This window comes from Pagrus major, chromosome 9 (assembly GCF_040436345.1).
Source record: "Pagrus major chromosome 9, Pma_NU_1.0".
NCBI lineage: Eukaryota > Metazoa > Chordata > Actinopteri > Spariformes > Sparidae > Pagrus > Pagrus major.
Window position 1 is genome coordinate 31,340,298 of NC_133223.1, and position 281,414 is coordinate 31,621,711.

At 40.7% G+C, this 281,414-nt stretch overlaps 8 protein-coding genes, 1 long non-coding RNA gene and 3 other non-coding genes across 13 annotated transcripts; 7 read left to right on the forward strand and 5 right to left on the reverse strand.

Moving 5' to 3' along the window:
- Positions 1-45,184: 45,184 nt before the first annotated feature.
- On the reverse strand, positions 45,185-47,351 carry LOC141001946 (uncharacterized). The gene is made up of 3 exons (XR_012179617.1): positions 47,236-47,351; positions 45,496-45,642; positions 45,185-45,357 (listed from the first exon to the last, which is right to left on the reverse strand). It is a non-coding gene; the product is annotated as an uncharacterized lncRNA (long non-coding RNA).
- A 4,284-nt stretch (positions 47,352-51,635) lies between these two features.
- Positions 51,636-70,743, reverse strand: LOC141002330 (actin-related protein 3-like). Its single transcript, XM_073473626.1, has 12 exons — positions 70,585-70,743; positions 65,183-65,238; positions 64,121-64,245; positions 63,069-63,179; positions 62,785-62,880; positions 62,550-62,657; positions 61,425-61,568; positions 57,973-58,146; positions 56,691-56,783; positions 55,808-55,933; positions 54,243-54,326; positions 51,636-52,793 (listed from the first exon to the last, which is right to left on the reverse strand). Exons 1-12 carry the CDS (start codon positions 70,626-70,628, stop codon positions 52,698-52,700), a joined length of 1,257 nt encoding a protein of 418 aa, XP_073329727.1. The 5' UTR covers positions 70,629-70,743; the 3' UTR covers positions 51,636-52,697.
- Positions 70,744-76,336: 5,593 nt separating this feature from the next.
- On the forward strand, positions 76,337-82,106 carry ddx18 (DEAD (Asp-Glu-Ala-Asp) box polypeptide 18). Its single transcript, XM_073473427.1, has 14 exons — positions 76,337-76,529; positions 77,187-77,372; positions 77,460-77,720; positions 78,785-78,920; positions 79,065-79,165; positions 79,306-79,505; positions 79,676-79,790; positions 79,913-80,052; positions 80,136-80,297; positions 80,397-80,549; positions 80,656-80,769; positions 80,972-81,028; positions 81,410-81,587; positions 81,711-82,106. Exons 1-14 carry the CDS (start codon positions 76,427-76,429, stop codon positions 81,857-81,859), a joined length of 2,055 nt encoding a protein of 684 aa, XP_073329528.1. The 5' UTR covers positions 76,337-76,426; the 3' UTR covers positions 81,860-82,106.
- Positions 82,107-82,175: 69 nt separating this feature from the next.
- On the reverse strand, positions 82,176-99,237 carry LOC141002204 (glycerol kinase-like). 2 transcript variants are annotated; one of them, XM_073473428.1, is made up of 20 exons: positions 99,101-99,237; positions 96,135-96,208; positions 94,974-95,080; positions 94,741-94,818; positions 93,377-93,456; positions 93,022-93,159; positions 92,624-92,733; positions 92,274-92,340; positions 90,237-90,272; positions 89,673-89,740; positions 88,947-88,989; positions 88,772-88,852; positions 88,578-88,656; positions 88,352-88,448; positions 88,102-88,186; positions 87,496-87,616; positions 86,660-86,803; positions 86,446-86,532; positions 85,411-85,485; positions 82,176-84,155 (listed from the first exon to the last, which is right to left on the reverse strand). In XM_073473428.1, the coding sequence occupies exons 1-19, from the start codon at positions 99,152-99,154 to the stop codon at positions 85,412-85,414; spliced, it is 1,623 nt and encodes a 540-aa protein (XP_073329529.1). In that variant the 5' UTR covers positions 99,155-99,237; the 3' UTR covers positions 82,176-84,155; position 85,411. The 2 variants fall into 2 exon arrangements, with proteins under 2 accessions (XP_073329529.1, XP_073329530.1); XM_073473429.1 differs by lacking the exon at positions 85,411-85,485 and having other exon boundaries at positions 84,053-84,155.
- Positions 99,238-102,621: 3,384 nt separating this feature from the next.
- Positions 102,622-109,322, reverse strand: LOC141002035 (high affinity cGMP-specific 3',5'-cyclic phosphodiesterase 9A). Its single transcript, XM_073473198.1, has 14 exons — positions 109,235-109,322; positions 108,275-108,424; positions 108,123-108,174; positions 107,807-107,909; positions 106,989-107,131; positions 106,847-106,906; positions 105,953-106,130; positions 105,114-105,236; positions 104,934-105,026; positions 104,756-104,823; positions 103,993-104,095; positions 103,790-103,894; positions 102,916-103,062; positions 102,622-102,816 (listed from the first exon to the last, which is right to left on the reverse strand). Exons 1-14 carry the CDS (start codon positions 109,320-109,322, stop codon positions 102,622-102,624), a joined length of 1,608 nt encoding a protein of 535 aa, XP_073329299.1.
- A 14,222-nt stretch (positions 109,323-123,544) lies between these two features.
- Positions 123,545-127,200, forward strand: nifk (nucleolar protein interacting with the FHA domain of MKI67). The gene is made up of 6 exons (XM_073474363.1): positions 123,545-123,788; positions 124,763-124,891; positions 125,370-125,478; positions 125,598-125,809; positions 126,265-126,324; positions 126,572-127,200. The coding sequence occupies exons 1-6, from the start codon at positions 123,666-123,668 to the stop codon at positions 126,773-126,775; spliced, it is 837 nt and encodes a 278-aa protein (XP_073330464.1). The 5' UTR covers positions 123,545-123,665; the 3' UTR covers positions 126,776-127,200.
- Positions 125,102-125,233, forward strand: LOC141002955 (small nucleolar RNA ACA64). Its single transcript, XR_012179673.1, has one exon. It is a non-coding gene; the product is annotated as a small nucleolar RNA ACA64 (small nucleolar RNA).
- LOC141002954 (small nucleolar RNA ACA64) lies at positions 126,360-126,487 on the forward strand. Its single transcript, XR_012179672.1, has one exon. It is a non-coding gene; the product is annotated as a small nucleolar RNA ACA64 (small nucleolar RNA).
- Positions 127,201-128,665: 1,465 nt separating the features above from the next.
- clasp1a (cytoplasmic linker associated protein 1a) lies at positions 128,666-218,066 on the forward strand. The gene is made up of 42 exons (XM_073473114.1): positions 128,666-128,791; positions 133,198-133,938; positions 164,124-164,202; positions 165,675-165,778; positions 166,342-166,433; positions 166,901-166,976; positions 167,874-167,971; positions 170,163-170,233; positions 187,106-187,246; positions 187,447-187,520; positions 187,740-187,832; positions 187,933-188,078; positions 188,738-188,873; positions 188,976-189,046; positions 189,502-189,561; positions 190,116-190,193; positions 190,275-190,442; positions 191,513-191,559; positions 191,958-192,128; positions 194,123-194,230; positions 194,653-194,679; positions 195,831-195,995; positions 197,319-197,423; positions 198,486-198,548; positions 199,292-199,395; positions 200,013-200,036; positions 200,652-200,896; positions 201,580-201,643; positions 201,798-201,800; positions 201,910-202,073; positions 202,717-202,795; positions 202,904-203,047; positions 206,448-206,600; positions 207,292-207,398; positions 208,799-208,946; positions 209,298-209,544; positions 210,426-210,488; positions 211,809-211,999; positions 212,170-212,298; positions 213,203-213,409; positions 213,877-213,993; positions 215,414-218,066. The coding sequence occupies exons 2-42, from the start codon at positions 133,741-133,743 to the stop codon at positions 215,498-215,500; spliced, it is 4,647 nt and encodes a 1,548-aa protein (XP_073329215.1). The 5' UTR covers positions 128,666-128,791; positions 133,198-133,740; the 3' UTR covers positions 215,501-218,066.
- Positions 163,610-163,736, reverse strand: LOC141002953 (U4atac minor spliceosomal RNA). Its single transcript, XR_012179671.1, has one exon. It is a non-coding gene; the product is annotated as a U4atac minor spliceosomal RNA (small nuclear RNA).
- A 2,164-nt stretch (positions 218,067-220,230) lies between the features above and the next one.
- On the forward strand, positions 220,231-231,900 carry tfcp2l1 (transcription factor CP2-like 1). Its single transcript, XM_073473993.1, has 15 exons — positions 220,231-220,396; positions 220,857-221,005; positions 222,633-222,706; positions 224,756-224,861; positions 225,611-225,717; positions 225,809-225,961; positions 226,055-226,165; positions 227,561-227,664; positions 228,063-228,114; positions 228,248-228,341; positions 228,485-228,575; positions 229,314-229,396; positions 230,047-230,189; positions 231,046-231,097; positions 231,221-231,900. Exons 1-15 carry the CDS (start codon positions 220,338-220,340, stop codon positions 231,256-231,258), a joined length of 1,416 nt encoding a protein of 471 aa, XP_073330094.1. The 5' UTR covers positions 220,231-220,337; the 3' UTR covers positions 231,259-231,900.
- A 22,105-nt stretch (positions 231,901-254,005) lies between these two features.
- On the forward strand, positions 254,006-264,319 carry LOC141001858 (sterile alpha motif domain-containing protein 9-like). Its single transcript, XM_073472995.1, has 4 exons — positions 254,006-254,098; positions 257,398-257,459; positions 257,556-257,622; positions 257,913-264,319. The coding sequence occupies exons 2-4, from the start codon at positions 257,437-257,439 to the stop codon at positions 262,440-262,442; spliced, it is 4,620 nt and encodes a 1,539-aa protein (XP_073329096.1). The 5' UTR covers positions 254,006-254,098; positions 257,398-257,436; the 3' UTR covers positions 262,443-264,319.
- Positions 264,320-281,414: the final 17,095 nt, after the last annotated feature.

Here is a 281,414-nt window from a genome sequence, read left to right on the forward strand (position 1 = left end):
AAATGTGAATATTTTCTGGTTTCCTTCATCCTCTAATGACAGTAAACTGAATATGAATACATTTGAGGACGTCATGTTGGGCTTTGAGAAACTCTCATTTTTCACAATTTGGTTATAAACCAACCAAACTATTCAAATCGAGTAATTGACAGTGAAAACAATCGGTCTCAGAACTAATGGTAACATATCGTTTCATGGTTAGTTTCATTACACAGAGACGCTGTCACATAAATCATGACAATCGTCCTTTAAGCAGTATTGATTTCTTATTTAAATCCTCGGTGTTGCCCTGGAGCATCCAGAAAGAGGCAAAAAAATACAAATATCATCTCAAAAGGATCTAATATCACTTAATAGCTTCATCAAACTGCAGCTCAAACACATTTTCTGTGTTTAAATTTTGAAGCAACACAACTGCTGCACATACACACAAATCTTGGAGCACTGGAGTGTTTATTTCTTCAGGGATTCCTTCTGAGCCAGATGTAATCTATGCAAGAGGATGGATTAGGTTATAGATTATTAATCTAAAGATGGATAGGGATGATGAGCTGGTCGAGCCTCCGGGTGTCGGCTCTGCCACAGTGAACGCTGGGAAATTGATCTGCAGGTCGATGCCGGCTTCACCCTGGTCTATCATGGAAGGGACATCCCACTGTGCCTCCGGGGAGCGTTTATTCATGTCCCGGCGAGCGAGGGAATAACCGCCGTGCATGTAACCTGAGCACCATTCATCTGCCGACTGGCCCGCGCTTCGCCTGCATGAAGCGGGAGGAGCAGCTCCAGCCTGCGGAGCGTTAAACTTGTAATTGTCACAAAATGAACGATGAGGCATCAGGCGCTGAGCTTACTTTCATCTTGTTAGTCAGCATCCCACAGTAAGCAAGCTTTATTGCCTTTTTTCAACTCGCGACGCACGTCGTGTCACGAACCCGCTCGAAATGGGGTTTTTTTTCATGAGCAATCATCGCCTTCATTCTGAGCACTTCTCTCGTTGAGGCGGCGTTATCGTCTGGAGTGAGGAAGCAGTTTGATTTTGCAGACGACCCCGGGGTTGTTTGAAGGAAGAGTTGACTACAATGAGCTGGGACTTCACACGTGGGCGGACGCATATGTTTGCTTGAGGCTAAGGGCGTTATTTTCAGTTGAGAAATTAAGTTTTTGTTGTAGGTGGATGAACAAGTCGTCCTCATCTTGAGAGGGCAGTTCACACAAGACACGTACGGATTTTAATTTCTTTTCAATGAGAAGAAGCAAATTGTATCAGAGCTACGAGCGTCTGCTGCATAAATACATCCTGACCTCAGAATTAAAAGGTTCTCTTTGATTTCATTGTTGAAAATAAATCATTTACATTCTTTGACAAATATATTAACTTTTTGTGTCGGTTAATTTTCAGGTTCAAACATCAGTGGCTCTGTCGTTTGGAAAGAGGGAGAGGTTTTAGAAGGTTCCAGTTAAAACCAATTAATGTTTGAATGTAGATTAACAGTGATGGAAAGTAACTAGATACGTTTACTCAAGTACAGTTTTGTCGTACTTGTACTTCACTTGAGTATTTCCTTTTTATGCTACTTTATCTAACTTTCCAAGCTACTCATATATAAATCAGCTCCACCTTGACAGGATGCTACAGTACTCTGTATGATTATTAATTAACATTATTCTGCTTCAGGGTACTTTACATTTGTAAGGACCCAAACACAAAACACCAAGGCAGGCAGGTAGAAAAACAAAAAGCCAGCTCTAATGATCAGAGGGTGTAATCAATAAATCCAAAATGCAAGAAACAAAAAAGGGGAAATCCAAGAGCGAAGACATTAAACTAAGGACAAACCAGGATAACACGAGGACACAGGCAGCAAACACAGGTAGGCTGAAGGTTAAAGAGTGAAGGAACAACAAACTTAAATACACAGGAAGCACGCAGCTGAAGATCAAATCGCTGCTAGCCAGACAGAGAAAGTGTGCATGGCGGTTTAAGGAGATATATCCTGCCCGTCAGTGTGGTAGAGGGTGAAGGATTTGGATTTAGTCCGGTAACGTAACCTTGAGCCTGAGAGCTACTGTATCTAAACACACAGAAATCACCGAGAAGAAGGACGAGCTAAAAGTCAAGCAGGCCCGGGCAGACAGGCTAACGTTAGCTCTCACAAACAAGTTAACTTCTGCAACGGTGGCACAATTAACTAAAACTGACGTCCCTCCAGCCAACACAGTGTGCTTTTGCATTAAGTTTAGCTCCCGTGACATACAGTACATAATTAAAGTTAATTTTCTGTTGTCATAACTAAGTGATCTCTCTTCTGATTTCATTTTAAATTGCTTAGACATCACTTTCTCTCTGCTGGGTGACGGTGCTGCTGGTGGGGGTCGTCTGGCCTCCACCACGAGATCTTTTATGAGATCAGCTCAGTGTCTCAGCTCTGTCTCAGCTCAGTTTGCTGTATTTTTAGTTCAGCTCTGTTTTGTTGACCTCCTTTAGGGCCCAATTTACTTAATGTTGCTGTGCCTTTTATGCACCGATTATGAACCCATAATCCTGCATCCTGTGTTTTGCTGCTCTCGGTCCCTCACAGGCTCACATCAGTTTCTCACCGACTGTGGAAGCAGCCACCTAATGATGTGAACCACTAATCTGTGTTTCTTTCTCTCTGTGCATCCAAACAATCAAAACCAAATGATCAGCACAGGGGTTTTAAAATCTGACTGAAAAGTGAGTTTCCATACATGCATGTATACATACATATATACATACATTCATGCTCTGCAAATGTAGAAAAAAAGTGATAAATGTCGGCATAATTTCTGTTTGGCGATTAAATCTCGTAAGATTCTCCACCACACTGACAGTTCACACTGAAAGTGGTTTAATAAGAAACTCTGCTAAGCGTCTCTGCTGCGTTTTGGTGTCGTTCATCTCCATAGATTTATCTCTACTTCTCTGCTGTCTGTCTGTGCCGGACTTTGACTAACTCAGAGAGACTTCATGGTGCAAAAGATGTTCGGCAGACCAAGGAAGTTAAATAAAATCTGGACACAGCGTTGAAGGCAGAGCCCCATTCATTCCTACGAAAGCTGCTCAGTGACGCCAGAAAAGCTCCAGTCTTTCACAATGTTAGCTTACGGGAAAAAGTCTTTTTGGGCCCCGGTGCATCACGTGAAGATGTAATTACACTACGGAAAACTGGCTTCAAAGCCTGGCGCTCTTCTTGGGGGCTCGGCACGGACAAGGACGTCAAAGTATGTTCGAGTGCACCCCATAAATAATGTAAATGACAGTTGTCAGACAATAAAAGTCAACATTTAACAACAGAACAGCCGTCAGTGCTGAAAACATATTTAAAATCAAAACCTGAATACGCATCATCATAAAATAATACAATAAATGGTCTAGTTCTAGTTGTGTTTGGACATTTTAACCTTGAAATCTTACATATCATATCTTTAAGTTAATATTAGGTTGGGTTCATGAGGTTGGCCAAAAAAAGGTTGATTTGTACACAACCAGAGAGAGCGCACTAAAAACCCAGTCGTAACACAGCTGGTTAGAAAAAGACTCTCAGCTCTTTAATGCAGAAATTAATGGCTTCATAAATATGTAAATTATGTATCAAGTCTGTCAAGTCGTCCATCTTTGGAGAAGGTTTTAGTGTTTTTCCGTACTTTTCAGGTGTCTCATCCATAAAGCGTCAGCTGGGTGAGTTTTCTGCCTGGCTTCAGAAATACTAGAAATGTTTGTCTGACTGTAGAGAAGAAGAAGTCTTGATGTGGTTTTACACCAACAGGCAGTGAACTTGTTTTCTTCACACGTTCCTTCCTTGAGGAATGGAGGATTTTTTTTTCTTCTGCACCTGCTCAGCTCTGTGTGATCACTTGTGGCATTCGCACCTGTAGCACTGTGTTGACGTCTCCCCCACCGTTGCAGGTTTTAATGTGTTTTTCTGTAAAAGTGGCTCCTTCCCATCTCGGAGATCGCTCCATTATTAATCCAGGTACAGTCGCTCCAAACCACCCAGGAAAGCTCCAGCAGGGATACAAAATGGCTGCATGCAGATAATTCAGGTCTTCAGTCTATTCCAATCAGACTCATTGTGTTTGTTCTTTGAGACGGATTGTTTTATTATATCTGAAATGGAGATCAGACTGAATTCACTCTCATCTCATGAAATATGGTGAAATAACTTTATCATCTTAGCGTGTAACGTTCACTGTGCACATGAACCGAAACAGCTGCTGTCCTCATAAGTGTTTAATCAAGCTGTCTGAAATGTTAATGCTAGTTATGCTAATAATATTTAAAGGAGTCGGGGGTTAGAGGAGCAGCTCTGCTATTGGTCAGCGTGTCCACGGGAGCTGCCTGGAAAAGGGGACTTTTCCTTTACCATGTTTTTACTTATTAATGGTCTATTACTGATTCTTAAAGCATTAATAAATAATCTATTAACCACTGATGGTAGCCATTCATTGCAACGCCATCATCCGGGCGCTTCCATCTGCCAACTGGAGCTGCAGCCGATATATACCCGCGACTGCTTCCCAAATCTTGGCTAAGAATACATTTGTATAACTACTACACACAGGGGATAAAATCTACAAGAAAATACTAATTGTTTAGAGGCACATACAGCCTGGCACATTTTCTAACATGTAGGGCAGCATAGTGGGACCTTGATTATGCCTGATCGGCCCGATACATGTTGGCAACGTGGGTTTCTGCAGACCAAAGATATGTTGAAGGTTTATACTTCTTATGTTGCAACTCTGAAATTTCATGTGGTGACAACGCTTTGCCTGGAGGTCTTCGTTGGTTTAGGGACAAAAACCACGGGGCTAGAGTTCAGAGAAGAATATGTTTTGGCTGCAAAGTGTCCTGACGTCTTGTTCAAAACATCCAGTGGTTTCACGCTTACAGATGTTGGACCGTTGTCTTGAACACCAGCCTCAGGTTTGGCAGCTCTCACATCCTCCAACTATTCCTTCCACCTCCCGAAATGATAGACAGCTCCTGTGGTTTGCAGAAATGTTAAATGGAAACATTTTTGGGCTGTCTGGAGGGCATGAACAACATATTTTGTCATTTCATTCGGAGGACTTATGTGTTTTATGGATTATTGGTGTAAATCTGGTGAGAATCTCAAGAAGACAAGATTTACAGGCGTCTCTTCTTCAGATAACTCTTAAATGTAAAAGCTGGCTGTTGTTCAGAATACAAAGTTTCAGATTAGATGTTTTATTGAGCTGGTGGTGACAATTGTCCAGATGTGTTGTGCACACTGCTGCATAATGGAAGTAAGAAAAACATGCTAACGTTTTGCAATTAGGTAAACACGGAGAATTTCTTCTTCCTTTCTTTCTACGAGACAAACATCTGCTTTTACAGCCACTCAGACATTTCTCCAGATGTATTTAATGTTACATCTGACATCAGTAAATGTTTCTGTGAAGAGGAACTGGGCTTCCACCTTTTTTCTCAAAAGCGTCACGTCCCACGCGGTATCCTCGGGGATAATATCCGTCTTGTTTTTGGACGTTTTGTTTCGGTACTCCAGCTTGTCGTTTGCTCAGCTTTGATGTGTTATTCCTTCTGAACTTGAATGGAGAGGAGTGAAAACTTTTCACAGGTGTCTTTTCATCTGATTCTTTTTGACAGATCCAAATCCCTGGAAACTCCTCAGAGTGATGGAGCTCCGACCTGCGGATTGAAAACTACTCCCCCCCAAAAAAATGGGCTTTACTTTCAGCTTTAGGGAGCTATTATAACTACACTTCTGAGGGGTGTAATATTTGAGATCTCATTCGTGAGGATTATTAGGGATGGATTTTGTTATCAGCGGTGTCAGACGGCGAGGCACATCAACTAATTTAGGTCTTAAATTCGCACCACTCTCTCGGAAATTGGAAAGAAAACTGAAAGCTACTCCGTGGATTTTTTTTTCTCGCGTCAGCTCCGTGGTCGTGCTGTGGCTGTCGTTTTCTTGAGGGGGAGAAAAGCCTTATCAGCCCAATAAAAAACAATTCATCATTCAGCCGACACTCCCCTGCAGTCCAGTGACAGAGAATCCTATTTCAGTTGTGGTCAATGGAGGGGACGCTCCCACAGATCTTCCATTATTTATTCAAGGTAGCCCATGGTGAGCAGTGGAGGCCCTGGCGGTGCTATCTCTCACCGAGGCAGGCTGATAAATAGACCTTATCCTGTGCTCCATCAGACACCAGGTGAGCTCCCACCCAGTCCATCCCTCTCTACTCTTCCACTGGAGACCCCCTCAGTGTGCACCATTTATCTTCGCCGTCTCTGCCCAGTCCACAACTTTAACTTCTGCATGTTTCCCAGAGCCCATTGTAATGACGTTTATTCATTAATTCAAGTATGTTTATCTTCTGGGGTAAAAAGCTAAGCAGGTCTTAAAGTGTCTCTATATGTATTGTATGAATTAAATAATGTTGCACGGTGCAAAAGCTTCTGCGTGCTTATGAAATGTGTAATGTGATGCAAATGAAGGGTTTGTGTTACAGAAATGTACTGCAAAGACAAACACAACCAAAGAAATATGATGAAAATGAAGGTTAAACTTAAAACATCTTTCAATACCAAGACAAAAAGAAAGAAAGTGCTTGGCATAGAAAAGAGATATGTTTTTCTTCACTGAACACATACCAATACACACATAATATAGTTTTGTTAAAAATATCGAGCGGTTTCAAACTTAAGAATGTTGGCACGCAGTCTTGAACAGTGGTCACTGGCTTGGAAGCTGTCTCACCTCCATCCTCTCCACCTCCCAACAGGAATGTCAGTCATATACACATAATATGAACATGATATGACACAACAGAGAAATGTACATACAAAAACATACAATTTGAGTGTCTCTTAACCGCCGGGGTATTTTTCAGGGACTGGGCCGAAGTATCGAAACTTTTAATAACTTGCTGCAATTACAGAAATTGTTTTTCTAAATGCTTTGCATGTGTTTTTCTCTATTTGTTGAGTTTTGTCTATTTGCATTAGTTTTATTGAGCTGCAGAGTGAAGTTTCAGGGTAAGAATTGGTATTTCAGGAGCTCTGCCACGATCATAGCTTCAATTTGAAGTCACCGTTCCCTGAACGACTGTCCTGCTATCCTGTTCTCTCCGAGTGGCTTTGACACTTGGTCACACTGCTGTGCTGAGAGTGTCACAGAGACAGACTGGTGCAAGCTGAGAGTCCTTCAGTGTTCCTCCATTTTGATTTTGTCCTGAATGGGCAGCATGGAATTGAATTTTGGATGAGAACAGCTTACAGTAAGATTGAACCGTGTCTTATTTCTTCACTTTCTTTCTCAGCGTTTTTTATTTATTTTTCCATTATAGCATCATAATATGAAATCAGCGTGACATGGTGAGGTTTAACATAAGCAAAGACCAGATATCAATAAAGAATTAAGCCATTACAGCTTAATTAAAGTCGTAAACAAAGTCACACATCGATTGTTATGAGCTCGACTTTATGACAGATTTGTCACAGGGCTGATTTGACGAGTCCCAGCGAAGATAAATGAGCGTTCATCAGTGGATACTAAAATACTGCACACTATGTCCACGTCTCGAGCAGTGAGTCACCCGGCAGCTGAGACAACCTGCTGGCATTTTCCTCAAGGCCACATCTCGTGTCAGCGCCGTGCTCCATGACAGCGTCTGTGGTGGTGAGCTACAGTTTGCAGCACTTATTACAAGGCAGTTATTTCTCCCCTGCTCGATCAGTAGTGCAGTATATACAGGCACGGTCATAATTTAAGGTCTACACAGTCACTGCGGTTAATGGACAAACTCCGGCTCAGATCAGTTCCTTATCATAAAAAACACAGCTGGGAAGCGAGGAAATATATAGGACACTCCTGCAGCACACATGACTGATGGAGGAGACAAAGATTATATGCATGGTGTTAAGATATCGACTGCTCAGACTTCAGCCACCACCATACACCACGTCGCTCAGGTTCTTGAGTATAGAGGGAACCATGACCTGAATGCTTGATCAGTCTTTCGTTGAGACAATTTTCTATTTTTCCGTGGTTTGTTGGTTTTACTACACAGAAATGCCACTGGCCTTTCTCACTGAGAGTGTCAGTGATATTATAAGGGTGAAACAGATCCTGAATATCTGCCAGAGCAGGAAGTTGGAGAACGAGACTAAACATAACGTCAGGGCAACTTTAAAACACGACCTAGTCCATGAACACTTCGTCACATCAGACAGTTTTTCATCTGAAATTGTGTTTTTTATAATATTGTCTAACAGAGCGGCTAGATCACTTTACTGTACATTAACATAAGCTCGCAAGCAACAACACACACCGAGGTTGTGTGTGTCTGAGTGTTTAACTTCAGGCCGACCTCTCACTAAACTCAGCAGAGACTCCAGTTCTCCCTCTTCTTTCCCCCGTCTCTTCTCTTTAACGTTTAAAAAACAGACAGACATTGGAGGTCACCTGCAGTCAGGTTGATAAACAGGAGTGAAGATACACGACTCAAAATGTGTTCGGGATATTTTACTGTTTCATTTGATTGTTTCTTCTGTAATCTCAATATCCCTAACTCATTTTGAGTAGTGTAAATCTACTTTTTAATCCCAAAAGTTAAAAAGTCATCTCTGAGCTCTCCTCCCGTCTGTAAACGGCTCCAGGATCAGAGCAGAATCAGATGCAACTCCGGACTCTCTCCTCCAGAGCTGGATGTTAACTGCATTCAGTTTTTAACCTTTTAAACTCAGTTTTATCATCTGGCAAAGGTCAGAACTATGGTATGTAAGGCATTTATGTGTGACTTTACCCATCCATGACATCAGTGGTATTGTGACAGACGTGACATATAGAGCTCAGTGAAGGTCAGTGAAGTTACATCCTGGCTGTTGACACTGGGTTGAGTGAGGATGACACGGGATTGATGCTTTTTGCGTTGCCTGAGAGATCGATAATGGTGATTCACTGCGAAGTGTTGAGGATTACGGTAAAGCCAAGCAATGGATTTATGTAAGCAACAAGCAACTAACCATACGCTCAACAGCTCGTAACCAAGTCAGCACTTGGTATTCAGATATTTCACATACAGTATCCATGGACATGTGTGTCTTTGCCCGGGGCAAGGTTTCTTCCACAGCATATCATTTAAGAATCACAGCACAGGTGCACATACTCTACAAGGACACCCTAAAGGCCACATAACAGTCCAGTGAGGCAGCGTTGGAGGAAATGGTTCCCATGGTGAAAAATTATCAATGTCAGACTCATTTCTATTGCCAATTATAACACTGTAGATATGCAGGAATTAGTTTTTGTTGGCTTGGATACACAGACATATTGGCAGTTTAGCATTTTCCTCAACAAAGAAAATTAGAAAATTATGGCAGGGTCACGGCAGCAGAGCCAGGCGGCTCCCGCAGTTGAATGGTAGTGATTATGTGATAACAATGACTTTATCACCTTCCACTATTGTGTTGTAGTTACTGTCTCTGGAAACTTGTATTGAACAAAATCACCGCGACGGTCATCATCCCGGCCCGCGAGTGAAAGCCGGATAGCGTCCGCTGTAATTTAGAGCAAAATGCTTAACTTTGTCCTTTTCAATGATGCATGGTGGGTCAGGATCTCAATCACAATACATTATAACTGCATCCATATCATTATAAACAGGTGGAAATGGAGGAAAAACAAACGGATGTCAACGTCATGATGTGTGCCGTCTCACCTCTTTTGCTTCAGCGTGAACAAAAGAAAAAGGCAGCGTAAAGGCGAACCTTCGTTGCGGTGATAATGCAGAGTCTGTGTGTGAAAAGGGCTATAAAAGCAGCGTTGGATGATGATCAGGCTGTTACAATCCTCATTTTGGTGTCATATCTGCATGAATTTTCAACACTAATGTAGGAAATCCTTTTTCAGCGAGGCTTGTGTCCACAATAAATATCTTCCAAGTGGATACAAGCAGTCGCTTGGAATAAAAGTGTGCATCCGCCGTTAATGAATTCATATGCAGATCTGTTACAGATTCCTCTCAGCCCATTAGGAGCTCCTCATGAGCTCTCCGTTCGGGGCAGCTCAACACGTCCAAGCGATTGGTGTCACTGTTGGAGGATGCATGTATATGTAACTTGTGTGTGTGGGTGAGCCCCAGGAAGAAAATCGTGTTAAAGGAAATGTTGGAGGCCAAGTCTTCTCCCCTTCCACCCTGAGGCGAGAGCTACCTTGGTGAAGAGAAGGTCTGAATACTGTATGCTCCATCTCCTCATGCATGGTTGCCTCACACACACACACACACACACACACACACACACACACACACACACACTCCTGTTTAGCTCTCCTTTCTATCTCCCTCTCTTTCACACACACACATGCATACACAGAAACATGTTATTATTAGGAGCGGGGTAGTTGCGCTGTAGAAGGAGCACTCCGGGGACGATCTCTGAGATTCTGCACCAGCCTACTCATTTAGTGGTAAAATAGAACAGCACTGATGAATGCAGAAGAAATCACTGACTTTGTCGGAGTGTGTGGGTGTGTGTGTGACTGAGGTGTGATTTATTTGTATGCTGGTTTGGCATTTGTAGCAGCCATCCGAGCAGCAACTGCCGCTGCTGGAAGCTGAAGTCAGTGAGGAAGTACCCGAGAGTGCAACGTCTCCGAAAAAAGCCGCTGGATGCCGGCTCCAAAATGTCTCTGAAAAAGAGCTAACTTCTTTTAGAAATACAGGAAATTTTCAGTCATTATCGTCTCAATCTCTAAATTTAGGCAGTTTAATAAGTGTGCTTGTGGCCATTTTCAAAAAATGGATGTTAAGGCTTACAGAAAGCTTCGATGTCTGCCATTTGTCGCCGATTGCCTGTTGCTGTCGACAGCCTCTGGACTCGCTCTGAAGCAGACTTTTTGGAAACTCTGTTTAAATTAAAACATATTTTTCCCCCCCAGACAGAGCAATACCACTGGTCCATCGTTGAAAGATAAAAAGGTAGCACAAGCACAGATCTTCAGGACAAAGTTGACTGATCTAAATTTCACCAATGAGGACGAACATGAGGACGAACATGCTGAAGTTTCTGCCAACTGATCTTCACCTGAGGCCTAAACATGGTGGAAGGTTTATTCGTCATTATGCAACACAGGGTTGATTAACTGAAGTCTGTAAACACATTCATGCGACAGATCCAAGTGATCTCAAGCTCGATTTTGGGGCTGTTCTGTAAAAATAACGACTTCTGGTTTAAGCCTTGGCGTTGTTTGAACAGTTGACAGATTCAGAAAATGATTCACTGGAATCCACACTATTGATATGATGGTTGTCGAGTCTGTAGGTATGACAACACCTGGCCTATAGCTCACTACCTGACATCAACTCCACTGGTTGAACTATCAGGTTGTTGAGTCTGTCAGCAAAAGTCCGTCTCACACACTCAGCAAACACAGAAAAACATCAGCCTCCCATTGGAGTCATTTCTCGGTCCACCTGATTAATGCAAGTCTTTGTTTTTATTTATTTATAGGGGAGAGCGCATATTAATCAACATTAATTAAAATGTATCTGTGGCACGACCGGCTCATTTTTCATTTGCAGTCTCTTCCCAGAATGTTAAAATGGCCCCAACCGCTAAGACGAGGGGTTTAATTACAGTGAGGCGCATCAGATTCAAATGAGACGTTATAAACACTCAAAAATAAAAAACAACCTGGCTGAAAAAAGCTGCTCACCAGTGTTATTTAACACCGTCGTCAACAAAGTGAAATGTCCTCGTTCATAGTGCGACAATTCATGAACGAGGCTTTCTGAAGGTGAGTGCACAGAAACTCACTGGTTCACTTTTATTGCAAACATGGATCAAATTAAATAGATGATTTCCCAGCATGAGGCTGCGATTGTTAAACAGCAATCTCTCTCAGATGCCAGTTGTGTGTCGGAAGAAAGAAATCAAACCAAGTTTAATTGGACATAATCATTGGCAGGATGTGAGCTTTCTATTTAAAGCGTGATTTCTTTTTTTTAATCATTTCCAAGAATCACATTTTTCTACGAGAACCGAAGTGATGCTGTAAAGTGGTTTCAGGTGCGAGTTAAGTCTGTTTCATAATCAACCTTTCAAGGTGACGATGTGGGCGAGTCTCAGCGTTGCAGCTTCGGAAAGAAAGTAATGGACTTGCAGCGGAAGCGAGAGCTCATTATAAAATGTATTATTACTATAATAGATTCATGGATGTGGAAAGTATGAGGCCTCATTCATACTCAAAAGACCATGAAAATTTCTGCGAATTTCACACCACAAAACCTCTGAACCAGGGTAAAGTACTCAAAGCTGCAGGAGGGCAGAAATAAGCACACTGACCTTTCTTTTCCTGAATAATGCGAGGCTCTCTGTTACAAAAGAAGCACAATTTTCTGCTGAGTCCTGAGCATCGAATGACTGGTCAAAACCAGCTGGTGCCATTTTATTAGAGTTCATTGCCTCGCCACCTGGGGTGAATTAAAATATGACATTGAATGACAAGGCAATCGAGGTGAGCGGACATCAGAGTTCACCACCACTGAGAAAAATAATACATGGGGTAGAATTCAAAAGCACACAGGAAGCAGCTTGGTGACAAAATCAGGAGAAACCTACTGTACCTCGGGCATTACGCAGCCCCAGCTGTGGCATTTACCGAAAGTTGACCCTCTTACCACAAGAGAAAATTCTGATTAATTCCTAACATTGCCATTATTATAGCCTGAATAAGTCATTCTGAGTGTGCACCGGGAAGCTATCATTGTTGATCCAGCTGAATTACTGTCGCACATTATTACAATGAGTCACCACAAAACGGCTTCACAACACTAGTGTTCAATTTATCTCTAAAAATCATGCAGCCACTTCGTACAAAAGCTGAAACAGGAGAAATCTTTTCGACTGCAAATGTTTGCTTTTGCTGTATTTTTTCTTTTTTCAGATAATTCATTGACTTTAGCAGCACAGCATTTACAAACTCCGACACAGTGGGCGGCTGTTTGCACCTTGAGAGTTGGCTTGTGGTCGTCTGATAAACACAAAGAAGACGAAGTTCAGACTGTTTGCTCAAGTTGTCAGACCCAGTTATTATCTGGATGCAGCATTGGAGATGGCACCCTGTTGGTTCCCATGAAAGCTGCTCAGCTGCACTTGAATCCAAAAAAAGCTCGACTTCCTGGGTATAAAAATTGCCGGATCTTCAGCGTTGTGGGATCCACAGAGCGTGCACACTACAGACCTCCACATCCATTTTTGCTTTCTCACCTTCAGATGTGCATAAAGCTACAGGTTAGGAAATGCAAAAAGGGTGAGGGTTTTTTTAAGTTATGTAAGAATGTGTATTAAGTGGCCTTAAGTGGTTTCTCCTCGATTATGTGTCTGGCTCTTTTCCTACATCAGCTCCCTCCTCGGTCTCTTCACCTCTGTCACGATGTCCTTGGATGCTGCTGAGCTCAATTATGTTGCCCATTTGCCCGGGCTCCCGTTCTGGTGTCCAGTCCAGCTCCAGACCTGATAAACCTCCTCCTTCAAAGCTGCTGATAGCGGCGTAAAACAACAACACTGGCCAGCGGTGCTCCGATCAGAGTCTCCGTAAATCACAGAGAGCTGAGACGGAGCAGCCGGAGGACAAACATTTCCTCCATAAAATACGGTACAGTTTCACCAAAATCAGTGTGAAAGCGTTACACACCGTTCTACTAGCCGCTCACTGAAGGTACAAAGCGCAGAAACAAGTAATACGTTGGCGTAGATCCTGAGACAGACTCCATTCAGCCTCTTACAAGTAACTGAAGCATCAAAATAATTTTGAAGCTGTTGTTTAAAAGGACAATAGTTACATAGAGTTGCTTTAAATGAACTTCACATTATTCCACTTTTCATGAAGAAATTAAAAACCCACTTCACGCTGTTGCAGAATTGTAACAAGAGTCAAAACAACTTACATTAATCATGATTGAATTTCTTTTACTTGACATTTATGTATTCAGATTTCAAGGCCCAGCAAGTGATTACCGGCATTATTATTTTCCTAAACCAATTTTCCTGCTGATTTATTGAACTAGAGAGCCTTCAATGAATTGGCAGGTACATTATGAATAGAAGGGCAGCCTTGCTGAGCGTGAAGCCGGATGATGAATTGCCAATCAGCCGAATGCATCCAAATGTCAAACAAGCATGTCTTTGATCCTCCGCAGACCGTTTACGGAAGCTAATAAAATGTTTATTAAGTGTGTCCCCGGGTGACGAGACATTTATCAGGGTGTCAATGCTCCTCCGGTAACAAACTGTCGATGCAAAGCAGTGCAGAGATTTCTCCTGGGAGCTGATTGTAAAGCCACTGTGCTGCTGTCCCCACCGATCAATAACGGGCTGTAAGTTCATCTACCTCTGCCTCAGCTGCTCACACTGCTTCTACTGCCAACAATACTGCAACTGGTGCTACTTCTTCTTTGCTGTCACTGGAGCAAAAGTCCAAACTCATCCACGTCCGTCAGAGCAGCCACTCCAAGAGCTTCGGTTGAACATTTCTTTAATTGATGTTTCCACAGTATATTATTCATATTCAAAGGTAGATACGCATTTAAAATCTTAATGACTTTTAAGATGTAATATATATCACTTCTGTATTACGTTGTCTACAACTGACTAGCATTATCCCAAATGTTTCCAACAGGGTGAAAAGTTCACATTCGAGCTGTAGTAACCCGTTCGAAATGTACAGTACAAGTGCATTAGGCACATTAGCTTGAACTGCAACACTGTGTCGCAAAAGCTTATCGGCGTTGACATTCACACTGACGTCATGACGTTGATGTCGCTGATGTCCGGACATTCTCGAACAGCAGTGGAGGATAACAATCACACTCAGAGCTGTACGGTAACACATCTACACGCACCGAGACAGGACGAAAAACAGGCTGGCTTGGAGGAAAGTGAGCGAGGAAGTCGGACTAGCTGGTGAGTCATGAAAATATGTCAGCACAGCGTAGCCCGGATTGATAAGAACTGCATTCAGCATTTTCAAAGTTGGATGCTTGTAGTCTGGCCGACAGACCTGACGAAGCACGAACTCAGGCCTTTTACAAGGTGGCATTAGGATTCAAGATAGCCGTGCGTTTCATTCGGTCGCCTGTCGCTACATCTTCCAGGAGAAATTAATGAAGGAAGTCGGCTAACACGACTAAACGAATGTGAGCGAAACTTTTGAAAAATTACCTTGTCCGTGATTTTCATCGGCAGTGCTGGTTGTTTAACGATGAAAACAACTGACATGTTCCCACGCTAGAGACCCCCCAGCAGTAGAAATGACATGCTGTGTGTTTAGCAAAGTTTAGCAAAGATTAATTCGTTAGTATAAAGGAACTCCAGAGCCCACGATGTTCAACCCTCTCCTCTAATGTTTTCACATCTTCTTAGCAGTAATTTTTCTGCAATAAAAACATAATTTGCTCCTGTTCGCTCTGCTCAGTCAAGTTTTGTGAGCCCTCCGCCCACGGTGCTGTAAAGCTAATGAGAAATGCTTTCCACAACAAAATCAAATTTGACCTCAAATGAGGTATTCATGTTTCTTTAACGGACCCCAGTGGCTTCTGTTTTTTTTTTACTTCTGCTCTTTTGAAAGTCATTACCGCTGCTGTTCATTATACTAATACTGCCATTAAAGGAAAACTGATTCATTTGATCGTTTTTATCTGGCAATCTTTTCTGTTGGTTATCATAATATTGTGCTCAGGAAAGATTTCCAAATGCTCACTAAAAGTAGGTCTACTTAGGCTGCAACATTTCCCATCCCTCCCTCTGACCTGCATCACTATCCTACGCCAGTTCCTACAGCCCCACCATCACCACAGCATCCACCTGCAGACTCCAGCTGGGTGGGTTTAAGATATTTGCTCATCACTCCCCAGTCCCTCTACGTAAACACACCCGCGGGGAGTGATGAGGTCGGAGCCTGGGTGCTCTTATTGCTACAGGTAGTACTGCCGTCACTGCTGTTTGCAATAGTAGCGTAAAGTCATGAAAACAGCACCCTTATTTTTATTATATTATAGTATTGTTGCTCTAGTTGTTATCTACAGGAGATGATTCACATTTTTCCTTCATAAACGAACTTCAGAATTTATCAGATGAAGTAATGAAACGCTGGAGGCCAGTGAAGAGGGCGTCAGTGTGGAGTTTAAAGAATTATAATTTATGTTGTTCTTTGTTATTTTTGACTAATGTATTAAGTGTAAATGTGGTTCTTGACCTTTCTCTACTTCCTTCATTCTCATTCACCAACACGGTAACATTATATGTATGTGTGTGTGTGTGTGTGTGTGTGTGTGTGTGCATAGTGTGCGTTTCTGTGTGTGAGATCTCATGAAGCCGGGGGGATGTGACACAGTGTGCTGCACAGTTTTTGTTTGGGGAGTGACCTTGGGAGAGGAAATCTGAATCAAACCCTCCAGCTCTCCTCCAGGGATGCTTAATATTACACTCGCCCAAACAAAAGACTGGAACAGCAAGTATATAAAAGGTTTGGGGAAATCAGTTATAAAATGTATTGTGAGTCTTAGCTAGCGGCGAGCGGCATGGCTATGGTTCACAACCAACACCTAAACTTAGTACAGGCATTAATTGGTTGCCAGGAAGTTGTACACTCCTGATTTTGGAGGTTGTGTTTTTCTTAGCGGCACCATGTAAAAGTTGTGGTTTCATCACATCAAATTTTCATTTGTTCAATTATTGTGCAACTGAATGTTAGATTTTATGTCTAACAACACTGTGCTTATGGTCTGGTTAGGTCACCACGTGGTTGTGATTAGCAAAAACTCCAAAACTACTCCAAAACTACATAGTGCACCCAACTATGTAGTTTTGGAGAAGAAATTCAAACTCAGAATTGTAATATTTACAATATTAATGAGGTAATAATACAAACTCAGTGAATAAGGGAATAAACAAGCTGTTCTCAGGGGAAAATAAGGTCCCAGAACACTGTTTGAAGCTAGAAAGGTGGCAGGGTCCGCCACATATAAACAAATGAAAAAATTAAAAGTGAACCAGTATAAATTGTGTTGTCCTTTAAGGTCAGTTTGTTTATTCAGTCATGAAAACAAAAAGAGTTTGTCTATTTAGTTTACACAACTACAGAGTGCACCTTTAAATATTTCTGCATCGTTGTGCATATATATATATATATATATATATATATATACACATATATATATATATATATATATATATATATATACATACACACACACACACACACACACATGTACACACAGTTGAGTTGTGTACCTACATTATCAAACCCAGAAAAATATGTACTGTTGTTCAAGGTAACAGTGTTTCATTTTGCCTCGCTATAACTTCCAGGAGGGTCAGAGAGTGAAGGAAGGACGTCGCCGAACATGAGTAAACATAACGTGAATATAATGTTAAAACATCTAAAAACGCCTCCTCCACATTTCTACCAGATGTTTTTCATCAGCAGGTGGTTGTATAACAGTAACCACGACAACTGGTGGAAATGGCACTAAATGTGTTTCCACCTATATGTTAACAAAATGTGACGACAGAAAAACTGTTTGTCTTTAACGAGGGTGAATGTTTCCACTTCCTGGCGACTGTTTGTTCAGCTCTACAGCATCTCTACTTTACATATTCGTGTAAACATCTGCAACAATCTGAGGTCGACATGGAAATAAGGACCAACATGTTGATTTTGGAGGAAAAACTCAGAATGACTTAAGATGACTTTGAGTCTGGGAGCTGAAATCTCAATTATTCATCAATAGGAACAGTTGTGGTTTGTCCAGATTTATCATGCAAAAAGCACATTTTGTATTTAATGAATGCAAGTGGGAGAGAAACACCTATGGAGCGAAAGGAGGCAGAATTGGGGAGGAGAAAAAAAAACTACAGCTACTGCCGTGCAACCCTGAACAAGATAGAGAAACAGAAAATGGATGGATGGTTTGATTACGACAGCGTAAGCTCCTTTATTTTTGTAACCGTCTCATTATCTTTTTCTGAAAATAGATACAGATTCTCAAAAATCCTTGTGGAGTAGTTGCCAACCTACGAGCACAGCATGAACTCACTGAGGAATCCTAAGGCTTTCCATCTGAATTTCATCTTCTATCCATCAGTTTTCTATAACCACTCATCCTTCGGAGGGTCCGTCACAGACACAGAGGGAAAACACAGAGGGGTCTCGCTGCAGCCTTGCAGACCCTATAAACCAAGCGTCCTACGATCTACGCCCACGGCCATCAATTTGTAGCAGGCGAAGAAGGTTAAGCAGCAACAGAGCATGCCTCCTGCAAAACACACTTGAAAACGATGGTGGCTGAGGAAGACAACAGATGACCAGATCAAAAATAAATAGAAAATGTCATTATAGGTAGAAATTTAAGCAAGTATGACCTAGAGGTATTGACCTTTGTTTTAGAGCCACAACAATATTTGACTTTTACAACAAATAATGCAAAAAGGAAAACAAAATAATAATTAAAAAAAACAATATATATATGTATTTTAGAGACTATTAAAAGAGCATTTTCGGTGCTTTATGTTGTGGTCAGACAGCCTTTCCTTTGGCGCTACATTCAGCTTTTGCATGGGAATACGGACATTGTACGGTTGAGGGACTGCAGGAAATCGACTGCAGCTAACACACGAGGGATAAGTACCTCATACACCCCCACATCAAAAGACCCCAACTATCACTTTAACCAAACCGCCCCCGTTTGATAATGTCGTATTATGTGAACTGTTTTGCTAACTTGAACGCAGAGCCCTTTACGTGCAAAAAGAGGGGGAGGTAGAGCGTCATGGTTTGAAGGTAACTGATCAAGCTGCTGTATGTTGGAAGTTGGAAGTGAGAATGTGTTGATGCTGGTGTGTCTGGGGCTTTTATTATGAAAGGTAGAAAAGTGGTGGGAGTCTTTATGCGCTTGCAGACGACATGTGAGCGGAATAAAAGTTTTTGCTATCTTGGTTCAGACCACAGAGCCTCGTTATTATTTTATCATCTTCATAAGCAGCATATAGACCTCAGCTACAAGACTTATGAACATCGATATATTTGATCTTTTATTTCATCTTCAGCATGAAAAATTTTAAAAGCATTCGTCATCAGAGGAATCATTAATTGTGGTTTGAATGTCTTTAATGCAAAAATGCTGGGTCATCACCGAATCCACTGCACTCAACATTCACGTCTCACATTTTGTGTCAACATACCGAGCTTTTTGTTTTTCCTTTTAATCGCACCGCCACAATTCATGAATAATACAACAAAATTCGACAAAATATGAAATACTCCGCAGGGATTCTACTTTCACCCAATAATCCACAAATAGCCGACGTCGTCTGTGGTGTTTGGAGAAGTTTGTGCAGCACTTGGGGAATCAGGAAACATCAGTGAAGTATCACAGCGTGATGGCTCATGCTGAGAGATCATCTTGTGTAAATGAGCAGATGTGAAACATCCATCAGAAAGTTGTAGCAAAATGAACCAATCCAAATGAGTTTGACTAACAAACTGGGTTTACAGTAGAGCAGACCGATGATAAGCACACGTGAGGATCCATAGGGTAGAACATCTGCATTTTTTAAAACGCGCCACGTTCCCTGGAGGTTATTTCCCCCGAGTGCCGAGCCATAGGTCTCATCATCACCCTCCCTGCATCTGCACAGCCGGCTCTCAACCGCACTCCAGATATTGAATTTCTAATGTAGGCCATATCGCTGCTGCAAATGGGAGCAGTATCTCAACCCCCCGCCTCTCCTCCGCACCCATCCTATATTGAAATCTATGCAAATTCATAATAAATCTCAAAACGCGCCATCAGTCCCGCTGACACTCTCCATGTCGGCGGGTCCCCTGGGGAATCCCATGCTCGGTGACTGTGAAGCGGTTAAGGAACTCCCACAGGGCCGCTGGGAAACTCTGGCTCACACATAATTATCACAGTGACCAGAAGTAAGAAAGGAGGTTGTCGTGATCTGAAAGTGCTGCTTAAGTGAGCTCGTTTTTTAGCCCCGGTGAGGACAAGGAACACTGGCCTCACTGTTGTTCTTCACAATGGTATCTTGTAGTCAGATAATGTGCGGATTAATGAATGATGCATGTAGATAAGCAAGGCCACAAACTTATATAAGCCCAGACCCAGAGAGCTGCACATACATAAACCAGAAGATCTGAAGGGTTTTCAAAATTCATTGCAATTTTCGACAAAATTCATAAATCACTGAGAAATAAAAAAAAAAAAACTAATTTCCGTAACTGGAGAAATCTGAATGAACACTAATGAGTTTTTTGTCGTCTTTTAGTCGAACACGTTTTGTTTCAAAATTGAACAAGCTTTCCAATTTTTTTCAGCGTTTTCATCATCATCTGTGCACCAAAATATTTCAGGGTTTTAGTTGAGCTATTTCATGACTAATTAAATCTCCTGTTGTTAAATCATCCTCGTACGCAAAACACAAATGAAAATCTGGCTTTTCTTTCTCTTCCCCCAAATTACACAGCTCACACAAGATTTGTTTCTCCTGAATGTTTCTAAGTCTGCAGACGTGCAGAGGAACAATGTCAGCTCTCAGCCGCGCAGGTAACGCTTTATATTTAGCTCCTCGTAATATGCGTTAGTTAAATGATGACATCAGGCTGTTTAAAGTCCTTATAAGATGCTAATCAACCTTAATAAGACAATAAGCATGACTAATAGCATAATAAACACATCTATTGTAAGACTATAAAATATTCATGAGCACTTAGAAGAAACAGTTTCTTGGCTGGGTTTCATTCAAGCCTGCAGTCATTGCTCCATATCTTGTCATTATTTCTTAAGAAAAACCTGTGAAGAAGTGCATAATAATAATAATAATAATAATAATAATAACAATAATAATAATAATAATAATAAAGGGTTTATTAACCTTAATATGGCGTAACTCTCACTGTAGAGCTGGGAGCTGCAAAAAAGCTACTGGTAACTGTCTGATTGATGGGGACTTTAAATGATCACCAGGATAATTGAAGTTGACTCAGCCAAAAGTATGAATACAGTTTGTCTTCAAAAGACGTCAGCAGAATCTCCTCACTCTTCATCTTCGAAGAATATTGTAAAACCAAATCCGACTAACAGGTCATCGGTATCCATTGTCCTAGCTGACCAAACTGAATGTGTGAGCAGTGCCTGTGCGCGACGTAGCATCTTGCTTTTCATTGCAGTGTCCATGTTAACAGGTTAGAGTCGCGTGTCGAGCGAGGCTGCTGCGGAGTCTCACCTATTTCTACTGCGACACGCTCAGCAAAAATAGATGAAAACAACCTGTAGACAGTCGTATCGACGTCATACCAGCGTTTCACTACAGTTTGAATGTCTGTATGTGTGGAATATGTCACAGACATGAAGAGAAAGAGTCACGCCGCCTGTGTGAACACAGCAACGCAGCCGCCACGCACTGAACAAGCAGCCAGTGTTAACAGCATAGGTGAGACACATGCGTCATAAAATTGGTTGTATGTAGAACATGACTAAGCCTTAAACGGGCCTGTATTAACAGAACAGAAGCAGACGGGGTGACTGGTTTAAGGTGCCCAGAAACAGTGAAATACAATCCAGGAAGTGCTTGTGACGATCCAGCGTTCACGCTACATATCCACCAGTAAAGTACGTTCGCCTCTATGATTCACCAACACATCGTCTTTGTGTTCACCAGCAGTCTCGTTGTCATTCCCTCTGACGCGGCTCACATTACAGTTTGATTTTAGCCAGAATTACAAAAATGTTTCTCTGAAAATTAAAGGCTGCGTTCTGAAGACGTTTGCCTTCAAATGTAATTTGCACTTATGTCTTTCCTCAGCGTCCCTCTAATGCTGAGACTCTGATCGCGCCTGCATCGCTTTGTGCTTTTCCCACAGACGCAGATGGGCACTGTAGGGGGAGGTTTTCCAGCAGAGAGGGAGCGAGCTCCACAGACCAGGTGTGACAGGAACACTACAACCTCTTTGCCTTTGGGCTGTGTCCCTGATTGAAACTCTCTCTTGTTGTGGGGAGTGCCGTGGAGCGGTGAGACTCAGACACCGCTTAGTCTGAAAAATTAGTGCCATCAGCGTCTCAGCATCCGGATTAATGAGAACCCGCGGTGCTGAGCCAGGCAAAGGCTGCTCATTTGTTTGGGTACCCATCTCCATTAAACAGCAATAAGGGGAATTCATGGAGCTCCATCCGAGCGCGGGGGTGCGCCGGAGAAGCCCGCGTGGAGGGATTCGCAACACGCCTAAGCTCATCACGCTCAGTAATCTCAGATGAAATTAAAAAGCCGTGGACAGCTGCAGAAAAAAAAAAAAAAACTCTCACACACTCTCGCTTTCTTTTTTAATCTTTTTTTTTTCTTCCTCCTTCTTTTCCCACTTTACTTGTTCCTTTCATCTTGCAAGCATTGTTTCTAGGCACAGTTTCTTGGCGCTGCTCCCGTCTTGTGTCCATGCCAACAAGGCAAGAAATAAAAGATAATGTCACACACTATGCACGGATATGGAAAAAGCAGAAAGTGCGCCATATGGAGCCGGGATGTGCTGTAGTGGAAATTATCATCACAAACTGTGTAACAAAGCAAACAACTGTTACTGTGTTTCATGTTCACATTCATTCATTTTCTTCCACTTGATGTGGCGCGGTGGCTGAGGAAGAAACAAATAGTCGTGCCTTCTGTTCTCTTTGGCATGTGCGTTGTATTTTTGCGTGGATGGGTTTTTGGACTGTGAACTGAGCACATCGCAGCACCAATATACTTTTCTTTTCTTCTTGCTATATCATGCAGAGGCTGGAGAAAGAAAGCCCACAGCGCCTCGAGTAAAAAACCCTGCAATTGTATTTAGATGTATCGATTCGTATGTCCGACCAGCCTCTGTGTGAATTTTTTGGGGGCTGTTCATGGTCCAGTGGACATAATAGAATTGAAGGGAGAGAAGGTGCACCGGCACAAAAAACCCATTTAAAAACAATTAGCATGTATCATTAGGCAGGATGAGAGGGAAAACACCTGAAAGAGGAACAGGAGGAGGAGGAGAGGCATGAGGAAAAATGGAGAGGCAATGAGGATGATTTTCAGTCCAAGGACGTTCGTGTCAAGGAGTCCAGGTCTCCTGCTGGGCTGATGATCTCTGTAGTGCACTGATGTGAATCAAATGGCTGCTCTTTAAAGTATTAAATGATTTCATGATCCACTGTCATTACTGTAATATACTAATTGCTACTCTGTACAGTCCTTGTGGTAATAAAAATAACATTTGAAAAGGCAGAACACACCGAGCCTGAAACCATCAGCAGAATTAAAGCCGGGGTCGGTACGCCGTCAAATCTGACAATGTGATCCTTCTTTGAAGAAAAATAAATTGACAATTTACAGTGTTAGATTTTAGAAACCAGCAAGAGCAAGCTAAATTTTCAAGTATCCAACAGAACCGCACCACGGAGCCGCTCTTCCAAAAACACAGGAACACGGACTGCCTGACTACACAGTCCGACCCACAGCTCTACGGTACACAGCTGCCATAATTCACGTAGGAAACAAACTGCTGAGGCGGCTGCAGGGTGACACCAAAAGACTGTTTCACAACGATCAGTATTTAATGTTTTATTAGGCTATAACTAATTAAAACTCTAATTCACGGGACATTTAGGACTGTCAAGAATTGGGAAAAACTGCTTGTAGTTCGGGACATCTGGTCATCCAAACATTAGCAGCTGATGGAGTCTGTTTTCAGTCTCCAACTACAGCATCTCAGTCACATGACAGAAAACACCTGATGTTAAGGTAAGTAAAACAGTAAGTAAACTGTTGGGATAATCAAAGTACACAACTCAACAAAATATAAAACAAAGGCTCCAGCCATTTGTAGACATTTTAATGCAGAATTCTTACATATTATATCTTTAAAAAAATTGCAGCTCTTCACCTTTAAAGACACTGTGAGCCCCAAACGCATCTTGAATCTGCTCAGAGCTGCAAATGAGTAACTCTCCGTGGATGCTATAGATATGGCAGCACGCGCAAACTGATTCGCAGAGTTCAATACCAAGAAATATTTAACATGACACCAGTAAATTGCATTTTTCATACTCATGCATACAAACCGACCCGGGCCGAGGCAGGACCATTTTCAGGCGTATATGAGCTGGGTCGCAAAAATCAATGATCGCTCACGCTGATGCTAAGAAGAGTCGACTGAGACGGGATGCTGCAGAGGAATCATGCATAAATAACCAGGTTTATATGTTTCCATACAAACATCATCACGCACCAAGAGGAGAATCAAAAACAGGATACAGTCATTAATAAATGATTACACCTTGAAATTAGTGTGAAAGTAAGGATGTCCAGATCCGACTTACACCAATAAACTCATTCAGATTCATAGATATCCATTAGAAATCCAAATGTTTGCTCGTTTAATGACGGCTGTCACACGCAGCCCTCTGTTACACACTGATAACACACCATTGTGAGCAAATGTGCCGCTGAGTCACGCAACATATTGAAACAGCGGTCAGCAGTTTCACAGAGCAGCTGTCCTGCAACTATTCCAGTCATGTTTGCAGCTCTACAGTGCTGCTGGTTAGATAATACTGAGGAGAGACATCCTCCCTGTGTGGAAACAGAGCCCAAAAGAAATGCTCACTGGGACACTGCGACACTATGACTTAGTGTCTCATGATTACGATAAAGTTGAGTACCGTGACTACTCAACACCACTGGATCACTTTTATAATAGACTCAAGTATCTACTGCTCACCGTTTATTTCATCAGACTGCAAAATGCCTCAGGAAAATTCATTTATTCAGTCACTCATGTTACGTCAGCTGCACCATTAACCAGCCAATCGCCCCGTACAGCAGCAGGCATGTTTGTTGTCACCGATATAGAAAACATGTCTGCAGCTCAGATCTAATGATACCTCCAGCACAGTTAAAGAGGTGTAGCATATATTATATATATGCAGATTACACTGTTCTATACTCAGGGTCGACCAGTATGGCTTTATCACAGCTGATACAGATTATTAGAAATCAAGGAGACTGAAAACCGATATTTGCAGTAAAAATTAAATAATGTGTCAAAATTTCAAACAACCAGTGATGAAATAAACCTAAAATAAGTACAATTTACCCAAGTACTGTTCTGAGGTACAACTTTGAGATACTTTACTTGAGTATTTTCATTTTCTGCTACTTTATACTTCCTTCCCACTACATTTTAACTAGTTACTTTGCAGATTCTGATTATTCGGTGTTTATAGGCTGATAATCGCTACCTATTCTGTACTACTTGGTATAAACTGATATTATAAGGTATCCCTCAGATGACTGAATCCATGCTCTGGGAGCTCTCTCAAAAAACTTAGATACACTGGAAACTCTTGACAGTAAGCAACCGGGTCACCAACCGGTCAGTAGACTTGTTAAATAGGACCGTGGATCTTTGCCTCCAGTAGGAAGTGCACAAAATTGGTAGCAGCCGTGGGCGGAATAATAAGAGCAAAGACATTTGTAAACAGAAGAGTCTTTACCACCATTTACACCATATAAAGTGCCCGTCTCCTCCCAGACTGCAGATTACCTTGACCCAGCCCAACAGTACTGCAGTGTAGCATAAATAAGTGTTAAATTATAGTGTTTGGTTAGTAACCCATGTCTCTGCTCCCCCTGCTCAGACATTAAAAAATAAAAGAAATTTTCTAATACATCAGGACAGAAAGCTCCATGAAGGCGGACCTGCTTGTGAACACGCAGAGAGCAGGATCCACCTGTTATCGGTGGTGGAACAGGGAAAGCTACGAATTTCAAGCGATCCCGTTGACGGATTTTACTACCAAACAGGTCAAGCGATTAAAAACGCTTGAAAAAAAAAAGGAAAGGAGGCAAAAAGAGCTGCCTGGAAATAAAGAGAGGAGTTGTGCAAGTGCGGTGACGTAGAGAGGAGGGAGGGGATCGACCGACCGACTTCCGATCTAAAAGCGTTCCAGCGCGTCTCCTCGGAAAAACATGACAGAGCTGTTTAGGTCGGATCCAACACCAGCTTCTAACGGTTGCACAAGATCAGCAGCAAAGGTTTCTTTTCTTTTTGTTATCAATTGTTTTTATCTCCAAAAAACCTGAAGCACTACACCAGATATCACCCAATGAGATTTAAAAAAAAAGGTCAAGAAAGTTTCTAATATTCATTTTGTTGCAGACTCCATCACCTGGTGAAACACCTGACACAACAGTGAATGTTAGTGCTGATTTGAGCTCCTGGAGGAAGTGAGCACAACAACATGACTGCAGACATCATCCAGCAGCTGTGGAGCAACTCTGACCTCCTGCTGCGTACGTTCATGTTCACTTCCACCCTTCAGCTTCAGCTCCTCAGGCTGCTGCTGACTGACAGTGTTCATTGTGTTCGTGTCTGAAACAAATGAACCGGACTGAATTCATTAAACCGTCTCTCCTCTGTTATGATGAGACTCCCCTGTTACACCTAGGGGACACCTTTGTTTAGCTAACTGCTCATACAGTGGCACTGAATAAAAGATTACTTATTTGGGAAAATATTATAGCAGGGACACACACACACACACACGGGGACACACACTATGATTAATTATGATTCTTTGATGAGAAGTTCACCAGGACACACACCACTGGAGTGTCAAATTAAACTTATAATGAACAGCTATTTCTTGTGGATTTATGAAATCCTGAACCTTGATAAGGTCAATCCTGATACACTACAGTAAATTGCCATTTTCACCTGTCAAGTCATTACACCCGCGCTCATTTCTCCCAGGCATGACAGTGACACAAACCCACAACCCCATTAGACTACAAGCTTATCGAAAAAAGGCAGAAAATAATCTCGCTTTTATAATTAAACGCAAAATGTATACTGTTATTCTGCAGGTCGAGCCGCGGTCAGGAAATAATGTGAAATAAATGCATACAAACACGTCGTGTCGAAGGTATGCAGAGCACGGTCGCCCACGCAAACACACAAACACACACTCGAATGAAACACACAGGGAGCTACACACCTTTCCATTAACAGGAAATCACCCTGGGAGTTAGAGGTAATAGTATTTGAGGCAATAACAGTTTTAGCTAATGTAATCAGCTTTCTTTATGGTGCTTTGAGCTCGTGTGGGGTCCTGAGAACAAAATCATTTTCTCTTGGTGAGATGGTCTCTGGGTTTAATTCTGTAAAATGTGCTTTTTCTTTTGTTTCACACAAACGTGCTGCAGTAAATATGCTGTCCGGGTGTTACAGAGGTGTCCCGAGGGACAAAAAAACCTCAAAAAAAACATAATGAGAGCCTATAAATTATTTTTTTGCACATCAAAGCTGCACTCCAGCCTTCACCGACACACCGAGCTTCAACTCAAATGACCTCGTAACATTTTGGTGCTGGCGGCGATATTGCTTTACAAATAATCAGTGTTGTGTTAAATGAAATACGTAGTTCCGGACCGATAGCCTTTTATATGGTAAATTAAATCTGCTACATACTGATATCCAAAATTACTTCACTGCATCAGCTTCTGGAGAGCCACATGAGAGAGGTGATCTTTGTGAGGAGAACAACCACCAGTACAACACAAAACTGTACACTCAGAGTACTGTTCACTTTCATTATTCATCCTATAGGCTTGTTTTTCTGATTCTTCTAACAATAAAAAGACGTTGTAACGGTCATGCTGCTTTGGGAATGGTGACAATCGACCTATTCAGTAGTTTAGGTATGACGCTGTGTTATCTTCTCAACATACTTCCTGGGCCTGGCTGCAAAAGCCACACCACAGATCTCAGCCTCGACTGCTTCTCCTCTCTGATCCACTGGTGTAAGCTTCAGGTACATCACAGCTCTGCCGGTTGTGTCACTTCCGTCTGAGATTGTGATTACCTATAGCTTCCTTCTCCAATCAGCAGGTTCGAGGCTCCTGTGGGAATTTAATCCGTCCAAGCTGCACAAACTCCTTAAAACAGCTGAGTGGGTCAAAAAAGTCCAGCTACTTTGGTCCCTGATGCCAACAGCTTTGTTGTCTTCATTCCTCGTTTGGTTTGGAAGCATCAAGGTCCAACTGATCTCCACTACTATTTCTGTTCTCAGGAGTTCTGCAGCAGGTCCTCTCCTCCCACTCTGCCCTGACCCGACTTCAACTTTGTGAAATATACTATTGCACCTCTTTCCTTGTGCGACAGAATTAATTGCCTTCGGTGAAATGTCTTTGCCAAGTGACCCCGGATTGCAGAGAGTCTTCAAAGAGCCTCAACATCACATTATTTCTTTTTCCATCAGCGGCTGAATCTCAAAAGTGGCCTTTAAAAACCGGGGCCTCGTCTCAGGCGGCACAGAGATCATTCTAACAATCGCTTCATTTTCCGTCTTCACTGGTGTGTGTGCTTTAAGTTTTCACAGTTCAACTTCAAAAAGGATCTCTGAAGGCCTCATAAAAATTCGGCTTGATTTCAGGATAACGCATCGCTAAGAGTGAATTAAGTTTTGTTAAGTGTCCAGACGAGAAGCTTTTTCTCCTGACACAGTGCTCCACATCCAGACACGTCTTATTATTACCTAATAAACCATAAATAACCATTTATCGTGTTTCTGTATTTCATTTACCGCATGCATGACGTGTTGTCAAAGCTTTGAAGGTCGTTTCTTCCTTTGGCTGTATCTTAGCCAAGACTTGCAGAATCAGTGTTGCCAGATATACGATAATTGTACAATCAATAAAAGCCACAATGCACAATAATTTGCCATTTTTTGACACGTCTTTCCTATCATGATGAACGTGATTCGCGAGCACAGCCATCGCTTCACCTGGAGGTGGAGTTTGATGCTGATGATCCAGTCGTACCATCTTGTAATTTAATTTTGTAATACAGGCCTTACAACGTTGTTAGACTGATGGATTTATGGACACCCCCTTCCATGCATCATGAGCTGTATTTTAATTGTCTGATCCATGGGAACATCAGCGTGCCTTAAAAAACAATGTGGGTGGATTTTTAGGTGTGTCAAAGTTAGTTTAAATACATGTTAGTGCGTTAGTCCTGACAGTTTAATCAGTGGTGAGGTCATCACATGTGACGCATGTTAAGTATCTGGGGAAAAAAGCAAGTTAACAGGCTCATGAAACGTTTTTAACCTGAATAATTTATATAAAATATCAGGCATCAGTTTTCTTCATCTGCTGCAAAGCTTTTTGTAGATACGAGGATCTTCCTCCATCTGTCTTTACTGCGTGACAGCTCGGTCACAGGCAGGTGTGACGACACTCAAGCCTGTGTACTCACTCTGTCAACAAATCCTTAAAGTATTAGATAAAAAGCCACAAGATTATCGTCACTGCAACATTCAAAATAATATAATGTTCTCAACTTTGATAACTTCTTATTTTACTCAGATGTTTAAAATTATTCATAATCTTGCACCCTGTCCTGTGTAGCCCAACTCAGCTGTGGCAGAGCTGGTAGGTCTAGAGCATCCACTAGAGGTGATGCACATGCATTATCAGATCTTGCACTGATGGTTGAATTGTGTTATTTGTTAAGGAGTCTTATGGCCTCAGGAATAAAAGCTGTTCCCTCAGTCTGTTGGTATGTGCTCTCAGTGTATCAACTCCTTCAGGGCAGTAGGGAGAAACATCAGGTCCTTGATAACCCTTGGGGACTTGGTCATGGTGACTCCTCCTCTTTCACAGTTCCACCTCGCAGCACCAACATCATCATCCCAAAGTCATGTGTGGAAGAGGACTTTTTGCTCCCATTGGTCAATGTTTAAAACACTTTGAGGAAGGCAGAAAAATTCTGGCATACTCGTCCCGGTATACAAGCACCAGGGGAGACTCGATTTATTGACAGAAGTATGACCGACTCCACCACGGTAGGTGGCGATATGCACCGTGTCAGCTAGTTACAACTGGACCTTCGTCCGGTTGACCGGTATGTCACATACCAAACGAGTTAAGAAGTGGCAAACGGGCTGCACAGAGTGAAAACGTGGATGACTTTTCGGCGCTTTACATTTCGTACGTACTCTACGCTTTACTTTTAGTACAAATGAGATGCACGCCTCCTGTTATGGATTTACGACTTCCGGGTCAATGCCCGGCGCGGGGACTGTGGTGCATGGGCAGAACGCCGAGTTTCAGGTCCGACTGAGGCGTATACATGAAAGAGTAAGTCACCTTCCAACCGCATTATCTGGGTGTGTTAGTCCGACTTTGAGAAATTCAATTTAGTACGATTTAAGTTGAACTAACACAATAGTTGGACTTTTTCCAACATCATGTAAACATAGTGACTGATGAGTGAGGTGGGAACAGGTGTGCAGGAGGTCAGGTGAAAAGGTGTTACTGGAGAGTGAAATCAATATGGACACAACGTCTGAGGATGGTGGGTTTGGATAATCACCGTTGTTTATGATAATGGGAGCTTTTTCACTGACTTTGTTTACTTGAATTCAAATGAATCCACCATCAAAAGCACCTGCTGTTTACATCAAAGCCTATTTTGATGAAAGCTATACCGTACTGAATGAGAAAGGATAAACACAAGCTCTGCGTTAATGGACTGTGAATCGGTCCCAGGATTATTTGGAGTCAGGAGAGGTGATGTTTGAGGAGTTGAAAGGAGCAGCAGCAGCATCGTATGGAGGAGAAGCAGTGGGGAGGAATCATATCTTCTTTTAAATCTACAGAAACACAGTCAAATAATCACAAAGATCAAAATGAACCATTGGACGAGCTTCACGCAATCAGACTTTTAAAAACTTTCTAAAAACATCCTGTTCTCTGACACTCGCCCAAAAAATTAAATCTTCCAGGAGGCTCAATAATAGTTGTTCTAGTTTAAAGAGTTCATCATTCTGCTTTCCTGTCTCCTTAAATAAGAAGTAACATGCTCATGATGAGATGAAGAACCATATAATCACATCAAATGGACTCGGCTGTAGCTTTGTAGCTCATCCTTGAAGAATAGAGCTCGGCGCTGCTCGCCTCCATTTGTTCACGCTATTTTGGCCGTGATGCTTTAAATCATTATTCCAGTGCAGTATGAAAGAGGGAGTGCAGTGGATGACAAGCTCTGATCTAAGAGACTTTCCAGCAGAGTGGTATGGACACTGAATGCTTTATTAGTGTGAGGGGCTCCACGGAGGCTCGTGGGAGAGATGCAACTCTTTTTTGGGTTAATTGAACACAGTGGTTCCTGTTTTTCAATTTCATACTGGTCAGTGGGTATAGAGGGTTTATTTCTCGGCTTTTAAAAACACCCTTTTTGCCTTGATGTGGTCATACAGCGATCCTCCAACACCAAATTCATCAGAGCAGACTTTTATCTTTGCGTCTTGTTGTGAGGAAGCTGCAAAAAAACACACAGGTTATCCTCACCAGACAAAGGACCATATAGGTCGACTCTGAGAGAAGCTTATCACGACCCTTATTTACATTTTTTGTTCAGTCAGGACTTCTGTTGGCAGTAGTAGTCAGTATGGCAGTAACGGAGGAAGCCAGAAAAAGTAGGCTAGTATAAAGAGCTACAAAGTCCGCAAAGGGAAAGGTTGGGGAGGGATGGGTCGGGTCCAGAAAGCACTGGACTGTCTCCTCTGTTCGTGAAAGCTAAAGTCAACGGGGAGGTATTTTAACTTACTAACAAAGTGAAGATGCGCTCTTAACTGACGTAGCGTAGTTAATTGAAGCAAAACCCCAATGTTTGCCAAAACATTAGCCGAGGATGCGAACCAACGGTAGTAATCTAACAGTACTTCCCACACCAATTAGATAAGATGAGATAAAAAACAGGACAAAAACAAGATAAAAAAGAAAATACACAATAAAATGATAGAAATACAGAATGAAAAAACAAGCTAACTAAGCCTGCAATAATTTGTGGGTGGAAAGAAAGTTAGCTGCTCTGTCTTCCTGTTTCTTCCCCTCTGTTTTGGCCCCTCCCTCCTGAATACCCAGTCTGCTCTGATTGGTCAGCTCACACACGCCTGAGCCAGCAACGGCTTACAACAACAGAGCAGCTGCGTTAAATCAATTCTTACGTGCCAAACTAGCTGTAAATGTGTGACATGGTGACATAGTGTGATGTCACACTGTCACGGCGGGACTACTGACGAGGCGTTCAGGAGCAGTGTTTTCTGTGGGAGAGGGGAGCTTCTGTTGGTGCAGATGATCAGAAGTCTGTTTTTGTTCTCTTTTGTATCGTGACAAAGTTAAAGAAGGCAAAGTATGTGTACTTCCCCTCGGTCGTCTGTGATATATATTCACTGTGTGTATGAAAGAGTTTTTTTGTTTGAAATGAAACGTCTCCTCTCCTGCTGCCGTTGGGACGGACTTCATTCTGTGTATAATTGATTAAATAAAAGTCTGCCTTGCCTAAGAGTGCTGCTGTGTTAGTTGTGCCTTGTTGCAGACATTCAGAAACTACACTCTGGTCTAACAAACTGTTTTTTCCGCTGCATCACGATGCTCGTCAGATCCACAACGTGATTTTGGAAGACACGTACTCTCCATGCAATGAACAAACATGTAAAATGAGTCTCATTATGAAATATTTCCACTGAGCTCTTTGTGAGCTGAGTGCAAAATGAATAATATGCCAACATCTTCATATAGTCTCACATGTTGTGATCGTAGATTAAATATACTGTGTCATCACTTTTCTCCCCTGTTGGCCCTCCTGTAATAAATTACGGTTTTATTGCTGCCTTCATATTTCTATCGCTCCCGTTTGAATTTCCCACACGTTTCCAAACGCCAAGATAATAGTGAGAAATGAGGAAAAGCTTCATTTTCACAGCAATAACCATTTTACACAGGCAATAATGGTCCAACTGCACACTTACCATATTTGCATATGTACTTTTATTGACTCCTGCTGTCTTTATTCGCACCGCAACAGGAACATTAAAACAATTTTCTACTATTAAGTTGGTGTTTTTCTTCCCTCCTGTGTGTTCTGTGTACGTTTTACTGCAGAGACAATTTTCCTTTCCCATGAAAATGTGATTAAACAGACACATAGATGATTTTCTAAACCTGAATCTTATTCGAGAAAGTGAAAAAAGTTACGTGATGAGAAAGAGCTCAATTTTGTGAAACCCCATGTAAAAAAAAACGAATCCTAGATTTACCTCCATGTATTATTAAACAAAAATCCAATTTTACATAATTGGATTTGAAGTGTTTGCTGTTGTAATTGCAATCGTTGGTATCCCTCACAGGGTCTATGTACGAGCACGCAGGCATGTGAATTCCTGTGACATTAAATTAACTGTAAAGCAAACAAGAAGCTATGAGAAGAAGTAAACAGTGCAGCCTGTCACGACCCGCTGGGGTTTGCAGGGAGCGCTCGGGATGATCAGAGGCTGGTCCTACTGAACACGAACCAAAACCCCACCGGAGAGACCTGCAGGACATCTTGGTTTGTGTTTGTCTCAAAGAAATCTGTGCCAGACTCCTGGTGACATTCGTGGGCAATGTTTGGCAGCTAACAGGGTCTGAAAACCAGAAGTCTGAGAATCACTGGAGGGTGAACCCATACGCCGTACACTCATTACTGTTAGCTTCTGATAGTCCAGCATCAACTCGATGAAGGCTGGCAGCTCTTTAATGAACAGTATAACTGGACATCTGTGATGCAAATTGTTTGTTAGCCTGAATTAATGTTACACGGAAGTACAAACTCATTCTGATCGTCTGTAAGTCGACATGAGAGTCACACATGAGCTCCACTGAAAACATGTGTAAAATATTGACAGTAGACTGAATTTATATTATTCTGTATCTCCGTCATCATTGATAATGCATAAAATTAAGCTATTATTGATGTATGGTTGGTGCATGAGGGCGATTCATCACTATAATTCAATAATTCAGAATTCAGCTGCCGTGGTTCTCACCCGCACCATCACCTCCACCCTCATTCAACGTCATTAGCTCCCCATTAAATCTTGCATCAACTACAAAATCCTTCTTCTGACTTACAAACTCCTCCATGCCCTCGCCCCCCCGGTACCTTACCGACCTCCTCCAGCCCCGTGCACCATCGTGGCTTCCTCTCCAGTCCTCACACCGACCCGGCTGCGAACTTTAGGAGACAGAGCCGCGCCGGCGATGGACCTGCTCCAGAGTAGGGCCAAGCTGCGGCCGGCCCACCTCCAAGCGGGCCAACCCGTAACAAGCACCCGTCTCTCAGTACTTTTGTATCTTCTGACTGAATCGCTTTAGTTTCTCTCGTCCTGTTGGTTCTTTCAAACATCTGCTGTGTTTTACCGTTTCATCGTGTTCACTTTCAGCTGTTTCAGGAGTCGTGTTTAGTCACTGCTGCTGAAAACACAACATTTCCTGTAATGCTGCCTCATAATTAAAGCTTTTAAAGCTTTTATTGTGAAGAAGTTATAGTAAATGAAACGTGTTTGTAACTGAATAAGCGGAGCCACTTTGTTAGCGGTGATTCTTCAGTAACACTGCGGGGATCGAGACAAACGCGTTACTGTTTTAATTGTTTGCATTGATCGTTACGAGAGTGAGAATCACCATTTTTTACTCAAATTTAGTCACACAATCCCTCGGCTCTGTCTTCCCACACGCAAAAATCTAATTCTCCTCTCAGCCCTCAAATTTGTTTTGTGCCCTCTCGACTTTTTTGTCCTCAACACACTTCCATAATGCTCCAATGAGTCTGAGCTAAAGCTTGGAGCTCGGGTCATTTATGACAGATAAATGTGTGGCTCTGTGAGAACCACACAGGTTAAATCTCAGACAGGCTTGGATGATATTTGTGATAATTTAACAGTTTAAAATCAAGAAACGATCATCCATTACAATGAAGAACTTGTCTTGTATTAGTGTCTTTCAGATTAATAGATAAACGTGAAACTATTTGGAAATCTGCTTCTTGTTTAACTCGATGCCTGAGATCAGAAAATCACACTGCACTCAGGTCAAACCACTGGCTTAAAGGCTTTTCTCTGAGAAAAGACCCTGTGTATGGAAATGTGGGTAAAATCTGATTACCTCAGAGTGTTTTGTGTCTCCTCCGGCCTATCTCCAGACCTATCTTATTTCCCCTCTCCCTGGATAAACAGCCCATATCTCTGGCAAGAAGCCACAATTGATTGTTTCCTTCTTTCTCAAACCGCCGTGCCCCTTGTGACGGGATTCAGTCCACCCCCTCAGCCCAGAACAGTTCATTCACATTTAGCTGACAGATCGTGTGACCATGAGGAAACTGGGAATGAGATGAAGCCTCGTTGTCTATTTTTTTTGTGTGTGTGTGTGTGTGTGTGTTAAAACTACAAATGACCAGAAGCTTTAACAAGATTACTGAGGTCAGAGAGGATCAGTTACTGAGAAACTGTAGCTGTGAGGGAAACCATTCCTCCTCCTTAATGTTATTGGAGGACACACTCAGATTGTCCATTTTCATGCATTTATTAAACACATTTTGTGGTTTTAGTCTAAACGGTCTGGGTTTAATCCAAGAAAAGAGAGAGCATCTGTGAGCTGTGCGTCAAAGTATCTATTAAAGAAATGTGTAGTTTGTTCTCTGCTGTCTCCTGAGGAAATAAAAAGACTGATAATCATTACATAAAGTGAGATGCTGAGCTTTAACAGGCTCATAACATCCAAAACTGCAATATTGGACTATTGAGAAGAGGAACAGGTCTTCACACATAAATAATACAATACTAATGAATAATAAGTGTGTGTATGCCCTCTCTGGATTTGTCTTCTATAGATGTAAGGCTGCATTTCTTGTATATTTTAGAAGACTGAATGAATAATTTCCACAAGACTTCAGAGGAGGAAGTTCTGCGAAAGTGAAAGGTTTCAGTCACCATCGCAGTGTTAAAGGTTCGATCAGTGGGACGAAATGTGTTTGTTTTTTTAATCTAGTCGAAAGGAGACGGAGGTGTTATCATGAGTCTGTGATACCTGGCTGAAGGACGCACGAGAGCAATATCAGCTCAACTCTTACTCTCGTTTTACCAAACACTGGCTCTTGAGAAGGTCTTTGCGTTTTGAGCAGACATGTAGGAGAGGACACACGAGGGGTGTTCAGTTGGCTGCAACCTGCAACCACATCGCTGGATGCTACAAACAATTTGACTATAAAAAGGAAAGAAGTTCTGTTTTTTTACTTTACTGTAATTCAAAGGTGACATTTATCGAACTTTATCATGAAGTGAGTGTTTTATTTGTGGGAACTTTTTAAAATAAACCCAAATGAGTGGCATTTTATTATTAAAATGTATTAAATGTATTTTTGTTTTGTATCACAAATAGTATATAGCTCAACTTCTTTGAGTGTGAAGTAAAACTGTTTTCAAAGTAGCTTCCCCAACACTGTGTACAGTGGGATATTTACCGTTTGTTAAAAATAATTTAAAAAATGTACCTTTTTTTCCCATTTTAGCATGTTTACAGTGTTTAACTTCCTCTGTGAAGCCTGTGAAATAGTCTTAAAATTATATATGTAAATGGTTGCAGTAAGCACAAGATGTCCAGGTATATTAATGACACTAAACGCTGCACTGATAATGGGGACAGCTGCAGGAAGCACGCACACTAAAATGACAGATGTCCTTCGAACGTACCGCAGCATCTGTCGGTACCTTAAAAATTCTGGCATTGAAATTACATCACTTCAAGCTAAAAGTAATCCCTCAAACTGTGAGCAATCTCTTTTTATGTGAGCACTGCTCATTTTTGTTCAAACCTTGTTCAGTGTTCTCATCTACCGCACGCCGCACGAGGCGATACACATGGAGAAAAGTTGAGATTAGACCCGAATGGGGAAAAGGGCAGCGCAGCCTGACCCGCTCGGATGGAACAAGGCGACGAACTGTGTTCAATTTCCCATGACTTTCCAGATATGGGTTACAGCAGGTAACACGTTTAACACTCACATCAATCACACTCCTCATGTTCGATTAGTGCCGTGCTTGTATGTGCGGATGGTCGCCAGCAGCCAGAGTATGTATGAATGTGTGAAGCGTTCCTACAAGTTCCTCTACATTGGCTTTCTCTGATTAAACAGCGGAAAAGTCCCACTGTGTGTGCAAACACATTTGCTCTTTCCATCAGCGAGCTCACATGTGGTCCCCTCTCTCAGGCTGAGAATAGATTCAGAGTTTGGGTAACTTCAGTGTAGAAAGTCGCCTCGAACCGCTGACAATAGTTTTTGTGTTACACCTACTCGAGCAGAGTTTGCCGTTTCTGCACACGTTGCCGTCGTCTGCTTGTCTGACATCACATCAGCACGCTCAAATCTTCTGACGTCTACCTGAATCTCTCCACACTGGACTGGCAGATGCAACCTTTCCAACAAACCTTCTATGAACTTCCACAAATTGCATCAGCAGTCAGATAAAAATGCTTCCAGCTCTCGAAGTTAAAGTTATCCGATTGTGACAGAAGCACAGAGCTGATGCTGTTTCTCCAACACACTCAGCTGAGGCTTAAATGACTCTTTTTATACTGATAAGCAGAAAGCTTGACAGCATCATAGAAATCCATATATTGATGTGTTTTTTATTAAGGAGTGTGTAAAATTGTTTTCTTGGACTGATAACACAAGAAGCACAAAAGTGAAATACTACAATGTAAACACAACAACGACGAAACAAAGACGCAAGAAGACGTAAACAGACAGAGAGGGAGGCTGGAATGGGGAGAAAAGGCGTGTTAGTGTCTCGTATCTGCAGAGATCTTCTTATTTTCTCACTTTGTTGCTGCTCGGGACGCTTTACCGACCCAAAATGTGGCTGTTTGACGTCCTGGGAATGAGACTCAACAATCAACTGTTTTTGTGGTGCGTTCAAGAACAGCTGGGACAAATCCTATTGATTCTACCTTTAACTTTAATAGAATTATATTAATATGACGTGAGCTTCAGTTAGCTTTGACCACAAATGTCCTTCAGGAGGGAGGCTTTTTACTCTGATACTCTGAGTACATTTCAGAGCCTGTACTCTATTACTTTTACTGGAGTAAATCAGTTGAATCAGTGGTTGGGTTGAATAAATGCACTTTAAGGTCAATTTTCAGCAATTATCTAACTAACACTTGTCATTTTTCCTGGAAAGATCAGTGAAACAATGACTTTATTATTAAAGTTTCTGCTTGATGAACTAATGGTTAATGGGCCAGTTATTTCAGTATTAAACACGACTCACATCATCTCGATGTATCGCTGGGGTTCAGCCACACAGCTTGTTTCTCACCCTGTTATTTTCTTTTATAAGCACATATCAACCACTCACATCCCTCCAGAAGGCTCCTACTGAAGATTGCTCATCAGGCCTGCAGCCTCGCTGTCGTCTCTCCGGTCACAATACGAGCCTTTGAACCAGTGACGCTCGTATCACAACCCCCAGACCGCTCTGTGAGACACGGCGGATTTAAAATCCATCTCCCCATACCAAAGCTGACATTGCTCTTCCTGCTGCCCTGACAGCACCACTACAGCTCGCCTCACACCTTATTAACTGTAAGCAGCATCCTCAAAGGAATCCCCGGGGTCACAGACAGGGTTATTTACCACACCTGTCACCTGGCTCAAAGGCTTTTGTTGTCGCCGCAGCAACTTCTGAGCCGCCAGATGGAACAATGGAGCAGCAACATGCCTTTGGAGGGGACGGTTGTAGTTCATTAGGCTGCTCAGTAACCTTTTAACCGGGAAATACATGTGAGGGATAAAAAAGAGATGTTAAGACCGTGTGCAACAAGAAAAGTCGACACGGCAAACACTGCTTCACATCAGGCCCCAGTCCAGTTAGAAATCTCACCAGTCTGTCCACTAATGCTGCGTTTTTTTTCTGGGAACTTTACAATGTTAACGTTTTTTTCCTCCGTCTTTTCTTTTTGGCCGATGATCATGCAGATCGGACAGATGATTTGGACAAATTGGAGCTGCCTTAGCCATCTGATGTTACTTTAAAACGGTGCGCATCAAAGTGCTAATTGCCAGACCTCATCACTTCTGGAAATTGGTGCTAATTAACCTTCAACCTGCCGTGACCCACTTTTCAAACAGTGTTACTTCAGACCTTAAAGTGCTTTTCTATGAAGTTGGCACTCTTTGTTCCTCCTCTCTAGCGCTGGGCCCTTTCATTTCTATTTTCCCTCCGTCCGTCAGATGCCCTCGGCCTTTCCTTCCTTTCCACATCACCTCACCGCTCCTCCCGTCACCCGTCGCCACTTCTCTGCCTGCATCCAAAATCTCCACCCTCCAGACTTGCGCCTGAGCCCTCACGGACCTCAGGACGTGTTCACTGTCATCACGTCAAGTCTGCGAGTACATGAGACTGCAAGGTAAATATAATCCACTGATAGACAGGCCTAAAGAGACTACAAAAATACAATTAGCTTACTTCTAGAACCTTTTCTTTTACATTTCTGTATCCTGATTTGGTAAAATTTTGTTTCTAGCCTTGAAGATTCAAGTAACGTTTGAATTAAGTAATTATTTTACACATTCATAATAAGTTCGATGGCGTCACGTTCATATCACTGAAGTCCACTCCCCAAACAAACTCTCTGGAAGTGTGCAGAAAGTCAGCTTGAAGGATGAATTGTGGGTTTGGACAGCTCTCAAGACTCATGCGAGTCTGCAAGTGCGGTGAAGTTTGGACATTTGGATGCAGTCCAAGTGTTCCCAGTGCACAACGCCACATGGAAGCAAAAAAAAAAAACAAAAAAAAACATGGCTGACAGTGACAAATTTGTTTTCTTTGGAAAGTATGTACACACAATTAAACTCCCAGCAGCCACCTTGGATATATGAACAAAAACAGAGGAGGGAAAACGACACATGAGGGAACAGACGCCATTTTACATTTTATTTTGTGCGACTTCAAAAAAAAAACTCCACCCCCTCCTCAAGGGTGCTGCCATTGTTGAGTGTTGTTGTTTGAGTGACATCTCAATGTACTTCTTTTGAATAAGAGGTCAGAAATGTTCAGGATCCAGGAAAGAAAAAAGGAGCGTTCTGGTCTTTTAATGAGATTTACTGACAAGAAGAAAAACGCTGTGTAACACCAGCTCTATCCTCCATTACTGTCAGATAATGATTATCCCTGTAACAAGTAATCCTATTTGGCGTTATTACAGTTGATATGTGACGTCCCATCACAGCCTTTGTTTGGAGAGCACAGCTATAGCTTCTTGGAATGGCTCACTAAGGTCAGCTTGACCATCTGCTCGTCCGCGTCCTAAATGTGTACATTTGGCAGCAGAGCAGCGCTGACACTCTGCCTCCTGGAGATATTCAAAAACCGCCTCCGCCCTATCTACAACATCGCTCGCCAAACATATTAGCATTCTTATGCAAATACGATCCTCTCTGCCAAGGATATTACCTCTGCCGATTCTGCACAGGTTGTGGAGAATAATTAAACATTCTGTTAGAAATTATGGTGCAGCTTCAGGATCGTTAGATGAACCATTAGAGGGTTTGTATTTACAGTGTCCCTCTCTCTCTCTCTCTTCAGGCGATGCTTTGGGACGGTTACCAGCGGCCACATTAGGGGTCACATTAAGATTCACGCTAAGTTGATTCTGTGCTTATCTCGTTTCCAAAGCGCACGCATCAGCATCATCTCCGGCTTTCTAAAAAGGGAGATAATCTTGACGAAGATGAAAGAGGCGGTGATGAGGAGAATATGACAGATATGCTCTATTTTCTTCTACTTCTTCATGTCCTGATTGCTCTCTGCTGCAGGAGGAGAGGAACCATCCAAACCCTCCTTCAGCCTCCTATCACCCTCCATATCTCTGCCTGTCTCCTTGATACGTCCTCCCAGACTCTATCTTATCCACTTCTATACAGCCCTCAGACTTCAGCCTCTTTTATCTCCGCTCTCCTCCCCTGACTCGATCTTTCCTGACTCCTCCAAGTTCAGCCCCTAAAAATGATAAAAAACAAACCCAACAACCTTGATGTCCTGGCTCCACTCTTCAGCTTGACCATGCTCTTTGTAGTTTCACTGAAGGAAAATCGACATCGCAAAAGATCAGACAGAAGCAAAGCCTTTGTGGCGTGACAACTTTAATTTTGACAGATGCCGTTTCCTGCAAAGCCCCTTTTAAAATCTAAATAAGGAGGCTCTGCTGTTGGTAGCTAATGTGTAATTATGATTTCAGCATTCACAACTCATTTAGTAACAAAATGTTTCACGCCTTTGAGTCAAAGCCTCAGAGTGCAAACGATTTCTTTCAAGAAGTGTGCTCTAAATCAACTGTGAAACTCTTTTTATCCCGTTTATCACGACTCCAAAACCCTAACCCAAATGTTATCAAGATAAAACAGGTTATTATTTATGCAGTTATTTAAATGAAAGTGTGGCTGCTTTGAAGATATCGAGTCAAGGGCACTTGAGAGGGACGCCGCATCAACAACAACAACCTCTGAAGTTGGACTTTATGAGGAGGTAGTTAACTTTAACAGGGATGCCAGGCAGCCTGCACTGAGGTATAACACCGCAATATTAAAAGGATAACTCAGCTTTAGTACCAGTTGTGTCTCATTTTTGTGGGTTTGGCCCGGCTCGCTGTTTCCCCTGGTGTCACAGTGTTTGTGCTGTGCGAAGCTAACCGGCTGCTGTCAGACGCTTAAAGGCAGACTGTGCAGGATTTGTTGGTTGCTGTTATAACAAACTCCCCGCCGTTAGCGAGAACAAAGCACTGAATCAAAGAAATAAAAATGGTATTTTTCTGATTGTTTTATGGAGGTTGCCTTCTAAAGCACAACTATACGCGACCGCACCTCCAGACAACTGTCCAGAGTTTGTGTGAAAGCAGCCAAAGTGTGATCAGCAAGATGACGTGAAACAATCTGCGTCTCATCGGGAACTGCTTGACAGCGTGGCGTGGTTCAGATGTGACGGCCGGCGAGAGAAGCAGCTGTAAAACATTAGTTTCAAAACAACAATGGCAGCTTCCCAAGAGGTTACAGGGCTGCTACAGCATCAGTTAAATGAGAACTGGAGAAGTTATGTCATTAAGAGCAGAGCAAATAACGACACTGAAGGCTTTTCTTCATGGAAAAGATGTTTTTTTTTCCTCCTCTCCAGACTGGATTCATCAAGAGTTTGATTCGCCAGCTGCCCCTGCTGCTGGCAGCGCTCTTAAAGTTAAAGTTAGCCTGTGATAGACGCTAAAAGACAGATGGTTCATCCAGTGTCCCCAGTAAGAGGTTATTAAGATAGCATCTCTATACACATTTATGAATAAAATCTCCAGATGCCCAGGTGATTTAAACCATGATCATCACTGACCATGATTATTGACTTGGCCACGCTTATAATGACCCCGATTGCTGCGGTGGGGAACGTCACAGAACATCTAATCATAAAAATGGACCCGCTTCACTGATACATCTCACTCCAGACTAAATTGAACGCTTTCACTGGGTGGTAATTTCACATTATTTTGTCTTTAAAGCAGCAACTTATTTATTTTCTCTTCTCTTTATTTGAATATTTGGTGTTGAAGTAATCAAAAAAAAACAACAGTAATCAAGTTTCTTTCCTTTAATATTATGGCACTTGGATTAGTTTTTAGTAAGTACAACCTATGGAAAGTATCCCTCCCAACCTTGCTCTGTGTGTGTGCATGTGTGTGTGTAGCCCCGCCCTCGGTCAAACAGACACACAGCTCTTTATGACAGAGAGCAGAGGACAGAGATGTAACCAGGTTTCTACGTTTTCCGATCTTGCGCCGTTATTGGCTGTGAGCTACAAACATCCTGAATTCAACAACATGATAAGAAAATTACAGGCAGGGATTACACAAGTCTATAAATTGGTTTTATGAGTATCCTGCACAGTATACGTCTAACACGATACACAACCAGAGCATCACTGCCTTCTGTCTGTTCACTGTTCGGATTTCTTTAAAACCATTTTGAGCTCTTATGACTGAGAACAGCGAGAACCACATTCAGCAGCTTCCTGGAAACATGTCTGTTCTCCCCTCGGCAGGAAGACAATCTGTCTATTTTTTCACACTTTGGGACAGGTAGTTTAGAGGAGAGGTGAAATGTGTCAATGCACTAAAATCCATTAGGGTACATCATCTGAAATAGAGGCTGGTGTATGTGGTGAATGACAAGAAGTTGTGACTGATTTTCAACAAACAGAGTTGAAACTGTCAGATTAGACTTGGAAGGAATCGCATGATTACAGATAATAGGGCAAATTGTTAATCAGCAGATTACAGTGTTTTGTTGGGGCGACTAATGTGATTTTTGTGATAATCTTGCTCAAATATTTGGCATAATTTGAGAAGTCATGCTGCCTCGGGATTTAGCACAAAGAGAGATTGTTCAAACATGTAAACCAGTGGCAAAGACGTATTTTAATATAGGTTATACATGAATATGTGTTGTACATGTTTTTCTGCAGCATATCCTGCGTTTGTCTGGACTGTCGGTGTTTGCACGTCATAATTAAGCCCCAATTCCAAAAGATGTTCATGAACGGTCGGGGTGAAATATTAGGATGTGAAGGCCCTGAACCAACAGCAGCAGCAGTGGAAATTTGTGAAAAGAAACATCTTTGATCTGAAGCTGCTGGAAGTGATATATTTTGATATAATAACTATTAAATAGCTCTATAGAGTGTTTGGTTCATGCAGTCAAAGAGAAAAGAGGTAGAGACGGTCCTGTCTGCAGACAGCAGGATCATCCTGTTCTGGTATCAACACCGGCAATGGCAGAACTGGGTAAGCTACCAAACCTAGCGCTCCCTTTGATGGCTCAAACTACCAAAACAGGCCGAGTGATGAAGACAAGAAAGACACAAAGAGAGCTGCCTGAAAAAAAGACAGGAGTTTTGAAAGTGTGGTGACGTAGAGAGGAGGGAGCGGCTCGCTCACTGCAAAACAGACGCCTACAGTAGCTTTAATAAACAGCAACGCAGCAGTTTATTTTACAGGTGTGTCATTTTCTACAAATTTCCATGGAGGTTTCCTCAAAAATGACTATGTAATGAAGCAATAAGTGTGGGGGGGAAGAGACAGCATGTGCAGAACACTAATAATTAATCAGTTCGTAGATTAGCTAAACATTTATAAGAGTAAGCATCCAACATGTATAAAAATATGGGGAAAAAAAATAAGTTAATATGTCTAATAACAACTGGACCCTTGTTGTATATTTTGTTGAGCTGTGTTCTGACATTATCCCAAAACACTTCCAACGATTTTAAAACTCAGAAAAAGACCAATTTTATTCAAAGTAACACTTATTATTTCATCACCTGTCACCTGTTCAGGGAGAGTCAGAGAGCAAGAAACAAGTCGGCGAACGTGACTAAACATAACACGACTTTGAAAATAAGACTTTGAAACAGTTTGTCTGTAAACATCTGAGTCACGCCAGACAGATTTTCATCAGCGATGGTGTTTGTTGAACAATGAAACAGCTCCCGTGATCCCGTATTACTTGATTCACAGCGGAAATTACACTCGGTGATTAGGAAGACAACAGGTCTTTCAAGGATGTTCCTCTAATGTCGTCATTATGAGCCAGTGTAGCGATTTCCCTGACGAGGAGTCGATATTCTTTAACGCTTGTGTGATGTTCATGTCTTTGTTGGTCAGCCAGTGTTCAGGGGACTGATGGACCTGCTGCATTATTGAGTTTTTAAAATCAATACAGCCATAATAATATATGTCAGAATACATAACAGATGTATACTTCATCCCAGTTATAAGCAATATAGACAGCATATATGGTTAATAGTTGCCATTTAGTTCTTTAAGATCACATTTATGATTAAATTTAATAAAGAAAAAACAATTATAAATCAAGATATGGAATGAAAAAAGAAATAAAACCAGATGTTTCATCACTATTAATGTTTATTTCCTTGAACATAAAGTCCTGGCAGGTACGCAGGTGAGTATGTAAAGAATTTATGCATTGAGACAAAATCAGGAAGTCATGAGCTGACGTAGCAGCAACTATTTAAAAACATGAATAATTTGATATAGTATCGATTTTCAGAATTTGATTTTGAAAATGTGCAAATCTTGCAAACAAGGTGAAGAATGAATTTCCATTTTTATTGTGACTTTGTGGGCGTCATCATCATCATCATCATCATCATCATCATCAGATTAGCTGCTTATATTTAGGAATTGGCAGACGTGCAGGAAAGCGACGCCTCGCAGGCATCCTGTCTTTGCACCTATTCTTCTAATCGACTTGACCTTTCCGACGTGTCAGACGGTCGCTCCTCGGCTGCTTTTGTTTTACACCAACAGTGGCGATAAGCCTGTTTGCAAATTATGCAGCAGAGCCAATCAGTATAATGACACTTTTTTTTTTAGCTGTTGAGCAGACTGACCTTTAGGCTTTTGTCAAACATGTGAAAGCCTTTTTTTTTTTTTTTTTTAAATGCACTGTCACTCACATTAAACGACGTTCCCGTGTTCCTGCAGTCCGCTTTCAGCCGGTCGTCTTCAGATTGATGTGCGTTTCGATATTACAGCAGCGAAGTGTGTCAGCCTTCATCCTGTGATGGGGACTCACTCCACTGAGCTCACATCAGCTTTCTGGCCTGTTATTAAAGATAAAAAGATATTACTCTCCTCTGTGACCAGCAATCACTGCAGCATATGTGTCATTAGCCCTCAAATGAATCAGGACATTGGCTGTGTGTAGCGAAAAGCGATGGCGATTTGGGCTCCAAGAGGAAATGCTCTGTCAAATCGATCCGCCTGCTGTGACATATCAGTATTTAACCTTCCTGCAGTCTCTTCGGATGGTGCCTGCACATCATTTTGCACACGGTGCTGCTGCTCTGGACATTAAGTCCACCCACTCCTGAGACCTTTCACCTACACTGCTGCAAAAAAAAAAAAAAAAAAAAAGTGAAGCTTATGAAAAAGTATGGAAACACTCAGCAGATGCATCTCGCTGCTTATAGACTCGAGTGAATCGCTTTTTCTTTCAGGTTGCAGGTTCATGCAGAGGTACAAGAGTCAAAAGAGTTCAGAGGGGAAGGAAGATGCAGAGAGAGTGACATCTGTTGGACGGATGAAGAACGTCACGCATGATGTGTTCCTCAAAAGGGATTTTTAAAAAAGGTAGAAAACAAACAAGAGACAATTTTAAAGAAAATCTTAACCTGCATGATTCTGCAGAGAAATTTCTCCAGTCCCTGAACGCAGCACACAAGAAATAATTTCCAGCCACAACACCGTCAGGCTGTTGACAAAAAAATCCTGTCAAGTTAAATGTCGATGTCACCGGCTTGATTCGTCCTTGCCTGCTGGAAAACAATGTCACACACAAACACTGGCCCTGTGTGCCAGCTTTTTCCCCAAATTGACTTCCTGTCAGGAGGATAACATTATTTAAATGCAGATTTCCACCTGGTGTTGTTGCTGTATTGTTTGACTTTCAGTAAGACCTGATTACCTCCATGGGAGCGGCTCTCCTCCTCCATTTAGATGAGGCTATTCCAGCTAGTTTGTCATTCACGACGGAGACATCAAATTGTTGAAAACAGGACTTTAATAATGGATCTCCAAGGACCGGAAATAACAAGAAAACTGGCGAGCTGTATTCTGATGTAATGGGGATAACTTTATTATGAATATATGACATTTTTCTGACATCTGAAGAGGACAAATTTAAAGATATACCACATCTCCAACAATATGCAGAGGCGTCACCTGAAGTACTGATTCAACTTCTTTACTCCAGTAAAAGTAATAGAGTACAGGCTCTGAAATGTACTCAGAGTATCACAGTAAAAAGTCTCCCTCTGAACCTGAAACATCTACTTAAGTACAGTTAAGTATTTGTACTTTGTTACTTCCCACCTCTGATTATACGGACACCTGAACATGTGAGTGATGAATATTTCATCCATGGGCAGTAACTTCCCACAAGATTTTGGTACCTGCTTGATTTTCTCCCGTTCATCCAGAAAAACACATTTTCGTCTCTGTAGTTTCACAGCTTATCAATCTGACAGTTGCTCTTGAATATTTCAACACTTTGTGATATATTTCCCCAATTTTCTCCTCATATGTTTAAAACTCTACACGGAGTCTCACAAACAACAACTTTGCAGTAGTTTTGCAAAGATATTCTTAAAGGAAAAGTTCTCCCAAAGATAAAAATTCAGTCATTATCTCCTCACCTCCACGCTGATGGAAAGTCAGGTGAAGTTTCGTAGTCCACAAAACATTTCTGGAGCTTCACAGCAAAACAGCATCGCAGCATTCTCCTAAACAACTGAAGTAGCTGGAGACTTGTTTGAAATGAACCAGCGGAGAGTGAGAGGAACAAACTGAACTAACGGGGGGACGAGGTGCAGGTGGACTCACGCTGGGAACAGGGCGGAGCTAACGAGGCTGATGAGAGACAGGTGAGCAGGAAGTGATGAAAACTTCAGATATTCTTGATAGTTTTGTGGTATTTTTAAGCCCCAATAGCTCTTTTTTTCTTTCTTTCTTTCCAAAACAAGAAGAAACAGCAAAATCACCAGGATATGATGTTAGCAGTTAACATTTCTGCAAACCACAGATACGTCCAAGGTTGACATTTGTAGCAAACGTGGCATAAACCGTTCACATTATAGCTTTCACATCAGGAGGTGGAGGGGGTGGTGTTATAACAGCCAACAAGGCTGCAAGACAGCCACAACAGAGTCTGAGTCACAACAGTGGATATTTTTAAAGACACTTGGAGACAGAGAGAAACAAAAAAATCAACCTTTACAAACGTAAAGCTGCAACATGTGGAAACATTACGTTTTGAGTTATCTGTGGTTTTGCAGAAACGTACTTAACTAGCATTTATTCTGGCGATCGGTAAGAAAAATATCTACCTTTAGCCACTTTTTTGGGGCAGATGATAGCTAGCTTACCTTTCCTCTTGTTCATTGACATTTCACAACTTTTCAAGGAGGCATCAGTTATTTTCTATTAAAAATGGACAGCAACAATTAACTTTTGAGCATCTGACTCAAGGACAGAAACTTAGCGAGACAAAAGCATTTTTATTTCAAAGAATAAAGAAACCGGATAAAGAGAATCATAATATATTCACACCACCTTAAACCCCCTCTGGTTATTTTGTGGGACAGACTTGCGTCATCACCTCTCTTAAGAAGTCATTTTCCTGGAGGCTCGAATGTAAACGTGCTGAAACTGTAACTTCTGATAACTGGAAAATAATCTACAGGGTTACCAGAAAGTTGTCCTGTAATCGAACCAGCATCTATCTGTTCCTGCTTGGAGCCACTCTGGGCAGGTCACGACACCGACACACCTACGGGCCGTGTGGAAACTCCAATTCAGCAAAACCACACGTCTTTGAAGTGTTGGAGGAAGCCGGAGCACCTGGAGGAAACATGTTAACTTCACACAGACAGTCCTCAGCAGGGTGACACAATCTGCGAGGCGACAGCTCCTATCGCTGAGCCGCTGCCTGCAATCATCACCGCTGTGTCAAGTTTCCTAAACTGAAATATTGTGCTGCGTCTGCTTTTATCTCCCTCCTTCCTTCACACGCCGCTCTCTGCCGGCACCTCTAACCTCTCCAGATTGAACTCGCCTTTTCACGCCACGATTATTTTTTGGAGGCCGGCGGTTCAGAGGATTTCTTGATGTGATATTTTTTCTCTCTCTCTGAGTTGCAGCTCTTTATTCTCCACCGTGCTGACATTTGATAGTAATAAAATCCAGACTCCAGAGGTGTTTTTTTTGTTTTCTGCTGAGACACTGTGACAGTTTCCAGCTCTCAGTAGTTTTTTCCAACTCTGTGCTTTGCAGTAAGTTTGTTTTGTGAATAGTGTTACTTTATTTCAGGTTAGAGTTGTGTTTTCACCAACATATCTGTCTTTTATGCTAATTCCTTCAATCCAAGACAATTTTCCCTCCTTTTTTCAGGATTAATATGCATCTTGAGGAGATATTCTTCTTAGTTTTATATTAATGTTTAACTTTAAAGGTCCCATATTGCAGAAAGTGAGATTTTCATGTAGTTTTCATTATAAATCAGATCCGCGTCGTCACTTTAACATCATTTAAATGAGTGATTCATATCAAAATTCACTTCCAAACACCCAAAAACCTGTTGTTTGCACCAGGCTGTGAACACATTTACGTCTGCTGTAAACTTTAACGTGACGTCAGACGGTGACGGACCCTAGTGGTCGTCTGAGGACCTGGAGTTTTTGGTCCCTAGCTTCATTTTTTTATCCCCTAAGAGGCTCCACAGAGCGGGGAGTGACGATTGATTGATTACTCCGGCTTTGAAAATGTGTTTAGTGTCACTGTCGTGTATAAAACTGGAGCGTCGGTGAGAAAACAAGCCACTCTGCACCAACCAGCAGGTTGCATGAGCCTTAAGACCAATTTTAATTTCATACAGCACGCTTGAAATTAATGATAGTCACTTATTCCTTTACTGAAGCATTGTGGCCATATGGTGGCTGCTCTTCAGAAACACTCCCTCTCTCATCAGTCTCACCTCTTCAAGCTCCAGCTCTGGCAGAAAGGAGGCAGCTGGGGTCAAACCCCCCCGTCAGAGGACTCCGTCAGTAGGAGCTCTTCAACAAGTCTTTTCATCATCACCCTCACTATCTCATGTGCAGACAGCTGTGGTGGTGCTGGTGGTGGTGCTGGTGGCAGCTCGTTCTCTGGAAGCACTCTTCCACTCCTCTGCGATGAGAGAGAGCACTCATGCCCGGTGGAAAGGAGTTCAGGGATGCGGAGGGATAATTTTTTGGCCTTCACCGTGAGGTTACAGACCAGAACAACCAGAGGGAAAGTCTCTGGAAGACCTGAGTACGGCCAGGAAAATGATTTCTAGTTCATCCTTGCCCAAGGGTACATTTTTCAGAGTATTAAAATCTTGCAGTTACAAACATGAGCAGTCCGTAGACAGCACAGCAGTGAGTTTTAAAGATGCTGCTGCAAAAATACCATCAGGAACGACTTTCTTATTGAGCATTAATCAGGTCAAATCATTTGTTTATATAAAAAAAAACACAATTTACTGTTTACATGCTTGATTTGTTCCTCTGGCTGCCCTGTGTTTCCACATGAATGATCTCTACAAGGCAGCTGTGAACTATCATCAGTTGTAATAGTGATTCAAACAACACAACAAGTAATCAATAAATTGTCAACTGACCGATATTCCCATATGGTGACAGTGACACCCAGCGTTCACAACAGGAACTGCGTCTCAGTGCAGCCAGAAAGCCAAAATATTTAGATTTTACAGTAACTCATGGGCGGATTCATTTAACATGTGAAGGCCTGTGAGCCGTAGTTATGAAATGATGTCGAATCAAACATTTCTTGAGGTTTCACAGGAGGAACTCATGAACAATGTTGTTATATTTGTTCTCAGATCTTTACAGAAGCCTCCTGTCTGTCAGAGAACAGATCTCAATAGATTTGTTGGTTTATAAAGCGCTGAATGGTTTCATTTCTGATCTGCTGCTACGCTCTGAACCAGCCGGACCTCTGAGGTCATCAGGTGCAGGTCTGCATTCAGTCCCTACAGTCAAAACTAAACATGGAGGAGCAGCGTTCAGTTATTATGAACCACATATCTGGAACAAACTCCCAGAAAACTGCAGGTCCGCTCCAACTCTCACCTCTTTTACATAAAGGCTGAAGAGCTTTCTGTTTGCCGCTGCCTTCACTGAAGCAATTTCAAGGCTCTGAACTGCAACTGTGACTTTTATTTTCTAGTCTTGTCTCTTTTATTCTATTTTAGCTTCCTTTCCTATTTCTCAACTTGTTTTTAATGTCTTTGAATGTAATTTGTATGCCCCTGTGAAGCTCTTTGAGTTGCCTTGTGTCTGAACTGTGCTGTACAAATAAACTTGCCTTGCCTGAGTCTCATCAGACAGACTTCCATCAGACGTGGTGGTTGTTTAATGTTGTTTGTGCTTCAGCTGTGAATAAGATGCGCCCTGATGCTGGAGGATCGCTGCAGGTGACGCAATTAATATGTTCCTCGTTAAAGATTAATTGTTCCACACCCCCATCCCCTATTCATCCCAACAATGATGGCCCTGCCTGCATCGCATCACGTGGCGCAGCGCTCCTCATCATCTTGTCATCATCTTTACTGATTACTGTCAAAGACAAACTCCATGTAGACAGACAGGCCTGTCAGAAGCAGCGCTGGGTAGCTTGTATTCATGGTTCATATTTTATGATAAAACAACAGGTTATTTGAACAATTACTGCCTCTTGGGCCATCAATTTGGAAATATTTGTTTTTTAAATCAATTATTTAACAGCCCGACCACCACAGAGCTGCCATTTAAAATGCAATAATGTTTACAAACATCAAACATACGATAGAAAGTCCAAAATGAATACTATAAAATATATAATGAAAGTAATCGTCTCCTGGAGTTGTGTTTCTGGTGTGACAATTGTCTTAATTCAATCAGTTCAAGTCCTTCGATTCATCTTTACTGGATATATTATAAACTTTTTGTGACTTTTTTTTTTAAACGGCATCAACAAATGTGCAGAAAGTAAGAAGTTAAGACAAAGACTCCAGCACTTAGAAACAAATTTGAGCCTTTATTGGAATGTTGCAAGGCATTAAATACACAAATCCCATTCTTTTAATAATTTGGTATTTATTAATAAAAAAACTTCTAGTCTAACAATACTGGTCTGACAGTCGATCTTATTCAGTTTCATCTTTACAACCTCAGTAAGTCCTCTCTCTTTTTCTCTTTCACCGCATCACAGAGGTGGAATCCTGACACTGAAGTGAAGCAGAAGTGAATTAAATGTTTGAAGAATTAAAGGGCGGACAGCGATGACACATGTGGGGTATAACAGGAGAGCACCTACTCAAAACTCGAGAAAATACTGCGTATCAAAGCTGCATCGTCGTGGGTTAAAACAGTCTCTTGCTCGTACTGGTATCCGTGATTTTTTTTGTTTTTTTACCCCCTGATTTCCCAAGTTTTACATATAAAAAACTTTTTTTATGAAATATAAACAAGCTCTTACCGTGATACACAGACATGTGCATTTTGAAGTTGGAAAATAATGCAGAAAATAAAAAGGAGACAATAATATGTTCGGATCTGGATCTTATAAACATAAATAATATGTTCTGGTGTCAGGAAACTACTATCAATGCTTTTGTTATCATCCAAGACCTCCTCCAACACCATCTTTATAATCATCATCATCATCATAATCTTTATCATCATCATCGTCACTCACTGCATGTTGTTCAACACGATCCAGAAATGTTCTTAAAATTGTTTTGGCTTACAAAACATTTTCCCTCATTTTGAAAAAGAAAAAAGAAAGAAAGAAAAAAAAAAAAAGGAACATTCACGATACATTTTCCAGCCGCTGTGTGTGTTTGGTCTGGTCTCTTTTCTGCTTTGTTTTTTTATTTTTTGTATTTATTCTGGATCGCCTTCTCGTCCCACACATCCACAGCTGAACAAGTAATCAAAAAAGCACAGAAGCGCCACCGTCCTCCACCTCCTGAGCCTGTCCTTTTACACAACCTAACTTCACCGCCCCTCCCCCTCTACTGCAGCCCCCCCCCCCCCAACCCCCAACCCTCCGCTGTTAGACTTCGGGAGGTCCAAAGTTAAGACATGACTCCGAACACGGGGTTGTGGCGACAGATGCTCGGCCCGATCTCTTCGTAGTCCTTTTTGGTGTGGCAAACCTGGTAGAACTCAGGCTGCGGAGGCACAAGTGATGGAGATGAAGGTGAGTATAGGAACAGAAAATAAACAGAAGACATCAACATAAATTTGTTTTAAAAAAGTCACATATATTTGCATATCTGCTCTCTGCAGGTGGTGTTGTTTTGTTTGTTCAGACAGGAAGGTTATTTTATTTATTTTAAACAAACTGCCGCGGCTGCTGCAGGGAAAAGTGGAACTGTCTTTGCACCGAAGGACCTTCCTCAGTCCTGCCAGATGGTGGGTGTGTTTGGAAAGCAAATGTAAAAAGCTTTAAAAGTCTGGTTTCCAGTGTCTAAAAAATGGTTGCTGATGTTAACCTGGCAACTGTAACTGTTGAGCTCTGTAAATCACTGTGCAGTGTTTTGGTGCCTGATACTTCTTTAAACTTATCAGTCTTTTACTTAAACTGAACATGCTGGATGGTATTTTATCACTTCACTGCTAGCTGAAGCAACACAACCCCACAAACAGCACCGTGTTTCTTTTGTATCTCTTTCAATGCAGTGCTGTTTTCAGTCTGATTACAGCCAGACAACAGCCGCGACAAAACACAGAAAGAGCCTTAGAGTTGAGCTAAGCTAGCTAGCTAGTGTCCATCTTCGCTACAACCATGAATACAAGTCTTTTCAGGCACTTTCTAAAAGAGCCACCACACAAAATATCCACCAGGAAAAAGTGCACTGCTAAAATCAGTTTACAGGCCAGGCAGCCAATTAGCAGTGCAAATGTCAGCCTTGTTAGATTAAGATGCTAAATGTTGTCGTCTATTCTTCAGTAACTCGCTTACAAAACTTCTTTGTCTTGTGAGCTATAAAAAGACTTTTTGAAGATTTTTTGTCTTCCTTCACTTTGACCGCAGTGTGTCATTATGGTGATTTTAATTGGCCTTCAAAGAACGAACTGTATCAGCTGTGTTGTAACAAGAGGTAACACATAGCTGCGAATGATTGTGTGTTCAGTAGTTTGAAAATGTGATAAATGATTGCTGCAGACGTTTAACAATTCTGCCTGTTTTTCAAATTAAACCACTTTCTATACAGATAAAATGGGGCATTAACACGACTTCAAAAGAGAAGCATGAGACATAATAAAGAGCAGTGATTATCATCAGAGAACAATGCTCCATTTTGACATCAATTAGCCTTTTATAAATCAAGTGTCAGAGACCTTTGCTCTCAATCACATTTCCTGCTGGTAAAATTATCGACTCCGCTCACACAAATGACTCATCAAGGGTGGAAAAAAGAAAAGAGTAATGACATGTCACGACCGCCCACAGCATTCACTTCCACCCAGTGACACAGGACTAAAATAAATTACACAACAAATAAGGACTGAACCAAAGTGCTGCACGCCCTTCGATGTCACAGGATGAAAAGTGGACATTATCCTCTGTCAGAATATATAACGAGTACATGATGATTCAGTGCAGTAATACTTACAGTTGACGCTAACATTGATCCACCAAACCACACTGCATATCTCTGCATATGATGAGTGATAACCTGGACATCGATTGGTTTGGGCTGAGGAGGACAGGGAGGAAAAAATGGAGAACAGTTACACTTACGTGAGCTATAATAGAAATGGGATGTAGAGGTCCTCATGGGTCCGCCTGGGACCTGTGCGGGTTCAGATCCACTTTATATAACATCAGGTTGCATTATTACAGCAGGTCCCAGGTCTATTTAACATTATGTGTAGAATAATAGCGGTGATCAGACAGCGCTGATACCAAATGAGCTGCGTGAGCGAGTGCCCCTGTTCAGCAGGTCAGAGAGAGTCGCAGATGAGTAACGCAAATTAGCAATGCTAACGTTAGCAGCCATGGCAACAGACAAGAATTGTTATTAGAGTTCAAAAGGGCATCGAGCCAACGTTATTTTTATTACAATGTTAGATGCAATGAAAATGTAAAGCTGATTTTAAACGAGACGTGTTTGTCATCCGTTAGCGTGAGATTAGTATCAGGGGTGGGAATCACTGCGATTCTGTGATAATCAATACATTGCAAGACAATAATCCAACAGAACATCACAATGTCTGTCTAATTGTAGAATAAGGAAGGTAGAAGTGCAGGAATTATGTATCTATTCACTGCATTGTGGTGTCACTTTCACAGAACTTGACATAAACTGAGAAGAGACAATGTAGAAAAAAGTGCATAGAGTCTCAGCTTAGTGCCTCTTTAACACACGCAGTGACTGTGTGTCATCATTCAAATGTAAAATAGTCACAAACTGGCAAAAGGCTGAACTGCCAAATTAAGTTTACAACACAAGCAGTCATGAAGTGGTGACTCAGGTAAGTCAGCTTGTTAAGGGAAACTGTTTAGAGCGCCGCACGTTTTATTAAAAATATAGATATTTGGTGCCAGTGTATCGGTAATCATGTTGCAAGAGGAGGCGAGACAATATATTGACCTGTCAATATTTTGTCCCACCCTCCATTAGCACGTATTTCAATCAGTAAGACAGAAGTTTCCTTGCAAGAAGACAACAATCAGCTGTGTCGATCAGGTCTGTGACTCCCAGTTTTTGTTTTTTTAATAATAGATGGGTGCATTTTAAATCCATGAAATTCGTCTCCGTCCAGGAGACTGTAGGGAGACAAAGTCAGCTCACATTACTTGTGTAATTCAGCATGTTTTCTCTCTATGTTAGCTACATCCACCATCTCCTTCTTTCATGCCTGAGGTGGGTTTACAGACACCAGTCAGCTCAGCCTGAGGGAGGATGACATTTAACTTCTCATCACAGGTGCTGCCTTCACAGCTCGGAGGCAGGAGAGACTGACTTCTTCCCTCAAGGTGAAAAACATCTCAATTATAAATTTGGTATTGAAATCAACTAATCTGTATTCAATACGCAACCATACCAACAACAGTTGTAGTGGGAGAGGACATAAACTTTAAAGACATTTCTCTCAGTTTCACAGCTCAGACGGTGATTGTGTTTTGTCGAGCGCTATTGATCGCTGCTGCGTGTAAATTAACGTGCGCTCTCACCTTGAGCTTGCCTCCACTCAGCTCCTCACTCATCTTCAGTCGGGCATCAACTGTCCTCTTTAAGTCTCTCTGCAGACGACGCCCAAAGTCCCTGAACATGGTGGAGCCTCCTGACAGAACAATGTTCTGTGGGGGAAAAAGGTGACGGGGATTACAAAGCTGCAGAATGAGAAGCACTTAACACCTGTGACCTGAGAGTGGCCAGCCAGTCTGGGAAAACAGTCCACTTGCGTTGCAAGTGTGTCGGGCACAACTCGGTGATAGGAAATACCACTTTATGAACACAGTGACGCATCAATCTCACATTTCCTTTTCATCATTTCAGTCTCTACTCAGTCAAGATAAATGTACAGAAGCTGGGCACCCTCACAAAGCCCCGACACAAAGCCCCGACACAACTAATTTACCAAAAACAAAACAACTCATCACTTTAAACTCATTAATTTAAATTAGCTGTAACCATGCAAATTAAAGGTGTAACGATTGCTCAATTGACAGAAAGATAATAGCCAACGATTCTTGTAACCGTTAAAATTGTTGAGCAAACAAAACTGGGATGGACATTTTCCCTGTTTCTGGACACTTTATAAACCGAAAAATGTATCTAGATGATGAAAATAGTCGTTAGCTGGAGCCCTAATTCTAATCTTCTTAGAAATTAACAAAAACAAAACACCTCAGTTCTTCAAAAATAGTCGATTCACAGACACCAGACGTCTGAATCGATCCGCTGACAGGTCTGAATGTTATATAACAAACCCTGTGTTAACTCCAGCTGCAGTCAGAGCAGGTTTTGTTGAAGGAGCGAAGTATTTCAGGAAAAAAGAGAATCCTTGAACAGTTGTTCATCACAAACAATCATCCTGTCGTCGTGTCATCTTACCTTATAGAGAGGACGCCTGACGTCAATCGGGCAGTTCTGAATGACCTCGTCCACAACTTCAGAGATAGGCTGGGTGAAGTCAGGGTTGGCAAACTGGGATTAGAAACAAACATAGAAGACGTGTTACACTGTGCACGTCCTATATGACAAGGTTGGATGATTTAAATGCAGAATATAACCAAAATCCAGCTTATTATAAAAAAACAGAAGAAATGAACATGAACCAGTTCATTTTGAACTTTCTGGCTCTAGTAAAGTGTAAACTTGCACAACACTGGTGATTCAGCCTGATGGGTTTTTGTTAGCTACACACTTTAAGAAGAGCTCGATCAGGTTGAGGGAATTGAGGCGTTCATGATAAACACATGTTGGAAAATGAAGCTCAGGATTGGATTAAGTGCAGCGAAGCTTGATGCAGCCGCTGCCCACAACATCCTCTGATTCAGCCGGATCAAACGCCACCGCAAGCGGTGCGATCGCCCCTAGAAGAAAGGGAGGAGAGCCGGTCCCAGCAGCAGAGATGTGGAGTCAGCCCACCCTCACTGAATGCCTGCTCTGTTTACCTCGCCTGCATTTTGTTAAGTTGACAAATACCTACTTACGCTAATTTTATGCAATTAGTAAAGTGATGTAATTCTCTAAACGTACCCGACACTTCACGTTACTGATGATTATTTAACAAAATTCTCATTGTGTGACATTATTTTAAGGCCATATCGGCCCAGCACTGAGGTCGCTGCCTTTCATTCTTATTGAGATTATTTTAATCATGTTTGATGTTTATGTCTTGAACCAAAACTGTCACCATCACACAGATGGGAATAACAAAGAAAACATCAAGCAAACAGGAGCTCTGATCCCAAACTGTCATAGTACAAATTGTGTCTGATGCTCCATCATTAAAGTCCTAAATCAGAGCTAAGGAAACGTTGTAAGTGAATCATTTGTCCTTGCTGCTGTTATCTCTCGAGCCTCCATCTCATCCACATTTAGCAGTTTTTCTCCCCTGTTACCCCTTTTCAACAGAAACTGTTGCATAACCTCTCAAGGCAAACTGTTTTTGATAGATGTCAGTCTGTGTTTTGATTCTGTGTTCTCGTGGGATGCTTGGCGTCTGCCTATAGACACGTCTCTATTTATAGTACATCTGTCCTTCTCTATATTTACTCCGTTCAGACCTTAAAGACTGTGGTTGTTATGTCTGGGCTGTCTATTCTCTGGATGCTTCAATAATCTAAAGCTCTGTGTGTCCTCTGCTTTGAATCACACTGCGCCGACCAACCTCTGGGTGGAAGAAGATCTCCGGGCCCAGGAAGCGCTCGTAGCCCACGTCGATGGTGAACTCCTTCTTGCTGATGGAGTTGATGCCGGTGTACTGTTTGATCCACTTGGAGCCGTCCGTGTCGTACTTGCTGAACTCTTTGACTAGATCTGGGCACACGTAGCTGAACCGCTCCTGATGGGGAAAGCACAAATAAAAAGTTGTATAATCAGCTTCAGCACAGCACAAAAAACAACACCTCACATACACATTATAATACTGACTGTACAGTTTTCAAACCTAGGTAGACAGCACTCATAATTCCTTCATGGTCTTGCGTACGTTCACATGTAATTTGTGATCTTCACTCAGTATTTTCATGTCAGGGACATCATTTTATTGACGTTTTTCGGTCTGTTTCCAGAGATATTATTGAGTTTAAAGTGATTTTGCTGTTGTAAACATTAGTGTCACATTCAATACTATTCCTGTTCTGAGTTTATTCTTTCTTGTACAATATATTTTTTCAAAAAAGAAATAAGCAAAGGCGAAAAGGTTTCAGCCCTATAAGACGTAAGGGCATTAATCTCTTGGAAGGATGTCATCACGATTATATGCACTGATCCCGGGGCGGCAGGTGAGTGGAAGAGATGAGGAAAAAACACAGCTCATCCAGTAACAAACCTAGCTGAGGTGCTTGAGCTATAAAACATCAAACTAAAACAGAAAGAAGCATCTGCACACTCAATCTGTGAAGAGAACCGATAAAGAACCGAACCATTAAGAAGTAACAATAAGAGTATTAGGATCGATAAAATCCTAACGATAGCCATCCCTATACATGAAGTTGTTTTTGTCCCTTAAACTACAAGAATCAGAACAGTTACGGAGGGAAGCTCTCACCGTGTCGTGTTTTCTACCTTCCTGCTGCACACGCATCCATCAAACCAGTCAATTTAAATTAACCAGCAGAATTAACCTACAAAATGTCCTCTTCTGTTTGTGTGAGAGCACGAACTGTTTTCTGTTTACCTCGCCGGTCTATCTGAGGAGTTATGAAAACACATTTAATTTGAAAACTTACACGAGTTTAGAGTGTAATTGATTTTCAAGATTCGAGAAGACTTTATTGTCATTGTACTGCTGCACAAGGCAACAACACAAGTAAACGATTTCGCTTCTGTAACGGTGAATATGAATGAGTAGATCATTCAGAGGAGATGTCGTTAGTTTGATTTGGGTCCATACGGCAACACAGACAGACGTGGAATTAACATTTCCAGACATGATTGAGCAACATGCACGACGCACAACCCCTCAGTGCTAATGCTAATTATCTGAATTCACATTATTTGTTGTTGTTGTTGTCAGTCTCGGGGTAATGAACAATGGTCCTTGACATCGAGAGCAAAGTCTTAGATAACAAGCTATTTAATAAACATGAGGGAATCGTCGAGAATTGAGGTGAATCAATAAATTGTGGTCACTGACAGAAGGAGCAACGATGAATGAAGACAAATGAAGTCAACGTAAAGTCGTTTCTATTTGCGACCTGAAATTAAAAAACAAACTATTAAAAATAATTTTAAAAATTCAAATAATTTAAATGATGCCGGTTTGGAGACACAAAGATTAAACTGCAATGAAGGTACTCCTTATTGTTCATCTCCTGTCTGTGTCGTGTCCTGAATAAAGAATCATGTTTCGCTTAAGTTGATGAGCTTGAGTTGGTGTTAATTATCAGAAACTAAACAAACAGAGCAAAAGAAAAGCTTTTTGAAGGACACCAGCTGCAAGTACCAGGCAGACCGATAGTGCCACCTGCTGTCCTCATGAAGAAAAACAATGAAATCACAATTTTCCTTCACATTTTCCATCACTGCCACTATGATAAATGTATGAATATGAATTATCTGACCAAAAGTGCTCGAATGAAAACCTCCAGAAACACTTTAAATGAACTTCATGGCCTTTAGTTTCACTGCAGTTTGTACTGTAATGGTCTCATTTTGTGTTTATGGCAGATTTTTTCCCCCAAAACTTTTAACAGAAGAGAAAATCTGAGTGAAAATTGTATTTTCCGAAATATAATTTAAGCTGTTATTATGGATGGAATTTCTAACCTCAGTGTGATTTTCTTCAAAATATGATTTGTAAGAATTCTGCATTAAAATGTCCAAAAAGGACTCGACGTTTGTTATATATTTTGTTGAGATATGTCCTTACATTATACCTAAAGTTTCCAAAGTGAGTTAGGAAGTTGGCAAACGATACTAAACGTGAATAAAACTTTAAAACAGTATCTCGTCTTTGAACATTTGTGCCTGACCCTACTAAGATAGATTTTCATCTGCAAAAGGCGGCAAGCAAGTCCGACCACGGTATGTGTATATGTGTTTATTCGCCCTAAATAGCCAGATGACCTGACTGTACATTAGCCGTAAGCTAGTGAGCAGCAGCAGCACACACTGAGAGTGTGTGTGTGTGTGTGTGTGTGTGTTTGAATCCAGGTCAACCTCTCACTGAACTCAGCAGAGACTCTGGTTCTCTCTCTTCTTCTTCCCCTCTCCTCTCTGTAACGTTACGTTCATGTAGTAAAGAACATTTCCCCTCCAGCTCCAGTCAGCAGTCAACATTACAGAACATAAACACTCGACAACGGAGGTCACCTTTGTGGGTCAGTGCTGCAGTCAGGTTGATAAACAGGAGTGAAGATAAATCAGTATAATATTATAAGGACGTCAGGTTGTGCATCCTATAAAGAGGCTCTCCAGATTACAGGGAGGAGATTTATTTGCCAGGTGTGTTAGTGTAAACAGATTATTCAAAACATACCGACATCAGAGTCGCCGGAGCACAATGAGAAAACACAATGCCACTGCTGTGACACTAGAAGCCTATCAGTGTCCTATTTCATTAACGAAAAACTATGACGAAAAATGCTCATCGACAACCTTTTTTCCATGACTTAGATGAGATGCTGACCAGCTAAAATTGGTTATTTGATATATGTCGTGTTTTTGTTGATGAGACGAGGCAGGACTGACACGTTAGTGGAAGGCTATCTAGACATTCGAAAAATGCTTGATATTGTTCCCCCAACTGAGCATCTGGTCCGTCTTAAAAAAATACTTTCATGTTACTGATTGATGTGTCCAGATAACTAAAACCCCCGCAGGTGATGGGGTCCCAAACAGACAGTGAGTCATGGCGTTGTTGTGGCTTCAATGCAAAACGCACTTGAAAGTGCAGCACCCTGCTATTAATGCCCCGGGAAGTGAGCTGAGGCTTTTTATCATTAAGTTGACTAAAATATATGAGTTTTATTTGACTAAAACAAGCATTTTCATGCTATGACTAAGACTAAAATGGCTTCCAAAATTAACACTGAGGCCTTTGTGTGTATCCACTGATGAAACATGAAATAACCTGTCATCACCTTCCTAGCAGAGGAACCACAGCTGAGGACCTACCTTGACTGCCTTGGCCGTCTCCAGCGACTGCTCCGGCGGGATGCCCACCTCCCTCTCCCTAAGGAGCTGCTGGGTGAAGTAGGTGATGTCTCGTCCTGCGATGGGAATGTGCTTTATACAGCTGCCAATTACATAACCTTCAGCCTGAGAGAGACAGGGAAGCGGATACAGACACAGAAGTTATGTCATATAATGTGAAACTTAATAGGGAAGTACAAGTGTGTAGAAAACACAGAGACACAAATGTTTTTCCATCACTGCGAGGCCCTCTCCACGTCCCCACGGTGTTGTGTTTGGCCCCTTTTTTGTGCATGTTCAGCAGCGGCTACAGACATGCTGATTCAGTCATCCAGCCGCTAAATATATTCTGCTAGCACATTTCCTAAATCTGAGTAATTCCTTCCATCCTCTGAAAAACCGTGGCCTACTTTCAGACATCAACACCATCCTGTTACTGAGCAAGCAGACAGGTGGAAATATAATCTTTTAAAGGGGACGAAATTCTTAATTCTTGTCCACATGGTGTATAAAAACCTCAATGTAACGCTTCTTTACAAAATGCTGCACCTACTCAGGGTTTAGTATGAGTTGTCAGTGTTGTTTCAAGCCTCTATGAAAATAAATGTATAATCATAATGAAAAATAACACATTTCCTCTGAGTTTAAGACCCTAACTCTTTTAGCCCAGCTCCTGAATGGCCAGAAGGAGAGCACACATCCTTCAGTGTTTTCTTACAAACTACTTCAATCTGCTAACCTTGCCTTTACCTTCAGTTCTCTTTTCAGCCCACACACACCTACACCTCTGGTTTCTGAATGCACATATAGGCCTGCTTCTTTCAGTTTTTCTCTCCATGCTCTGTTGACCTTCTCCATCAGCAACACAACTCCTGATGTTTTCTCTTCGTGTGTGGAGGAGGCTTGTTGTTGACAAGCTTTTACATACAATGATATCAGTGGTAGTTAATTGATCATGGATTCTCTCAAATGGATGAAAAAATAACAATTAAAATGCCAAAATGGGTCCTAGGTGGCTGTTAATATATCTGAGCGGCACGCCAAGGAAAGCCTACGTGTGGGAAACACTGAGGGAGTGAGTGTTCGCCTGTCGATCTGGAAACTCACCACAGGGATGACGTGGGTGACACCATCTCCACTGTCGATGACGGTGCCCGTCAGCGTCCTCTCTCCTACCTGTCTGGACGTCCAGGAGGCTGCTAGAGCAAGCACAGCCTGAAACACAGATGATGGATTAAAAACTGACTTTGAGTCAGAATTATAAATCAGATGAGAGGAATATCTGCAGGTATCAGGTGTATTTCCTCGTCATATACAAACTAGATGACCCGGCATCTCTCACCTGCACAGCGATGTACAGCCCAGGTACGTTGAAGGACTCAAACATGATCTCGGCCGTGTACTCTCGGTTTTCTGGTGTGTTCAGAGGAGGCTCTGTCTGCAAACAGAGAAATAAACAGAACATCAACACAGTCATTTTTCTCTCACAATTCAGACTTAAAAGAAAAAGTGCGGTCTTTGTGCCAACATTTTGTATTTACTCGTCCTTGGCTGATGAGCCAAAATGTTAATTTCACTGTCCATCACGAGCAGTTCTGGCCTGACCACATTCTTTAAGTCTCTTACCAGGAGGAAGTAGTGGTCCTCAGGCTCAGCCCTCAGGTACTTGAAGATGATCTGCTCCATGAAGCGCTCCATTAGGTCCCAGTCCTCCACGATGCCATGACGGATTGGCCACTGTTGGAACAAGGGTTCAGCTAATTAAGAAACTTTTTGTGACATAAAAATGCAACATCATTTTAAAAAGTATACTCTCCTTTTGGATTGATCTTCCTGTCTAAACGGCTTCTCTAGCCATCTGTGTTTTTGTGAGATTGTTGCATAGACGACCCTTTAAATATCTGTACTTCAGTCAAACATACATGACAACAGGTGCATTGACATAACACAGTTTCTCTTCTGTGTCTGCAGATAAACGCTGCAACAACAATGTCTGAAATGCACAGCATGTAACTTGTCTCATGACATCATGCAGGTGCAGCTGATTGCCATCAGCCACAACACTTAGAGGTGAAAGTAGTTTCGTAACAGTTTGAACTTGTCAAACACTGAACACTGATAACAATCATTATAGCTGCTTTCCATTTCAGTGTCTCAGCTCCATACTACATAAAGACTGTATATAAAACATAGTGTGTATTACTTAACTTTTAGTATGCTTTTATGCAGTTATATAAGAAATAATCGTATAGTAATCGCTTTTATACCAACAGGAAATGACACAATATGTAAGTGATTGCACATCAATCAAAAGACTTTAGGATGAAGACATCAATTAAACTAATGGTGCATTCATGCGCTGTCAGAATAATCGTTATTATTGACGTTACATACGCATTTCACATGTGTTAAATGTAAAGTGCAAATGTTTCATGGTAAATGAGTTGATAGAGCTGTTTCCCACTCCGAGCTTGACCTTGGTAAAGTCTCTCTCCTCCATGTTTTGGTAAAAGAAAAACAGACGCCCACTACCTCAGCAAAATGGCAAGAAAGTCTCTCCTTTCTTGTTCATGAATCACTAAGTGACACACAGACGATGAATATATCCAACATATCAGACATGGTAATTGCTTTGCCGGCTGCTCCTGTGGGCGTGTTGAGCCGTCAGGGTCACGTACCTTAGTGGAATATGAGGGCTTGTCTACTGCTTCATCTCCGATGTAGAAGTCCAAGTCATCCACCCCCTTCATCATCCTCCGCTGGGCCTGGTCTCCGACCTTGGCTGACTCTTTGATGGCGATACCTGACAAGAAAACAGAGATCATAATCTCTCTTACAGAGTTGTGTGTACATTTTATTGTTTCATCATTAATCATGAATCGTTAAACATTTAAATTAACATTTTTTTGCATTATATATCCAAACTTCAGCTTTAAAATTGGATGTGATAGAGACCCATTAGGATTTGAACACGATAGGTGTTACAGTGACAATCTCAGGTAACAGTGGAATAACTGTAGAAACTCTACACTGCAAAAGAGAAAGAGCCAAACTGATGGAGGAGGCAAAGAAGGTGAAGAAGGAAAGTGATAGAAATCGAGATGAAACGAGAGCAAACAGACGGGGAATTCAATCGATGGAGAGTCTGTTCCCTCTTTCATATGCGTTTCCTCTTACAACGGGGACTTCAGGTGGTTCAAAACTGGCCTTCTCTCTACTAGATCAGTCAGTAACAAAACCTGCCTACTTATTAACACAACCAGGTGTTTCGCTCTGCCTTTTCATAGCACTGAGATCAGGGTTTCTAGGTCAATTTTTCTGAGGATTTTTACAGTTGTGTTTTTGCTTTGGAAAGTAGCCAGTTTACTTACTTCGTCTTTGCAACAGTGGAGCCAACAGTAATACAACAGGGAAACACTGGGAATGAGAAAGTTGTCTGTTTCTGCTTTAAACTGTACTTTCATCTGACGTTCTGCTTATTTGCATTGACTATTTGTACTGTATTGTTTAGGTTTCGAGCCAACAAAGTGTTGTGGGGTCAAAAAAACAATAAAATCTCTTAATTAAAATGCTGATGTGAGTTTATACTTCCATAGTGTTGTGAAAGGATTAATATTACAATCGCGAAACCCAGGATTTCTCTCAGACTTCCATTAAAATCTAAAATCCTTCACGTCACGGGCTTGTTTGGCTTGTTTGGCTGGTGTGAGGGGAATTCAATGCACAGTGAAAATACTCACATGATGGAACGATGAACTGTGGCTCTGTGTTCCCTGCATACCCAAGTTTGGTGTAACTGCAAGAAGAGAAGAATCACATTTCATTATATAGACGCTGCAGCTTCAGGACATTAAAAAAGAAACCACCTGCTACACTACATTTGTATTCATGAAAGTTTACTTCAGTAAAGATTATTTTTGGCTGCTATCGTTTTGATCAATGCCATCACTGTCCTTTGGCGCGTTGGTTGGGTGCCAAAAGCAGCGGCGGCTCTGGAGTTTGCTAATGCGAGGCCATTAAAAGAGCCATTCATGTCACATCGGGAAACTGAAGACTATTCATATTTGTCTCGGGTGAAAAAGAAAAAGATCACTTCTGCATAAACTGACCATCCTTAATATAAACTAGCTGTGACCTTAACACTGCTGCATTCTTTATTGGCTACTTCTCTACGCAAGAGGGAAGTGGCACGAATAAAAAGATGATGTAAGATGTGTCTAAAAATTCATTCTGACTACGACACACGAGCAAAATTTCCACCTCCATGCTCACAAACCGCTCAGTTAAGACACCTTCAGTCTTAGCATCAAAGCCTTTTACAGCCTCCCTCTCGGTACAGAGGGTGTTGTTTGGGGCAGATGCTAACCAGATGTAGTCCCGACTGGGGTAGGCCCAGACAGGACTCTCATACTCCCTGCTCACAGGGCCCGAGGGACTGATAGAGGACACTGCTGACGACTGCCAAAGCACTGTGGGCATAATAGGCCACATCCTGGTCATAACAGTGGCTCCTTTGAATTTCACTTTATAAAAAAAGAGGCAGGACGGGCCACATCAGCAGTCGGGAAATGACTGAATGTTATGAGGAAACTTTGGTCTCAAATATGCTCAAATGTGAGTTATAATGATTTGTTAAAAATAGTCTGTGGTTTGGTTTTGTGCACCTACAACTTTTTAGATTCAACCTGAAACAGGCTCACGAATGCTTTTACATTTCCTGTCCTGAGCACCATTCAAAGGTTTCTTTTTCCTGGATTACAGGAAATGATGCGTTACATTTCTATGAAGGTGACAACAGATATTTGTGTAGAATAAATACAGACAGGAAACAGCACACTACTCTACAGTGAGTGTCTTTAATACTGGTGGTGCAAGTTTGCAAGTTCTTTTCACCGTCTATTCTCCATCGTGCCATCGTTTATGAACGCACATCACTGGCAAATGTCAGTGTAATGTTTGAGAACCACATTTCTGGGGTTGCAAAAAATGTCAGCTAATGTGTAAATATCAGAAGTTCCTAATATTAATATCGGCATCAGCCCCAAAAATTGAGTATCAGTCGGGATATGCCTTCTATGGTTTCTCTAAGAGTTTAAGGTTTGTAATATCGTACCTGCCACCTTCTTAAATGAAAATTCATATCAGTTGAAGGCTGCATTGATAACCCCCCCTGCCCTGAGCACATCAATCTAGCTAAATTTTAAAAAACATAATGCAAAAAAGATGCAATTTTAATGTCTAACATTTGAATGACACAGTAGATGCCCTGATAACTAAGAGCACTTTCCTCCACAACACGTGTTCATCATGTGTTTAACTAAAATACGAAACATCTGCTTCCCAGCTGGACAAAGAGACACAACCTAGATTTATGTCTTTCTTTATTCTGTCACCCTCCTCTGTCATGAACTGAGACCACCATCATCATCGTCTGCCTCTTTCTGCTTCAGCTGAGTATCTTTTTGGTTTGTCAGGAGCTGAAAACGTAGTGTGGATGTGTGAATAAAGTTATATAATCTAATCTGGCAACTTCACCTATCTGTCAAGCGCACTGAGCTGCCTGCCAATGTTGATTTTTAAAAAGGTAGAGCCAGGAGAAAGAGCACAATGAGAACACACAATAGCTCGTGTTCAAATACAGTAAAAACCTGAGGGGAATAGTTGGCAGGACCACCGTGTTCAGTCGTAGCAAAAAAAAGAAAAATGGAAGCACACTTTTGTCAGAATTGTCAATATTTTTTTAGGTCCAAGTTTATACACTGCCTTGGAATATAAAGAAATTCTCCCACTAGTGACTTGCTATGTATCTCCCTCTGATGTGTCATGTCTCTGGGCTTGACAGAGGAATGTATGCAGAAGTTTCTTCACTGCTAATGACACTAAATAACACCACTTTGACATCCCTTAAGGGCAAAAGAAATGAACTTTTATTATCTTTTAAATAAATCAGTCAATGAGTCAATGTGCCTGAACAACAATAACTCGTGTTAAGAACAATATGGATTTTCTATCATCTACGACATCAACTGTTCATGTCTGCGCCAACACCAGCTGAACAGCGATCAGATAAGAGTGTCAGATAAAAGCCAGAACAAATAGTGACAATATGGAGGTGCATTTTTCAGGAGTTATGCAATCAACATACTGTATCTCAGTGAGCTTTGTTACTCACGCTCAAAACCTGAAAGCTGCATTATTTAAAATTTACATTGAATTAACTATGACTATTTGTGTACTGACGATCCCACAAAGAATTATCACCCGACAGCTTTAAGGTCAATGGAGCATTTTAGTGTCTTTCAGCTGACTACTTTACTATTTAACTGATTCAGTGTCATTACTGTCAGCTACAGTATGTTCTGTGAAAAGACGATCAATAATCTATACACAACCTGCTCGGCGCCAAACAGCAGGTGAGGTATTTATTAGCTATCAAGTTAGACGAAAGAAGAGTGAATATTGGACTTGAAGTCATCAGTTGCACAAAAACACAACTGAAAATGAAAAGCTAATATTCTTATAAAATAAGCCCCTGCTTGCTAACATCTCTGGCACAAAACGTGAGCACACAACTCAACAAAATATATAATGAAGAGCGCGTCGTTTTTACACATTTTATGGCAGAAAATGTTACATATATCTTTAAATTATATCTTGATATTACCAAATAGTGGATACATGATAACAAAATACTGTTCTGCATATTTTGCATTTACGACCTCATGTCCTTTAACTCTAAAAATAAAAATCAGGTATCAGCCAGTCAAAGCTGCAAAAAGATTTAATGTAGTTTAATTATTTAGAGGATTAGACAAACTTGTGCAACTTGTTTCAATATAAATGCTGCATCACTGTGTTATTACAGTCATTATTATCAGAGTTTGAACAGTGTGTCATGGTCTGACTGCTTTTAGTATCACATTTCTGGACATGTTTTTCTTACTGCCAACATGACATCGCCCCTTTGTCCCTAAAAAAAAATCCCAAAAGAGCTTAAACTGGCGTTCAGTGATAACAACAGCTGTCTTATGACAGTAACGACGAGGTGAGCAGACAGCAACTAAATGTAGCAGCAGCACTCTGAACACCTTCATACCACAGAGCCGTCCCAGCTTGTCTGCTTCAACCTGCCTCGACACGCAGCACCACATGTCTGACTGTGGACATCATCGCACAGGACAGCTGGAGCTGAGCGCAACAACCACACTAACAACTGGAGTTAACATCTTTGTCAAACTATCATATGTTGGTATATTTTAAATATCATCCAAAATGTGCAATATCTAGATACGGTACGGTAACTACGGTAGAGCTGCAGAGATGTCCTGGCCTTTATAACTTGCTCCTCGGCTGTAAGACAACATGTTTGTTTGGTACTGACACCAACAAACGTCACATCATCGTGATTTTAAAAGTTGTGAATCATCTCACAATCCTAATATCTCTCAAAATAATCACAATTTACCATGTTGTGGAGCCCTACAATCGTGTCATTTAAGTAATACCCCTGCTGACTGAAGCTCGTTAATGATTGCAGCCTTATGACATTTCAGCTGTTTGCACAGGACGGATAAAGACTGACTCCACCCAACATTTCGACTGCATCAGGCTGCAACACCTGAGACATTTTTTTGGCTTGGGACTTCCTTGATTTGACCGTGCAAAGCTAGTTCTGCACAAAAGATAACCTCACCATAACTACACCCAAATCTGGATGTGACTGTGGTGCTTTCGTCGCATGATCAAGTTCTCTAATAATAGCAATCAGGCTAGTTAGGAGGTTGGTGTGCTAAAGGAAGTGGGGTTGTCACTATTTGGACACCGTGTGCATGACTCAGATACAGCTGTTGAACTCCCTCGGCACATCTGCCTGAAGGCTGGTGCTCTCTGGCTGCAAGTTTCCACTTAAAACATCTCATCATGAGCTAAACTATGACTTCATGACCAAGCAGATTAAAAGGAAAAACTCTTGCAGTCATCGATATTGGAACATATGTGTTATGACTCCGAGGTTTGGCCACAAAGTCGAGGCCATCTGCCTCGATGAGCACAAACCAGCGCAGGAGCTAACCCACTTCTTTCTTTTGCTGTCTCAGAGGCAGCAGACTGGTGAGCTGCCTGAAGGGAGGAGGAGGGGGGACGAATGCAATGTGAGGAGTGATGAGTTCAAGCCTCTGCATGCAAAGCAATGCAAACCACTTTTATCCCCCAAAACTAATTGAGCATACCTTTCCTGCTTCTGCTGCTGAGTACTGTTATCTGACTAAAAGGCTAAGAGACATTTCTCCTCCTTAAAGTGAGAATTACAGAGACGAATGCACTGGTTGGGCTCATGTGGACACAGTGAAAACAGCTGAAAAGAAAGTATAATGATGGAAGAGAAGAATGACACTAAATAAATAAATAAACAAATAAATAAAATCTACCCACACTGATCAATACAAACCCTGCTGCAGGAGGAGCTAACAGAAAATCCAGCTCTGTGTTATTGTCTCTTGTTTGTTTTTTTTTTGTTTTTAAAATCCCACAAAAGCAGATTCTCATTGTGTCGACACAAGTGAGACGATTTGGGTTTGGGTAAATAATCGGTAGCCTGACGAAGGAGAGAAATAAGAGAAGTTAATTAAAAAAGCATGCTCGGATGCCGAGAAACGACCATATAAGGACTAAAAAGCGTGAATGAGGAAGTGTAGGCTGAGTAGGAAGTAGCACTGCGCATGCTCAAATCCTGACCGACTGAGCAGAGAGATTTATGAAAGGCAGAATATAACACATTAGCATACAGCTCGATCGAGATAATGACAGCCAGCTAAATGAAATGAATGAAACCAGCTGTGAGGTGGTGAAGAAAAAAACACTGGCTGGGTCTTCTTGCAGAGAAAATCATCCCCCCCCCCCTTTTCCTCGACAGGAAGAAAAACACTACCATGCTAATTATGAAGCTAGCTTACAGAGCTATGTGGAAAATAAATGGTTGCCCTTCACAGCAGCTCAAACGACCCGACTGGGGTTGTTTTATCCGGGGTATCACAGTTAGCTGCTCGTTAGCATGTTAGCTAGCTGCTGCTGCTGGTGCTGCTGCTGACACTGACAGTCCCTCCACCCGAACCCTCCCTTGTCCAACCCGGTTCGAGCAGCTTACCCGGTGCCGCAGTCGACAACACACGCCGGTAACCGTCCAGCCATCTCTCTCTCTCTCTCTCGGTTAAATTTGGATGGATAGCAGCAGGTCTGTGTCGGAACCACCGAGCCCCGCACAGTCAGTGCCGTGTCCACTTCCGCACTCGGCTCCTGGCAGCCAGGAGGGAGAGGCAAGATGGCGGAGGCCGTCAATCATCCGGGGAGGACGGGCATCGGTCGGCGTGTTGACTCGGCCCCCTTTATGATTTATTTATTTATTTATTTATTTATTTATTTATTTATTTAACTTCACACGTTCATAATATAACTGTGTAGTCAGGTGAGGGTGTCAATAAAGATTAACAGTTTTGAATAGTACTCCTATATAAAGAGCTGCTGGAGGTAAAGTGTGATAAAAGATTAAAAAAAAATATATATATTATGATAAATACATTTTATTAACTGTGAATGATTGGGTTTGCTAATTGTCAGTTGTAAAGTGCTTTGATAAAGTCTCATATATTATATAAAACAGTTTAGATTTTATTAAAAAAAGATGTTCCCGTCCTTTTCTCACATGGGGAATAGATTGTAATGTTTGTATGATATTGAAATTAAAATTCTGATCCATAAATAAATACATTTAAATGGATATTGAAAACCAAGTGTTGTTGCTATTACTATTGTCATTAATAATATTGATTTTATATCGACTAACTTATGTTATAAATTATCCTTTTATCATTATTATCATTATTATTATTATTATTATTAGTAGTAGTAGTAGTCGTAGTTTCAGTATTATTGTTTTTATTAGCAGTAGTAGTAGTCATAGTAGTAGTATTGTTGTTTTTATTATTATTATTATAATTATTGTTATTATTATTGGTAGTAGTTGTTGTTGTATTGTTGTTTTGATTATTATTACATTATTATTAGCAGTAGTAGTCGTAGTTTCAGTATTATTGTTTTTATTAGCAGTAGTAGTAGTCATAGTAGTAGTATTGTTGTTTTTATTATTATTATTATAATTATTGTTATTATTATTGGTAGTGGTTGTTGTTGTATTGTTGTTTTTATTATTATTATTATAATTATTGTTATTATTATTGGTAGTGGTTGTTGTTGTATTGTTGTTTTGATTATTATTATTATTATTATTATTACATTATTATTATTATTATTAGTAGTAGTAGTATTACTGTTTTGATAAGTAGTAGTAGTAGTAGTAGTTTTAGTATTATTGTTTTTATTAGCAGTAATAGTAGTAGTATTGTTGTTTTTATTATTATTAGTAGTAGTAGTAGTAGTAGTAGTAGCAGTATTACTGCTTTGATGAGTAGTAGTTGTAGTTTTAGTATTATTGTTTTTATTAGCAGTAATAGTAGTAGTACTGTTGTTTATTATTATTATTATTAGTAGTAGTAGTAGTAGTAGTAAGCATAATGAAACCAATATGATTGTGATACATAACAAAGTATTACTATATAATAACATTTTTACAATAAGCCCACATATATAATTAAAAACATACGCAACACCTGGCTGTGCTTTTATTAATACAGATAAATTAATAAATACATTCCGGGCGGAGTTCCTCCTGATTTCAGAGCACAAATTGAATAAATAATTGAATAAAAATCATTATTAAAATATATATCTATAGGTAAAAACCTGTAAACTGTCTGTCCTCCGGGTCAGTAGGTGGCAGCAGCGGTCGCTCCTCCAGCCGCACCACAGAAGAAGAGACACTTAATCCGCTGTGTTTACAGTGATGGAGCCGCCGGTGTGCAGCAGCAGCAGCCAGTAGGTTCTGGTCCGGTACCGGTGCTCTCTCTGGATACATGACACACTTCAGAGGTCAGATCCGGGGGCCACACTGGGGTCCGACCATGGACAACCTGCTCATCGACTTCTGGAGGAAACACGAGTGTCTTTATAATTCCTCGGCTTCTTCTTACTACGACCGGGACCTGAAGAACCGACTGTGGAGCGAGTTCGCCTCGTCCATCGGAAAGTCCGGTACTGTTGTTATTTATTTAACATGTGCAAAAAAACAACAACATGCAAGAAAGAAGTAGCTGGGAGGTACAAACCTGTTTAACTTTGTATTTGTAGAATATTATTTGTTAATTTGCACTGTAACTTTCAACAGAAGTAGACCGATTATACCGAATATCGGCCCGATAATCGTCCGGGCCGATATTCGGTATCTTTTTGATTAGTTGTATCAATTTTTTTAATTATTCATTTTTGGGGTCCAATGTCAATAACAGTAATAGGGAGTTAAAAATATTCCATTAGGTATATCTGTCGGCCGATATACGCACATTTTTTATAATGATGACTCACGTGTGGTTATAAGATGCGTTATAGAGGTTTTTACAGTTCAGCAATAAACTTTATCGCTCAAAATTCAAAATGACACCAGTGCTGAAACAGGAAACTTCACAGGGAAGTTAATAATTATAAATTACCCCGAGCATCTTTTTCTGACTTCTGCAAAAGGAGAATACAGACATAAATACAGAAATTAATAAGTAAATAACTATATAATTTAAAAATTGGTAAATAAATAAATAATTAATAAATGAGAAAGGGTTAGGGTTGTAAATAGTTGTAATTAGTAATCACTAATACATGTAATAATAGTTAGTAATACAAAGTTTAATAATTACAGAGGTAAATTAAAGCAAAATATCAATTTATGTCACATTTTATAAATTTAAATAATGACTACATTTATTCTCATTTTTATTTTTAGTGCATTTAATGGCATATTAATTTATTGATTGAGACATTTTTGTATTTAGTTATTTAGTTATATAGTGCAGAAGAAGTATAAAGTTGCAAAAAATGAAAATACTTAATTGAATTGTACCTCAAAATTGTACTTGTGTCAATTATAGTTAGTTACATTTCATCACTTGTTATTCTAGATTTTGACACTGAGATTTTTATTTTTACTGCAAATGAATATCGGTTCCAAATATTGGTTATTGATTACTAATAACCGGTAACTATAAAAACTATATCTGTCGATCATTACGTCTTCTTTACTATTAAGTTGCTGTTCTTCAGTCATAATTATGCATATCTTACTGAAGCTGTTTTTCTTGCAGTATCTGATGTTGAGAGAAGATCGAGATCCCTCCGGACTCAGTATGGGCGGGTCTTATATCACCCGGAGAGGGTCCACACGGCCCAGCAAGAGATGCTGAGGGAGAAACTGGATTTCCTGAGGCCGTACATAGTTCGCAGGCGCGGTGATCCACGTCTGGTATGTTTGAAACCGATGCATGAAAAGCCTTGAAGGCAGCTTTGCAGATCTTGATTGCAGATTTTTTTTCCTGCTTGTACTTTTTGCAGGGGGAAAAGTTTGATGATCGGGAGGAGGACAACGAGGAGCCAGAGACCGAAGGAAGTATTGATCAGGAGATGGGAAGCTCATTTGGCAGCCCGCTGGATGCTGATGTGACCGGACGAGATCTGGATGATGAGCCCCAGTCCGGCTCCTCCACCCTCCGCCGTCCAAACCCACAGCCTCAGGTTACAGACGTCATGTCTTTGAGCTGTCCGCACCATCACAACGACGAGGGCTCCCCCGACCAAACAGCGAACGCATCCAAACACGACCTGCTAAACCAGTTCGCAGAGGTGATGCTGGCAGATATGCGTCACATCAAAGACCCCATGGTGCTCATGAGACTCCGCCGAGACATCACCGACCTGGTGTTCAAAGCGGTGGAGGAGGACGCGCAGAGACGATGCGTTCGAGCACCGTCTGTGCCCGGGCCGCGGGAGAGCGCGCAGTCACGGAGCTGCTCCAGGCCCCAACAGGCGTGTTCACAGACAAACTACTCCTGGAGGCAGAGGTTTCTGAAGAGGAAGAGTAAAGGGTGTGAGGTTGGGAGGAGGAGGTGGGAGGAGATGGAGCACACGAGGAGGACGTCCAGGAGTCAGTCGTCGCAGCCCGTCCAGCAAAGCCAAGCGCTGGAGGGGATGAGCGAGAGCAGCTCTCAGGTCGTTATTCAGGCCTCTGAGATCAAACGAGAGATGGACGCTCACACAGTGAAGATTGAGGAGGAGATACTTCCACTGGCTTGAAAGTGTTGGAGACAAAGTCGACACTGTTACTTGTGTAGGTTAGGAGGCCTCTTAAAGGGCAACTCCACCCTTTTTACATATTAAAGTGTGTTTACAACTGCATATGTGAAAAGAGTAGTATAAAGCCTTTTGTGTCTCCAGAGGAAGCTGCATGTAATCTGATAAAGCGCCTCCAGCGATGTCACTCAGCGGGTCAGTTGCATTGTGGGTAATGTAGGAAAGAATGCATGTTCTGCTGTATCAGTTTGATCGTTTGTCTTCACACTGGAGTGAAAACAGGTTATAGGAGTGCATTTCTGCTTTTGAAAACCTGAAGCCTACATTACCCACGATGCAACTGCCTCTGGAGCCACAAAAGGCTTTAAACTACTTTTTTCACATGTGCAGTAGTACTAACACAACACTGTAAACACACGTTAATGTGCGAAACTGCCCTTAAACAGTAAGTGATAACAGTAGAAAGTAGATGAGACAATTCTTTGGTTAGATTGAGGCACAAAAACACTTCAGGTGTAGGAAAACCTGTTGCTTTGGCTCACCTGGTTCATCTATCCAAAAAGATATCATAGTTTCATGATATCACATTATATGGTACTATGCAAGTATTATCAGTTACAATGACCCTAACAATCTCCTGACAGACATGAAACTTGATATGAACTGGAAATATTGTTTTTTTTTAATAGCATTAATACGGGAGGATTCGATACTGTAGAAAAGCAAATGTACACAGTAAGATAATCGGCAGTTCAAACTATGGTCGACCTTGAAAGCGGTATCTTTGCTGCAACCCTACCTGGTTCTGTCGCGGCTGAAAAATGGCTTCCCGTCTCCTTAAAGCACGACACCATCATCCAACCCTTCTCCTGGCACTGTAGTCAGCTCATGTACAAGCAATGTGAAGGTGATATGACGCACATTGCGGGAATGTTTATATATAAAAACACACAGATTTAACGTTTCTGTGGTTTGCAAAAAACACAAATGCAAAAATATTTTATACTGGCAACTTTGCTGAGTAAATATAAGGGACTGTTCCCAGGATAAAGAGGGAGCCGACCGAAGGACACTGATGTAAAGTACCGAGGAGCAACTGTAATATCAGGAACCAAATCACTTCTCTGCCTTTTCAAACACAAACTGTTGAGTTTCTAATGAATCTGTGAGCTTCAGAAACTATTCAGACTAACTGCTGGTTCGTATGTAAGCGTGGTATTAAACATGGAAGTAACATATGGATGACCTGCTTCTATTAAAGAGAAAACACCTGATTTCCCTCTTGTTGTTGTTTTGTGTGTGTGAGTACTTGCTCTGTAGACGGTGTGTTTTTGTCTTTGAATGGTGTTTGGACACTGAGCTGAACTTTGCTTTAAATTTGAGCAGTAAAATGAAAAATATTGATAGTTGCAACCACTGACCAGCAGATGGTGGTGTCAATAAACATATGGATTACTGCTGATATGACATTTTTTAATAATTAAAAACCAAAATCAGAGACTGATATGCAATCGAACAAAATTAAAATATAAATGATAGCATCTTTTGCTAATGCGTAATGAGAAAACAAAGGTAAATAAATACAAATTAGTTTACCATAATTTAAAAAAATAAATAAATACGTCTTTTAGGTGTTTTTTTTGAGTGCCTGTCTGTGCGACGTTCGAGGTCCTTCGCATTTTCACTCAGGCAGGGCAGACGGTTACCCCGGAGGGTCCTGAACACCACACACACACACACGTGTGCTGCGCTCTGTAATCATGGCGGACCTGCAGATGAAGCTTCTCCGGAAGAAAATCCAGAAAAGAAGCGAAAAGAACAAAGAGCGAAAACTACTTAAACAGACAGACGAGCAGGAGACAGGTGAGGCCGGTGGAGCGAAATTATTCGGTTGTTGTTGTTGTTTGTTTATCGTGTTTCTGTGGCGGTGACGAACTTCACATGCTAAGCTAGCTGCGTTAGCTCCTCACGGCATGTTTCTGATCGGGAGGTCCTTAAATGTAGAAAATGTTGAATTTCACTGACACACATAATGTTAGATTAGATTAACGTATCACATTGGGATATTATTTTGCGTATGTCACAGTAATTTGTCACAGATGAGTGGGGTTTTCATGGTTTCCTCGCTTACGTTAAGCTAGCTAGCATTCAGGTTTCCAGTTTTCCTTCAAGATGAGACTCAGCAGAGCAAAATCTGAAGTATTAACTTGTGCTGATGTTTTTGTACAGTGATAATATGTTGTCATGTAACTGTTTTTACATTGTAATGTTTTATTTTCTAAAGAGATGTTGTCTCTGTCTCCTGCCGAGGGACTGCAGATGCAAATTAGCTTTAAGCTAACTGTGCTGCAGCTAAGGAGCTGTGCACTGTCAAATAATAAATACACTTAAGACTGACTGACAGAAGCGTAATGAAACATTTTAAATCTTTATTAAGTATAATCATGAAGCACGTCATGACTACTAACATTTCTTTCCACATTATTTGACTAATCTTCTCTTGAAATGTGTTTTTGACAGTAAACTCAAATGGAGTGGAGGAGGAGTGTGAGGAGACAGTATCTGCATGCAAGACAGACAAGAAGCCCAAGAAAATCCAGAAGAAGCCGACTGAAGCACCATCCGAGGGGACCACGACAGAGGAAACGTCTCTGAAGAAGAAGAAAAAGAAGAAGAGAAAACTTGCAGACACCTCTGAGTCACCAGGTAACAGAAAGAGGAGTTCGACAACATGAAACTGACGTGTTGGTGTTTTTGTGGTGACAAACTAACATGTTTTAATCTTTATACCAGCTGAGAAGAAGACCAAAACAGTGAAGGAAGATGACGAGGAGGAGGACGAGGAGGAGGAGGGAGCGGCATTAGCAGATGAGGATGGAGATCAGGCTGCTGCCAAACCAGAGGGAGCTTCAGATGAAGATGATGATGAGGAGGAAGATGATGATGATGATGAGGAGGAGGAAGATGATGAAGATGAGGAGGAAGAGGAGGACAAACCCAAAGAGGGAGATGATGAAGAGGAAGATCAGCCTGAATTACCCTCTGGCTTAACAGGTATTTAAGTTCAGCCGTACAACAAAGACTTTGTCATACTTAAAACTGCGGCTTCTCCATTATGGCAGAAATCATTATCGTGATTATGTTGATCATTATTTAGATCACGATTAGTTCTTGATGTCCTTTATCTTTTAATGTAATTCAACTGAAAAACAAATGAAAAAATATCTTAGTGTTTAAGATATAATAATAATATGTAATTTGAAAATATTGAGAGTGGAGCGATCGAGAGGGAGGTCAGACATCAGAAAAGGAGCAGCAGGAAAATGGTGTTTCACATCTCGGAGTTTATTTTGATCAAACCAGAGCTGATGATTGTTGAAACGGTGGAAAGACGAGCCAAGATGTTTTTTTTCTGTGTTTCTGAGTTTTTAGTTTGTTTGCGTTGATTTTTAATGAAGTGTGTTTTACGTGATATAATTTGTGGTTTTGTAAATGGAGTCTGGTGGCTTTAAGGAGATATAAGGGCTGTTTCTGGTTAAACATAAAGGATCTCACAAAACAGAAGGTTCATCTCTGTAGGACTCATTTCTGTAACGTTGTCAGACTCTCAGAATAACATGTTCAGCCTGTCAAAGGAAAATCGAGCTTTCCAAACTTTTCAAACTTTTTGGACCTAATAGTCATTTACACACCAAAATATGTAAACTTAGGGCCCAGATTTGAAAACGCCACAATTCCCCTTTTAATTATAATCTTATTCACCAGAAACCAGGTCTCTTTTTTTTTTAAGTGTTGTCAATGAGAGAAAGTATAAAGAGTATTCATTTACCGAAGTTCAGGACAAATGTTGCCTTCATGTGTTGCCCGTTCAGTGTTTCCATCATGAAACGGGTGTCAACTGAGGCATACAGAGACTCTTGTGGTTGTCTTTGGGAGGAGTCACCAGTGATTCTCCTGACAGGATTTAACTGCAAGGACACGACGGATTAGTCTGAATATCTCCAGGAAAATGACCTTTCTGTGTTTGCTTTCTGTTCTCACACTTTTTCTCAGCTTTTCTCTAAAACAAACCTGCCTTTGCGAAATCATTGCACTCACTAACTGACCTGATGTTTCAGGAGCATTTGAGGACACGTCCTTCACTTCTCTTTCTGAGCTGGTGAGTGAGCACACGCTGAAAGCGGTGAAGGAGATGGGCTTCGAGCACATGACTGAGATCCAGCACAAAAGTATTCGCCCCCTGCTGGAGGGGAGGTAAGTCGGTTTATCTCTGTAACTCATGTACCAGAATGTCAAACTGCAATACTTCAACACCATCACAGATCATCAGCTGGTCGGAAAAAGTAATATCACTGTGACTACGTTGATACTAACAGTGTTCTGTCTGCTTCTCTGCAGGGACGTTCTGGCTGCTGCAAAGACAGGAAGTGGTAAAACGTTGGCCTTCCTCATCCCGTCTATAGAGCTCATCTACAAACTCAGGTTCATGCCCAGAAATGGTAAGATGATTATCTATCCCTTGTTCTTCTGGGCTGCTGAGGGGATTATATAGCTTTCACCCAACGCATCAAACTGTATTATGTAAGTTGAGTTGAAGTCTGTAACTAACACCTTCTCCTCTTCCTCCTCGTCCTCCCAGGTACCGGTGTCGTGATCCTTTCACCCACGCGTGAGTTGGCGATGCAGACGTACGGTGTGATGAAGGAGCTGATGGTGCATCACGTGCACACCTATGGTCTGATCATGGGCGGCAGCAACCGCTCAGCTGAGGCCCAAAAACTGGCCAATGGTGTCAACATCCTCGTGGCCACACCTGGCCGTCTGCTGGACCACCTCCAGGTGAGCGTTACATTATTTCTTTAGAGGTCACTGTGATTTGTAGAGTTGGTGGTTTTGGCACATTAATCAAACATGTTACAAGCTGTTTTATCACTGCTTTGTGTTGTTTCAGCTCCTGATTGTCTTTAATACTTGAATACAAATATTTAAAAAGACATTTGTGCCTTCAGAATACGACTGGATTCATGTACAAGAACCTGCAGTGTCTGATTATCGACGAGGCCGACAGAATCTTAGAGGTTGGCTTCGAGGAGGAACTGAAGCAGATCATCAAGCTGCTGCCGAGTACGTATCTACTGCCGCCAACTCTCTGTCCTCTGTGGTCGGATAGTCTTTCTTTTTCAAACCCTCTGAGCCATCCTGCTCTCTACACCACTGATTAATGTTTGTTCCTGTGTTTTCTCCAGAGAAGAGACAGACCATGCTGTTTTCAGCCACTCAGACCCGTAAGGTGGAGGACTTGGCTCGTATCTCCCTGAAGAAAGAGCCGCTGTACGTCGGCGTGGACGACAACAAAGACAACGCCACCGTTGACGGCCTGGAGCAGGTACTGTCGCTGCATTTCTGTGGGATCTGTTAGGACGTATACGACATATAATCTGATGTGAAGTGACGTGTGTTGTGTTTCAGGGCTACGTGGTGTGTCCGTCAGAGAAGCGCTTCCTGCTGCTCTTCACCTTCCTGAAGAAGAACAGGAAGAAGAAGCTGATGGTCTTCTTCTCTTCCTGTATGTCTGTGAAGTTCCACTACGAGCTGCTCAACTACATCGACCTGCCCGTCATGGCCATCCACGTAAGACGAGTGACTGTGTGATCCAGAAGCTTCATCCACAAGCCAGCTGCTGTGACAACAAACAAAAACACAACCGTTTCTTCTTCTTCTGTTTCTCAGGGCAAGCAGAAGCAGACCAAACGTACCACCACCTTCTTCCAGTTCTGTAACGCCGACTCAGGCATCCTGCTGTGTACTGACGTGGCGGCTCGAGGGCTGGACATCCCCGAGGTGGACTGGATCGTCCAGTACGACCCCCCAGATGACCCCAAGGTATCAAAACTACTCCGACATAATGCCACAGAGTATTAATTCTCTTTTAGAGTCGCAGTGGAGTGACGGTTAAAGATGTGCGTCAAGCTTGTCTTCATGTTCACAGGAGTACATCCACAGGGTGGGCAGGACAGCCAGAGGCATCAACGGCAGAGGCCACGCGCTGCTGATCCTCCGACCAGAGGAGCTGGGCTTCCTCCGCTACCTGAAGGTGGCCAAGGTAACCATCTCCAACTCAAACCTGTCGTGCAGAATAACAATGTTTTAAAATATACATTTTCAAAGTGCCCACAAGTGTTAATAAAATAAATAAAACAAGGGCCTGCAGGTTTTTGGGCTCTGAAGGCAGCCTTTACTAACATTAATGTGCCGTGTCTTTAAGGGGGATTTGTCTTTATTAACACGTGTCTTCTGTTGTCCAGGTCCCTCTGAGCGAGTTTGATTTTTCTTGGAGTAAAATCTCTGATATCCAGTCCCAGGTAAGAATTCTACTTCTTCAGCTTCAACAAGCTTGTTGAATCTTAAAAAGTCTTCAAATATCTTGTATAAAATGTTTTCTGCAATTAAAACCTCAGAAATTCAAATTGAAGACTATTCCAAGACTTTTAAGGCCTTTTTAAAAAATGTTCTTCTAGATTAAAGTCCACATTTCTGACATTTATCTGCAAAGTTTTAATAAGAAAAAGATGATTTGTCAAATAGTCTGTTTAAATTTGGTTAGAAATGATTTTTGGAAAAGGATCTTAAAAAACATAATACCTGCATTCATCCTGTAAATGCTAGCTGTTCAGCTCTGTGAATGAAATTCAAAGACCACCTGACGGCTCCAGTCTCATTTCAAACTGCTTCCTGTCCTCCAGCTGGAGAAGCTGATCGAGAAGAACTACTATCTCCACAAGTCGGCTCAGGAGGCCTACAAGTCCTACGTGAGGGCTTACGACTCCCACTCGCTCAAACAGATCTACAGCGTCAACACCCTCAACCTCCCCATGGTGGCGCAGTCGTTCGGCTTCAAAGTGCCTCCATACGTCGACCTGAGTATCCTTTGCTGCGATTTGACACCAAACTGTTCTTGTTTTTTGACACGGACGTCGTTTTTTATTTTAGAAGTCATTATGTTTCGTTCCAGTGTTGCTTTTCTTTAACTCGCCTTCTCTCCAGACGTCAACAGCAGCAGAGGTGTGAAGATACAGAAGCGCGGCGGCGGAGGAGGGTTCGGATACCAGAAGTCCAAACAAGGGCACAAGTCCAAATTCTTTAAACACGTCAACAAAGGGGGGAAGGGAGACAGGCGGCAGTTCTCCCGCTGAACCCTTCCAGCAGACTAAATCCTGGACTGATTCCTCTTCTGTGTATCTGAAGAACTTTTTATTACATGAACTTCCTGTCTGGAACCAGGTGTTATGACACCTGTTTCTCTGACATCATAAGACCCCCGTTTCCTTCCTACGAGTTGTGTAAAAGTATTTTGTAAATGTTGAAGAATTCCTCGTGTTGACCAGAAATGCTCGACTTTCTTCATTTCACCTGCCCGGATTATTAAATCTATTGACTTTATATACATTCAGTTTGCTTTATTCATGTTCTGTAGACTTTTCTAATTACAATCACTTGATTCAAACCATGTGAGGTGCTGACGTCCTCATTTTTATTATATAACTTTCCATCATCATCACATTCATTGCAGCGTCGATACAGTCCTGCAGAGCGAAAGGACTCTTGCTTTACATCTCATCAAACAAAATAGACAAAAAACAGCTGGCAGGCATGCAGCAATTAATACAGTCACTAAATGTTCCCTTTAAATGATGGAAAATCTGAATAGAAATTTAACTTAAAGGTCCCATACTGTAGGAAGTGAGATTTCCATGTCTGTTTTCATTGTAAAGCAGGTCCAGGTGCTGTTAAATTACTGTGAAAGTTTCAAGGAGAGACGCACACAGCTCATACTCAGAAATGTTCCTTTAAACGAGCCTTAAAGTTTGTAGTTTCGGGGTTTTATTTCCTGGTTATACGCAAGGAATTTTAAAAAAGAAGAAAATGTCATTACGTCACTGAATCTCACTGTGGTGTCAGCTGTATTGTTGGTTCCTCCAGTTCGCTGTGTGATCAGTCTCATCAGTGATATTTGCTCAAAATCGTTAACCCTGGGTCTGAGCTGTGTTCATTTAATGTTCATCAGAAGTCATACGACGTAGATCCCATAGACTTCAATACAGCTGTCACCGCACCAAGAGTCCAAGATTCACTGACGTCATGACCCCTCGTTTTTATTTTCTATGAGCTGGCCCAGAAGTTAGCATCACCCTGGTTCCAACGGCAAAAAGTCTGAAGAAATTCTGTTGTGTTTTTAGGATTATTGAGGAAAATAATCACTGTGGCAAACAAGTTTTTGATTCTTACACATTTTGTTCAGCAGTATTATCTTCAGATGAACACCCCTTAGATCTTAAATGAAATCTCCGGAAGTAAAAGCCGCGACTTAGACGTCACCATCACTTAACTTCCTACTACGCTCTTCTACTCACACTGAAATATAAACTGATCAATGTACAAGTGGTAGAGATCGCTGTGATGATGTTTAATGTCCCCGACAACCTCTGTAGTCTCAGTTAGACACTTGTTAGCAACCCTTGTTTTTAACAAACGTAAATGCTCATAAAAAATTAAAAACGAACACAATATGGGACCTTTTAAGTTCGAAGTATCTTCATTCTGAATTTAAGTGAGCTCCTAGATTTTCATCAGTGAAGGTGTAAAACGGCTCGGATTTAAAAAATCTAATCTGAAAAATACAAATCTGTGTTCACAGGATCAACATGTTGCTTTGACTTGATGGATTAAATCTGACCAGTAATTATGAGCTTGAAAAAAAAAAAAGTCATAAAAATCACTTTCTAAAAACACTTTTCTTTCCCTTAAAACACTGCAACACTCCAACGATCATCCCTCCAGACACGACAAATAAAGTGCTGTTGAGAGCCTGCAGTGTCACTCCTCGATAATACAAAACCTTAAAAACATTTGTGTTTTTCCTGTCGATCCCAAAAAGTTTAAGCTCATGTAAAAATCCAGTACATTATTTCTTTTTGACTCAATATCTCATAAAACCTTTAAACTCGAAGGACAAAACACGTCTCCCTCCTCTAGTTCCTCAAAGAACAACCCAGAACAGACGCTGAGTTAGTCCCCGTCAACAACGCTATGTACAGAACAGACGGTTAAAAACAACAGTACAGTATCCGTTTTGTTACAGTGACGAGGTACGATAGTGCAACTCTTTACTTCAGACGAGGAACACCTGAACATCCCGTTGCACAAGTTGAAGCAGGCAAAATTCACAGTTTTTCAAGGATGGTTTCCCTTTTATGCGAAAAGGAAGACGACAGAAGTTCAATCAGAATTGGTTCCACTCCACAGGTCTTCTCTCTTCAGACCAGCTGGCACTTGAGGTTGATGATGAACTGTGTCACTACTGCTAACAAGGCTGCGCGTCTCACGTCACGCAGCCGCCAAGTCCCTCAGTCACCGTGAGCATGTTTCCTCTTCCAGTTTCGCTCCATAGTAGGCTTCCAATGTTCCCGTACCGAGATTACTGCTGGTGATCTGTGAGGCCAGACAAGATTATTTTATTATTGATAAACAGATTATTCTCAGACAGACAGACACAGTAAAGATAAATCCAAACACATTTTCTTTGAGAGTCGGTTAGTTCAACCCATGGGGATGGCTGCTCTGTCATGTAGCATCTAACCACTGTACTGGACTATTTACTGGTGTTCACAGGGCAGAATAAGAAAACTACTCAGTCAACAGGTCGCTTTGCAGGCACATCATTAAAGCATCTTATCGGCCTGCGTGCTGGAGGTTAGTTAGATGACAAATGGAGCCTGACCTGGTTTACCACAGATACATCGGCATCATGTTGCCTGATATGAACAGATATATGAACAGGACATCGTTCAGGAAAATATGTTTATAATTATTAAATTCCCCAATGAAGTTGACTTCTTCAGAACACTGTCATTTTGGACTTTTGATTAATTGTTAAATTGTAATATATCCAGCTCCATTAAAAAAAAAAATACATAAAATACCTGTCGCCTAAACCTAAAATAGGTCTAAGCAATAAAACTACTAGGTTAGATTTAGGGAATACAAATACTGAGTTAGGTTTTTGAAAAGATCGTGGTCTGGGTTAAATTAATAAATCAGCGTTCACGTAGCAATGAGCAGCAATGATCACCAAAAATAAAAATAATCTCTGTTTGACATTATAAGACAGACCAGACGCAAAACTCAGTCAGATGCAGGACGTCAGGCGTCACCCCAGTGCGAAATACCATGTTTTTAGGGAGTCCCATGAAGCTCCAGAAATGTTTGAAACTATGAAACTCATCCCAACTTCCCATCGACATAAGGGTGAGTAAGTAATGACTGTTCCTTTAACCTGCAGCTACACTAACGACAGAGCAACGGTCGGGAAAAGTGATGAATACAGCAACATGCAGACCCAACATAAACACGAGGGCAGGACCAGTACAGAGTTGATTCATTTCATAATAATCCGGGGGTGGATGGATGTTTGTCTCTTTCACATGTATTCAGCTGTTCAGTTGGTGTCTCGTGTAAACTGGTTCTTTGTTTATTCAGGAGGTAAAGTGGATCACTCCTCCTCAAAAAGCTGCTCAGTGAAAACATCTGTACTGTGAATGAAACCTCTGTGTTGGTCCAACCCTTCATCACACCGTGTTAGTGATGCCCAGAAATGAGACCGTGCCACAGTCAGCCCCGTCGCAACGTAAACATGTTAGTGCTGTAACTGTCACACGTGGCATGCAGCAGGAGTAAAACGTCGGACCTTAGGGGTCCGCTCTGATGGGGGGAGGGGTTGGAGGGACCCCCCAGGGGGAGCCGTTCATCTTCTTTCCTAAACCTGTCGTCAGCGGGGAAAGAAAGAGAGAATCCCAGATGGATCACAGTCAGACTCGTTTACAACTCCAGGTTCAGGAGACATTATGAAACACAGCAGAAACTAAATCCTGTGTGGTGTCACAGATTATATTTCCTAAAAACAACAGGTATCATTTGTTGGCTTAATGTGTGCATTTAATTAAATAAATACTAAACATTATCATTCTACTTTCAACCATCTTGTTCACTGTAAAAACAATCAATACAAGTTGTTTCTTGCTTGTAAAAAGATGAATATCTAAAACCAAGTGAAAACTGTTTTAAAACAATCTTTAAATCTCACTGAGATGTTACTTTCTAGGTGATTGTGTCTTAAATTCAGAGTAATGAGATATTTTGTCTTCAAAGTAGCAGATTATACTCGGTAAATCTGCGAGTTATTTTCTGATTTCAGTCACTGTTGATGTTTCAGCCAGACTTTATTCTGTAGTAACGTACAAGCGCCACAAGATGGCAGCAGCTACAGTTCAGTTTCTCTATGGGAATCTCAAGTACATCAGTTTTTCCCACAATGTGTTCCTGCAATTGTTTCACAATAAAAGCTTTGTCAAGAAATTAATGTCTACTGAAGTGCTAAGATGGCTTTTAATTTGAGACGTACAGGAAGTACTGACTTTGTATTAACAGCATAGTGGAGTAACTTTAACGGGGCAAACAGGAGCTGTTGTATTTTGTTTGAATGCCCTGTTGTGTTTTGTGCTTTTTATCATTTAGGTTTATATATTTGCATAAATATGTGAAAGTGTAATGATGAGAAATGTAAATGGTGTAAAAATGTAATGATTTTTTAAATTCTTACATTAAAAACTGTTGCAATTTCAAAATAAAGTAAATAAATGCTTCGGTGAATATTTGAGAAAATACGTTTGCTGGAATAACTAACCCTACATCTAAACATTTCCTAAACAAGACAAACATGTACCGTTTGAAGTGCAGCAGGGCTCTATGGTCTCCCAGTTCATGGCTCTCTGGACGGCTTTCTTCCAGCGAGCAAAGCGGAATTCACTCTCTGTGAAGAGGACAGACAGACAGACAGACAGACAGACAGACGGACAGACGGACAGACAGGTTAGTTGAGTAGCTAGAAAGTGGCTAAGAAGTGCATCACACTTTTCCTCTGGCTGTGTCTTCCTCACCGTCAGAGTTGATCTGAGGTTTAAATTTCTCTGATGTGACGTGCGGGAGGTGATCGGGGCTCAGGTCCCACACCTCCACCCCCTCTGCTGCCCCCGCGGCCATGGCTGCACCCAGAGCTGTGGTCTCAGGCATGGTGGGTCGCACTGGACCAACACGAGTCAGACGAAACACATAAAATAATAAAAATTAGAACAATCGCTCATATAAAAATGTCAAACCAGGCAAGTTAATCGTTCAAGTAGAAATGTTTCAGAGTGACAGATGATGGTTAAATTCTAGTTGATCCCTGAATTCATGTATTTTTATTTACATGTGTAAAATATTCATCCAGCAGCAGATGTATCTTGGTATCAACAAACATGGATGAAGCTGGACGTTGTGATGTCAGTTCAGGTTCGACTGATGATGCAACATTCATGGGTACATGGTTATGTACACACCAGTAAATCTGGGTTCTTGCCCGACTACTCTTGCACGTAAAAGTCAAGGTTCATGTTGTGTTTTCTTTATTTAAAATGGGACAAAAGTCAGACAGTCAAAAAGGTATAAAGTCCAGGTTCAGACTTGCGTCAATGCTTTACAGAGTTGTAAAGTTCAAAGTTGTTGTTTGAAGTGAAGTGACTCCATTCCTGCCGCCATAATGTTTCATTTAAAAGAGAACTCAATTGATTAGCATTACATTTCATTAATGTTGTCTGACTTATGCAGGTGTGTTATGAAGTTGTCAGTAAATTAAAATTTTAATAAATGTTTTCCCCTGCAACATTCTGAAAAGGTTTCGTCTGAACCGACTTATGAGCACATGCATATGCGTGTGCGTTATGAGTCTTCTTACCTACGGACATGCAGAGGATGTCGGCCTGCAGCTGCATCAGCAGCCTGTTGGACGTCATGCCTCCGTCCACCTGCAGCTGCGTCAGAGGAACGCCGCTGTCCAGGTTCATCGCCTCGAGGATCTGAATGAGACGAGCAATATGCCACTTAAACAACCCAGTGTCAGCCAATGGAAATTACATAAAACCCCAGCCTCCAGGGTCTTTTACACCAAACATGACTATAGTTGAAAAAGTTGCTGATATAAAGCTGGGCTTTGGTATTTTCAATCTCTTATTGAATTACAGGATTTTCACTAAGTTCCAACAATTGTAAAAATGAATTGTCAGTCAGACTCAGAGAGGAGTGTTTGAGATGATTCTTGTAAAAATCATGTTTATTTGGAAAGCTGCAGGCGGCTCACACAGCTAGCTTTATTTATTGTTTTGGACGCGTCCTCTTACCAAATAATGTCTACAGCTGATGTTCTGATCACAAAGCTAGCACATATAAAGCCACATTCAGGGTTTTTTTACGAGGTTGAAATGATCCAGAATCATCTTAGTACTTGTCATGACTTTTAGAAAAAAACTACATTAAGTTGGTTGAAGACGGAGACACTGCTCACCTCTCTGGTCTGGAAGCAGACGGCCTCGAGGGCAGCGAACGCCAAGTGGTTCCTGTTGGTGAACTGAGTGAGTCCACAGATAATGCTGCAAAATAAAGAAAATAGAGTCAAGACACGTCACAGTTACAATCAGGACTGCTGAAAACAACATGAAAACAAACATGTGTCATGTTATTACAGAGAACATTTCTCCTTTTGTCAAATAACATCTGATGGCTCAGACATTTGTTTTAACAGCTGACAGTCTCACCCTCTTGCACTGGGCTCCCAGTAGGGGGCATAAAGTCCGGAGAAAGCCGGCACAAAGTAACAGCCGTAAGACGAACCGGCTGCTGCTGCGAGTGTCTCTGAGAGAAGACGGAGAGAACAAAACAAGAAGAAGAGTTGTCAAACATAAATATCTTTTTTCCTACAGAACTAACACCGGCATTAATGAATCATGAATGTCAAATAAGATGTGGTAAGATGCTAAGTACCGATCTCTGAGGAGGACTGCACGATGCCCATGTTGTCCTTCAGCCACCGCACCACTGCCCCTGCGATGGCCACTGAACCCTGAGAGGAAAGACAACAGACTCAAATCACATCAGGTCAAAGTGACAATGATGGACATCACTGTAATGTAGAGGCGAGCTCAAAATGAGAGGGATCATTGAAATCTTTCACACACCTCCAGTGCATAGCAGGCAGGCTCCTCTTTCCCCATTTTGTAGGCGACTGTGGTCAGCAGGCCGTGGTCCGACATCACAGGCTGAGAGAGTCGGAAGAAAAACAGTGTGTGAAGGAACAGAACAGAAGATATTAGTGCAAATTATAAAAGTATTTCCTCAGGCCCAACATCTTACCTTTGTCCCTGTATGTCTGAGCAGGAAGCAACCGGTCCCATACCTTCAACACAACAACAAGACAGATTAGAGACCGGTGATTGAATTATTGATGACATTCCTCTTCAAGACTCAAAGAAGAAATAACAGCACTCACCTATAAGTCACTTTATGTCTGAATGACGGAGATAATCACAACTCTCTATTGTTATGTATGCCTCATTTGTTTTGGAAGTTGACTAAAGGAATGAAATAAGTAGGGGAAATATTCAACTCCTTGCTTTCCAATTCGATGAGATAAAAAACTTTAATCTGCACAACCTGCCTTACTATCTGTATTTTGGGGGTTTCCTACAACAGCTTTCCTCTAAGGATCTTGACACTTCAGTCCCACAATCTTCATTAAAACGATTTTGAAATAAGAAGTGAGACACATAGTGATGAAATGATGGAAGCTGGAAAATAAAGCTAGTTTGAGTCAACGTGACTCAGTTGTTTAAAAGATTGGTTTTGAAAATTCTTGTTACGTTAGTACATGCACGTAAACTAGCATGTGACATAATCCTGTGACTTATGAGTCACATTTTAGCTGCTTTTTACTGGAAATAGTTGTGAGCACTGATGATGCTCCACATGCATCAAACAGTCTTTAATGTTGACATCTTGTTTCAGCAATATAAATGCAGAATGCTGAAAGAAGTAGATGAAAAACAAAACCATTCCACAATGAATGGACAAGTGACTTACGTGTTTTTGGCCTGGCCTTCCTTGAAGCACATCTGACCAACCAGGGCAGCCGACTGGTCACCAAGACACTGACGGAGACAAGCTCACAGTTAGACGGCCATGATAGTCTATGTATGTATTTATATACACCAAGTGTCTCACAAACCAACAGAATCAAGCTCTGTCCTGAAACAAAAAATTATAACATGAGCAGCACATTTTTAAGTGTGAATATCACTACAAATTATATAAAATTAGATTAGCAACTACTGAATAAACAAACAATATAGGGGAATAAGATTCAAACTGAAAAATACAGCCAGTAAAACTAAAAATCTGAACTATAATAAGATAGACGAAGCAGTTGTGAGGTAAGCGTTAAATTAATTTGAGTGTATTAACCTCTGAAGATCAGTTTCATGTTACTTGACGTGATATATCTGTGACAGGCTAATATTGGCCTCGGCAAAGTATCATGAGGCGCTAGTGGAAACGTCTGGAGGAAAGCCACATGTAACACACACCAGCGCAGCACACCGTCGACGTCAACACTGATGAAAGACAGACGTCACTGTTCACACTTACCCCAGAGATCGGAACGCCTGTCAGAGAGCTGGATTTCTGTAAAAAAATACAGAAACACAAGTTTAGTGTTTGGATAAATGAATTTAAAAATCTCATGTAAGAAGAAAATATGTAATAATATAAGAATATAATATCATGTCACAGTAATCTATATGAGCCGCAATTACATAATTCAGCACGTAATCAGTTCAAATCAGGGCATAACGTTTTACTACCTAATAAGGAACTGATTATTATTGATCTTATCAGTTTAACAGCTGCAACACCTTTGCATGTTGCCAGTTAAACACCAGCGCTGCAGAACGTTTGTTTACATGCGTGTCTGTGGTTGAATCCAAAGAAGATAAGGGCCCTTTTCCACGACAATGTGCTATTGCAAACATCTGGATAACACTGTACACTAAAGCAAGAGATAGCATCTTTTCTAGTGTTACTATTTCATTTATTTTGTTATGAGAAAGGCTGCTTTAGTGTGTGAAAAATGTGTTTTCCAAAATGGACAGGCTGTCTTTTAAAATTGTAGGTTAGGGAGGATGTGCGTCCAACAGTAAATGACAGGTTAAAACAAAGAGGTGGAATAAACATCTGAAAAATGTGGAAAACAAACAAAGCTGTCACTTTGGACTGCAGGGCAAAGTGCACGTTGAATTAAAAGGATTAACAGTAACATGGAAGAGCAGGTCAACAGATAAGATACGAGCACAGACATTTGTATCCTCAACACACACACACACACACACACACACACACACACACACACACACGAGGAAATGTTACCGTTATGTAAATGACAGATCATTACTGTTTAAAATCAATATAATTGAAAGCTGTGTTATGGAATCATCCGCAGGAACAGCCTCTGTGGCTGTTAGTGTGACTAACACAGGATCATCTCATCAGGTCATTAATCAGAGTCAGAAAACAACTTTATTTAATTAGAAGGAACGGTTCACCCAAAAATAAATTCAGTCATTGTCTGCTCTCCCCCCATGCTGATGGAAAGTTTCCACCAAGTCCACAAAACATTTCTGGAGCTTCACATCAAAACAGTTGCAGCATTCTGAAGAAGCGAAGAGGCTGGGGACTGGGGAAAGAAATCATAAAATGGCTTCATACATACATACATACAGGAGCCCAAAGATCCCAAATTGATTTTTACACCCTTTTTAAAGCCAAAATCTTCACTGTAGCTGCTGAGCTAAAAGCATTAGCATGAGCTCAACTGAGCTGGGGATCTGAGGGCTTCTGGAGACTTGGATCACACAGGACGAGCTGTCTGGAGCCATTTTATGTTACTTTAAGGTTGCTTTTTAATGTTTTAAAACAAGTCCCCACCTACTTTGGTTGTTTAGGAGAATGCTGCAACACTGTTTTGCTGTGAAGCTCCAGAAATGTTTTGTGGACTACGAAACTTAAACGTCTTTCAATCAGCATGGAGGGGGAGGAGATAGTGACTGAATTATGTTCCTTTAAATGAAAATTACATCGTTATCCATGAATCCAGAATCCAACAGGGAAATACTATGTAGACACATGTTCCCTGGAGAGTGTGAAATGACGGTAAACACCAAATATTTCTGTATGTGTGTGAACAAATAAAACATACAAAGAGGGAGAGAATGAGTCCTTTCTTTACAAGTACAGTCTGAACCATCTTTATGCACATATGAAGGACGTCGTCTTCTCTGATATCAACATGAATTTCTAAGCTTCCTTTCATTTGAAATACGGACTCTGTCAATAATATTCAAGCTGGAATTCTTTTACTACTTCACTTGAAACACTATCGGCACATTATCTCATATTCTGATGAGTTACACACTGTTATCTTATCAAGCTCTATGGTCATTACAGTGATTAAAGGGCTTCATGAGAGCATTCTGCAGAATATTTTATGATTATAGTTTAGTCTAAATTTAGAGGGATTTACAGCCCTTGAATGAGTTGGAAAACAGAATTAGGTCAGGTCCTATCAGGTCCATCTCACAACACACACACAGGCTCACAGAACAGACAGTGAAGGTTATCTGAGCTCACCATACAGCCGTAGATTTCAGACGAGCTTCTGACTTTAGGGAGGATTTCCATCGGGACGTCAAAGTACCTGCAAGAAGCACGACAGCAACCAGTCACAGGAATGCAGGTTTATAATGCACCAAACACGATGCATCTTGGGAGTGATTTCACTGCAAGCAAGTGCAGGAATCATACAGTTTTTTAAACATACTACAAGATATTTTTAACTGGTTAAGATCCCTCTGCATGACCTATGTCAAAAGCACTTTCAAGACCGGCTGCACCACTGCAAGAAACATCAGCTAGAAGACATTACAGACAGGCTGACAGACATAAGCTGAAGGTCATATATGTAACTCTGTTGGGTTTACCTGCAGAGCTCAGGATCCCAGTCCATGGTGTGAATGTTGAAGAGCATGGTGCGACTGGCGTTGGAGACGTCTGTGCAGTGGATGCCTCCGTTCCTGCCTCCCGTCAGGCACTAAAGTAAATAACACATGTATTACAAGTGTGCATCAGATGTTGTAGACTCTGGAAACGTATAATTTTTTCCTCTATAGCTTGATTTTAAAAGAGCTGCCATATCAAGAAAAGCACAGCGTCTTCTCTTGTGTACTTTGACTCACAGGAAACCAAATTTTCCAGCTTGTAAACAGACTTCACTCAGCACAGCTAAGCAAGTACAAGACTCACTTTAAGAGTGATTTGTTTTCTTAACCTTCGGTCTCGGCGGTCAGATCCACAGTTTCAGCCTTTGAGCGGCTCTTACCCAGATGATCCAGGAGTCCACGGTCCCAAACATGGCACGCTCGCTCAGCACCGCCTGTCGCACTTCGTCCACGTTGTCCAACAGCCAGCGGAGCTTCACTGCGCTGAAGTAGGTGCTGATGGGAAGGCCCGTTTTGTGCTGGAGATAAACAGTAGAAACACAGATCAGAGAGAATCACTCAGACTTCTGTTCTGAAGTAAAGCACTACTAAGTGACCTACATATATGAAAGATGTTCAATAATTCAGAGTTAAAGGATTACATCATCCACTGATCTACATTCAGATTATTCTGTTAATGTTTCTGGAGTTTGTGATCCATTATAAAATTAAAGATGTCTTGTGGCTATCTCTCACCTTGAGGTGGTTCTTGTTTTGGCCCGGAGCTTTGTTAATGAGTCTCTCCACTGTTGACTGTGTGCGCAGGTCCAGCCAAACTACAGACAAAGCAAACCTTAGACACAGGAACCAAACCGTGCTAAATTAGACAGAAACATCATCAATACTGCAGTTCTGCCGCAAAAGACCGACTCTGAAACCCTTTTGGCGTTTAACTCCATAAAACAACTTGTACTTCGTGTCACAGGTTGCATGTCTCTGCGTTGATGATGATTGTAATGATTATTAGGAGTGTTAAGAGGTGAAACTTCCCATTAAAACATCAAGAAAAAAAGTATTTTCTATTAATTTTTAATAATGACAAAGTACAGATGAACATTGAGAAGCAACATTTTGATTTCGGGACAGTTTACATTCATTTTCAGCCATTTTAAATTGTTTTTCAAGATAGTGTTGAAGTTATTCTGGAATCCTGAGATTTAAATATTAAGACTGAACTTAATTAAGCTATTTTATTCATTTCCATTCTCTGAGACCTGAAGCTAATGAAAATAACTGATCATTAATAATTATCTTAGATGGTATTTCACCACAACATCCAACAGAAGCTACAGCCTGAAGCTAGAGAGCTTCCAGGAACCAGCAGCACCAGTTTATGTGAAACTCACAGAGTGACAGCTTTTGCCTGACAGACTTATGACATCAGAATCATTTGAAAGATTTGTATCACTTGCAGATGAACCAGCCTTTCAAACTGAACCTTATGACCTTCGGGGGAGTGAATGAAAGCTTCTCTTTACACACAGGCCTCGAGTGGGTGGTGTCTGCATGTGCTCAGCTCCTACGCTGAATCCCCACCACATGGGACGGTGGGTGGTGGAGCAGGGACAGACGTGAAACCGGACACTGTAGTCTGATGCAACCTAGTCATGCGCTGTGCCGTTTCCCAGATGACATAATCTCCTCATTTGCTCAATGTAAGATGTTTCAGCCAAGACGTTGGGAGTGTTAAGTGTGGTTGTAACACAGGAGTTGCAGCAAAGGCAATCTTTACAGAAAAGATGAAGAGATGAAGCTGTTTGTTTGGATTGAGTTGGAAAAAGTTCATCTAAGCTATTAAGACCAGGTGCGACATGAGCGCGTGTTTGATGATGTGACTGAAGAAATGCATTGTGATTCATGACTGAACATTGGAGCAAAGGCAATAGTTCCCAATTAAAGCCACTCTTAAGCTCTTAAATGGTTTTTATTTCAAGTTTCTATCTGCTGAGAGGCTGAGAAATACAGGTTTTAGTGAACATGTCAGGGTTTTGGGGGTCTGAAGGGACACGTGTGATATGTGCACAGTGATACTTGTTCACTGAGATGTATGATGAACCCACCAATGGCGTTGTAGAGCGGCTCTCCCGTCTCTTTGTCCCAAACCAGGGTCGTCTCTCTCTGATTGGTCACACCCACCGCTGAGAGAAAAGCAACAACATAAATGTCAATAAAGCCTCCACTTTCCACCCATTCCTCTCGGTTAGGTGTGGCTAATGGTCAGTTTCTGTTCTCTTGGAGGTGTGGTTAGCATATCTCCAACCCACGGTGTCACAAAAACAGTCTCCCCTCCCACCTTTTATGTTGGCGATGTCGATGTTGAGCTGATGGAGTTTCTCACAAGTCCTCTCAATGCACTCGTACACAGACTGTATGATCTCCTTGGGGTCCTCCTCCACCCAGCTGATTGAAACACACATGTCAGAGACACAAAGATGTAAATAAACCCATTAACACATCCTGTAGTTCCTGTGTGTGACTGCTGCTGCACTTTCTACCCGTTACCTATCACAAGGCTGCACTGGGTTACAGGGTTACAGGGTAAAAAGTCTTTCACAAAAACCAAATAGAGGAAACTGTTATGATAGTTCAAAGTCTTACAATAAGCACACAGCAGCTATTCTGGCTGATGTAACCTTGCAACATGACTTCAGCTGATACCTGGCAGCTTCAGGATATGTTTTTTTTTTGTTCGTTACAAAACATGGGGAAAATATTGAACATTGTGAGATGTTAAGGGCCCAATTTACAAGCCATATCTCATATTTACACAAACTTTAATGTTTCCAAACTGGACTACAACAGATTGGACGCAATATATACAGCAGTAGGAGTCGACCGATGTGGCCTTTTCAAGGCCGATACTGATTATTAGAAATCAAGAAGACTGAAAATAGAATACCGGACCAGATAATCAGCCATCAGATAATCAGTCAACCGTTATACAGCTAATACAGTACAATCAGGATATGTAAAAACCAAGCCAGCTATTGTGCGTACAATAAAAGCAGAGCTGGACCTTAGACTCAATTTTGTTATGCGTGTCAAATAAAGTAAGTGGTTAATCTAAAATGCAGTTAAATTGTAACCTCAGTAACACAGTTAACATTCGAAGGAAAAGCAGAAGGCACAGTTGTCACAATCTGCAACTCGTTTCTTTTCAAATTAAATGCAAAGTTTAACAAAGAGTTTAAATATTTAACCTCAAAGTAGGAATGTATACATCCAGTGGTGTCTGTACAACCAGTTATAGCAGGAGAATGTGGTTCTGTTGGTTTGAAGAGTTTCTTAGCAGCTGCATCTGAGACTATTGTGTTATTATGAAGTAGAGCTGCAACAGTGCAACATTAACTATTGTACTGTCACTATTATCTGGCATTTTTTAAACAAACAATTAATTGAAAAGTAACTGGCAGATCAATGTAATGAAAATAATTCATTAGTTGAAGGAACTCACCCCTCTTTGGGGAAACTCTGGTTGATCTCCACTTGGTGGTGACTCAACATTTCGGCTGTTTTTGCGTTGAACACCTGTGGAGAAATTGAATTAATGAGAGACCAAGAATAGAGATAAACAAGGTTGTCAAGAGTATCAATACTTCAATACATTTTCAGTACCACAAGGGCTGCAGAGTTAGTGGAAATATCATCGAGTATTCAAATCACAGATGCTGCAATTTTTTGATCAAGGTGAAATGTGGAACAAAACTGAACTGAACTGAAAAAGCATTTCTATTAATCGTGACGCAAATCGTGCAGCCCTGGATACTATGTGTTTATAACGATACGATCTCTATTAATTATACATTCAATAGTATTGAAGGTACAGAAGATACTATAAAAAAACAGATCTACAATCAGGGGGTTACATTTTTTTTTAACAAGAAAGAAAAAGTTATCCCATTTTGTCGTTTTTGTCTTTTTGTTGTGGTATCGAAAGATCTAATGAAGTTTAAAATTCTGGGATTGTTACATTCTTAGAAATAAAACCCAGGATAAAGAGAAGTGCTTGTTTTAAAGGGTTGAAGTCTTTCTGGCACAATACAGGACTACTCCCTGTTACAGAGGAGGACAGATTTAACACGAGGCAGCATATTAGATGTAACCTACACAGTCAGACAGAAGTCAGCATTTCTTCTAACGAGCTAATAGGATAAAGCTCTGTGCAGCCTCCTGTGAGCAGCACTACAGGCCTACAACTCAGCCTCACACTCAAGGTTGCCAGGTTATATGAATTCAACACAGAAATACACCACACTGGGAAAAACTGGGAAACATTAACCCTGAAGAACATATGACACACAAGCAGCTTTGAGCTTTGGTGCAACCTTGAACTCTTCAAACTTTACGACAGCTGCAGAAACTGGGCAGACACACAGATACACCCAGGCCACAGGTCGACCTCGCTGACACCGAGAGGAAAGAGGTAACATTCAGTTGAAGTCACACAGTTGGACAGCAAACAGGAAAATCATCACCCTATCATAGAAGGAATGACCGGAGTGTGACTGGACAAGCTGAAGTAGGACGTCAGAGTCCATTAATCACTGACACGTTTTGACAACAAATCTGACGTGTATGTGTCCCTGGATGTGTATTTTGGCACGGAAAGCAAATTATCTCCAAATTTCAGCAAATGACTGAAACTATCAGACTGGAAAGGAGACACAACATGATTTCAGACCACAGTTTACAGACATCACCTCACAGGCCTCCAACATTAACAGTCTGCAGACATGGCTGGCAGCAGGTGCAGATACAGGAAGTGGTCTGAACACAATACACCAAGACAAATACCCGACGACAAACACAACCTCTGAACTTGTATCTACATTGTTTTACAGGTCTGCAAGAAGCTGATGGAGACATCTAATGCATACAAAATATCTCAAAGTATAAATGTTTGTTTCCAGGGTATTCACATGGGTTAGATCATGAAGACTTTTAATCAGAATATAGGGAACAGTAACGTCTTCATTTCACAACAATGTTTCAATGAAAGAAGGACTTAATCATCATCATTATATACGGGTAGAGACATGTGACATGTTTGTGTATTGGCGCTTGGGACCAGCAACGCATCTCATAAACAACCTTCCAGGTTAAAGTTTAACCTCGGGTTGAAATGACCTCGTCTGTGCTTTACCTAAAGTCGTCAGATCAGCATTCAGTCAGGGACCTCACAGAGGGTCAAAGGCCCTTTGGAAAGAACTGGTCACTAATTAAGAAAACATCCACAGCAAAGTTGTAGCACCCGTGTGCTGTGGATAACCACATTGAGCCACATACATTTAACATATACTCTAAACCACGATGAGAGGGTTGGTTGTGGATGTAAAACACCTCAACATTAGTTTTGAATCAGTCCCTGTGCTCTCAGTTAATCAAATGACATCACAAAATATTTACCAGATCTAATCAGGAATCAATGATCCTCTGTCTGCGCCTTAGAAATCTAACAACAAGTGAAACTTTTATCTCCACAGAGCTCCAAACAGCTGTAATCAGTGCCAAGTCTGGAGCTTCCAGCTGACCTACTTGAGAAAGCCCAATTTCATTCACAGAGGGTCAGTAAACAGGATTCATTTTGTCCCAACAGCGAAAAACATGACGACAAATGACAAAAACTGGTGGGTTTCCACAAGGAAGTCTCTTTGCTGGTTAACAGTGTGAACAGTGAACAGTTAACAGTGTGAATAAAACAAAACAGAGGGACATTTTAAACTAAAACTGTGACGAATTTTGTAAAACAGGTTGAGTGAGTGAGCTTTAAAATAGATCGGGCTGGGCAGTACATCAACTTTTTAAGATATATTGATATAGTTATCAATATGAGGTATAGGATTAGACAATACCATTTGTATCAACATAGTTTGGTGTTGCACTACATAACCGGTTTCTTCTGGAAAGCCAGGCCAGTTTGCATGGGTTTGATACCCATATAGGAAGAAATTATATATTGTGCATTTAAAACTGAAATTTTGACCCACTGCGAAGAACATATCGATATATATATGTATATATATGTTGTGTATCACCATTCAATCAAGCAAATATAATGCTATCATCCAATATTTCTTTGCGTTTAACCTGAGCAATGTGCTAATTTACCAGCAGGGGCGCAAAGAGGACACTGAGTTTCTGTGTTTATACTTTAAATAGCTCAGCTAATGTCTTTTATTTGTGGTTAAAGAGATAAAATTAAAAAGCTGCTAGCTTAAACAGAATGACAACACACGGGGGGCTGCCCTTGTAAGTTAGCATACAGGCTAATTAAATCAACATTAGCGCCATTTTCTTTTACAAAGTTTTAATGAGCACTTGTAAGAAGTTTTAATCAGTCGTTCGTCAGAAGTTGTGTTTTTAAATAAGCAAACAAATGTCGAAGTAAAGACATTTCACCGACTCGACCACGTCACTCACCAGAAACCTCGTCGAGCTCGTGCCCTGGTCGATCGCAGCCACCAGCGGATCCATCTTTGTACTTTTCAGAACGACACTCAGAACCAGACGCTGAACCGGACCGGCTGTCGGCTCTGGACCGAGCTGTGATCCTCAAATCGACTCGGTTTCTTTTTCTTTCTTTTTTTTTAAATGCCAGCAACTGCTCCGCGCGAGGGGTCGGTCGGCTGGGCGGGCTGACCGTCGCGAGCGCGTCGGGGGATGTACCGGAACCGGCCGGCGCTGACGACGACGCGATTGGCTGAGCGTCAGAGGGCGTGGGTCACACGCTGACCAATCAGAGCTGGGGGCACGTTGTGCGGAGGTCCAATGGAATGAGAAAGAATGCTGCATTCAGGTGCTCCTCGGATTGGCCCCGCTTTCCGAGGTGGGAAGTCGTCCTTTCTCCGGAATGTGGAAACAACGTGGACGTTAGAAAGAAGTTGTTTTAGATTTTATCGCTCAGACATTTTAAACAACACGTTGACAGCCGTTTCCGGTATTTGAGTGACAAGTGTACCAACAGTTTCTCAACTCTCCCAATTGTTGTTGTTCCAACTTGAGTGGGCATTCATGTGAATTTTCCTAGTCGGAAAAACTTTTTTTGCGATAATTCCGACAGCACGTGAACGCACAGAAATACATCCATCCATAAAGCATAATTTGCTCTGTGTACTTATTAAAACAAAAACAACAACAAACAATATAAGTGGAACAAACTGTGTGTATGTAAGGAACTTAAAGTAGAGATAATAAAAGATAAATACATAAAAAAAATATTCAGAAGATTTATTAAGATGAGGGATTTAAAGGTACAACATGCAATTATCACTGAAAACATAAAAAAATGAACAAATTATTAACAGAACTTGCAGAAATAAAATGTTTTAGTTTATTATGTCTATGAATTGTATTGCAGAGATATCTACTGAAGTTAGCCTGCTAAACAGCTAGCCCGTCCTGGTCCAAAGCTCCTGTGGTAGCAGTGTAAACACAACACTCCCCTGGTCCTTGAACCACCAGTCAGGACCACTAGCTGCATGGCTAACTGAGCTAACTAGCTATCAGCAGCTACAGGTAACAGCAGTTAGCGGTGATACTGTGGTAATATGCTACCCCCTGTGTTTTGAGTATGAACATATTACACCTTCAAGTGGCAATTTCATCTCTGTAAGGTAGTAACTTGCAAACAATGCAGGTAATTACATATTTTCCTCGTAACAAATTGGAGGTAGAGTAATTTAGAGGAATTAGTGCATGGAGACTTGACAGGGGGAACAGTATCTGACAGTCACCCTGCTATAATGGACACATTTAGGCATAGCTGGCTGAAAAACACAAGATTTACATGTGAATTTTACAGATGTGTGTGTTCCTCTCATATTAGAAACCAGGGGGAGCCGTCTCTGACAGTCATACTGTATTTTCAGCTGTCAGGAAGCGTTCCCTGCTGTAAATGAGGTGGTTTAAAGACAAATATACAACCTAATGAAATGTATGATGAGTTTTTAGTCTACAATTACTTTAGACTTCCTCTCAGCGCTGTGAAAGTGTACTCGTTGGGACAGAAAACCATCATAGCTCAGCAGCTGTTGCAGCAGCAGCAGCTCTCATTCGCTCAGACGGGTGTCAGACGGGACGGACAGCCTAAAAATAGCATTAATCTTTATTTGGCTTTGAGGAGTCTCTCTTAACTACACAGAGCTGTCGAGGCAGACTGATGATCCACTCACTGCTAATTATCATGATCAGAAGGCTACAGGGGAAACTGATAGCCCCCCCCTTAATCAAATGCTCCTTTTTCTTTTTCAGAAGAAAAAATGGCACCCGAAGGCCACACACCTTGCTCACCCTTGTCCCCCTGAGGAACAACAACAGCCCCCCATCAAGCTGAAACACAACATTGGTTCTTTCTGTCCATTTTTGAGAAGATATATTTGGGCTTCTTGCACAAGCTAATCAAAATTTCACTTGATTGAATCAAACATGTCTTTATCTGACAATGAAGATGAAAAAGAAGAAGAAATAAAGAAGAGCTGAAAATGAAGCCAGTTTTGATCAATATTCCTGATTAGTTTGTTTCATCAAATGTTTACATTTTAATTATTTCACTGTGAACCCACCCACGTCATACATATAGACAGAAAAAAACACTAAAAACAATTACAAATAGACACAAACCGATAAGAAGCCCAGTCAAAGCTCTGTAAGTTTTCACTTCCATCGTGTTCAAGCCATTTCTTCAGTTTTTCTTTTGGTTTTTGTTGTTTGATCGTTTACCGTGTGATGTTTTCATCTTTGTATATCATTTTTAAAGTTTAGTTGACTTGTTCTGTTATTTACTGTGACCTTTTATGGTATAAGATCATTTGTAAAGATTTCTAAACTTGCTCAAAGGCAGATCATAGTTTTAGACCAACATCTGACCCTGCTGGTTCGGCACAGACGCCTCACAGGTCAAGTTTTAGGAAATTAAGGCCAAACAGGGATGAAGGTCTTAGTAAACTACGGGAACTTGGAGACTAATATTTGCTTTCAGGATATTCAAACTCATGGAGATGGAAATGTATTAGTTTAATGTGTATTTTGTATCGATACTTGCTATAGTAACATTTTCTTAAGTGTAATGTATTCTCAATATATTGAAATCTTCTGTTATCTCCATTATTTATGAAATGCAGGAAATCTGGTTATGAATTTGCTGCTACAGAACCAGTACAGGACATGTGACAGAAATATATGTATCAGTGTTTTTACTGTGTTATTGTCATTCACTCTGATTGACTGAGTGACATCACAGTACCTGTGGTGACCCCTACAGTCCAGAAGTCTGTTCTACACCTGTTGACACTGAACTGTTACTCCTACAGTCACCCTGAGCATTAAAGTCTACATGTCTCTATCAGCCACAGTGATTTTGTATGTACAGAACTGATCAGGTTCCCTCCTGTTTTGATCACACTCCAAACAGAAAACAAATACAAGCATACCAAAAACACACGGTACAGGACAAAAAAAGGAAACACCTGGTGTGTGTTTTTATTACCTGTGCATTACAACCAAACCCACAACACTGGAGATCATTGATAAGAGATCGTCTGGATTACCTCGACAATACATCAATAGTGCAATACTTGCTGAAATGAACATATTTATAATCCAAGATTTCCTTTGTCAAACATTCCTTTCGTAATTTAAAAAGATTGTCTCTGTAATAAAATAGAATTTTAGCAAATTCTTATATGTTTCTCGTTACTCTTTTAAATATGTCGAGCATTTGTAATTTGTTTGTAACTTTTCAGTAGAGTCATAAAGTAATATGTCCATCTCATCACATCATATTTAAGAGTGCATACACCAAAACTACAACAAGAAAGACATAATTGTGCTTAGTCCAGTAAATAAATATGCAAAAGTACAGATTTAAATGGCTCAAATACATTTAAATCAATATAAAGTCACATAATCTTTCAATGACAGTCAGTTCTTTGAGTCGCAGCTCACTACACGTCTGGTTTCGAGGCTTCAGGTCCGGCAGCGTCCGTGTGGCTGTCAGCTGAGCTCTGCCTGCCCACCGCTGTCTCTTTACTCTTGGCTGCGTTCTCACTGATGGTCCGGTTCTGTTTCTCCCTCTCCAGAGCTTTCTCCATCTCTGTGTAGTAATCCAGAGCCTTTCGCACTGGGTCGATAATGTGTTGCTGCAGAATGAATAAAAGAGAGAGAAAACTTAACTTGTTGAAACCCAACAGGCATGTTGCTCAGGGTTAGTATGTTTCTGAATCTTTTAAATAAATTACCTCCAAGCAGGGGAAGAGGTTGGCCAGCTCGATGAAGAGAGGCAGAAGGACAAATCTGATGAAGCCTGTTTGAGATGAAGGCTTGGTGACTTTGTCCCGGTCCATGAAGGGGGTGACTGGAAGACCCTCTAACTTCTCCATGTCACTCTGAGAGCAGATAGACCACACAGTGTTAAAGCTTCAGGATGCTGCCTCACAAGGGTTTGAATTAAACTCAACAAAAACATAAATGCAACAGTTTTGTTTTTTCACGAGTTGAAGCAGAAAATCTCAGACTTAACTGTGCACACAAAAGGCTTATTTCCATTTCCATGTAACTGGGCATTCTGCCTCCCTAACCCTTAAAATGTTGTTGAAGTACTGACACAAATTTCAAAAGGTTTTGCTCCTACAAAGAACTTTAATATTTTGTTGATTTTAAAGGCCCTGGTGGACAAACGTGGTATTGTTTCCACCGTCAAAACCACAAAATATAATGTCAAAAATAAAACGATCTACAGAAAATCCTCCTCCTGTTTCTTTTTAACTGGCTAATGTCCTACTTGCTGTAACTTCGCCTGGGAAAATGTAAGCACAGGCTCTTCCACTTTAAATAGAAATATTTCATCTTCTCGCTGATGGTCTCATTTGCATATGCAGGTCATATAGAGGCATAACTGTTTCATAACCAGTCAAAAACTCCTTGTAGTAGCTTTAACTTGTGAAAAGTGGGAGCAAAAACAAGTGTTTATATTTTGGTTGAATGTAGTAGAACCACACAGACATTTCATTTTTAAATCATGTCAGGAAAACTCGAAACAATCTTCTAAAGTTCTCAAACTAATAATGGGCTGTTGCCTTTGTATGAAATGTCTTTACAATAGGATTTAGTTACCTGGTTGTAGAACTCCTGCAGGAGACAGTCCAGCCAGGGCTCAGCCACCTCCATGGGCCGCGCCTCGTTGGATATATCGCTCACTTTGATCAGAATCATCATCAGCTGCACACACAACAGGAAAGACTCAGATATTAAACAGCTTCACGTTAACATTTCTGATCAAAATGTTTGGTTTGTGTTTACATTTGCTCTCCTCTCACCACATCTCCGTGCTCCTTGTTGGTGAAGTCAAAAGCCGGCAGGATGGACTTGAACTTGTTGAGAATCTCGTTGTGTCTCGTCATGTCAGTGGCCAGGATGCATCTGCAAATACGACAGAATAAATACTGAAATTCTGATCCACATCTAAAAGATAAGCAAATCATGTATGAACGTATCCCAGATAGCAAAATTGTACCAGACACCCTCATCCGGCCCACATACCACGTGGAATAATGGCACTGGGGTGGTCCGCTCCTGTTTGCCAGATCTGAGCCAAAAGCAGCCACAGCACGACCACATGTCAGCCAAGAGCAAACAGAATAAACCAGAACTGGCCCCAGCGTGGGCAGATCCAGCCCACCAGAACAGAATGAACTGTGGCCCAGATCTTGGTCAGTTCTGGTGTATTCAGTTTGCTCTTTGCTGACATCTGACCATATATGAACGTATCACAATTTTGCTATGTGGGATAAAATTCATATGTGAAAATGTGAATTTCTTCAGTAGAGAATTTCATTCATAAGTGAAAAAAGCCAGTAACTTGTGAAAATGTCCACCTCACACGTAACATTATCTTATTTTCACATTAAAAAAGAACCAATCACTTGTTCACGAGACATTATTTTATTTTCACATTAAAAATATTCATATGGATGTGAAATGTGGAAAGGCAAATTTCACGTGTCATTTTCATTTGGGACTATCGTGATTAAATAACATGAGATAATGTGTGTGCTAAAAGAAGCAGGAAGATGATCTCACTTGATGATTCCTTCTCTGATCTGTTTGTACTGATCCATGGACAGATTTCTGAAGATGTTGCTCTCTGTCTACAAAACAGAAAATCGTTGGGTTATTGTCAACTTAAGTAACTAAAAGTTGTTTCTTAATGGCAGCTTGGACAGAAAGTTTTGAACCAACAGCATGTCGTCATCTTTACCTTCTCCAGTATCTCAAAAGCTACAGCGCAGTGGTGGTTCTCCAGTGGAGAGATGTCATTGTAGCGGAGAGCGAGTTCAGTCCGAGCATTTATCTGAAACGTGGTCAGACATTAGTTAATTATTAGAGTTTCTGATTAACATTAAATAGAGTTGATGCACAAAGAGTAGATTTAATGTACCTGATAGGCGTTGTTGTATCCTGTGTGGTCGAGGTCGTGGCAGACTGCAGAGGTCAACATGATCAGCAGGTTGACGCTGTCCATCTTACTCCTCAGGTCAGTCAGCCAGATCAAACCATACATCTGAAGAGGATGTTTTTTGATGGACAGTAAGTCAGCATGTTGCTTGACACGACCAAGGTTAGATACGCAGCAAGCAATGTAGGTTAATAAAGTTCATACAGCTCACACGTTAGCAAACAACTGCTCACTTACATATTCAGCAGTCATGAACAACATGATCTTTGCAACTCCTGAGAAAAATACCAGGCTCCATCACTTGCTAAGTCAAGGGCATAATGTGTGTGTGTCCAATTAAAACACACACACTTTGACACTCACACACTCAATAAAATCTATTTTAAGGCGATGTCCTGTAAAAACTATTCCCCAGTCCCCCAGTTGCTTGAAAGAATTTCCTTCACTTAGAGGTTGTTCTAACTAAACCTTCTTCTAAATATTAAACCAAAACCATGAGCTGAAAGCTTCACAGAGCTGCAGAATTTGGCCCTATTCCTCTGTGACTTTGTTCACATGTGCCACCCCTTTTACATTACGCACTAATCCGATGTACTGATATCAAACATATTGATTAATGCAGATTTAAAGAATGAATCTTTTGTGCAAGTGTCCTCCTTCATGGATGTGCTCTCACCAGAGTACCCTCTTGACCCTGAGGGCTGGATGTCCTTCACCAATTAGCTGATGGCATAATTGCACAATTTCATGATTACAGACACAGTTGGGCTCTCTGTGATTTGCCCTGATGAAACTTCACTCTAAAACACACATGCGCTCACCATCTGTGTGACACAGAAGCAGTGCTTGAAGTTGTGGAAAGGGATGTTGTTGTATCTTCTGTAGACTTCGAACAGGAACTGCTGCAGAACTTGAGGCTCAATGTTGAAGGTCGCTATGAAGTCCAAATCTGTGTACATGACCTGCAGGAGCACCATGATCTCTGCATCCTCCCACTGCCTGCACACACACGCAAAACACACACAACATATATGAATAATTTCCTTTTAAATCTTCTGCCTGTCCTGTGCTGTTTCCACACATGAGCAGTACTCATGCTTGTATTTTTGCAACGATATCCTGATATATAATTCATTTGAACACACTTTGTTGATAGAAGCAAAAATGTAGAATACCAGCTTTATCCTTTATAATACCTCTTATCTCACACAAAGGGAAAGAAAGAAAAGAAAAGCACATTTTATCAGGGTTTCAAAGGAATCCTGTTATTTACTATGATTATGCCCTACTCGAAGCTTTAGTTTTCTGTTCATAATCACATATCTCTCCATCAACACCATTGTGGGTTTGTTTTAAAAGCTTTTTGAACAAATGAAATGATGACCAGGCCTGACTGAACGCAGCATACGCTTCCTCCCCATGAAGCCCACTTCAAACATGGTGTGTTGATTAAGCCTTTTATGAAGACCTTCTTTTGATTTGTGAGCCCTTTGCAGGCCTATTTATATTGAAATGAGTGTGTCTATTGGAAGAAAAGAGGGCGGCTCACATCCTCTTCAGAAACGCATCAGAGGTGCATGTTGAGCACGACTTCCATTAGCTGACCGTCTTTCTGTCACACAGGAAACAGGTGCACCGAGTGGTTTTCACTCCTGATCACACAGGCGCAAAGACATCACAGTGATGAAGACTAATGAAAACATCTCCAAACTCACCAGTTATCAAAGGTTGGAGTCTTCAAGTACTGCCTCACTTCGTCTGATACTTCCAGGGAGCTGCAGGGTGACAACACGCGTGATTACGAGATATTCAAACATAATATTTGGTAGCACAAGTGAGCTCTGCATGTGAACGTGCCTCATTTGGAGAAACTTTTCCCGTACATGCTCACACTCCTTCCTGGTCTTGTGCAGGGTTCTCTTGTGGTAGAACGGGGAGGGCTTGTGTGTTCCTTCTGACAGGTCTTTAAACAATCCCAGCCAGCTCAGATGCTCCACACTCTGAGGAAAAAAGACTTAGACTTAGACTTCACTTTATTGATCCCGTTGGGATGACTCCCTCAGGGAAATTGAATTTCCAGCAGCATACAGTTCACAATAAACTCTTAGCTAAAAATAGAAAATAAAGATAGGAATAGAACAAAATACATTCCTATCTTTATTTTCTATTTTTAGCTAAGAGTTTATTGTGAACTGTATGCTGCTGGAAATTCAATTTCCCTGAGGGAGTCATCCCAAGAAGCATAAATCCAGGCACCTGAGGCTGGAGGTCAGAGAAACACATCGTTCTTTACGTCAAATACCCGAACCAACCCCTTCAAAATAGGCCAGGAATCGTTTGCATGTCATGTTTTTGTCAGAGACTCCCTGGAAATTTGTATCAACAGCCATGCTAGTAGATATTTGTGGCTGTACAATTGTGAAGTCTTACAATTGACTCAATTAACTTAAGTAGTTATGGCAGTCCATCAGAGTCATTTTACTAAAACCCAAAAATTTAAAACTCATGGTGGTACGAGGGGAAATGTTTGAGGATCACCACAGTCTGTAGCATGCATTGTCTGGGAACCACACGTCTGCACCAAATCTCAAGTTTGTAATGTTCTTATTTCTGATGAAGATTTAAAAACTCCATATTTCGAGCAGCTTTAAATCCCCCGGTCACTTTGTCCGTACCTCGAGTTTCTCCCGGAATGAATCAACCTGTTTCTTCATCTCGTACACGACTGCAGGAGTCTCACCGGCCTCGATCAAGATTTTCTTCTCCAGGCCCTGCAGTCTGAGATCCCACACCATCAGTGAGGTGTTAAGTCAGAAGACATTTATTTTTACCTTTGGACTGTGTTGTACACAGTCTTCTTGGCTTCCTTGTTCAAAGAATAAAGAATCCAAATGCCAGATCTCTGACTCAGACTTTTTCACCTTTTTCATTAAATATGACTCAAATTCTCCGAAAGAATATCATGTTTCTCTCATTTCCCACCTTGCCTACCTTTTCTCCATGGACGAGAGGTCAAATCCGAGTGCACCGGCAAGTTCTGCACCTGAAATCAAAAGTAAAGATGGAGACTGTCAGCGTTTGTTTACATAAACCCCAGCACTGTGATTCCCATGATGCTGAATTAAAGATACCTAACGGCTCACTGTTGCAGTCGGAGGCCACCACCTCCAGCTTGTAGCAGGAGTTCGGGCTGTTGGGCTCCAGACTCGGGGAGATGTTGATTATGTTGCCTTTGGGGTTGTACAGCTTCAGGATGTCGTGGGGTCCCGCCTCGGCTGCAGAGCGGAAAAGATCTGGAAGGAACGGCTCATTTCAACCGGACATTTTGACTAGATGTTGGGACAATTTCCAGCCGTGTTTTTCGCAACGTAACCGGATATTTTTGACTAGACATCGGAGCAAAACCAGTAATAAGAGCATCTTTTGAATTGCAAGGCATGTTTATAAACTGCATGATCACCAAATACAAAGGATGACCACAGGCCAAACGGATTTGACATAACTTTCCAACCCAAAATTGTGCTTAAAAATGGCTTATAGCTGATTGATAAGCATCTGCAAATGACTGTAATTACTACTTATGAGCCCCCACTAAGTCTGCCGAATTAGAGAGTGGTACCACTTCTACGTAAGACTGCCACAGATGCATAGAGACTCTACAGTCAAAACTCTAATCAACATGTTTTAACTCCAAATGACAAACAACTGTTTCCAGAAAATACATGCTTATGTTAATATTTTTTATGAGATCTTAAATAAGGTGTTTCTTTTGCCTTCCTCCCCACTTGAGACGAAGCACACATGAAGAACATGTGAAGCCGATCAGGAGCTGTCAGTGGCAGCTGTATCGCTGCCTGTAGCTCAGACAACCTCCAGAACACTTAAACAAGTCTGTGTAACGACTGATCTGTGCGTCTGATCCACAGAAAACTGTTAGAATAGTTGTCTGTCAATGAACTGTCTTCTGTTAATGCAACTGCAACTATTAATTCTTAAACTCTGTAATGGTATATGCGTGTATATTTGCACTCAGACACACCACACATGCATTTTCTCATATATATAAATGAACTTTAAATGGTAACCTCATTTTCTGCTCCTACCTTTGACATCCTGGGCCGGGCAGTCCAGAGGGAACTCAGCCTGCTCCGGTCTCCCGTTCACCGTGAAGTAGATGATTTTTGTTGCCATGTCATGAGCTCAGAGCCACTGATGTTGCTGTGTGCACTGCTGATTTCAGTGGTAAACACTCCACCCCCATGCTTTTATTCCCTCCACCTCCTCTTCTGCTCCTCCTTCCTTTCTTTTGTACAACAACATTTTTTTCAAATGACAGCAGGAGGAATTAATTGAAAATACAATTTGTTTCATTTGTTTCATTAATAAGTGCTTTTTATGATAATTATGAATCATTGTCTTATAGATATGTTATTAATACATACGTTTGAGATCTCATAATTATGACATAAAAAGTCAAATAGAATAATAATACGAACAAAACGAGAACATTTCTGAGGAAAATTTGCGTGATGCTTGGTAAGGAAGTATAAATAGAGATAGCTGTGATGTCTGTGAGAGAGAGTGGGACAAAATGGCCGACAAAAAGATCGCTCAATGAGTTGCCATCCATGGACATTAGACTGACACCTAGTAGTACTTAGCAGTACTCATTTACTACAAAATACAGGAAAAACAAAGATGGGGAACATTAATAAAATCTGAAAGGACGAATTGAAACATTTTTCTAAATCTTTTTTGAAAAAGCACTACAATCCAATAAAAAGAGGTGTGTCTCACTCAACCACTACAGGAAGACATTTTGGAATTGATTTTGAGTTGATGGGTCACATGACCTGGAAGTTATTGGGAAAAAAATGACAATTTTTAATAAAAATACTTTAAAAAATTAAGAATTTTCATGGAAAAAATATTTTAAAAATTGAAAAAGCACACCAGGAAGACATTTTGGCATTGATATTGAGTCACACTATGATTGGTCACACGGACCCGGCGCCATATTGGGTCTTAAGAGGTCTTCGCCTCCTCAGTTGTATTTTTGCCCCCTCTGTTTAAGTTTTATACATCGATAGAAAAACACCAAAAAGTTTTTTCCAAGATACACGTGATCATAGTTAGCTGTTGTTTCAGGACCATGGACAGCACAGTTACACGTAATGCAGGTAATCTGACAGATTGTTGTAATTTTTCAGCTTCCCAATTGAGTGAAAAGATGAAAAGATCACATTTCAAGGTAAAACAACACATTGATGACTCGTTAGCTGATGTTAGCATTAACGTTTGATCCTGTGTGTTTCACTTCCACGTTTAGACAACAGGATGTGTGTTGATATTTCTGAAATCATTTACGGCCTTCCTAATCGCATCGTATCAAGCCAAGGACGTTACATTCAAACCTGGATACCTGGATACTGTGTCGGAGGCATTTTATTCCTATGAGTGGCACATGAAGCCAAAATCACTCATCTAGACTTTATTGGACCAAATGGCTCAAATTATAATAGACAAAAACACCCAACAGGTTCTTTATAAATCAGGGGTGAGCCGAGTTAAAACCACAACTGAGACTAATTTAAAAAAAGGGTTTACCATAAAAATAACCAATACAGACAACTGTAGTACAGGCGACAGAGACTCACAGGGTCCTGCTGCTTCAGGCTCCTGTGCTGGCTCGTCTCCAGGGTTCGGCTCGTCCTGTTCCTCTCGGTTGCTCGTGTCGGTAATTCATCTGTTCAACTCGTCCATCACCTGCAGGAGGAGAAAGAGGAGCTGTGGTAGTTTTACGTCTCTGAGGAGGTTTTGTGTCTGTTTTGTGTCTGTGTCTGTTTTGTGTCTGTTTTGTGTCTGTTTTGTGTCTGTGTCTGTTTGTGAATGTTTTGTGTCTGTTTTGTGTCTATGAAGGTTTTGTGAAGGTTTTGTGTCTGTTTGTGTCTGTTTTGTGTCTGTTTTGTGTCTGTTTTGTGTCTGTGAAGGTTTTGTGTCTGTTTTGTGTCTGTTTTGTGAATGTTTTGTGTCTGTTTTGTGTCTGTGAAGGTTTTGTGTCTGTGAAGGTTTTGTGTCTGTTTTGTGAAGGTTTTGTGTCTGTTTTGTGAAAGTTTGTGAAGGTTTTGTGTCTGTTTTGTGTCTGTTTTGTGTCTATGAAGGTTTTGTGAAGGTTTTGTGTCTGTTTGTGTCTGTTTTGTGTCTGTTTTGTGTCTGTTTTGTGTCTATGAAGGTTTTGTGAAGGTTTTGTGTCTGTTTTGTGTCTGTTTTGTGTCTGTGAAGGTTTTGTGTCTGTTTTGTGTCTGTTTTGTGAATGTTTTGTGTCTGTTTTGTGTCTGTGAAGGTTTTGTGTCTGTTTTGTGAAGGTTTTGTGTCTGTTTTGTGAAAGTTTGTGAAGGTTTTGTGTCTGTTTTGTGAAGGTTTTGTGTCTGTTTTGTGTCTGTTTTGTGTCTGTGAAGGTTTTGTGTCTGTTTTGTGAATGTTTTGTGTCTGTTTTGTGTCTGTTTTGTGCCTGTTTTGTGTCTGTTTTGTGAAGGTTTTGTGTCTGTTTTGTGAAAGTTTGTGAAGGTTTTGTGTCTGTTTTGTGAATGTTTTGTGTCTGTTTGTGAATGTTTTGTGTCTGTTTGTGAATGTTTTGTGTCTGTTTGTGAATGTTTTGTGAATGTTTTGTGAATGTGTCTGTTTTGTGTCTGTTTTGTGCCTGTTTTGTGTCTGTTTTGTGTCTGTTTTGTGCCTGTTTTGTGTCTGTTTTGTGAAGGTTTTGTGTCTGTTTTGTGTCTGTTTGTGAAGGTTTTGTGTCTGTTTTGTGAAGGTTTTGTGTCTGTTTGTGAAGGTTTTGTGTCTGTTTTGTGAAGGTTTTGTGTCTGTTTTGTGAAGGTTTTGTGTCTATGTCTGTTTTGTGTCTGTTTTGTGTCTGTTTTGTGTCTGTTTTGTGTCTGTTTTGTGTCTGTTTGTGAAGGTTTTGTGTCTGTTTGTGAAGGTTTTGTGTCTGTTTGTGAAGGTTTTGTGTCTGTTTTGTGAAGGTTTTGTGTCTATGTCTGTTTTGTGTCTGTTTTGTGTCTGTGAATGTTTTGTGTCTGTTTTGTGAAGGTTTTGTGTCTGTGTCTGTTTTGTGAAGGTTTTGTGTCTGTTTTGTGAATGTTTTGTGTCTGTTTGTGAATGTTTTGTGTCTGTTTGTGAATGTTTTGTGAATGTTTTGTGAATGTTTTGTGTCTGTTTTGTGTCTGTTTTGTGAAGGTTTTGTGTCTATGTCTGTTTTGTGTCTGTTTTGTGTCTTTTTTGTGAAGGTTTTGTGTCTGTTTGTGAAGGTTTTGTGTCTGTTTGTGAAGGTTTTGTGTCTGTTTTGTGAAGGTTTTGTGTCTGTTTTGTGTCTGTTTTGTGTCTGTGTCTGTTTTGTGAAGGTTTTGTGTCTGTTTTGTGAAGGTTTTGTGTCTGTTTTGTGTCTGTTTTGTGTCTGTGAATGTTTTGTGTCTGTTTTGTGAAGGTTTTGTGTCTGTTTTGTGAAGGTTTTGTGTCTGTTTTGTGTCTGTGTCTGTTTTGTGAAGGTTTTGTGTCTGTTTTGTGAAGGTTTTGTGTCTGTTTTGTGAATGTTTTGTGTCTGTTTTGTGTCTGTGTCTGTTTTGTGAAGGTTTTGTGTCTGTTTTGTGAATGTTTTGTGTCTGTTTTGTGAATGTTTTGTGTCTGTTTTGTGAATGTTTTGTGAAGGTTTTGTGTCTGTTTTGTGAATGTTTTGTGTCTGTTTTGTGAATGTTTTGTGTCTGTTTTGTGTCTGTGTCTGTTTTGTGAAGGTTTTGTGTCTGTTTTGTGAAGGTTTTGTGTCTGTTTTGTGAAGGTTTTGTGTCTGTTTTGTGAATGTTTTGTGTCTGTTTTGTGTCTGTTTTGTGTCTGTGTCTGTTTTGTGAAGGTTTTGTGTCTGTTTTGTGAATGTTTTGTGTCTGTTTTGTGAATGTTTTGTGTCTGTTTTGTGTCTGTGTCTGTTTTGTGTCTGTTTTGTGTCTGTTTTGTGAATGTTTTGTGTCTGTTTTGTGTCTGTTTTGTGAATGTTTTGTGTCTGTTTTGTGTCTGTTTGTGAATGTTTTGTGTCTGTTTGTGAATGTTTTGTGAATGTTTTGTGTCTGTGTCTGTTTTGTGTGTGTTTTGTGTGTTTTGTGTCTGTTTTGTGAAGGTTTTGTGTCTGTTTGTGAAGGTTTTGTGTCTGTTTGTGAAGGTTTTGTGAAGGTTTTGTGTCTGTTTGTGAAGGTTTTGTGTCTGTTTGTGAAGGTTTTGTGTCTGTTTTGTGAATGTTTTGTGTCTGTTTTGTGAAGGTTTTGTGTCTGTTTTGTGAAGGTTTTGTGTCTGTTTTGTGAATGTTTTGTGTCTGTTTTGTGAAGGTTTTGTGTCTGTGAATGTTTTGTGTCTGTGTCTGTTTTGTGTCTGTTTTTTGAAGGTTTTGTGTCTGTGTCTGTTTTGTGAAGGTTTTGTGTCTGTTTTGTGTCTGTGTCTGTTTTGTGTCTGTTTTGTGAATGTTTTGTGAATGTTTTGTGTCTGTTTTGTGTCTGTGTCTGTTTTGTGAAGGTTTTGTGTCTGTTTTGTGAATGTTTTGTGTCTGTTTTGTGAATGTTTTGTGTCTGTTTTGTGTCTGTGTCTGTTTTGCGTCTGTTTGTGAAGGTTTTGTGTCCGTGTCTGTTTTGTGTCTGTTTTGCGTCTGTTTGTGAAGGTTTTGTGTCTGTTTGTGAAGGTTTTGTGTCTGTTTGTGAAGGTTTTGTGTCTGTTTGTGAAGGTTTTGTGTCTGTTTTGTGTCTGTTTTGTGAAGGTTTTGTGCCTGTGAATGTTTTGTGTCTGTTTTGTGTCTGTTTTGTGTCTGTTTTGTGAATGTTTTGTGTCTGTTTTGTGAATGTTTTGTGTCTGTTTTGTGTCTGTTTTGTGTCTGTTTGTGAAGGTTTTGTGTCTGTGTCTGTTTGTGAAGGTTTTGTGACTGTTTGTGAAGGTTTTGTGTCTGTTTTGTGTCTGTTTTGTGTCACATGACCTGGAAGCTATTGGGAAAAAAATGACAATTTTTAATAAAAATACTTGGAAAAATATTTTAAAAATTAAAAAAGCACACCAGGAAGTGTCTTTGGCATTGATATTGAGTTTTGTGTCTGTTTTGTGAAAGTTTTGTGTCTGTTTTGTGAAGGTTTTGTGTCTGTGTCTGTTTTGTGAAGGTTTTGTGTCTGTTTGTGAATGTTTTGTGTCTGTTTTGTGAAAGTTTTGTGTCTGTTTTGTGAAAGTTTTGTGTCTGTTTGTGTCTGTTTGGTGTCTGTTTTGTGTCTGTTTTGTGAATGTTTTGTGTCTGTTTTGTGTCTGTTTTGTGAAGGTTTTGTGTCTGTCTGTTTTTGAAGGTTTTGTGACTGTTTGTGAATGTTTTGTGAATGTTTTGTGTCTGTTTGTGTCTGTTTTGTGTCTGTTTTGTGTCTGTTTTGTGAATGTTTTGTGTCTGTTTTGTGAATGTTTTGTGTCTGTTTTGTGTCTGTTTTGTGAATGTTTTGTGCCTGTTTTGTGAATGTTTTGTGCCTGTTTTGTGAATGTTTTGTGAATGTTTTGTGTCTGTTTTGTGAATGTTTTGTGAATGTTTTGTGCCTGTTTTGTGTCTGTTTTGTGTCTGTTTTGTGAATGTTTTGTGTCTGTTTTGTGTCTGTTTTGTGAATGTTTTGTGTCTGTTTTGTGTCTGTTTTGTGAAGGTTTTGTGTCTGTTTTGTGAATGTTTTGCATCTGTTTGTGAATGTTTTGTGTCTGTTTTGTGAATGTTTTGTGTCTGTTTTGTGTCTGTTTGTGAATGTTTTGTGAATGTTTTGTGAAGGTTTTGTGTCTGTTTTGTGAATGTTTTGCATCTGTTTGTGAATGTTTTGTGTCTGTTTTGTGAATGTTTTGTGTCTGTTTTGTGTCTGTTTGTGAATGTTTTGTGTCTGTTTTGTGAATGTTTTGTGAATGTTTTGCATCTGTTTGTGAATGTTTTGTGTCTGTTTTGTGAATGTTTTGTGAATGTTTTGTGTCTGTTTGTGAATGTTTTGTGTCTGTTTTGTGAATGTTTTGTGTCTGTTTTGTGAATGTTTTGTGTCTGTTTTGTGTCTGTTTGTGAAGGTTTTGTGTCTGTGTCTGTTTGTGAAGGTTGTGTGACTGTTTGTGAAGGTTTTGTGTCTGTTTTGTGTCACATGACCTGGAAGCTATTGGGAAAAAAATGACAATTTTTAATAAAAATACTTGGAAAAATATTTTAAAAATTAAAAAAGCACACCAGGAAGTGTCTTTGGCATTGATATTGAGTTTTGTGTCTGTTTGTGAAAGTTTTGTGTCTGTTTGTGAAGGTTTTGTGTCTGTGTCTGTTTTGTGAAGGTTTTGTGTCTGTTTGTGAATGTTTTGTGTCTGTTTTGTGTCTGTTTTGTGAATGTTTTGTGCCTGTTTTGTGTCTGTTTTGTGAATGTTTTGCATCTGTTTTGTGAATGTTTTGTGTCTGTTTTGTGAATGTTTTGTGTCTGTTTTGTGTCTGTTGTGTGAATGTTTTGTGTCTGTTTTGTGAATGTTTTGTGAATGTTTTGTGTCTGTTTTGTGAATGTTTTGTGAAGGTTTTGCATCTGTTTGTGAATGTTTTGTGTCTGTTTTGTGAATGTTTTGTGTCTGTTTTGTGTCTGTTTGTGAATGTTTTGTGTCTGTTTTGTGAATGTTTTGTGAATGTTTTGCATCTGTTTGTGAATGTTTTGTGTCTGTTTTGTGAATGTTTTGTGAATGTTTTGTGTCTGTTTTGTGAATGTTTTGTGTCTGTTTGTGAAGGTTTTGTGTCTGTGTCTGTTTTGTGAATGTTTTGTGTCTGTTTTGTGAATGTTTTGTGAAGGTTTTGCATCTGTTTGTGAATGTTTTGTGTCTGTTTTGTGAATGTTTTGTGTCTGTTTTGTGTCTGTTTGTGAATGTTTTGTGTCTGTTTTGTGAATGTTTTGTGAATGTTTTGCATCTGTTTGTGAATGTTTTGTGTCTGTTTTGTGAATGTTTTGTGAATGTTTTGTGTCTGTTTTGTGAATGTTTTGTGTCTGTTTGTGAATGTTTTGTGTCTGTTTTGTGAATGTTTTGTGAATGTTTTGCATCTGTTTGTGAATGTTTTGTGTCTGTTTTGTGAATGTTTTGTGAATGTTTTGCATCTGTTTGTGAATGTTTTGTGTCTGTTTTGTGAATGTTTTGTGTCTGTTTTGTGAATGTTTTGTGAATGTTTTGCATCTGTTTGTGAATGTTTTGTGTCTGTTTTGTGAATGTTTTGTGTCTGTTTTGTGAATGTTTTGTGTCTGTTTTGTGTCTGTTTGTGAAGGTTTTGTGTCTGTGTCTGTTTGTGAAGGTTTTGTGACTGTTTGTGAAGGTTTTGTGTCTGTTTTGTGTCACATGACCTGGAAGCTATTGGGAAAAAAATGACAATTTTTAATAAAAATACTTGGAAAAATATTTTAAAAATTAAAAAAGCACACCAGGAAGTGTCTTTGGCATTGATATTGAGTTTTGTGTCTGTTTTGTGAAAGTTTTGTGTCTGTTTTGTGAAAGTTTTGTGTCTTTTTGTGTCTGTTTTGTGTCTGTTTTGTGTCTGTTTTGTGAATGTTTTGTGTCTGTTTTGTGTCTGTTTTGCATCTGTTTGTGAATGTTTTGTGTCTGTTTTGTGTCTGTTTGTGAAGGTTTTGTGTCTGTGTCTGTTTTTGAAGGTTTTGTGACTGTTTGGGAAGGTTTTGTGTCTGTTTGTGAAGGTTTTGTGTCTGTTTTGTGAAGGTTTTGTGTCTGTTTTGTGTCACATGACCTGGAAGCTATTGGGAAAAAAATGACAATTTTTAATAAAAATACTTGGAAAAATATTTTAAAAATTAAAAAAGCACACCAGGAAGTGTCTTTGGCATTGATATTGAGTTTTGTGTCTGTTTGTGAAAGTTTTGTGTCTGTTTGTGAAGGTTTTGTGTCTGTGTCTGTTTTGTGAAGGTTTTGTGTCTGTTTGTGAATGTTTTGTGTCTGTTTTGTGTCTGTTTTGTGAAGGTTTTGTGTCTGTTTGTGAATGTTTTGTGTCTGTTTTGTGTCTGTTTTGTGAATGTTTTGTGCCTGTTTTGTGTCTGTTTTGTGAATGTTTTGTGTCTGTTTTGTGAATGTTTTGTGTCTGTTTTGTGTCTGTTTTGTGAATGTTTTGTGAATGTTTTGTGTCTGTTTTGTGTCTGTTTTGTGAATGTTTTGTGAATGTTTTGTGTCTGTTTTGTGAATGTTTTGTGTCTGTTTTGTGTCTGTTTTGTGAAGGTTTTGTGTCTGTTTTGTGAAGGTTTTGTGTCTGTTTTGTGAATGTTTTGTGTCTGTTTGTGAAGGTTTTGTGTCTGTGTCTGTTTGTGAAGGTTTTGTGACTGTTTGTGAAGGTTTTGTGTCTGTTTTGTGTCACATGACCTGGAAGCTATTGGGAAAAAAATGACAATTTTTAATAAAAATACTTGGAAAAATATTTTAAAAATTAAAAAAGCACACCAGGAAGTGTCTTTGGCATTGATATTGAGTTTTGTGTCTGTTTGTGAATGTTTTGTGTCTGTTTTGTGTCTGTTTTGTGAATGTTTTGCGTCTGTTTTGTGTCTGTTTGTGAATGTTTTGTGTCTGTTTTGTGAAGGTTTTGTGAATGTTTTGTGTCTGTTTGTGAAGGTTTTGTGTCTGTTTGTGAAAGTTTTGTGTCTGTTTGTGAAGGTTTTGTGTCTGTGTCTGTTTTGTGTCACATGACCTGGAAGCTATTGGGAAAAAAATGACAATTTTTAATAAAAATACTTGGAAAAATATTTTAAAAATTAAAAAAGCACACCAGGAAGTGTCTTTGGCATTGATATTGAGTTTTGTGTCTGTTTGTGAAAGTTTTGTGTCCGTTTGTGAATGTTTTGTGAAGGTTTTGTGTCTGTTTTGTGCCTGTTTTGTGTCTGTTTTGTGTCTGTGTCTGTTTTGTGAAGGTTTTGTGTCTGTTTTGTGTCTGTGTCTGTTTTGTGAAGGTTTTGTGAATGTTTTGTGTCTGTCTGTGGAGGATTTGTGTCTGTCTGTGGAGGATTTGTGTCTGTCTGTGGAGGATTTGTGTCTGTCTGTGGAGGATTTGTGTGTCTGTCTGTGGAGGATTTGTGTGTCTGTCTGTGGAGGATTTGTGTGTCTGTCTGTGTCTGTCTGTGGAGGATTTGTGTGTCTGTCTGTGTCTGTCTGTGGAGGATTTGTGTGTCTGTTTTGTGTTGTGTCTGTGTTTTCAGTCTGCTCTGATTGGTCAGCTCACACAGGCCTGTGATAGATAAGAATGACGCTGAACACATGACTGAAGCCAGGCAGCAGAAGCTTCTGGTGAAAGAAAGAATCTCACAAGGACGTTTCTCAGACAGCAACTTCAAAGGCTCATGAAGCTCATCAAGCAGTCTATTAACATACACCTGAACGCTCTACAAGTGGAGATGTACCAGATCTGAACACAAACCTACAATACACTCAGACGCAGACAAATTACACTTTTTGGACTAAGATCTGACCCCTCAAGGCGTCAACACAAGACCTCAGAGTGTAATGTGTCAGTCACCCGGGTGTTTACAGCAGCGTTCAGCTCTCAGTTCCCTGCACTTCTACCATGAATGAGACAACAACATCTGCTTCTCAACCAAAAACATCACCACCGCACAATTGCACGTCAGAGAAAGACTATGATCCTTATTAGTGGCCTGCTGGGCAGTGAGGCCGAGGCTAACGTTACAGCTTACAAGATCTTTGTATGGTGTTGTCAAGCTGGATGCTGTGTGCTAGTCAAAGTTGCACACAGCTGCAAAGCAAATGCATTCCTGCAATTTGATCATTTCTTTTTACTACGGAGCTTCAGCATTACCTTCAGGGCAAAGGCGTCCACACTACCTTGTTACTGGGCTCGCTGGTGAACCACCACTAGCGACAGGTGAGGACAGTGAACCAACTGCTGGCGTCAGGCTAGCTTCTACCGTGGCCCTGAGCTTGTCCCTAGCCAGGCCAACGTGCGTCCACTTCGGCCTGAACTAAACACGCACACTTCAGGCACGCTTCTACCAACAAGGCCTCTGTAACCAGAGACTCTGTATGCTGGCGGGAACGCACGAGGGCTCATAGGATACGCTATTACCAATACCAGTCAGCCGAACAAAGCTCCTGCTTCTGCCATTGCCTGTGTGGCCACAGCTTACAGCTTAAAGGACAGCGCAAGGACATTTGCCCTACAAGATAACTGAACTCCGGTCAAGCTAGCCTGTGACGATCAATGACAACACCAGGTTTGCCTAGCAGACCACTAATGTCTGATTACTGTTACTGAACTTTTGTGCCGAGAACTCTACGGTGGTGAGGTGGTTGTCGTAGCTTTCACAAACACAAACACAAACACAAACCTTCAATACACTCAGAAGGACGCAGACAAACTAACAACCACTGAAGAGAAAGCTTACACAGGTTGCACTTCATTCAGAAAATGCTTTCTGCAAACTAGAGCTGAAAAAGAGGAAGAGGAAATATAAACAATAAGGCTGTAAACAACACCTAAATGCATTTATTTGATCTCATTAATGAACACCGATCAGCCACAACATTAAAACCACTGACAGGTGAAGTAAATACCTAGATCATCTGGTTCCAATGCCATGTTCTGTTGGGAAAGATTGAGTCCTGGCATTCATGTGGACGCCCCTTTGACGAGCACCACTCACCCAAACACCGTTGCAGACCCAGTAAACCCCCGCCTGGCAATGACACTACTCGATGGCAGTGGCCTCCCAGCAGGACAATGTGGCTGCAACACTGCAGAAACTGCTCAGGAACGACCCGAGGAACGTGACAAAGAGCTCAAGGTGTCAACCTGGCCTTCAAATTCCTCAGATTTCAATCCGACTGAGCATCCACTGGATGTACCGAGCCAAGAGCGATCCACGGGGGCCCCAACGTGGATGGGACTTGGCTCTGGTGCATCCCACAGATGCTCAACTGGATTGTAATATGGGGGATCTGGAGGCCAGTTCGACACCTTGAGTTCTCTGTCATGAAACTCAGGTCGTTCCTGAGCAGTTTCTGCAGTGTTGCAGCCACACTGTCCTGCTGGGGGGCCACTGCCTTCAAGGAGTGCTGTTGCCATGAGGGGGTCAACATGGACTGTGGCAGTGTTTGGGTGGGTGGTGCTTGTCAAAGAGGCGTCTACATGAATGCCAGGACTCAATGTTTCCCAGCAGAACATTTGATTGAAACGAGATGATCCATGCTCACTTCACGTCAGTGATTTTAACGTTGTGGCTGATCGATGTATTAACAGGTTAAATACTTAATATTAATTAAATACTTACTACTATAAATGAGATCAAATAAATGCATTTTATTCTTTTTTAACAGCCTTATTATTTATATTCCCTCTAAGTAAAACAAAACACATTTTAAAAATACTACTTGGACTACTTTTATTTCCCCTTCAAGTTACTTTTTTGCCTATTTGCTATTACACCTCCACTGCAGGTACTGACCTGTGTTTGGTCCCTGTAAGACCAGGTATCTCTCCTCTCCGGGTCTGATCACCATACAGGTCAGAGTTCCTTCCATCTGAAGCTGCTTCGTCGTCGGCTTTCTGCACAGTCCTGAACTCATCACTGCAGGGCTCACGGGAACACAGCAGACAAGTCCCACTGTTCACTGAGAGAGAGGAGGAACCACTTTAACATCATGACTACATAAAACATGGATATTAATATTCAAAGTTCAGAGAGCATATTTAGGCTTGGATTGAATTAGCTGAAACCAAATAGGTGAAGCTGCTTCGCCTTGCTTGGTTTTTAAACCTGGTAACACTGAGTACACCTGTCCCTGATCACCTGAGGGGTCTGGATTCTTTGTAACGTACAAACAGGCTTGGGGAGTAACGTAATATATGTAATGGGATTACATAATTAGGATACAAAAAAGTAACGGTATTCTGAGTAAGTTACAGAAGAATAGATGTAATTAGATTACAGATACATCCAGTTACAAAGGGTTTTCTAACAGGATTATAACTTTAATTGAATTTTTAAATTAAATAATTTTATTAATATTTCTTTTCTCTAGTCTTTATTTGCATATGGTGTTTTAGTATTGAGGTAATCTAAAACTAACGAAGGTAATCAAGTTACATTACTTTAATATTATTAAACCTCGATTACGTTACTGTCTACATTTTTTAAGTAACTTTATCAGAACACATTTTTAAAGTAACCTTCCCAACACTGCATACAAGTAACATTTAGTGCTTTATAGACGAGTAATAAGACTTTAAAGTTGATCTATTGACACACAGGGAGTCAGGGCAGTGATTTAAAAACACATTAAAGCAGAACTGAGACAAACACACAGAAACCAGTCTGTGCAGACTGCAATAAGGCTGCAGATTGTGTGTATAAACTACTTCTGCTGCTCAAAATGACCTTATGTGTGTCTGCTTCATGGTGTTACAGGCAGCACTTCAGGTATATTTCATATCAGCTGCTGTTATAACGTTATAAACCTCTCACAGAGCTGCTGTTAGTGTTCATTAATGTGATAAGAGATGACAGAGAGGCGACAATAACCTACACACACATCATTAAACACAACACAGGGGCCCTGTTAGCTGACTGTGCTGTATTCAGAGCTTTTCACATATTCAAGCTAACACGGTTGTATGAACATGCTAACGTGACACAGCAGGATCACGGCTACACACCTTAGCTAACATGCAAACCTGTCTGTAAAAACACGACTTTTAAAAAAAAGACGAATTTTAAAAAGGTTCATATGTCGTTACCAGTTGATAAAGGCAGCTGAGCCGCTGGTTACATGTTTCCCAAACCCTGCAGTGCATCTGCAACAACTTTAAAGTCAGCTAGCTAACAGCTACCATAACGACTCTGTCACTTAACAGTAACCTTTAGCTAACCAGGTTTCATGACGTCTTAAAAATGAACTAATTAAAAAAAGTTTCATGCCGAATTTACCTAAACAAGCGACTTGTTTGGGATAGTGTCTCAGTATGAATTTACTGTGTCATTACTCCTGTCATAAACAAGGCAGAGAAAAAAACCTTCAAAATCACAACGGAGGTTTGGTGTACCGAACAAAACACAGAGGGATACAAACTAATTGATCTATACACACACAGCAATAAATGAAACTGTACTGAACTGCACTTAAATAAAGCAGATTCACACAGAATGGTCCAGTTACCTGGTTCGTGTCCTCAGAGAAGAGCTGCTCCGATCAGAGTGAATCTCATCAGCGACATTTTAAGAGGGAATTAAAAGTTTTGGCGCGGATCGCCTGTCTGAGTCGTGGGCGGGACTTATTTTGCGCGCGAAATTGCCCTTTTTGGCGCGCGGCGCCTTCATTCGTCACTGAGTCTGTGGGCGGGACTTATACAGACAGCACCTGAGTGACAGTTACCTGGATCAGACCAGAGATTAATAGAGCTGTTATTAAGATTAAATAAAGTCACGATACTTTAATATTGTGATACTTGGTTTACATTTCTGACTTCAGTAACTGTATCACAATACTTTTAAGAATAATGCAGAAGGAAGATTTTATCCAAATTCTTCAGGAAAACCCCAAATCATCATCCAGAAGATTGGGTCTTGGGTGCAGGTGGGCCGATCAATAAACAGATGATGAATTTTCATGAAAAACATTTTTTTAAAAATCGAAAAAACACGCAAATTCAAATTCAATCCCACCCCTTCTCCATCAATCTTTAGCTAATAATTCAGCATAGGCTTCCTCATTTAATCATAACTTATGAATATATAAATAAATAAATATGTAATATATATGTACATGTATATCATACATAAACATAAAAATATATGTAATTTCTAACCAAATATGTCCTGCAAAATATAATTAATTTATCAACATTATCTTATGTATTATAACTTATATATTGATTTGTTTTTGTCTTGTATAAACATGTACTATTCCCATAATTAATTAAATATGTTATACTAATTTAAGTAGGTATGTATTCTCCAGCACCTACTTACCCCTCACCATACATATCTACATATTTACACTTTCCTTTCTGCATAAATAAATAAATAAATAAATAAACAATGCCTTCCTGCATCCCTGTACCTTGTGAAAATCATGTTTTTGTACATTTATTAACCACAGACTTCAACAGTTTTTTAATGGAAAATCTTGCAACATATTTCATAAATTATTAATGATTAACCAATAATCGATGACGGTTATCAATTAAAGAAGCTGCTTAAAATGTGCATCCCTAAATCCAGCAGCTGCTTTCACCTGAGTAAAGGTGTCATTTCTTCCTCCACCACTGGGCAGCTGTTAATGCAGTGCGTCCTCCAGGCCTGTAGGGGCGCTGTGCGCAGCGCGCCGCAGTACATCAACCCTCCGCCACCCTTCCCTCGGCTTCTTCTTGGTCGTCGCCACATGGACTGCCGGAGGAAGAGACCAGCGTGGTTCGCAGAGAGCTGCTCAACGAGGCTTGTTGTCATTTTTCGGTCCATGTCTCGTGTAGTTAATTAAATCGAAATGACTGAAAGTAAAGCAGAAACGCTTTCCAAGCCGCCCAAAGAGCTGCTGGCTCTGAACCCGAAACAGGAGTCCGAGTTCAAGAAGAAGGTCCAGGAGGCGAAGAAGAACCAAAGCAGCAAGGTGGGTCGAGAGGAAAGTTCGGCCTGAAGCAAACATAAAGCCACGTTAGACGAGGGAGCTTTTACTTTATTGTTTTATCTAACAAAATCTGTTCACTCCTAAAGGTAACAGCTGTTTAACTGAACTGTGCAACTCGTCGGATTTTCTGACCAAGCTAATCAGAAATGTGCGCTAGCTTAAATGCTACTGCTAATCCTTTTAGCCACGATGGCTACGTACTTTACTTTTTACTCACACAGGATGGATTATTGTGCATTTAAAGGTCATTTTACAGTTTATAGAAACAAAAAATACAAACGTGGATATCATACTTATATTTAGTAATAATGCCACAAATATGAGGCTACCTAAAGTAGAGTTAGCAGCATGGTAATGATTGTAATAATGATAAAATAAGTCGTGGTGGTTCTGGGGAATCACAGGTCTTCATAATACAGTACGCGAACTTTTACTGGTTGCTTTTCATAAAGGATCTTTGTACATGTAAAATTCAAATTAACAGCCCTTTATATGAGGGTAATAGAAGAGGCTACGACAGCACAATTAATTGAAATATAATCAAAAGTGTACTTTTTGTGTGGAATATATCATAAATGTGTGAAAAACGACATCATAAAGAAGAGCTGTAGTGCTGCAGAGATGTCCTCGCCTACAAATCTTCTCCTGGTGTAAGAAAACATGTTTGTTTGGTACAGACCCAGACTGTCACATCATCATGATTGGAAACCCACTAATCATAAATTCATGTCGTAATATCTGTCAAAGTGAGCCAAAACAAAAGCCCAACAAAAGCCCCTTTTTATTACAGACATTTTGTCTTGTCATAGTTTTAAATCCCAGGTATTTACACCGGTATCTCTAAGTATACCAACTATATCTGTTATTAGATAAATGTATAACTGATTCTTGCCTTGCTTTACAGTGTACAGATGTTAATTTATCACCTTCTTGTTTCCTGTATTTGCTGTTCACAGGGGCTTCGTTTGACTCCCGGGGTGATTTATGTCGGTCATCTGCCGCTCGGGCTGTTTGAGCCTCAGCTCAAAACTTACTTTGAACAGTTTGGTAAAGTCCTGAGGCTGCGGCTGTCCAGGAGTAAAAAGGTAAGAGACCAGAGTGTAACCTGTGTATATTTTTGAATATGCACCTTATCTTAGTTTTTTATTTTTGTCCACCTTACTGACATTTTATTTGTACACTGATTCTATCAAGTTCTACCTTAACTTACTTCCAAGTTTTAAAAAAATTCTTAAATTTGGTAAGAATTAACAAGATGAGTGATTAAATTTGAAGTTTTCCCTCTAAAGTTTGGCTCAGACTGAAAATGATCTCAGATGTATCAGTGATCTGAGGTCAGATAACTGAGCCTAAAGTATTCTGGTGCATTAAAGCTTATCACCTGTTCAACCTCTTGGCAGAGCGATAAAACCCATGTTCCAACAAAAGCACAAGTAAAACTAAAATTAATTTTCAGTGTAAAACCATTAAATGGAAATAAGTTTAAAATGGAAGTCGGATGAATCAAATGCAGATGTGTGATATTCATCTTTTTTTCCTGTCATTGTCCATCTTTTATTACAGACAGGTGGAAGCAAAGGCTACGCGTTTGTAGAGTTTGATTGTGATGAAGTCGCCAAAATTGTTGCAGAGACGATGAACAATTACCTCATGGGGGAGCGACTCATCAAATGTGAGTATTCATGTACAAGTCTGTTAATTAGCCGCATGATTTTACCCTTTAGTGGGACAATGATACACATCCATTTACTCGCTGTAAAAGTGCTTTAAGGTGATGCTCTTGCTTTTCAGGTCACGTGGTTGAACCAGAGAAAGCGCACGAGAAGCTGTTTGATGGCTCCCGGAGGGAATTTAAAAAGCCCTCACATCCTGCTGTAGCACGCTACAACAAGAAACACACACTAGAGCAGATCGCCAAGACGAAAGAGAAACTGGTGCGGAAAGAGTGGAAGCTCCGCAAGAGACTCGCTGAAAAGGGCATCGACTATGACTTCCCTGGATTTGTAAGTCAAGTCAATTTGTATTTATTATATACAGTATATACTATATTACATTACAAATTTGCCTAACAGGGTCACAAGCATTTACTTTCTTTTGATGGCATCGTCATGTTTGGTCTATAAAATGTAGAAAAGCTGAGAAAAATTCACAATTTCTCAGAGTCCAAAGTGACGTCTTCAGAACAGTCTAAAACCGAAAGACTCTTCGGTCTACTTATCTTCACATTTAAGAAGCTGGAACAAGAAAATGATTGACATTTTTGCTTGAAAAACGACTGAAATGATAAATCAAACACTCGTTGCAGCTGTGAAAAACAGTCAACCTCAAATATATGCTCATTGAATATTGGACCAGAACCTTTGCCTTGAGAGTTTCAGAATATAAGTGTCCAGAAATATTTATGCTTTTGTTGTTGGTATTACTGTATTTTAACCTTCAGTTCTTTGTGTTTTTCCAGGCTGCCCAGGTGCCTCCGAAGAAATTGTCTGACTCCATCAATGCGTCTACATGTAGTGATGTAAGTACACTCATGATATTACATTTAGCTCTGGCACATACTGAAAATGACCCCAGGTGTATCAGTGATCTGGGGTCAGATAACTGTGCCGACAGTACTGTGGTGCGTATGCTTATTGCGTGTCATTTAGTGGCTGCGTGATAAAACCCATGCACCGACATCCTGTATCAGCAGAAGAATAAACAAAACAAATCAACATCAGCGCTCTGATCTGAATGATCTAATGAGTTCCTCTCTTCGACTTTAGGACACCACACCGGCCTGCACCCCATCCCTCCTGGAGAGGAGGAAGTCGATGGTCGTCGACGATGATGCAGATGATGAAATTGTCCTTAAGATGCCAGCTGTAGAGAAAGATGAAGAGTGCTCCTCAGAGGAGGAAGGTGGTGACAATGAGGAGGATGAGTCGGAGAGTGAGGAGCATTCTGAAGAGGAGGCCGAGGAGAAGTGAAGAACGTTCTTCCCTTCTTTTTTTTTTTATGGACTGTCAGGAGTACAGATGCATACATCTGGATCATGTATGGACAACTTTGAACTGTGTTCAGAAGTCAGTGTGTCTGTCAGTATGTGGAAATCACAGTAAAGTTGAAAAAGAAGCTCTTAGGAAGACTCCACCATAATTGTGGGTGCTACGTTAGTGAGCACTGTGGATGATGCTCGAAACATCACACTGAGCCTGATTTACAGGCAACAGTTGTGCGTGGACTTCTTTGACATGTGGCAAATGTGCATTTCAGTCTTGGAGCAGGCAGTTTCCTTTGCCATAAAGTCTGTTGATACAAAACAGAACATGTTTTTTTTTGTTTTATGATATAAAAGTTTGGTTTAATCGTGCTTTGTAAACTATGATCTATAAAAATAAATAATGATGAAGTACTCTTGAGCTGTCCTTTATGATACGATGAATGTGACATAAAACACTTGCATACACACACCGTCGGTGCAGCACTCACTTTTTCCTACAGGCATTTTGACATGTCACGGTGGGAAAGATGATGGCTGAATTCCATTTAGCTGCTTTAGTTTCAGTGCACCTGGATGGCACACAGCCACCATTAATGTCAATAACACCTGTTCTTTTCTCACAGTAACAAGACAAAATGTCTGCCTATTGGATTACTTTAGTCGTTTATTGTATAGTAGTGTCACGTTAATAGGGTATATATATTTATGATTACTAGAGGCTGTGTAATGGTTGATTCATTAACATGAACATCATGTGATCAGAAGGTTTTCACTAAGTAGAAACTTTATAAAACCATACAAGATTTTTCCCGATGAGAAACTGAATGCTGTGCGTAATGAAAAGTAATTATGTTGTGTGAGGATGTTCGTACCTGAAACAGTCAGCTGTGTTTGTGGGTCTGAGAGCAACTTGTTTTTTTCACTTATGGAAAAAATAAATATTTCTGAGTTTGTATTATTACCGCAGTATTGTAATTATTAAAATTCTGAGTTTGAATTTCTTCTCCAAAACTACATAGTGCCCCTTTAATGTGTAAAATCAGTGGAGTTACCCTTTAAGCAGATATGTTGCCAGAAAATTACTCCCGACACTTTTACTGAAGTACTACTGGTGTAGGTGGCTTTCACTTTTACTATTACTAATATTTTAACACAACATTTTTACTTTTACTTTCACTCAGGTATGACTTTTAGGTACTTTTACACTGAATAAAGAACCTTAGTGACTCAGACTTTTAATATTTACAATATAAATGAGATAATAATACAAAGTCAGACTTGTTTTTTTTTTTTTTCTATAAGTGAATAAACAAGCTGTTCTCACACTCCTTGAAGCTAAAAAGGTGGCAGGGTCCGCCACATATAAACAAAGTAGAACAGTATGAAATTGTTTGTTTGTTTATTCAGTTTGTTTAGGCAGAAAAAATATGAGTCAGTGAAGATCTTTCTCTTCTGATTCTTCCCCAAAACTACAGAGTGCACCTTTGAGTACATTTAATTTCACATACTTTATTATATTTTATTAAAATACGGATGACTTTCGCTTTAACCAAAGTAATATATCTTTGCTTTTACTCACCTTTACACTAAATAAAAGCACCCTTGACATAAATATACTTATCAATTTCCAGAAAGGTGTCTCTGAACACTGTGTATGCACCAGCTATAACACATGCAGAACACAAACTACCACCCACACACCACACGTGTCCAGTAGATGTCGCTATAAGTGAAGTTTTACCCACCATGATCCTCACCTCTCCTTTTTTTTTTGTTGCATTGCCATGCGACAGTTTTCCAAGTGCCAACATCATCCCTGGATCGACTGCGCATGCGCACGACGATCCCATTCTCGTCCTGCAGGCAGCATTCCGGGTGGAGAGTGTGAGAGAGAGAAAGAGAGAAAGACAGGAGAGGTTTTGAGGCCGTAACACTGTTTATTCACACCGAGGAGCGGGAGCTGCGTGTCCGGGACCCGGCTGCGGTGTTTCAGCAGGATATGGTGAGCAGAAACGCGGGGGATGTGCGGGGACAGCCCCGCGCCTCCTCGTCACATTTTCTTCCCTTTGTGCCGCTGCCTGTCTGTTAACTGACGTTTCATTGAAAGGAGATGCTAAGGAGGGCTAGCGTTAGCATTTACCCCCCTACACACCTACTCTGCCCGCTAAACAGGGGAGGAGGGGGTTTATTTTAAAGCTTTTTTAAAAGACAATAATTAAAATTAATCCTTCACAGCCATGGAGGGTTGTAATTCATAGAAAAGCTTGTTTTTCGTGTTAGCTGGGAGCAGAAAGGAGCTGCTGTCATGGGGGGGCTGCTTTGCTAGCAGTGATGGTCAGCTAGCTAAAGCTAACGATGGAAAAAAGAAGAGGTGTGTGTCTGTGTGTGTGTGTGTCTGTCTGTGTGTGTGTGTGATAATACAGACACCAAGCAAATGTGTGTGTCAGGGATGAGAGGCTTGTCAAAGTGAGAGTGGTTCTGGTCCAAACAGAACAAAGAGAGATGGTAATGTCAGGGTGCTGTAATCAAACAACATGGCAGAAACAGATTTGTGTGTTTGTTGTGTTTTCACGGCTTTAATTTACCAGTTTAAAGCCTCACAATAGTAATAACACACAAACTGTGTCGTCACCACACTGAGATGTCTAGCCTCGATACGATACCTGAAAAAATATCGGTATTTGATACCGATTTCACAGTGTTTTGATTATTAAAAGATAAATATAAAGAGGCTATCACATGACAACAGCACACAACTTGTCTTAGCTTGTAGCTAGAGCCCAACCGATATGCAGCTTTTGGGGCTGATACCGATATTGGGGATTAAAAAATATCTATATCGGCAGTGATACACAAATATTCTGCAGTGATCCCTCAAATGTGGTTATCAACGCACACAAAACAATGTATGGAGGCAGGATATTTTACAGTTTACCAATAGAGATTATTGTCTAAAATGACATCAGCGAATTGAAATGGTAAACTTTACTTGAAATTCAATAATCTTTATCATCCCAAGCAGCGTTTTGTGTGCTGTGTTCTTTAAAACCAAAAACTTTTCATGTTGGCTGATATCAACAACATATATTTGTCTATATCTATCTATATCTGTGATAGACCAATATGCAAAGGTTTTGGTTTTTATGCCAAAAACGTTGCTTGGGGTGATAAATAATTATTAAATCTTGAGTGAAGTTTATGTTTCATGTTTATGGCAAAATGGCAAGCAGTTTTAGGGTGCCATAATCAAGCATATTAAAAAACAAATCTGTGTATTTGCTGAATTGTCATGGCTTAAATGTAATAGTTAAAAGAGCCTCAAAATATTGATAATAGACCTAACAGTGTTGTCAGGATACTGAAATGTCTAACTTCCATCCACTACCTTAAGAAAATATCAATTTTCAAATAAATAAATTAAAAGATGCACTACTTTGAGTCGGACGCAGCACGTAATCTGCAGAGTAACTAGTAACTCAAGTTATCAAATACATGGAGTAAAAAACATATTTGCCTCCAAAATGTAGTGGAGCAGAAAATGAAAAATGCTCAAGTGAAGTGCAGCGCAAGCACCCCAAAATTGCACTGTAAACCTGGTGCCTACATTACCCACAATGCAACTTCGTCACTGAATGACCTCACTGGAGGCAATTTATCAGATTACATGCAGCTTCCTCTGGAGCCTAAAAAGGCTTTATAGTACTTTTCCCTCCTTGAGACCTGTAAGCATATTTAATGCGTGAAATTGGTTGGAGTTACCTTTTAAGTACAGTACTTGAGTAAATGTACTTAATTACTTTCCATCACTGTACTCATGCACGGCCTTGCAAGGGATGCGGGCTGGAAATGAGCTTTCAGCTGGACACCCTGAGCACATCTGATGCATTGCCTCTCCTCAGGTAACACAATCTGTTTTGTGCCCCGCTAAATGAACTAACAAATAAATCAATTTAGCAGTTATTACCATAGTCAACGAGTGCAAAAGGAAACTTCTCACAGAAGTTATTGTTCCAACAGGAGAAAGTATTTCACACATTATGGCGCCAAGAGGGTCATAGTCCAGTGAATCTGGCCCATATCTAGCCGCTCCAAGATTAGCAGGTTTGATTTTCACCTCCCAGAACAAAGGCCCGCATGTGATAGAGGCTGTTGAAGCATTCCTTTCTACTAGATAATCTTGTCACACAAAAAGCCCGGGGTTATTGGGAGCGAAGACGGCCAGTCAGCATATGATCCAGCAGTTTAGAGCCGGAACAAATAAACACCACAGTGACGTCCTCGTGTCTTGATCACTCGAAGCTCAGCCCCCCTCGGCCCCCAGTGTTTCCACGGCAGTCGCTGGTTGTCAGGCTGAGCAGGCTGTCAGAGAAAGGGGGTGTGTGTTTGGGTGGGGAGTTCATCCGGAGCTGTGATTCAGCTGTCTTGTCTTCTTGGTTTTTAATTGTTGATTTCCCTAAAAATGTTGATTCCTGTTTGATTTTTTTTGAAAGCAGCACTGTCTATAACTCTCATCAGTGGCTGTTGTGTGTGGCTTTGCATAATTAACTTCCTCAGCGCTCTATTTGGAAGTCCCCTGAAGTTTTGGGGACTTACATACACTATGACCAAAAGTATCCACCCAAACATTAGACCCATATGTGATTATTTATGGATGTGCTGCTTTAAATGTCTCAGCTGTTCCGGTAAGATTTTGCACCCTGGCTCCAGAGATTTGCTCTGATTCAGCTACAAGAGCATTAGTGAAGTCAGGTCCGGATGTTGGGTGATAAGGCCTGGCTCACAGTCAGCGACCCAGTTCAGCCCGAAGGTGTTGGATGGGATTGAGGTCAGGGCCCTGTACAGACCAATCAATTTATTAAATAACAAACTGGGAAGACCTTTACTTAAATGGAGCTGTCCTTGTGCACAGTGGGTTCTTAATGATTTTAGATCATGATTGATCTTTAAGGACGTCCACAATCAACTATTCAGGTAAATCATAGAGATTGCTGTATTTAAGTCCTCTTACTTCTGGTTTCAAACTTGACATAATCTCATTGACTAGCAGATCCAAGCTCGTACAATAAGGTAGCCAACTTGTTGCTGATTGGACGAATTACTTCACAAAGCTCTTCCTTGGGTAATATGTTGTAAACAATTAGGTGTGTCACAATTTGACTTTCGAATTAAGGTCACATTTCAGTTCACTTACAGCAATGTTGGCTTTGCCATTGTTGGACAATCACATCATTGTTTTTATGATCTGATAACTGCCATTTATTTTCATAGTTATCTTGAAAATAAGTAGGGATTTCTTACAAGACAGCTCCAGCTGATCCAAGATGCTGCAGCCAGTGTTGTAACAACAACTGAAATACTATTACTTGTCCATAAATCAGTCAATCAGTCAGCGGTTCTGGATTTTTGGCTGTTCCTACAGACAATGCTAACGTTTTTTAAAATCCAAGCTTAAGACCTACCTGTTCACCACTGATTCATTTTCTTTTATATCAAATTTATTTGTAAGTTTGTCTCATTGTCTTTGTTTTTATTCTGTGTGCTGCTGATTGTTTGTTTGTTTGCCTCCTTTTATTGTTCTTATAATTTTTTTCTTGTGGTTTCACCTGTGTAATCTGTGGTGCACTTTGGGCTGCCTTTTGGATATGATATGTGGTATATAAATACATTTCCCTTGCTTTGTCTTTATCCTGGTGGCTTTTTGCAGGTTCGGCAACTTCAAATAATACTTAACAAAAATAAACACATCAATGATGTCTAAGAAATAAAATAAACCCAGCATTTCCGATGCTTTAAGAGTAACCTCCGGCAGTGACTACTAACAAAATGTAAGATTATTAATTCATTTAGTGTATAATGGAGACGTTAAGTTGGATAAAATGATGCCAGGCTGCCAGCCTGACTGGATCTACCAGTCAGCCTTCTCTTTCCTGAGAGATTTTGTGCCCTGTGGTAGTGAAAGTGAGGTTTATTGATTGTGCAATCAACATTTACTTCATAACAATAGGCTAAAGCAAGTTTAATGTGAGTTTTTTCAGTTTAATATCTTTGGGTTTTGAAGTGTTGGTTGGACAAAATAAGCAATTTAAAGCAATCATCGTGGGCTCGTTTCACTTCTGTTCACTGATGGATTTTTTGCAAAAATAATCAAGAGTGTCTCAGCAATTTTATCTGCAGTTGTTGGAGGCCTCCTGACTTTTGTCTAATATATCCTTTGAGGACAGGAGGTGTCCATTTGTTTTTTGTCATATAGTGTACAACACTGGGTTAACTTTTTTATTAACCAAACCACTCTCATTTTACCTAAAGATAAAAAACGGGATGTACCAGGAGGAATCAGTAGTAATGTTATTAAATTAAGAGATTTGATGATTCATTGACTCTGTTCTGTTGTCTTTTCTGCTCCTCTAGGGCTCTCCAGGGCAGATCCCGGGACAAAACATGGAGCTCTAAGCTAACCGCCTCTCCATCCCTCTCCATTTGCTGCCTTGCACGCCGCTCGCCAAAACCACCTCTTCTACCCCTGCTGTAGCGGTTTGGCTCAGACTCCTCGAAGAGACGACGAGAGGAAAAAAAAACCCCAAGTGGGAGGGAGTAGTAAACTTTCCCCAGCTGCTGTCCAGACACACACATGCTGCATTGCTGCCATTCCCCAAGCCCTGCTCCATCCATCCCTAGGGCACGGCCACTAGCTTGCTAGCGAGCTAACGCTTCACACAAAGACGAGGCCTGTCCTCGGGGATAAAAATACAAGCAGACTGTGTACACTTGCCTCTTTTTTTTCCTTCCCTTTTCCGGGTCACCCAGCCACTCACTCATTAACTGGGGCTCCTTTTGTTTAGCTGTCATTCCCGCTGCTTTAAGCAGTGGAGGATTGCTAGTAGGCAGTCAGTCAGTCATTCATTCATCCAGGCAGACTGAGGAAGCCTGAGGAGTTGGTTATCAGAGGACAGGATGACAGAGCCTAGCATGGAGAACAGCCTGGCCCTGGTCCTGCAGAAGGACGTGGGCCGACGGCTGCAGGTGGGTCAGGAGATCATTGATTACATTTTGGACAAGGACAAGTCCCACGACCTGGAGCAGGATCAGACAGCACTGGACAAGATGGTGGATGGAATCGCCAGCTCATGGGTCAACTCCAGCAACTTCAAGGTAAACTCCACTGACGAAGCAGTAACCTATTGGTATCATGGGATAGTATTAAGTTGTGGCAAGTTTTCACTCACACTGGGTTGAGCCTTAAGGTCCTGACACAACGAATGTCGGGCTGTCGGCGAGCGTCTGTGGTGCAAGTTTTTGCGGTGTGTCCAACACTATTGGCACTCGTCAGCTCTTTTCAGTCGACTGAGCCTGTTGAGTCTGCCGCCGAGCCTGTTGGTGAGAGACATCCCTCTGATTGGCTGTTCAGCTAAGCGAATCATCCCTTGAGCCTGTTGCTGTAGTATCCTGATTTCTGTCACCTCCACCTCTTCCCCCAGCGCCATTTGCATCGTTTTATCTGACATTTTCTCGATTTAGAAATGGCTATATTAGCAAGAGTGTTGCTGCATTTTGTCCTCCTGTTTCCATTTTTGAATGATGAATACAGACTACTGCCACCTGGTGGTACGGAGAGTTATATCTTCCCACGCAGGCGCAGGATGCACGAGCTAGCTGGCCGTCGGCTGTACTCTTTGCGGTGTGTTCAAGTACAACTTTTTGGCCAAGACACAGGCACAGGTTTGATGTCAGTGTGGTGTGTCTGGGCCCTAAATGATAACTAAACAGCTCTATGGTTCCCCACTTAAATCCTTCTTTAGACAAAAGTACATTACTGCACTCGGGCATTTCTGCGTGGGCTTTTTATTTTCAGTTAACAGCTCATTTTCCACCCGCTGATGTTTTCTGTCAGTTGTGGACTCATAAATGTAAGAGGTTGTGTTTTGCATGCTTTAAGTGTTGTTCTGCCTTTAGTTCATTCGGAAATGTCTGTTACGGCTCATTCAACTGTGAGTTATGCTCATGTTGGCGATAAAGAGTGCAGAGCAACTTCACGGTTATCTGATTTTTAAAGGCTATCAGTCATTTGGATATGGTCTGTTTTCAAATGTACAAACAGAGCTGAACATTGAAAGTTTCCCTCACTCATATAATTCTCTCTATAATGATTATAATGCTGGTCTTTGAGTCAAAACGAGCAAATGGATAAAAGAACTACAGAGTTCTCTGTTTCTTCATTGTACAGCCACATAATGGCCTTTTTCTATTTTGTTTAATGAGGAATTTCCAGTTTTTCTTACTGTTCGTTCTGCAGTAAAGCGAAAGTGTTCTCAGGCCCGTAACATTATTGTTTTCCCTCACCAAAGAGCTGGCTTACATTCTTCTTCTGCGATTGATTGTGCTTTATTTTGGAGTTCAATCTGGGGCACAATTTTATCTGACCCTGAATTGTGATTACATCAGCAGTTCTCTCAGTGCCCAACCATGGGTTGCTTTCTCTGCCATGAATGTAAGAACACATTGTTTACTAAAGCTCCGATTTCATGTTGGGATATGCTGCTTTTGCTCTGTGTGGGCCTAAAAAATGTCAGAGATATCTGCCCGAACAAAGCCAAGCCTGCCCTCCATGCCCTACATACAGTATCTCAGCGAGGTCGTGGAAAGCTTTTAGTTGTGTTTGTGTCTCTGCAGTCGCAGTGCTGTGATGCCACAGTCTGTTGTGCCGGGACGGTAGTTTTTATGTGCTGCAAATTACCATGTGTGTTTCACTGCTCTGTTTTTGTCCTGAGAAGTCTGGCACATGCCTGAGAGAGAGAAATGGTGAGGCCAGAGAGACCAGAGAGGGACACGGAGCAGAGGCTTAATTGGATCTGGCCTGGTTACAGCCTCTGGTACTGGAAGGCCCAAGTGGGCAGAAATGGGGCTTCACAAAGAGGAGTCAATACTTTTGGTAGCAGACAAACCACCCTACATTGTGCCAAAGAAAAGTATGGCCTCATTTTGGGTCTTTTCTTCTAAAATTTTCTTTAAAAAATGCATCATGTCATCTTAAATGTTGTAAGGACTGCTTAAAGGCCCCCTACCTATTGTAGAAAGTGAGGCTTCGATGTCGTTTGGATTATAAAGCAGGTCTAGGTGCTACATAAATCCTGTGAAAGTATCGAAATGCTCAGTTTTCAGGCGAATTCACCAGTCTGTATGTATGCCCTCAGCCACGCCCCTTGTACAGCCAGCCAGTCCTCATCAATACAAACATATACGTATATATGGGTGTGAAAGCAGCTTATTACGACCCATGTTTACGTGTTGTCTTATGCTGGGACCTCTAGTGGTTTTTATGTAATCGATAGATTATCTGTTAATCACTAATAATATATGAAATATGTTGGACATTTTTCCTTTAGAAAACTGTTTTAACCACTAATTTGATCTACGTTTGATGCAAAATTAGAGTAGGAGTAGGAAAAATGAGAACATTTTAATGGCAGAGCTCCTATTTGTTGTCATTCAACAACTGGCTCAACATGATCCAACCCACATTGAGGCTAATAAATAGCTAAAATTTGATAATATCAGTCTCTATAGAATATCTTTTTCAATTTTTTTTATTTCAAATTGCTTGTATTTTAATTAAATACACATTTGTTTTAACCTACGATGAATTATTTAGATTAGAATATTATTATTAAGAAGGTTAGAGAACATAACAGCCCTCTCTTTGTGTTTCTGATGTCTTTTCTTGGAGCTATAAATCTTGTGAAGGCTGAAGTGATTCGCACTGTCAACCTGTGAAAAGCAGGTGATGACATTTCCTCGTTTTAAGCTCTGATAGTGCTGATAGAAAAACTACTCGTGTAGTGTTGTTAGGCCAAACAGTATCCTCAGCACAGGCTGAGCTGATCACTTGGCAACTAATGTGGAAACTATTTAGTTTGAGAGAAAGAGAGAGAGAGGGTGATGGATTCATTCACCATAAATGGAGCTTTGGGTGGATGCCTGTAATACCAAGCAACTGTTTAAAGACAGAGCTTTACAGTGTTTTACACTCTCCTGACCTAAACTTTAGTGTCGACCCTTCCGTCATTCAGGGTGTTTTCTTTGCTGCACATACTTCTTGTGTTTGGATAACAAACATGAGGTTGTGCTGCTGATGAGCTGACAGGTCAAGTGTAGGTGAAAACTTTGTGCAGAAGAGCAGAATCGTAGTGTGTTCTTCGTTGTGTATCCGTGACTGGATAGAGTTTGATATCATGTCAAATAGGGCTGCAGGTATTTTGATTATCGATTAATCTACCAGTTATTGCCAAGATTAAATGATTAATCGTTTGGTCTGTCAAAAAATTAATGCTCATCACAATTTCCCGTCTTCAAATTGCTCCTTTTGTCCAACCAACAGTCCAAAACCCAACGACTCTTCATTTGCTGTCATAAAGGACAAAGAAAATCAGCAATTTCTCACATTTGAGAAGCTGGAACCAGTAAATGTTTAACATTTTTACCTGAAAAATAATTGATTGAGTATAGGGCTACACAATAAATCAGAGTATTATTATCAGCAACAGTTTATTATTAAATAGCAACATGTCCATATCGCAAAAGCTGCAATTTTTTGTTCTCCAGATGTAAGAAAACAATCCAAACAAATGTCACATGATCATAATTTTTATAGTTTTTAAAATGTTGTTATTAAATATTTAATTTTCCTTGTGAATAAATAAAATAGTTTTTAACGCTGGTATTCACTGTGGCTCTGTGCCACAAACAAACACAGTGGTGGACATTTTGCATTTGCACTTTGTCACATTAATGTTTTAGGAAGTTCTTGAGCCTTTGTCGGCTTCAGCTTCAGCTTCAGCTCCAGCTTCAGCTTGCTTGCTTTAGTTCTACAGTATGTTTGCATACTTACAGCTTTTGTTTGGTTAGTCTCAGGTGTGCTATCTGTCTCAATACCTGTTCCAGCTGAGTTATTATGATGCAATCTAACATACAAGATGATTATATATGCACGCTGCCAGACTTGCGCAGTAGGCTCCAATGCATCTTAGGAACCTAAAAACAGAAAAGCCAACTTGTCTAAGCTTGGTAACAAGACTTGAAAATGTTCATACATACATGGAAGATTTGTTCATCCTGGGAAAATGAACTCTTACAGTTATTTCTGAATCTAAGGAATAATTCCTTGAATAGCCACTGAGGTGTCTGCTGTTAGATGCAGCATATTAATGTGAGTATTTGGAAAACATATTGGAATGTTAGTTGCTGTTGGGGCCTTCCTGACCTGGAGATGATTTGGTCAGGGGTAAGAGGTTGATGACATTGTAAACAGGTTGGACCTGCTGATGGCTTGTTCAGCTTGATTGCTGACACGGGATTGGACAGAGGTAAAGGGGTGCCTCTCTTCTTGCCTCTCTTCTTATCTCTCTTCTTATCTGTCCCTTCCTTTTGATTTGAACAATATGTGGTCAAGGTAACAGGTATAAAATGTTAAGTTTAGCAGAGTCATGGAAGTCCTGGGTCAGAGGTGAAGAGGCCTCTCTTCTTATCTGTCCCTCTTTGATGTGGATCATGTGTGGTAATTAAGTTTTTGACCAAAACAAGCTTGGTATATAAGGAGCTGTCTGCATATCTTCGAGAGAGTTTTCATTATTCGGCTGGAGACTCTCCAAGTAACGTGTTACTTGTTTACGATACTGAACTTATTGTAATAAATTTGTTATACAACTAAGACAGTGTCGGCGGAGCTTTTCTTCAAACATCTTCATCAGCATCGCCACAGAATATACGACACCACGTTCATATCTCACAGAAATGAAAGTATTGAGATGCTACAAAGCTCTCCTGAAATACCCTTGTAAAATATGTCCAGCCAATATATATAATGTGTTCCCACCATCTCTTGGCCCCAATACACAGAAGTGACTGTGAGGAAACACTGAAGTTGAGCACTCTTGTATTTGTTTGTAATGTCTTCTTAAAACAGCACAAAGCATGATCATCACTGATCACTGTTGCCAGGCTATTCTGACTGTTTCTAAATAGAGCGATCGATGATTCACGCGCATGCAATTTCAAATGAAGCGAGTCATGTGTGCTGTGGATGGACACCTCTCGATGCAGTTGTCACTTTCCAGAGCGAGCTCCTTCTGCGTGCCCAATGATCCATCTCAGGGTGTGTTGAGTCAGCAGCTACATCCCGGCTGTGGTTTCAGCTGCTAAATAAACTCGAAACAAGTCTGCATGTACCTAACGATTGGCTAAACGCAGAGGTGTGGTGATGGCGAGGGAAGGAAGAGTGAGTGAGGGGCGGCAGCCTGAATTCAATGTGACGGTTTTGTAGATAATCTGCAGTCTGCAGACACGGTTAAATTTAGTCTGGTCGATGTCTGAGTGTGTTTGTGGGTGTATCTGCTCATGCTGCATGCACAGCCCTGCTCGACATGTGAAGTGTTCCCTGTCTGCTCCATAATTGGTGCTTCATCCTGTAGTGTGTCATGCAGAGACCACGCCCACCTCGAGATTCGATGTTTGCTTATTGTTTATTCATTTCAGTTTTTCATTGCCTTTTATTACATTTTATGCATTTTGTTCAATACTCACACCTGCAGTACGGATACACTGGTACCAGCTGCACTTCCTTGCTCTCTCTTCTTTCTTTGACAGTGAGTTGAAACACAGACTCTGCAGTGCTCACAAAGCCCCACCTCGTTTCACTCACTCAAAGAGCTGTCTGCTCGTCACCCCTCTCATTCACTGTTTTGTTACAGTGTTAGCTCATCAAAGATGACAGGTGCAGTACCTCTGCGACCGGTTTTGGTTGAGGAAGAAAAAAGCAGGAGGGCTGTTTGGAAATGCTTCACATTTGAGGCAAGTGAACAGTTAAAGATACAAACATGCCTGTATGCAAGTCAGGCTACAGAACAGTGCTTACAACAAATTTAGCAAAGCACTTGAGGGTTCAAGACAGCAACCCTTTATAAAGAATTTCGAGAGGTTGGTGACAGCTCAATTTCAACAACACTGCAAGGGCGCCCCAGAAGCTCAGTTGGTACAGTGTGCGACCCATATACATATATTTATACATACCTCGCTGCAGTGGTCGAGGGTTCGAACCTGCGGCCCTTTGCTGCATGTCATCCCCCCTCTCTCTCTCATCCCATTTCCTGTCATCTCTTAAGCTTACCTGTCAATGAAGCCATGAAAAAGGAACAAAGAAACAAAACAAAACAAAACAACAACACTACAAGATGGACAGTAAACTGTTGTTGATGAGTATTTTGTCCTATTGTTGGCACAAAAATACCTATGGCCTACTGCTGTAGCTGTATCCTGACGTGCACCCTCCCAGAAACGTAACAACACATCTCAACATCGCAGGCCACAACGACTGTGATTAGACCACTTGGAAGCATCGCATTTTCCAGCTTGTCACCCGGTGCTCAGCAGCAGTGCTAATTCCAGGGATTGTGACCTGTAGTTTCCCCAGTAAACACACCACACTCACTGGCTGTCGCAGCCCCTCCTGACTGGCTGGCTGCGTGGGTTATACTTCTCCTCCAGAGGTGCTTTTCACTGCTCGAGAGTCTCTGGCCGAGAGAGAGCTGTTTGATGCGAGGCTGCCTCTGCACGAGCAGCCCGGTGGCAAATGCTGGCTGCACTGTAGCCGTCGTTTTGGCAAGCCGGTCAGTCTAGCTCGGTGTGTATGGAGACAGAGACACAGCTGTGAACCTTATGGTGTGTTTAAAGGGTGAAGCCGGCAACCTGCTCGCCGCTGCCAGTGACACAGGCACAGCAGCGCAAATGTATAAATGCTCACTCTGTCGGCTCTGTGTAGAAGCTACATGCAGCCATAAATCAGCCTTAAATCTCCCAGCAAAGCTAATACCCCTCAAAGCTATCAGGCCTGAGAGATTTGACAGCAGTGTTTCAGTTGATAGGAACAGAATTTGACTATGATCTGAAGCAAATTACCTTCAGTGTTGTTGTGCATAACACGTATCATAAAGCATTGTTATATTTATCTTATTAAGTTGACTTAATAATGACAAATTCTAACACAAATAATCATACTTGTGCTCCCTCTTACTCTCATTCAAGTTCATACTTTAACTTAAACAGAACATGATTGAGGCATCCAGATAATTTTAATTAGACAAGGCTCGCAGCAATAAAAGGCAGCTATCCTATTCAAAGCACCGTCCTGTGTGACAATTCCATCAATCTTTATTGGACAGATTTAGCTCGAATCTGCAGTAAACAAATCGTAAACAAGGTTTTGATTTGCACACCTTTCCTGCCTCCAGGAGACCAGTAAGGCTCTTTGTCAGTAACCATCCATCACATCACTTCTCCCTTCCATCATCTTCATCTCTCATCCCTCTCGCTGTGCAGAGCTGAGCCTGCGAGCTGAGCTGGTTTACTGATTGAATCAATGAAGGCTGGCAGGACTGGTTTCCGGGTTGACGAGCCTTCAAGTGATCGCTCAGACAACCTGGTGCCACCTGTAATGTTGTCGCTAGCCATGTCTGGGCCCGAGCAGACCACAGCAAGGAATTCACAGGATCATTCCTGTCGGAGATTTCGTTTTAAAGATTGTGAAACAGCATTTTAACTGTTCTTGAACATCCACATATAGGGACAATTCAGCAACTGCAATGTGAATCATGTGTAGAGCTATAACGATTGATTGCTTAATTGATTAGTTGTCAACTATTAAATTAATCACCAACTATTTAGATAAATGATTAAATGTTTGATTATTATTTTTACCAAAAAAACTATCTTATTCCAGCTTCTTATATTTGAGTATTTTCTGATTTCTTTACGTCTCTATCACAGTAAACTGAAAACTTTAGGTTGTGGACAAAATAAGACATTTGAGGATGTCATCAGAATGATGATCGGAATGATCAACAGATTAATCGCCAATGAAACTAATCATTAGTTGCACCCTAATTATGCAGTACCAGTTTGATCAAGCACACAAAACAAACTGAAAAATGTACTCTGGTCTTGCATTTTTACCTCTGCTCCTGACCACCATGCAGTCATTTATAATCATTCTGCTGGATAACGCGAAGCATCATGCCTGTGTTCAGTTTCTCTCTTTATTTCAGATCCACAGATGCCTGAGGAGCCGAGCATGACCACCCCTGCCTCTCCTGCTCTGTGTCGGGCCTCTCCCGGGGTTTCAGTCAGCTCAGTTGAAAGTGTTTGTGATACGTGTCCAAGCTCGTGTGTCTCAGATTCGGGGTAGAGGACTGCTGGTGTCTTCGGGGAGCCATTGAGTGGCTGTTGAAAGGCTTTGTCTCTACTGCTCATTACAGTTTACTGTTGGATTTTATATAGGATGGAAATGGCATTTCTTTTCATTTCTTGTAACAGAAATAGCTGTGATCTGGGGTTTGAGGGTGCACAGTGTTAGAAGCATGGTGCTGCAGACTAACTGGAGCTTACACGGGACCAAATCATAGTCTTTCTTCAACATAAACAAATCTCAGTTGTGTAATTGTAGGGAAGAGTTTCATGTGATTTACTTCCCTCAGGCGTTTGTAACTGAATCACGGTGGTAGAGTGCAGCAAGTAGCTTTCAGGGAGAAACAACAGCATGAAAATTAGACTGAACAGGCAAGTTATGGCCTTTGGTTTGTGTGAGTTTGTGGCTGAAGGCAGGACTGACCAGGTGACATCATCAAAGACTGGACAGATGATTAGTCGTATGGTGCTCAAACACTCGGGGGGCTAAATGCTGCAGGGTGCAGCTGAATGACATCACTTTGAAGTTGTACTCGTAAAAGGCTGCTTCTGCTGCCCTGCAGGGGAATATGATGTCTCAACAGGATATTGTACAACAAATAATGTGGCCTATTAAGGCAAGCGAACCATTTCCCTCTGGCGACATTTTAAGTGCTTACCTTGGTCGGCTTTAGTCTCAGTACTGCTAAATGTGAGTCAGATACTTGAGACGAGCAGAAGTAATGCGGCTGTAGTCCAATATTAACATCAGAATATTTAAAACTTTAGGTCATCACGGTAAAAGGATCATTAAAGCTCCCCTTGCCCTCGCACTCTCTCTCTCTAATCTTCTAATTTATCTTTAATGTGCAAAGAATATAAGCATAGATGAAGGGATCAAGTTTCATTGGCTCCCAAATGATCTGAATCCTCAGATTTTGGGCATTGCTGATACATAGCTGAGACTTTATTTTTTATGAGCTACTTGATCCCAAAACCAGAGGTCCTGCTTTTAGAATATAAAATTTATAAGCTTAAATTAGTGATATGATATGAATGAAAGATTAACTTGGAGAGAGTGACTCCTGAAAGTGACATGATGCAGTTTGTTAGAGCAGTTTTACCCTGATTTGGGTATTTTCTACAATATGTGCGACAGTTTTCCTTTTCACTGAAAACAGTCATGATGTGATATTTGCTGTGGTCTGTACCAAACAAACATGTTGTCTTACATCTGGAGAACTAGATTAGTAGGGCGGGACATTTCTGCAGGGTGACAGTTTTGGATAATATTTAGATAAATTATGCAGCCCTACTGCTTTTCTTTGTTTCATATTAAATTGAATATCTTTGGGGGTTGGACTGATACAACAAGACATTAAAAGACATCACCTTAGAGTAGAAGTAGTATTTTCTGACAAAGAAAAGACCAAACAACTGACGGATTAATCTAGAAAATAATCAGGAGATTAATCGATAATGAAAATAATCTGTGGATATATTTTAAGAGCACTCCTGGATAGTCCAAATTAGTCCAAATATGCCAAATAATATTTAGATTGATCCAAAATACAGTTGAACTGAGTCGAATCAAACTAAGGGGGGACAGACCAGTACCACTGGCAGCATGATGCATCGCCAACTATTGAGCCGTCATGATAAAAAAAGAGCTGCAGCACATGTAATTTTCCCTGCACTTCACACTCTCCTTATCTCAGCTCACTCTGTGCCAGATCTGAGATTTTGACTCTGCCAAACAATCCAGAAAGCTCTGTAAACCTGTAGAGACGCTGTAGTTTGTCTTTCTTTAAGAGGCAGACGACCCTAGTGTGGTCCAAAATATTGAGGACAATAAAATGAATGTTTGTAACGTGTGATAGTTGATGATTACTACAGTCATTTAGCCTTGTTATATTTATATTTTCATAAATTCAAAGATTTTATGCCCTTTTTGTGTCAGTTATTCTCCACAGATTCGAAAATGCTATCAAATTTTGCTATTTTTTAAGGTATTGTATTGAAGTTCCAGTATCGTGACAACAGTAAAAGACTGACTGTCAGTGTGTTTCTCTGTCGCTCCCTCATGGATTTACTTGATCAATAGCACTTCTCTTTCATTCACTGCGTTAGGATGTGGTGGAGGTCTGAAGTCAGGTTGAATGACAACAGCAAACCCTTCAAGAGACTCTGTAACCTTTTGCACAAAGCTTGCTCTAATACTGCGGATTAATCAAACTTCTACAGCCGACACACAAGCAAACACACCCTTATAGATACAAAAACATGCTTCTGTAACTATGTTGATTATTTTTACTCTTTATAGAGAAAAGATGGTCTGGCAAAGTTGGTGTAAAATCTTGAGAAGTGACATATTTCACACATTTTCTGCAGTGTGAGCCCACATGCAGTGAGCACGCTGTTTGTACACCAGGTAAACCTTGAGCTCCATTTCCCCAAGTGAGGCAGTCATTTCAGCTCGAAGAGGGACTTTGGAGTCTTGGCATGGCCCCACGTTAAATGTTAATCCGAAACCTCGCTCACTTTGCGAACCCTGGGAGAGCAGAGATTTGTGCAGAGCTCAGAGGAAAAGCTGCGGCAGACAGCGAACGCTCTGCTGTTCATGAAGGGAAGCCTTCAAGATGATACAGAGAGTGTGTGTTCAGATTCTGCTATGGCATTTGGCTGATTTATAAAACCCAACGGTGTGTGTGTGTGTGTGTGAGAGAGAGAGGTGTGGGGGTTGGGGGTGGTTGCTTGAGGATTTATGGGTAAAGTGTAAAGTCAGGAGGTTTCTGTGTGTGTATGCAGTGTGTTGTGAATGAAGCAGCCACTGACGCATGTTTCGTGTGCTGTGAAGGATTTGCTTTTTCTGATATCAGGGACTAACTTTCTCTACTAGTAGCACTGGTGCTCCCTACTGAACATTTAGGTGCACCAGCTGAAAATTTAGGAGCAGCACTAAATCTACACAGCACCAACACATTTATATTTTTCCGTATTTCAGAAAGGCGTTTTCTTTTTTCTGGCCTCGGTGATAATATTCACTGTATTTTTGTCTCCTATGGATCATGTCATGCACCCACATCCTCCTCGCTCTGATGTCCCGATGTCAAATATTGAACAAACTGATATTAAATCACAAAGGGACAGTGTTGATTGTACAGTGGTGGCTGTCAAGATATTGTTGTCATAAAGAAAAGACACAAATGCACCGTTTTTCTGTCAGCGCACAGACGCTTCATCTCAGCGCTCCCGAGCACACCGCCAGCGCTTTTCTGCCCGAAAAAAGACACTGTGGACACAGCCCTTAGTCACACTTTAGTGGCACTGTCTCCAAAAATGGATGCAAAATGCACCTAATGGTTGCAGTCTGTAGCCCTAAATATAGTGACATAATATTGATTTTGTTTTTAAATGAAACTAGGTCATCTGCGATATTTGTTGTTTGAGTTGAGTTGAGCTGATGACAGTTTTTTTTTCGATCTGGTTTGAGGTTTTGGAGCTAGATACTGTGCCAGCATGCTTTGGGTGAGAGGTGGGGTACAGCTGTGTCCCGCAGAGCTGACACATACAGTATGGTGTATATTAATGATATTTCATTTATTCAAGTATCATATACCTAAAGGTGCCCAGCCCACGTGGGCTTACAACAAACTATTTGCATTACAAAACAAATCAAGCTAAGGAAGGAAACAGCTTCTGAGGGACATGTATGCAGGCTCCAGACAGGAGGGGGCTGAAATCCTTCATGATCTAATCTTTAATGGCAGAATCAAAATCAAACTAATGATGTGATGGCTTGTTAGCTGCGTGCTGTGTGGTGAAACTCCCTGCCTGCGTCGGTTATGTGCTCTCTGCAGAGTATAGCTGCACGTACAGTATTTGCGTGTATATGTCCAACAGCAGCAGAGCCAGCTCGACAACAGGGCTGCGCCATGATGTAGATGACGCAGCAGTGGATAGAGAGGGAGGAGCAGAAAAGAGGAGGAGGAGGAGCGCAGACAGAGTGAAGTGATGGACCTCCTGCTGATGAGAGCCAGCGTTAAAGCACCCAGCACCTGGATCCATCCCAACTGGCCTGTTTTCTGTTTACTGTGCTGCATCACTCCTTCCTCTTCTGTCTGTGCTCCTCTTTGTTACTTTCACTTTCCTCTCTTACTCGCTGCAGTTCTCTATCACATCCAGCCTTATTTTTAACCCCCGTGTCGCAACCTCCTTTGTTATCTCTCCCACCGAATGCAACCTCTGCTTTCCTGGCCTATATAGAGACAGCAGTGTGTAAAAGATGATCTCTTTGTGTGTCACCACCACTGCCACCATCATTGTCACCGGCAGCAGCTGTAAACCCCTCCTCTCCATCACTGCCAGTAAAAAATCTGTCCAGTGGTGAGATCCTTTGCGGCGCCAGCCTCATAGCCATAATCTGCTCTTTTATTTAATCTGCTCAACTCAAGGATTTTTTTTCCTTTTTTTCCGAGTTAAGCTAGCAGTTCTGTGTGTGTGGCAATCCCACCATTTCACCAGATCTGTGTGTGCCATTTGATGCATGTAATTCTCATAAAAATATGTATTTTTTAAACTTGTAAACACATCAGCATATCTGTCGAGCAGTGGGGGATGTTGACCCTGTCGCTCTCCCTAAACACTGTGACTGTAAATTGAATTTGAAATTCCACTCAGCTACAAACGGTCGGCAATTAATAAGCACAACTGTCTGGCAGATGGGGAGAGGAGATAGACCACTGAGTCTGTTTAGGCCAGGTTTGTCTGCCTCTGCCAGGCGAATCCCTCATTACAGCACGCTGAGAGATGAATGAGGGGCCAATAAATCTTATCAGCTCTACAGTGGGGCCTCGGCGGGCAACACGGCTGATGAATCTGTTTGGAGGATGTACCAATGCATGTTTTTCCTTCTCGGTACCTGAACTTTATGGAGGTGCTTAAAGTTATACAAGTTGCTTGCCGTTTATAGATATTGACTACTTGTGCAGTAAAACATCTGTTAAATTGCATACAGGTGTACAGGACGCTGCTGGGAAGTAGCAGGATCCTGTTTCTAATCAATAAATTATGTGATATCAGATCGGTGCAAAGACTCGTGTACTCTCTGATACTGATTCCAGTATTTCTCGCCGTATCGGAGGCATTTTTGATAGTGGTGTCGGTATGGGAACAACCCTAACTGGCCTATTTAGTGTTAATCAGTCAATAAACCAATTCATGTCCACAGTGGAATTAGGGTTAGGTTGTAATAGTTGTTAGTCATTATTGGGTTAATTTACAGATAAAATCGTTCTCAAGCAGGAATCGCTTCTTGATCTACTGAAAGGATCTAGTGTTCTTACTGCTGCCCTGCACAAGTTGAGACTGATGTTCTGATACGACTTTGTTATTAGAAGAGTGAATTTAATATCAAAAATACAGATTATTTGCAACATTTGGATCAACTGTGTGATGCAAAAGGCCGAGGATGTTTGTGGTAGGTTGGTCGGTCTCATGCACGTAAAAGTGATACCAAACCAGGCAAACTACATATTTTTATTTTTACTAGAACCGGTTTCTAGTTAAGTTTAAATACCAACAGGACCTGGATATGATTGCTTGAAGCTCTTATTAAGACAGAGATGCAAACTTCAAAATAAAAGTAGAAACTGGACTAAACCTGCACACAGGCTGTTGCTTCTGTTGTGTTGTTACATCCATGGGAATTAAAGCAATAAAATGTGAATGGAAGAGGAAGAGAGAGTGAAATGAGTCTACAAGAATGGGACACAAGTTGATTAGTTTTTGCATGCTTGTCTAAGCCAAAAAAAGCAAAGCATTGTGGGTATAAGGAGATGGATGTTGACATCTGATATCCGGGAGATACTATGCTTCCCATCCTAGCAGAATTTAATGAACTGAGGGAAAACCGCAGTCTAGACTCAGGCTCCTATTCATGTGTAATGGGTCATATTGGCAGAGATGGTCAAGTTCTCCACAGCTGATGAAATTTTCTAATATGATACGCTGCTACAGCTGTCCGATCCAAGAGCTAATTATGTGTGACTGACTTGTTTGGACGCCTGCTTCTTCCTCATTCCACCCGCTCGCAAAGGAGGAAACCAAGAGCACAAATTAGAAGAACACTCTCGCCTTTCTCACTGTGGTTTATACCAGAAACACCAGGTGAGGTCACGGCGAGGGCGTGATCACAGCTGAAGCCATGCATGCTGATGTAACTCACTCACTTATTATCCAGGTCGTTGTGTCCTGTCCCTGCAGGAGGAAGTCACAGCACATTACAGCTGTGAGAATAGAGGCCTTTTTTACACTTTTCACAGCTGTGTCTTTTTGTGCCTGAACAAAGAACCTGCAGGCATTGATCAGCTGAGCATCAGGGATGTCTCAGCTCAAATCCATATACCAAACATCAAAGCGTTGTATGTACAGCTTTCTGTGTGACGGCTTTGTTCCCGTTACTGTGCGTCCTTCAGTGATCAATGCTCATATACAGATAGACCCAGAAGGAAACCCAACATAAACACACATGCTCGTTCACTCTCTCCATCTCGGTCAGTCTGTTTGTTGAACTCTGTTACCCCTCAGCTCTTCGCCTGCCTGAGCAGTGCTGCGTCATTCTGTCGACATTGTAAATGCCCTTCTTGTGTCAGTGTCAGTTATATACTCAGACCAACACACAGCTCATGAAGACATTGAAGTGGAAGTGCTGCGTGTCATAATGGTGATCACAGACAGGGATACTTCAGGTGTACTCTGCTTATTCTTTTTTTGAAAAGGGCTTATTGCATGGGAGTCTTGATAAAAAAATAAAAAACCTAAGTCTACTTCAAAAACCATCCAAGGCATTTTCATTTTGCACAAATCCTACAGTTTGATTGTTTTTGAAGGAGACTTGCATTTTTTATTTTCATTTTGGCAAATTCATCTCTTAAAACTGTTTTCTTGTGGTGAAGAGAAAACTAGTGGATCAATGAACAATATGTCATTAATGATTTTCTCCCAACATCCTCTGCTGTAAATTATTATATGAGCAAAAATTTGTGTATCCAACTATCCTTATCTTCCAGTGTCTTTGTCCCTGTTCCCCAGAATGTCTCCACCTTTAAACCACGCATGGTATGTTGTTTCAGCAACCTGTCAGTCGACCCGGAGTCAGGACTTTGAAGTTGTCACTGAGTGTGCAGCGTAACACAGTAACTCCCTTGTGTTGCAACGAGGCACGTGGCTTTGTCCTGTATGGCCTGCAGCCTCTCCTTAAGCAACTGGATTACGTCATGAGTAGCACTCATGAGTGACACCGGCTTGTCCCCTCCCTGAGCGCTGAAATAAACGATCAACTCTGAACACAGTAATGACTAGTCCACCTCAGAACAAAGCGTCCAGGCTTCTTTTAATTCTCTGGGATAGGCTGACTTTAATTGGTCTGCATGTTGTGGGTGTTGGTGAGGGCTTGTTGCTTCATGCACCAGAAAGACAATAAGATAGGATTAAAGTTGAGTTCAGGTTGAGGTTTGGAAAATGCCATAACACTGCACACTGGTTTACAATGATATGAGACAGGATTTTACAACTATCACAGTGGCGGTCATTTTATCTTCTCTCTTGACAATCGAGAGATAAGCAGTAAAATGAAACACTAAAGTAAACATTTACACTTGCACATATTTAAGTGGCTAATACAGTGCATAGCTGGACAATGCAGCATTGCATTGTGGCAAAAATTGAGCTACATTGATGATTTTTTTTCTTTTCTTTTTTGGATTACCAAGCGTTTTTCTCAACACATTCTCATATCTTCATGATTGATTGGTGTAGGCTACGTGGCTACTTCACGCGTGGATGTGGAAGTAAACAGAAGCTAGAGGTAAACAAACCAGGAGACAAAATGGAGAGAGGTCTTCAGGAATTACTTTCGATAGAGCAAGTTGTAATTGTTCTTGCATACGCAGCCCGGCTCTACAGGTGCTCCATGCAACTTGCTGTTTCAAGGCGTTTTTAAAGTGCAACTTCTGTGTGATCAGCCTCTTGGGTTGCTTTTTCTTTTTTTCTTTTTCTACTTAATTGGTGCAATTGAAAGGAAACATGGCTCAAAGCACGACAGATACATGGCATTTATACAAAATAAGACAGTACAGTTGGATTTTGCATGTTTATGTGGTGTGTATGTTGTTCAGTGTGTCTGCACCTAATTTCTCTGTGTATGTGGTTGTGTAACAAAGAAGAAAATGGAGGAAATGATTGTTGGGAGGGGTGGTTATACTCTGATTAGATTAGATTAGATTAGAATGATAAAACGAAATACATTTAATTGAACAAAACTAAGGATTAGTACACAGTGGTCGCAGTGAAATGAATAATGGTGCATGTTTTTAATGCAGTATGATCTTCGAGCTGAACATGTTTCTAGTGTTGTCACTCCTCGTGCTCCTGAGTGAATCACACGGTTGCGACGTTCCAGTTGTGTACAGAATTTATATTAGGATAATCTCTTTTGTTCGAGCTGTGAAGGGACGCTTGCACATTTGCACATCAGTCGGTGAAGTGTGCTTCAGTGACACCGACCTGCTCGAGGACGCTGCCTCCTGCTGAGCTGCAGCTCCTCTTGGGAGCTGCATACAGACACGCCGCCCTCAGAGGAACGTGTGATGAGACAATAACCCTGTAACACTTGGTTTTAATCCTGCGATTATTCTCCTGAAACTCTAACAAGTATTTCCCCTCCAGTCAGTTTTGCTTTGATCTGCTCTCGCCCATGTCATTCTCCATGCCAGCCCACCAGAGCTCTAACAGCCGTATCATGTTATCAGTTTGGCCATTTGTTCTGCCGAGTCAGCAGAGCCCAGGAAGGAAGCCGTTGAGTGGATTGTGCAGCTAATGTGCTCTGTCATGGTCCAAAGTGTGCATTGTGGAAGAGTGCTGTGTCATGGACAAAAGAGTGTGTTGTACAATACAGAGGCGTCCTGGTTGTCTTCATATTGCAGGAAACTGTGCTGTGAGGCAGATATGAGACTACTTTTTATACTCCATGATGATGCTATTATGTCAGTTATGAGTCTTTCTCTATCATGAAGCTGTGAAATGTATTTTACTGCAGCACTACAGGGTTATAAGTTGAGACACGCCCTATGCACGTCAACTAAATGAAGGTAATCGATTATTTTAATCACAGTTTGCCCCGATCTTAATTAAAAACACAACTCTGTTAGTTTGACGTGAATCATCTCATACCTGCATGAGTATTTAACACTCCCGACCTCATTGATTTGACACAATGATCTGCTGATGAGTGGATAATGAGAGAGCAATCAAGTTAACAGGAATACTTTGTGGTGTACATGCTCCTGCAGGCTCAAAGATAAGTGGTAGAAAAGGAACAGGGGTTATTTAGGAAAAATAGAGAGACAGTTTGACTTCCTTGACTATTTGACATGCTCATGTTTAAGACCTCTAGTTTGACATCCTGCTCCATTATTATGCTTATATTTCCGTACAGCACAAGTTGAAAACACTGCAGGTAGATCACGTAAACAGCATATACTGTTGATATTCCTAATTAGGTCTTATTCTGAATGTTGCATTTTCGATTATGACATGTGGGATACTGGTATTATTCTTGTTTTATGAGCATTCTCTGGACATGTACATAGAGCAGCCGGATTATGCGCCTCTGTTATGGTTTTCAGCAGTTTGCCTGCCTGTTTACAGCAAACGGTCAGCTCTGTGCATTGTAAACAAACCAGCCGACAGTTTGCAAAGCTGAGGTGAGAAGGAAACCCCACATTTCTGGTCGGAAGGAGAAACGCACCTACTTTTAATCAATATGACTTGGTTATCAACAGGTTTTTGGATATGTGTAAATATCGCAACGGCGTTGGTCATCTAGCTGTATAAGCTAAGAAAACGCAAACAATGGCACATGGCCACCAATGTAACTGAGCGTCTTGGGTTCAGCTAACTGATCTGGTTAGGAAATAATTAACAGGACATGGAGATGTAACATTTTACAACTTATTTTCATTTTCTCTCCCACGTGTCACAACAACTCCTGCCTCACGACAACTCTGAGGGGACACACTACATTTTTGTGCTTTCTAGCAATATAATGATGGAACAAGGCTCAGTAAGCCATCAGTCGTCATCCATTGGTCCAACCATAACTGCGGGAGTGTAATAACACCAGTACTGCTGAATGTTGACTTTTTTTCTGGTTCCCTTGCTGACTTACTGCTAATTAATCTTAATGACCTGTCAATTAAATTCTTCTTGTTTCTGTGGTTAACCATAAAAATGTGACTGAACTCACACGCTGGCAACATTATACTTTAGTTTAGCACATTAAAGGGTAATCACACTGAAAACCACAGCCCAGCAGAGTTTGTCATTCACTTTCCCAACCCCCGTGTCCTTGACGCCAGTAACCTTCTAAGAACAGTATTAAAGGGACCTTGTGAAAAGGGATTCGGTTCACCTAATGTGACTTGACAGCGTCTCAGCTCATTGTTGATACAGTAAGGACAATACAGTGGTTGCTATGCTATTTATAGGTATTAGAGTATTTTTTCCAAGCTCTTCTTGAGGTCTCCCGTGGAAACTGTCCACATGACTCCTACAAGTCGCAACAACACTTCTGTACAATAAGGACGCTCTTTGTTCTTGATTAGTTTGGATTTGTTTCACAACTCGTTCCCTGTGAGCTCTGTAGAGATGAACTGAAGAGGACAAGCTTCAGCGTTTTAAAAGATCATCTGATGCTCCTGGAGAAAATGAAATTTAGTAATGCATAATTCCAAATAAAACAGTTTGTTAAATGTGCAGTTGAAACAAAACAAACAAAGCTCAAGCTAGCTTGGGATAGCCACAGCATACTTTGACTGAAATCAATTTCGGTGAACTAACATCTAATTTTGTGTGTTATGTAAGTCAGAAGCTAAATCCACAGTCGCAGGGAATAAAACAGCTAAAATAGTCTTGCATAACGTTAGCGTCGCAGAGTAGCAGTAACTGCTAAATCAGTTGTGGACTCTTGTGGTCCAGCTGCTTTTAAATAACTTATTTAAATTTATTAAGGTGCAATATGTAAGAATGAAAGCACTAATGGCAGCTGTCGTTGGCGGCTACAATAAGCAGCAGTTAGCAGTTATGCTGCTGATGTGTTTGTATGGAGTATGCATTCGACATGTGGCTAATTTTTACATATTACACCTTGAAGGTTTAATTATTTATTATCTGAATTTAAAGGTTTGCTTGGTTTGTTATTTTTCACGATAAAGGTACAAAAAGACAAAGCATGAAGGAACTAGATCATTTCCGTATCTTGCAGTTTGCGCGTTCAGCTTGAAAACTTTGAACCCTTTTCTCTGCCTGTCAGCTTTTGTGGAGTGTTTGCAGATGCTATTCGCCACCATCTTCTGTTTGTCCCAGTAAATACCCGTCCTACCTAACCTGCATCTTACCCTTTGTGACCTTTGTCAGTCCAGACCACCACCTTCATTTCTGTTTTGTTGTGCGTGAGTAATCTCACTGCGACATCCTGAGTCAGCCGTCTCTCTGCCCTCATGTCCAGTTGTTTTTGGTCGCCACGTTCATGCGCTGCCACTTTCATTAAGTCTGTTGCCTGCCTGTGGAGTGATGTCCGCCTCTATCCTGTCTGGCAGGTGTCATGACCGTGTATGCGTGGCACCTTCAGACACTGTGTTGGCTGCTTAAATTTTGCAATTCAGTAAAAAAGAAGAGCTACAAACGGCTTCCAAAGTTCCGTTCAGTTCAGGTTCACACCTGAACAAACACAGTGAGTGTTTATTTTACTTTAGTGCTCCTGTTATATTTCAATATTAGTAAATATGTATTAAATGGATTCAGATAGAGACATTAACGTGCTGTGCTCTCCACTCTTAACCCCTGTTATTCTCTCTGTGTTTGCTCTTTAAAAGCCCCAAATGTTCCAGCAGCATCACTAAAACACATTCATCAACAAACCTATAAGTGCTGACTTGTCAAATGGGATTAAAATGTGGTTGTTCCGTCTGTAATAGCTGATACAGGCAGTGTGTTTTCTCTGAGTGTGGTCTGATTTGCTGCTACTGTTTTTAATCATCTGCCCGTGGCGAACGGGACTCATGAGCGCCTCGGCTCACGTCACTGCCCGTCCCGTGGTTGCCGTCTGACGGGCCACAGCTCTACCTCTAGGACACATTTGGAGTGGGCTGCAACGAGACGGTTTCAAAATAAACAGACATTTAATTTGACTTTTAGTTGCAGCAAGATAAGAGTAGGAAAAAGTGGCTAGTTCTTGTTTACATGCTTTCAACCAATTTTTCCATTTCTACCAACCTTAAAGGGGCTTTGTGTAACATCTGGTGTTGTGCTGGAAGCTGGTAGTTTATGTTCGACTCCATTTCTTCAGCATTTACTACTGTTGCTAGTGGGAAATATATATTAGCAGAGTGGAGAGAAAACTGAGAAAAGGCACTTGAGAAAGTGCATAAAGTCACTTGTTTTGGATTTCTTTGATAAGGACTTAAGTTGGATTTGTCGTGACAGTCTACAACATTAAATCACGTCCACAGGCTCGTACAGGCAGCTGAGAGAGGCGGGGGAGGTCTCATTTTTCATGTCACGTTACAATCCGCTCACATCTGACATATGCTTCACCACTTAGCAAAGATGCTGATTCTGTTTTAATACAAGCTCTTAGAGAACTTAACATAGACAACAATAGATATCCATCTTCAGGACAGGCAGCGGATTAAATTCATGCCAAAAGAGATAAAATGTCCGATGAAGAAGAGGAATGCGTGACATAACATCACTTCTGCTCGTCACACAGCTGTTTCGATTAAATTCGTTGTTGCATGTAAACACCGGACCCTATTAATCCCATCCCATGTAAAGAGTCGACCTTAAATCTTCGATCAGAATTAAGAAATATTGTACATGTAAACATAGCTGCTGTTGTACAGCGTGCAAATGTCAGAAAAACACAATAAAAGGAATTGATAAGCCAGGAAACATATGATTCTGATGGATCGGATTATTTGGAACTGGTTGTCAACGGTCCTGGTTCCCAGTTTCCATCCCTCTCAATATTTGTTTGCTGAAGTAAAGTGTGCCACAGGCTAAATATACTAGAATCTGGTGGCATTGAACTAGAAGATGTCTCCACAGTTTCACAGCTCTGACTGGATTCATCCGGCTATCTTTACAGTTACTCAAGATGTGATGCTTTCTAGCTGGAGCTAATAATGTAGTGTGAGCTCTTGATTGTATGTTAATGGGAGATGGTGCCTGCTGCGAAGTCATCAGGGTTAACAGGTGGGCGTTCATCAGTGGATTAGGTTAATCTGCCATCATTAAGGCTTGCACTTAGCCAGAGAAACAACAAAGACATGTAAAAGATGAAGGAAAAACATGGCAGATGTTGTGTGTGCAGAAGGCTAAGTTTCTGCCATACCTCCTGTCTTTCAGCAGTCACATGAAACAGACACACAGATGTGTTTTCTGAACTGTTACTGTTTGCTTTTCTTCCTTTTTAAGATCTCCCATAAGTAAAATTTACAGTAGTGATTGAAACTGAAGGATCTTTGAATCTCTCAACCTCTAAATCTTCTCTGAATGACTACACAAAGGTTGCCAGCCAAATGTTAGACATTTCTGGCAGCTTGAGGAAGTCTGTGGACTTGTCTTCCAGCCCCTTTGGCTGGAAACTGAGTTTTCAAAGTCAAAAGTTGAATTTATTGTTTTTCTCTTCATATACAACACTCGGTGCACAGGGGCCACACATGCACACACACAAGATTAGTCCACAATCTTGCAGGTTTCCTCATCGCTCCAGTGCCAGTATGCTAGCTTGTTAGCTCACCTTCCTTCCTTCACTCCTGCTTTTCCTACTGACCCCTCTGTCGTCTCACCTCCTTCTCTTGTCTCGTGCTGTAACTCATGTATTTGTTTACTACTGTTATCAGATGGAGCTAATGATAGGGCCGTGATTGTACTCTGATTGTTGAATGCATGAGTGCGTTCTTTTCTACAAATCATTATGCAGCCTGAGCTGCTACATTCCCTGCAGCTGTGTTGTGTTGTCCTTTGTAGTCTTACTGTGTTATACTCATGCAAAAGAGTTCTTAAGTCCCAAAATGGCTCTCCAAGTAAATAACACACAAAGTATATTTAGAGTTTGTCCTTTGTTAAAAAGTCTGATACAAAAACTGTGTTGCATCTACTTTACTACAGCCGCCTCTTTACACTAAGTCTATTTGTTGAGTCGCTGAATAGGCACAGACGATTCTCCTCACCGCATCGTCGGATGTTACGATGCTGTATATGTCTTTATGGTTCATATTTATGGGTGACAAATTAGAGGAGGATCCTGCATTCATGAATTGCAGACGCACATGTGCAGAGGAGGAGGTTTCACTGAATGGTTTGAGCTAGAAGATGATGAGAATCACATGTTGTGGCCTCCAGTCACCCACTTTAGTTACTGTTGCTACATATTTTGAACAGTTAAACACAGCATGTATGTATTTCACATGGAAGTTTTGGCAGATGTAAGAATCCCAGTGTGCTGTTACTTCTTGAAACCATTAATCCTTTACTTCAGACAAAAAAGACAAAAACATCTTGTCTGTCAACTGTCAATTTCTACTTGAACTCTGTTGGGAACTGGTGGCGTAGACATTAATGCGCTGACCATGAAATGCATCGTCCCCATTTTTTTATTTATTTGTTATTGCATCACAGACAGGACACGCATCTTTTTTTTTTCATCCTTTTGAAAGGTGCACTCTGTAGTTTTGGGGAAGAAATTTTAATCAGAGGAGAAGATCGTGGACAGATTTTTTTCTGCCTAAACAAACTAAATAAACAAACTCTTTGTTTTCACGACTGAATAAACTGAATAAACAAACTGACCTTGAAGGACAACCGGTTGATAATTCATACTGTTTTACTTTGTTTATATGTGGCAGACCCTGCCACCTTTCTAGCTTCAAAACGTTTTCCTCTGAGAACAGCTTGTTTATTCACTTATGGAAAAAATAAACATTTCTGAATTTGTATTATTACCTTGTTGATATTGTAAATATTAAAATTCTGAGTTTTAATTTCTTCTCCAAAACTACATAATGCCCCTTTTTAAGAGAACAAACAATCTAAAATAATCACAAAATTAAGTTTGGTTTTGGCTGGAGGTGGCTCAACACTTTATGTTTATTTCTTGTTGGCTTTTTCCCGTTTTATTTGTTGCCACATTTATCCTAGTAAAGCTGAAAATATATAAATACAATGTATTTGAACTGTAACAACTGAGAGAGACAGAGAGGGAGGCAGGGAGAGAGATGCATCAGTATCAGTAGCAGTATGTCTGGAGGAGGACGCTCTCGTTTTCACCGCAGGAAGTCAAGCATGAAGTGTCGTCTCTGGAGGAAGTCAACTGGAAAAGACCCATGTTTTTGTGTGTGTTTGTGTGTGACTCGTGTGTGTTGTATTCATTTCTGTGTATGTGTGGTCTACGCTGTCGGCTTTTTCTTCCATAATGAGTGTTTACTGCAGACTCCTCCGTCTCGTTGCCACCGTGCCTGGGGTCAGAGCGCTGCTGAACGACACTGAGTCACAGTGTGGTCACTGCTGGCTAATCACACCTCGGGAATATGATCACACCATTGCTGCTGTCTCTAAATGCCGGCATAACATGAGGAATACCCACCCCACCGTCTCCATAGGAAATGATTCAGTCAGCAGACATCTACAGTATGTTAGCTGGTGTCGAAGCATGTCAAGACTCTTCCCTCGTGTATTTTCAGCTTATCCCTGAGCAAACTCTAAATAATCAGGTAGCTGCTCGATGACTGTGGCTAACTCTGACAAAAACTTATGCACATAATATTACATTTCCTGTGTAAAATCAGGACAAAAAAACTTTTAAATTACAGTTTATTTTGTATTTTGTTTTGTTAAATGACCTCTGCTCCCTTTCTGTACCATAAGCAGTCTGCGTGCCTGTAACTCTGTCTACCTAGACAGAGAAACCATTTGCATACAGGCAATCCAAACATTTGATTTCATATTTGCATAAAGCAGTAACAGTCACGTTTCAATCAGTGCCATGACGGTGGCAAGATCCGACAGCAGCCTGCAGCTCAGACACAAAAGAGACGGAGACGGGCTGTAATCTGCAGCTCATATTGGCTCTCCAGTTTCTTTATCTACAATAATAAGCACATGTTCCATCTTGTGTGGTGGTTTAGAGAAGAAAATGCCAACAAAGCAGGAAAAGGTGCTCCTCTTTTGTTGGTTTGTAAGCTAATTAGACAGTGTGGTCAGATCACACGGCTGGTTCCAGACATGCAGCATAAAAACTAGAGCACCTCGACTCTCTTTTGTTGAAAGTGCTGGTTTTAAACTCCAGAGATGTGATAATATAAAGTTTATTTTAAAAAAACACGTGTTATTATGCTTATGGGACTCACGACTGGTTCAAGACGTTGCAGCATAGTTTGTGTTTTTGTTATTTAAAAAAAATCCCAATTTTCCAAATTTGATTTTATGTTTTTTTTGTGTTAATAAAGTACGTCAAAGTGAAAAAATGATTGCCAGGTGAGATTGGACATGTTGTGATGACCAAAACAGCCCAAGACTCAAAACTGCAAATGTTAACATCTTTCAGTGTAGGTGCAGGATGATTAGGGTCTCTTTCTGCAAACCTCTGCAAGATGGAACTGGTGACTCGTTCAAGACGTCGCAGCTTAGTTTGTGTTCATTTTCGTATATCCAATTTTATGTTTTTTGTGTGCTTTCATTTGGCTCCAATATGCTGATAAAGTGAATAAAAAATGGCAGATCTGTGCTGAAACCGAGATACCAACCACTGGTATGGTAAACATTTTTTAATGTGGTGCATGAAGACAAAATCAGAAGTATTCAAAAATGCGACTCGTAAGAGTTAAAATTGCATGAAAGTGTATTTACAAGATGTCAACATCTGTCAGTTTAGATGCTGGATGATTAGGGCCTATTTCTGCAATAATACTGCATCCAAAATTCTTGTTTATGTGTTACAGTTACATCTACATTATAATTTCAGTTTGACTTGAAACTAGGCTTTATGGAAATGTCCCAAACATCAGAATCCAGTCAGTTTTCTGTAGCAGGAGGCAGGCAGGCAGGGAGGGAGGGAGGGCCAGGTATGCTGCGTAATCATAAAGCACGCTGCAATAAAACTACAGCCTTCTGTGTTCGTCTGTCATGATGTAATTTTGGACGAGGTAGAGCTGTCTCATACAGTCTGAGCTCCTCTGCGCCCTGTTAGATTTGCTTCTTTTAAACATCTAAAGCGCTTCGCTGTCTTCTTGCGAGCATAATTTGGGAAACTGAGGCTTTTTTGTGTCTGTGATTGAGACGATAGTGTGTGTGTGTATGTTTGTGTGCAGCATACCCAGCTGTTCTCTTGATTTAACGAGAATCACTGCAAAGAAAAAGATTGCACATAACTGTCTGTATGTGTGTCTGCCTTTCCCTTTTTTATGTCTTCGTCTGAGTGTGTGTAGTGTTTCCACTGGTAATGAGATGACAGGCCTGGTAGTGAGCGTGGAGACGAGAGAGAGAGAACTCCTTGATTTAATTTAAAGGCTCCTCCACATCACAGACAGATGGAGGGACGGGCTGTGGTCGGCGGGTTTTTCCAGCAGTTCTCAGGATGAACAGACGTGTTTTAGTGGACTGGGATTGATGTTGGTGCAATCAGAAGTCGTGCTATCATTTTTTGGAGCAAGCGTTCCCTTTGCAAGTTCCTTAAATCTTTCTAAAAGTGTCTGTAGTTGTTGTATTTTACCATCCGAACAAGAAAGAGAACCTCGACAGGTGGTAGAAGTGATAATGATTGGTTGACAGACACATTAACTTACTCTCACTGTCTTATTCTTATGATTGATGGTTCGTTCAGGCATGTAGCTGCAGGATGTCAGTCATTTTCAATAAAAAAAAACTCTCCTCCACAAGGACGCACTGGTGTCAGACGTCTGAATATGTAAAGTGTAAAGAAAAGTTCAGATGAAACAGATTCTTACATAACTCAGTGCCCAATTGTCCAACCAGAGCTGGATATGAGTACATACATACCCAACAGCTACAGATTGAGTCAAGGGCAAGAGACAACCCGCCTCTTTGTATGAGTTTGTCTGAACACATGATGAAGTTTCACGACTGAACATTTGTGTTTTCATAGTGGTTAGACTCTGATTGGATCAGAGTGTGAGATGATGTGGCTTTCTGCCTCGCAAAGACCTTTAACATTTAAAACCCTTCAAACTAAGTGAACGAGGGTCTCCCGCATGATGTTACTTTGACAAGCTTGACAAATATGTAGAAACCGACAGTCAGTCAAGAAAGTAAGCTTTTATTCACAGACTGTTAACTTCTACCCAATCATAGTTGTGAGTTACGACATAGATTTCAAGATTTTATTGATACATTTGATCATCAAGGTCTGGATGCTGGATCAATTATCTGTATTTTAAACAACTCATGATAAGCCGGAGACTACCGGAGATGCCCCGCTGGTTGTTCCAAAACCTTGGCTGCCGACTCGCTCTGACATCATGCACACCTGACCAACGATAATCTCATAAGCTCGAGGCAGCTGCAGTTTTTGGAGCCAGGTGCTGCAGTTGCTCTCCACCGACAGATCGACAATCAACAATTTACTATCAATGTTTTCAATGTATTTATGTAGTGTGAGAGGGACAGGTCAGCACAGACGATTTATATACAGCAGCAAACTGATATGAAGCTACCGGGCTACCCTGTCGTAATTAACAACAGTTGAAGACTGCATGCAAACTGATATATGAGGCTGATGAGGTTGCTGGAAAACTGTCCGACTTGATCGGAGATTTTTGTCTCTGCCCCCTGCTGCTGCCTCCTGATCTCATCCACTTTCCAGTCGAACGGGCCTAAAAACACGTCACTCCTGCTGCACTCTGGTGAGCAGCAGCTAGTGTTTATGCTGCCCGGCCATAGTTTTGGAGCTACCTTTTAGATTCTGTCCGTTTCCCACAAACTACACTGTTTAGGCGGTGTTCTCACCACCATGGGGACCCTGATTTATGTTTAACGTGCTGAGCTATGCACAAACTAACATCTTCCGGCTTTATTATGGATTAAACATCACAAATAAATAGTGATTATAATGCAGTAATATGATAAGTATACTGGACTAAATTCCTTTAATGGGGAATCTCTCTGTTACACAGTCGATCCATTAGTTTACTTCCTGAAGGTTTTCCATCACCTTTACTCACTCTGGAAGCATCTAAACTTGTATCGCTTTTAGATAATCAATGACATTCAGTCAGTGGCGGTTTTTCCACTTTTTGTCCTCTAACAGCTGATCAGACTTGCACACTGTACAGCACATAAACATAACAAAGTCTGTTCCGATGTTGCCTTTTTAATGATGTTTTTCCAAAATGTCCCGGTTTGTAGAAAACAGAGACGAACCTGCTGCCAAAGCCTCACATGTTTTTTAAAAGGTCAGGTCGAGGAAAGCCTCGGGCTGTAAGTTGGAAGGTTTTCCGCATTTCAAAACAAAAGGGGCATAAAGCGAGACTGGTAGCAGTGAAAGAACCTGAATCCACTCTGAAATGATTGGTTGATAACCATGTTCTCACAGATTAAAGGTTAACGTATGGGTATCCAGGTCAGGATTGGTGTTAGAGTCATGATTTCTACTGCAGTGAACAAAAACACTGCACATAAGAGGAGGAGGAGAAATGAGAACATGGCATGTCGGTTAGGAGGATTTGGGAAGGGATGATGTCTGTGAGATTTGGGTCTACAGCCTTGAGGGGGGTCATGTGCGTGTATTTGTATTTTGGGGGTGACAGCAAAAGGGAGTTAGCCATCTGTCTGCAGAGAGGAGGAGCCTGTCTGTCCTCATCTGCACTTCACTGCACTGCACTGGACTGTGCTGTTTTTCTGTCGAACTTTTACTCAAACACAGGCTGCAGCTGTTGCCATGGTCCTTCTGTGACTCAGCTTCCCCGAGCTGAGAAAAGAGTGTTTACCTCCAGTTGTTATAAGAAAGGTTAAGAGGACCTCCTGCATCGATGTTACTCAGAGAGGAGCTGAACCTAGATGTGAGATGACCTTTTTCAGACCGAGAAGTGGAGTTTCTGTGGAGGTTTAAATCGTGGTTAAACTCTGCTGATCCCTCTCAGAGCTCTCATCGACTCTTTGTTCGGGCCCTGTCATCAGTCTAATTACTGTAATTCCCTCCAGTTGGAGAACAAAGAGACCTGATCTGAGGATTAGGTCCATAGACACTGGGCCCTCTGCCTGCATGGATGCTGCTCACTGCCTCTTCTGGAAAACACAGTATGTGATAGAGAGGCGGTTCAGACCTGGTATCAACACGAGTGATCCAGTAACAAGTGGACAGCTCTAAATACTGTTGTGGATGTCCCCAAGATGCATTGAGGACACATTTGAGATCCAATCACTCACAGGCTTTTCACATTTGGTATTACCATCCATCCTGAGCAATCCGATCACAGTAGGCAGCTTTAAGCCCGTCAATTCACACCTAGCATTAACATTGGTCTTAACCTTTTTTTGCTGAATTAACAAGAGGGCCCAAATACCTAAGAATTTGTTGTAGACAGCGTTTTACAAGTTCATAAATTTTCTTATAATGCAACAACTCACAAAATTTGGCTTTTTTATAAGGGAGTCTGGGACTTTCTCCACAGGCGTCAAATGACTTGCATGGCATTTAATGCAGAATTTACAAGAGGGCATGAATAATATAGAATTTGCTGTAAATATTTTACAGAGTTTGTTTTTGTTTCTCTTCTCTTAATAATTCTCAAAATTGAGTGATTTGTTAAGGGAGGCTGGTGATATTGTGGTTATTAGTTAAATAGTTGGATCAGTTGAAAGAGACAATGTGTTCACAAATGTCTGCCGCTAACATTGTCAGGATCAGAGAGCCGAACATGTAATTGACATTACAGTGAACCACATGGAAATCAGAGTGTGTAATCCATTCTGCCTGTTGTTGTGGCTGATCTAAACATCAAATGAGTAAATGCGATATCCCCAGACTCCCTTAACAAATCATTCAATTTTGTGTGTTGTTGAATTACGAGAACATTTATACACTTTTGTGAAACTCTTCTTAATTATTTAGGCCTTCTTGTAAATTCGGCAAATGTTATACATGAAGTTCTTTCTTTTTTTTTTGTGCAAAAAACATTGTGTCCGTCTGTTGTCCAGGTATTATATGTGTTTATTTGCAAAGAGGGTGATCAGATCAGAAGCTGTCACGCATGTTATTGCCAGCTATGAACTGAAGGATATCAGGTCTGAACTACCTCAGTGTAAACATGTGGCTCCAGAGTAGAAAGTCGGAGGACAGGGGGGAATAAAGTTGCATGAGAAAGAATGGAAGTGTGCTTTTTGTGTCCCCTGATGCAGAATACTGACTTACAATGCCGCATAAAACAAGCTTAATCTTTTGCAAGTTGTGCTAGTTTGCAGTGAAGCCACCAGATGGCAGTATACTTGTTTTATTGCATTGATATCTTCAGCAATATTTTATATTAACATGATCTGGGTTTCCAAAAATTGCACCATGTTCTGGACCGGAGTCCAGGTGATGCGTAAGTGTTGTTATGTTGTCAGCAGGGCTACTCTCACTACACGTTCATTGAGCAGCTCACTCACCCCATGACAAGGAAAGATGCTGAGGGAGGGGCCTGAGGTTTTATATCAATGTTTGGTCTGTGGGTGTTCAGTCGTGGTGCAGCAGTCATGATGTCTTCTATGTTTTTCTAATTGAGTCCCAGATGTGTTTTTATTAGATGTTGTGAAGGTTTTACGAGGATGGTGTCATTCAGAAGCTAAGCAGAGGCTGATAAATGTAAAAATGTTGTGCTACCCATGATGCTTTGCAGCAAAGCATTTTGAATACAGCCATCAGGGTGGGCGTGTCCAATGATTACTCCATTTATTTGTGTTCATGGGTAATATCTGTGACATGTTAGAAGATTTATAAGGTTTATTTTGTAGAAATGTTGTTTTAAAAATTTCATTCAGATGAATTGATTGTTTTATTGTGTCTCCACCAGGTGGCTCTGCTCGGTTTGGACCTCCTATCTGCCTTAGTGACAAGGTTACAGGAGAGATTCAGGGCCCACGTAGGAACAGGTAAGTTTGAAATGTTACTTTTACTTTATCAAAGTAGTATTTCAACACAACACAGTATCTTTACTTTTACTGAAGTATGACTTTTGGGTACTTTATACAACACTGGTAGTTAAAATCTAAATCTACCAAAAATACATATTGTTAGTTACTTGTTCCCCTTTTCTCCTGTGAGATCTAAAGGAGTGTAAAGACACTTTTTTTTGTGAGGTCAGATATTACATCATCATTCAGTTCACTCCCCTGACAGCTGACCTTGTTCTCTATGAATTTAAATAACTGTCTTGTCCTGGTTGTGTTTCTTTGTCTCCTCACCATCACCTTGACTGCCGGCCGCTCCCTGTTCTTTCAACCTTTTCACACTTAGTTTAAATAACAATCACTTCATTTACAATTCAGATTCCTCCTCCTAGTCTGACTGCATTTATGCCTGAAAGTTTGGCCAAGTCCACAAACAAAAAAAGGACATTTCTTCAATTCATTATCATGACAAAGTCTCAACAGCTGGTCTGGGTATTGAGGTTCGATACTTTCATGGCACCAACCTCACTGCCTCGATACTATCGAATATCAAACTTCAATTCCTGAGGAGTTAATCTCATCAGCGTCAGTGAGCCAATAAGCATGCAACATGCTTGTTGTGCCAAGATCTAATAGTGCTGCCAGCTGTCTCCAAGCATGCAGGAAAAACACTTACGCCCAGAGACGGGACTCACCACGTGTATGTGTAATTTAATCTTTTGTTAAAATGGATTTCATGAAATTGGTATCAAAGCAAATATTGTTCAGGAACCGGTATCAAAGTCAAGGTATCTGTTTCCCAGCCCTACTCAGTGGTTCGATATACCGCGCCCATCTTCCCCGGTGTTGTACGAAGATGTCAGTCTCTAAGTTTAGAAAGAAAGGAACCTTTTCCATCATGAAATATATTTTGATTGTTTCATCTATCCAGTTATTTATGGTGCTGTAGGTCCAACATGCATCATCCATCCTCAGGTCGGGGCCTGTTCCCCTGCTGACTATTAAATATTTGTTGATACCTTTCGCTGCCTTTCTAAGTTTGAATGCTGGATTTTTTTTTTGTAACATGTTTAAAGGAGCACTACGTAGTTTTGGAGAAGAAATTCAAACTCAGAATTTTAATATTTACAATATTAATGAGGTAATAATACAAACTCAGAAAATTTGTTTCATTCCATGACTGAATAAATGAGCTGTTCTCAGAGGAAAATAGGGTCCCAGAACACTGTTTGAAGCTAGTAAGGTGGCAGGGTCCGCCACATATAAACAAAGGAACTACTAATAAAACTACGTAGTGCACCTTTAATAGATAGAAGTAAATAAATTTAACAAGGAACATTTTGGTAACACGAAGCCTTTCTCCTGTTCGTCATTAACTCCTGCCCACCAGCTATTCTTCAGTTCACTGTGTGGAAGCGATACTTCAGTGTTTCCTCCTGTTCTCCTCCCCTCAGTTCTGCCCAGCCTTATTGATCGATTGGGAGACGCGAAAGACCAAGTGCGAGACCAAGACCAAACACTGCTGCTAAAGATCATGGAACAAGCCACAACCCCGCAGGTAAACACACACACACACACACACACACACACACACACACACTTACATGCTTTTCTGAGAGAGGTAATTTTTTCCGTGAGTTGAGGATTTCAGCAAAACAGCTTGAATGAATTCTCAAGACGATTAATGTTAATTTGCTGCCAATATTGTTTTTCTTTTTTTGTGTTTTCCGTTCTCCTGAAGAAAGCCGAGTAAATCTGCCTCGGTTAGATCGCGGCTCGATAAAGCTCATTACTGAGTGAGCTGCTGCAATTGATCTAAATCTCAAACCCTGTTAGCTGATACCCCACTTTGATGCATCCACGGGGACAGAACAATTAATTTATTTACTTATTGGTACGTTGACAATGACAAGTTACGGTAGTTCAGGTCACATAAGATAAGATTATTCTTTATTAGTCCCACAACAGGGAAATTTGCAGGTCGTGTAACATAGTAAGTGTTGAGCTGCGTTGACAATCTGTTTTCTATTTCCTGTCCTGTAATGTTTGTTATTGCACTAACCCATGACAACAACAATAAAGCTCATGTGCACATTGTTTTTGTGTGTGTTGTCGCTGCAGTACGTGTGGGACAGAATGCTGGGAGGCTTCAAACATAAGAACAACAGGACCAGAGAAGGAGTGTGCCTTTGTCTCATCGCCACGCTGAGCACGTGAGTCAGACGCCTCCTGTCCATTTCCACAGAAGATACACAAGATAGATCCGGGAGGAGAGATTAGATAAGATTATTTTTGTATGTGTGAGCATTGTGTGATCCTGGACAGGCAGGTGTGTAGAGTAAGGAGTGAGACATCTCTGGCAGAGAGAAGGAAAAATGTGATGTAACAACAATAATGTTTTATTAATGATTTCACAATAAAACTCCTTGAAATTCATATTTCCAGTTGTTTCATTCTACAGTATTGACCAATGTCCTCATGTCAAACTCTGTGACTATCTTGATAAATAAACTTTTATTTGATGCTAACTGGTTAGCCTACAAAAATACGTCATTGCCTTGGATAGACTTGGATAATATTTGTTTAATAGTTCAGCCCTGGTGTGTGCGCCTGTCTCCTTGTATATCTCCTCCAGTTGATCTGTTCACTGGACTCATTTGTTTTTATTCTTCTCTTCCAGATACGGAGCTCAAGGCCTGACCCTCAGTAAAATTGTCCCCCACATATGTAACCTCCTGGGGGACCCCACGAGTCAGGTATGCCCCGTCATGCTTTGATGCTTTGTCTCCATCTCTTTTTTACCAATGTTGAAGGAATTGTTTGTGTTGTCAGAAATTAAAATGCATTTAGGAAATTGTATTACACAGAAGACGGCTGGTACTTTATCTTATTTTCACTCCACGATTAAAGAAATCATGATAATGAAACTATCGTGATATATTTAAAAATGTGAAAAAATATAAGCTCCATCAAATTCATCTTTATCCGTATTTATTGTGATTTTAGTCTCTTTTTTGGTAAATTAATTACACTCAAAATACTATTGTAGAGAGGTGAAGAGAGTCTGTAACCATACCTGTACAAAAAGAACAATTTCATTGAATGAGTTATTATGTTTTTATGGTGGCAGCAACCAGCATTAAAGTGAATTGATGATTTAAGAAGCAATGTAATTTTTAAACGATATTATCATATGTGTATAATTAACGCAATATCAATATTTAATTCTTGAATATCACAGTTACTGTCAATACTAGTTTATTGCAACACAACACAGAATAATAACACTAGAATATACCTGATCATCTGTTAAAGTAAAATTATATAATTAATCAAAAAGTCCAATTGAAGACTGTTAATTGATCGTGAAAGTGGTTGTTTAAACAAATCCTGGGAGTCTCGTCAGTCATACTTTTCTCAGGTGTATGAGGTCAGAGGAAGATTTCCTGTTTAGAGGCAGCAGGTCCAGACACAGTTCATCCTCTAGTGGCAGCTTTAAGTAGTTTAAGTAGTACTACGTTAGACTGATGCATCAGACCTAATGAATATAGATCAAATGATGAAAAATCACAAAATGTGTAAAGAACAGGAATCAGTCAGGAACAACATTTACTGAAGCTGTCACTGATGTCATGTGTCGTTGTGGTCCTCAGGTTCGTGACGGGGCTATGAGCTCCCTGGTGGAGATCTACAGACACGTGGGTGAGAGGGTGAGGATGGATCTCAGCAAAAAGGGCCTTCCACAGTCACGGTACGTCAACAGGAAGCTGCCAACCTGTCGCTGTCTGTCTTCTTGTTTCTGCCTCCTCCCTCCACCGTCTTCTGTTCTGGCATCATTTCGCAGTCTCACACACAAATACATAGAGTACGTACAGTAGGTCAAGTGCTGTTGTAGTGGAGAGAGGAGGGTTTTCTCCATGTCCAGACACAAAGAGGTAGCAGGCTACAGCAGTGCACTTCTCCCCCTGGTGGCAGAGTTAACACACTGCAGCACTGGTTGATCAGGGGAGATTCACACTCAGTTGCCAGTTTATTGGGTACATTTAATCTCAAACTAACGCAGCCTAAACACCACAGTCCTTAAGTGAATCCTCCCTTCATCGAGATTATAATGTTCAGTCTCTGTCCGGACCTGCTTCAGAGAGGTGCTGACTCAACCGATGGATCATTTTGGAGAAAGTGGTTTGTAGAGCTGTTACATTAAGTTGCATCATATTAAGAGGTGTTATGTCCAACCTGTCATTATTAACCAGGGGTAGAGTAAATAATAGAAAGACCTATTATTTATTTATTTATTTATTATAACAGCAGCACAAACCACATCTTCTTAAATGATCATACAGTTGAATCAAGACTTCTCACAAGGGGTCGTATGATCAGCTTGGGTGATTTCTACTTTCTTACTTTAAATGTATATTGTTCCAATTATTGGTTATTAGTCTCTTTGATTTCTAATAATCCGTATCAGCCCTGAAAAAAGGTCGACCTCTCACATTATAATCTTCATAAAGGCAGGATTTACTCCAGGACTGTTGTATTAGACTGCATCAGTTTGAGCTGCTTTGCTTGAGTATTTTCATTTCCCTGCTGCATCCACTACATTTAAAAAAAACACTGATTTTAATAACAAGAAAAATGCTGAAAATTTGATCTGTTAATTGGTCAACCGATGTATACAGTATATATTTTCATGTAAGTATTTGTATGATTTACTTGTACTTTTAAACTTCAGTTGATTTAATATCAGATATTTTAAGACTTTTACTGTTTTAAGACACAACTTACTTTTACTCAGGAATGACTTTTCAAGCAGAAAGTTATCTGTAAGTGAAAACTTTCTCAGGGAAGGCTGATGTTACTTCATGCAGGGTTCCCACAAAGTCTTGAAAGTTTGGGAAATGCTTTTTTTGTAAGATTTTATTTAGTTTTCTGGATACACAATGTGCACTTCAACATCAACAAAACAAAGACCCACAAACTTAACAACAGAGTGAAGACAAACAGAACAAAAATAGCATTCAGTGACAACAACACCACACATTTATACCACATATCAAACAAATAAGCTCAATTCAGCCTCAATATGTCACATCTGCTCACTATCAATAAAATATGTTAAATATAAATAAACAAACACATACATCATATACATCACTTAAAACCATTTTTCTCTATCGCGTTGATATACTCCTTGAAAAATGCCTAATATTCACCATAATCTTATAAAATAATGTGATAATATACATTGTTTGCTGTGAGTATAAATGAATCCTGTAAAGTTTGTTTTGCGATGATGATTAAGGGTTAAAGAAGCTGAAGATTGAATTGAAAGTGCTTGAATTTGACTGTGAAGCAGCTATACGAACCTTATTTATGCCTCTTTTCTTTCCTTGTATTTCATATATTTGACATAAGCTCCCGACAGACTCTTCAGATGATTTTCCAGCCACTAAATCTGATTTATAGTCGTCTCTCTTGTAATCAGCCCCTGAACAAGCCCTTCGATCAGGCTGCCAGAATCTCATACCTCAAGTTTCAACGTGCTGTATTTCTTTTTTTGTTTTCATATCGCATGTACAGACTGTTTCCTTTATCTTTTTGTCCTCTTCGTCCTTCTCACACTGGACCTTATGTCTCGCCTCCCTCTCTCTCTCTCTCTCTCTGGCCCTAATGCCAGTTTGTCATCCGTGTGGCAGTTTTGGATGCCGTCTATTTTGGTCTTGGCCGTCTCTGCCGCTCAGAGCAGAGGGAGAGCTTCTCACCTCAGAGCTGATGGATGGTGCAGTCAGCAGCTCCAGGCTTCTTATTTACTGTCCGTCGTTATTCTCTCTGCTTCACTTCTCCGACACTTTTTTGCTTTTTATTTAGTTTCCTCTCAACACGTTAATCGTCACTTGTTTGCAGATTTTTATTTTTTTCTTTCTTTCCGTCTGTTTGTACAGGTTGAATGTAATCTTCAGCAAATTTGATGAAGTCCAAAGATCCGGGAACATGATCTCGTCCTCTGGCTCAGGTGAGTCTCGTTATTTTAACATGCTTCTGTTTTTTTTAATTGACTTTAACTGTTGAAGTCACCTCTGTGACTTTTTTTCCGTGCATCCATCAACAAAATATATCGAGCATAGCTGTTGATCTCATGTCTTTAGGTTGTCAAAATGTGGCATGTTGCTGCGTAGCTGGCCTCTGATTACTCGCGTCATTGTTGTCGTTGTTGTTGTTTTCCTCGGCAGCCCAGTGGGGAATGAGGATGGGCAGATGCTCTGTGAATATCAGGGCTTTTGTAGTCTCGGTGTTATGGCGTATGAACTGAGGATTGTTTGTGGATGTGGAACAGCTCTGTGGCCGTGGTGCAGAGAGAAACTGAAGAAATATCTTCAGTGTTTTTCAGCCGGCTGTTTCTCTCCTCGTCTTTCTGTCACGCTGCATCCGAGTGTGTTGTCTCCTTTTATACTTTGTTTTCCATATTATCTGAGTGTGTGCGTGTGTGTGTGTGTGTGTGTGTGTGTGTGTGTTGCTGTGTGTGTGGAGGAAGAAGGGGGAAAGCAGGCCAGACGGGCAGCCTGGGGCTAGAGGGAATGAGTTTTCTCCACAGGAGGTGGGCATCCACTGGAGCTCTGAGATGTCCCTCTGTGGAGCCAAAACAGACTTCCTGAGGCTTCTCTAGAAACTGTACAAATATATCAAAACAAGACAAAAGGGAAAAGACCAGACTTGGCAAAAGTACACATTCTTTAGTCGAGTAGAAGAAAACAGACTGGTAAAAGTAGAAGTACTGTCTCTTTACTCCAGTAAAAGTAATAGAGTACAGGCTCTGAAATGTACTCAGAGTATCACAGTAAAAAGTCTCCTTCCTGAAGGACGTTTGTGGTCAAAGCTAACTGAAGCTCACGTTATATTAATATAATTCAAGACTATTAAAGTTAAAGGTAGAGTCAGTAGGATTTGTCCCAGCTGTTCCTGAACGCACCACAAAGATAGTTGATTGTTGAGTCTCATTCCCAGGACGTCAAATAGCCACATGTTGGGTTGGTAAAGCGTCCCGAGCAGCAACAAAGAGAGAAAATAAGAAAATCTCTGCAGATACGAGACACTAACACGCCTTTTCTCCCCATTCCAGCCTCCCTCTCTGTCTGTTTACGTCTTCTTACGTCTTTGTTTTGTCTCGCTGCGTCTGCCGTGCGTGATGCGCTCTGATAGGTTGAAATCAGTCTTGTGATGTTGGGGAATAAAAATAATCCATAATTCCCCTCAGATGCATCAAACTAAAGTAACGAGCCTGTTTTGAAAATGTGAGGAGGAGAAAGTTCAGGTCAGGAAAATAAATACTCAAGTAAAGTACAGATACCTGAAAAATATTCTCAAGTAAAGTAAGTCAGTATCAGTACTTCGGATACATTTTCCTGTATTTGCCCCTTTATGAGAGTTTTGTGTGTTGGAAGAGTTACGACCTCTGTGCAGGTGGAATCGCTCTGACACCCACGACTGCTGACTCTGTCCCATTACAGCTGACTCCATCCGCTGTGTGTTTACAGGAACAACAGCTGAGCGAAGGAGAAAACAGTCAGACAGGGTTCAGCATTTCAACATCGGTCTGCAACATCTCCGTCCAGCCAAGACTCCACAACATTTCACATGTGGAGCTCAGTGCTGCGACAGCTTGATTAATTATGTCATCCCGGAGAGCTTGCTGACCCTCCGGTGTGAGCTGATGGCTTGGCTGTTAAATGAATAGAATATTAATAATAATAAGCTTTATTTATGTAGCACTTTTCATTCACAGGTGCTTTATGAAAGAAAATAAAACCAGGAGAGAATTAGAACATAATAAAACAAATATCAAACATTTCCAAAACCTTTAACAAAGAGAAAAGTTTGAAGAAGGGATTTAAAGAAGTAAAAGACTTGACAGATTCATGGTGTGTGTGGTGTGTGATTGAGAGGGCACAGACCAGGTTAATAAATCAGAAATGTATTTCTGCGAGGTCGTTTAAAGTCTTAAAAGTAGCCAGTAAAATTTCAAGCCATAAAGTTGCTGTCTCACCACTGCCAGGACCAAACTGAACCAAACAAATGTCAGTTCTCTCGTCTATTATTGTTATAAAAAGACTATTTCTGTCTGCATCTTATTTTAGCATCTTATTTTGATCCGACAAGAAACCGTACGACTGTTTCAAGGTCACCCCACATGAAGTGCTCCTCAGTCTGTACAGACGGTTGTGTGATGTCCTCGGCTCTGCACCACAACCCTGATAGTTATAATAATAATAATAAACTTTCATGCAGCCCAAAGCGCTTTACATTTGAAAAGCATGAAAAAAGATATCACCTTCAGTCGAAAGTTCATTTGGAAAGTTGAGACGAATATGCAAACATGACTCATTGTAGCAGTTATTAGCTGGTCGAGCATCATATTCATCATAATCAGCTTCTTGGCTCCTCACAGACTCGACTCTTCTCTTTCACGGCTGCACTGAAATTGACTTTGTGGCTGCAGATGACGACTCATTTGAATTCAAATCCATTTGCCTCAGAGCTGAGAAGAATGTCTGGTGTTCATGTGGACAGAGGACGAGCTGAGCTGTGAAACAAGCCTTCAGCTTTGGTTTGACAGTTGTGCTAACGGCTGCAAAATAAAGTCACTTTCCATCCTTCTTCTGCACACTGGTTTTATGGCTAAATATATGTGGATGTTTACTTTATATTCACAGGGTTTTACCCAGACTTAATCTCTGAAAAGAAAGCTTTTTCCTCTACATTTTATCCTTTTGTACTCACGTAAACGGCATTTCAGGTCACTGAAAATGGAGCTTTTGGAAACTATGATGCAGACACACACGTTTATCAGTGTTTCTGGCATTATTGTATCGTGTATATGAGTTTGTACATTGATGGAATGGATGTTATTGATTATATTTAGAAAGACACAAACAGACATTGATAATACAAAAATGGACAAAACCTGTTTACTAAAGCATGTGCATGCCCAGTGTACGTAGATTTTTGTAAATGGTCCTAAAATGTTCATCTGAATAGAGATTTTCAGAGTTTCCAAAAAAATGTACGTGTGGACCAGGTCTAGGTGCATGTATTTGCCGGGGGATGTGGAGCACCTCCCCAAAAAGTATAAAATCTGCAAAAAATGAAATAATGAAAGGGTACGAGTGCTTCCTGGACTCAAATTCAGTGTGTTAGAGATGCTCTTTGGATAGAGATACATGTGGACTTGACAAGAGAACTCGTGTTTAGGTCTTTAAAACAATATACAATTTCCTTTTGGACTAATAATATTATCGTATCTTTGTACAAAAAGTTTGACAAGCAGCAGCATTTTTCTGTCATTTTTTGTACCAAGCAAAACCGGCTATTTTTGACAGGAAGTCGGACAATCTCCATCTGTGAGCGACAAAAATAGGTATTTTAAGCCAAACCATGATGCTCTCCTCACCCTGACAAAGTGTTTTTTTGTGCCTAAACCTAAGCAGAGCATGTTGTGATGAGAGAGGAATAGAAATTTCAACCTAAACAAACGTAAAGTTGCAACATAACGAAAAGTGCAGTTGAACCCATCTGTGGTTTTGCAGAAACGTACTTGGCTGACATTTATTCTGGCGATTAATTTGAAAATTTGCATCCCTCGATTGAACTTTTCAGATCCACTGAGGACTAACTACAAACATTCGAACTTGGAAAAGTCATTTAGTTTATTTTGTTGCTCTTCACAGTGATTTGACATTCATCCTGCTGAGGTGGTGCCTGAAACAGCTTTAGTACCTTATAATCGGAAGGAAACCCTGCTATCAGGAAAAACCTGCATTTGCAAGAGGCTTTAATCATGAAGACGACAAAATTCCCGAATTCTGTCTCGTCTTGTCTTCGTACTTGCGATGTATGTGATCTACTTATGAGAGCGATGGAGGCAGAGGGGGCGGCTTTGCTCCGCTGTGGCGCTGTCACCCAGGGAAGGGAGGGGAGGGGAGGGGAGGGAGAGAGATTGTAGGGGGATAGGAAGAAGAGTCGAGGGATGGAGAGCAAAACAAAGCAGCCATTGCTGTAGCACGACTGGGAGGTAAACAGTGGGCGAGAGATATAGGGCAGAGGCTATAGAGAGAGAGAGAGAGAGCTGAGCGATCAGCTGTGCAGCAGCATTCCTCTCTGGCTTCACTGCTGAGGGCGTCTTTGCACCATGACAGCTGGAGAAGGTAAGACTGGAAATAGACAGAGCTTTCTCTTTGCTAAGGTCACATCACACATGTATGATACAGAGCTGAATCACACATAGATTATCCGTCTCTCCAGTGGCCGTGTGTTTGTTGGATGAGGAGAAAAACAGCAGGTTGAGCTCTCTTATGTAATCTTTGTTTCTGTTTTTTCTGCTGCACGCCCTGTTCTCATTCATATCTCCAGTCAGAGGAGACTCTCCCCAGTGAATTCACTGAATGGTGTTGTTGTATTTTTCTGCTGTGTCGCAGCAGCAGACTTTCTGGATTTCACGCATCTTGTTTGTCTCCGCTGTGGAAACAGTCTCAGCGCCTTGAGCGACAGCTTGCCTAAAGCATCCCAACACTTGTGTCATCTCGGTCCAGCTCAGGCCAACGTGACGAGAGCTGAGAGAGTGACTGTCAATATCTAAACTGTTACAAATGTGCATAATTTGTTATGTAATCCAATAATCCTCCTTCATTTATGTCATCTGTTTCATTTCAGATTACTTTTTTGTTCAGTTATACTGGAATATTTTTGCCTTCTACGGCCTCGATCGTAATTAGCTTTGAATTTTGATCAATTTTGATGTAAGTTATTTTACCAGTTACCTGTTTCAGAGATCTTTTATTGATTTCTCACGCTCCACGTTCCACATTCAGGTCGTAACTTAGAAAAAATGCTTTTAATTTTATTGCCCCTGACTCCTGGAACAAAACACAGCACGTAATTAAAACCAATTCTCTTTTACCCTTCAGCCATTTTAGGAACTTCTAAAGGAACTGAACTAAACTGAATTTCTATCTTTTGTTTTGTACAGTTGAAACCTTGAAGGCTGGTGTTTTTTTTATTGAACTGTGGAATCTTTATTTTTGGTGAATATTATTTAAACTTTTTGCCAAATCCTGACCTGCAAAAACCAGGATAACGTCAAGCTGTCTTTGTAAAATGCCCCTATCTTTGTCAAGGTCTGCCAAAGATCTGTTGATCTTCACAAACCCAAATGCAAGTCTAAAAATAGCAAAGCCATCAGTGCTGAATCCAAATCTTGGATTTGGAGAATTGTGACACCCATCAGTGCTATTTAATGGTAGAAATATCTGCCAAGTTATGTCTTCGTCTTTCCCTCAAATTGCTTCTGAGTAAGTAAACAAGCTTTGTCTATTTGTTTATGAACTTGTGCAGCAGGTGTAATGAGATTACTTTCAGTGCATATGTTTGCAGAAAAACAAAAAAAGACAAAATAAGATATTGTCTCCCTGCCTCTACGACAGTAAACTGAATATCTTTGGGTTGTGGACAAAACAAGACATTTGAGGACGTCATCTCTGACTCGACCAAACCACTAATCTATTAATCAGGAACTAATCAACGGATTAATCCACAATGAAATAATCATTAGTTTCAGCCCTGTCCTCCACATGTGGACAGTCACAGCTCTGTGTGCAGTGTAAAGACAAAAGATCTCGCATGTTCATCACTGAATTGTTTGTAGCATTAAGTAGAGACAGTCGCCTTAAATAACAGACGTGATGACTTTACCTGACCTCTTCTTTAAGTGTCGTCAGGTTGTCTGTGGGTCTGTCTGACTCTGTATCGGGAACATTCAGAGCAGATCAATGCATAATGCAGAGTGAAGCCTCGAATAGAGTCAGTATTTATAACCTCAGAGAAGACTGTCGGCCTGCAGTCTCGTCTGAAAACAGGGAACACGTAGCTTGTCGCAACTACGCTACATCAGCCAACGGGTTCTCAGTTTCTTCAGCACCATCACTGAACGCCTTTGTAGCCAACTTAATCCCTGTGGGTTTGTGTGTGTGTGTGTGTGTGAGCTGCCTTCAGCATCCTCCATTCCAGTGCTTTGCTGTAACACTGCGGACACTGCGAGTCTGTTTTTTTCCCCAGCGTTGTGCTGTGATGAGCAGTAAACTGAGAGCGAGGTCACCTTCAGTCCTGTCATGTCACTGGTTAATATTTCACAATTAAGTGAAAATCCTGCTGAACTGACTCAAACAGGAACTCTGTAGGTTTTTAACCAGTATTATATCACTACAATGTTTACAAAGGTAAACTTCTCTACATTTTGTCTGCATTCGCAGCCTCTTCCTCCAAATGATGCAAAAGCATATGTGTATATTTACAAATAAGTACAAAAATGGCTTAAGATATATAAATATATAAATGCAGTCTCTTACAGTGTTTTCAAAAACACAAACAGTTGTGAACATGAAGTCGCCACAATATTATTTCTGTATTGTGAAAACAGGCTGAAAAAAAAATCAGATCAAACTGTAAAACAAGACGGTGCTGATCAAATATGAACCATTGATCGTGTTCACTGTCTGTTTCTCTCCAGAAATATATTAAGACACATATTTTAGTTACTGTTAAGCTGTAATTAGGGATGTGACTATTAAGATTTTAAAGCGTATCGTGATAAAAAACACACAATAGGTTGATTGTGGTGAATTTTCATAGTGAATCGAGATAATTCTCACATGAAAGACTTGAAAAAGCCGTCTAACCTGAAAACCGTGGCTGAAGACTCGTCTTGCACGTTGTATCCCCCTCAAACACAAGTAAAACAAGTTAAACCAGATGTGTGTAAATAATACGGATTCCACACTAAAAAACCACAGGGAGATTATTCAACCTATATTTGTTCACTAAATAAAGATGTGTGTCCTCTGTAATGCAATCACAATTACATTTTTTATTTTAGAGTTTTATTTGGATGATTATCGGGATAACATTGTGAATTGCACTTATGTTGGACAGTATAATCTTGAGATTAAATGTATTATATCGGTCCATGCATAGCTGTACTATGAAGTTGCTTGTTACCAGCTGGCGGCGTTACTGCTTCCTGTTTCAAAAGGGACTCCTAGCCAAAACCAAGCACAGCCTTTTTCTCTGTTTTCTCTGCTGATGTTGCACCAATCTCAAAACATATTTGCATCTATCCGCTGCATTAACAGCCCAGTTTTTATTCAAGGGCCACTTTTCCAGCGCTGAATTCCTTCTTTAACTGTAATTTTAACTTTCTTGCACCAACTCCAACCACTTTACCAAATGCCTAACACAAATGATAACAATCTCTTTTTTCTGACACTTTCCGTCACATTTGGATCCGTCGTCTATAACAGAAAATCTAACATGATTTAGAGCTGTGAAGGTGAAAATGAGCTCCCAGGATTATTAGACTTTCAGAAGCTAATTCACGTGTCAGCGAGGCCTGCTAGTCTCCTGGATTTGGGATGACACAAGTAGGTGAATGAGTTGTGTGTGTGCATGCAAGTGTGTGTCTACGTGTGTGTGTGTTGCACCGTGTGGGAAGTAGTTAAAATCAGTGGGTGAGCTGGAGAAAGGAGGGCTGGATGCTGAAGAAGGGATGTGTTTTCCTTTGATCATCATCACACACACATATATACACATACACACACATATACACACATATAGAGTGAATGCTCTGCTTTGCAAAGAGATTAGCATATTATTTTATGTGTGTGTGGGTGTGTGCGTGCGTTAGCTGCAGCCTGTGTATCGGTGTGGAGGAGGCTCTGGATTTAAAGCACTGAAGAAAGAGCTTTTCTTTATTTGGTATCTGTTAGCTGTGTTTTGTTTGTGATGCATTCTGATTTTATTTTTTAAGAGTGAACACTTTGGGGAAAAAACAGGGTTCAAATAGATATTTTCACTGTTTTCTCATTCGTTATCAGTATGTGTTAGGGACTGATGGATATGTTTGCTTCAGAGCCAATACAGATCCTGATTCTTAGTAATCACGGAGACCAAGATTTGCAGTAAAAATAAAAATCTTGGTCTCAAGTGAGGGAATGTAACAGAAGAATTTCCTTGAGTACAATGTCTAGGTTTCCATTTTCTGCTGTTTTATACTTCCATTCCTCAATTTTTAATAACTTGACTTACTAGTTGATTTGCAGTTTCATATTATTGAGTGCTGATAGGCTATAACTTGTCACGTGCAACCAATCGGATTGTGTTGTGGGCAAGACATTGAGTGTCTGTAAGCAGTCGGCACATGTGGACCGATGAGGACACCAAACAATTCTTCGGCCTCGTCCATGAAAGAAACGTCACAGATGCCATTTTAGACGGCAAACAGCAAATAAATGCCACAGGTTCCCTTTTTCTCAATTTAAATTTTTCAATTCCTGTCGACCTCTCTCCATTTTGTCCCCTGGTTTGTTTGCCTCTCGCCTCTGTTTACTTCCACATCCACACATGACGTAGCCACGTAGCCTACACTGCACCATCCTCTGACTAAATTACACTACATAGCCTAGCTCATTTGCTTAAAACAGTTTATGGAAACATTTTTGAAGATCCTCCTGGCTTTATTTAGATATATCTAACCTGTATTCAACCAGAGAGTCACATTGAGATTAAAAGTTGGATATAGCCAAGACAGGGTCAAATAGCTCCATAAACTAAAGACATACGTGCGACCCAAGATTATGACTGCTGAAGTATAAACTTCTGGCTGAATATATATAGTAATAGTAGTTGTAGTAGTTGTAGTAGTAGTAGTGCAAGTTGAGAGAGCTGGTGAAAGTGTGAGTGTGTTCAGGACGGTATAAAGAGCCAGAGAGAGAGGGAGAGACACACGGGTATAAACTGTGTCCAGCCTGCTGAATGATGTGATTGTCTTCCTTCTGCTCTCTGCCAAGTGAGAGGGGAAAACAAGCCCCCGGTCAGAGTGAGTCTGACGATTAAAGGGAGTCTTTGAGGGCGCTGTAGCAGCGGTCCTCTCTGCCAGGACACAGGCCGGGGTTATCTGCACCAACTGCACTCAATAAACCAAACTCAGGGACTGAGAGACGGTCTCAGCAGGCGACATGTACAAACTCTGCTTTTCTTTTCTCTTTTATTTTTAGCTCTCTTTCTGTCCAGCTGTCAAAGCTTTTTAGAGGAACCATAATAAGGTGGTGTGAATTTGGTTGTAGTGAGAAAACAGGAGGATCCAGGAGATGATTAGAGGCTTGTGGAAATGGAGCTGATTTCATAATAATGACAAATACATATGTGTACTGGGGCTGAATATTCTAGACGATTTGTGGGATGTTGTTGTGGATGGATCTTATACAAGTTTATATTGGTTTCAACTCCTCTCCTCTCTTTCTGGTCCGTCTCTCTGCCTCTCTCTACTTCCTGTCTCTACATTTGAATGTTTCTCTTCAGATTGCTACCTGGCTGTCTCTTCACTTCTCTCTCAGCTCGGCTTTCGGCAGCACCGAGCGCTGAAGGGATGAATTGTGCGAGGAATGAGAAACTCTTGGCTGATAGATTTTCACTGCAGAGGTCAAAACTCCAGCAACACATTAATATAAAGAAAAACGTTATCGTCAGACCAGAGCGTTTTGTCTTGTGACTCTTCATAAACAACCAAATCGCCAGACTAAATGTTAGCCAAGTGTGTTTCTGCAAGACAGATAAAAACGTTTCTTTATGTTTGTTTAGGTTGAATTGTCTATTTCTCTTTTGTCACAATGCTGTGTTTATGGTCTTTTTAGGTTTAGGCAGAAAAAACACTTGGTTAGGGTTTGGAAAGCATCGTTGTTTGGCTTAAAATCCCTTCTTTGGTCGCCACATTCATGGATGAAGAAGGTCCAGCGTCCCGTGAAATATAGCCGGTTTTGGTCACCACAAACTCTGCAGGAAATATCCGGAGGTGTCCTTTTCACGCCACAAAAATGGATGGAAATGTCTCCATGGCTCCTTCAAAAACACCCATTTTGTCGCCCCTAAGACTACAAATGTTTCCAGGTGTCCTTAAAGATATCCAGCGGTGTGATTCCAATTATTGTCAGTCGTTTGGCAGCTTTGTTGACTTATAATAACGCCTCCACCTTCCTCTCCACCTCCTGCAGCGACAGGTGGTTAACAAGCAGATAATGTGAACGTGATGTGCCACGTTTGGTACACGTGTCGATCTCGGACGTATCTGTGGTTTGCAGAAACGTTACCTGCTAAAATTATATCCTGGAGACTGGGCTCCATTTAAATCGAAGCAGAAAAAATGAAAAACAGTAAAAGTATTAACTGTAAGAGACAACTGATCATATACATCCACAATAAAACACATTTTTATCCCCCTCTTTTTTCTTTTCTTCAAGCCTGTCGACTCTGTCGTGCTCCCACATCCATCACACGTCAGTAAAACCTAATAACGATGCATAAAGAGGATGTTCATATGCAGCATTTGTCTCTGAGTGTTTAGCACAAATACATATTTTTCAGCTGAATCAGAACGCTCTGTAAACGCCCTCAGGCCGTCTCGTTTGTCAGCAAAATGACAGATTTTCATCAGATAGATGTAAATAAAACGCTGTGAGATTTGAGCACAACGCTGCCTTGTTTCTAGTGAATATAATGTGGCTGAGGCAGATAAAGCTCTGCTCCCTCAGTGATTTTTCCATTTTTTTTCACAAACACACTCAAAATAAAGAACACAGTAATATTTCCTCTTTTAGGACGAGCTGAGAAGATAATCCTGAATGTTGGCAGCGGCGGCAGCAGACGCTTTGGGCCTGTTCAAGACCTAGATTTTAGATTTTATAGGGAATAACTTGCTCCGGCAGGCCGAGCATCAGGAAGCATCGTCAGGAACAAAATCAGCAGTTAGTTGGTCAGAATAAGAGCCCGGTGGTCGTCCACGGACCTCTGGGGAAATCAACGAGTCACTTCCCGGCTTCTGTCCCTCGTTTCTTCAGTTGATTATAAAGTCTGAGCGGGACAGCAGCTCATTGTCCTCACAACGAGTCAGACCACAATACCGTGTCTCTGTTGCGTCTGTCTGCTGTGAAAACATCACTCCCACACTGAATAGGCTTTGTTTTTACTTGTTTATCTGAAAGAATCCATTTTGTTGATCATTCTTTCATTTTTCATGCAGGCTGACGTCGCATGATAAGACGTCGGGAAGCAGATGTTGGTATTTTCACACTGTTGTCTGTTGTCCGACGCCGTGGCAGTTGAATGATTCATGATTATTTTGGGATCGATACCGATCAAACACTTGAAGAAGTGTGAATGTGAGGGAGGCAGGATATTTTACAGTTTAACAAAAACTTCATCGTCCACGTGCACTGAAACTTCATTGGGAATTTTAAATTTTATAAAATACCCCAAGCTGCTTTTTCTGCTTTATGTGTCTGTAGAAGTTTTTATATCAGCCGACAGCGATGTGTCTGTGAAAGGTCAATACCAGCCGATAATATTCAGGCTCTGATTATTTTCATTATCGATTAAATTGCTGGTTATTTTCAAGATTAATTGATTGATCGTTAAAATGTAAAAGAAAATTGTGAAATATGCTCATCATGATTTTCCAGAACCCAAAGTGACGACTTCAAATTACTTCTGTTGTCCAACTACCAGTCCAAAACACAAAGACTCTTCATTTACTGTCAGAAATAACAAAAAAAACAGCAAATCCTCACATTTAGGAAGCCGAAAGCAGCAAATGTTAAACAATTAAGACTCCCATGATCACACTATACATGCAGATGTAGGTTCAGTTTAGTTTTAGATGGACAGGAAGATAAAACTGTCCGTGGACACCTTTTTGTCGCGATCTCTCCTCGTCATCGTAGGAAACTCAGCGGCTCGAGGTGCTGAATAATTACACATCTCACTCGCTCTGCTGTGACATTCAGTACATTCTTGTAAAATCTGTTCTCACTTGTGTCTCTTTTTGATCCCAGCAGATGGTTGTAAAGATCAGGGCCTCGAAGGCATTAGAGCCGAGCGAGTCAGAACAGGTGGAGCTTCAACTTTAAGGGATCAATCGACCTTTTCTGACTTAGCCGAACAAATCAAAGGCTGCCTTTTGATGTCTTACTTTTTGGGACTTTCTGTGTGTTCAAGACTAAAAGTTTTGACTCTTGTCGAATGAGGGCAAGCAAAAAACATTATCACCTCTCTCATTAAGCCAACGACAAGAGAATAAAGGTATTTTAAGCCAATCAGTCATCAGTTGATCTAGTCAGCAAGATGTTTAGAGCAGCACTGATTATTCAATCCAAGTCAAAACTAGTGAAACCTCTGTCCTGACGGTGAACTGAATATGCTTTACTATGCCCATAATTATCCCGTTATCTCGGGAAAACGGCAGTTGTTATTTCGAGATAATAACTCGAGATCTCGAGAAAACAAATGAAATTAACTCGTTATCACGGGAAAACAGAGGAAATAAAATGCATGAATGCATGGCCCTTTAGGGCTTCCGTACATAAGTATAACTAGCTTAATGTTTTTTCGATCGGCTGTGCCATGCCAGCATGATACCGTGGCGTCCTGACAAGTGTAGCAGCTGATAAAAGCTGAAAATGTCAGATCAATGAGTACCCATGATTAAAAGCCACCCGCAGAGTAGTGTGTACGTTATCTCATAGGAGAAAAACATTTGTTATTCTGTGATAATGACATAAATAACTCACGATCTTGAGAAAACAAATAAAATTTGACTTGTTATCACGGGAAAAGGGAGGAAATAATATGTCCGTACAAAACCCCTCATCAGCAGCCGCAGTACAGTTAGAGGTTTCTGAGGGAGCTAAACTCACATGAAGTGTTTGTGTGAGAGAAAATACAAAGAGGGAGAACAGAAAGCAGAGAGCTCAGAGGCGGGTAAATATTTGATTTTCAGAAAACCAAAACTTGTAGCCAGAAGGTTAACTTTCTGCCAACAGCCTCTCTGGTGTGTCAGCAAAACAAGACATCTTTGTTATGACATAAGGCTGATCACCAGTCTTCTGCCTCGTTATGTAACCTCTCAGGCCGCTGGCTAAAACCACTGCCTGTGTGACGGACAGAGGCCCGGAGCCTGGTGGAAAACCCCGTCAGTGTCCCTGTGAAGTCCGGGGGCAGAAGACAAGAAAATGAAAGTGAATAACGAGACGTAGAGTCAGAGAGATTGAGCGTTTACGGGATAGAAGAGGTTGGAGAGGCAGAGGTGAAAGGATGAGATCACCAGAACATTTCTAATCGTCTCCCTGAACTTTACTTTCCAGAACTTTCTCTAAATCCCTGGTGCCTTTGGGCCTTTATTCTGTCTCTAACGAGCACAGAGAGGGGAGAGAAAATCCTCCCTATTATATAAATCTGCGGTTGAGAGACAGATTACTGGTGACTCTGCTGATGCCAGTGCAGCTTCAGCAACTTTGAGTGCTTCAGTGTGTTAAAGTGTTGCAGTTCATAGTGTCTCCTGACACCTAGTGGACATTTAAGATATCACAGTATATATGTTGTGTGTGCTCCTGAATAGTTAATTAACACTGATTTAATAACACTAACTTCAATTTATTGCATTATAAATGTACATATACAGTAGTAAAGGACCATAGAGAGCCGAAGTGACGCCTCTTCCTGTTTCCCTCATGGGAAATTGTGTCATGATTCACACATATGATGTTTGTCAATTTAAAAGATAATATTCCACGTCAATAAAGTCTCAGTTTGTCATCAAACTAATGAAATATCAGACTGTGAAAATACGTCATTATAAAGACGACACAGCCAACAGTCTCGTTAGTGACGTCGTCTCGTTGAATGTCACCAAAACCCGTAACTTAAACATTGTAGAGCTGCTCCTGTATATCAGCAGCTCACAGAACTGACCAACTCTGCTTTGACACAACTGCAGTCATCAATATGAGCAGATTTATTGTGATTTTCATCTTTTTTAGCAACTTTTCTGAGCCCAGTTTGCTCCATGTTGGTGTTGGTGATGTGTTGAGTGACACGATGTAGTTCACTGAGCTGTTTAACACAAAACTACATGATATTTCACTTTATTTAAGACAAACTGAGACTTTCTTGACTTTGAAAATGTTCTTTTAAACATCATATGTGTGATTCATGAAACAATTCTAACAGGATCAAAAAATCATTTGTTTTTAAGTTATTCTGAAATAAGGTACCACAGGGTCCAGAGGAAGAGGCGTGACTTCGGCTCTCTATGCTGCCCACTGCTACTCAGAAAAATAATCATCAAATTAAAAATAGGTGAAGAAAGCTGAACTAGATCAAAGATGAGGTGTTTGTGGTGGATTTGTCCTGGTATGTTTTGGCCCGGTTTCATCAAGAGACCTGCTTTTTAAGTCGAGGTTAAATACATACAAATACAATACAAAATATTTACAGTTGCCAAACAGGACTTTGCTCCATCTGTGCTCCAGACACCAACTGTATGTGAACTTTCACCAACTAAGATTAACTATGAATTATTGTGTAAGTCACTGTCACAGGATATCGATGCTGTTCATGAGGATGTTGTAAGATCTTCTGCCCTGTTTATATTTTCATGAAAACAACATGTAGCATCTCATCCAAGCTGCTGACTTCACAGCTGCAGCTCTCGATCCTGTGTGAGAATCTGCGTTTGAACAGCTCTTTGCATGTTGCAGCTGTAATGGCTCCCCCGACACGCAGAGTAATCACCTCGACATTTGTGTCAGCACCGGTGAGAACAGCCCCTCTGACAGCTCTGATCAATACTCTTCTCCGTGCTTCTTTCTGTTGAGGTGTTCAAGCTATTAGCCTTTACGTAGAGGCGGGGATGAGGCAGCATGAGCTCATTTTTCTCTTGTGGAGAGTCTTGGGCTGCTTTTCTTTATGTCGTAGTTTACAACATAATCGGACATTCAGATTCTAGATCAACGCAGTTTTTGTCCTTTGCGCGTCTTTTAATTGTGTATAAACCGGGTATTTGTGCACAATTACTGATAAAGATTTGGCTAAACATTTCCAATAACTCCAGAGCATCCAAAGGGGAAAATGTATTTGGAAAAGATAGATGCAATCAAGTCCAAACAATTCACAACAATGTTTCTATCTCACAGTATATTCTACTGCAATTCACATTTGTTTTGTTTACTTTCAAAAACAACATTTTCACTGTGGTTTGTGAACACGCCTGTACTAACGAGGCGGTGGAGCAGCAGTCAGCCTGCACCATAAGTTACACTAATAGTAGGGATAAACAGATTATCAGCCTGTTTAATTATTGCATTTTATTCTTATTTTCCTCTGAGAACAGCTGGTTTATTCACTAATGGAAATGTGTATTATTACCTCATTAATATTGTAAATATTAAAATTTTAGTTTGAATTTCTTCTCCAAAACTACATAGTGCCCCTTTGCTATTGTAGCGATGACTATTTGTACTTACACACTAGTATTAATACAATGAAATTAAAAAGAAATCATATTAAACAGATAAATAATCATTAGTAATGTGGATATAATGATGAAGTGGGTTTATTTAACTGTGAGTCAGCCTTTAAAACCAGGAAAAGACAACACTTCTGTCAGGATAACCACAATATAAGACGATATGTATGTTGTGTCCCTTTGTGCTTCAGGTCTGCAGCGCTGACCTCATTCTGAGATACAGTATTTATTAACACGAGGTTAAAGCGCAGTAATAATGTTCTGTTTGTTGTTGTTGGTGTTGTTGAATGAGTGTGTTTACTCGCTAGGCAGGAAAAAAAAGGTGATCTCACAACAAAAGACCCCTCCCTCTTTTCACCACCATCATCAGTGACACACACACACACACACACACACACACATCAGCACACACACTACTGAACTCGAAGGCTTGAGGGGTGGTTAGTCTGGCACTCTGTCAGAGCCCAGCGTGCAACAGAGGCACACACACACACACATACACACATACACACACCCTGCCGACAGAGATGCCTGACGAAAAAGAGAGAGCGTGTTAGAGGGTGCAGCAGAGACATGCTGAGGAAGCTGGTGTGCAAGAAAATCTGCGCTCGTAAGAACGATGCCTTTTTTATTTATCTCTCCGTTCTCCTCCCGCTCGGCTTTGCTCTCATATTTCTCGGTGTTTTGTCTCGTCTTTCTGTCTGCTTCCTCCGGCTAGACGTCTCTTTCCTTCCATCAACCTGTTGCCTTTTGTTCCTGTCCTCTACTTTGTATTTTCTGTCTGTCTGATAGATGCAGTGTCATGGTTATGATACTCTTCACAGCAGCTAGAGAGCTGGTTATTGTGTATGAGCCTGATTATCATCCTGTGCTTATTTTTTTTCCCATTTTTATCAATACATATGACTGAATGCAGTGTTTACATGCAGCTAAAAGTGGGTGCTAAGCTATAGGAGCACATTCTTTCTGATACATCGGTTGTTTTTAAATCGAACAGACAATGACCTCAGCTGCAAACATTCCCGTTAGTGGCCGTGCCTCAGCTGACGGCAGCCACCCAGCACCGTCATATCTGCTGGGGGCTAATCCCTCGTGTGAATGGTCACGTTGGGCAGGTGACAGGGGGCCATGTATCTGTGCACGGCTGCCAAACCAGATTAAAGTCAGACGGACGGATAGATAAAGGTTGAATGGACACATGCACGCGACCTGACAGATCGACTGCGTTGCACTCTGCATTGAGGCGCGCCGAGGTCATACAATGCAAAAGATGACTCTGTGGGCAGATTAATGTGAAGAGAATGATGATGCATTTCAGGAAGATCGCTGTGACCCCTGAGGGAAGAGATGTGTCTCTGAACGATGAGACAACAATGATTTATCGACCCTTACAGGAAATATCTCTCAGTCATCGAGTGATCAGTAACGTTTGCTCGTTATTCCCGGTCACATCACGTATTTATCCTTTCTCTGCCTCTGTTGTTCCAGATAAGAACTTTGAGGATGAAGACTCTGTGGATGGAGGCCGGTCCTCCTCCTCATCATCATCCAAAGCGCCCGCCAGTGGCAGGAGGACTGTAGTGAGCTCTGTGAGGAGACCCAGCTCAGCCACCACGGCTAAGGCCTCAGGTGAGAGACGAGCTTTCCTGCTGCTTGTATCTGCAAACAACAATTATTTTCATTCTCGATTCATCTGTTGATCATTGTCTTGATAAATCGATGAGTTGTTGGGTTAAAACCTTGCAGCTCTGGCTCAGATCATTTTATAGACATGTTGAAGTGCTGTTAAACTACAGGTACGATACATTGTCCTTTTTCTTTCTTCAAAGGTAAAGAAGCAGCTGCCGGTGCTGTTGATGAAGAGGATTTCATCAAAGCGTTTGAAGATGTGCCCACAGTCCAGGTGAGCTAAGCTAACTATCGTTGGGTTTTATTATAATGTGGTTAGTCCAGCACAGGAGGGAAGATAATGAAGAGACGATGGAAACATTTACATTCACACTCATTTTCACAGCATTTTCCAGTTATGACATGTGGGATATGCTGGTATTATTCTTGTTTTAGGAGCTTGTTTTTCTGAACCTATAAATAGTGCAATCAAAAATATGCTTGCTGTGTCCAGATCTACTCTAACAGAGAGTTGGAGGACCAGATGTCAAAGATCAGAGAGATGCTGTCTGATGACAAACATGACTGGGAGCACCGAGTGGTGGCGGTAAGACTCACACACACTCATGGGGGTGAAGTGCATGAATCCAGTGATGAGGTACTCATACGTTTTGTTCTCTCTCGTCTCTCTTCTTGTTGCTCTCCAGTTGAAGAAGGTCCGCTCTCTCATGCTGGCCGGAGCGGCTGAGTACGAGGGTTTCCCTCAGCAGCTCCGTCTCCTGGAGGCTCCTTTAAAACTGTCGGCTAAAGATCTGCGCTCACAGGTGGTCCGAGAATCCTGCATCACACTGGGGTAAGATCCTGAGCCGAGAAAGAGGTTTATAAATGTTTTTGGACACATCAGGTAAGTATGGTAGCTTTTATTCTGCTACATGCTTCTCATACACAGGTTAGTATCATGAAAAACGTATAAAATGGTCGTCAGTTGTTTAATCATTTAACGGATCAGTCGGCTCTCCGGGATCGTCTTTGATTGGCAGCGGTGACATTAACTCAAACTTAAACTGATTAAGTTTACGCCAGAAAAACAGCCTGCTAAAATATTTTCTTTCCACATACTTAAGCTAATGAACGTGAGCGCTGCTCGGGTGCTCCACACCAAAAGAAAACATCCGTCATCCAAACTTTAATACAACCCTGATGAGGTGGAACAGAGCAGAGATGCACTGAAAGAGCAGTAGGTTGATGAATAGACGGGAGCTCCGTGGATCCTGTCGTCCCCCTGTAATGTCACCGCCGCTCAGATAAACCCCAGCTGACGTAGACCAGATGTTGAATCTTTATTAGAACATTTTTTAGAATTTTCTTCAGACAATTAAGAAATATGAGTTGATTAAGTGTCAAATTTTTCCTCTATTTCTCTCTTTTGAGGAGTTCTTTCACTTTTCACCTCCCTTTGAGAAAATTACTTGCGCTGTGACATCACTCTTTGCGTGTCCCTCCCTCTGTCAGATATTTGTCATCATTGCTGGGTAACAAGTTTGACCACGGAGCGGAGAGCATCATGCCCACACTGCTGAACCTCGTGCCCAACAGTGCCAAAATCATGGCCACGTCTGGAATGGCCGTCATTCGCCTCATCCTCAGGGTGAGACATCGACCACGAAATCCTCATCATGTGAGAATGAAAAGAAAACTGTATGAAGAAATAATGAAAACTAACTTTTGGACTTTCCTCTTTCTCTTCCAGCACACACACTACCCACGTCTCATCCCCATCATCACCAGTAACTGCACGTCCAAATCAGTGGCAGTCAGACGGTAAGACGGCCTTAAAACTGCTCTTATCAAACACTGTTTTATTACCAATAAACTGTTTATACAGTAATATAAATACATTTAAGTCTTTGATTATTATTTTCCCTTTGTTTCAGATATAATATCTAACATGTCTGCATTAAAATCTCTAAAAATGACCAGGCCTTTGTTATATATTTTGCTGAGCTGTGTACTTAGATTACCCCAAAATGTTTCCAGGAGGGGTAGAATATATTCGGCGGCAGATATTCGGTATTTTTCCGATTATCGGTATCAGAAGTCAACATTACTGAACATAAACACCCGACAATGGAGGTCACCTCCGTGGGTCGCTGCTGCAGTCAGGTTGATAAACAGGAGTGAAGATAAATCCACTTTTTAATCCCAAAAGTCAAAAGGCAACTCTGATCTGATCTCATCGGTAAATGGCTTACCAATGGAAGTGTTTTACTTTCCAGGCGCTGTTACGAGTTCCTGGACCTCATGTTACAAGAGTGGCACACTAATACACTGGAAAGGTAAGTTTGATAAAACATATATAAATATATATAAATAAATATAAAACAAATCTGCTGTTTCCTCCAAAACCACCAAAGCACTTGTCAAAGTGTGAATGAAGTGTGTGTGAAATGGATAAAGTGATATAACGTGCAGTATCTGTGTTGTGGAGGTTGTCTTCTTCTTCCTCCTCCTCTCACATGATGGCATTTGAGCTCGCTAACATTTGAGTTAGCAAAAGTGTTGACTGGATGCACCGCTGATGAGCCCATTAAATTGATGAGTCCTGAGAGAGCCTGTCATCATCGAGAAAGACCCCCAGCTATAAGGCGACTTTCCATCCCTGTAACCATGGCAACGGCGGCGGCGGAGACTTTAAAAAGCGTGCGGAAAACCCCGCGTATGGCCACATTCCCCGTGGACCACAGCGGGAATAAAACTGGAAGAGGCAGGCGGAGAGGAAGAAGGAAGATACACTGCAGGAGTTTTATTTTAAGCTTACAGGAGTCGTCTGCTTTAACTTCCTGGTTTTAACTGCTTGTGACCTTCTCACCATGTTCCCTTACTACCCCAGACACGTGGCCGTTCTGACCGAGACCATCAAGAAAGGCATCCACGACGCCGACTCTGAGGCCAGATCCATCGCCAGAAAGTAAGTGTCAGCCCAACAGACTTCTTTTTGTCTCTGTGGTGAATCATCTCATCTTCTGACGCTCCTCGCCCTCACCTACAGGTGCTATTGGGGTTTCCACGGTCACTACAGCCGCGAGGCAGAGCACCTGTTCCAGGCGCTGGAGTCCACCTATCAGAAGGCCCTCCAGTCTCACCTGAGGAGCTCCGACAGCATCGTGTCTCTGCCACAGTCGGACCGCTCCTCGTCGTCTTCCCAGGAGAGTCTTAAGTAAGAGCCGTGACGATCCCTCTGTTCTCCATCGCTTTTCCTTTTGTTCCATCTTCATCTTGTTCTTTTCTCACATCTGTGTGCAGTAATTGATTGGCGGAAACCACTAATGCATCTGTCTTGTTGAATATGATTGTAAAAAACACTGGTGATTATAATCAGCTGGGCAGCAGACGGCCGAGCGCTCGTGCACACACTCGTGGATCGATTGACATAATTTAGCCAGTTTATAGATTCCCTATGGAGCGTGTTGGCTAATGACCTCATACTGAATCCATCAGGACTGCAGCTGTTGTGGTCACGAGTGTGTGTGTGTGTGTGTGTGTGTGTGTGTGGGAGGGGTGTGTGTCTTTGTTTTAGGGGGTGAGCTCATTTTTTAATGTCTCACAGGAAGCTATGTTTCCAATCTGATGCTAATCACGTCGTAACCAGCAGCTAAATAACTGGAGCTCTAGGAAATCTACTGCACATGGTCCATCTGTAATCACTGTTTTTATTCAAAGTGCTCTCTGATACAGTCGCTTCATACAATTCACAAATATATATGCAATTTCATTTTAATTGTTCTAATTCTATGTTATTGACGTATTGATATTTGTACATGACCGAACAAAAATTGGCAAAAACAAGATTGCCAGTATATTACCTGTAAAGTAATTATTGCCCACACCCTTGTGCCAAATATTTATTATATTTCTTTAAGTGTGATTTCTGTTAATAGAGCCTCAGAGTCCATTTTATTTTTTGTTTTGGTTATGTGGATTTATTTTATTTGGTTTAATTAGTTATGATTTCTTATTTTTTTATCACATTTAATTTCCAGTTTCTGGACATTATAAGGAAAAGGGTTATTGTGCTTTGAAACGGTGCACTTGCATTATAGTTCATTATATCAGTGTCATAAAATGGTTTTAAAATGACAATAATATCCTTAATCCAATTATTTCTGGGAAGATATATCGTCCAATAAAAGTAGTTTTTGTTCTGATTCTTTGTTTTTTTAGATTAATTCGGGTGAAATGTGACAAAGTCTAAAAAGTTTCTTGCTATTCCTGTTTTGTTTTTTTTAGCCGGCCATTGTCTGTGAAGAGCGTCATTGGAGGGAGCATAACGAGAAGTAAGTCACTTCCTGAGTCGCTCTAGTTTTTATTTAGTCTGAGTGATGAGGGGACAACATTCTTTGATTTAGAAGAAATTAAGTAATAAATAAGCTGAGTGAAGAAGTCAGTTAGTCGTCAACTATTTTGATTATCTATTAATTGTTTCAGTAATTTTTCAAGCAGAAATGAAAACATTAGCTTGTTTCAGCTTCTTAAATGTGAGGATTTGCTGCTTTCTTTGTAATTAATGACAGTAAATGAAGAATGTTTTGGTTTAAATTAAAAAAATAAAGAAAATAAATAATAATATAAAAATAATGAAGATAGTCATTAGTTGCAGCCCTAGATGTCAGTAATGCGCTCAGAATAAACTCCCTCCAGTAACCATCTCCTCTTCATCTCTGTGCTGCTGAAGGTAAGCTGGTGGGCTCCAGGGTGCACACCACGCCTGGTTCTCTGCAGCGCTCCCGTAGTGACATCGACGTAAACGCCGCCTCCAGCGCCAAGTCACGACTGTCCACCGTTCCTGCCTCCTCGCCGTTCAGCTCTGCGGCTGCTCTGCCCCCAGGATCCTACGCATCATTAGGTAATCCAGCAGTCACCTCCCTCTCACCCTCTAAACGCAGAGAAACAAACCTCTGTATCGCACTTACGAAGAAAGAAATCTCTCTGTTTCTGGATTATAAATACAACCTAGGCTAACCTAGATTTACTGAAAGAACACTGCAATGTTGCCTTTGATGAGATTTACTCAAAACTTAGTTATCAAACTCTCTTTTTCAGAGGCTCACTCAGCCAGATCAGACATTTTCTCCTGTAGTCACTGGCTTTTATGGGCCTGATTGGTGTAATTAACAACCACTGAGGTCGTCATTAGACTGTTCTGCCAGCAGGAACTGTTTAAATCCTACAGTGACATTTTTGACAAATGGATGTGATGAGGCTGAGTAGCCTCCCTGACACTTTCCTAAAGATGTTTTCACTGACATCTTAAGCTAATGGGGAAAGTTTAAGCCAATCACCGCCGATAGATATTTACTGTCATCTTCTTGCCGTGCAGAAGCTCCTCTCCCTCCCTTGTTCTTCTCCGATGAGTCCCCACAGCTCGATAATGGCCGTTACTAATGATGATGATGAGGCCCCTTGCTTATCCACTCACTCCTGTTCCTGCTTTCAATTGCTACTAATGTCTTCCTCTATACCTCTCCTCCCACTCGCTGCTGCACCGCCTTTCTTAAATGCCCAAAAAGATGGCACTCCTGGTAAAAGTGATGGTAAGACTTGTGTGTCTGTGTGTGTGTGTGTGAGAAGAAAGAAAGTGTACGAGTGTGTCTTTTTTGTCAGCTGTCACGGGCTACACGTTTTACATCCTTCCTCTCTTCATCTGTGCCCTCTTCTTCCTCTCTTTATCCCCCCCAAGTGGTCGTCACTTATGTGGATCTCTGCATGGACTGTCTGCATGGATTTCCTCCTCTTGACTGTAACCCTAACAACCGAGTCCATCGTCTGTGTCACGTACACGGCGAACAAAGTTTCGTACTGTAGGATCGCGTTGAGAGAAGGTCGTTTGCTTCTTCCCTTCTTGCTTCACAGAAATTGATGCACCACCCTAACAGTCGGTGCGCTGCAGCCTCAGAGTCTTGGACTGTTGTGTTGTGTATCCGATGTAGCATGAAATTTAACCATACCATCTGTTTTGTGATGTCACGTTTTGTACTACAGAAACCTTTTTCTTGTTCGACCAGAGCAAAATTAGTGTGTCTACGCAGGTTTTTTTTAAAACAGGCAATTAACTCCCCTCACATAGCCAGAGGACGAGTTTGACTTTCTATTTTTATTTTCCCTATGTCATCACAAACAAGCCGAGCAACAGATCGCACACCTCGTGAGAAGACTTTAAACTTAAAGAGTCTTAATCAGTAATATTCTGAATTAGACACATCGTTGTGTTGAATTTAATACAAATGAAAACGCTTCTGTTTGCTATGATAGCAAATGTAATCATAATCAAAACTAAACTAAACAAGTTGCTGGTTTTCAGCCTTCCAGCTTGATGCTAGCAGTGCTCATTGTTTTGAATTAGAAAGGCTAACAACATTTTTTTGAAGATGAAGCTGTCAGTGTTTTTTTTACGTTTGCAGGTTCTTTCTCAAGCGTAGCATCTGTTCAGTGATATTCAACGTTTGTTTGTCTCTCTCCAGACCTGGGTCAAACAGTTTGCCAATATTTCTCATGGTTTGTTTTAGCACATTAAGGCACAAAAGTATTTAAAAGTCACTAAAATTAAGCTGCTACTCTGTGGTTTATGTCTCAGTCACACCACTTAGAGGTTAAAACAAAAGCTGAGAATTATTTGTAAAGTCTAACGGACCCAGGTTTGCCTGTTTCCCTCCTGTGTGTTTTTCAGGGGGGGCTCCTTCCCCTCATCCAGGTCTTCTTCATTCTGTCTCCCCAGACTTTTTTCTCCTCCAGCATCTCTGTCCAGGGTTGGGGTGAACACACACACAGTCATTCATGTGGATTAACCTCCCGCTGCCTCTCTCTCCTCCTCCTCCTCCTCCTCCTCTCCTTGTCGTCCAGGTCGCGTTCGTACCAGGAGACAGAGCTCGGGCAGCGTGGGCGGGGCCAGTACCTCGGTGGTGGACAGTAGGGGGCGCAGTCGTGCCAAAGTTGTCTCCCAGTCCCAGCGTATGTATACACACCCCACCCACACGGTGACACTGAGCAGAGTCAGAATCTCCTCACACGTTCAACATCACACGGCTTTGAGTGTTACCAATCTGTCACGCTCATGTTTCAGTATGATCTTCGTCTGCATCAGCTTTGAGATCATACTCGATGTTCTCCTGTGTGTGTGACGTTTCTCATGCGCTACAGCACCCTGAAAACAACCTCCAGTCTCTCACAAATCTTGTGTATTTGTGCAAATACATGCATGTGTTTCTAAGTATACAAGTGCGCGTGTCTGTTTCTGTATATTCTTGAGATAACGTGTCCGCAGCCGTCCGAGAGTGCATGCTGGGTAAACTCAATAAAACATAACCCCCTTCTGTCTCATTTTGACCGTTCTCGATCTCCACCCTGTCCTGCCTATTGCTTCCATCACCCAGGATCCAGATCAGCCAATCCCATCAGTGGTAAGGCCTCAGCTTCATCCAATCACAAGGCAGACGCCTCATCCCTCAGCACCGTCCCCTGTAGCACACTGAGCTTTGCACGTCTTTCTTTTAGCCCTCCACGTTTGTTTAGCAGCATGCTCCACTCGTCACGTTCATCTTTTTATTTCCCCCCCGCAGTCTGAGAAGCTGTCGGAGTCGGAGATGTTTACCGTCAGCCATTTTGTTGTCTTTTGTAGTCTTTGTTTTCACTGTTTAAGAGTTGTTTGTTCCCATTGGTGACTGGTGCAACGGTAAATGTCTTCCCCAGTTAGATTGTGGATCCGGCTCCCCCCCTTCACCCCGTGTGTGTCTATGCTGTCACATCTGTATTTGTTCATTCAGAATCTAATTTAATTTCCTGTGAAGTTTTGTTTGCCTCCACCTGTGTTGTATCACTGAAATACACCTTCAAATATAACTGAATTCATAAAATACACAAGAAAGGAGATTGATAAAAATAGAATAAAACTATTATACTGTTGCCTTTTATGTTGCTGCACTGTCACTGACACAGAGCTTGTTTAGTATGTTAGTAAAGGTCTCATATTGTAGAAAGTGAGATTTCCTTTTCTTTTTTGATTATAAAGCAGGTGTAGGTGCTATACTGTATAAATAAAGTGCTGCAAGAGTCCTGAAACACAGAAATCAGTTAGCATTTTTGCACTTCCTGTTCCCTCGTCTTGAAGTCGATGAGTTTTGTGGTTACCAGAGGCTTAGGAGATTATTATGTTTTGTTCTACGACTGTCAATCCCTCAGTAAACCACTCGATGTTTTATTGGTCTTAAAAATGAGTCTAAATGAGACTACAGAGGTTGTCGGGAACATTAAACGTCGCCCGTATTCAGAAACTGCGCCTCTGAACGAGCCGTCAGGACTTTCCAAAGTTTGTGAACAGTCACCGCCCTCAGAGTGTTTATACAGAGGGTGAACAGGAGTGCAGCAATCAACAGTGTGATGACAAATAATGTTTACAGCATGTAAACATTTTCTAGTAGACATCCAAAACAGACAAAATATTGGACCTTTAAAGTTTGTACCACTCCCTGACCCCTGATCCCAGCCAGTGTCCCTGAGTATTGTCTAACCACGGCGCTCGTGTTCGCTTCTCTTCTCTTCTCTCTCCTGACAGCCGGCAGTCGCTCCAGCTCCCCAGGAAAGCTGCTCGGCCACAGCAGCTACGGCCGGATCCCTCGAGCCACGGTGTCGGCCTCCACCACGCCAGCAGACAAACGCAGCAGGATCCCTCGCAGCCAGGGCTGCAGCCGCGAGACCAGCCCCAGCCGACTGGGCCTCGGTAAGACCGGAGCTCCGGCTCACAGTGCTCACACAAGATGATCTTTAGTAACCAGCTCCTGTAGTCCTGCAGGACTTCAGTCCGTGTGGTGTGTACTGATCAGTGATGGAGGTTATCACACACTTTTCTATCTTCACCTCCTGATAAAGAGATAACCTTTATGTTTCTGTTTTGTCCTTTGAAACAGATGACAAAGAAAACAGTGTCTGTATTGTATTGTATTTCATCATGATAAAAACTTTCATGCTTCATGGATAGTTTTTGTCTTCAGCTAAACATTTGAGCCGTGGTTTATTGGTGTTGTACATGTTGGCATGAAAAACATCTGTAGCCGACGGTTAAAATGATCTTTTTCTTACATGAAACTGAGGTTGAAACTACTTAAATTGTTCCTGTTTGTTAGTCATCACCATTAGGGTTCAATAGCGTGGTTTCCTAATGACAGAAATCTGATCTGTAGATTGACGTAGATGTGAGGCAGAGTCACTCTCTCCTGATAGTCTGACTCAGCTTCCTTTCCCTCTGTTGTCAGAGTTTGATGGTTTTCTTTAATGGACTGGCTGCTTTTTGTATCTTTTACTGTGTCATTGAAGAGAAGACATGTTGAATACTTCTGTTAATTGCAGTTTTGTTCAGTTCACAGGTTTGTTTGTGCGACTTTCTTAATATCTAAGTATCTAAATGTCCCTTAAATCCTGTTTTTTTTTTTTAGTATTTTACGGGTTTCACACGTTAACAGAAGCTTGAGTTGCTCCAGTCTAACCTTTACTAGCAGTTTGCTGTTTGACCGACTCACTCACTCATTGTTTTGCTGCTGCTTCTTTCTGTTTTGAATCTTTCTCCTCTTCTCTTTCATTTCTTCTTCATCGTCTTATCATCTTTTTTCCCTTTATATTTTGGCCCTAGTTTAAACAGGGCTCCTGGATGATGATGGCAGTCGTTATGGTTTGTCAGTCAGTCATTTTTGTCCAGACCAAGATCTGAACAAGTACTTACGGGATTGCCAAAAAATTTGTTTGGGCGTTTGTTCACAAAAATGATCAAGATGTGAAATTTACTGAGCACATTTTGCGTCCTGAATGAAAATTAAACCTTACATCATCTTTGATCTCATACAAGAAAAGATTTAAGAATAGCAAATTCACCAGTTTGATGTTTGTTTCATCCAACGCTCTCATAACCTCTACTCCTCTTCTCTGCCTCATTTCTGACCCACGTTGCTCCCATGAATGCTCACTGACATTCCCACCTAACTTGTTGTCCTGACAGCCAGCCTGTGTGGTAAAGCTCTTCTTCCTGCTGCTCTTCCCTACCGCACGCTAGCCCGGAGCCGCATTCCCCGTCCCAGCATGAGTCAGGGTTGCAGTCGCGACACCAGTCGCGAGAGCAGCCGCGACACCAGCCCCGCTCGGGGCTTCACTCCTCTCGGTGAGTACCGCTGAGCTAAAAGCCGTCTGGACCTCCTCTCCCAGTGAGTGTCCTGAACGGATGGTCTTTACCAGATGCTAACACGAGCCTCCCTCCTGTTGTTGGTGTTGTCTTATGGCCGTGATGCTGCATCTGCCTGTCTCTCTCTCTGTGCATGCACTGACTCTGATACAACTTTTCCTCGTCTGGAGTTTGTTTTTCATTTTTTTATTGTGCTTTTTTTAAAGATGGTATAAATGATAAAGTATATCTTCAAATGTAGTTCATTTATTTTGGACGGTTTGATTTTTTTTTCTGAATTAATCTGTGTATAGATTTCATGATTTGAAGTATAAGTGCCATTATTAGATTGTGGATGACACAAGAGGACGACGTAGCAGCGACAGAAGCAGCCAGCTGTTTGATTTTTTCATTCTTTTGTTGTATTTTTTAAAAAAAGAGTCCCAATTTTGGGGGGTATTGGGACCGTATGATGTACTGTACCTGTATATCCAAATGTAATTCATCTAGATGTGACCTTTTTCATGCTGCAAAACTAGAATCTCTATAAAGTCAAAGTAAAGCTACATCATAATCACTTAAATCAGTCAAAAGAGATTAATAAAGTAGAGCCCGACCAATAAATCGGTTCACTGATATTATCATCTGATATTGGCTCACAGAGAAATCAATATCAGCCGATTTAAAACATTTAATTTTAAAGAACACAGTGCAGAAAACTGTTTCCGAAGTGTTTGATAACCACACGTGAGTGATCGCTGCAAAACATGTGTGAATATCAGCTGACATGTCAACATTTTTTACTCCCTGATTTCGGTCTCAGCCCCAAAAAACTGGATATCGGTCGGGCTCTATTATCAACATGCAGTGATGTTTGATATATCAGAAACACACCTATTCCTGCAAGTCAAACGTTTGTGTAAAAATCAGTCCACGCAAAATGAAATGAGTGATATCTGGGTCGGTGCCGCAGTGTGAAAATGGCTCCTGAGTCTTACCAGCTGTCCTGTCTGTCACTAACCCCCTGGTCCGGATGTGGCCCACCTCTACTGTCCCCTGCAGCCTCCCGACGTCACTCCCGTTCAACCAGCGCTCTCTCCACAGCCGACCCCCACAGCCAGTCAGGTGACCTGCATGCCCCGACCTCCCGGTCCCTCTCGGTTCACCCCGCCGCCCCCCTCCGACAAATTCCCACCCTGTTAGAGGCAGAACTGAACCAGCATGCGTCAGTAGTTGTGTTTAGTGATGTGACTGCAGGCAGAATCCATCTTTTCCATGACTTTAGAGTATTTTTGAGCTTTTTATTCAGTGTTTTAACAAACAGGAAAGGTAAGAAGGACAAGTTGTTTTTGTTTAGCATGTACAGGGAAACATTTTGTCATCTGGATGTCATCACTTTGAGTTTTCAATTTCGTGGAATTGTGATCTACAGACAACTTTTACTTATTTTCCACTTGTCATCCGTAGAATTTTGTGAATTGTGCCTCCGTTGTTTTATTTTTATTTTGTATTCTTGGTGCATCTGTTTTATATCCATCATCTCTGAAGGAAATGGCTTCAATTTATGCCTGTGCTTTTACGTTTTTACGAGCTTGGTCATCATCATTTATTTGGGTTTTCCTCCTGTATCATCTTTTCATTTTGCTTTTGGTGGTTGGAGACTTGAGACTATTCCCCTCTTGAGATCTTTTCGGCTCATTCACTTTCAGTATTTTACTTTTATATTCAAATGTGTCCAAAAGAAACAGTAAAAGAAGCCTCCTTTGCTTCTGTCCAATCAGGTGAGTTACTGTGGCTACTTTTAGTTTATCTCTATTCTTCACTCACCGTCTTCTTTTACCTTGTTTCTTTTCCCGCTTCCTGTCTAGACCGATACGGTTTGATTCACCAAGCAAGAATCTCTGCGTCGGTCAACGCCATGAGGGTCCTTAACACCGGCACAGAGGTGGAGGCAGCAGTTGCTGATGCTCTGGTAAGTCGGTGCAGAACGATTGCCTGCAGGAAAGACAGGGTTGCATCACAATCAGTGTGTTTACAGGAAAGGATATAATACCAGAGAACATCTCCCACTGTGCACCTCTGCAGGGCACTGCGACGTAAACCTGAGGGTAGAAGATGCAGATGGCAACTTTTGGCTAATATACTTGGCCGACTATAGACTATATGTGGGAAACACCGTTATTAAAAGAGCTCTAAATGTCTTAAATGTAATTTGGTGAACGCTGTGAGAGTTCTTGACTTTGCTAAAACACCTCGATGAATCCTTCCTGCCGGCCGGTTGAACTCAGTATTTGCTGATCGAAACCTGGTTTTCCCTTTTTGATTTTCAAACATGGAAAAACAAGAAGCTGTTCTTCAGCAACATAGTCAGCTTGTGTAGGATGACAGTCTTACTTCCTCGATTATAACATCTTGAATCAAGATGTTCACCTTTATTCCGACCTTTTATTGAGAGTATCTCAACACATCAGTTAAAATGTGAAATATCTGGTTTTGTCCTCTTGCAGACGGACTGTTCTTGTTCTTTGTTCCCACTTTAAACCTTCCCTCTCTCCCCTTTCCCTCTTGGTTGTTTTGTGACCATTTCAGCTATTAGGAGACTCCAGGAATAAGGTAGTTGGTCCTTTTACTGTTTCGTATCTCCACGCCATCACGCACTAATCAAGTTTAGAGAGCTATAATGCAGCTTTGCCTCATTATATTGGCTCATGACGCCCCTCCACCCCCACGCATTTTATTTTATTTTATTAATGTATTTATTTATGTTTTGATTAATTTAACCGTGAATGTTTACGTCCATCGCATCCCAGTTGTGTGCATCTCTGGTCCCCCAGCAAAGCTTTTTTTCATATTGTGATATTAATGTGTTGAACCTCATTATTCACATGTTCATCATGAGATTTAATTGGCTCTAGTGTTTGAAGTGCATTGCATTCGTAGTCAACACCTTTGCTTACACGTTGCACTGCTCGACTGGCTTTTCATGTTTATTTAAAACCAAAGAAAGTGTGTTTAATCTGTACTGAAGAACTGAAATATGCCCTAAAAATGACAAGTAACCGAATGATATTTGAATACACGTTAGTTGAGAAATCTGCATGGCTGCCTGATGCAACCGGCCTCGACCTTGTGTCAAAGATTCTTCCCTCATGGCTGAGTTTAGTCATTTTTTTCCTGCGGAGCTTGTGAAACATTTAGTCTTACATCTCCTTCATCCTCCTCCCGCAGAGGAAGCCACTGAGGCGGAGGTACGAATCCCCGGGGATGTACTCCGACGACGACGCCAACAGCGACGCGTCCAGCGCCTGCTCAGAGCGCTCGTACGGCTCGAGGAACGGAGGCATCCCCCATTACCTGCGGCAGACGGAGGACGTGGCGGAGATCCTGAACCACTGTGCCAGCTCCAACTGGTCAGAGAGGAAGGAGGGTCTGCTGGGCCTGCAGAATCTCCTCAAGAGCCAAAGAATACTGAGGTGAGAACGAGTGGAAATGAGAGCTGTGGTCCTCTGTGTTGCCAAAGAGACGCCCCTTCCAGTTTCCCTCATGGGACCTTATTTGGGAAAAAATATGTATGTTAGTGAATGAAGACAGATAAATTATGTTTTGATCCTGTTTGAATTGTGTCCTGAATCACACATATGATGTTTGTCTACTTAAAAGATAACTTCCCAGTCAAGTTTGTCCTCAAACTAATAAAACATCAGACTGTGAAAATACGTCATTGTAAAGACGACACAGCCAAGAGTGTCGTTAGTGACGTCGTCTCGTTGAACGCTCACCAAAACCCGTAACTTAAACATTGCAGAGCTGCTCCTGTATATTACAGGGTTCCCACACGTCCTGGAGAAACCTGGAAAACATAAAAATGGGAGAAAAAGCAGAACGTCCTGGAAAATCTTGTGTTGTCTTGAAACATTATTTAAACTCCCCCAAACTACACAGCAGTGTGGTATTAGTAGTACATTGTATACAGTATGATAAAAATGTAGATTTTTTTTTTTAAAGGAAACCAGTTAGTTGTTTGTTTTAAGAGACTTGTCTTATTTTTTCTTTTCTATATTTGCTGTTGCTCTTCATGAAAGCAAAACATCCAGCATCCCTTGGTCACTGCTGTTCATGCTATTTACTCACTTCCTGTTTCTTTCTTTCGCTGCAGCCGAGTGGAGCTGAAGAGACTCTGTGAGATCTTCACAAGGATGTTTGCAGATCCACACAGCAAGGTAAAGATGACCTGTATTAACTGAAGCACCACAGCTAATGATGACTTGAATTTAAAAGCATGATATATGAAATAAAACAGTAAATGATGACGTTGACTTGAAACTAATAGCGTCTCTTGTTGCATGGTCTGCCTTGCTGTGGATTTAACAACAGAGAGTAAGTGTGTTTTTTATTTATTACTAAAGGCATTAACATAAATCTGACTGTTTAATCTTACTGAAGATAAATGAAGCAGTGTTTTGTAATAATGGTCTGAACTGTGCAGGTGTTCAGCATGTTCCTGGAGACTCTTGTGGACTTCATCACGGTACACAGGGAGGACCTGCAGGACTGGCTCTTCGTCCTGCTCACTCAGCTGCTGAAGAAGATGGGGGCAGATCTGCTGGGCTCCGTCCAGGCCAAAGTCCAGAAGGCCCTGGATATCACAAGGTGTGAACGAGTGATCCAGGCACGGCTGTCCAGGTCACAGGGCGAAGACAGCAAAGATTAGACTCTATTGGACATCAGTTTACCATTAATCTATGTGTTTAATTTAATGAACAATTCAACCAAAGTTTCGTAGTCCACAAAACATTTCTGGAGCTTCACAGTTAAACAGCGCTGCAGCATTCTCCTAAATAACTGAAGTAGCTGGAGACTTGTTTTAAAATGTATGTAAACAACCGAAAATAACATAAAATGGCTCCGTACAGCTCATCAGACGTCACTCAAGTCTCTGGCAGCCCTGAGATCCCAAATTGATTTTAAAAAACTGTATTTACACACTTCATACAGGGGGCACCCTAACACTTTTAGCTTAGCAGCTACATGAAGGTTTCATTTAAAAAAAAGGGTGTGGATAACATCTTTTCAAATCAGTTTGGGATCTTGGGGCTTCTTGAGATTTGGATTAGGCCGGATGAGCTAATTATTCTGATTATTCGGACAACACAAATTTGCAGTCTCTGTTTGAAAGACACATTACTTCCTAAGACTCTCAGCTAGTGATCAGCCTTATCTATCTAAGCTTCCTCCAGTTTAGCAGTGTAACATCAGTGAAAAGGTTGAAAAGTGTCATTTCTTTGTGTTTCAGGGAGTCGTTCCCATTCGACCAACAGTTCAACATCCTGATGAGGTTCATCGTCGATCAGACTCAGACGCCCAATCTCAAGGTAAAGTAAAACAAGAGAGTGATTTTTGTTATTGGCAGGATGATTTTGATTGGTCGGTGTGATGACGCATCGTAAGAACGTGTAGCTGACGATTGTTTCTCTCTTTAGGTGAAGGTGGCTATTTTGAAGTACATCGAGCATCTGGCTCGACAGATGGACCCGACGGACTTTGTAAACTCCAGCGAGACGCGCCTGGCCGTGTCTCGCATCATCACCTGGACCACTGAACCCAAAAGCTCTGATGTCAGGAAGGTAGGCCCTGATTGGTAGTGTTGGGAAGGTTACCTTTTGTACTGTAATAGGTGAGAGATTACTCGTTACTCAGTTAAAATATAGTAAGTAATGTAGATGTTTTAATTACTTCATCAAAGTAATGTAACAATCACACTTTCTGATTACTTTTCTGTTTCAAAACGAAGCTTTTTCTTTGTGTTTTGACATTTTGGAAAACTCCTTCCAGGGTGTGAAGCTATTCAAAAACTCAAACTTTAGTGTTTTACGTTTGGACGGGCAGAAACTAGGGACGTCTGAACATGATTTGTATTGAGTATTTGAATTTGTAGAGTAATGTTTTATTGTTAAGCGGACATTGTAACGCAATGATGGAAAAGAGGGACAAAAACAGCTTCTTACAGTGTTTTGTTATCCAAGAAGACTCTGTGAAGAGCGGTGATGTTTCTCTGCCTTGTTCATAGTAGTTTCTGTAACTAAGTAACCAACCAGAGTAAACAGTCTGCTTCCTGTTTACCAAAGCACATGTATGCTCAAGTGTACATGAATGTCCACAAGATATGCACGTTCAGGTGAAACGGTGCTAAAATGTTTCCAAAAATACCTGCGTGCGTGTGGACTGGACCTCAGTAGTTACATATAATCTGCAAAGGAATTTATTTCTATACTAAACTATTATAATTACATAACAATTTTGCGATCAAGCTCATTGCAAAGCTAACAGCTTGGACACTTATTTAACATGAAGTTACAAACAGTAGTGAGAAATCAGATGCAGGTTATCAGTAGATTTTTGAATATATATTTTTATATATAGACATTTTTACTGGACAGTTAATCAGAGGACACAGTCGACAGACGGCGGCATCTTGTATTCCTCAACACTTTTTTCTCATCTGAATTCTTCAGCCGTCCGTGTTTGTTCAGCAGCAGTTGTAAACTTTGATAACAGGCACTCTCCGTGTGCGGATGGCCTTGGGTCAACGGTCCATTATCCCCCCCTCCCCCCCGTCTGATGAACGTCACATGTTCTGCCTCTGTGTCCACTTCTGTTTGTTTTTCCACTGCTGTTCTTCAAAATCACTCAGTTTTCAAATCAGGGCCTGACCTCCAGACACGCTGATGATAGATCCAAGAGGATAGATTTGAAGAAATTGTCACTTCAGTTTGTTTCATGACTATAAATGTCCGATATCTGGGAGGATTTGTGCTGGTTGTTGTGAAAGTTCCTCCATGTGTAATGGTGGAGGACCTGTGTCGTGATGTAACGCCCATTCTGCCTTGCCACTGTGCCCCAGACCCTTCATAACTGGGTGAGCGAGGAGCTAGCTGGCAGGTCCAGCACCGCGGCCTTACTGTCCGCTGAGGGCAACCAGGAAGAAAGGTGTAAGCAGGTAGAGCCCGCTCCGACAGCCAATCACAACACGACACGATGAGCACGCAATGCCCCGCCTGCCCGGTGCCTAACCAACACCTTCGAGACAGAGAAAACTCAAGCGTGGCATCTCTCACTCACCTCTACCATTTTACGCTGTTTTGCTGTAACAACCTAAAAATCAGTCTGTGCCTTGCAAGTCGACGACTCACCAGTTAGATGAAGCTTGTTGTGCAACCAGAAAAGACTTCGGTTCAATCTTTGTATTTATTTTTACAAATGACAGCTTGTTGCTTTGTTTGAATGGACTTCTAAGTCAGTTTTAATGCTCAACATTGATAGGAATGCTGTTGTGTTACTACTGTGTGCCTAACACATTTTGTTTGTCTGACTCACCTTAACAACCTCTCATCCACCTGCATACCTGCATGCTGTTAACATTTATTATCGTAGAGAAGAGAGACTGAATAAGTAGTTTAGCTCAGACCTGTAAAATAGTGTTATGACTGTATGTATAGTGCAGAGTAAAAGTATTTAAGCAATTTCTTTAATCAATACTTGGCTGATTTAACAACTGATTATCAGTGTTATGTGAAATTTGTTGGAAGTATTTCATTAGCGAAGTGTTCGTAGGCAACATTAAGGCTACAAGAACATCAAGTAAACACCAAGTTACTTGAATAATAGACAAAATAACACAAAATAATGACCCTCAGAGACGACTAAACGGCTAAAATGTAATAATATCAGCTTGTATCGAAGGTCTTTTTTACATTTTTCATGTGACCAAGCTGACCCAACCGTACGCTAAATCGCTGTAAGGCACCACAACTACGAACTAGTCCGCTAACTATGTATTATTGAAACTTATCTGTATTATTGTCCAGAGTGTACGGACATTATCGAGCCGGAGACCCTGACATACCCTCCACTTCAGGAACCTGCAGAGGGTGAGGCTAATGAGCCTGACATTAACCGTGCCACAGCTGCCTAAATATTATTGTAGGCCCAGTTTAATATGCAACAGAATCTTATACTGTCGTAGGGCGTCTCTGCTTCATCTGTCTTTCAACTAACGGGTCCTGGACCTGACAAACATTGGAGATTTTCATGATTTTCAGCCTGTTAAGAAAAAACATCTATAAATCCACCTAGGAATGACATAAAACAGATGTTTTTAACCTCAAAGTTTGCTTCATAATCATTAAATTAACTTTTTCTATGTATAAAAGTAAATCAAGATGATAGTTGTCAGTATATTCTTGCTGACATGAATGAAGATCTGCTCGTAGCTAAAGAAGACGACTATCCACGGTGCAGATTCACCTAAATGTAAACAAATACAGACCTGAACGTGGCTCACTGACTCGCATTGCGACAAGAGCATGATAGGAAACTCTGTTGGCAATCTCAAAATATATATACACACCAAAAGGAAACTGAGTGACAACACTTATTTTGTGCCATGCAGTGAAAATTAATTAAGATTAAAAGAAAAACAGCTGAAGGTTAACGAGTTAATGTAGCTTATATCACAAAAATGTCTCATAGATTAAAACATTTCAGAGCAATTTTGGGTCTAGTCTGTTTCTTTAGTCCAGTTTAATTCCCTCTGATAAACCAAATCATCACCTCGGTGACATTATATCAACCTCTACTCTGCAGTAGTACTTTACTCACTTGCATGTTGCAACACTGATACAGCAGCAGTGTCCTTGAAGAGTTGTGAACTTCATTAGTTTTTCCACTGAATGCAGCTTTGAACACTCACCTTTTAACAGTTTCTTTCTACAGGCTTAATGCATCGTTATTCTACCAAGAAGTGCACTGTGGAGGTGAAATGTGGGTTTCTGTTGTTTCAGAATTGCTTTGACCTTTTATTAAAGTTCTGGATTGGATCCTCTACAACCTGTACCATCTGTTTTTATATGTTAAAATCATTCTGATTAAAAGGCTCTTGGTCAAAGTACTTCTGAAACCAGGGGAACCTTCTACTCTTTCTAAGCCGTCGTGTCCTCCATCCTAACCTGCCACTCGTACCTCCAGGCGGCCCAGGTGGTGCTGATCTCTCTGTTTGAGCTCAACACCCCCGAGTTCACCATGCTGCTGGGAGCTCTGCCCAAAACCTTCCAGGATGGAGCCACCAAACTGCTGCACAACCACCTGAAGAACTCCAGCAACACCAGCAGCAGCAGCGTCGTAAGTCAAAGGAGACATTTCTCCTTTCAGACCAGGGCGGTTCAGGTGCTGGTTCGGAGCCGGCGCCTTCTCTGGAACCGGTTCTTTGCGTTTCGACATCCAAAGAAATGGTTCTGGGATCATCGTGACCAACTAAATTCTCTTATGACTGTAATGCTTCTTCATAATAAAAGCTTTTAAATTACTAAATAATTGGAGACTTTTATTGTGAAGAAGTTATAGGAAATGAGATCAGTGGTATCTGAATAAGCAGCGACACTTTGTTAGTCGTGATTCTTCGATAGTCCTGCGAACGAGACAAGCGTCATTGGTTTAAGACGCACCTTCAAGCGGGTGGCCCAGTTGTGGTGGAAATGCAAAACCCGGCCGTGACGAGTCAAACTGAGTAGAACCAGGCCGGCGGATGTAACAGAAAAACGGTAGTAGTCCGCCATAGTTGTTCCTAGCGATGCTGGGAAACTGGAGACGTATACAGTGACTGTGACTCTAACGTGGCTTTCATGCCCGTGAGAAAGCAAACTGGTTCTTCAAAGGTTCGCAGGCTGAACCAACTCGGAACCAGCCCAGAACCAGCACTTAGTTTGCTTTGGTCGAAAGGGGGGATTAGTTGTATTTGTCATTCATACAAAAACCAGATTTAGTTGAACTCCATCACACAGCAGGGTCACCACATCGTTTTCTTGCCTTCCAGGGGTCACCGAGCAACACCATCGGTCGGACGCCACAGCGCCACACCCCCAGCAGAACCAGCCCTCTCACCTCTCCAACTAACTGTTCCCACGGAGGACTGTCTCCAAGGTAGCTAATCACCAATCTGTTATCAAACTATCTTCTACTACACATTTCCTGTTCTGTCCAAATGCTTGGCTGTGGTTTAACCATGTTGATACTGCTGCTGCTATGATGTGAACTAACGAACAGGCTTGTTAGTGGGGAGAATGATACCGAGTGAGCTGCTCGGAGAGATCTTTCTTCAAATACGACTTACAAAACACCTCCTGATAAAGTATTTACTGCCTCGGACATAATTGGTGCCGTAAAACGTTTGATAAGCCGGCGCTTTGATGTTATCAGGCTGTGTCTTTGAAATGACAGAGGGAGGGATGTTGCACTTTTTTGGCCTTTTTACTGCTTCTGTGCCAAAGTAATGTGGACAGTGACTAATAATAATTACAGTTTCCCCAAAAACAAAAATTCAGTCATTATTTACTCACTATGAAACTTCACCTGACTTTCCATCGTTATGTTTGTGAGTAGAATACGACTGAAATTTCCCTTTTGGGTGGACTGCTCCTTTAAATACAGTATAAATCTGAGCAGCTCATTCACTTGAGGCAGTGTACAGTCCTTTTCTGTGCAAGCAGAAACCCATAAACACAGATACTGGAGCTTTCTGGTTGTAATATCCTTATTTGACCCTGAAGTTCACTTGGAGACGTGAGGAAAACGTCTCACGATGTGGAAAATGTTCATTTTACGTGACGCTGACTTTGTGGGATTCTGCTTCTTTCCAATGCATTCCTCTAAATTAACACTTTCCCTTAACCTCAAAGCTCAGACTGGTTTCTTTTTTGTCTTTTTCTCTTTCTGCACTCGTGTTGTTTTCCTCTTCCTCTTCCCTTCTCTCGCCTCATCTTCGTGGTCTCCTCTCGTTGTTGATTTCCATCCTCCTCGCCCCGCCCTTCTCCCTCCTTGTCTGTGCATCCTTCCCTCCCGGCTGCGCTGTGGCAACAGTCGGTTATGGGGTTGGGGTGTCGACGGACTGTCAAAGCACCCCCCTGCCCCTCCTCCTCCTCCTCCGCCCCACTCCACCCCTGCTGCCCCCTCCCTCAGGGTCCTGCGCAGAGCATATTCACCCAGGTAATGAGGCGGGCCGAGACACAAAGGAGATTATTCCCTCGAGGCAGCCAGACCCCGATCCTTGTCCTATTACACATCTTCTTTTGTTTAAAACCCAGCTGAGCAAATCTTTCAGTTTTCTTCTGTCTCTAATCTCTAATCAGACTGAAAAATCACCTCACGTTGCTAAAGTGTGGCTAATGTTTTGTTGTGTCCAAATCCAAACAGACAATAAAATGCACTCACAGCTGATTTCTGCCTTTCTAAAAAACTAATCTGTTTGTGAAAAAGCAACGCCTGAGCTCTTGGCGAGACAAATTCATGCTTGTGTATCTTCTCCGTGTTTGTGCGTCTGGTAGCATGATGGAGTACGACACAGAGAACATGAACTCAGAGGAGATCTACAGCTCGCTGCGTGGCGTCACCGAGGCCATCCAGAGCTTTAGCTACCGGAGCCAGGAGGACCTGAATGAGCCGATCAGACAGGAGGGCAAGAGGGACGATGCAGTAAGTCAGAACGGTTTCAGAGTGTGAAGAAACAACAGTCGCGTGCTATGACGTCTAGGTGCTGTGTTGCAGAGATGTCTGCTGAAGTTAGCACGCTCACCTATCTTGTTAAACTACTTGGTTACTGGCAAGAGGTGATAGTCCGAAAGCACCGTTGTTTCAGCTGGGCGACGTTAAAGCGGCGAGTGCTATATAGGGTAACGAGTAAACAACATAAACTTATAAAATGTCAAGAAAGAGAAGATTTTTACACCTTTTTTCATACTAAACAGAAACATAAATGAAATAAAACTCACTATAAATGTTCATTAATCCTCTCTCTTATTCTCCCTCCTCCCTTCTGTCCATCAGGCAGGAAGAGAAGGCGTAGCGTCCTCTCCCGGCTCTGACGCCCGTCTGGGTTTAGACATGGTGGAAGGAGGTCGCACCGCCTTAGACAACAAGACGTCACTACTCAACACGCCGTCGCCTCGCTCGTTCTCTGGACCGCGAGGCCGAGAGTTCGCTCCTTATGGCTACGGAGAAACCATCTGCACGTATGACAAGAGCGCCCTGAAGGAGGCCGTCTTCGACGACGACGTGGAGCAGTTCCGCGACTGTGAGTTAATTTATCAGTGGACGGTGGTTTTGTGTCTTTAAGTGACTTGTAGAGTTTTAGAAACTCTGGAACAAAGTAGTTTTAATATCATGTTTGATTTAAAGTGTTTTATCTTTCAGACTATTGGACGTGCAGTTTGAGTTTTGTTCAAACCTTACTTGTCGTGGGCACGTAATTGGTATCAGCCAATTAAGGCTTTAAAATTAAATATCGCATTAAGGCTGCAATGATTCAAGGCGATCCAAAGAAAATTAATAGCCAACTAGTTTGATAATCGATTCTTAAATGTGAGTGTTTCTTTGGGTTTTGGACTGTTGGTTGGACAAAAGAAGCAATTTGAAGAAACGGTTACGAGCATTTCTTTCACATTTACAATGACTTAACAATGAATCCATTAATCGTGACAATAAAAAGCAAGTTAATTGATTCGATACACAGCCATCTGCTGGATATCTGTCCGTAGATTCAAATGTGTTTTAAGCAAACCAGCAGTCTCGACCTCTCTGTTATCATTCTGCCAATCTGTCATCCACCATCCTCCCACCGTGTAATGTGACAACATGAAGGAAGAGACTCTGACAGGCTGCTGCTGTTTGCTGATGTTAAAAGAAGAAATCAGCCACAGATGTGTGACAGTTTATTTTCCTTTTCACTCGGTTAGTTGGTGAAACGTTGTATTTAAACAGGCTGACGTGTTTACACAACACGCAGAACAAAGATCTGCAGTATGTTCACCACAAACGTGTGGTGTGCGAGTCTGCAGATTCAGTGTGTGTGTCGGTTGTTGTTGTCGTCATCACATCCTCTGCTCTGCACCCTCCCCTCTGTCCCTCACCTCCCCACCTCCACCTCCATCCCTCCTTCACCTCCCTCCTCTCCAGGCCGACGTCAGGAAAGTGGTGAAAACAAGATGACGCTCCCCAAGCTCTTTGGTCCTAGTAAAGGTGCCTCCCCCGCCTGGCTGACTGACCGACTCACCGACTGACTGATTTACTGACTGCACCTTCACTCCACTCACTCTTTGTTTGCATTATTCACTCAGCTCTCTCAAATCCATCCCCATTTCTTCATGATCCTCTAACTTAACTCCCACCCAGCACCTGTGTTCACTAACTCCGACCGATCCTGCTTTCAGTGCTGACCCAGCCGGCAGGTTGATACTTTGACTGATGCTCTGTGTGGTATTTTCTTTAATAAACCTCATATTTGGGTGTTTATTCGTACGTCTAATACAGCTTTAGTGATCTAGCTTAACAGTTTAATATCTAGACACCTGCAGCTCCAAAACACACTAAATATTATAAGCTCCATCACACTAACATCTACAGCACAGTAAAGTACATTTTGTCCAGCCTGACACGGACAAATATTAGAAAAATAGATAAATAACATCACATATTAGAAGGTGCACACCCATAAGTCCAGTGTAGACGCAAGCTATTCTTTTATAGTCGAGTTTTTAGCCCTTATTAATGAAAAATTAACCATCTAAGCCCTGTAGTGCCATGACTTAGACTTAAAGACATCATTGTGTACCGAGCTGTTAAAGGAATACTTCACCCAAAAAATTAAAATTCAGTCTCCTCACCTCCATGCTGATGGAAAGTCAGGTGAAGTTTTGTAGTTGACAAAACGTTTCTGGAGCTTCACAGCAAAACAGCATTACAGCTGAAGTAGCTGGACACAGCTCGCCCTGTGTCATCTAAGTCTCCTGAAGCCCCGAGATCCAAAATTTACACCGTCGACATGCAGTCAAACTCGTGCACCCGCTTCAGACTTTAGCAGCTACAGTGAAGATTTGAGCTTATAAAAAGAATTAAATAACATCTTTTCAAATCAATTTGGGATCTAGGGGCTTCTGGAGACTTGAATAAGGCATCAGGAGACGTTTTTCTTTTTAATTTTTAGATTGTTTTGTCCAGAAATGTTTTGTGGACTACGAAACTTCAACCGACATGTGACTAAATTTTAATTTTTTGGTTAACTGTTCCTTTAACTGTGCCTTATAAAACATCCATTTGGGTATGTGGTGTCACTTTATCTCCTTAAAAGTGATGCTTTTTTAGATAATTTGGAGTGGTTTTACAATCTGACATACAAGTTAAATTTCCTCACATCACTGTAAAGTTGTAATCAAGTAAAAGTAAAAATACAATTCCACTAAAAATGACACTAAGTTTGGATCCTTTTAAAGCCACAGTAAGATGTCAGCCGCTGTGTTTTTGATGTGTAACGTTTCCCTCTCGTCCTCTCTCGGTGACCAGTCGGTCAGGACCACTCAGACATGGTTGCCGACCTGCTTAAGGAACTGTCCAATCACAACGAGCGCTCTGAGGAGCGTAAGGGCGCCCTGGTGGAGCTGCTGAAGATCACACGAGAAGACAACATGGCTGTGTGGGACGAACACTTTAAAACCATCCTCCTCCTGCTGCTGGAGACGCTGGGTGATAAAGACGTACGTTATCTAATGACTCCAAGAGGCTAATTAGCATACAATGAATCTGTCTGCTGATAATCTGTTGAGTGACTGTAAACACGTAGTGTAGATAAACCGTGAAGATGAGCCTTTGAAACTGCAGGATATTTCTACTTTTAACTGATCGCCCGTATCTCTGCCTCCCCCAGCACACCATCCGGGCTCTGGCCCTGCGCGTGCTGAAAGAAATTCTGAGGAACCAGCCGGCCCGCTTCAAAAACTACGCTGAGCTCACCATCATGAAGACCCTGGAGGCTCACAAAGACTCTCACAAGGAGGTACACAATGAATTACACTGTGTCCAGTCATGAAACGTCCTCGAATAGACCGCATCCCAAATCCCTTCCTTGTAAAAAGGTTCTGAATTCTGGTTGAGTTGGCATGAAACGACACGTATAATAAATAATATAATAACATATGGTTTGCCAAAGTTATAAAAGAGCGCAGAGTTCAAAGGGTCAACAACTGTCGGCTCCATAATTGCCTCATCATCGAGACGATCTGGTTATCACCATGAGAACAATAATCATAGCTGAACACAATAACTTCTACCTTTGACCTCGACTCAGAAACACACTCAGGGTTACTCTGAGAGAAATCCTCCTGCCAGAACAGTCAGATGTGCAGCTGGTACACAGAGAGGGTACACAAAGATCAGATGTTGATAACAAATTCAGAATAAGCCCTTTGATGAAGCTTCCAGATCAATATTAATCCACATGTTGGGACCAAGAATCAGCGTTCAAAGGCAGATAACAAATGAAACTAATGGTTTAATAATGCAGCATTCAGAGCAGAAAACTGTTCTTCAAAGGGATTTCAGTAGATGAGCCTTAACTTAAAAAAAAAAAGGTGAGCTGAGACAAAAAAAAAAAGACCTTTAGGCTGTTCGAATAAGGAGCGTTTGATCTAAAAAGTAAATCTTTTTTTTTGGTGGGGAAATTGGTTTTCTGTCTATATAAATGGGTGTATAAAATATTACATATTCTCTTTTTTAGTCATTTTCCTGCAGAGAAATTGCTTTTAGATATTAAAGTCTATTTATGTTTGCACAAGGAAAACATCTGTGACAGAAGATGCCCAAGTTGGGACCTCTGAACCGGTTCTTAAATGGCACAAATACAGAATTTCCCTCATTTTCCACATTACATTATAGATCTTAATGTGTCCGTGTGATTTTAGGTGGTGCGTGCAGCCGAGGAGGCGGCGTCCACCCTGGCCGGCTCCATCCACCCTGAGCAGTGCATCAAGGTGCTGTGCCCTATCGTGCAGACGGCCGACTACCCCATCAACCTGGCTGCCATCAAGATGCAAACCAAAGTCATTGAACGCATCGCCAAGGATTCCTTACTTGGGCTGCTGCCCGACATCATCCCCGGACTCCTGCAGGTCTGAGGCGTAAACGTTAAAAGCTTTTAATTCAGATTTACACATTTTCAGGATAATTTATATTTATTTGGCTCTAAAAGTTGCTCAGAAAACTTTTTTTTTTTTGACTGGACTCACAGACTTAAATCTTTAAAAACCTGCAAGCTAAAACACTTTTAATTAATTTGAACAAACACTTCTGTTGTTAAATTCTTGTCCTTATTTTTATGTGTTAAATAACTTAGAAAGCAGAAGTCTGAGGCAACAGAAAGAGCAGAAACCTCCCCGTCGGCTCCAAAGAGGCATATTTGGACAATGTTCATATTTGGACACTGGGGAATTATTTGCCTTATTTGTCCCTGGAAATGTTTGCGTGTACTCTGCACTGTCTGCGACTCCTCCCACGTTCCTGCTGACCCCTCGTGTGTGTGTACGTGCGTGCACGTTTGTGTGCGCGCGGTGCCTGATGCTGCCTCGTCTCCCCGCAGGGCTATGACAACACAGAGAGCAGCGTTCGCAAGGCCAGCGTGTTCTGTCTCGTGGCTATCTACTCTGTGATTGGCGAGGATCTCAAACCCCACCTGGCACAGCTCACGGGCAGCAAGGTACGGACGGTGTCGAGTCTTTGCATTCACACACACACACACACACACACACACACACACACACACAGACACACACTTCTCCGACAGACGCACAGCCTTATCATATTCCCATGTTGTTATTTCTAAGCAGGTTTCAACCGGTTGTCCAATTATAAAGCTCGGGGTCATATTTGCCCTACTTTCTCCACATGTGTCCTTGGGTTATATAAGGGTTGATGTCTGAGGGTCAGGTTCGCCTGAGTGGAGGGACCCTCCGCCAACCACTTATGATAACATCTGATAAAATGTATGTATGTTCCTGACTGGTCGGACATCACAGTGACATCTCCTCTACTTTCAGAGAGATGGTCAAGTGTTTTCCAGCCTGTTGACATAAGGAAGCACATTTCCTCAGCATATAGAGAAGTCAAAAAGCTCTTGTATGACTGAATACAGTCACTTTCAGTCCTTCCTCATTTTAAACCCATCCACGATGACGTTCTGTAAAGAAAGTGCTATAGAAAGCAGCGTTCAAGGCTTCCTTCTTCATTCGTTATGACGTACATCCCAGTTTTCCCAACAATAAATAGCTTTAATCCATTTTCACTCATTTTGTAGCAGTTTACAGTTGCTTACGACTTTACGACTGCTGTCCTGTTTGTTCTGAATTGATAGGAATAAACCTTTGTCTTAAAGGGTAACTCCACCAATTTTACATATTAAAGTGTGTTTACAGGACTTGTGGGTAATGTAGGCTCTAGGTTTGAGAACGCAGTCCACTCCTGTAACACTGTTGAACTTGTTATGGACAGTTTAAAAACAAATGATCACAGCAGAACCAGAGATATCAACTGCTTTATTCCCCTTTCAAAAAATGGGGACTACATTACCCATAATGCAACATCACTGGAGGTGATTTACAGGGGGAAGTAACTAATCACAGCTGTTCATATTACTGTAATAAAGTCATTTTTGGTGGGTATTTGAACTTTTATGAATATTTTTCTCAAGTCTGTAATTTTACCAGTACTCCATTATTTAATTTACTTAGTTATTTTTAATTCATAATTGATTACTGAGTACAATTTGAATTAACATCTGACATTTTCATCTGCATTTTTGAAGTAAATTAGGCTGTCTGAGCAACCGACGAACAACTCCCACACTACGTCACAATATTAATGTTGATTTGTCCTCATTGTTTTGACTGAGAGACTCATAGTGACACTAAACACTGTTCGTCTAAAGTGCCGAAATGTTGAGAAACACTGGTGAATATGACCAAGTGAATTTTTTGCTTGATGATCAAAAAATCTAAATTTCTTAAAGAATCTCACTGTTTTTAGACCCGACAGGACTGTCAGATTACTGCCACTGAACAGAGATAGTTACACTGTGCTGAGTGAAAACATTAATATCTTTTGTCCTTGTTTGGCTGCAGATGAAGTTACTGAACCTGTACATCAAGCGAGCCCAGACGACCAACAGCAATAGCAGCAGTTCCTCTGACGTCTCCTCTCACAGTTAATGGAGGGAGGGTTCAGTCGGAAACCCTGCGGACGGACGCCGGCGGAGGTTTTCCAAGTCAAAGCCTCACTTCCTTCAGACTCCCCCTGTCTCTGAGCTTCCCCTCCTTCTCATCACAACTTCGAGCTCCACTCCGCTTTTCTTCCTGTTTCGAGGGAGAACCTCACAGCAAACCTATTGGTCATTCAGTTCCTCCTCCCCGCCTCTGCTCTAGAAACTTTTGAATGTAACTGTGGATTGGTTGTAGACGGGTGGGGAGGCGAGTCAACACATTTGGGAGTTTTTGGATGTAAGAAATGCACTTTCGTTCTCTTCCTCCTCGGTTCCCACGACCTCCACACAGAAAGTTTCTCCTTCAGATTTGGTAGAATTAAGGAGTTCATACGTGATGCCGTGAAATGTTTCATCACCAGAGTGGAAGAAATGTTATCGTGCCAGAGAAATTAACGTCAAATCGACTACAGTTTTGGGATGAAATGTCATTTGGCTGGCCCAGTGATGGTCGTGAACTAACAGGTTTTGGGATGAATTCTGGTTTGGGGAGCATAAAAACCAAAATAAAAAAAAAAAGAAATGTTAAAGAACAATGTGACAGAAAAAAAAGAAAGTACTGTATGAGCATTTTAAGTTAACGTTTTAACTTTATTGATTTTGATCCTGGCTCATAGAAGCCATCAAGTGTAGCCTTTTTTTATGCTGATTTCTAATTAAGACTGGCTCCATCAATTGAATCCCCCTTTTCAAAAAGCGAACTTTTTACAGCTACAGAATTGACAATCCTTCAAATTCGGTGCAGATCTTTATTCGTAAAGGTACGGGAGATGAAATCGCTGTTAAACTGCACACAAAATTGTCTGAATTTGTCTTAAAACTCACAATCAGCAGACAGAAGTCGAGCCTACGAAAACGCCGCCTGTATTTTCACCCTAAACGTTCGGAAAAAGTGCTTCTTGTTCGACGTGCTTTCGCAAACGGCCGCCTGTCGGTTGCCAGCTTGTTGCATCTTAACCTGTAAATGTCTGAGGCTGCTGCTCAGTCGAGTGACTCTGTGTGAAGAGAAAGAAGCCCCCTTTTTTGTAAATACTGCAGATGTTCCCCCCCCCCCCCCCGCCTCCCTGCTCGGAGTTTGGAGAGTGATCCGGCGATGCGAGACAGTCGAAAAAAAGACGTTACCAGGCCTTATTCACTTTACACACACTCACACACGTTTGTCGACTGGGACTGCAGAGAGTGAATGAATGGGATGTACAGCACTGCAACTCTCAAAAAATAAAAAAATGTGAATCTGCAGGAAAACAGAACCGCGACGGCGTTCTTAACCTGCGATGAAAACAGTATTAGTCGTTCAGTTTCCTCCTCACGTAACCACAGCTTTCTGCAATAACCGCAAAACCCACAAGTCAAGGTATTTTGTACATACACTTTTTGACCACTGCTTCGCAAAGTTTTACATGTCAATGGGAAAAAAAAAAAAAGAGGTGAACAGGTTTACTATCTAACTTTTTTGCACGTTAGCAAAAATTAGCTTGCATGTAACCTGCAGCACATGTCAACTAAGTGCTGTCATGAAGGGCCCCGGGGGGTTTTTTTTGGCTGTTAAAGTGCACTTGTAACATCATCAGATTACTCATCTCTGATTTAATGTTTCAGTAGAGGGAGGTAGTCACGTTAGTCATTAAGAAAAAGGTACAAAACGGAGCCAAAACCAATGCGTTTGGTATATGTGAGCTGGTAGAAGTATCCAGGCAGGGTGTTGAGGACTCGCACCTCTGATCACGGCTGTTTTTTATTTTATTTCAGTGTTAAGTTTGAGGTATCAAGAAGCTTTAAAACGTTGTCCATGGGGTTGATTTTTTTATTATTTGATACGATTTGGTTCACAGTTAATCGACTGTAAGAAGGACCAGACTCATTTTGCCTTTAAATTATCTAATTTGCTGTCTACTAGCAAATTAATCATAGTTATAATAAACATAATAATATAAGTATTCATGATTTATTGTCCTTGGAGGGACAGTTTGGGGTTTTTATTTGAGTGGTTTTTTTCTTTATGGAATCCACTGAAAACGGGCCAATTGTGGTTATTTAAGTAAATGAATGTACAGACTTTACATGTGTTATAATTAGCTTTTTAAGTATTGGTACTGAGACTGATTTCAGCGACATGCAGCCCTGTACACTCTGTAATATGCCTGTCTGCACTCTACCTTACTTTTCTCCACACCATTGATCAGCCTCGTTTGGTTTTTAATCGGGCCTTCTACCAATCAAACTGCCGGTCGCTCGCATCTGTTATCACGTTACTGGTCCTAGAAACAAACAAACAAACGAAGATGGTATTCCTTGCAAACTGTTCACTATGCATGTTCTACAGTACACTGTCTTTCTTTTGTCTCGATCGGTCATGTAATATTCAAGCCTGTATTTATATATTTTATTTTATTTTATTTTGTTCTCTCATGATAAACTGTACAGAAGGGTTTCTTTTTTGTTAACTTCCACCCGTGATAGATCCGCAACAATGTAAAGAAATTGTTTGCTCTAGAAATAAACGGAATAAGAACTGAGTTTGGCGTCTTCTTTTTTTGTTTACAGTTTGCTGACGAGCATAAATGATTCAATCAGAAAGTCATTGTTTTTCCAGGTTATTATGAAGTAGTTACATGAATGTCCACTGCAGCACTGGTATGAAAAATGATGCAGTATGAAAGATTTTAATGTTATAGCTTCTTTCAATATCGTTAAAGGGTTAAAAAGGGCAACAGATGATTGTGACGACCATTACCACCACAAACAATCAACACAATAACTTGAATATATTTCAGAATATTAGTGTTTTTAACCTCTGAACTTTTGGATCCAAAATGTCTTCATCATTTTATCCTATCAGACATTTATATGGCAAATTTTATTGTATACATTTAAGAGTTATGGCCGAAAATGTATGTGAAAATGTGTTTTGTGAGGTCACGGTTACCTTGACCTCCGACCTCTGACCACCAACTTCTAATCAGTTCATCCTGGAGTCATGGTGGACATTTGTACAGGTGTCATCGGGTCACAAGCAGGGGAAGGATCAACGGACAGATGGTCAGGTACCATCAGGAACCGCAGGCCTACGACGTAAAATACATCATTATATAACCCACATTTGAATAATAAAGCTCTGACGTTTAATAATTGTGTAGTAAGATGCTTAGAAGTCATGTGTAGTTAGTTTATAGCCTAATATTGGTTTCATTTATGCTTCAGAAATCAGGAAAAGAGAAACGTCTTCAAGACCTCACAAAACACATTTTTGGCGATAACTCAAGAATTCATAGAATAATTACAATAAAATCTGACATACAACTGTCTAACAGGAGAAAATGGTCAAGTTATGACATCTTTTATCAGAAAGGTCAGAGGTTAAATGCACTGTGACATCATAATATTATGACAAAGACAAAAAAAAAGTGTCTGCCCATTATTCAACACCACAGCTCTGCAACAGCAACTCGACAAAAAACTTGATAAAGTGCGACTTTATTTAGATCGAACCTGAAGACTATTTAATATTATTAAAGGAGCAGTCTGTAGTTTTGTGGAGGAAATGTTCCTCATCAGAAGAGAAAGATCTTCATCGACTGATTATTTTTTTTCTGCCTAAACAAACTAAATAAACAAACTCTCTTTGTTTTTATGACTGAATAGACAAACTGACCTTAGAGGACAACACAATTTATACTGTTTTACTTTGTTTGAAGCTAGAAAGGTGGCAGGGTCTGCCACATATAAACAGTGTCAGAACAGCTTGTTTATTCACTTATGGAAAAAACATTTCTGAGTTTGTATTATTACCTCATTAATATTGTAAATATTAAAATGATGAGTTTGATTTTTTTCTCCAAACGAAACAGTGCCCCTTTAAAAGAAAAACTATTTAAGTGTAAATTATATTATCATTTTGATTAAATTGTGCAAAAAAAGGTGGAATCTAAATATGTCAATCGAAGTCAATCGAAGCTCGTGTGTCTTCCCAATTGTCCTCCCCTCGCAGGTTGAACCTTGTTCCACCGGGGGTCCTGGCAGCGGTGCTGTCCAGTTGTTCATCCATTTACGAGCACATGCATCTAAGCGCTGAGGTGTGCTTAGCCGCTCTGTATAAACATTAACCTGAGCCGACTGTCAGATGACCTGCTCCTAATCTCGGGTCCTTTCGAGGATACAGTGAAGAGACCGGACAGCAGCTGCAGGAGTTTCAACCCATAAATTGAATTTAAACATGCGTGTTGGGATTAAACTGTCTCGTGTAAAGCAAGATTTTGGTCAGTAATGTCTCCCTCCATCACTGTTATTACTGGTATTCTGTTAAATGTGATATAAGCTGCCCTAAAAGTTGATTGTTTTGAATTTTAGAGCCGTACTGAGGTTCCTCTCAGACCTGTAATCACAAGATAATTATGTTTATGTTTGTTCTCTAATACCTGAGGTCGTTCTCATGTTTGTTTCCAAACATCGTTACCCTAAGTGAGTTTAAAGTCTAGCTTTAGGGCCCAACTGTTGGCAGTGTCAACAACTGGTCAAGTGAAGCTGCTATTAATGCATCAACCCAGCTAGACATTGGCAGTGGGAGGGGTGCCTCCACACTCCGCCTATCAAAGGTCATCCAAGGTATGCTAATGGCAGTCCTGATGACATCACCGGGACCATATAAGAGGCACGCAGCGAGGTTTGGCTGCAAACCTCCCCTGAGCTGAAATCTGAGGAAAAGCCAGCAGGCGCAAAGCTAGCTCCGTCTGTCTCCACGTCGTCCCCGCTGTGGTCCTGGGATACAAGAAGACACCGCACTGGAAAATATGCTGTTCTGCCACTCCCAGCCTGAATCCTACCACCAGCACTCTGCTAGTTACATTAGGTAAAGCACAAACCCATGCTCAGAAGCTTCAGACACTCATGGGCTGCAGGCACTTGCATCTGGGGAAAAGTCTTAATCTGTGACAGGTTAAATCAAAGTGTCAGTGCAAAGCAGTGATATATGGAGGGAGGAAGTGCTTGTATGACGTAAAATGTAGTTTGTAAATGTGCAGATTTGCAGTAATTCTGCCTCTCAGAGCACATTGAAGTGGTTATTTACTGCCATGTGAAAATTCATATTGTAAAATGCATTCCAGTGGCTCATTTTAAAGGAGCATTGCACTCAAACGTCACATTTAGACTACAAGTATAGATCATAAAGACTTCTTTTCTCCTTTTCTAACTACAAACGCTACAAATGCATTGAGCTAGATGAGTAACACTGTTTTGTTCCTGTGATTAAATGATTACAGTAAACAGCCCACACTCAGCCCCTCTTCTGTCCTTCTGCTCTCTTTCAGAGAGGCCTTGGCACCTTTCTTGAAAAACGAAGAAGCGAGGCTTATGGCTGAAAATGGTGCCAGCAGGAGCCCATTCCAGTATATCCTGTGTGCAGCCACCTCGCCGGCTGTGAAACAGCAGGAGGAGAGTCTCACTTATCTCAACCAAGGTAGCTATCTGTCCTGCTAGTGTAATGTCCACATTGACTGAATGGACCGGAGCTCATGTTGTCAGATGCAATCCTAGATCATCGCTGATGTGGAATTTAAAATGCATTTATAAGTTGTTTGGTTGAATTAATTTAAATGTGCACGCCTTCAGTTTGGGATCCTGCAGCTAATACGAACACATGAAGGAGAGACTTGTGTGCCGTCATCAAGATGATCCAAAATAGTTTCATTGTCAGATTCTCCGGATTTCATGCTGTGTCATCACAAAACTTCAAATCTAAACCGTCTGGTTCTATGGAAGCAAAGAAAAGCCTTAATAATTATAATTTTTATGAGTGATATACACTAAAATGATCAATTAATGAGCCATAGCAGTTCTTCAATTTGCTCGTATTGTCTGACTGACAGCCTAAACGTTAAGATATTCAATTAAAGCTCATATATGACAAAGAAAAACAGCAAATTGTCACATTGTAGAAGCTGCAACCAGAAGATGTTTGACATTATTTCTTAAAAAAAAAAAAGATTAACGATTAATTTATTGTTCCTGGGTTAAATTTAACCCCTTCTGAATACTTAATATTAAAAAATAAAAAAGTAAAGCACTGAAATATTTTACTTTTGGATTTACTTCTGGATTTATGTGGTTTAAAATCCAATTTTTTTCCATGACCGATATTATTTCTTAGATCCATGGGTCGCAGCAGTTAGCGGTTACTTTCACAACTTTTACGACAAAGTAAAGAAATCTGTCCATCGAGAAAGTCTGTCGATCACAGAGAACTGAGGCAGAGCAGCTGGAAGACATCAGACGGAAAACCAGAAAACAGTTCCTCCATAAAATATGATCCAGTGTCATCGACATAGCGGGTGACGTGCGACAGCTCCGTTAACGCACCTTTTGTGGGAGATCATTCCCGCCCACCCAAGTTGGCAGGCGTTTGGGGTGAAGAGTTAAAAAAATCAATAATGTTGCTTTAAAAGGTGTTATGATTATACATTTATAAACTACGCATTATTTCATCTGTGCAACATGAGCTCCTACATGTTTGTAAATCTGTCTTAACTTCTGTTTTCTGATCTATCAACCCTCCTTTCTTCTTCTTCTTTTCTCCTTTCCTCTTCTTATTCACTTCACTCTCCTCTATTTAAACCTTCTGATTGTTTCTCTTGTTGAATAGTGACATTTTTTATTTGTGCTTTATATTATTTACAAGTTTGCCCTGCTTATCTGCTGTACAGTAATTTGGTTGGGAGTAAAAACACAAGCTTGCTTTAACATGCAACTCTTGGCCAAGAATGACACTGTATTAATAAGTTAATTGATATCAGCCCCAAAGCTTGGCTTTATTTTTATGCTGAAAAAAAAAAAAGCACTGATCTGAGTCTCATAGTTTGCCTAACTGGCTATTTTAATTACATTTTCTTGTGATATTAAAGTTAATGCATCATATTTTGATCAGGATGGAGATACATAAACGTTTTCTAGTGGCTGGCCTTGATATCTGGCTTAAAAGGTTTCTAATTTAATTCAATTTCTATCTCCACTGCCCCTCTTTTCTGATTGACTGATTTCCCATTTTTCAATTTTAATCAGGTTTTTTTTTTTAATGTTTTAAAATGTAGGTCAGTCCTACGAAATCCGTATGCTTAACAGAAAACTAGTGGAGTATACAGATATAAGCAGCAAATATGTAAAGGTAGGTGTAAGGTATTGTGTTCTCTGTTGTTTTTGTTGTCTGTTTTTTGACTTTTCATGTGACCTCTCTCTTTCTTCCCTTATCTGTTTTTATGTACACATTTGGTTTGTCACAGGGGCCTCAACCCTCCCTTCCACTTCGGGGGTGGGGTGTCGATCTCGGAGAGCTTGGTACTATCACCCAAACTTACCTTTCTTCTTTTCTAAATTTCACAAATAACCCTTACCAACACACAACTCATCCTACCGCCACATGTTTACCACACACAAACAAACACTGTATGATTCATTGGAACATGCCAATCAGTTTTCTTTCTGCATTAGAGTTTTTTCAGAAACAATTGAGCATCTTAACATTACAACATTACTGTTCTTTAATTTAAATCTTTAAAATAAAGAGGTATAATCCTGATGCAGTGGCTTTCTGAATAAACCCCATTAGCAGCCCATCACGCTACTTGTGTGACTAAATTTCAGATGCGAGTCGAAAGTGACTCCATTTATTGCAGAGACGTTTGTCAACACACTCATTTAACAGTTAAGGAGAGGTCATTTTATTTCACTTCTGTTTAAGCGCATCCACTCGACATGTTTCTGTCGTCAGGCTGCCGTCACCTGAGACCGTAACGTTAGCGGCAGCATCCTAGAAACACAAGAATGGGACAGGTGGCGTCTATGCAAACACATGACGTGCTGCGTGCAGGGCTCTTTGAGTTCTGGCGCTCAGTCATGCGCGAGCCTCCCCTCCAGAAATATCCCAATGGTACATGTTTTTACAGGTTGTTAATTTAATTTGTCGAAAGTACAGGATCCTAAATGTCCCATAATTTGGTAGCATCACTGCCTCTTAAATGCCGAAAAACCCAACATCCTTGGTTTGTAACGGGGGCTTCCTATTTAAAAAGTCCAGGTTGAATGGTATGTGTCCACAGGATGCATCGTTTCTACGCTTTCCAGCCATGTAATGCATTCTGGTAGTGCTGCGTTGCGTTTCAAGAGACGGGGCAACGCGTTGTCTGCTCTTCATTCGCATAAAGTCGAGGTCAGGGGCGTCCAGCACAACTCACCGCCTCTTGAAACTACTGACAGACTTCAAAAACTAACCCTTGTTGAGCTAAAAAGATGACAATCAGCAACTTCATGACTTATTTCTCTCCTAAATTGTCGGACAACCTGCCATCTCGGTCTAGCCTGAAACCAGTGGCATCCGTTGGTTGTCGATCAAAGACTGCAAAGCTGAGCATCCAAAAAACGCCCCTGTGGACACGTACCATAAAGCTCAAGCTCAAGATAACCCTGATGACACCATCAAGGTCATTTTCTCTACATCATCAGAGGTCTTCTTGTAAAATCCCAATCTATGACACTATCATTTGATTTTGTTTATTATGGGGACAACACAAAGCGGGTCAATAAGCGAGTAACAACAGCTACTTGTGCTACTTGACGTGGACTGCCTTTGTTCAGGGTTCCCACATGAACATAAAATTATCTGAAGTTTGTGAAGTACAACAATATCTGTATGGAGGTTTGGAAAATGTACAGATGTAACCAAAAGATCTTGATTTCAAGGTCTCAGTGGTATCTGAAGTCTTGCGTGATCGGATATCAGCAAAATGTCCTTAAAGGTCCCATAAAATGGTGCCAATCCTTCCTTAATGTGTCCACTAATGTGGCAAACTCCCAAACAGAAGCTCGAATGTTCATTTCATGGGATCTTTACATTTTTTGTGGGAGCCTTGACTTTTAGGCAGAAAGTCACTGTTGGTTCTGTATCTCACAGATCACTTGTAGCTCAGTGGCAGTGGGTCATTTTCCTCATGGATATGATCTATTAAAGTATGACGGGTAGGAATGGAGATGAAATTCATTGAATTTCCACCTCCTGACCCCTTGCCCAATGAAACTGCCTCAGTATGTCTTGATGAATAAATGAGGGGAGCCTTTTCGCACGTTGCCGAACAGTCAAGCTGTTCGGCAACGAACAAGAGGAGCTGCCCCACTCGAGCTGTAGCTGTCCTCCGGCCTAAACGTCTCATCTTGTTTACAGAGCATTGTGCGCGTGGTGTTTCATGACCGTCGACTGCAGTACGTGGAGCACCAGCAGCTGGAGGGATGGAGATGGAACAGACCTGGAGATCGAATCCTGGATATAGGTGAGTCGACTGTGCTAACCAACATATCCTCGTACTTAAACGGCTGAATTGATAGACTGCCGGCGACTCCCACATCGACATGCATCACTGTTCCCAAAACAAAATGTGGAACGAAAACTACAGAATAGGCAAGAAAACTACTTGGTTAGGTGTAGGAAAGCATGATGGTTAGGGTTAAAATTACTATCTTACGTATGTAACCTCAGTTACATTATGTATGTGATGTCAGTTTACTACGTTTATGTCAAAATGGGGTTGAAGGAAGGGTCGAACAAACACAGGACTTTTACCCAGGCATGTCCCCAGTGAAACCAAAACAAACATGACTGGAAAACGTCCTGACGTCTAGTTGAAAATACCCGGTTTTGTTGCCACAACCACGGCTGGAAAATGTCCTGACGGTCACCAAAATTACCCAGTTTGGCTGTAGGTTGAAGTGGTCTGAAAGAGCTGTTTCTTGTTTGGCACCAGTTTCCATCTTTTGTCTTAATATACCCACTTCTGCGAACATCTTGTCTGGCAGCCATCTTGCCCTCATTCCACACCGTCTTTGTCTTGATAAGAAAGTCACCTGACACGTGTTGTAGAAATATTGATATGACGCATATAAAAAGTACAAATCGAATGTGTTCATGGTTTTGCAGAACCGTATCACACTAACAACGCTGACTCTGTCACTCCTAACAATGCTTATTGAGAAGATGTATCTATTTGAAGTGGAAGTAAACTGACTGACTCATGATCTGCAGATATCCCGCTGTCCGTGGGGATACAGGAGCCCCGTTCACACCCTATGCACCTCAACACCATTGAGTTCCTCTGGGATCCTGTCAAGAACGCCTCTGTTTTCATTCAGGTACACACAGATTCTGGTCTGGGGGGGAGTTGTTAACTCATATACAGCAAACGTAGGAGTTCTCGAACCCTCTTTTGTCGTTTCTTCTCAGGTCAACTGCATCAGTACCGAGTTCACCCCGAGAAAGCATGGCGGGGAGAAGGGCGTGCCCTTCCGTATCCAGGTGGACACTTTCACCAGCAATGAACACGGGGAATACATAGAGCATATCCACTCCTCCAGCTGCCAGGTCAAAGTCTTCAAGGTAGGAAAACTGTATGTCTGTATGTTTACCTTTATAAATGTATCTTTGACACCTATATCTACATTATATTTCACTTCTGATGTTTTTTCAAAGCCTAAAGGAGCTGATCGCAAACTGAAGACAGACAGGGAAAAGATCGATAAAAAGACCCTTCAAGACAGAGAAAAGTATCAGCCGTCCCATGACACCACCCTGCTGAAAGAGGTGAGGCACACTGTTGTCTTTATCTGGCTGCATTACATAACTGAGCGGATCTGAGAGGACCCTTTGTTTGCTTTCATTTTGTCAGTAGTGTTGTAATGATGTTTATTGATCTCACAGTAGTAAATTCTTGTGTCATCCAGATAATCATGTAATCTAATCGGCACTCAAAGCACACAATCACTGTTTCATTTTTATGTTCTTCACCTGCCAGTCAGAATATTTTCCTGCTCCACAGTATGTTTTTAAATCAGCACCATGCTTGTATCGATGTTAATATGTCGCTTTGCTCGCTCTGCTTAATTTTTAAAGTGTGCTTGCTTCGGTGCCGAGCTCTGTCAATGATTGGGACTGTGATGTCTTTAGACGTCAAGTGACTTAGCAGTTTTCTGCTCTAGTGTTAATCTGGTTTGTCATTCATCTGGATAACAAGCAAACAGGCTGTTATGTTCTTAAAAAGTGATCAGTGAAAGTTAAAAATCAAACACCAGTATACAAAATGTGCTTCAAGTATTAAGTAGTAATCAATATTTCTACTGATTCATTAACATAGAAGGAGCAATTTAATGTTGTAACTGGTTTAGGTGGAGACAACCACTTTATGTAATGTTGGTTAGTTTAACAGTGGATGTTATATAAAGTGGAATATTAATCTGTGGCCATCAATCAGTAACTAGTTGTCAGATAAATGTAGCCAAGTAAGGTATTTCACTATTATTGTAAAATACTTGAGTAAATGTACTCAGTTACTTTCACATTATGGCAAAAGATACTGAAATGAAGTCAAAGAGGCTAGACAGTGTTAACATTAAAATAAAGAGTTAAAAATGAACAACAAAGCTGAATGTTTAGGTTTAAGTTAAATATGTTAAAGCTACTTTTTAATACCTTATTGTCCACACTGATATATGCACGTTTATGTAGACAGCAATGTTACTGAAAATGGTGGTGTGAACGGTGATATTGAGCAATATTAGTATACTTTAGGAGTTCGTGTTTCTCCGTTTTGGACTCCACCAACTCCTGAGAAAAGTCATGCTTACAAATGTCTAAACACAGTCTCGTCTTCAGTCACTGGCTTGGCAGACTTCTCACCTAGTTGTATCACCACCACCATCCCCTTCACCTCCCAACATGGAAGTCAGCTCATACTGTATACATGTATTGTATTTGAGAGTATCCGAGGTTCCCAGAAAAATTAATTGCTGCCACTTTATTTTGGCTGCATTTATCTGTACTTATTCTGTCCTCATGCTGCTGTAACACCAGAATTTCCCCTCTGGGACATCAATAAAAGATTACCTTATCTTATCTCAGTTTGTTCGTCACATTTTTGCTCCCGTAGCATTTTGAATAATCGGAAATCCCCTTCCTCTTTCCTTTTCTGTTTCTCTCAAGTGTTCCCCTTGGCCGGATGCCCTAAATCTCACCATCCACAGCAGCAGCAGCACTCCATCGCCAGTTTACCACAGCTCACCAACTTCCTGTGGTTTCACAGATGGGTGAGTCAGCATTCATGTCACCGTTTTGGTCTATGCACCAACCTGTTCAGCAGAGCTCTGCAGAAAAGATGGTCGAGGTGGACTTGTGTTGATTTTTGGCTGATTAACAAGGACCAGATTTTAAAAATGTATGATTTGGTTTCAGTAGCCTTGCCGAGATCAAAAGGCAGCGAAAACTATGAATTATCTCTCTAGGCTGGTGGTTGACCGCTGCACAGGTGGTGTAACAAAAACAGTGGTGATAGCTAGTATGAACTTCCACAATCTCTGCTCTGTAAACAGAGTTAAAAACACACTTTCTTTCATCAGTAAATAAAAACTTTCAGCGCAGTACATATAAAAATACTCAACCAATCAACCCAATCTCTTCTTTCTCCCTCATGTGCACGATTCTGTAGCGACTGTTCTCCGAACCAGCAAGGGGATCTGCTCATGCCCGCCTGCTCTGATGTAAGTAACGGGGAGCAGAGCGGTGTGAAAGTGTTAATGTTGCTCTCTCATCCCTTTTAGGCCATTATTTGGAGACAGTGGATGCTGTGCTGCTATACTCATTTCAAGGGCTCTTCTTCTTTTTGACATGTAGCACCTCCTGCCATCGTCCTCGCCGCAGGACACTCAGCAGTGGCTGCACCGTCACAGGTTCTCACCTTACTCAAGGCTCTTCACCAGCTTCTCAGGTAAAAATCACAACACATTTTGATCCATGGAACAATTGTACTCTTGAAGAGAGCAGGCATGGCTGAGTGACTCACTCATAGGGAAAGAAACATATATTTTTGGGCAGGAAGGAAGCAGAACAGATTTCCTGCTGTTGTTGCAGGTGGTGATCTGTTGAGGATGAGCAGGGAGGATCTGATCCAGATCTGCGGCCCAGCGGATGGCATTCGCCTCTTTAACACCATGAAAGGAAGGTGAGACATTAAAACACACCTGTAAGTGCTCAGTCATGTCTGAACTAGACTGTGAAATTTGTTTTGTTTCGTTTTTGTTCTTGCAAAATACTCCAGGTGGTGATAATCTGTTCTGACGCAGAGGCTATTTATGTCTCCAGCAGTTGCTACTGTTGGTTGATGCAACTTTTGTTTTATGGAAAATGGATATTGCAAAAGTAAAGTTATTTTGTCTTTGGTTTATTTGAAATTGGAAGGTATGACTCGACTAATATTCAAGATTCAAGATTCAAGATTAACTTTATTGTCCCACAATGTGGGAAATTTGTTCTGGGCCATTCGCCCATGCTTAGCCGAGACAGTTTGTTTTTTAGATGTACAAACTCTTATATAGTTTTTCACCCTACAGAGAGATTACCTTGCTTCATCTTGGATTTTCCATTACTTTGCCTTCCCTCAAATATCTGTACTGTTGAAACTGTTCAAACACAATGATGACTCACAAACGGAGTCATATTTACTTTGCCTGAAGACAATGGTGTACCTACACCCCTCCCTTTTTAAATTCCTATTTTCCATCATGTAAACAGTGTAGTTTCAGGTGTATTTGTACAGTAAAACTGCCCTGAAGATGAGGATTAGAGAGGATTAGAGTTGAAAATATGACCTAGCGCTAAAATTCAGGTTTTAGGTGGACAAGAGATTACTACTGCATGTTGTAGTAGTTATCAAATTACAGTGTCTGCTCACATTTTCCAGGTGTATTCAGCCCCGTCTTACCATCTATGTGTGTCAGCAGCAGGCCAGACATCAACCTGCCATCAAGCCAGGGGGTGGAGAGAGTAAGTAAAGTACACATAATGTATAATATTCTTATTTTATCTGCATGTTCACTCAGTGACAAGTTTACAGTCTAATGTTATCCAATACAACAGCCCTGATATAACATCTATATTTACAAAGCTCACAATTTGGACGTGTGATTCAAACTAAATGTTTATTTTTTTGAGCTCAGTTAAAATATATAATTGAATAAACACCTCTATGCCAGAATCAACTAAAACTGAACATTATAGGCATCATAAAAGTCGATTTTATGACAGAGCAGTTTTATTGGAGTGTTTTAAATTTTACAGGTGAACCTAACAAAGTGGACTCTGAGTGTAAATGTGTAAATGCACCAACAATAAGTGAGAATAATTAAGAAGAGTGACATTTGCAAGAGACATTTGATTGACTATGATCATGTTTATAGGCCATAACTTTGAATTAATCTGGGTTTTGAAAAGCTCTTTCCTTGTTTTTTTATGTTTTGAATGGTGTGAACACATTGTGTGGTATCTGGGATATCATGTAATATTAAGGGGAAGTGTACTTCACATATATCACAAATATCAGAAAAAGACCAATATCACAGACTGAAGGAAACGTTTTAAAAATGAATAATGTGATCTGAAGTAGTCATCAGCTGTCTGCTTTGTGTTCCCTGCAGTCTATCACGCTCTGTACCTGGAGGAGCTGACGCTGTTGGACCTTTCTGAAAAGATCGCTATGCTGTACAGCATCGCTCCACAGCAAATCACACACATCTACAGACAGAAATCCAACGGGATCCATGTCTTAGTCTCCGACGAGGTATCCTTACAGCTCTGATATCAACTACTAATAAGTAATACCTTTGAATTATTTAAACAGGCACTATTTGAGGGCACAGGCTTGGTGAGCTCTGCTAATCAGGATTTATACCTGACACAAGGGGTTTATGACTGATCACACTACATTTCCTCCATGAGGTCGTGTATGAAGGGTGGCAGGGATCGATATTCAGGAAAATCAGACCGGCATTTTATCCTGGCATTGCCATCAATAAATGTTGTATCACCGCCATCTGCCGGACTGTCCCTTGCCCCATCTATTTCAGCATTGCCGTGGCATGTCTGAAAAGTTGCAAGACCGAAATGTGAATGTAGCTGCATGTGTGAATACTGAAAGCACTAGTGAGTTCTGAAAAAGTACGCTTTCCCACTTACTTACAGGGAACTGTGTGAGAAAGAAGTTGGAGACTGCTGCCGTGTAATCGTACTGACAAGCGACAGATTATGGAGCATTTTTTTTTCATTTGATCCATGTTGATTTTTACTCGTAACCACCAGCATCGGGAACTCATCAGAGAAAACACAAGCAGCCAAAGCCGACCAAACACAGTTCTTGTTGTCACACTGCTGGGAACAAAAAGGGCCAGATGAGCCACTTCTGTCCAGTTACATATAATAAAAACAATGGCATAGAGATAATTACTGAGGAAAAAGAAGAAACTGCAATCTAAGCTATATCTATAGCTTCTTTTGTTAACTGGAAATGCTACTTAATGTCTGAATGTCTCGTTTAAAATATCCACTCTTGCTGACACAGAGAAAGCAGCAAAATGTCAGGACACATTTCTGACTACTGGGCTTGGATTAGGATTTACATGTTGATCTATTTCTTTCAGATGGTGCAGAACTTCAGGGAGGAAACAAGCTTCATCCTCAGCACTATAAGAGGTAATTATCTTTATCCTTTACTTCGACAATTCACTGTTAAACTTAAGCATCCATCACACTGTATCCGTCATTATTTGGTGTTTTTGAATGATCTTTCACTGGATTTTTTTCTCTGCTACCCAGATGAAAACACAGAAGGCTACCACGTAGTGTTGAAATGACCAACAGGTACTCAGGAGGGTCAAAGTTTCATCGGTGGAATTGTACAGATTGTATATAAATCTTTCCAGACTAGAGAATCTAGACATTTACTATGATTTACAGTAGAGTTGAATGCTGTTTGGCTTTTAGTTTACTGTTGATTTGTAGTTTAGTTCTCATTATTTTCCTGTTTTATTTGTATTTTTGTTAAGTTACTGATTCATGTTTGATATGCCATGTAATTAGAGACAAACAGTGTAATATTATTCCTTCACATGTGCGTACATTTTCAGCTTAAACCCCCAGAAATGCAAATGAATGACTTTCATGATAATAAAGCAAAGTAGTTCAATAGTAAATAGAAAAGACAAATGAACAAAACAGTATTATGGTGTTTTAATGTAAAGAAATGTCCATTTCATGCTTGTTCTTAATATGAAATGCTGTGATGTAGTATATTGACTTTTTCTGTTGCATATTCTACAAAGGACTATTTTCTTGATGAGGTGTGACGTTAAATTAGGTAAAAGTGAGGTATTTATGTACACAGGCCTTCTGTATGTTTAAACAGACACTATGTTGCAGTTTGGAAGATTGTTTTGACTGCTGTGGCTGTAGGATGATTGTATTTTGCTCAAAATAAAGTACTTTGCACTGCTTTATTTTGTATTCAGGTACAATATATAAAAAATGTCTGTTGTAACAGTGACGATAAAAGAAATATGGCCTAATCAACAGTTTGTGTAACAGCTGTAAACATAAAGCAGTCTGTTGTTCTGTTCATCTCAGACACTCCACCTCAGTATCTCATAAATTCAAGGTTCACAGAGCAAAAGCTAGAGGTGTGGTCTGCTATAAATCAAATTTGTCCCTTACCTCAAGCCACTGATAAAGTTTTGCACTCAAGCACTCTCACAGAAATGGCTGGGCCCCTGAAAAGCTCGATTGTAATGGGCCCTCCCAAAAGTCTGCATAAGCTCCCTCTCCCTCCAACATAAACACGAGGGGTGGGTAAAACCATAAGACATAAGAATAGTGATTTTTATCTCCCACGATTCATAATCTATTAACAAATGTTGTCAAAAATCGAATTTTTAATGTTAATTAGTAGAAGTCAGTGTTTTATGGTGTCATTTATTTTAAACAAAGCAAAAAACACACATAAGTAATACTCTGTGTGTGTGTGTGTGTAAGCATTACTTATGTTTCCTTTCCTCTGAACAAACAGCGCACTGGAGGAGGGACTGTTTTCCGTATAAACAAGCTCATAAAGATATCTTCTGGTTCTGTCACATCAACCCTGTTTGGAGACCTAACAGCGAGGACAACAGACAGCACCGAGTCTCGATGACAGGGGGGGTAAATGTGTATTATCCATCACACTGGTGATTTCCTCGTATAACCAAGATATTAGACAGATATTACAGAGAAAACAGATTGAATGGGAAATGTAATTGCAGTGTGGGGATACGTTTTGTGAAACTGTATAACTGTAGTCCAACTACTGCATTCATTCACATCTAAATTAAATAAAAAACAATCCTAAACGGGTATAGAACTGTAATGTAATAGATGTGGAAGAACCCATATGGTCTAGTGTTTTTTGTCTTTTGTCTTTGTCTCTCTTCTCTTAGTATTTGTAGTAGTGTCTCTGATCCATCAGGCTGAATTTATTACATTTGTTTGATATTCCAGTGCCAGTTACAATTAGGTAATACTGTATATCAATACTTTATACTGTGAGACAATAGGCGTCTCTCTTGGCTGATATATGATTTGTGATAACAAGCCAAGCAGAGACCTAACACAGTATTTATGGTGCCATCAAGGCTCGAGTATAAAACTAGTTATAGTGATGGCTTTGCTTCACAGTTGTCATGGCACAGACAGTAATGGCAGGGCTAGGCTTACCAAACAGAAAGTAAACCAGAATGGTTCAGGGATAACGATAATTATTATTATCCATCATGGTCTCCACAGAAAGACTTTTATTTGCAGCCGCATGCAAATTACTCCAAAACTTCCTCTATAGAGAGGCACAGGAATGACTGCGAAAACACGGAACCATGTCAGCATTTTTGCATTTCCTGTTGCCCTGTTTTGTGTTTTGGTTCGATCCCTGATGTAAACTCAGTGGTTAAAATAGGCTTAAGAGAGTGTCACAATTTGTTCTACGACATAAAATATAGTAATAAAAGGGACAATTTGCAAGATATGGCCAGAATTTTTATCTTTATCTTGTAAAATTATTTTATTTATTTCTATGTGTTGTGTTGTGGCGATGTCACTGCAGTTAGCATGCTAACCAGCTAACCCTAGCCAGTAGCCTATTGTATGTCTTTACATGCAGTCTTCAGTTGAAAAATATTCTTTCTCTAACTTTCACATTTGTAGATTGATAATTTCATAGTAAATGTTCTAAAGTGTATTAGAGAGCTTAGTGGTAGTGACGCTGAAGTCAGGCAACTATTATGTAGTTCATTTATGATGGTTTATGATGATTTATGTCATTTACAATTCAAAAATCAAAAAGTGGTATTCACCTACACACACACACACGCAGGCACGCACACACACACAAATCACCACTTAAGGACTGATGAATAGCAGCCCAACCCTGGACTTTGTTGTGTTCTGCCACTCAGCGTCAAGTAGGCTTACCTGCCAAACAACCAACCAACCACCCAACCACCCAACCAACACCCACACACATACAGATCTACGCCCACTTAAGGAATGATGTGGCTTATACTGACTGGCACAGAACTTCTCTCTCATTCTCTGTCTTCTTGACTCTTCTCGGAAGATCTCTCACATCAACCGTTTGAGGACTGAAGCGTTACAGGACGCCAAACTGGTAAGTGTTTATTGACTATGTATATATATATATATATATATATATATATATACATATACATATACACACACACACACACACACATATATACACACACACATATATGTCAAAATATATATCCATATAAGAATATATATCCATTGGTAATTACTTAATACTGTACCTGTTTGGGGTTAGGCTTTCATCCTTTGTGGCACTTTGTGGTATTCTGCCACTCGATGTCATGAGCGAGGCCACATGAGCGCTGCCTTCACGGAAGTCTTTTACCTGCCATTCCTGAGCGTCGGGTTTCACATGTTACATCATTTCAGTTTTCCCTGAAACATTTAGCCTAAAAGTAGCTTTCAGTGTCCAGAAGACACCATAATCACATTTTGAATTATTAATTGATGATTTCACAATCAAAATATTACTGAATACTGAAGCAAATAATGAATAAATATATAATCGCATTTTGTGAGCTGAAATGGTTCCTGTGCCTCCAAGCAGACACAGTACACAGTATAAATACAAACTGCAGCTTGTTATTCATGTGCAGCTGTTTGTTAAACAGGTAACGGGCAGAAAATCAAAGTTGCAGTTTGAGCTTTAAGGTTGTGGGTTCACAAAAAGAAATCCAGAAGGAGTTTAATCTGTATAACAGGAGCTTCGTTTGCACGAAAATAAATAATCAGGATATCAGCAGGAGCATCACATCCCGACATGTCCAATGAGAGAGAAAACTGAGAGAATGAAACAGTAACTGAACTCGCACAAAACGCAAAACCAGACAGCAAAGTGGGATACAGATCCAGCTGTTAGAGTGCCTCCAGAGATCAGCCTTTGAACAAATAAAGTGATCATCATTTATACAGGTATAAAGGACAGGATGGTTATAGACAGCAGTTGAAATAAGGCAGAGTAAATCAAATCTTTATTTAAGCCATCTGTGAATCCCGTGTGCTGATTGGCACAGAACTTCTCTCTCATTCTCTCTAATTCTACTTTTCTCAAAAGATCTCTCTCACATCAACCCTGTTTGAAGACCGAAGCATTAAAAGACACCAGATTGGTAAGTGTGTATTTGCTACTGTATATATATTTTTCTTTTATGTGAGCAGTGTGAAAAATATCGTCTAAAAAGCTGATGTGATGTATTGAAAGTAAAGAAAAGACAAGTTACATTTTGTGAAGTTTTATTTTCACTATGGCCTGAAACAATGAGTTGGGGTGTTCTAACAAACCATGAAGTCACTGTAATAGTTACACCCAATACAGCATCACCTTGTCTTTTTCATACTTTGAATATATCGTGCAGGTCGACTGACTTGAAGGTTTTAGGTTTGTGTGTTTGAAAAACGTTTGAGAACATATCTTATATAGAATAGGCTAACTGTGCTGACACTACAAACGCAGGTTATTGAGAAGCCCGAGGAGAAAAAAAACACTTGACCAAAGCTGTCCTTTCACATCCACTGGTAATTGCTTAATACTGAACCTATCTGGGGTTAGGCTTTAATCACCTATTTTATTAGCAGTTTTTACAATTTAAGGCATTGTACTTTCGCAAAGTCTTCCTAGAGAATCAACCGGACTGATTTTAAATTGGGTCAGTGCAATCTAAAGACATCAATGTTACAAAGTGCCTATTGCGTTTCGTCAAATTTTGATGTTTCCCCAACGGGAAGTCGCTGAACTTCAGTGTACATGGTCAAATCTGCCCCAAAGACATCCCCATGAAAACATAAAATCTGCAACAGAAACAAATGAGACCTCAAATATGAATTACATAATTCCAAGCACTAACTGGTACCTTTTGATATGGGTCTCATGTAAATATTAATTTATAGTCACAGCGCCACCTACTGGCATCATTTAGTTATATGTTTTATACTCTGATGTACTTCTCCTAGCAGGTTCACAAGATCAGACTTAAATGTGGCCCAAAAAGCTTTTAGACATTAATGATGCCTCTTTGGGAGTCCAAACCTCAGGACATGTACATGCCACTTAGGAGACTAACTGTCTTCATCTTAATGGATTTGTGACTGACATTTCAAAATCGTTGCCAACTCGATGGTTAATAGAACACTTTTTATGCTCAGAGCAAAGGTTTTGTTTGTCAGTTGAGGCTCAAAACATTGTCCTAAATGTACAGACATTGGTTTATACTTTGTATTGCAGCATTAGTGGCAAAGATTTGTGAAAAGTGATGTCATGGATAATCAGAAAAGTTAAAGCTGAATTACATGACATTTTGTTTTGTGTGCTAGCAGTACAGCATCTTGTCCTCCATTACTAATTGCTTTTTCAAATACATTTTTTTGCAGCATTCGTGATCTGTACATTTGCCCAGAGGGAACCAACACTGTAATGGCAGATCATGGCAGAGCAGTAAAGGTAAATAACAGTTCAAATGATCTGCATTTTATGGGAAGACCACAATCCATTAAACTGCCAGCTAAAACAAAATATTTTACATTAGATTAAAATGCACTTAAAGATATTTAAAGATAAACAAAACACTCTCACTCCCAATTTATCAAATATAGCATATCAATGAATGAAGTTTATCAGCTGTTCCCTGTGCGCAAATGCACAAGTTAATGTAGAGATACATATATCGTTTCTGCTGCTAGAGGATCGCTGCAGGTAATGTCGTTAATATTTTCCTCATTCAGAACGTATTTCACCGTTATTGATCAGGAGGATGACACTTTTTATGAACCGTCCCGTCTGACCCCTAAATTCCACCAGATCCATGTTCGTTGAGATCCACACATAAACGGAGGGACGCAGCAGCGCTCCTCCTCCTCTTCAGTTAAATATCAGTTTATCTTTTCATATGCAGTCAAACAGAGTTGTTGAATTTGCTGTTCTGAAAACTGGGTATTTCACAGCAGGTCCAAAGATTTCTGATCCTGAAGATTCAGATTTAAATTTGGTAATCCAATCCTACCTTTAATCCAGATGAAATCCTGCTTTTGGGTATTTCAAACTTTAAGGCAGGGATCTAGATCAATTGGATGCCAAAGTCCAGGATCAATTGAATCCCACCTTAGAGGTGGATTTGAGGTAGATGGACAAATATCCTTGGCTTCACTTCTCACATATATTGTTACCCAAGATGTTCACTACATTTTAACTCTAAACTGAAATGTGCTCTACAAATGTGACAATGTTTTAATTGTAAGATAACTAAACAGCCTAACTAAAGAAAACACTGTATAATATGGTGAGTCACACATCTTCCTGAAAAAACCTAGAAAAACTGGTGTGAAGTGTGACAAATATAGACAAAGTCTACTTTCACTTAAACATTGTAATTTGCTGGTACCACAACATCCAACATATGCTTTTATGTGTGGTTACACTGTAGGCTAGCAAAGCCAAGAGGAATGAGGGGCCCAAACAAGGTTTTAATTGTGCAATTATACAACAACATAAACAAGATATTACATAGCTGGCCGACAACAAAACAGTGACCATTTCAATAATTGGCCTGTGATAAAACAATTTCAATAGAAATGAACAGAACCTAGCTCACAGGCCTGAATCTAAAGCAAGCGCCATCAGCTGTACTGTCAGCCGTATCTGCTGACTGGCCTGTGTGGTAGCAGGAGGTTCCACACTCAGGAGTCCATCTAGAGGTGTTTGGGAAGACAAACAAATAAGGGTTGAGGCACCTGCCTCTTTTAATAGAGGACACTCTGTTTTTGAGTATAAAATGGGTCTCACATTATAAACATCCTGAAAATCTGTAAATAAAACGCATTTACATGCTCATTTCAGTATAACGTTACTTCTTATGCTGACTGGCACAGAACTTCTCTCTCATTCTCTCTCTTCTTGACTCTTCTCGGAAGATCTCTCACATCAACCGTTTGAGGACCGAAGCGTTACAGGACGCCAAACTGGTAAGTGTTTATTGACTATGTATATATATATATATATATATATATATATATATATATATATATATATATATGTATATATATATATATATATATACATATATATATATGTATATATATATATATACATATATATATATATATATATATATATATACATATATATATATATATATACATATATATATATATACATATACATATATATACACACACACACACACACACACACACACACATATATATATTTATATCCTTTTATGTGAGCAATGTCAAAAATATATATCCATATAAGAATATATATCCATTGGTAATTACTTAATACTGTACCTGTTTGGGGTTAGGCTTTCATCCTTTGTGGCACTTTGTGGTATTCTGCCACTCGATGTCATGAGCGAGGCCACATGAGTGCTGCCTTCACGGAAGTCTTTTACCTGCCATTCCTGAGCGTCGGGTTTCACATGTTACATCATTTCAGTTTTCCCTGAAACATTTAGCCTAAAAGTAGCTTTCAGTGTCCAGAAGACACCATAATCACATTTTGAATTATTAATTGATGATTTCACAATCAAAATATTACTGAATACCGAAGCAAATAATGAATAAATATATAATCGCATTTTGTGAGCTGAAATGGTTCCTGTGCCTCCAAGCAGACACAGTACACAGTATAAATACAAACTGCAGCTTGTTATTCATGTGCAGCTGTTTGTTAAACAGGTAACGGGCAGAAAATCAAAGTTGCAGTTTGAGCTTTAAGGTTGTGGGTTCACAAAAAGAAATCCAGAAGGAGTTTAATCTGTATAACAGGAGCTTCGTTTGCACGAAAATAAATGATCAGGATATCAGCAGGAGCATCACATCCCGACATGTCCAATGAGAGAGAAAACTGAGAGAATGAAACAGTAACTGAACTCGCACAAAACGCAAAACCAGACAGCAAAGTGGGATACAGATCCAGCTGTTAGAGTGCCTCCAGAGATCAGCCTTTGAACAAATAAAGTGATCATCATTTATACAGGTATAAAGGACAGGATGGTTATAGACAGCAGTTGAAATAAGGCAGAGTAAATCAAATCTTTATTTAAGCCATCTGTGAATCCCGTGTGCTGATTGGCACAGAACTTCTCTCTCATTCTCTCTAATTCTACTTTTCTCAAAAGATCTCTCTCACATCAACCCTGTTTGAAGACCGAAGCATTAAAAGACACCAGATTGGTAAGTGTGTATTTGCTACTGTATATATATTTTTCTTTTATGTGAGCAGTGTGAAAAATATCGTCTAAAAAGCTGATGTGATGTATTGAAAGTAAAGAAAAGACAAGTTACATTTTGTGAAGTTTTATTTTCACTATGGCCTGAAACAATGAGTTGGGGTGTTCTAACAAACCATGAAGTCACTGTAATAGTTACACCCAATACAGCATCACCTTGTCTTTTTCATACTTTGAATATATCGTGCAGGTCGACTGACTTGAAGGTTTTAGGTTTGTGTGTTTGAAAAACGTTTGAGAACATATCTTATATAGAATAGGCTAACTGTGCTGACACTACAAACGCAGGTTATTGAGAAGCCCGAGGAGAAAAAAAACACTTGACCAAAGCTGTCCTTTCACATCCACTGGTAATTGCTTAATACTGAACCTATCTGGGGTTAGGCTTTAATCACCTATTTTATTAGCAGTTTTTACAATTTAAGGCATTGTACTTTCGCAAAGTCTTCCTAGAGAATCAACTGGACTGATTTTAAATTGGGTCAGTGCAATCTAAAGACATCAATGTTACAAAGTGCCTATTGCGTTTCGTCAAATTTTGATGTTTCCCCAACGGAAAGTTGAACAGTGTACATGGTCAAATCTGCCCCAAAGACATCCCCATGAAAACATAAAATCTGCAACAGAAACAAATGAGACCTCAAATATGAATTACATAATTCCAAGCACTAACTAGTACCTTTTGATATGGGTCTCATGTAAATATTAATTTATAGTCACAGCGCCACCTACTGGCATCATTTAGTTATATGTTTTATACTCTGATGTACTTCTCCTAGCAGGTTCACAAGATCAGACTTAAATGTGGCCCAAAAAGCTTTTAGACATTAATGATGCCTCTTTGGGAGTCCAAACCTCAGGACATGTACATGCCACTTAGGAGACTAACTGTCTTCATCTTAATGGATTTGTGACTGACATTTCAAAATCGTTGCCAAGTCGATGGTTAATAGAACACTTTTTATGCTCAGAGCAAAGGTTTTGTTTGTCAGTTGAGGCTCAAAACATTGTCCTAAATGTACAGACATTGGTTTATACTTTCTATTGCAGCATTAGTGGCAAAGATTTGTGAAAAGTGATGTCATGGATAATCAGAAAAGTTAAAGCTGAATTACATGACATTTTGTTTTATGTGCTAGCAGTACAGCATCTTGTCCTCCATTACTAATTGCTTTTTCAAATACATTTTTTTGCAGCATTCGTGATCTGTACATTTGCCCAGAGGGAACCAACACTGTAATGGCAGATCATGGCAGAGCAGTAAAGGTAAATAACAGTTCAAATGATCTGCATTTTATGGGAAGACCACAACTGCCAGCTAAAATAAAATATTTTACATTAGATTAAAATGCACTTAAAGATATTTAAAGATAAACAAAACACTCTCACTCCCAATTTATCAAATATAGCATATCAATGAATGAAGTTTATCAGCTGTTCCCTGTGCGCAAATGCACAAGTTAATGTAGAGATACATATATCGTTTCTGCTGCTAGAGGATCGCTGCAGGTAATGTCGTTAATATTTTCCTCATTCAGAACGTATTTCACCGTTATTGATCAGGAGGATGACACTTTTTATGAACCGTCCCGTCTGACCCCTAAATTCCACCAGATCCGTGTTCGTTGAGATCCACACATAAACGGAGGGACGCAGCAGCGCTCTTCCTCCTCTTCAGTTAAATATCAGTTTATCTTTTCATATGCAGTCAAACAGAGTTGTTGAATTTGCTGTTCTGAAAACTGGGTATTTCACAGCAGGTCCAAAGATTTCTGATCCTGAAGATTCAGATTTAAATTTGGTAATCCAATCCTACCTTTAATCCAGATGAAATCCTGCTTTTGGGTATTTCAAACTTTAAGGCAGGGATCTAGATCAATTGGATGCCAAAGTCCAGGATCATTTGAATCCCACCTTAGAGGTGGATTTGAGGTAGATGGACAAATATCCTTGGCTTCACTTCTCACATATATTGTTACCCAAGATGTTCACTACATTTTAACTCTAAACTGAAATGTGCTCTACAAATGTGACAATGTTTTAATTGTAAGATAACCAAACAGCCTAATTAAAGAAAACACTGTATAATATGGTTAGGTCACACATCTTCCTGAAAACACCTAGAAAAACTGGTGTGAAGTGTGACAAATATAGACAAAGTCTACTTTCACTTAAACATTGTAATTTGCTGGTACCACAACATCCAACATATGCTTTTATGTGTGGTTACACTGTAGGCTAGCAAAGCCAAGAGGAATGAGGGGTCCAAACAAGGTTTTAATTGTGCAATTAGACAACAACATCAACAAAGAAATACATAGCTGGCCCACAACAAGACAGTGACCATTTCAATAATTGGCCTGTGATAAAACAATTTCAACAGAAATGAACAGAATCTAGCTCACAGGCCTGAATCTAAAGCAAGCGCCATCAGCTGTACTGTCAGCCGTATCTGCTGACTGGCCTGTGTGGTAGCAGAGGTTCCACACTCAGGAGTCAATCTAGAGGTGTTTGGGAAGACAAACAAATAAGGGTTGGGGCACCTGCCTCTTTTAATAGAGGACACTCTGTTTTTGAGTATAAAATGGGTCTCACATTATAAACATCCTGAAAATCTGTAAATAAAACGCATTTACACGCTCATTTCAGTATAATGTTACTTTGCCGCAGGGGTCTGGTTTAGTGGTTAGTCAGCACTAGGTAGCTAGCTAGCTAGCTAGCTAAAGTTAGCTTTGGTGCAGCAAAATCATAGGTTCAACCGCATGTCAACGTGTTGGTTTTTGTTTCAAGAGTCAATGTATGAGTAATTCCAATTAAATCCCTTTTAAAAGTTGAACCAGATACACCACATACATCAACAAAGTCAGCTAGCTCGTTAGCTGCTTAACACAGAAGTCACAGGGGGTGAGTAAGCTCGTGATAGCATGACCGAAGCTTAATTAGTGATTGCTACACCTTCGTTTGAAGCATATGAAAATTCAAATAGCTGGCTTGCATGACATGTTGGTTGCCATTCATTCAGTATTACAAATGCTTCATCTTAGACAACAGTATACTAACATTTGGACATTAAAGTTGTGCTACAGCTTGCTCTTTTCCTGAAACGGTCCTGTTACCCCTCAGAGACGGTAGCCTAACAAGGTTTATTTACAACAAAGTTTAGTGACAGTGGATTGATAATGACGATAGCTTATAGGCTTGTGTTTATATTTTATAGCCAAAGCTGTATTGTATAGTGAAATGTGATAAATATCTAACTAATTACCAGGCAGCAGAGCCAATGCCAGTCTTTTTTACATTTTAAAGTTTTAAATTTTCAATCACATTTATGTTCATGTTATTAATGATATAGCCTCTTAATTTGTCTCTCAAAGTGCACTAGATTAACACATTTAACTTTAGAATGTGCAAAATTTTCTTTCGGGGGAGCATGTCCCCACCGTAGTCTCATGAAATCCTGTGGGACACACTGCAGGTCTGTACGGCCACTGACCAGGCTACTGTATTTGACATGTTGGGAGTGAGAATCAGTTGGTTTAAACCTTTTTAAGTTGTTGTGCATTACCACATATAATATTTGTGCAGTAATTTGAGTTAAAAATGAGGAAATAATAAAAGCACTCCTTTATTTTTAGAGTCTGGTGGAGAATCCATCACCTGGCATCAAGGATCGCTCCAAAGACCTAGGGAAAAGATGTGCTCTCAAGTTTGTGGAAATACTGCTACAAGTGGACAAGAGTGAGCTCAGTCGTTCCTTTGGACCAGCAAAACTCACCATTCAGGCCAGAGATGAGGTAGTGAAATCAACGAAAGAGGAGCCAGTAAATTCCAGAAATCAGCCTGGAAGGCCTTGCAAGCCTTATCCATTTGGGAGGTATCATAAAGCAAATAGATATATCGAGAACAATATTCTTAATAGCAGGGAATCTGGTGCCCTAAACTTGACTGAACCCTGCCACCATTACATAGCTTTCATCAATATAAAGGATGAAACAAAAATAAAAACTTTCACTACTGAGGTTATTCCCTTTGCAGCTGCCTGCATGAACAGCCGCACCAACGGCACCATACATTTTGGAATTGGGGACAAGCCAGACTTCAGCCATGGTCAAGTGTTGGGGGTGGTTGTTAAGGACAAAGAGGCTTATGCTGAAAAACTAAAATCTGCCATTGATCTTTGTTTTGAGTATAAACACAAGTGGACTGCTCAATTTTGCATCAAACATCCTCGATTTGTTGGTGTTCTCAATAAGAATAATACAACATCTAATAAATATGTGATAGAAGTGGACATAGTTCCTGACTCAATAATCTGTGGAGAAAACATCTACCACACTTTCAACAAGGACACAAAAAAAGCCACGAAAAAAGCAAAAGGTAAAACTAAAACAAAACCACAGAAACAATTTTTTGTCCGAGATGGAGGCAGCAGCAGGGATCTCCTTGCATCAACCCCAGGGGCCGAACCTATGGTGGAATACAATCAGTTTGTTGATCGTATAGCACAATTAACCCAACTTCCAAAACAAGTTCAGCTTGAATCACTGGGATTTCTTGTCGAGCTCAACCCAACAGCTGTTTTAGACTTTGATCCAGAATCAGCTAATCATGGATTACAGTGTCAATTTGAACAGCAGAGTACAGTAAATGTCCATTTACCAGCAAACTATAAAATCACAGAAGGAGTTGAGGACCTTGCAAACAAGTTAGAATTAACTCGAAATAACCAGTTTGTTGATGGTACAGCACAATTAACCCAACTTCGAAAACAATCTGAAGAGAAGCGCCTCAATGGCATAAAAGGAAGTACTCAAGGCTTGAGATCAAGTCATATGATAACTGATTGTTCCTTCTCTTTTGATAAGGATCAGTCACCTGGCAGCAAGAATTGGTGGAAACATGGAGAAAAAATATTTACTCTCGAGTTAGCAAGACAGTTTAAAGTGGCCAAAAATGCGCTTAGTCTTTTCTTTGGACCAGCAAAACTCACCATTCAGGTCAGAGATGAGGTAATGAAATCAACGAAAGAGGAACCAATAAGTTCCAGAAATCAGCCTGGAAGACTTTGTAAACCATATCCATTTCTTAGGTACCGTGATCCATATAGATACATAGAGAGCAGCATTCTTTATATCACAGAATCTGGTGCCCTAGACTTCATTGAACCCTGCCACGAGTTCAAAGCTTTCATCAATACAACAGATGTATCACAAAAATTACACAAGTTCTTTCTTGAGACAATTCGCTTTGCAGCTGCCTGCATGAACAGCCGCACCAACGGCACCATACATTTTGGAATTGGGGACAAGCCAGACTTCAGCCATGGTCAAGTGTTGGGGGTGGTTGTTAAGGACAAAGAGGCTTATGCTGAAAAACTAAAATCTGCCATTGATCTTTGTTTTGAGTATAAACACAAGTGGACTGCTCAATTTTGCATCAAACATCCTCGATTTGTTGGTGTTCTCAATAAGAATAATACAACATCTAATAAATATGTGATAGAAGTGGACATAGTTCCTGACTCAATAATCTGTGGAGAAAACATCTACCACACTTTCAACAAGGACACAAAAAAAGCCACGAAAAAAGCAAAAGGTAAAACTAAAACAAAACCACAGAAACAATGTTTTGTCCGAGATGGAGGCAGCAGCAGGGATCTCCTTGCATCAACCCCAGGGGCCGAACCTATGGTGGAATACAATCAGTTTGTTGATCGTATAGCACAATTAACCCAACTTCCAAAACAAGTTCAGCTTGAATCACTGGGATTTCTTGTCGAGCTCAACCCAACAGCTGTTTTAGACTTTGATCCAGAATCAGCTAATCATGGATTACAGTGTCAATTTGAACAGCAGAGTACAGTAAATGTCCATTTACCAGCAAACTATAAAATCACAGAAGGAGTTGAGGACCTTGCAAACAAGTTAGAATTAACTCGAAATAACCAGTTTGTTGATGGTACAGCACAATTAACCCAACTTCGAAAACAATCTGAAGAGAAGCGCCTCAATGGCATAAAAGGAAGTACTCAAGGCTTGAGATCAAGTCATATGATAACTGATTGTTCCTTCTCTTTTGATAAGGATCAGTCACCTGGCAGCAAGAATTGGTGGAAACATGGAGAAAAAATATTTACTCTCGAGTTAGCAAGACAGTTTAAAGTGGCCAAAAATGCGCTTAGTCTTTTCTTTGGACCAGCAAAACTCACCATTCAGGTCAGAGATGAGGTAATGAAATCAACGAAAGAGGAACCAATAAGTTCCAGAAATCAGCCTGGAAGACTTTGTAAACCATATCCATTTCTTAGGTACCGTGATCCATATAGATACATAGAGAGCAGCATTCTTTATATCACAGAATCTGGTGCCCTAGACTTCATTGAACCCTGCCACGAGTTCAAAGCTTTCATCAATACAACAGATGTATCACAAAAATTACACAAGTTCTTTCTTGAGACAATTCGCTTTGCAGCTGCCTGCATGAACAGCCGCACCAACGGCACCATACATTTTGGAATTGGGGACAAGCCAGACTTCAGCCATGGTCAAGTGTTGGGGGTGGTTGTTAAGGACAAAGAGGCTTATGCTGAAAAACTAAAATCTGCCATTGATCTTTGTTTTGAGTATAAACACAAGTGGACTGCTCAATTTTGCATCAAACATCCTCGATTTGTTGGTGTTCTCAATAAGAATAATACAACATCTAATAAATATGTGATAGAAGTGGACATAGTTCCTGACTCAATAATCTGTGGAGAAAACATCTACCACACTTTCAACAAGGACACAAAAAAAGCCACGAAAAAAGCAAAAGGTAAAACTAAAACAAAACCACAGAAACAATGTTTTGTCCGAGATGGAGGCAGCAGCAGGGATCTCCTTGCATCAACCCCAGGGGCCGAACCTATGGTGGAATACAATCAGTTTGTTGATCGTATAGCACAATTAACCCAACTTCCAAAACAAGTTCAGCTTGAATCACTGGGATTTCTTGTCGAGCTCAACCCAACAGCTGTTTTAGACTTTGATCCAGAATCAGCTAATCATGGATTACAGTGTCAATTTGAACAGCAGAGTACAGTAAATGTCCATTTACCAGCAAACTATAAAATCACAGAAGGAGTTGAGGACCTTGCAAACAAGTTAGAATTAACTCGAAATAACCAGTTTGTTGATGGTACAGCACAATTAACCCAACTTCGAAAACAATCTGAAGAGAAGCGCCTCAATGGCATAAAAGGAAGTACTCAAGGCTTGAGATCAAGTCATATGATAACTGATTGTTCCTTCTCTTTTGATAAGGATCAGTCACCTGGCAGCAAGAATTGGTGGAAACATGGAGAAAAAATATTTACTCTCGAGTTAGCAAGACAGTTTAAAGTGGCCAAAAATGCGCTTAGTCTTTTCTTTGGACCAGCAAAACTCACCATTCAGGTCAGAGATGAGGTAATGAAATCAACGAAAGAGGAACCAATAAGTTCCAGAAATCAGCCTGGAAGACTTTGTAAACCATATCCATTTCTTAGGTACCGTGATCCATATAGATACATAGAGAGCAGCATTCTTTATATCACAGAATCTGGTGCCCTAGACTTCATTGAACCCTGCCACGAGTTCAAAGCTTTCATCAATACAACAGATGTATCACAAAAATTACACAAGTTCTTTCTTGAGACAATTCGCTTTGCAGCTGCCTGCATGAACAGCCGCACCAACGGCACCATACATTTTGGAATTGGGGACAGGCCAGACTTCAGCCATGGTCAAGTGTTGGGGGTGGTTGTTAAGGACAAAGAGGCTTATGATAAAGCACTTAAATCTGCCATTGATCGTTTTTTCGAGCCTGAACACAAACAGACTGCTCAAAGATGCATCAAACATCCTCGATTTGTTGGTGTTCTCAATAAGAATAATACAACATCTAATAAATATGTGATAGAAGTGGACATAGTTCCTGACTCAGCGATCTGTGCAGAAAACACCTACCACACTTTCAACATGGACACAAAACCCCCAAAGAAACAATTTTTTGTCCGAGATGGAGGCAGCAGCAGCAATCTCTTCGGACCAACCACAGGTGCTAAATCTATGGAGAAGTACAACCAGTTTGTTGATCGTATAGCACAATTAACCCAACTTCGAAAACAATCTGAAGAGAAGCACCTCAATGTGATAAAAAGCAGTACTCAAGGCTCGAGATTAAGTCAGATGATAACTGGTGGTTCCCTCTCTTTAGATAAGTCACACTTTGAGCGGTATGTGATCGTAACTAACAAATCACACCCAGTACAGCTTGAATCACTGGGATTTCTTGTCGAGCTCAACCCAACAGCTGTTTTAGACTTTGATCCAGAATCAGCTAAACATGGATTACAGCGTCACTTTGAACAGCAGAGTACAGTAAATGTCCATTTACCAGCAAAGTATAAAATCACAGAAGGAGTTGAGGACATTGCAAACAAGTTAGAATTAACTCGAAATACCAGCTGGGTATTCTGCAATGGAGGTATTGAGGATGAGGTACCATCAGACACAGACAAGTGGTTGAAGGAAAAGGGAGCCTCCATCCGAGATGTGATTTCTTTCTTGTGTAAGAAAGATGTGCTCCCAAACAAGCTTGTCATCTTCTTACTTTTGTCAACAGTGAGTGACGAGATGGACCCTCTTGTTGAAACATTCAGTACATTCTTTAAGGAGCTCGAAGGCACAGAGCAAATTCTTTGTATATGTGACAATGAAAATGCATTTATCTCCTGGAGAGACCTAATCAATGCTCGGTGTGGAATCGACATTTCTCATAGGTGCATATATGAGCTCAGTTTTGCAGAGGTAAATGGCACTATTCTTAGCCTTTTGTCAGAAAATCTTTTATCTAAGCATTTCCTAACCTGTGGTGGAGGAAGCAAAGTCCATCTTAAAGAGTCAGTGGAGCAAAGCCTGAACACCTTAGAGGTCCTCTGCGTGAACCAACAAGAGAAGTTTGACTTTAACACAGTCATGGCAGAATTGTGCTCCCAGATCAATCTCATGTTTGTACCTGGATGTGGTGGGACAACTTTGGCCATGCATACTTCATGGTCTCTTCGGGACCAATTCCGTTGTGCTGTCCTCAGAGACTGCAATGCTGACTTCACTGAAGTAGCTGAGCAAGTGGTCAAACTTTTAATGTATGGCCATGAGGAGCAAGTACCACGGGTCCCTGTTCTGCTGATGATAGATGATAGGAATAAAGTTTTTGACTTGCAGCAGGTCATTTACAAAGAATGTGTGAAAAAGGGCATTCAGGGTAGGTCGCCACAAGTAATCCTCCTGAATTGTCCACTAAATCCACTAAACAGGTCCAGTCCTCACAATTTACGCTACTACACAGTTCTGGCTATACAATATTAATCAGAATCAGAATCAGAAATACTTTATTATCCCAGAGGGGAAACTGTTTGTGCTACAGCTGCTCCCATTCAAAGTTCAGAATATGTAGAAATAATAATAATAATAATAATAACAATAATAATAATAGTAATAATAATAATAATAATAATAACAATAATAATAATAATAATAATAATATCAATATGAAAACAAAAACAAAACAAAAATACAAGATATATATAACACAAGCCTATTAGCTATAGTCAATAACAATATATTGCTTTTAATCTTGTAACCTATTAGTTCTTTTTTGTTTTCTTTTTGGGTTATCTGATGGGTTCGGTAGTCCTATTTTCGCGGCTTTGTTTCTGTTAGGTTTAGTTTCTTAGCATTGTGTTAGGGTAGAGGGTTATCCCTCAGTCCGACGGCCCCCTGTGGGCTGGTCTGGGTGGCTGCCCTGCTTTTGTTCATTTTGGCCGACCCCATCAGCTTCTGTTTTGATATTGTTATTGATATTGATGTTGAAGTCAACCCTGCAAATAAAATGTTTATACAACTGTGATATTGTTGTTCTGTTCTGTTCAAGCGACATCTATTTATGTTTTTTTCCCACTGTTAAAAGGTTTTTTTCTGGGAAGGTTTTCCTCACTGGAGTTGAGGGTCTAAGGTACAGTACAGGTTCACTGTACAGACTGTAAGGCCCATTGAGGCAATGTGATTGTGATTTTGGGCTTTACAAATAAAATCTGATTTGATTTTTTTACTTTCATCACACACTGGAGGGCGCCACAGGCTCAGAAATGATAAAACCCTTGGTAATGGTACTGATTTACCCATAATTAGTTTAAGAGACACAATACATAGTTATAGTTGTGCTCCAGTGTCCAAGTCCTAAAAACAAGATGATAATAGCTGGTTAAATTTTAGAAAAATCTTGTTACAGCAAACCTAGGGTCACTTCAGATTTCCTGCCGCAGGACACTTTTTGTATGAATTGAATCACTGCATTAAAATGAACAAAATAGGAGTTTTAACACAACATATATAAATATATGGCACATGACCATTATATGAGTATTACAATTTGATGTCCTGCTGATCAAAAGGTATGTTCAGGCCTAAGGCTGAAATGCTAAAAGCAGTTCAGAGGGTGAAAATAACTCCACCTCCTTGGATGACAGACATCTGATGACTCATGGTGCAGATAGAATTGCCCGTGATTTCACAAAGTTGCAAAATATATACATGCTATTTCACAAGTGAAGGCCTTAGTGAGCCTGATCTGGGAAGATTACAAAATGGCAGTTGTGGGAGAAGTACTCTTTAAGCCTTTTACTTAAGTGAAAGTTGCAACGCTACAGTGTAGAAATATTGTGTTGCAAGTAAAAGTCCAACATTTAACTTTGATTGAAGTATAAATACAAACACTAGCATGAAAATATACTTAAATTACAGAAAGGAAAAGTAGGCTGTGAATTTCATCAATCAATAAAGTCTTATCTTTATCTATACTAATACATCATAATTTATTTGTTATTTACATTTTGTATAACTAAAGTTATCAAATTTAGTCGAGTAATAATATTTATCTATGAATTGTAAAGTATAAAGTTACATAAAATGGAGGTACTCAAGTAAAGTCCCTCTGAAGTACAGTACTTTAGTGAATGTACTTAGGGCAGCAGCAAAATGTCAAATCACTATCTAATTTGGTCATTAGTATGAGATGAGATGAGAAGATGGATTGAGTCAGATGTTAGCCCTGAGTAGGGCTGGGCGATTAATTGAATTTTAATTTCGATTTCGATTTTGGCTTCCCTCGATCATGAAAACAAGATAATCGTAATAAAACGATCATTCTGCCGCACGCCGTGTCTTGTGTGGTAAATGCAGCGAACCCTTCCATCTCCACCTGTGCACTCCGCTCCGCCCCGCCCCCGCCTGAACAGTTTCGCTTTCAGCCACGCCGGTGCGTGTTTGGAAAAAACGTGTAGAAGAAGACGGTAGAAGATGGCAGAAAGGAGCCTCTGGTCGGGAAGAAAGATAAAGCGAATTCTGTGGTGTGGAAACACTTCGGTTTCGAGGAGTCTGACTCGGAACAAACGAAGATATTGTGCAAGATAGGCATATCCACCCGGCTCCCGCAGGCATGAAGAAATAACGGATGCCGTCACATACATGATGCCAAAGACATGTGCCCTATCAACACCGTTAGCGAGCCGGGGTTCAATAAACTGATTAACACATTGGACAAGCGGTAGTAAGTGTTACCATCACGTCACCATTTCAGCAGAATTGCGCTGCCCTTTATGACGAATGTCGCGGAAAAGTTGCAAGAGAAGTGTCAACAGCATTATATTTTGCCACCACAACGGACCTATGTTTTTTTATTTTTACATTACATATTATTTAATTCATTTTATTAAAATATTTTTCTTATTTATTTGCATTTTTCAGTTCAAACTTATCGTGTTAAAAGAAATACCAGAGTTAAAAGTTCAATAAATGCTTGTTCTCAAATCAATGAATAATCGTCTTTAATAATCGTGATTACAATATCAATCAAAATAATCGTGATTATGATTTTTGCCATAATCGAGCAGCCCTAGCCCTGAGTGTATGTAAAAACAAGTATACTGAAAACAATCTTCACAGGGTCATCTTTTGGGGGTCAAAGGTCATTCTGGTGGTAAGTGTGTCCCACCTGGAGTATACTGCAGTGAAAGGGGCTGTGGAAACCAAGTAGCTTTGGGAGAAAATGGGGATACATGTCCCTTCACTAAAGGATGGATGAATGGAAGGGATGAAAAAGGTAAAAAAACCTCCACTCTGCGCATGTGCGATTCTATTGACACTTCCTGACGGTGTAGCCCAGCTGACTATTACGGGAGCAACAGATACAATATTCTATTGTATATTTGAATTGGATTTTGGAAAATCACCAAAATAAGCCTTGTTGCAAACACATGTTTATGATACTTACAAGTTTTGTTCAGCAATATCATCTTCAAATATTAACAGCTTTTGTGATTTTCAAAGCGTAAATTAAATTTCTGGCAGTAAAAAGCTAATGTTAGGCTACAAACAGACGACATCATGGTCGAATGACTTAAACGTCGCCACCACTAAGCATCTTACTACATAATTACTATACACGCTTTCTATAAACTGATCAATGTACATGTTGTAGAGTTAGAGTTACAATAGCTTTTAACTAAAGTCGGCCTTGAAAGAGGGACTAGTGAGTAGATGAGTCTCCAAACCAGCTTTAAAGAATGAGGTTGGTGCTATTCGGGAGACCCAAACCAAAAAGAATCGATTACACCAACAAGTTGCCAAACCCTGATGTATTTTATCCCACTGTGCCATAGAGCTCCATATTAACTATTAAAACACATCAATGAGCCAAACTGTGTGTATTAATCCACTACTGAAAATAGTCCCCAGCATATGGTCTTTTCCTCTTGTTAAAGTAGTGTGCTAAAAACTTTTTAAAGATTTTAGTCAGCTTTAGGAATAAATTGATTCAGAGCTGAGTGCTTCAATCTGTTACATTTTGTCATGTTCTGATTTAACTGAATGCAATAATTCAGAACAATATTGTTCTGTGAAATGAAATGATTTGCATTATGCATTCTTTACGACATTTACTTTTGAAGAAATGGTGTACTTTAACTGTAAGAATTAGTTTCTTTTAATCTTTACCTTTTTTTATACATATCTTTGATTCTTCATCGTTCATTATTGATACAGATGTGCATTAAATAACCTTTGAATGTTTTGCTTGCATAAAAATGTCTCTCTTAATCATTTTTAATGAACATTTTTTGATTTTTTTTCACAATGAACTTATTCAACATTTGAAAATGAATTCAGCTGTAACCTATTTTCATGTTCTGCTGCACTTATGTTGTACTTTATCAACTATGTAAACACAGACACTATGTTGCAGTTTGGAAGATTGTTTTGACTGCTGTGGCTGTAGGATGATTGTATTTTGCTCAAAATAAAGTCTTTTGCACTGTTTTCTTTTGTATTCAGGTACAATATATAAAAAATGTCTGTTGTAACAGTGACTATAAAAGAAATATGGCCTAATCAACAGTTTGTGTAACAGCTGTTAACATCAAGCAGTCTGTTGTTCTGTTCATCTCAGACACTCCACCTCAGTATCTCATAAATTCAAGGTTCACAGAGCAAAAGCTAGAGGTGTGGTCTGCTATAAATCTAATTTGTCCCTTACCTCAAGCTACTGATAAAGTTTTGCACTCAAGCACTCTCACAGAAATGGCTGGGCCCCTGAAAAGCTCAATTATAATGGGCCCTCCCAAAAGTCTGCATAAGCTCCCTCTCCCTCCTAGGGGTAGGTAAAAAAATCGATTCACATAAGAATCATGATTTTTATCTCCCACGATTCAGAATCTATTGACAAATATTGTCAAAAATCTATTTTCTGAATGTTAATTAGTAGCGTGATGTTGACGGAACGAAAAAGGCGAAACTACACAAAAACTACTGAACGTGATTTCCATGAAACTTGGATGGAGGATGTGTCTCTGCCCAAAAAAGACACCATTAACTTTTGGAGCAGATCAGGATAACGGGATCCAGGAATCTTTTGTCACTTTCTGTAGATTGGGCGTTTGACATCTTCCTGAAATTCTCAGGGAATCTTGGTGATAAAAAATGTGTATTTAAGTTGCTGGTATCTATGAGCAAGTACAATTTGGTGTGGATCCTAGATCTGGTGAGCTTAAATTATGGTTAAGTAGTTGGTGGTTTAAAAAGTAGAGTGATACAGAGCTATCGAGTCTGATATTGGATTAGGTTTGAGTGCCATTCTAGTTCTTTGTCTGCCTGTTTGCTCTTGTACAGTTTTTAATTTTATTCTATTCTTATTTTACACACATTTAGTTCTATATTCTCTTTAAGTTTCTTATTTATCCAACCCAGTCGCCAGAATAAATGTTGGCAAAGTACAGTACATTTCTGCCTTGGATCAAATCGCAAAAAAATAGGTTTCCAGAACTACTGTCCCAAAACTAGCTCCTCTGCTCCATGTAATATTGGGTTGGTTGGCAGAAGCAAGGAAGAAGCATTAAGTGTTCAGTGAATGTTACTCATTCAGTGCCCTGGCATGCCCACTGACTTTATCCACAAGTCAGTGTTTTCTGGTAATGTTTCTTGAAACAAAGCAACCAAAGCACACACACACACACACACACACACACACACACACACACAAAGCATTGTTTAGGTTTCGTTTCCTCTGAACAAACAGCCCACTGGAGGAGTGACTGTCTTCCGCATAGCACCGGCACAGAACAGATTTATCTCTCCTCTCTGCAAACAAGCTCATAAAGATGTCTTCTGGAAAGTTCTGTCACATCAACCCTGTTTGAAGACCTAAGTGTTAAACAGCGAGGACAGCAGACAGCACTGAGTCTCGATGAAATTATCCAGGAGGGGTAAGTGTGTATTATCTAGCTTATAGTTTTACTTTAATATGAGCATTAATGAGCACTGGTTGATGAAAAATGGACTTATTACAAAAGGAACAATCTAAGTTATTTTAAATGAAAAACATTTAATCCTTCATATGTATCGTCCAGCTTGGTTATTGTCTTGCACCTGACTTTAGGGTTTTAGGTTTGTGTGAGAGATAACATTTTGTTTCCACTCTAACATTACATTGATTCTTATCACATCCATAGCAATTAAAACAGCTCTTAATCAAATATAAAGTTACATTCTGATAGTTCTGTTCGCTTAAATATGATGGAATTGTGTATTGAGCAAACAGTTTTGCAATGACAGCTTCTTCCTGGTTTCAATATAACCACATTCAGAAACCACACTGGTGATTTCCTCGTATAACCACGAGTTCAGTTCACTGCAAAAAATAGATATTACAGAGAAAACAGATTAAATGGGGAATTTAATTGCAGTGTGGGGATGAGTGTTGTGAAATTGTATAACTGTTTCAACTGCATTCATCCACACAGATATAGTAAATTCAGCCTGTTACATCATAGAAACTACTACAAATACTAAGAGAAGAGAAAGAAAAAAACACTAGACCATATGGTTTTTCCACATCTATTATATTACTGTTCCTTACCTGTTTAGGATAGTTTTTTATCTGTTTTATTTAATTTGATATTCCAGTGCCAGTTACATTTGGGTAATACTGTATATCAGTACTATATACTGTGAGACAATAGGCGTCTCTCTTGGCTGATATATGATATGTGATAACAAGCCAAGCAGAGACCTACCACAGTATTTATGGTGCCATCAAGGCTCGAGTATAAAACTAGTTATAGTGATGGCTTTGTTTCACAGTTGTCATGGCACAGACAGTACTGGCAGAAGGGTTTTTTTAGGTCTAGGCTTACCATACTGGTTCTTTCACATTTCACATGTTCATGTGATCAGGCCATCACATGAACAAAAGAAACGATGCGAGTCCCTATGTAAAATCCAGGTGAGCGCCACTTCTTCTCTATCATGACGCACGGTCAACTGCGTGGGTGGAGCAGCTCAGTCCCGTCTAACCTGATTATTTTGTTGTGCCATGAAAGGTTTCAGGTCATTTGATTAACACATAGACACAAACATAAAGTAAACCAGAATGGTTCAGGGATGAGGTTAATTATTATCCATCATGGTCTCCACAGAAAGACTTTTATTTGCAGCCGCATGCAAATTACTCCAACACTTCCTCTATAGAGAGGCACAGGAATGACTGCGAAAACACGGAACCATGTTAGCATTTTTGCATATCCTGTTGCCCAGTTTCAAAGTCAACAGGTTTTTTGGTTCGATCCCTGATGTAAAGTCAGTGGTTAACATAAGCGTAAGATTGTCACAATTTGTTATACGACATAAAATACAGTAATAAAATGTGTCTTCAGTTTAAAACTATTCTTTCTCTAACTTTCAAATTTGTAGATTGATAATTTCATAGTAAATGGTGTATAGTGTATTAGAGAGCTTAGTGGTAGTGACACTGAAGTCATGCAACTACGATGTTGTTCGCTTATAGCATAATGTTAGCTTTTAATTTCCTACAATTGCATTTACGATTCGAAAAATCAAAAAGTGGTGTTCATTTGGAAAGATAACCCCTGTGAACAAAACGTGTAAGCATCTTAAACTTTTGTTTACCACAGAGATTATTTTCCTCAACAATCCAAAGAAAAAATCCCATAGGCGATGCTAACTTCCATGTTAGCATACAAACATTCATCATCCCTGCAGCACTCTATTCACACTTCCTTGGCATCATGCCTCAGGCCGGTTCATATCATGTAAGACCAACCCTCTTGAGATTGATAACCAATCAAAATGACAGCTGTAAGCGTGGCATGACTTCAAAGATTTAAATGATGAAAGAATTTCTACTCTAAGCCAAGGCTTACCTGTTGGTGATGACTTTATTTAATAAAAAACACAGAATTCTGCTGGTTTTCTGATGTATTGTGAAATACTTTGTAGAATTGTTTAAAAATGAAAGGAAATCTTGTGCATACAGTACAAATTCATACATACAGTGGTGCTTGAAAGTTTGTGAACCCTTTAGAATTCTCTATATTTCTGCATAAATATGACCTAAAACAACATCAGATTTTCACGCAAGCACTAAAAGTAGATAAAGAGAACCCAATTAAACAAATGAGACAAAAATATTATACTTGGTCATTTATTTATTAAGGAAAATGATCCAATATTACATATCTGGAAGCGGCAAAAGTATGTGAACCTTTGCTTTCAGTATCTGGTGTGACCCCCTTGTGCAGCAATAACTACAACTTAACATTTCTGGTAACTGTTCATTAGTCCTGCACATCGGCTTGGGGGAATTTTAGCCCATTTCTCCATACAGAAAAGCTTCAACTCTGGGATGTTGGTGGGTTTCCTCACATGAACTGCTCGCTTCAGGTCTTTCCATAACATTTCGATTGGATTAAGGTCAGGACTTTGACTTAGCCATTCCAGAACATTAACTTTATTCTTCTTTAACTATTCTTTGGTAGAACGACTTGTGTGCTTAGGGTTGTTGTCTTACTGCATGACCCACATTCTCTTGAGACTATACGTCTTGTACTTGGAGTGATCTTTGTTGGTCGACCACTCCAGTCCAAATTCTTTAGAGATGGTTTTGTAACCTTTTCCAGCCTGATGAGCATCAACAACTCTTTTTCTGAGGTCCTCAGAAATCTCCTTTGTTTGTGCCATAATACACTTTCACAAACATGTGTTGTGAAGATCAGACTTTGATAGATCCCTGTTCTTTAAATAGAACAGGGCACCCACTGATTGTCTGATTGTCATCCCATTGATTGAAAACAAATTACTCTAATTTCACCTTCAAATTAACTGCCAATCCTAGAGGTTCACATACTTTTGCCACTCACAGATATGTAATATTGGATCATTTTCCTAAATGTGTGATGTCTAGTATCCAAATATGTCTGTGTCAATGTTGTTGGCATTTCAATGAAGACTTGTGGAGATATAAGGTAGATGTCAGTAGATTTAGCATATTTTGAAAAAGTGACAGATTTATGAAATGACCATAGGCGGCACTGAAGGACACTTTCATCACAGTGGATATGCTAAAAATCTCGGCTCTGCAGGATGAACAAGTGATTGAGAATGATTGATGGTTGGTTGAAGTATTGAGGTTCAATATCTATTTTATGTGCTCAGACATATTAATATTAATATGTCAATATATTCACATTTATAATTTATCTTGCAGTATTACAAGTCAAGATGGGCAAAAAGTGAACCAGCCATCATGGACGATCAGGAAAAATTAAGGTAAAGCTTAAATAAATTACATTTTCTGTATTGAGTGCAAGCAGTACAGTATCTAGTCCTCTGTTATTAATTTCTCTCTTTGAATTGCTTTTGTAGCATTAGCGATCCAGACGTTTGCGAAGTGGGAGCCAATGATGGTATGGCAGATCAAGGCGAAATGAAGGTAAATGACAGTTGAAATAATCCAACTTTTAGGGAAAGATGCTCCTATAGCACAATCCATTAAGCTGCCATTAGATTCAAATAGAGTTTGAGACAATATATTTAAAGATGAAGACATTTATCAAACAAACACAACTTTGTAATCTTTGTTCACTGCCTGTTTATTAAACCAACTGAAGTTGTTTGCATTACCAAATCTGAGACTTCAACACTAAATATGATCAACTAATAGATAACTGTGCAGTAATCTGAGTGGAAGATGAGTAAAAATAACTAATTTTTTTATTTTAGAGTCAGGAAGAGGATCTTGCACCTGACATCGAGGACTGGAGTAAACATCAAGTGAGACAATGGGCTCTCAAGTTGGATAAAGTGGATGACAGTGTTGCAGAAACACTGTTTGAGCAGGACATTAATGGGAGTAGTCTTTTGCTTTTAGATGCAACAGACTTAAAAACAATGGGTGTGACCTTTGGCCCAGCAAAACTTATCATTAATGCCAGAGATGAGGTAGTGAAATTAAAGAAAGAGGAACCAGCAAGCTCCAGAAATCAGCCTGGAAGACCATGTAAACCATATCCATTTTGTAGGTACCATGATCCATATAGATACATGGAGAGCAGCATTCTTGATATCACAGAATCTGGTGCCTCAGACTTCATTGAACCCTGCCATGAGTACAAAGCTTTCATCAATACAACGGATGAAACAAAAATGAACAAGTTCACTGCTGAGGTAATTCGCTTTGCAGCTGCCTGCATGAACAGCCGCACCAACGGCACCATACATTTTGGAATTGGGGACAAGCCAGACTTCATCCATGGTCAAGTGTTGGGGGTTGTTGTTGAGGACAAAGAGGCTTACGCTAATGAACTAAAATCTGCCATCGATGGTTATTTTGAGCATAAACACAAGCAGACTGCTCAAATTTGCATCAAACCTCCTCGATTTGTTGGTGTTCTCAATAAGAATATGACATCATCTGACAAATGTGTGATAGAAGTGGACATAGTTCCTGACTCAACCATCTGTGCAGAAAACACCTACCACACTTTCAACATGGACACAAAAAAAGCCAAGAAAAAGGCAAAAAGTAAAGAAACAGTCAGAACTGAAACAAAACCACAGAACAACAAACAATTCTTTGTCCGAGATGGAGGCAGCAGCAGGGATCTCCTCGCACCAACCACAGGTGCTAAACCAATGGTGGAGTACAACCAGTTTGTTGATCGTATAGCACAATTAACCCAACTTCGAAAACAATCTGAAGAGAAGCACCTCAATGTGATAAAAAGCAGTACTCAAGGCTCGAGATTAAGTCAGATGTTAACTGGTGGTTCCCTCTCTTTAGATAAGTCACACTTTGAGCGGTATGTGATAGTAACTAACAAATCACATCCAGTTCAGCTTGAATCACTGGGATTTCTTGTCGAAATCAACCCAACAGCTGTTTTAGACTTTGATCCAGAATCAGCTAAACATGGATTACAGTGTCACTTTGAACAGCAGAGTACAGTAAATGTCCATTTACCAGCAAAGTATAAAATCACAGAAGGAGTTGAGGACATTGCAAACAAGTTAAAATTAACTCGAAATACCAGCTGGGTATTCTGCAACGGAGGTATTGAGGATGAGGTACCCTCAGAAATAGATGAGTGGTTGATGGACAAGGGAGCCTCCATCCGAGATGTGATTTCGTTCCTGTGTCGGAAAGATGTGCTTCCAAACAAGCGATATCTTGTCATCTTCTTACTTTTGTCAACAGTGAGTGAGAAGATGGACCCTCTTGTTGAGACATTCAGTACATTCTTTCAGGAGCTCAAAGGCACAGAGCAAATTCTTTGTATATGTGACAATGAAAGAGCATTTACTTCCTGGAGAGACCTTATCAATGCTCGGTGCGGAATCAACATCTCTCATAGGTGCATTTATGAGCTCAGTTTTGCTGAAGTCAATGGCACTATTCTTAGTCTTTTGTCAGAAAACCGTAGATCCCGCCGTTTCCTACCCTGTGGTGGAGGAAGCAAAGTCCTCCTTGAAAAAAAAGTTGAGCGTAGCCTGAAGACCTTAGAAGTCCTGTGCGTGAACCAATGTGAGGGAGGAAACGAGGACAAAATTGAAATAGAGGAGAACTTCTACAAAGGAGGAAAAGTATCATGGTGGAATTTCTATTTCTCAGAGCAGCCTGGATCCACACCATTTATCAAACGAGACAAGTTTGACTTCATCATGGACACAATCATACCTGATTTGTGCTCCCTGAAAAAAGCCTGCGTGTTATTGAACCTCATGCATGTACCTGGATGTGGTGGGACAACTTTGGCCATGCATACTTTATGGTCTCTTCGGGACCGATTCCGTTGTGCTGTCCTCAGAGACTGCAATGCTGACTTCACTGAAGTAGCTGAGCAAGTGGTCAAACTTTTGATGTATGACCATGAGGAGCAAGTACCACGGGTCCCTGTTCTGCTGATGATAGATGACTTTGATGATAAGGAAAAAGTTTTTGAGTTGCAGCAGGTCATTGACAAAGAATGTGCGAAGAAAGACATTAAGTCCAAGTCTGCACAAGTAATTCTCCTGAACTGCATGATGTCAGAGTCCACTGAAGACACTGAGGCAACTGAAGACACAGTATTCATTGGAAATGATCTCTCTGAGAAGGAACAGGAACAGTTTGACAAAAAACTTGTGGAAATAGAGAAAACACACAAGAATGCTCAAAAAACGTTCTATGGATTCATGATCATGAAGAAGAACTTTAGCACTGAGTATGTTGAGGGTGTGGCCCGTAAGACCCTGAAGAGCTTTGACATCAATCAGAAACATGCACAACTCCTGGCAGTTTTAGTTCTGTTGAACATATACTGCAAGGGTGCCTCTCTCTCAGTCTCTCTCTGTGAGGAGTTTCTTGGTCTTCAACCAAAACCATTTTGTGGAACCATCAAAGTCGAAGAGGGATTCGGGAAATTTTCCACTTTAATTTCCAACTGCTCAGTGGAGGGCAAGGTAGTTTTCACAGCTGTGAAAATGATCCATTCAAGTATTGCAAAGCACTGTTTGCAGGAACTTACAACAACACACAATGTTCGCAAAGCTGACATTGCCGACCTTCTGTTGACCACAAATGAGCTTTATGAAAGCACACAAGGCAAAGATAAACTCCTGCAAGATGTTCACCACATTTTGGTGAAGAGATATCATTCATTAGAGGAAGAATCTGACTTCTCTCCATTAATTCAACAGATTGCAAAGGAAACCCCAGGACTGGAAGAGACGGTGCTACAAAATGCATCAAAAAGATTTGCAAAAGATGCCATTATCTCTCAGTTGTTAGCCAGGTACTATTACCTAAAAAAGAGGGATTTCTCAGAGGCAAAAGTTTGGGCAAAGAAAGCAAGAGATCTTTCCAAGGACAGCTCATATATGGCAGACACATCAGCACAGGTCATCAAGCATGAGCTGAAGAATGCCATTGCAAATTGCAAAGAAGAGCCCATCAGTCCTGAAAAATTGAGCATGTGTCTCAAAATGGCTCAGTCAGCAATAGATGCATTCAAGGAAACACAGAGCCTTGCAAAGAGTGAATCACTTCAGCGATTACAAATCAAAAGAGACAACAACCCTTTCAATACATCAGGGTGCCTGGGAGAAATTCAGGTTGGAGTACTTGTCATTGAGGTTCTGGCAAAGACCCCAATATTTTCTTCTGACAATGTCCGTCATGACCTAATGAGTGAGGTTCTCTCTGGGAATGTTAAACTTCGGGATGTAGAGAGATCTGATCGTTGCAACAAACACAGAACCTACTACATCATTCTCAGACAGTTTGAGGATGTACTGTACACCCTTAAATACAGGATGAAGGTTAACTTTGACTTCCTTGACCATTTTTATGTGAACTTGGGCACCAGATTTGGAATGAAAGACATCCGTGATCAAGTAGCCCAAAAGGAGCTTTTCAGATGTTTTAGACAGTATGCAGAGCTTTTCTGTAAGACAGATTCTGCAGATCTTTTGAGGAACAAAACCATGCAGAAAATGCTGAAACTACACCAAACAAGACAAAAGCTGGAGATGCAAAAAGCTGATACCTATTCTGGGATTCTGAACTTTCTCTCAAATGGCACGCCACCTGAAATAATGGAGAGGATTGCCAGACAGTATGGTTTTGTTTTTGAACCTGGTCATAACCTGGCTGTGAAGGAGAAAATCAACTTCCTGTATGTGAATGTTGTGTTGAGTTGTCTCAAACTGGAATCACCCTTACTTCAGCCATATGAGAACCTAATGCAACAGCTTTGCCAAGTTCTGCGGGAGCCAGTCCCAATAAATGATAGTTTGTCCCTGCACTTCATTGCAGTTGTGCTGTTGTGGCCACAGCAGCACCAGGCTAGTCCAGCATGTAGAAGTCTGGGGAACTACATCTCACAGATGAGGACCTCTTATCACGCAGTGATGAAGGAAGTGTACAATGGCAAGAGGCCCATAATCCATTTCTTCCTGGGGAAGAAGTGGGGCTATGAACGACTAGTACCCCTTGGAGAAATCAAGAAGTGCATCAGGGTTGAGCAGGAAAAGTTTTCCTCCACTTGGGAAAATGGCTTTATCTGGAAAGAGAAGAAGGTGGAGCAGCTCCTTTGCAGGGTCACTGGCATGGTAATGGGCAACGTGATACTGGCACATACTTGTATCCCAGATCTGAAGGTTGAAGTCGCTCCAGTGTTTCGAAGTGAGCTTCGTGGTCATGCCCAGGGGTCAAAGGTGTCATTCTTTATCGGTTTCTCAATGAGAGGCCCTCTTGCCCTTGACATTAACTAAATAATGAAAACAGCCTATTCGAACATGCTGTATTTTCAGCTAATCCTTGTGGATCCATCTGTTTTATGCACCCTTGTACACTTTGGAAAGGGATTGAGTTGAATCATTCTATGTTACAATAGTATTACATTTTTGCCTGTTCCCTTAACTCTGTTCATTACCTTATTTATACCATTGCGTTGTAAAGGAAAACATTTGTCAAGTGTAGTGGCAAACTCCTCACTTTAACTTATTCATAAGCCACTTTAGCCGTTTTAGCAGAAGGCTAACTCAATTGTCTTCACGCGTGCACCTTACTTCCACTCACAAACACCGGAGGCTGGTCGTCCTTCTGTATGAGTTTTATTTTGACGTTCCGTTATACATTCCATCTTATTTGGGTCACAACGGTCGAACAAGCTTCCAATAGCACATCCGTCAGTAACGTCTAGAGTAAGAATGACGGTCAAAAAACCTTTTTTACGCGGTCAACTAGCACCTCTGCTAATTCAATGTAAATGTGTTCCTGGATTACTGTGCGCATGCGCAGCGCTACTTCAGGTGCTCTAGGAACTTCCGCTGGCTTAAGCACACACAACACAAATCTAACCAAAAAATTTATCTCAACTATAACGAAGATTTAGCTCTCTTGGCGTTAACTTTGGCTCCTACATCAAGTATAACATTAAAATCAAATCTCTTGAAAATGTTACATTGAAATGTGTTCTGAAAGCGCACAAGTCTGTAAATGTGATCATTTTTTAAGAATGAAAATTGAAAAAAAATTTCACACTTCTGTGACATTTGAAAACAAATTTGGCTGTTACATTTGTCATGTTCTGTTTTAACTGAAGGCAATAATTCAGAAAAACAGTGTTCTGTGAAATGAAATGATTTGCATTATGCATTCTTTACGACATTTACTTTTGAAAAAATGGTGTATTTTAACAGCTGTAAGAATTTGATTTTTTTTATATTTACTTTTTTTATACATATCTTTGATCCGTCATTGTTCATTACTGATACAGATTTGCTTTAAATAACCTTTGAATGTTTTGCTTACATAAAAATGTCTCTTTTAATCATTTTTAATCATGAAAATTGTTTGTTTTTTTTTCACAATGAACTTATTCAACATTTGAAAATGAATTCAGCTGTTATGTATTTTCATGTTCAGCTGCACTTATGGTACACTTTGACAATTATGTAAGAATTTGTGACTTTTCTGATTTACATCTTAGTTTTGGATGTATCTTGATCCTGCATTATCCTTTGAATAATAAAAATGTCTCTCCAGAATTTTTTGAGAATGAAAATGTAAATGTTTTTTTTACAATGACCTTATCCGACATTTGAAAATGAATTCAGCTTTACCTTTTGTTATTTTAAAAAAACAAAACAAAATGGTGTACTTTAACAACTATGTAAGAATTTTATGATTTATATCTCTTATTTGTTGTATCTATCTTGATGTTGCATTATCCTCTGAATGATAAAAGGTGATATAAAGCTGTTTAACAATATTGTTCCATGAAATGAAATGATCTGCATCATATGTTCTATTATACATCTACCTTGTACTTTATCAACCATGTAAGAATGTGTGATTTTTTTTATTTTTTAAATCTCTTTTTTGGTATGTATCTTTATCTTGCATAGTCCATTAATGATACAACAGGTTTGCTTTACATAATCTTGGAATGTATTTTTTTTTTTTTTGGTTCCCAATTATGTGTTACTACTGATTTTTTATAAACACAATAGCTTATATTTTTTGTCATTTTGTCTTACAATACTTTAGTGATTCTGTTGAAATATCTTTTTGCATTCCATGAAAAACAATGGTGAACACTGAGTTATTCACTACCTTTCTAATAAAGATGTAAGATGTACTGTAACCTGACCATGTAAGAATTATTTTAAATTTACCACCTTGCGCACAAGCTATTACTATATATTCCAACTCTGAAGAAAGACATCACTTTTCTAAAATTGAGTATCCAAAGTACATTGAATTGATCAGTTTCACATTGTTTAAATGCCATAATGTACATACTTAAAAACAAACACATTATATTGTCCATGTAAGGATGATTTTAGTGGTATCACACACTGGAGGGCGCCACAACCTCAGAAATAATAAAACCAGTTTCCACTTTCCACTTTGTCTTTGCCCATAACATAACATTAGAGCAATAACATTTAGTTGTGTTTTGTGCCCCATTGTCCAGGACAAAAAAAAAGATAAAAGCTGGTTTCATTTCAGGAAAATCATATACAAGCCTTTGGTTTTCGAGCCACTGGACACTAATTGTGAGATGCAAAAATCCGTTGACAAGTGACAAACATCCATAGGAGATTGTTTGTCTAGATTTGAGGAGAGATGCCACATAGATACCAAAAAGTTCATGAACATCTTTTCAGATGTAATATCTTTGTGTTAAGTGGAATGAGATCTCATTTAATGCCATTATCTACAGCACAGGACACAATATTGAGGCAATGCAGATAGAATTGCCTGTGATTTCACAAAGTTGCTCAATATATTCACGCTATTTCACCGGTGAAGGCCTTAGTGAGCCTGATCTGGGAAGATTACAAAATGGCAGTTGTGGGAGAAGTACTCTTTAAGTCTTTTACTTAAGTGAAAGTTTCAACACTACAGTGTAGAAATACTGTGTTGCAAGTAAAAGTCTAACATTTAACTTTGACTGAAGTATAAATACAAACACTAACATGAAAATATACTTAAATTACAGAAAGGAAAAGTAGGCTGTGAATTTCATCAATCAATAAAGTCTTATCTTTATCTGTACTAATACATCATAATTTATTTGCTATTTACGCTTTGTATGACTAATCTGAGTCTGCAAAGAAGCCAAAGTTATCCAATTTATTCGAGCAATAATATTTCTCTATGAATTGTAGTGGAGTACGAGTATAAAGTATAAAAAAGCTAATGTTAGGCTATAAACAGACTACATTATGGTCGCATGACTTAAACGCTGCCACCACTAATCATCTTACTACACAATTACTATACCCGTTTTCTATAAACTGTTCAATGTACATGTTGTAAAGTTAGAGTTAGAATAGCTTTTAACTAAAGTCGGTCTGTAAAGACGGACTAGTGAGTAGATGAGTCTCTGTTTTCACTGTGATGATGTTTAATGTCCCTGACAACCTCTGTAGTCTCAGCTAGACACTTGCTAACAACCGCCGTTAACACATAAGCGTTTTAAAGTTAAATTGTGGGACATTTAATGATGTATTTTATGTTGTAGAACAAAGTAGTAAGGCTCTTTTTTGGTGTTATGAAAAATAAATGTGTGGGACATTGTTTAGTTGAGTTTGCAGGTTTACCAGCGACGAACAAGATGGCGGACAGGCTCCCGACGACAGCAACGTCTCTCCAGCGCGGTCTGATGAACTCTGAGCGCCGTCTTCATCCTGTGGTGTCAGCTCGTAGCAGTCTCTGATAAAACTTCAGGGTCTCCACGTCAGAAAGTGTTAGCTGAGTTAGCTATGCAGCGGCTAAGAGTCCGTTCACTTTGCTAATGAATGCTAACAACAAACACTCGGTATGCTAACGAGCAGATGGAGCTAATGAAGGTGAACAACTGTAGACACACTTTGAGTAGAAATATCTTCAGCTGCTCACAGAAAATATTAAGCATTAGTATCCTGACGCAGACCGACGAGCAGAAAGTTTGAGACATCAAGTAAACACTTGTTTTGCAACTTTACACGAACTTTTCCCGTCGCGATTCAATCAAGCAGCCAAAACTTAACTCAGACGCTTACTTCCTGTTTCCTCGACCAATGAGCGATCAGTATTTCTCTTATTCACCAATACGACTTCCTGTTACAACCATGAGACCTTCAAAATAAAACACAATATTTATAACAATGCAATTAAGATTATTACATTTTACCATTTTAATCATTCATGAAGTAGCTTTATAATCATATCGATGATGTATCTTTTAACCTTTTAAATCTGATGCAACATTTAACTTTTCCTGTGTATTTTAACTTTATGGTAACATCAACTTGAATAAGATGTATGGTCGGGTGGTTTAGCCTAATGTGGGACACTTAAGCTTCAGTGGGTGTAGGTCCTCATCAAACAAGTTAAACTAAGTAAAACTATGGGTTGAGATGAGCTATGACATCTCAAATGTCCAATCATTGAATAGTATAGATTGAATAGTATTGTTTTAATCTAAAAATATTATATATTATATAATATATAATGAGGAGGAAATATACTCTACACTTTATTTTTTCAAATCAAATTTTCTATTGTCTCACTTTAGGAAACTTTAGGATTTGTTAAATGTGGGAGAGGAGTGTGTTGTGCAAATTGTGTAATAACAATGGTTATTTACATGCTTTTCATCTTCTAATTCATTATTTTAGGTGTTTAAGGTGAAGAGCAATTTATATTAAATAATTTGGGGTGCAGTCATCGCTGTTAAAATGGTATGAGGGTTGTGGTTTTTGTGTGTGTGTGTGTGTTTTCTATGCGTGCATGAAGCCTTGTCAGGGATAATGTTATAATGGGCAGTGTGGAGGGGGTGGGATTTTCTCAACTGGATATTTTTCAAAATTTAGCCTCCTCTTGCTAATTTCTCCAGTCCAGCTTTAAAGAATGAGGTTGGTGCTATTTGAGAGACCCAAACCAAAATGAATCGATTAAACACCAACAAGTAGCCAAACCCTGATGTATTTTATCCCACTGTGCCATAAAGCTCCATATTAACCATTAAAACACATCAATGAGCCAAACTGTGTGTATTAATCCACTACTGAAAATAGTCCTCAGCAAATGGTCTTTTTCCTCTTATTAAAATAGAGTGCTAAAAAAGTATTTAGTCAGCTTCAGGAATAAATTGATTCGGAGCTGAGCGCTTCTGTCACTATTACTTCCAGGACAGAATCAGAGAGTGAGGAAGGAAGAAGGTGACATAACATTTTAAAACATCACCTCATCTGTGAACATTTCTGCCTGAGTCACGTCAGATATTAGATAGATTTTATTTGGTGATGGCAGTTGTTTAACAATGAAGACAGCAACTCCCATGATCCCACGTTACTTCTTTTGGCAGAAATTAAATATTGTGCATTTAATAATGGGATTTGTTGACAGTGACAAAACTCTCAAATATTTCCAGCGTCATCCTTCCATGAAATCCTTACATTTAGTCATGAAACAGCACTGTTCCCACTGGAATTAAAGGAAAATATTTCAACATGTGAAAATCTTTTTGGGGCCATTTGTTCCATTTTTAGAATAATCGACAAAGCAGACATTCCTAACTTCTAGATACTTATAATATGATGAATATTCACTAAGAAAGTGATTTGAATTGAAGCATAGGCACAGAGGGATATCCAGTCAAGACATTTAAAAACTTTACAAAATGTGGCCTGTGTGTGTCAGTGTAGCTCTGACACATTACCTCCTCCCCTGTAGAGAGCGTATCAGAGCTGCGAGACACTCATCTCAGCTCACAGTCAAGTCTGACTAAGCCCTTTGTTACGGGAAAGAAATAAAAATTCTTCTTCACTCTCTCTTTCTTTGGCAGCCCGATGAAGTTTTTATTTTTGACGAACTGAAAAGCACGTGTGTTCCTTCAGCGGTCAGCGGGGATGAAAATGATCCTGATCATCTTGCGCCATTCTGCCATAAAGTGCAGCTGTCCAGCCTACATTAACACATCTGTGAAAAGCTGAGCCGGCTGAAAATTGGAAGAAAAACTCTGCTATGCCATCAGAGATTTCGCTTTCACAAATGTTCCCACTGCAATAATGCATCCCATTCATGATACATTATTGCTGTGATTGTGAACTTAAGGGATTGGAATAAACATTTATACGACTGAGTGCCACAGATTGCGCTGTCACACTTGCTTTTATGAATACTGTCACGCTTTCTCAGCCAACCAAATATTCTAATACATGGACCTGTAGGAGGACATTTTCCCACAACCCCCTGAGCAGCAGTTCTCATTGAGCCTAAAATACACAACCCTGTTGACCCTCCAAAAGTCCACTACCACCCAACCCAACCTCCCAGCTCTGTCTGCTAGATTTGAATTATAACCTTTGCATGCTGGCGGGAGCACAATGTGACGATTGTGATTGTATTTTAATTCTGATGGCAAGCGAAAAAAGATAGCTTCCTCTGAGAATGGGCTAGATTTATGGGCCCTGTCCTGGCCGCCGGCCCCACATCCTCTCTGATCTGCTTTTACTCTGACGACCCCTCGACCCTGGGGGGTCATTAGAGAGCCCCCGAATGGTCCGGTTGGCTGCCAGCCCATCTCACACTGCTTGTTTTCCAATCAAATCACTATATTTAACGGGGACACGAGCCCAGGGCCAAGTCCAAACAGACATCTGTTTGAAATTGTTCCTCGCAATTATTTCACACAGAAGTTCTCCCTCTACACCCCCCGTCCGCACTCCTCGCCCCACTTTGGTCTTTTGTTTGTTGTTGTTTGTTTTCAGCCAATCCTCCCCCTCTGGATTGCTAATGGACAGAACTGAGAGGCGGAGGCGGGGGGGCGGCTTTGAGGTTGGGAAGTGTGGTGGTGGCGAGGGTCTGGCTCCTGGAACCGCTGTCAGAGAGATACGCAGCCGGAGGAGAATAGGAAAACCAGCGAGGGCTTTTTGATTTAGCACAAAGCAGGTTTTTCACTCTGAACAGGGAACAGCTTTTACAATCAGAGGCCCTGTACTGCTGCCAGCTCACATGACGTCTCCATCAGGACCGTCAGTCAGTGGCTTTCATGCTCTGGTGGCCGCTTGGATTTAAAAACAAGACTAATCTGAACGAGGGAAAAATGCACTTATGACTTTTGATCACTGGATAGGTGTGTTTTACATTTTGTTAAAGAATAAAATTAATTTAAAAAAAAATCTCCAAGTGATTTTTTTCATTTGGTTTTGTCACTGCAGGATAAGACAAGATGTCTGGTGTAATGTATATAATTAGTTTAATTGCTTCTGAAATTAGAGAAGATTTTCATGTCCTTGCAAAGATTCTGTATTGTGTGTTGTGTATGTATTACACTCTTGACATTCTTATGCACTTCTTATTAAACTCTTTTTCCCTGGAATAACTGGCTCAGGACCAAAAAGCCTCCCCTCCTTTGAGACTTTGTTCAAACATTGGACTTCAGAGGAAAAGGTCAGACCGAGATCTCCCTGTCATCCACTCATAAGGCATAATAAAAACACTATTAAAAATGTTGATATTTATTCTGATCTCGTCAAAGAAATGTTTAAAACAAAGTGAAAAGTTATCTGTAAACTGTAAAAAGAAGAATAAATAGGACACAGGGTTTAGTAAGCAGTCTCGGTCAGTCTGGCAACTGAAAGGGGGAAAAGACACAGAAGACTGATGAACTGACGAGCAACAGGTGACGAAGAAAACTGTCTGGAAAAGCACAGAGTCAGGAAGTCCAACAACCACCGAGACACACGAGGAGACTGTTTATTTCTGAACTTTTTCACATTATCCACATTGTAGAAACAGCGGACAGAAAAAGGAATAAAGGACAAACAAACAAACAAAAACTGTAAACAAGAAGCCATGGGACAATCAGTAAATCATTACTATTTTAGAGTGAAAATTTTGTCTGATTGGCTGAATATAAACACTATTTTTTCACCATCGCTTTTCACTCAATTCTTTTAAAAGTCATGTGGATCAAGTCATCTACTCTAAAGAGATGCAAGTCTCTAACAACACTGACAAAGAGACCAGCAGTAGGGCCGTTTTTCTGAAGCCAGCAAAATCCTTAAGAGGTAGGCATCATTTTTACTTAGCTCATCAGGGATATGTCCAAGATATAGGGATGAGAAAGTTATACTGATACTAAAACCCAGTATTTATTAAATAATTGATGCCACTTCCTTCCAGAAAGATAAAATAAACATGAGCATGATCATCCAGGATCTCTCCTAGATATCCTCCAGCAACACAGCTCGGTACCAGTTTGTTTGGACTTCTGTTTAGGAATGATTTTTTCAAACAGAAGTCTCTCCAGGTCTGGGAGTTGTTTGGGAGTTCAGTCATACATCTTTAGTTATTTCAATGTTTGGTTATTTTTCCCATCGTTGTTTCACACAGTCTGTCGAGTCTTTATTCAGTGATCTGATTCCACGTTACAACTTGGTATCAGACCTTTAATGCTTCCTGAGTTATAGGCATCAATAAATATATGAATACCAAATGGTAAGTGTCTTGGATTTGAACCTGTTATGGACAGATCAGAGATTCCCCAAGGTCCTGATGTGAACAGGGATTTCTCAAGATCTAGGTCACAGGTAATCAGAAGCTATTGGGTGCACCTGTGATGTTCTCCCTCAGCTGGCTGCTATCAGTCAGCTGAGGGAGACTATATAAGGGGGTTGCAGTTCCTGCTCAGTTGGTTGTGTGTTTTCAGGGAGTCGACACCGTCAGTTGGCTCGCTGTATTTTCTGTTTGGGTGAAAATCTTGGTTGAGTGTGTTTGAGATTTCTTTCTTTTGGCCAGTTTCTATACATTTTGTTTCCCCGCTGATCAGTAACTCCCACTTCACCTTTAGTTATTGGGTCCAATGTTTTTTGTTCGTCCGTCAATTAGTGGGTGGCTGTGGGTTTTATTCCCACCGCCACCTTTAAGACACCAAGGGACCAGTTTGCTTTGACCCTTTTGTGATTTGTGCAGTGCTTTGTTAGTTTCCCAACCTGCGACCCCTGTCTAAAAAAATATAAAACAGGCAATAACTGAACTAAAACCCCAAAACCATGACACAATTCAGCTTCAGAAGAGAAACTGATATTTGTTAGTCTGCTGAAGTAACGGCTCAAAAGTCTGACTCTTCATTTTGAACAACAGTAACAGCAGAAAGCTACGACTACGTTCAGTCCACACAAGTCGAGTCAGGAGGAGCCTTCAGGACCAAAAGTGTCAAACCAATGGCAGGTTTCTCGGACATATAACGATTAGTGCAGGACCATGATGGATTTACCATCACTGGACATCCATGCTTTGCTTTGCATTGGTGGTCCACACTTAGATCACTGTTCTCTGATCCACATTCAAGTCTGTCAAGGGCGATGGTTTGGCTGAGAATAGCTGTGCAGCTGCATGTTGGATATTTGAGCATTTAGCAGGAGTATTCTGTTGTCGGTCAAAATGATGCTCTTAGTCACCCCCACCCATGTAGCCGGAGATTAGACGTGTGATAATCCATTGTCACCTAAAATGGGACATTTTGACACTTTGGGGTGCTAAAAGCAGGGATATCAGCGAGGAGTTGAGCGCTGTACCTGAGTTACACTAAAAGCAAAGTCGAGAGTGTTTTTATCCTTCAGTCATTTCATAAAGATGCAGCTAAGGACAAATACATGTGTGGTACTCATTTATGGAGGATCAGGTCTTACAATAAGTTTTCTTGTTTTAATGAGTGAATACTTTGTGGTGCAAAGGCGCCAAAGGACAGTCAGATGTTGTACTGAAAAATGGTGGTGTTTTGCATTAGCTGCGTAACTATACATGCAGTATTGATGATAGGATACTTATGGATGTACAGGTGGTGGACAAGATAACGTTTACATGCTGTATGTGCATAAATATGAACATTAGATCCAGAAACAATCCCTCATCTTTTAACCAAACTGCAGCATCAGATCGTTGGCTATCCATGTAATATAAAGTGTTGCTCAGTCTTCACACAAGTACGTTTAAAATCAAGGTTCAAGGTCATTTAATTGTCATTGTACAACACTAAGTAAAGGGCACTGACTGACCGGTCGTCTCCGGGGATGTTTAAGGTGTATACATTTTTATCTTCCAGGAAAGAGTTAAAAAAAAAAACTTTAAGATAAGTCATGAGCAACTTTCAATGTATTTTTTTAAGATGTAGTTTCACCAGATTCCAGTGGTTTGAAACGACACAAAAAGATGACACAGAGGGAAGCAGCTGTTCCTTTTTAAATATAGACATCAACATCCCACGTGCTGCCCGGCTTTATGTCCAGGATATATGCAACACTTGTTCCCTCCTTCTCACAGCGGTTTACCATCCTACACAGACCTGCTGTGTGCACTTAAAAAATAAAAGGAACTTTATTTGGCAAGTGAACCATTGTGCATTGTATGGAAGGAAACAATCTGTGTTTTGTCTGGGCTGATTTCTTTTACTGCATCAGACCCCCTTTTTCCTGCCTCCAGCCCTGAGGGGGAAAGACGGGTGAATATCTGATACTTGTGAGATGTTAAACTCGAGTCACCAGCTGGGACTCTTGCAGCAGTTAAAGGTAACTGACCCCAAAACCTTATGTGCTGTGGTTAGTTTCTTTGAAATGCCTTATGGCACCAAAATCCTCTTTTCCCCATTGATTTATGAGGGTATGAAGATTATCTCAGTGCTGAGCCTTTTTTAAAGGATTCCAGGCCCGTGTGGTTAAAGACATGAAACACGCTAAAATATCTGTTTGCGAGGTTGTACAGGTAAATACTGCAGCTGTGCTCAGCTATTGAAACCTTAGTTCTAGTTGGCATTTCCACTGCATAATTACAGTGTTGTGGATGTGAAAACACTAATCCATCCACAACTGCTTTTTTACGTAGCAACATCAGGTCTCCCAACCCCTAAACAAGGTCAAGGGTTCAGGTTTAGGGTGGGGAAACCTCCGTTGGTCTGTTGTGTTTGCTCAAGAAAAAGCAAAAATGCTATGCTGAGATGAGATGAGAGGGTTGAGGAGATGCTCGGGTCGAAGAAAATGCGAGCGAGCCAAACCAAAGGAACATTAGCAGGAACGGACCTGCCCATACTCCCTGCGGTCTCGACCCAGAACACTTTTCTTCGCTGCAATAGCAGATGTATCTTTAACTTCTTAATGCATACAGGAACATGAAAGACTTCTTATTCCAATGGCAAGACAAAAAGTGTTTCAGTCAGCTTAGGGCTGGGCAATATATTGATATTTCGTCCTTATAATAATCATAATGATGATACATTTTGTTTGTGTCGCACTTATCAAAACCAGCGTTACAAAGTGCTTCACAACAAACACAAAAAAAGAGACATAAAGCTGATAATGATTTAAAACCTTCAACACACCAATGCTAAATAAGTCTTAAAAGCAATGGGTACATTCAAGAATAAAGTGTAAGTAAAAAGAAAAACAAGACGAATAGATAAAGTATATCATCTTAGATTTTGGATATATTTACGACATATGTCTTACCTGTTGTCTTTTCCTGGTTTTAAAGGTTTCATTACAGTAAAGTGATGATACCAGTCTGATCTTCTTGTTATAACACTTGTCTTTTATCCACTTTGTCATTAAATCCACATTTCTGATTGATCAAAATTCTCATTGTGTTAATATTTTGTGGAAGTACCAACAGTCATCCCTACAATTTTTTTGTGACAATAACAATACAAGGGGTGTCGCGATATTCACAATAACTTGTGCATCTTTTTTTCCTGTTTCACAAGTAATTGAGTGTAATTTTTCTTTCTGTACACTTTTTTTATTTTTTAAATTGTGGCAACTTTCTCCCTCCACCTCCCTTCACTCATATTTTGAGGGTATTTTATTTGCCAAAAAAAGAGACAAACAATTGCTTTTTCTCTGTCCTTAACCACACGGGCCTGGACTAATTTCTGTTGATATCGTGATTATATCGTCATTGTCACTTTGTTGGGCCAAAATAATCGTGTCGTGGAAATCTGATATTTTTACAGACCTTATCAATATTGAAGCATTTGATCAAACATTTCCATCCGTTTTTGTGGCGTCAAAATTTGATGTTTTTTAAAGAAACCTGTGGGCATCTCCAGCAAAACGGCTGTTTTTTACGGAGCAGTGGAGACATTTCCATCCGTTTTTCTGGTGATCGATGCACAATCATGCTTCAATGACGAGGACGACTTGTGACACTGTTCATGTCACAGTGAGAGTGGCTGCAGTGGGTGAGAGAGATGAATGGGTTGACATTCTTTGTGCCAGTTACAACAGGAAAAGGAAAAGTGGGGGAAAAAAACCATAAAGACGAGGTCATCCACTCCCAACGCTCACTCTCGCTCACATAAGCCTTTAATCAGAAGATCCGCCTGACTTCAATCAAACGATGGCATTTCTCAACGGCCTACTCATGACGAAGCTCTCAGAGCATCTGACCTCCAGTCTGGCTGGCTAAAGAGGATAACCTAAGAGAGGTCATGATCTGGGTTTGGACTGACCCTGGACTCTTACACCCCAGAGGAAGGCCACAATGCTGGCCTTCATCACAGACATCCCCTAGGCACTGTGCGAGCTGATCATAATTCTTGCACTTCCACAGTTTAGCGGGGCACGTTCTGCCCTCGGGCCCGCGGCAGCAGGATGGTACCAAAGCTCTATTGGAGCAGTAGGTAACCCTGACTCAGACACGGGTCACGTCCCTCTGATCTCGGAGCGCAACGCAGGAAGCCTTTGATGAGAGACCGAGCCAAGCCTGGGGAGAAAGGCTCAACAGCCTCTGCCTCTGAATCGCTTTATTATGATGACCTGACCTCAAAGGCCAGAGAGCAAAATGTGACACACTCCGATACCTCTTCACAATCCCCTCAGATGCATTCAGGAAGCGTTTCAGACTGAATTTCGGATGATCAGATATTCAAACTGGTGGCTTACTAGTATTACTGTAGTAATACTTTTACTACATTACATTTCTGTATAATGCCTGCCTGATCCAGCCTGGATCTATTCGGTTTGACTCGGCGCGGCAGGGATTTGCAGTTCCACCACAACTGGACTATCTGCTTGAAGGTGTGTCTTAAACCGATGACGCGTTTGTCCCGATCCCCACAGCACTATGGCAGAATCACCGCTAACAAAGTGGTTGTGTTTTCACCAGCAGTGACTAAACATGACTCCCAAAACAAAGAACGCGATGACACAGTAAAACACAACAGATGTTTTGAAAGAAGGAACAGGATGAGAGAAACTAACGAGATTCAGTTAGAAGCAACAAAAGTACTGAGAGCTGAACGCACTGACTTTTAAAAACGCCTTTCTCTCAGGTTTCCTGCACAGACATGAGTTCAGTATCGATTTGAGGGGGAGATGGGTTCTTGCTACGGGTTGGCCGCGGTTGTGAGACGTCACCGCGGCACGCATGGAGACGGGGCGGGCGCAGCTTGGCCCTAATCCAGAGCAGGTAAAACTGGTGATGGAAAAGCAAATCGGTTACCGAATCCCTCACAACCTCATCTTGCAGGGGTTGTGACACTCTACAAAATGTATCCACAGTTTTACAGATGCTTCTTTCACGATGTAAGCTTATGGGGAAAAGTGTTTTTGGGTCCCAGCACATCACGTACTGATGTAATTACACGTTTTGGCCCCTATGAAAGTTGGCTTCAAAGCCTGGCGTTCTTCCTGTAGGCTTGGATCCGTCACACGTCTACAGTATGTGGTGATATGTCATGATACTGTAACACTACTGCTTTTTAAGAACTTAACTTTCATGCAGGATTTCAAAATGTAAAGCCAGATATTTCATTAAAATATAACTGTTACTCATCTATGAGCATTTAACTGTATATGAGAATCAATTTTTCTTTAAGCTTTGCATTTGTTCCTCTGTTGGTCAGCTGAGGTTGGCAATCTTTCATCCGTTTGACCTCCTGCTCCTCTGACGCATGTTGTTTTGTCTGGTAGCAGCCATGGTGCAGGGTGCGAATGTCACCGACCAACAGCTGACCGCCTCTGAATGCCTTTCTCTTAACAGGCGACAGCACTTTAAAGCCCGAGAGTGAGATGTTGGCAAACTTAGGAACAGCTGAATTGAAAGGAAGGGGATTCCACAGATGGTCTGTCCTTTCCCCTCCTCATTACATCTCTCAGATCTCGGATGACAACGAAACTGGCATGACTGTGCGACTTTATAACAGGCAGTACGCTATTTATTTTAGCTTGGAGAACAATTTGACTTGATCGGATTACAGTCTACCAAAGTGGGCGAATGAAGGGTTTTGCTCCTGACATTCTTTGTTCAAGTGATCTTTGTTTAAAAATCTTCATATAGCTGCAACAACTCACTTCAATCTAGAGGCCCGCTGAGGGGAAGTTAGACAGAGACTAGCTGGAAATTAAAATGATCAGTTTGCTAAGTACCCACAGCTCATGACCATAGGTCTTCACCACCGTGATACTAGACCCCGAGATACTTAAAATCCATCACTTGGGGCAGAGGCTCACCCCCACCTGAAGTTGGTAATCCACTATTTTAAGACGGAGAACCATGGCCCTCGAACTTGGAGGTGCTGACCCTCGTCCTGCAGCTGTAAACCGCCCCAGTGCCTGCTGGAGGTCACGGAGCGAAGAAGGCGGCAGAACCGGGTCATCGAGAAGAAGTAGAGACGCAATTCTGAGGTTCCCGAACTGGACACTGCTCACAACGGCTGCACCTTAGGATGTTATCCATGAATATTACAAACAGGAGTGGGGACAAGGGACAACACCCACCGGGAACGTGTTTGACTTCATGCCGAGTATACGGACACAGCTCTCTCTTTGGTTATAGACCCCATACTCCTGCAGTACCTGCCATCTGTTGTGTTGTTGTATTTATCCTTTATCATACAAAATACTGTCTTTGGGGACAGCAGGTGTCTTTAACAGCCAGTCTTAACTTTTGTGTTAAGCATTGTAAAGGAAACAGGTAAATGTCTTTACTTTGGATGCTCTGTGCAGTGTGTCTGCAGCCTGTTTACTATATGAAGCCGTGTGCTTCAGAGCACACCATCTCTCCTCATCTGTGTGCTTTGTCTAATCATCCGTTTCTGCCTCACTAACCTCTTGTTCTCCTCTCTGGTGAGACTCCTTACCCTGGGGCTATTTTTCTCCGATCCTCTCTCTAAGAGAATAAGGAATTCCTGTGGCAAAAGCAATCAGTGGGCTCCACTTCTAACCAGTCCCAAGCTGAATTTGCTGTCAAATTAAAAAATGATTTGGTCTCCTTCTTTTTGCACTCTGCATCTTTTTCTTATAACCCCTCTCCTTTTTCTTTTTCTTTAATCTCGCTCTTTGCTTCCCACCTTTACTAGTTCAACTCCACAGCAGCTCTCTCCTCCTCCCTCCTCCTCTTTTTTTCTTTCTCTTCTTTCCTGTTTTATGTTGCTCTCAGACCCATTTCTTCAGGGCCGACCTGCCACTGTTAATTTTGGACAACATGCCGTCTAAGTTTAGAAACTGCTCTGTGTGCGTTTTGTGCGTATGGAGTATTCTTTTTCACCTGGGTATTCAGACTGCGCGCTCCTTCGTGTTTTGCTCTAGTATGCAGAGTTAGGAATCATGAATAAAAAGCGCAACTACTGAATCCAACACATTATCTTTTCATTAGCAGAGTAGCAAGAAAGATACTCAAATGTATGCAGAGGAAAGACAGGGCTTCAAAGCTAAACAAACGTTGCTCCTCTATTATTGAAGCACACGCACTGCGGTTAACATGGAGCAATCTAAAGAGACCTGAATCTAAGACAAGAGGAAGGAGAGTGCAAAATTGGTTTAATTTGACATACATGTATCTATGTTAAAGCAACTTACGTTAAAGGTGCTTTTTTTTTTACCGTTAAATGACGAGTGAAATCTGAGAGAAGACATGGGTTTATATGGCAAGATTTAGCTTGATCTTCCACAGAGCATGAGAAATATTCACGTTTTATACTTCTTACATATGGTTTGATTTGTGCATTCATTTAAAAATGTTATGTATCTGCTGTGTAAGTTCAATCTTTTCAAATCACGGTTTTCATTCATAATACTGCTGGAGTAACCGGTATACTGGTGTTTGCCCTTAAAGGTGTCATTTGTAATAAAAGGCCAGAATTCAAAGGTAGCTCCAAAACTATAGGGGGGAGCATAACTAACTTTCTTTGTGGCCACTATCTGTCATTAGCAAGTAGCTCAATTAGCTGTGGAGCTAAGTAGCCCTATAAGCTGATGAGAGTCTACCCACACACAAACCTTGGGTCACTGGAAGAGTCACTGTGGGCAAAAGGGCTCAACTCAGCTGGACATCGAATGCTCTGTTTGACCACAGGAAATACAATACAGAGGTGATTTACAGTGACTCCTACCAGGACTAGTGGGGCTTTTCCACTTGCATTTTTGGCCGCACCGATTTGCATTTCCATTACCAGTTTTACCGCACAGAGTTGAGCTGAGCCGTGCATGGGGTGGACCTTCTCCGGAGTAGGTCTCATGGCCCCAGCCGACCTGAGACGACCCCCTACTTTCCCTCAAATGAGCCTGTGTTGCGTGACTCAACTTATGTTTAGAGATAAACTAAAGCAAAGGGTGAAAACGGTGCGAAGAGCCGGAATATTTTTATATCTTTCTCTGTGATTTGAGGATTTATTTTGTCCAAACCAGAGGTGATTGTGGAAAGACAAACCAAGACTGTGTTCGTGACTTTTATTTCATTTTTGTTTGAGTTTGAATGATATGCATTGTACAATGAGTTAACGAGGCAATTAAGCTTGTTTTAGTTTGGTATGAGAGAGAAACTTGAATTCAGACGATGTAAGGAAAGTAGTATCAAAATATCTTTCTTGAGGTTGTGTGAGTTTATTTTGTTTACTTACTACACATAAGTAGTGAACTAGCTGCCTACATACATCTCCAAGCTGAAACTATGGGCGTCAAAGTGGTAGTATGACAGGACGGGCCAGGGCTAGCTGGTTAGCATGCCTACTTCAGTAGCCATCCCTGCAAGATAGCAAATAGACATCTGTGACATAGTGTCAACACACTTGATTCTTCACACTATTTGATCGTTTTAAGCTAAAATTCTGGCTACATCTTACAAACTACCCCTTTAAGAGCTGTTCTCGACAGCAGTCTGAGAACATGCCAAATGTGATTTCACTTGTAGCGCGCTAGCCCTTCTTTCATGTGTCCTCCAGGGATCACAGACATGGTATATCAAAGACGACACAATGCAGGGATTTAAAACAGAAAAAAAAAGGAGATAGTTTATTTGAAATGTACAAAAGCTATATACACACACTCACACAAACCCACACACACTGAGCATAGTAAAAGTGAATGGTAGCATACACACAAACATTTTAAAGGCTACTTAGAAATTCAGCAAACATAATAAAACAGGAATTTGCAGGGCTAGTTCGCCAATCCTGTCCGAAACAGGATTTCATTTTCAAAGTCTGTGTCCCTTCCTGGACTCTCTGCAGTTCATCCGGAGCCCAGGGGAAATGTGGAGTGCAGCGAAGGGGGTGGTGGTATGAATGTGTTAATTAGGATCTGATCTCTGCTGAGAACACACAGAGGTACTTGTATATTCTTTTAGAGAACGCTCCTCATCAGACACAGGGGTTCATGTGCCCTGATAGACTAACACAGAGGCGTATCCTTGTCCTTTTCAATCATTTACCCTTGTGAGATGGGACCATGGAGAGCTAATGCCTCAGATCCAGAGGGCAAAGAAGGAAATCTGATTGTACAGTACCATCCTCAGGAGTTCAGACCATGATCAAAAAAGCACTAAATATCTCTGGATCATAACATTGTACAACCATGTGTTTTAAACTAGGGCTGTCAAGTTCTTGATTTTGTAAATTACAATTTGTCACAAATTTTTGTTGTAACCGTATTAATTACAAATTGAATTTCATGAAAATTCATAAAAGCGTTCACTTTGTAAAAAACTAAATTTGCTCATTTTCAAATAACCTTCATTTTAAAACCACTGACATTGAAAGCGGCACAAAACCAGTTTTGCACAAGACGGGTTGCTGCAACGCACTTCATCGTTTTGTTCTTATTCTGCAAAATAGTTAAGTTTAGTGCATGTACTTTTATAGATGAATCAAGCAACCAATTTGTGTGTTTTGCCACTGAGTTTTGCTGACATTTTCGGCAGATTATCAGGGTGGATTTTCAGCATCATTCCCATCATTGATATCTGTGGTTTTTGTGTCCGACTGCCAATACAATTTTAAGTTAAACAAACTTAACAATGCACTACTTTGGCACAACTACTTTGGTAGTTGAATTGACGACGTTATACACCAATAAAGGTTTCTTATATGCACGGCAATCTTAGCTTTATTCAGATTTTACATATTAGACACTGGTTAAACCAATAGCCGGAATAGATAATGATGAAATAGAGAAAAAAAACTGACCAACTGCAACAGTTTCAAGCGATGAAGAGCTGTGTAATATACTGATGATACTGTCCGAGCTAGAGCTGCGTTTAATCATTGCAGACCAGATACATTAGTAATACATTAAAATAAATACCAATTTATGTATTTCCAAAGTTGAAGTTTGTCACTATTGTGGGAGCAGCTAAGAACTGCACTGCTTATTCCTGAGTTTCTAGACATTGTTGTAAAAATGAACGTTATATAGAAAATAATGGTAACTTTTTTGGACCGCTTGCTTTCAAATACGCAGATATTGTCGGCAGACTTGCCTACTTTTGCTACTACTTGTATAATCTGCAATAGCAGTTATTGTTTTTTCATAACAAGCATTTACTAATTTCTACATGCATGGTTTGGTGTTGGGTTCAGACTATGTTCATTACTGAACCTCAGTGCTTTGAGCACCTGCGTGTTTGGTGGTTAAGTGAAAAGTTACTGGAGCTCACTACATTCACTGTAGTTCAATTAAACAATCATTCATTCATCTTTTTGAATTCGTTGTAGCGGTTCATATGTTACTTTAACGTTGACAGCCCTAGTTTAACCATCAAAAGTCTATAGCATAACTTAAAGCAAGTACCATACAGTATAATCTATACACATAAAGGTCTTCATGAGAAAATATTATCTGTTATCTACATATCTGTTCCATTTCCTGGTAACTCTGTTTTCATGTCGTACTCAGATGATCAACCTTGATGTCCACAGCAAGGTTCTGTGTGAACTGCTCTCAGTGCACCACTTTGTAAAGGGCTATTACACCAGC

What these genes read in the sequence shown, in the direction of transcription:
- LOC141001858 (XM_073472995.1), top strand. Translation starts at nt 257,437, where the DNA reads ATGGACGATCAGGAAAAATTAAG. An exon ending in GACGATCAGGAAAAATTAAG is followed by an intron (nt 257,460 to 257,555) that starts GTAAAGCTTAAA and finishes TTGCTTTTGTAG; the next exon opens with CATTAGCGATCCAGACGTTT. An exon ending in CAGATCAAGGCGAAATGAAG is followed by an intron (nt 257,623 to 257,912) that starts GTAAATGACAGT and finishes TTTTTATTTTAG; the next exon opens with AGTCAGGAAGAGGATCTTGC.
- clasp1a (XM_073473114.1), top strand. Translation starts at nt 133,741, where the DNA reads ATGACAGAGCCTAGCATGGAGAACAGCCTGGCCCTGGTCCTGCAGAAG. An exon ending in CTCATCGCCACGCTGAGCAC is followed by an intron (nt 166,434 to 166,900) that starts GTGAGTCAGACG and finishes CTTCTCTTCCAG; the next exon opens with ATACGGAGCTCAAGGCCTGA. An exon ending in GCCAGATCCATCGCCAGAAA is followed by an intron (nt 190,194 to 190,274) that starts GTAAGTGTCAGC and finishes CCTCACCTACAG; the next exon opens with GTGCTATTGGGGTTTCCACG.
- LOC141002035 (XM_073473198.1), bottom strand. Translation starts at nt 109,322, where the DNA reads ATGGCAACAAAAATCATCTACTTCACGGTGAACGGGAGACCGGAGCAG. An exon ending in GATACAACAACGCCTATCAG is followed by an intron (nt 105,027 to 105,113) that starts GTACATTAAATC and finishes ACCACGTTTCAG; the next exon opens with ATAAATGCTCGGACTGAACT. An exon ending in ATCAGAGAAGGAATCATCAA is followed by an intron (nt 104,096 to 104,755) that starts GTGAGATCATCT and finishes TCGTATTTGCAG; the next exon opens with ATGCATCCTGGCCACTGACA.
- tfcp2l1 (XM_073473993.1), top strand. Translation starts at nt 220,338, where the DNA reads ATGCTGTTCTGCCACTCCCAGCCTGAATCCTACCACCAGCACTCTGCT. An exon ending in TTTAACACCATGAAAGGAAG is followed by an intron (nt 228,576 to 229,313) that starts GTGAGACATTAA and finishes CACATTTTCCAG; the next exon opens with GTGTATTCAGCCCCGTCTTA. An exon ending in CATCCTCAGCACTATAAGAG is followed by an intron (nt 231,098 to 231,220) that starts GTAATTATCTTT and finishes TCTGCTACCCAG; the next exon opens with ATGAAAACACAGAAGGCTAC.
- ddx18 (XM_073473427.1), top strand. Translation starts at nt 76,427, where the DNA reads ATGGCGGACCTGCAGATGAAGCTTCTCCGGAAGAAAATCCAGAAAAGA. An exon ending in CAGGTTCATGCCCAGAAATG is followed by an intron (nt 79,166 to 79,305) that starts GTAAGATGATTA and finishes TCGTCCTCCCAG; the next exon opens with GTACCGGTGTCGTGATCCTT. An exon ending in ACCCCCCAGATGACCCCAAG is followed by an intron (nt 80,550 to 80,655) that starts GTATCAAAACTA and finishes TCATGTTCACAG; the next exon opens with GAGTACATCCACAGGGTGGG.
- LOC141002330 (XM_073473626.1), bottom strand. Translation starts at nt 70,628, where the DNA reads ATGGCTGGACGGTTACCGGCGTGTGTTGTCGACTGCGGCACCGG. An exon ending in TCACCCACGTCATCCCTGTG is followed by an intron (nt 61,569 to 62,549) that starts GTGAGTTTCCAG and finishes TGTCTCTCTCAG; the next exon opens with GCTGAAGGTTATGTAATTGG. An exon ending in TGAGTGGAGGCAAGCTCAAG is followed by an intron (nt 54,327 to 55,807) that starts GTGAGAGCGCAC and finishes TGTCCTCCTCAG; the next exon opens with CCCAAACCAATCGATGTCCA.
- nifk (XM_073474363.1), top strand. Translation starts at nt 123,666, where the DNA reads ATGACTGAAAGTAAAGCAGAAACGCTTTCCAAGCCGCCCAAAGAGCTG. An exon ending in AGAAGAACCAAAGCAGCAAG is followed by an intron (nt 123,789 to 124,762) that starts GTGGGTCGAGAG and finishes TGCTGTTCACAG; the next exon opens with GGGCTTCGTTTGACTCCCGG. An exon ending in GGGGGAGCGACTCATCAAAT is followed by an intron (nt 125,479 to 125,597) that starts GTGAGTATTCAT and finishes CTTGCTTTTCAG; the next exon opens with GTCACGTGGTTGAACCAGAG.
- LOC141002204 (XM_073473428.1), bottom strand. Translation starts at nt 99,154, where the DNA reads ATGGATCCGCTGGTGGCTGCGATCGACCAGGGCACGAGCTCGACGAGG. An exon ending in CGACATCGCCAACATAAAAG is followed by an intron (nt 94,819 to 94,973) that starts GTGGGAGGGGAG and finishes CTTTTCTCTCAG; the next exon opens with CGGTGGGTGTGACCAATCAG. An exon ending in AAAACAAGAACCACCTCAAG is followed by an intron (nt 93,160 to 93,376) that starts GTGAGAGATAGC and finishes GTTTATCTCCAG; the next exon opens with CACAAAACGGGCCTTCCCAT.